The following is a 249495-nucleotide window of genomic DNA, read 5'->3' as shown; positions in this document are numbered from 1 at the left end:
TAAAAGAAGCCTTGGAAATTGCCCTAGCAGTCCAACAGCTACTTTCTAGTGGAGTTACTCCGTTTTAGGCTTAAACAAACAGCAGAACTGTAAATAATACTCACTAACCAATTAGCAGATTCCCTGATGGAGGTAGGGCAAGTGAGCAGGACAGAAACCAACTCCCGCCTAGTTCCAGAAGTACTGTTTCATAAACTACCTATTAGAACAGTGAACGCTGTGTGCAGTACAAACTGTATGTGACTCTACCCACAAAACTACCCTGTGAAATATTTTTTGAGAGAGTCAGAATCACCATATTTGAGGAATACCTTTCAAGATCAAGAGAATGGAATCTCCTACTGCTGCATTGAGTGAGAAGCTGGCTAAAAAAAAAAAAATTAAAAAAAGCAAACCACAGAGACATATTTTTGAAGCAACTTGTCAGAGATACTAAGTCATAAAAAAAATTAAGAAAACCAAGATGTAACAGCCAAGAGCAAAAAATTGCTGATCGTGTATTTCCCTTTGGACTATAACTGCCATGCCATAACCTCTAGGCAATCAGGGTTTTTTAAACCAGCACTTATTTTGCCAACTGAGGTGAAGCAACACCTCTTCTTGATGGTAACTAACTGTATGAAAATATTATTTCTTTCCAGAAGCTGAGCTAGACTGTGACACAAACAGTATTTCAGCCATTACTATAGCAACAGAAGTAATCCCTTTAGAATTAAAACCCATGAGAGTGCATTGCTGCATGTATGTAGTGGTATGAGGAGGCTAAGGTAGATTCTAAGATAAATTCAATTCCTGCACGCACACACACACACACACACGGTCATTTGCCACTACCGATCCTGCAACAACAAGTCTCAGGTTTTACCCTAGACCCCAGGAAGAATATTAACTCTCAGTCCCAGCACCCATTTTCCCACATCCAACTGAAAGGAGAGTGTAGCAAGACACAAAGCAGCCCACCTAGCTAAGTAAATGGAACAATTAAAGGCACTAGAATAAGGCAAGTCAGTATGCTCAAAACACATGCTCTGGCCTTGGGTCCCAACAAAACACCAAAAGGGCTGAACTAAGGAACTGAATCAACACACCAACAGTTTTTACAAAAGATGTGAAAGAAAGTTGGTTTTCCAAGACACCTTCTGGCACGCGTGGAGGCAGTACTACAGCCTAGAGTACTCATGTTCTGTAGACTACAGATATGGACATCAAGTAAGGCTTAAAGTACTGGGTTGTTACACTTAAGAGTGAAAGTGTTCTACCCTCAGTAAGCAGGCATTCTTTTAGAGAGCCAGAGTGGTTTCAGACTCCCAGATCTTGTTTCCATATTTAAGAGTGGTGGCCATCTTGAAGTAAAGCCTCTTCCTTTCATCAGACAGACATTTGCCTTTACTCACCAGACTAGCATGAAGCAAGTATTGCAGGGAGAGAAGGACATACAAAACCCTGAGACTGGGAGAGAGTGATCAGGCATTTCTGCACAAACAGGACTTTGAACAAGATACATAAGAAAGCCTCCTCTGCTCAGGGAAGCCCTGCCTCTGTCACAAAGCCAGGGGAAGGACAGCAATGAACTTTAGACATGGTAGAGAGATTTACCTCAGTTACCATGTGACTTGTTTCTGTATACCTGAGCCAGGTTGTATACGTGATCCTTGATGAACGCAGAATGCAAGTAACTCACACAGATTTCAGGCAGCCTCTAGTTCTTTTACCAATGTATCTACACAGACATTGTTTGCATAACAGTTTCTAGCAACATTTCTACAGGTGCCACCTCTAGCTTATGGACTATATTTGGATTATTTTCTATACACCCTTATAAGCTTCCTAAGGGAGAACCATCAAAGATGCCCCTAAGAAAGACTACTTAAATTTTCTAGCCCTAGAAACAGACATATCCCCCAACACTTACATACCACATTTTTCTTGCTCCAGATGAAGTCAAGCTGTTTTTAGGCTGACACCTTTTTAATGCACAACTTTTCACAACAGTGTAAGTCACAGAATACCTGATCCACCCTCTGCTGAATGTACAGCCAGGCTCAAGGTTAGCGCAGGTTGCACACAACACACGCCTTAAGAACAGCTAATACACCACGTAAGTACAGACCTCCAAGCAAAATCTGAGAGTACTCAGAGTACTCAGGCTCAACAGGATGATACATGAGGAAATCGGTAAGCCATGCAGAGTGAAGAACACCAATAAACGAAAAACAAACAAAAAAGCCCTGAAAACAAAACACCAAAGCATTCTTTTAGAAGGCTTAAAAATCACCCTGTTTTCTGTGATTTTAGACAACTAAGCCAAAGATCTACCTGGCAGTTCACTACTTTTCAAAGCGTGGGTATGCATCCCATCACCTACACTCCTATCTTTACCTGTCAACATTCTCTCTTCTCAAAATTCATATCCCATTCCACCCCACTCCCACTCTATGACATTCCATTCTATTTCATTCTATTCCATTCCAGCACATTCCCTTTCCCCCCCACCCAAAAGAAAAACGAAAAGTTCCCTTTGTTTTTGTAAGTTTTTGTATGTTTTCTGTTTATCCCCCCTTCTGCTCATTTATCCAACCAAAAGCATTGTCTAGCAGGAGCTTCAGAGGTTTCCCACATAACTCCTTGCGTCAGGCCAGATGATTAACCTTTTCCTGTCCTACACCTGATGGAAGGTATTTATCTGATCTCTTGGCAGTTTCCTCTCCTCTCCTCTCCTCTCCTCTCCTCTCCTCTCCTCTCCTCTCCTCTCCTCTCCTCTCCTCTCCTCTCCTCTCCTCTCCTCTCCTCTCCTCTCCTCTCCTCTCCTCTCCTCTCCTCTCCTCTCCTCTCCTCTCCTCTCCTCTCCTCTCCTCTCCTCTCCTCTCCTCTCCTTTCCTCTCCTCTCCTCTCCTCTCCTCTCCTCTCCTCTCCTCTCCTCTCCTCTCCAGTTCTCTGCTATTTCTGTAAGATATTCTCTGTACTTCTCCCAGTCTTATCTCTAAGCCTCTTCCTGTTCATGATCACATTTCATTTCATTGGAAGCATTTTGATATTCTTTTTCCCATCCTCTTGTCAAAGTGCATTTTCACACAATTATAGATTAATAGAGGTCAGAAATGACCTCTGCGACTGTTCTCATCCAGCTGTCCTTTTATTAAGATATAAAAAGACACACTGAATTATGGTATTTGTTTAGAAAATAGAATACATTCATGTGCCATCACTAGCCCTGACACTAGCATGATGCTTGATGTTTGTATGCCATACTGTAAATGATAGAACACCTCTTCCTGCAGAATGTCTTGTTAAATAAGCCCTTAAGGATGTGCCTGCATTGCTGCACCAGGGTTAATTTTTAATTGGCTCTTTTTTCCATTTGAAACTTTTGGTTCTATTTACAATCTAAACTGTGTTTTGTCATTTGATACTTTTATTAGTTTCAAGAAATGGAACAGCTTTCCTGTAAATCCTGTAATAACTGGAGCCAGTGGAATCTTTGAAATTATATTACTTATGTAGCTGACTCCTTTCCATGTGTTTTTTCATCACATACTGTACTATTTGAAAAGCAAAGGAAAAAGCTGTAACTGCACCTTACAGAAGTGTTCTTTGCCTTAATAACAAAAGTTTTCCAATATATGCTTGCCAGAAAATACGTCGCATCTTTTGTCTACTCATTTTGCTTTTCTTTCATTGCTCTAAAAACAACATGTTCAGGATTGAACCAGCTGAACAGATGGTTGCTATGTGTCCAAGTCATCAGGGAATGAAAATGCCTGAAAGCAACCCCTTCCTCCCCCCCACCAAAATAAAATCTCTGAGACCAAACCCAAAATGTCACATACACAAATCAACGTTCTTTTTCCTACAAAGAAAAAGGATCCTCATTCAGAGAGCGTAATTGCTAAATTGTATCCAAAGGCCTTCCCTTCACACTGTTGGAAAATACACTTACTGATTTATTTATTTACATACTTGTACTTTAACTCTTCTTAACTGATGTATTACCCATGTTATAGATGCTTTTTCCAAAAAACACAGACCTACAAAACAGACACAATTCCTTCCTCTTGTCATGTAGGCTGCAGCGTTTGGAAGCTCCTAGTATAATGCTAGGTCTGGTCCCTCTTCAGCGAAGAGATTTTGCTGCAGATTGGTTAGGAACTATCTCTGTGCTTTGCAGCTAAATGCATACATTTAGCTGAGAACAGCCTAATGTGTCTCATCTCAGAATATAAACCTTGTTCTGTACATCATGACATTTGGCTAGTATATTAATAAGACCTCCTCAAGGTTAAATATAACTGTTCTGGCTTCAAAATTCCACATTAGCCACTGGAGAGAAAGACACCTTACAAATAATGTGAAGTGCTGTATTCTCTTACTAATATTTATTAGAGTGAACAGTATCCCTTAGTAATTTAAATACAAGTATTTCAGGTTTCAAGTACTTTGTTTCTTGAATTTACTGTAAATTTTAACTGTATCCATGATTTAATTAGTTCATTCAAACCACCTGTTATTTAAAAAGTCCTAAAAATGCAAGACTTGTGTAACAGATTTCTTTAAAATGTTTTTATTTACTTTATTAGTTAGAATTTAATAAATAGATTTAGAGTATGAACAGTTATAGATAAATCCAAGCTTGCCTTGTCCATATTTTACGTTTTTTGTATCTGATGTAGTTCTAATCAAGAGCCCAGTGGCTCATCACACACGTTAGTGTGATGCTGTGCCCAAACTAGTATGCTTCCATGACACTCCGGTGTGCAGTTCCAGTTTTCCTCCATTAGGGCTGAAAATATGCATTCTATATCAAAATGTTAACATAGTACTTTGTGGGAGCTCATTTGTCCAGTGATTTGGCAGACTATCTGAAAGAACTGGGAAGTGAAGATAAATACTTCACAAAGGGATCTGAGGATAAGTGGATTTGTGAAGGACTATGCAGAAAAAGCAAGCATCTGGTGAATTTACAGTCTTTTTGTAGCTAATTTTGGGCTTCCAGGACAAATGAGCTAATGCATCTTGTAGTAAGCTCTCCTGTAGCTATGCTCTTTGTGAAAATATTTGGTTTAGCCATGTGCTGACTAGAGGCCACATGCAGACCCTGATAGGAAAATCCGTGTGTTATGGGTATGCATTTACTTTGATTTTAGAAACCGTGAAACCATTAGGAATTCTCTTGGATGGATGGAATTCATACGGATGCTTCTGTCTGCAATGAAGATAAATTCTCTCAAGTAATTCTGGCTTGATTAATGTCCTCAGCTTGTGTGGCACAAGTCCAGAACACGTCAAAACATCGAATAAAGGGTAGACATTTCCCAAATGAGCATTTTGTTTACTGGCAACATATAGTCTAAAGAAAATTTTCTGTTCATGCATCAGCAAAATACCAAATGTTGAAGAGCATGTATTCAGAGATTAATAAACTGTATACAAGCTCTAAAGAGAATGTTTTCTCAGTGTTCCAAGTTTGGTTTACAGACAGATAAGAGGAGAAGATTTCATTCGAGCAATGAATTGGCTGGGCACAGAGGTATTCTGACCAAAAAAAAAAAATATTATTATGTTCTTGTACCAGGATATGAGATCCTTTGGGGGACAAGGTGGTTTGTATTCCTATCAATTATGCAGAGAACAGTTTCTTGGTAAGAAGATTAAGGCTCATACTGATAAAGAGACAGCTCAGACTTTTTGTAGTATTTAGAGTTTCCATTCAGAACCACAGAACTACTTTTACTGAACAAGGACATTTTCTAAGAGGACAGAATATGTGTGGTTTTCTGTGTTGAAGCAGAACGTAACGCATGAATAGACAAGATAACGTTTTGCCTGTTTCTAGTTTCTATATTGATTAGCTAAAAAAGCTTTCAAAATTAATTTTTAACTGAAGAACATAACAATTATTAAGAAGAAACATTTTCACTTTTTATTTCATTTAGAAGGTAAAGTTTAGAATACTTTGAAGTTTTGTGTGAGCTCAATGTTCCAATCTCATTTCCCACTTTCAAAAGTCCTGATTTTACTTTTGGATCTTTAAATTTCAGTATTTCTTCAGTGTGCTCACTCTGAGAAATACTTCAGCATCACATGACTAAGGCAGGGCAAGCCTTTTCAACTCCAGTACATGAACTGCCAACTCATTCTCAGATTGTGGGTGCACTGACAAGATACCATGAGATATGAATGCAAAGTGAGTTAGTTATTATAGGGCTATTATTATCCAGACACTTTCAGTTGTTGAAACTGCAAGACAATTTTCTGGTGAAGGCCGGTAGGATAAGCAACTTCTCATTCTCCATTGCACAAGTTACTGTTACCTAAAATGTTGTAAATCACCATAGATTGCTTTACTGTAATTTGCTTACATTTGTCTGATATGTCCATTTCTCTATCCTGTCTGTTAGTCTATCACAGAATCACACAGAATTACAGAATCAATTAGGTTGGAAAAGACCTCTGAGATCGACTCCAACCTAACACTGAACACCTACCTCCATGTCTGCTAGACCATGGCACTAAATGCCACATCCAGTCTTTTCTTAAACACCTCCAGGGACAGTGACTCCACCACTTCCCTGGGCAGCCTATTCCAATATCTAATCACCCTTTCTGTGAAGGAATTCTTCCTAATGTCCAACTTAAACCTCTCCTGGTGCTGCTTAAGGCTCTGTCCTCTTGTCCTATTGCTGGTAGCCTGGGAGAAGAGCCCAACCCCCACCTGGCTACAGCCTCCTTTCAGGCAGTTATAGAGAGTGATAAGGTCTCCCCTGAGCCTCCTCTTCTCCAGGCTAAATACTCCCATCTCCCTCAGAAGAAGTTCCTCACAGAACTTGTGCTCCAGACCCTTCATCAGCCTTGTTGATCTTCTCTGGACATGCTCCAGCACCTCAGTGTTGTTCCTGCAATAGAGGCCCAACACTGGACAGAGGATTGGAGATGTGGCCTCACTAGTGCTGGCTGGGTACAGGGGGACAGTCCCTGTCCTGGTCCTGCTGGCCACACAATTGCTGACACAGGCCAGGATGCCATTGGCCTTCTTGGCCACCCGGGCACACCCTGGCTCATGTTCAGCCACTGTCACCAGCACCCTCAGGTCCTTTTCTGCTGAGCAGCTTTCCAGCCACTCTGCCCCCAGCTTTGTGGCACTGCCTGGGGTTGTTGTGGCTGAAGTTCTGGACTCAGCACTTGGCCTTGTTAAATGTCATGCCCACTGGTCTTGGCCCATCTCTTCAGCCATTCCAGCTCCCTCTGCAGAGCCTTCCCACCCACCAGCAGATCGATACCAACTTGGTGTCATTTGCAAATTTGCTAATGGTGCACTTGATGCCCTCATCCAGATCATCAATAAAGATATGAAACAGGACTGGCCCCAGCACTGATCCCTGGGGGACCCCACCAGTGACCAGCCACCAACTGGATGCAGCATCGTTCACCACCACTCTCTGGGCCTGGCCATCCAGCCAGTTCTTAACCCAGCAAAGGGTGCTCCTGTCCAAGCCATGGGCTGCCAGCTTTTCCAGGAGAGTGCTGTGGGAGATGGTGTCAAAGGCTTTGCTGAAGTCCAGGTAGACACAGCCTTCCCCTCATCCACCTGGTGGATCATGGGGTCATAAAAGGAGATCATGTAAGGCTGGACCTGCCTTTCCTAAACCCATTCTGGCTGGGTCTGATCACTTGGTTGTCCTGTATGTTCCATGTGGTCACTCTCAAGATGATCTTCTCCATAACCTTGCCAGGCACTGAGATCAGGCTGACAGGTATGTGTCTATCCTGTCTGTCTGTCTTTCTATCTATCACGTCCTTATATCTGCCCAAGATTTATGGCATATTTTCTTCATTTAACCAAGCATTTCAGGTAATTTCTAAGTAGTCCTCATATTTCATTAGATTCATAATGCTTTATTCTCAATACACTTGGGGGAGAAGAAAGAGTTAAGGCTTAAGCAGAGCAGTTACATTATTCTTATCAGTTCAAGGAAGTCAAAAATAAAGCATGTGGCAAGCAGGCAACAGACTCTGCAGTGCTGTCCATATCCCTGACCTTTCAAATCAGATCAGACAATGCTTGGAGGTCACAAAAGACTTTATAAAAAAAGGGAAAAGTTGGCTGACAGCAATCAGTGAGGTGCTCCCCATGCCACCTTGCTTAACACGCATTTACAAATACTTGTCACAAAGATGTTTTTCATTCAGACTCCCTCTCACCAAATACCTCGGCTTCATCCACAGTAGCAGCAATTCACCCTCTGGCAGTGGGAGTGGTTGTGCAGTGAATAGGAGTGCAGGACAACCTCAAGACTGCTTCAGGAGCTGCACATGGCCATTAATTCTATGATGCAAGGATATGCTGGAACTTCTTCATCTTTTCAACAACCATGGAACTTCCTTCCTGTTGAGTCAATTTACCTTTGTTAGATGTGGGCAACAGGTCTTTTATGAACAGGAATAAGCACAAGAATACTTCCTTGTCCTGGAGGTCATAAATTGGTAAGAACAGCTGTGCTTTACATGTTCCACTAAAGTGTTCCTGTTTGATACCTGAAATGTGGGTGTGCCCTGAGCACCTTATAAAAAATACTGAGTCCTAACTTGAATTCCATTCTTTGCCAATGACATCTATGGAAAATCTTGGGTTTTAAGCCTTTTGCATAATCACATTCAAAAACATATATGTAGGCTAGAAGAAACATAATGGACTTGCAAAATAAATTTTGTGGCACCAGCACTGATGAGAAGGACAGTTTTCTGACAGTCTGAAGTCAACTGACATGGAGAAATAGAGAGTTCCCAAATGCCAAATGGAGAACCCCTCACACACTTGGGAAACTCATAGGTTTTCCTCTGTGATATTTTGACTGGGTCTTGAATATCTACTGGCTGTCTCAATAGGCAACCACTGCTAAAGGACCAGAGAGGGTTTTAGGCAGCTAATAAATGCTCCCCCTAGTACTAACAACAAGCAACTAGCAAGCCTTTCATCTACTAATATTGTAAAGGCATCTTCAAAGCGCTAGCTCAGAAAGCTGTTAGATTGCTTGGACCTCAAAAAAAAAAAAGGTATCTTTGCATATGCTTATACCTATATGGAGACACACTGAAGAGAAGAGTATATATATGGAGAGTGAAAGAGAAAAAAAGAAAAACTTTGGGGTTTGATACTGTTTACAGACTAATGCATGTGGGCGATGTCTTACTGTAAACACAGATGGCTGTGAACCACACTAGGTCATGCTGAGAAGCCAAGCATATATTTGCAGGCTTTCTATTCCCCACTGAAGCAATCATTACTCAGCAGAAGGGCATATATTTGTGTCCTTAAAATAAAATCTTTTTGATTAGACAGTTTTGAATTAAAATAAATTATAGATCCAGCTAGTTGAAGCTTAAGAATGGTGTGTCTGATCGTGTTCTCTTTACTGACTACAAATAAGGCCTGCACATTTAGGTTTCAAAATTTTCTTATGAAGATGGAATAGGAAATGCAATGTCATGTCTCAAGTGTTCACAAGATTTTATGCCTGCTTGAGCCAATATGAAAGATCATCCATAATGGAAAATAAGGTAGAGCACTGGGATGCAGCCACATGAAAAGACAGATGGATAGACAGGACAAGACAGAAGACAGAGAACTAGTATGAACCTTGAGTAACTAGCTCTATTGCCTGTCCCGGTACATCCTGACAGGATGACCTTGTGCTGGCTACCTAGGCTTTCCTGCCACAGTACTGTAACGTGGGATAACAAGACTAACTTGCATAAGCAGGGTGTCATTAGGTTTGATACCCTCACAGGTATTTGCATAACCACATAAGACCATATAATTACCTAGAATATATATACACTACCTGCCTATAATAGGTCAGTGTACAGACCTTTGCTCAACCTCCAGAGGTCAATGGGCTTATCTCCAGATTAGTCTTGGCTTATAACTACATATTCCTCTCACTGGGAGCTGCAGAAGGCGAGGAGACCACAGAGACTGTCTTTCTCTTGCCAGTTTTTTCCTGGGTCAGTCAAACCACAGCAGCAGCCTTACTAGCTGATAATAACCAAATGTCTCCTAGGGAGCATCAGTAGTATTTAAACCTCTGTCCCCATACCATAAACACCTAGGACAGCTGAGACGGCACCAATTCATTTACTTTGTAGGCTCACCCCATGCACTGGCTACACAAATAAGATGTCATCATGTGAGCTTTCTGAAGCAAAAAGTTGTTTTTTCCGCAATGGGAAACCCAGGAGAGTACAGGCTAGCAATTGACCAAACGGTGGTGGTTTATTTGTTGCTTTCCCTTGCATTGCTGTGTTGGTCCATGGCTCAGAGGAGGATGTGGAAAGTATTATCAGTTAAGGAGCCCTGTATGACAAAGAGACAGGCTCAGCCACCTGGTGTCCAGAGGGCACACTGCCACAGGGAATGTGGACATCAGACACCCTGGGAACCACAGAAGTGGCAGTACAAATGAAGCCAGGGAGAACAGTATTTTGAGGACCAAATTAGTCATTCTTTGAGGGCACAAACCATCTGCAACCATGCCCCTGTTCATACTGCGTGTCTCAGAGTGTCTAGTTATATACAGTAACTCTCAAAGAGTTCAATCAGTTGAAAGTCTACATTTAACAGAATGCAGATTTATTACCACAACAATAAGAGATAGTTATTAAATTTTATTAGTTGTAGAAAACCTTATTGATTGAAGCATCACATAAATCTGCAAATTACCATGGGTAAGAAACTGAAGCAACTTTTCAACACACTATTTAAATCTACAAAGCTTGCCTGCACGATCAGTGAAAAGAGAGGCACAGAGAATGCTCTCCTTGAATTCTTTGCCTAATTAAGCCTCCCTTGAGGCCTAACAGTGATTGAAAACTGCAGTCCTCCTTCTCATGCATTCCTCTTCTCTCCCTTTCATTGACAATACTGCTGCTCTGATCACACAGTAAGATGAACTCCATGTTCCAGATGAAAAGAATGCAACAACAACAGCAACAAAACCCACAGGAATTAAAAACAGTTTTCAAATGGTTCACATGGACTGCCATTTCAGGTTCCTGCTGTGCCATCTGGTCTCACAAAAGATCTGATTTCTTCCAAAAATGTCATGCAGCATAGCTTCCAGGGTAAAAATGAATTATAACAACTTTCTTTTTTCCTTTGACCTAGTCTAAATCTCTTCTACTAGAAAGATGATTTGATTTTTCATCTGATAGTCTTTATTTTAACAGGCTTTAGGCAACACTTCCTCCTCTGCCTCCAGGAGTTCAATTTTTTTTTCAAGTTGAAATACTATGTGCCTTTGAAGTAAATATAAACCAGCATAAACTTAGGCAGCCCAGATTTCATCTACTGAATACTACTTCTTTCCTAACCAAGAGTCATTGTTACAAGTTAAAATAAAAGATTCAGCCTTCATATACATGTGAAAAACTGCCATGCTGTCCCTATTTTGGAATGTCTAAATCTAGAACACATTTGCAATCGGTGAATAATCACTAATAATTATCATCACTGACGTTCAATAGATTTGTTTAGAGGAATAGCTTCCAGTTTCTGATTGCAATGTACCTCCCTGAATTATGCCTGCACAATGAAAAATGTGTGCGATTATTGCCAGTCATGTCACTAATATCTGGGCTTTATTTAGAAGATGGGAAATTATTTTGTTGGCAATGGCGTTGGAATCCTATGTTGAAGGAGGTAACAGTGTATTTTGTTCAGAAGACATCAAGGTTTGCTTTCATACTACTCTAGAAGGGCAAATTAATTTGCTTGGCAGCATGAACAGTCTATCTGCCTCACACAGCTGATATTTTTAATAATGAAGTGGGATGTAGCTTTCATGTCATACCATACGGAGAAGTGAGATAATCTCTCTAATAACTTGAACCACAGCAAGATATGAAGAGGATGATTGGGATGATGGATTTAACATAGAATTCTAGAGAAAGCCACTGATGAAACAAACATTGCAAGCAGAACAAAATCACAGAGTGTTTCAAAATTCACTTCTATTCTTTTGGTACTTTGTTGTGGTTTAACCCCAGTTGGCAACTGAGCACCCCAAAGCCTCTTGCTCACTCTCCCACCAGCAGGATTGGGAGGAGAATCAGAACAGTAAAAGCTAGAAAACTCATGGGTTGAGATAAAAACAGTTTAATAGGTAAAGCAAAAGCTGCACATGCAAACAAAGCAAAACAAGAAATTCATTCACCACTTCCCATGTTCAGTCATCCGCAGGAAAGCAGGGCTCCATTGTGCATATTGGTTACCTGGGAAGATAAACACCACCACTCTAAATGTCCTCCCACCTTCTGCTTCTTTGTCCCACTTCATATACTGAGCATGATACAATATGGTCAGGAATATCTGCTTGGCCAGCTGGGGTCAGCTGTCCTGGCTGTGTCTCCTCCCAACTTTCCAGGCATCCCCAGTCTTCCCACCAGCAGAGAAGTATGAAAAGGGGAAAAGGCCTTGGCTCTCAGTATTAACACAAACATCTCAATACTGTTTCTGGCACAACTCTAAAACATGGCTCCATACTAGCAAGTGTGAAGAAAATTAACTCTACCCCAGCCCAAGCCAGCATATTCTTCAACCACAAAGTGTAAAAAATCACTCAGTGAGGTTTTTTTAACCAATTTATGGAAAAAAAAAAAAGAAGAAAGAACCATCGGCATGGAAAAACATGGGCTTTCAGTTCCTTACTTACAGAAATGCGGATCTGTTTGGAATCACCACCCACAGCTGAGATTTTTCTGCCTGTGATTGTCTGGATACTACAAATATTGAAAAGACTTACACGGCAGTTGTCAATAATCAGGATCAGAGGGCATAAACTCCCAGTAGAACATGTTATGATGGGGATTTGTGCTCTCCTTGGCCCATCAATATTTCATTCTTTGCAGCAGCCACTGTTAACCAAAAAGTTTTTACAAAAAACTCAACATTTTAGGGTTACTTTTTGTGCCAAAGGAAGAGCCGGTATACTGTAGAATTTTATTTGGCTGCTGCTAGCATTACAATCCATGTTAGCTCTGACTTTTCAGAAGAAGAGTCATTTTTTTCCCAAGCCCTCCGATTTTATACACTTGAAGTAAAGAAATTCAGCCAAATTAAATTTAATAAAGAAATAGATTTTATTACGTGGCCGAAAGATCAGTCACACAGAAAGCCACGATCAAGAAAAGCAGCCCCGAGCCTGGGGTCGGAGCTGGGTGAACACTCATAGATCTGACCTCTATCGCATCAGACCTCCCAAGTTCACAAATGCTGCTTCGGCTGGTTCCTTCTTACACAGTTCTTGGGCAGAGTCTGAATTAATTCTATTCTTCTCACAATTTTAGCATATGCATGATGTTTTCTTGTCCCGAAGTTGGGCTGCACAAAGCCTTTCCTGGGTCTGATGAATTGTCTATCCTGGCTGATGAATGGGCCATCTCTGGTTCCTGGAACAGTTATTTTTAGTTCCTGGAATGCCCAATTCCTTATCAGCTGAGATGTAGATATCAGAAGGTGGTGATCAAGTCGTCATGGTGTGAATGTCCTGGTAATAAGATCCAACCCCACCTGGGGTGGAATCCCCACCTATTGATTACATCTGTGCTGAAAGAACTTCCTTTAGTGTTGTGAAATTTTTCTCTCAGCCAGGTTGGTGGAGGGGTTTTAAAACTCTGTCTCTGCATGGTTTTATTACATTTCAGTTTTATACATAATAGCACGAATTACATACTTTATTTACAACACACTGTTTACTAGTGAGATATAAAGTGGTTTTCTTGTGGACAGCTGTCAGGGTCCCTCCCCCCCTGCCATGTAGCCCTGGGAGAGGGGCCCTGAGGGGACAGAGATGAGGTTTCCCTGCCCCTGCTCAGCCTCGTTCCCCATTGGTTGTTTTCTGTTCCCTGCGCGGGCAAGGACCCTCGGGTCCCCTGACTGTGAGGGTTCCTTGGCAGATCCCGGCCACGCGGCTGGGGAAATAAACATCTCTGAAACATCTACCAAGAATCGGTCCATATATATTTATTTTCCACGGGACTCCTGGTTTGATGCATCGTGTTGTAGTATCCCCACTGTAACAGACAGCACTCCTTACTGCTAACTTGTCTCTATTTGGAGTTTTGGATGCTATATAGAGTAGAACACTCCATCACATCTATTGAGCTACTCAAGACAAATCAGACTTGCTGGTCTGGATATAATGATTAATATACTTTAATATATCTTAATAGATGGATATAAGGGACAAAGACCATGAGTAGTGCAGCACAAGAAACAGCCTAAGAGGCTCAAAACACTTTTCTCTGGATGTCCCTTCAGGACCCAAGGCAATATATCTTCGTACAGGCAAACTGGCCTGCCTTCATATTGATAGCTAGGAAGCCTCTTACTGACCTAACTGGAGAGCCTGACAGCTTCAGTGGAGTTTACTAAGAAAAAGTCTAACTGTACACAAAAGGTGCTCTTATCTGAGACTGCTTGAAGCAGAAATCTTCCAGTCAACTTTGTTATCTAAACACTGCTATGTTTGTTATTTTATCATCTCCCCACTCAGGACACCTCAATGGTTGACACACAAGAAAAGAAAACACAGCATTGATCCACTTTGAAACAACTTTGCCATAAGAGCATCAGGCACAAAGCAAGAAACAAAAGTGGTCCCCTGCAAAGCAAACTGAAAAATTTACACACAGTCTATGCCAGATGCAGACACTTGTGAGCAAAATGCTGTCCAGAATGTACTTTGTTCATTGATTCTTGGCGGGAATAGAGCAAATGTACATGGACAGTCTCTGGCACTCACCCTGGCAAAATTGAACATTCATTACTAGTATTCTCGAGAAATGGCAACAGCCAGTTTTCATCAAGGAGGTTATATCATCACTTGGTGTAATAGAAAGCCCTTTAAATTGCACAAAAATTGTTGCTAGGGGTAATCTACAGAGAGGGTACAAAGGGTAAGATGGGGACAAGACCCTCAGGCACCGTCAAGAACAATCATCATCAGGCTTGAATAGGGTTGAATATGGAGGAACTCTTCAGTAGGACATGACTGCTGGCACCCTGGGCAGAACACTGTGTCACAGCTGTCTACTCAATAAACATGCACAATAGTCCTGCCCTCTTTTCTCTATTTGTTCTGTGTACAGGACAAAACGGGGTCCTTGCGCATGACTAAGGCTCTTGGAGGAGAAAAAGGGTAATTATGAAAAAAAAAAAAAAAGAAGAAATAATCGTTTGTTCCCTAATCAGACGAAGAAAATATTCTAAATACCAACAGAGACTTCTATATGTAGATTCGAAAGTCAGAAAAATGATAACCCTAATATAGTCTATAGATTACATCTATCTCTTTGAGTGGTCACCTTAACTATAAAGAAATAACAAAAGTTTTGCTGTTATAATGCTTTTGGAGTGGTGAGAATATATCTGTTAGCTCACCCTCTTCTTACTTAAAAAGGCAGCAAACATTCCAAATACTCATTTGGAGTGTTTTCAAGTCAGTCCCTATTCAGAACCATTTATTTCCTTTTCTTCCATTCATTTTTTTTAATTATGCCAAAGTGTACAGATTAGTATCTGGTGACTACAGCATAAAATAACTATAGAAATTACCCAGCTGGCCCACTGAAATACCTTTCTGAAGTCAAAGACAGAAGGACATTATCTACTACTAAAATTTCAAGGCAAGTTAGTTGAAATCAGCTCTTTTCTTTAGGTTTCACAACTAAACTATAACAGTTCAAAACAGGTGGGTTTTTTAGATAGATAAAATCTTGTGTATTTTCAAGACAATGAAATTTACAGTGGTATCAAATGCATCTTTCTTTTCTTTGGAAGACAATCTTCTTTTTCCCAGAGAAGTAGAAAGTACTTCTGTAATCAGCCCTCCAAACTTATAAAACAGAAATAAAAAACTACAGCAATGAATTATAGAGTTGTGACAAGTTTCCCTTCACAGTCTTCAAAATAAAGTTCAGAATTGGAGAGGACAGTTACACATAGTGCAAATTAAAGATTCGCAAATTAAAGATTGTTACTGAATCTTTGGCCAAAGGGAGAATATGGATCAGACAAGACATCTTGCAGAAGCTCAGCTATACTCCTGCTTGACTAGTCCTTTACGGTCCCATAAAATCTTTGCATGCTTTGACTAGGAAATACTTCAACTAGAAGGGAAAAATTGCTCAGAAGAAGTTTATAGTTCCTTAGGTCTTGTACAAGCATACTGGTAGTTGACACTGGAAAAAGGCTAAGTAATTCTGTTGTAGTGCAACCTGTCCCTGCAAATATGCACCTTTTCTGTACTATTTCACCTTCTTAGGTAAACTGGTATGTAAAACTGTACTAGTAAACATTTTCTCAGTCTTCTGTTAGATATGTGACTTAGCTAGACTCACAAAAGGCTCCTATGCCATAAACCTGTAGTTTGGCCTTAGGAAGTGAAGTCACGTTGACTGTCATTAAGATTTAGATCAAATTTTCTGGAAAGAAGACCTGAACTTTTGATGATGGAAAAATTTTGGTAGAAATTTCCTGGAAGAAAAATGTATGTGATAAAGACTAGAGTGGACCTTGAAAAGAGATCCCACCAAGGTGGATCAAATACTTAATACATCCTACATCTTACAATTTCTAAATTTAATTGGCACCTTTGGCTGACTTCATTGCTTATTTCAATTACCCAAATTCAGCTGTCTGATTGATGTGGTTCAGCAACATCTAAAAACTAAACCCCTGTTTGTTCTGATTCGGATTATATGCATTCCATTTTTCAATCTTTTCTTCTTCAACTTCCATCTGTTTTAATGGCAGGCAAAAACAACCATTAGAGATAGATTAAAACCCTTGAGGGAAATCATTCTGACTACTCAGTATTCATGAGGTGAAAGCATCCTGTATTTGATTCTCAACTGAGTTATGTAAAAGCAATATTCAGTCATGAAAAAAAATCAGAAATTACCAATCATGTAATGTTTCCTTCCTTTTTTGTTTTTGTTTGGTTTGGTTTTTTTTAGTTGTTTCTATTTACCTTGAGTGAGAGCAAAACAACATACTATATGCCCTGGCAAAACAATGAGCTGCCCTGAGAAATGCTCTCACTTTTGAGAAGAGATGCAAAATCATCTGAACCAAATATGAACTGAATCAAAAGTCAGTTAAACCTCTGTCTTTGGACATAATTATATTTTAGTTACACAGCTTTCAAATTGTCTGCAGTTTTTAATGTTTAAACAAAGATTAATGTAGAGCCATTATGGCCCATTACCATGCATTAATATTTTATTGTATTTATTGTAAAAGTAATGAAAGATATGTTTTGTCCCAACTATAGCTACATTTTAGGAATGCATAATTCTTGTTCAGGTGTAATAGTAAAAGATGCTAGTGGCTGACTTTAGGAGTCTTTGATGCAAAGATTGTTACACCCCTAGACCACTCTTCATTGTCATGGGAATTTTGGAAGCAGTGACAGGACAGACATTGTTAGGCCTTCTCTTTTGTTCCCACTCCTGGTGGGAACAACCGTTGTGAGGCAACCCTGTGTGTGATTATACTGTAAACATTACAGCTTATTTTAGGCCAAGTTAAAAAATGCTTGCTCAGAAGGGTTTGGGGAGTGCTTTCAACTGGGTTTGATCCGTGCTTTGGGTGCTGCTGTCCAGAAGTCAGCAGCATCCTTAGAGCAAAAGCCAGAAGTAGAGTGCATGACAAAGAAAACCTGACAACTGCTGAAAGTTCATGTCCTAAAATTATAATCCTCTGCATAGCTCTGTAATTGCTGTGCTGACACAGTCAGTGCTTAAAAAACACTGACAATGTTCCTTGTCTGCCAAGGTACAATGATAACATAGAGCTCAGGCTTGGTGTAATGAAAAGGATGAAGCTAATTCTAAAACACTGAATTATGTTCAACACCAGTTTGCCAAAGGTATTTTTGGACTACCTACAAACACTAAGTTTGTTAGTCATGATACTCCTGCTGGAGCTTAAGTGATGAACATGGTGATTGGAGTGGAAGCCCAGTAAATCCACTGATGTGAGACAGGGCTGAGAATAGCATAGAATTTGATTTATGATTAAGCCACAAAACTACACTTTAATAAGCATTTTCATGTCATTATATTAAGGCTATGTCTGTTAGAGGAAGTACTATTCAATACTGCCATGGAATGTGATTAGCTTCACAAATATTTATGGGCTTCTGGAGTTGTGTGAATCAAGAAAGGAATGAAGGGTGTTTCTCGTGTTAAAAGACTGGCCTGGAACTCAAAGGTTTAGTCTTTACCTTAGACTCACCGGACCATTTAGGACTGGCTTTTCAAAATTGTTATGTATCACAGCGTTTACTGAATGTAGCTGTAATTGCGAACATGGAAGCTCTGAAAACCAGTCTTTCAAGCTCACAGGATACCACAGTACTACAAAATACAGGCTACCCGATTACTTCAGTAGCACGTTAGTTACAATTTTTCTTGATTCCTCTTGCATGTACAGTGCTTTTATTAGTTTGTTTTCCAGTTGGCTTTTGTACTATCTTCTCTAACTCAGTGTACTTTCACTGCTCTTTGGATTTCAGCACTGCTCAAAGAGTTCAGCCTAATACCTGCAAAGTTTACACTCCTTGAGTTGTTCATACATCCTTCGTTGCTTTATTGTTGAATTATTAAAGTCTTTCCAGCAGAGAAAAGTAAATACCTCTTGGAAACTTTTAAATGCCCATGTGTCTTATGCTTAGTATATAAAGGGCAGATTAATTCCAAGAGATTAAAATAAATAGCTCTTTTTGTTCTTAAGAGGATTTGGATTGAGTGGAGTGGCTTTATAAGTATATGATTGCTTAGTATTGAAGTTTGGAAATGAAACAGAAAATGTATTACCCATTCATGGTTTAAAATTACCAGCTTTGGTATTTTCAACTTAGCTGCTCCTTGAGCCTCTTATTCAGTCTTCCTGCTTGAGGTATATGTACTTTATGGGTTTGGATTTTTTTTAATGAATACAGAAGAACTCCAAAGTCAAACCCAACATGAGGAGGAGGAAGAGAGGCAGTGAGGGAAATCCATATATCTGACTGAAAAGCCCATGAGATTATTCCAAAAAGCATGAATAACTACAGCACAGCAGCCTCTAGCTCCTTCCAAACCTCGCTCCCCTCGTTGACAGTGCTGTGGTTAGCAGTGACCACCCTTGTGCTGGGGAATCGTGTGATGTCATTTTCACATGGTCTTACAAAAAAAACCTGCTGACTGATTTCCACAGTGTTTGGTTTTCCAAGGAAGGTTTTTGAAACAAGTATCTTACCTCCTTTCTATGAACACTAAAAATCCCTGATAGCTTTCTGGAAGAGTAGGGTTTAATCCTGCAACTCTTGGCTGAAATTCCTCCTACCTGTTTATGTCAACGCTGCGCTTAGATCAGTACAGTTGTGTCACTTCCACCCTAGATGTGGCTACGTCAGATAAGCAATGGGGCGTTTTCAAATTTCAGATAATGTTGCAAGTATGCAAAGGGAAAAGGTATGTTCATAATATAAACAGAGCATTGGCAATAATAACAAACACATAACAAGGCAGGCATGGCCTTGGACATTTGAATGAGACTCCTCACGGGACAACTAATAGGTTTCAGGGAGGATACAACAGGAAGTGGGGGCAACAGCCCTTAATCAAGAGCTTCTTCCAGTGCTGAGGAGTGTCATGAAGCACAAAGGTGATGGATGAAGAAATCAGAGGGTGTAACTGAGGAAGGAAACAGAGACTGTCTATACTTATAGGAAAAATGAAGCTCAGCAAAACTTTCATAATGAGGAATAATAATTACAATGAAGAGGCAGATGTTAATGAGAGCTAATAAAAGAATTCAGCATTTAAATGCAGTGCAAGTCTAAATACAACTAGGAGAGATATAAGGGCTTTAGGCCATATTATTATTGCTAAGCAAAGCAAAATATGCGCTGGCTGGGCTTTCTTACATTCTGAACTCCACCTATATTACTTCGCTTTGTGAAACTACCAGGCACATCTCATAACCTTCTCTCTTGGCATTCTGCCCATTCCACATAGCATGCAAAGTCTCCCTCCATGAACTTTTTCTGGTCTTATCTTCACCCCTTGCTTCAACACCATTTGCTAATACACCTTTTTTCCCAGTATTATTTTTCTAGTTAGAGATGTAAGAGGAATAGCTGAGATAGCTGGAGTTGTTCAGCATGGAGAAGAGAAGGCCTCAGGGAGATTTCACTGTGGCCTTCCAGTACCACAAGAGGACTTATGAAAATGAAAAAGAGTTTTTATAAAAGCAGATAGTGACGAGAGAAGAGGCAATGGTTTTAAATTGAAAGAGGGCAAGTTTAGATAGATGTTAGGATGAAATTCTTTACTATGAGGGTGAGGCACTGGAGCAGGTTGCCCAGAAAAGTTGTGGATGCCACATCCCTGGCACTGTTCAAGACCAGGCCAGACAAGGCTTTGAGCAACCTGTTATAGTAGAAGGTATCCCTGTTCACAGCAATGAGGGTTGTAACTAAATGATCTTTAAGGTTCCTTTGAACTCAAACCATTCTTTGATTCTGTGATTCCATTAATATCTTGTCCTGAAGCAAGTGCAAAGGCTGTGGTTCAACAGGTATGTGCATCAGGTGTATCAGGTTAAGGCAATCCAGAATTACTTCTGTCATCTTCCTTAACAGATAGTGCTCATGGCAGTGTTACAAATAAAGTATGTAATTCGTGCTATTATGTATAAAACTGAAATGTAATAAAACCATGCAGAGACAGAGTTTTAAAACCCCTCCACCAACCTGGCTGAGAGAAAAATTTCACAACACTAAAGGAAGTTCTTTCAGCACAGATGTAATCAATAGGTGGGGATTCCACCCCAGGTGGGGTTGGATATTATCACCAGGACATTAACACTATGATGGCTTGATCGCTATCTTCTGATATCTACACCTCAGCTGATAAGGAATTGGGCATTCCGGGAACTAAAAATAACTGTTCCAGGAACCAGAGATGGCCCATTCATCAGCCAGGATAGACAATTCATCAGACCCAGGAAAGGCTTTGTGCAGCCCAACTTCGGGACAAGAAAACATCATGCATATGCTAAAATTGCGAGAAGAATAGAATTAATTCAGACTCTGCCCAAGAACTGTGTAAGAAGGAACCAGCCGAAGCAGCATTTGTGAACTTGGGAGGTCTGATGCAATAGAGGTCAGATCTATGAGTGTTCACCCAGCTCCGACCCCAGGCTCGGGGCTGCTTTTCTCGATCGTGGCTTTTGAGACCGATATTTCGGTCGCACAATAAATGATATTTCTTTATAAATTTTGATTGGGCTGTTTTGGTTATCTTAGCAGCTTTGTCACACTACTCCAGTGGGGCATTGCCAGATGGTTGGCACATATATATTCTTTTAAAGTGTTGGTGTGAGCAGTGTTAGTCGGTTAAAAGGTTATGTATCTCATTAGCCTTGTTCATTGTACCAATGCATTAAGTTTTTACTTTGGGAGGAGAAAAAGTGATTTTCCAATAAAGGATATTAAAGAGTTTGTAGCCAGGTGGGGATCGGTCTTTTTTCCCAGGTAACAAGCGGCAGGATGAGAGGACCATCTTAAGCTGTGCCAGAGGAGGTCTAGGTTTGACATTAGGAAGAATTTCTTAACAGCAAGGCTAATTGGGCATTGGAATGGGCTGCCCAGGGTGGTGGTGGAGTCACTGTCCCTGGAGGTGTTTAAGGAAAGACTGGATGTGGCACTTAGTTTTGGTGGTCTAGATGGCAAGGTTCGATCATAGGTTGGACTCAGTGATCTCATAGGTCATTTCCAACCTAGATTCTGTGATTCTGTGTGGAAGTGTTTGTACCGCTGTAAAACAATGGACGCGGTGCGTTTTTTAATTAACTGAGAAATTATTTTCGGGGGCTGGTGTGTGTTTTGTTTGGTTTTTGCTTTTGGGAGTTGTTTTCTCCCTAGCGAACTCTGCCCGCTCTTTCCCGCCTGGTAGGAGAAGCTCCGCGGCCGCTTCCGCAGTCACGCGGCACGGCCCACTCCCGGCCGCCCGCGGGCAGGGGCCGGCCCCCGCCCCGCCCCGCGGCTCCGCCCCGCCCCGCAGCACCGCCCCCAGCACCGCCCCGCGGCACCGCCCCCAGCACCGCAGCGCCGCTCCGCAGCACCGCCCCCAGCACCGCCCCCAGCACCGCCCCGCAGCACCGCCCCCAGCACTGCCCCGCAGCGCCGCTCCGCAGCACCGCCCCCAGCACTGCCCCGCAGCACCGCCGCGGCCCGTGACGCGTGTGGCGGCGCCGGGCGAAGGCGGCCGGATCGTGACAGGTGGCGATGGCGGCGGCCATGGCGGAGGCGGCCGCGCCCGACTACGAGTCGGCGGAACTGTACACGCGCGCGTTCCGCGTGGGCTCCCTGGGCCGCGGCTGGCGGCGGCTGCTGGGGCCGCCCGACCTCTCGCTGGCGGCGGAGGCGGCGGCGGAGGCGGCGGAGGAGGAGGACGCGGCCGTGGCGGCGGCGCTGGGCTGCGCGCCGGGTACGGCGGCCGAGCTGCGCGCCGTCTGCAGGTGGGGAAGCCCGGCTGTCTCCCGGCCGGGATTTGAGGCTCCGGTGTGAGGGGGACGCCGGTGGCCTCGGCTCGGCGCTGGTGCGGGGGGGGGTGGCTGGCGCTGTCGCCGGATGCCGCAGCGGTTCCTCAAGAGAGGTGGGAGGTGTTCGGGCAAAACCACTCCAGAGCAGCCTCTTCCGGGTGTGTGGCACGTGTTTTGTTTCTATATCCCGGGTAAATACAGAATCAGAGACTGTCAGAGGGTTGTAATGGACCTTAAAGGCCATATAACCCCATGGCATGTGCAGGGGCACCTTTCACTAGAGCAGGTTGCTCAAAGCCCCATCCAACCTGGCCTTGAATACAGCCAGGGATGGGGCATCCACAGCTTCTCTGGGCAACCTGTTCCAGTGCCTGACCACCCTTACAGAAGAGAACTTCTTCCTAGTACTAATTCAAGCCTACTCTCTTTTAGTTTGAATCCCTTAAAAGCATCATTTAGAGTAGTTCAGGTAGCTGGCAGCATTCAGTACCTGTTGAGCACCTCTTGGTCCTTGGCCTCAACTGACTTATTTTTCTCAGGGCTGGTGGTGAAGTGAGAGCTATGCAAGTGCTTTGAGGGGGTTGAAGCAGCAGCAGCATCTAACACGCTATAGCTGGAAGGCTTTCAGGTCACATGGATAGTAAGAATTGTCATGCACCTGTAGAAAAGGTCTGATTTCAGGCAGTAGTTCCTGTAGAAATCGTCACAGTTGGTGACTTATCTGTAGTCGATCAGTAAGGAAGACATGCCAGAGTTCAGTTCCTATCTGTATAGCTTTGTGCTTCGGCTGTCACAGTTCTGGTGACCAACATAAGTTTTTACCATTACTAAGTAAAAATAGAGGATGATGTTGGTTTAAAAAAAATGTATTCTGGTGTGGCAGAAGCTGTGATAATTACTCTGTAAGCTCTTCCAGTGTAGGTGATTGCTCCTGTGCTGTGCCTTATTCTCTCTGGCGACTTTGTTGCCTGAGCCTTTGTTGCTGTTTTCATTTGAATTCCAAGGAGTTTTTCCTGTGGTTTCTGTATTTTTCCCTACATTCCTTCTGCTTTTTTCTTCTATTCTGCTTTCTTCAGTTTACCACTTCTGCGTTTCACTTGCTATCTGCATTTGCAGTTTTGCATTTGTGTTACAGAGCAATGCTGTTTGAGGCAGAGTTTACTGTGAGCAGTGGTCATCTGGGAAAGAGAAAAATGACTGGTGATGTATAATGGGGAGAGAACTGATCATGTGGCAGCTGTTTGTTGGCTTTGCAGGAGAATGAAGCTGAACATGCACATCCTGGTGTGACCTTTCCCCTGTTCAGGCTGGAAATCCCAATCTGTAATCTCTGTGTGCTTTTGCTTTTAAATAAATAAATTTAAGAGGTCCTAGCCTCTTGAGTCTCTCCTTAGCATTGGCAAACTTCAAATCGCTACCTCTGATCACTTTCACCCACCTGCTCTGAGCTGCTCATATTCCTGTCTTGAGGAGACATGAGAACACCGGGCTACACCAAGATCTGTTCTATGATGTCCTGGGATCACATTTATTTATTGGTGTAAATGTAACTTTGTAAGTGCTGAAATGAACACATAATGGATATAAAGACACATTTTTCTGACTGTAAACTACTTCTAAGGAAAATTCTATCAAATTAAGTAGCTTTTCTTTGGGTAGAAGAGAGACGGGAAGATGTGGATATACCTACATCTGTTTTAAAAATAGTGTTGGATTGAGAGAATCTTTCGTGTATTCAGGATGAAGTTTTTCAATACCCATCATTAAATCTTTTTTAGAGTAGTGACATAGCATACATTTAAGTGTTCCTGATGATTTAGAGTCTTCTGGTGAGGAGAAATGGTATGTTTAAATGTTATTTAACTCTTTGGGCATCCAGTGCATTGTGGTTATTGGGGGTTTTTTGGTTGGTTGGTTGGTTGGTTTTTGTGGTGGTGGTGTTGTTTACTTTTAGTTTGTTTTGTTGGGGGTTTTTTGTTTATTTATTGGTTTGGTTTTTTGTCATTGTTTTGTTTGTTTGTTTTTGTTTTATTATTGTTATTTTATTCTATTTTCTTCCTGTAATACATTCCTGCAAACAGAATGCAGGGAAAAATTTGCATCGTCAATCACTTTCATTTGACTCAGTAAGAATACCTTGCATATTGCTCAACTTGTATGCCGATAATCATTCTAGAGATTGCTTGTGTTTTCATCAGATCTTAAATAGCTGTAAAACTGTGTCCTTATCTAGAAGATGCCATCAATCATTCTCTTAGATAACCAAGGTGTCAAAAGAGTAAAGTTCTAGGTTTTGTTCAAATGTCTCAGCAGTCTGTGAGCAAAGAAGTTTACCTTGGTATTCGTAATTGGTGCTTGAGTGACTGAAGTCCTTCAATGTTGGAGATGCTGAGTTATGTTACCCTGTTTTGTATTCTGTGTGATTTGTTGCGTGCGTGTGTAGGTCAGGCTAAGCCTCAAATCACTGTGGGTTTTAGGTAGGTCAAGAGAGGTGAGGCTTGCAGGTACCTTATTCCGCTTCAGCCCTATTCATCTTCTTGATTTATTAGAAGAGGTAGTTGTAAATATCTCTAGGGATGTGTTATAAAGCTGCATTAAGCTAGCATTAACGTCTTAACGTATTAGTATCTGGGGTCTTGTGGTATTAGTGCCTCAAAGGTGATGAAAGTACTGCCTTTAAAATATGTGCAATATAAAGCGTAATATGGATACTGTATCTGCTTATTCTGAAGTATCAGGCCAAATATTAAAATATCTTTGAATTTCTGAAACTGAGAAGAACTCATTGTGCTGCTAGAATATTCTGGGAAAAGTAAAGTCACAGTGATTAAAGGCTTCATTGGTAGTTCTGTTTCCATGTCTACATTTTCAGAGAGATGTCTTTGGCCTTCTTATTTCTGATCACCATAATATTTCTTTCTAGGGAACATAAATTCATGTGGCATTTTGCATTTTGTTTTTTTCAAGTGACACTTTCAACTATTGTTCCTCATCGCTGTCCTGCACTTCACCTTGGTTTCCATTAAACAGCGTGGCCAGTGTTTTTCCCTCTACTGTAACCGTGTGCACCAAGTGAATTTGTTGTGCAGGCAGGGAATAGTGTCTGTGGGGACACAGGAGGATCCCAAGCTTGTGGCTGTCAGGAGTGAGGTGTTGCTAGTGCAAACTCTGTATTGCATGCACTTGTGTGTCTGAGGTGTCTGACACTGACTTAGCCTTAATTTCTGGGGGGATCAGCTGTTTGTAAAGCCTGGTTTCCTCAGGACCATGGACCAAGTATTGCGTATGTGATTCCACAGGCAGCAGTGGAGTTACACGGGTAGTTCCACCATGGCTTGTGCATAAGGCCATACAGCAAAGCGTTTCAAGACATCAATGCATGTGATACAATGACGTATGTAATTAATTATTAGACTGAGTTTTAATACTAAAAAAAGCGCTCTGCTTTTCCTGTAGAAATCGAGGGTTTCTGACTTTTCAGGAGTGAGAAATGGCAGTATCAGTGCTTGCAAGGTTCCATGGAACTTGTCAGGGGTTCCCCTTACACTAGCCACCTTTCTGTCTTTACAAGGAAAAAGAGGAAGCAGCTTTTATGTCAATTATTTTACACAGTATCTGTTTGTAGCAGCTTTTTTGGGGATGTTAGCTTGTTCCCTGAGTCAGGCAATTAATGGGCATGGTGTGGATACTACAGCCAGAGATCTCACCTAGGACTATGGGAAGAAAGAAAAGCACAAGTATTGTTAATGAGTTCTGACATATTGTTGGTGGGTTCTCACACAGAAGGGAAATGGGAAACTGTCACCTTTGATGCAAGTGAAATGGTAGGTAATAGACATTTTCAGATCCTGTGGTGTTTAATGAACTGCATACAAAGTAAATTCCTCAAAATGGTACCTAGTCAAGTGACTTGGGCTCTTTGGTGAATGGGATCATTGATCCATGTGCTGAAAGACCTTGGATAAATAATTTGGTCATGTTGTCAGTTTTACAGAAAGAGTCAGTTGTAAGTTGATTTATCTGTCAGGGGATATCATTTACTTGATTATGTGGGCTGTTCATAACATGGCTCTATGCTGCCTGGAGAACAGCCCCATCTAAATAGCTAATGCTTGAACTGTGTTCCCCAAAGTGCTGTTGTCCATCTTTGTGTTAGTTAAATTACTGTTTCTCAGCGTGTTTCAGTCTACACTTGACACTTTGTTGTCTGTGCCACCACTTTCTCAAGTGGGAATCTAGGAATAAGGTTCATTCTGTTTCCAGGAGGTTGTGGCTAATTGCTGCAAAGTTCCTTTAAAAATGGTGCTTCTGAAAGAATTCCATTTTCTCAGTAACTTAAAAAATTATTGTCTGTTTGAGATGAAAACTGTAAAATAGAAAGTTTAAAACTTTTTATGTTGCTCAATGGTAAGTAACTAAACAACAGTAAATTCAAATTACTGTCAATACAGAGTGACTTTATTGGCTCATCGGAACAAAGCCATCTGTCCACAATCAAATTTTATCTCTGACTTTTGCTTGTTGTCCGCTGATAACAATTGATTCCAGACTTATATTTCTCAATTACTTTGTATTCGTATGCAGTTCCACTCCAAATGGTTACTCATTACTACAGCGATATTATTGTTGACATGGGGAATGTTGTAAGATTATAATGAAAAAGAATATAATGAAATCATAAATGTTATTGAGAATAAATGGTACCGTTCAAAAGTTTTTCCTGGACTTCACCAGTGGTAGGATTGTCCCATGAAGAGATGGGTTTGCACAAGAGTTTGCTGGGATTTGAACTGCAGGTGGACTTAGGCATTGGTATAAGCCCTGCCTTTGTATAGTCAGCAAAAGTGGAGAGACAAAAGCAATCAAGTCTGATTCAAAGCAGGTGATACTTCTCTGTTTTAAATATTTTTTTTTCTCAGACTATTTTTAAGCTGCATAAAATTCTTTTGTGGTTAATGCAAGATGCTTCTGGGAAGGACGGCAGGGGAAGGAATGCATGTATGATTCCTCTGAATCTGGTGTGCTGCCATGCACAACCTAAAATGGGAACCCATAAATGGGACCAGGTGGTGAAACCACCTCTAGGCTGCTGCCTCTTATACTTGCCAGACTGTGAGAAACCGCTGCCGTGTCTGAAGAGGATAGCTCTAGATTTAGATTAGATTAGATATCAGGAAGAAATTCTTTACTGTGTAGAATGGTGAGGCACTGGAAGAATGTTGCCCAGAGAAGTTGTGGGTGCTCCATCCCTGGAAGTGTTCAAGGCCAGGTGGGATGGGCCCCTGAGCAACCTGGTCCAGTGAAAGGTGTCCCTGCCAATGGTGCTGGGGGGAGTGGAACTAGATGATCTTTTAAGGTCCCTTCCAACCCAAACTGTTTTATGATTCTGTGATTCTATCTGATTTTTTTTATTGTTCTAGCATTGATATGTTAATGTCTTCTAAAAAAGAAGAGGACCCAGATGTTATTCCTGAAGATAGCAGTCTGCTCACTCTTCGGTATGCTGTTACAGTGTTCTCACAGTACCCTTATTTGGGGTGGGGTGGAAAATCAGCACAGAAGTACAGCTGGCTGCTTGTTTCCTTTACAGGCAGTGGTGTACTTTCTGGAGCACCATAAAAAATACCGTAAAGGCAGAAACACCAGCTTATTATGGGGTCATTGGTTGAGTCTTCTGCTTGAATGTTGCTTAGGAATATTTTATTGATATATACAGAATATGCCATCTTTCTTATTGGAAAAGGATTTCTGGACGTAGTTGCTTCTGAACTAGTGCCTAAGTTTGGAGTGTGCAGGGACCTTCTGATAATCATTTGTGTGAGGTTCCTCCAAAAAAACCTGTGTCTCATACCTTTAGTAACTCACAGTCACACTGTAACAGCCTAAGTGCTGATGCTGTATCCAGATAACTTCTTTATCTGAACCTACTCTGTTTTGTTGAATTTTGTTTTGTTCATAGAATTTGTTGATACTACTGGTTCATTTCAGAGGTTAATCAATATATGTTAGGTTTCTATCACTTAGCAAACTTGGAACTCATGCTTGTCCAGTTCAGACCTTTGTTGTACTTTACATAACACTAGTATAAAGAAATGTGTTTAGACTGTGATCAGTGTTAAGCCTGATTGTTACTGAAAATCCTTAGGAGGATCAGTAAACTTGTCCTGGATGTTAAGGATCTGGTGTTCATGCAGTGGTTAAATACATATATTTTAGTACGTATTCTACTTACAGTACTCTTTCTTCTACAAATGATAATGAAGGTTTGTTTTGGGGTTTTTTTAAAGTGTCTATGCTATGGGGCTGAGAAAGAATATTTGTGGGTTGTTTCTTTCCTTGTGTTTTGCTTGAATGTGTATTCAATTTTTTTAAAGTAGAAGGAATTTTGCTTCCTCAAAGGTTGCAAAGTGTTCTGTCCTAGGACAGCCTCTTCAAACAACATTTTGCTGTGTTTTCTTGTGAGTGTAAAACTGCTCACAAACAACCTGTTATTTGTACATAAGGGGGAGAAAACCCACGAGCTGAAATCCACAAGCTGGCCTGTGTACTATCACGTTTTAGGAGAGTCAGGAGATGAGTATTTTAAGTTAGTCTGTCCCACTAAGGCAGGAATCCTGCTCTTTGAAAGCTGCTCTATAGTAGCTTGTGTCATTTAAAAATATTAAATTCTTGAAATTCTACATGGAAATTGTTAAATAAAATTTTGTCTTGTGTTCCTGCCCCTCAGAATTAGAAAGAAGAACTTAGAGAGGAGAGAAGAAACAATTATTGTGGATCGGGCTTGCAGACAAGAAACTCTTACCTATGAGATGGTAAGTTGCCTGTCATCTCATAGGATCTCAAGACAGCCAAAATCGTACTTCTGGCTGCTCTTTTATTCACCACTATGAAATGTACACTGTAAATGTTTGCAGATTCAAGTTTGCAGGTAATGATTAAGGATAAAGACATTTTATAGAAAGATAGGACAGGAAGTCTGCTCTTAATTGTCTATTAATACTGGAGGAAGTTAAGGAGGAACTCCAGCTCATTACGACTGTATGACTGCTTTTTCTAAGTGCTGTGAACTTAGAGCTAGACAAAAAGTGTAATGTTTTTGCTGCTGGAGTCCAGTGTTGGAAACTAAGCTTCAGTGTGTGAATGACTGTGAGCTAGTTTCTGTAGGGCTGAAAGAAGAAGACAGTAGTGGCACAGTGGCAGTAAATTCCTAATTCTGAGCTTTGTAACCCAAGTTTTTCAGCCATTCTGAATTGCCAGGAACCAAAAGTGTAGTCATCAGCCCCTAAAAAGCCTTATTGGAAACTTTAAACTATGTTTAGTACCTTTTTTTAAAATTATTTCTTCACAGCCATTAAAGTCCTAAACAGCAAAACCTCATTTCATAAATACTCATAGAATCTTTAAGGTTAAAAGACCTTTAGGATCATTGAGCCCAACCATTACCTTAACACTGCCAAATCCACCTCTAAACTGTATCCCTGAGCACCACATACACACATTCTTTGAACTCTTCCAGGGACACTGAAGTGCTGGAGTCTATGGCTTGAGCAAGCCGTGAACTGCTTCAAAAATTAGGGACAGAAGTGTAGTGAGGAAAGAACCTCATGTGACTATTAGACATTTTTTCCCCTTGAAGCTTCCTGGTTTGTCATGAGTTATCATGTTTCAGCTGTTCACAGACCCAGGCACAATATGTAAACAACATGATGCAACTACTCTGCTGGGCTCTTAGCCTGGGGAATATCTGAGAAAATATTAGCAACAGAAACCTTCATAAAGGGTTTCAATGAGTGGTGTCTTACTACTATTACTGAAGAATGAGCACATGGTCATTTACTGCATTCTTTAAGTGAGCTGTGTCAGAGCTATGATTCTGTTGTTGGGGCCACAGTGCCTCTGTACAGGAGGAGAGCAGTAAGAAACATGAGTTTGGGATGTATCACATGAAGAGGGCAGATGCAAGGCAGAGAGCACAAGTATCTGTGACGTCTCACAGGAGTACAAGTTCCTGTTACTAAATCTGAAGAATACTCTGTGCTGGTGGGAAGTGTTTGTGCAGGAAGTATTCTCTCTTGATTTGTCGGAAAAGGAGGAAACTGCCACAGAAAAGTGCCCTCCCTCATTCTCACAGCTGGGCTATGTCTTAAACACGAAGCAGGATGGCAATGTAGGGATGCATTTACTTCTCTTCTAAAACACAGTACTGTGGCAAGGGCAGTGCTGGGTTTTGGGTTTGGATTTTGGAGAAATTGTGGCCTCCAGCTATGTCTAGCTTCCCCAATAAGAGGAAGTGTTGCACTAACTGTAATTTTCATATGCTTCATTCTGTGTATGTTTTCTAGGTCAGTGTTTCCCAAGTTGAGTGTTGCAATCCCCCTTTACATATGAAAGCATTCAAAGACTATTTCAAAGCACTAAATGGTGAAAGTTGGTAGCTGCTGGTTTCCATGAGGGCAGAATGACAGCAGCCTCTAATTCCTTTATGCAGGGCCTCTCAATAGCCAGCTATCTTGCAACAAAGCTTAGAAATGAAGGAACATGCTTGAACTGCTAGAGCAGTTTCTCACTTTTCCACCTTGGAGGAAGTAAGCTGTTTTCAATTCAGAAGGCTACATAGTCAAAAATGAGTTAGCATTTTTCAGCATTTCTTGGACTGTTACCCAGGGTCTATCATATATATATATTTATATATTTGTGTAGTTGCCAATATAATATATATATGTATATGTGTATATATTTTTCCAGGAGTCACATGCAACTGGAAAGAGGCCAGACAATCCAGCAGATCTAATTGAGGAGGGAGAACTTCTTTTAACTCTGAACATCTTTTATCCTGTTATATTTCAGAAGGTTAGTATGAAATTCTCTGGCTTGTATTGTGATTCTTTCCTATTCAGGTAATATCTTGCTCTCCCAAGCACTTTAAATCAGTGAGTCCACTGAAGACATGTGGTAAACCCTTAAACTCTGGCAATTTCTTAAAGCTTTTTCAGAATCTGGCTTTCATTCTGTTAGCAGTTTACATAACAAAACTTTCAGAGTAATTACTCAGTCATTAATTTATTTTACAGAAAGCTCAAAATCTGAAACTAAATACATGAAAATGAAAATACTCTTTCTGGATTTGGGATAAGTGAGCTCTGACTTTCTGTCTTTCTTGCACTTTCCGATGGAGAATGTAACTTTTGAGTTTCTGAATAAAACTAATAAATGTCAGTCTTAGGAGAGGCTATGGCAAGATGCTTTCAGAGAAGTGATGTGCCAGATGCTACCAGTAATGACCTTAAGCTGTCAAATGAAGTGCAGTGCTAAGGTTGACAAGTTAAAATTTATCTGAAGTTTGTATGCTGTGTTCTTTGTAGCATAAAGATCACAAACCCTACCAAACGGTCCTTGTACTGGGCAGCCAGAAGCTCACTGAGCTGAGAGACTCAATTTCCTGCGTCAGTGACCTCCAGATAGGTGGTGAGTTCAGCAGTCAGCCAGATCAAGCACCAGAGCATATCAGCAAGGTAAAACTTTCTATGTGGAACCTTCTACATGTCTAGGAGCCTTGCAAACATAGAGAGGGGGGTAGAATTTTGTTTTGTTGTTTTTTTCTTCAGCCCTAAATTCAGCTGCACTAGTTCTGCCTGTTGGTTGCACTGCAGGTAAATACTTCGTAATGGCATTACCAAGGTGATCTGTTTTGTGCAATGTCACAAAAAACATCATCATTGCTACTGCTAGAAAATAGAAACACTAGCAGCAAGTTTTGCATAGATATATCACTGTGGACTGATTTTATTTTGAGCTATATTCTCAAACACCAGAGGTAATAGCTAACTAAATGTAGAACCATCCCACTATGCTTTGTTGTTTGCAACTGGGTGCTGATCAAAAGTAGGGATGAAGATTATTCTTCTCCCAAAGTTGCCACGTTCTCTCTGGATATGAGCAAAACAAGTCATCTAGTTGAAAATACTGAAATTGATCATAATATTGTATGACATATAATATATGTCATATGATTGAATGGTTGAGGTTGAAAGGGACTTGTGGAGGTCATCTGGTCTACCCCCTCCACTCATGCAAGGCCACCTACAGCTGGTTGTCCATGACCATGCCCTGACTTTTTTTGCATATCTCCAAGGATGGAGGTTGCACAGCCTCCCTGGACAACCTGTGTCAGTGTTCAGTCATGTTCAGAGTAAAGAAGTGTTTCTTGAGGTTCAGGAGGAACTGCAGGTGTTTCAGTTTGTGCCTATTGACTCTGATCCTGTCACTTGGCACCACTAAAATGAGCCTGGCTCCATCCTCTTTGCACCCTTGCTAGAGGTATTGTGTATGTTAATAAGATTCCCCTACCTGAGCTTTCTCTTCAGGGTTATCACTTTCTCACCCACTCCTTTTAGGAAAGATGCTGCAGCCCCTTCATCTTCATGGCCCTTGTGGGACTCTTTCTCTAGTATGTCCATGTCTCTCTTACACTGAGTAGCCAAGAACTGAAGAGAGGACTTAAGTTATGGCCTCACTAGTTCTGAGGAGAACTGAAGGATCACCTCCCTTGACCTGCTGGCAATATTTTATCTAATGCAGCACAGAATCCCATCTGCTTCATCTGCTGTCTTTGCTGCAAGAACATGTTGGCTCATGTTCAGTTTGGGATCCGTCAGGATCCTTTTTGCCTAGCTGCTTTCCAGCTGAGTGGCCCCCAGCACACAGTGGAGCATCAGCTTCTTTATCCCCAAGGGAAAGACCACTTCTGCTTGCTCAACCTCACCAAGTTCTTGTTGGCCCATTTCTCTGGGCTGTTAAGATCCCTCTGGCTGGCAACAGGATCATCTGGTGTATCAGCCACTCCTTCCTGTTTTGTGTCAGCAGCGGAGAAGGTAATGGTAACAGACAGAAATTAATTGAAGAGTCTGAATGTAAAACACATTCCTACCACTGTGTCTTTGTGCAGGTCATCTGAGAAGCCGTGTCTTTGGTCCTGGTGTCTGCTTTTCCTGTGTTTTGACAGCCTAGAGTTAATAGCTCAAAGAGACCTCTGCGCACAAATGAGCATCCCCAGACTGGTCTGGTGATGGAGGGTACCTGATTGTCCATGGTTTTCCCATTTAGAATAAATAGGGAAAATCTTTATCAAATCCTTGAAGAGTGGCTGAGGGAGAAAAGGAGGCTCAAGGGAGACATGATCACTCTCTGCAACTATCTGAAAGGAGGGTGAGGAGGGTGTAGCCAGGTAGGGCGTCAGTTCTCCTGGGTAACAAGAGATACGATGAGAGGAAACAGCCTATGATATGCATAGATATGCACCAAAGAAGGTTTAGATGGGATGGATACTACGAAACATTTATTCACTGCAGGGGTGGTCAGACATTGGAGGCTACCCAGGAAAGTAATGGAATCACCATCCATGAAGGTGTTCAAAAATGTGTGGATGTGGCATTTGGGGCACAACATAGTGGTGAACACGGCAGTGCTGGGTTAATGGTTGGACTTGATGATCTTAGAGGTCTTTTACAACATTAACGATTTTATGATTATATTCCAACCACTTCCTGGGAAGCAGGGCCTCAGCATCCATAGTGGCTGCTTTGGAAGACAAATGCTTTCCCGGTGAACCATCCCTTCCTTTTTTCCTCCAGCTCTTATTGCTGAGTGCAGCATCATGTGACTTTGGATCAGTTTGGGTCAGCTGTCCAGCTACATTCCCTCTCAGCCTCTCATCCAGCCCCAGCCCACTGGTCTTGGGGAGACTTGAAGTGACAGCCTTGAAACTGTGCAACCACTGCTCAGCAGTAGCCAAAACACTGGTGTATCATCCATTCCCCCTTGCCAAAAATGCAGAGCATGCACCAGAAGGGCTGCTGTGAAGTTAAGTTAACTCCATTCCAGCCAATCTTTGTGCACTTGATCAGAACACAAAGTACTTTTCACTGAAATGACAGAGAATTATTGAAGTCTTGTCCCTTGCACACACACACGTGCACACTCACACACAACTATCACCTGAGAGCACTTCCTGGTCACATCTGTATAAACAAGATAGTTGCAGTTCTGGAAGGTCCAGTTACCTCACTTCTAGGGTCTCACAAGAAAATCTATCATCCTTCAAAATGCTCCCTTAATTACAAAGTTTGTCACATGTAGACAGTCCATTTGTAACATTCTCCTCTATCAAAGATAATTAACAGTTTATGGCAGTCGTACCAGCAGTGCAAGAGTCACCAGATGCCAAACCAACTCCAGAAGCTGAGCTAACCATTAACCTGCTGCCACCATGTTCTCTAAACCGTATCTCCAAGTGCCACATTCACACACCTTTTCAACATTCCCAGGGATGGTGATTTCACTGCTTCACTGAGCAGCTTATTCCAATGCCTGAGCATCACCTGCTGATGGGAAATAGGGAATAAATCTCCTTTTTTTTTTTGCTTTGCTTCTGCATGCTGCCTTTGCATTTTTCTCATTAAGCTGCCTTTATCTCAACCCATGAGTTTGCCTGTCTTTTGTTTCCCCAGTCCTGTTAAGAAAGAGAAGTGAGAGAGCAGCTGGATAGGTATCTGGTAGCCACCCAAAGTCAACGCACTGCATCTTGCTAAATTTTTAAAATATTATTCTTTTTTAAAGTCAGTGCCTTGCAATTACTGAATTTGGGCAGCGATGCTTATGTTCTTGTTCTGTGTTTTTGTAGAAGTCCATAACTGCTACGATGGGGACAAAAATAAGAGAAGAGCACTCAAGTAACCTGTAATGGCTTGAGAGCAGTATCAGCAGAGTAGCTGCATAGCTGGCAACCATATGAGCCTAGCTGTCACACCAGCATCTACAATCAGAGCAGAACTTTTCTTAGACACCTGTAGAATGACATCTCTTAATATAATTTACATACTTAAAATGCTTGGATTTTTGACATGTTCTTGTTTAAGGTGTTTAATCTCTCATAACACTAATGGAGACTTCTCTTTCTGTCTCTCAGGATCTCTACAAATCTGCCTTCTTCTATTTTGAAGGCATCTTCTATAATGATAAAAGATACCCAGAGTGCAGAGATCTGAGCAGGTACAGTATTTGTAGATGGTAACTAAGGAAAACAGTAAGGAACATAAAATTTGTTTCATTTTGTTTATGACTTGTGGTGTTTCAGATACTGGAATGTCTAGAGTATGAAGCTGGAATGGACTTTTTCTACTGTTTTTCCATGTTTAATTGATTTTTACGGAGAAGTTTAACTTTACTTGCTCTAGTTATTCCTTCCATTTGCTTCACTTTTGAAAAGAGTATGAATACATTTTTTAACCTGCAAATCCTGTTTTGCTCTGTTGAGATGGGATTTCTATGTAAGGTGACAGGTGCCATTTTGTACTGGCTTTTTACGTGCCCTCCCTACTTGTGATGGCAATTCGAAGACTTGCCTGTGAGGTAGAAGGTGGGTCAGAAAGACAACAAACTCAGCTGTGGTTGTCCCGCTCAGTCTTGAAAATATGCTGAATGCCTTCATTGTAAAGTCAACATAGTGTCTGTGTGACTGCTCAGAAAAGAAATCTGAGATTTTAAGGAAGTATGGTCTTGCTGATACACTAGTGAGATTTGGGAGATCAAAATGTTTAAAATGGCTAGTATGGAAGAGCTGAGTTTGGACCCTGTTGTTCTGCCAGATTTGTATGTGACTTCAGGGAAATTAATATTTTACTTCTTGTCTTTCTGTCTCTGAACAACAATGATCTTCATAGAAGGGCTTGTCATAGCATACACAGCTTGTAGAATTAGATGCCTTGTGTGTAGGAATGTGCTGAAAAGCCAAAAAGAAATTGACAGTGACCAGTGCCCTTCCAGTGCTAAATTTTGGTTGTAACTGCACTTGTCAGCTTTGTGTTTCTCCTTGACAAAAACAAAATAAAAAAAGCTTTTCAGTACTTTAAAACAAAGTTATTGACCAAGGGGGCAAAATGACCTGCTAGTAACTTGAATTACTGGACTACTTGAGAAGTGTTGTGCTGTGAACAGTCTGACCTGGATGGGTGCCATCAGGAGCATACACTGACTAAAACTCCTCAGGGAAGCTGCCTGGTAAGGACTGAAAGGCAGATGTTCCACTAAAGCAGTGCACAGTTTTATGGGGTTGTGGTAGTGCTGTGAAATCACCTTAAATTATTACAAAATGTTGTGAACTGTTTTGATTTCCATCATTTAACTGTGTCTCAGTGAAGAGTTTTGCATGTCCCCCAAGGCATCTTTTTCTGTGCATTCACAGTTCATAGCTTTGCTATGCTGATAGCCTTTTCTGTTTTCAGAACAATTATAGAGTGGTCAGAATCTCATGACAGAGGCTATGAAAATCTTCAGTCTGTTAAGATGGAGGACTATGTATTTAATGATTTATCCCTCAAACTTGGCTTTCCATACCTTTACTGCCACCAAGGGAACTGTGAACACATCATTATAATCACAGATATAAGGTAAGTTACTATTCTTTGGGAGTCCTTAGGCAAATGAAAGTAAGCCTTCTCTGGAGAACTTCAGCCGTTAAATGCTGAATGTTTGTTAGACTAACTTATTTGCTTTAAGATTATTCTACTGCCTTCTGCAGGGTTTTTCTTCCATATACATGGGAGTATCTCTGAAAGAAGAGGAGTAATCTTCCTTGCTTTTTTCTTTTTAATTTGCATGCAAAGACTGCTTTCTAATTAGTGTGGTATGACTGTTAACAGGAACGGCAACCACAGTGTCAAGATCTTTCTATGTAGAGATGTGTGGCAGATATACATACTGGTTCTGGAGCACCAAGGAGTGGAATGTTGTAGGCTGTGGCTGGGCTCATCTGGACTATTAGTTTGAACTTGAAGCTGAGGGGCAGGAACTGAAAAGAGAATAGAGGAGTGGAAATAGTGGGCAGAGGTGGATAGGCCAGGAAGAGAAGGAGAAGGTGATAGTGACTGTGAGGTGGCAACCACATCCACAGTAGAACTATTGTGTACACTTTACTTAGTGCATAACTAGAGAGAGCACTCCTCTGTTTGTCTGTAGTGGGTGGCAGGTCATTTTTTGTTCCTAGAGCCTGATGTACCAATGCATGATAATACATGGTGCTTTCCAAAAGGAGCACAACCCAAAGAAAAGCATAGATGTTGCATGTAGATGATCTCAGGTTTATGAGCCTCTAAAGATTTACCTGGCAATAGCTAGTTTGTCTGCATAGGAGATAAAAGCTTTAAAAAGACCACTGAAAGGAGATGGTCTGAAGACTTCTGAGTTACTGCACAAACTGAATTTACTTGTGACCATCGAATCCACAGATGGTTCAACTAGCAGTCTATCTCCAGATCTTCACCTGTGTTAAGAAATGTTAAGCAGAAATCTAGTCATAGTTTACATGGGAATTTCAATTGTGTCTTGTCTTCAATGTCTGTGCTTATGTTCAGATAAATTTCAATATGGCAAAGTCTTTATTGTATGAATTTATTTATTTCCCTCAAGGCTTATTCATCATGATGACTGTCTGGACAGGAATCTATATCCCTTGCTAATCAAGAAACATTGGCTATGTACCAGAAAATGCTTTGTGTGCAAAATGTATACAGCCAGGTATGCTATGTTCTTGACCCTATTGTCATCTTAATTAAGTCTTTCTAGGTGCTGCTACTAACTTAAAAAAAATAGTAAAAAATCAAAGCTCTGTATGTGTTTCATAATAATAATAATAATAATAATAATAATAATAATATTTGCTCTTCAAGCAGCTGACCTTTCACTAACCAGGAAAAGGCTTCCTGCAGATAGTGTTCATTTGGAGTTGATTCAGGAGATTCAAAAGAACTAAAATGAGTAAGATCAGTTATTTGGCTCATGTTCTTTTGCATACCTACAGCTTGGCTCTCTTATCAATTACTTTTGAAATCCTACTTTTGGGGGGAAATGCTGCATTTTTCCCCTTTGCAAGACATGTGTTTCAAATTCATTTACCAGAAATCGTACAGAGCTTTTGTTTAATCTAGCATCTATGCAGGTGTAGATCTGTCCAACTCTTTTTTAAAAGGCATGTAACTTTCCCCACCTAAACTCCTAACCTCTACCTGAAAACTGTGTGCTCTGCAGCTGTTCTTGAAAGAACTCTTTGTGATTTTCTGCAGTTAAGAGAGCAGAATATGAATTTAGTGCTGTTTATACACTTTAGTGATGTTAATTTAGATATGAGACAGACTTTCAATAAACAGGAGAAATTTCTCTAAAGACTAGGCTAGGCTCCCTGATTTTATAGATCTGAATGATTTATTTGCAGAAACACTGGTTGCCTTTTTTTCCCCCAGGACAGCTGATGCTCTCAGCCTCTGTTTGACACAGCAGCTGTGTCTTTGTTGTCTTCCTTGTTTGGCCTTAAGGCTTCCCTGGAATCATGCGAAGAGCCAATTCCCCTTGAGATGGGAGTCCATCCTAGTGTTCCTAGCAGAGCCCTGAGGATGCTTTCACAAGGGCCTGTGATCTGTGAGGCATTTGGCCATAAGGGGAGGTGGTGCCAAAGGGTCAATATGGGGGAAAAATGTGATGGGGAGGGTATTACCAGAGGTGATGTAAATGCATTAAATTAAAACCAGGATTAAGCACTAAGCTGAAGTGGGGACATGCTAAACTATGGACAGCAGAGCTGCTTTGGCTGGCTATCCTTTTTGTTCTAATCTGTGCAGATAGCATCTGTAATCACCAGAGGCCTTTAGCTGTTGTGGCCTCTTGAGTGCTATCATGCGTTAATTACTCAGTGACATGGCAGGCCCTTCTTGTATGTATTAATTTGTGTTCATGTTAACTTCAGTGCTTGCTGGAGTGTGCTGCAGTCCTCGTCTTGTCTGCCTTGTTCAGGTCCTGCTTTTAGACTCCTAAATGGTTTTGATTACTCAGAGGAGCTTGGGTCAGTACATGTCTGCTCCATACCACAGTTTCTTGCATTAAGGGAGAGAAGATTTATCTTTTATGACTTCGATGGTCTCAGGGTGGACAGAAGATTCCTGGGGGGTTTTTATGCACAGTACCAGCTACACAGGTTTGAGGAGTTTCTCAGGAAGTGCTGCTGTAGCTGCTGGGATTGACACAGAATGGGTGTGAAGTCTGGAAATGAGCTGTATGCTTGGGATGAGAGATACGCAATATAGGTAGTACTTAGTCTACATGAAATTATTACTGATGTTTGTTGCGTCCATCCCCAATCCTGAGTAAAATGTTGAGATATTTGTCACAAGTGTGTTGCACTTGTGAAAAAACACTTGTGTTTTGTAACCTGCAGGTGGGTAACCAACAGAGACAGTCTGGCCCCACAGGATCCTTGTTTCTTCTGTGATGTTTGTTTTCGGATGCTCCATTACGATTCAGAAGGCAATAAACTGGGGGAGTTTCTTGCATATCCTTATGTTGATCCTGGGATTTTCAACTGAAACTGACATGCGCCAGGATGCATTTAGTGAACCACTGTTGGGGTCCCTCCCCCTGCCATGTAGCCCTGGGAGAGGGGCCCTGAGGGCACAGACACGGGGTTTCCCTGTCCCTGCTCAGCCTCGTTCCCCATTGGTTGTTTTGTGTTCCCTGCGCGGGCAGAAGGACCCTCGGGTCCCGTGACTGGAACAGTTCCTGGGCAGAGCCCCGGCCATGCGGCTGGAGAAATAAACATCTCTGAAACAGCTATCAAGAATCTGTCCATATATATTTCTTTTCCATGGGACTCCTGGTTTGATATATGTGTGTTACAGTATCCCCACTGTAACAAATGGTGGATGAAATGCTGGCAAGACACCGATCCCTAAGGACAGAAAATTCGTGAGTAAAAACCACTCTAGATCTCTCTCTTCTCACCTTGGTTTGGATATTTTCTCTGGACTATGGAAGAATCGTGGGAAATGTGGCTCTCTGAACCACAGAAAGAAATGTATCTAGAAGTTAAAGGAATCCTTGAACAACAAAACAAGAAAGTATTTGTTGCGGGAGATCTAGAACATTTTTTTAACTGGCTTTTCAAAAATTTCTTCTATATTTCTCAAGACTTACTTTTTGATATTAGTCCTCCTGAAAATCCTCGAGCTTATCACGAGTGTTTTTGGCACGAGATCTTGTTGGAGATGAAGGATCAAACAGAACATGCATTACTGATTGAACGCTTGCGTGGATCCCTCATGGTCAGCAAAGCTCTTGAGGAGCATTTGTATGGTCCCATTACCCCTATAGCAGAGGGTGGCCATAATCCCGTGGCCGAGGCCGCGTGGCTGCCATCCCAGGAGCGCGTGACTGCAGCCGTGCCAGCGGAGGTGCCTGTGCTGGATGCGCCCGGCCCCCTCGGGAGCGTGAGCCTTATCACAGACCCCATCCCTGTCTCGGGGTCCCCGGCCGCTCAACCATGAGCGAGGGAGCGATGCCACAGGCGCCGCGGGTGCCGTGGGCCACATGCAGCAGAGAGGCGGCCCCCACGAGCAGCCAGGAACCGGGGGTCGGCGTGGAAGCCCACTCTGAGCACATGGCTCGGAGAGCCTTGTAGAGCGAGAAGCGGCGGTTTCCATAGTGACATGAGAAGCTGCGCAGCGCCGAGCTGAAACGGGGCCGCTCTCAAAGCAGTGTGGAGATGGCGGAGCGGAACTGCTCGGAGGCCGCGGGGCCAGAGCCCAGACACTCGCCGGAGCAGCGCCGCTTGGAGGGCGCGGAGCAGCCGCAACGCAAGGGCCCGACAGAGACATTGGAGTTGGCGAGGCAGCAGCCATGCGGGACAAGCAGCCATGACAAACACGCAAGCACGTGATAGGAGAAGTTGTAGCAACGAAAATCACAGGAACTGTGAAATGGTACAATGTAAAAAACAACTATGGATTTATAAGATGAGATGATACAGGGGAAGATTTATTCATCCATAGAACTGCCATTAAAAGGAATAACCCTAAAAATTACCTGCAAAGTGTAGGAGATGGGGAAGTTGTACATTTTGATATAGTGCAAGGAAAGAAGGGTTTACAAGCAGCGAATGTTACTGGACCTGGAGGTATTCCAGTCAAAGGCAGCTGTTATGCACAAAATTATAAACAATATCCATCCCAGCAACTTCCCACAGCCTACTTTCCCCTTTTACCCTATACCCAATATGAACCCTTTCCTAAATTTACCCCATCCCCAGTTTATTCCTAATCCATTTGTCACCCCATGGCTTCCCTATACAATTCCCTTTCCCTACAACTCCTCTCTGATGCCGAGTGGGGAATGAAAAGGGGGACGGAAGAAATTAAACCCTCTCCTACCTCAGTTTCCCCACAAAGCACGCCCGGAGAGTCCTGTCTCCCTTCTGTCAGCCTTAAGATGTTCCAGAGAATCTGTCTGGACATTCAAAGACTCAGGAGGGTGGCTTGTTTTGTTTTGAAACTGTCCTTCTTGTTTTCAATGTTAAGTTTTACATCTCTTTTGTTAAAAATAAAATGTTGGTCCCGCTATGTGGTCCTGGGAGAGGGGCTCTGAGGGGACAGACACGGGGTTTCCCTGCCCCTGGTCAGCCTCGTTCCCCATTGGTTGTTTTGTGTTTCCCTGCGCAGGCAAGGACCCTCGGTCCTGTGACTGTGAGAGTTCCTCAGCAGATCCCGGCCATGCGGCTGGAGAAATAAACATCTCTGAAACATCTACCAAGAATCTGTCCATATATATTTATTTTCCACGGGACTCCTGGTTTGATATATGTGTGTTACAGTAATCCCCACTGTAACAAACCACATTGTTGAATCTGTTGCTTTGGCTGTTAAAATCACTGGACAGCTTGAGTTTTTAGTGTACTGCTGGGTTTTGGGTTAGGCATGTAATCGTTTCCCGTGAGGTGGAAGGAGCCCTTTGCACTTGAAGTCTGCTTGATGTGTTTTTCTGAGTAAGTAAGAATGATTTTACAGATAAGTTGGCATGGAAAAATAGAATACACTTTTACAACATCACAGTAGTTTGGATGCTATGGACTGTAAAATGTGGATGTTTGAGATTACCTGGCAAAAGAAACCATGATTTTGAGAAGCTCTGTGCATCCAAGGCTCTGTAAACGTCTGATGATGAGAACATGGTCTATGGATATCTTACCTTGAAAACTAAGGCGGTTGCCATCTTGGAACAAGGGTGGGTGGCACTGGATTTGTAGGGAGGAGAATGCTTTCTTAGAGAGAAGCTCAGAATGCTGGTTAAACTCTTTGGTCTTTCCTACAAATGAGAGCTTGCATCTGAAGGCTTCTGGCGTCCTTGGTTTCTGACTCTAAGGACTGATTCTGTGAAGAGGAAACTACATTTCACCATTACTGAATTGTAGCCTGCCTTTTAAATAATTTTGTTTACAGTGTTCATTGTGCACCTTTTTTTTAGCATAATTCTGTTATTTTAAGTAATGATTTTTTAAATTAAAATGTGACAAATTTGTAGTTCCTAGTCTGTTGTTAAACTGAAACTCTTGTCAAGACAGGATATACTTTTTTTTAAAGTCTTCTGGAATCAAGATTTTAGTGGAGATCTTTGTTGTTTAGGAACATCAGCGCTAACTGCTTTTCTTTTGAAAACTTCAGCTAGTTCTGGTTGGTGAAAGACAGCCTACTCTGACAATCTACATACAGAAAAGTGACAATCTTATTCAGGTCCTGTAGCTGCAGATTCTGCCAGTGCTTACTTGATTATCTTAGATGTCTTGAAACGTATCAGAAGCACTTGCAGGACTCCATTGATCACTTACATATCTTACTGCTTTCTGGTGGTGTATTAAGTCATGTGAATATAAATCTGTGCTTTTTTCAGGAACAACCAAAAACAAGTGGGTTTTTTTTTCCTGTCTTGTAAACCAGCCGGCTGTTGGTCTGTGTATTTTAGTGAACTAACCACTTGTAAAAGCAGGTGGTGTTAGTTCTCTTACCCTTCAGGAATCTGCAGAAATGGGAGTGCCCTGCCCACCACAACTGTGACAAGTCCAACTGCTGGGGCAGGGCTGTTTTGTGGTGCTGCAGCAGCTGCTTTAAAGGTCCTCTACAATACAGTTCTGGTTGCAACTTCAGCATTTGCCTCACAAGTTGCTATTCCTCATCTTTCCCCCATCTCCTCCTCTTTCAGCTGTCTCCCATAAACATACAGGCTTCCCAGTCTTCTTCAGTATTGGATCAGGGATCACATAGAGAACTAGCATGAGTTCTAAAGCAGCAGTCAGTAGGTTTTTTGTGGGGGCATTAGTTTTTCTTACTTCAGCTGTAGGGAGAAGGAAGTGGCAAAATGAGTTTACTCTTTCATTAAATTAATTTTACTCAAATATGCTGTCTCTCACATAACCCATTTATCTTCTTAATTAAAAGCTAAGGTCGGATATATTTCAAAATTGGTGTCTCTGCAGATTAAGAAATTTTAGTAGGCCAGTCCCATACTTCCAATAAGGCAGAGAGAACCTGGCCACAGTCTGGATGTGGGAGTTGAGAGCATTCAGTGCTTAACTACAAAACAGAGAAGAATCATATTAGAAGCTTGCTGTTTGTATGACCTGCTCCTATTTCATATTCAGTGATTCATCTTAAAAGACAAATGGAACAAAAAGGTTACACTGTCATAGTTTTTAAAGATCCCAGAAGCTGTCACAGGACAACTGGGTCTGGTCTTGATTTGGTTAAGTCTTTCAAAATGACTCCTCTGAGTGAAATCCAGCATTGCATCCAGTGACCATTTGTAGCTAATTCTCTAAGACACCAGCTGGATATTTGTGTTTTAGCAACTTATTAAATGCTGTGTTTTGGTGATGAAAACATCCAAGCAGGTTTACTACTTCATGACAAAAAATGAGAAAAAAATTTATTTCAAACATTCCAAATGTCTTGGAGATTCTCCCCCTGATGAAAGTTTTTGCCTTGCTGACAAGGTGATGCAAAACCCTGTTTCTTGTACTGAGGAAGAGGAGAAGTCCCTCTAGTATTACTGTTGGTATGAAGTTCCAAAGCAAAACCTGGTACATCTAGACAGTGCTACTTCCCAGTGCTAACCAGGCACTTGTAACATTACCACAGGAGTCCCATATGTATTTGAATGATGAGCAACTCAACAGGGCTGCCCAATATTTTAAGCTGTAGTAAACTCCATTCTTGAAGTAGGGATGCTGTTGTCAAAGCTAACTCTGCTTTATATTTTGTGCATAGCTGTGTTTCTTTCTGAAGAAAGAATCAGCCTTATTCCTTGTGAGACTTTTAAGTGACTGTCCAGTCAGTATCAGCTCTAATGTTTGTATCTTTTAAGAGACACAGCTCAGGGCCATGCAGATGACCCTTTCTACAGTCATGTCGTATTTTGTGAATTTAGGTTATTTCTGGTTTGTAAATGGGCAGTAAATTTAGGCAGCAAAAGCCCAAGCAGCTGCATGGGCAGAGTGATTGCATCACACAATCAGGTGCTTCATCTGTGCATCCAATCTCAATTAACTCTTTGAAGCAGTGGCATGTTGACCCATTATCTCTGAAACAGTTGTGACAGATGTGTTAGCTTATCAATACTTCTGTGAAAACTAGGGGATTTGGCAATACAGCATCCTTGTCAAATATACAGTACCTTTTTTTTACTTTTTTTTAAATTTTGGTATAAGGCTTGATAAAAGGGGATGGTCAAAACTGAGACATGCTTTATATGAGGATTTCCAGTACCACCTTTACCAAAATACTTTCAAGGGTAAAAGTGGGAGTTTCTTGAGGTTTCAATGAAGTACATCTCATTACTACCTGGAATGTGGAAATCCACAAAATCCAATATATAGTAACTAACGTCTATTTGTAAGCTAAATGAGAACGCTGCTTGTCTGATGGTCGAGCTGTACAGCCATGTCAGTCATTCCCCTTAACATCAGTCTGTTGTGAAGTGTTAGATTGCCTGAAGCCACAGGTTGTGGAGTCCAACCATTGTGGCCATCTGCAAAAGACAGTTTTATACTGCAGCTGCCATGGTGACTGAACTTGCAGATTTAACTTCAGGTATTGTCTTCAAGATCTGAAAGCTATTCAAACACAGGAGCAGGCAACCTCAAAATGTCCAAAGGCAACCAGGTGAAGCAGAAGGCCAGGTTGGCTGAATAGGGATATTCTTTTTGAGTCTAGACAGACCAAGAAGGTGTACGCCTGGTGAAGCAAGGACAGGCGACATGGGAGGAATACAGAGATGGTGCTCCCCACTGCTGGGAGAACATTTATGTGGTCAAAGCTCAACTGGGGCTGAAGATCTCCAGAACTGTGGGCACAATAAAGAGAAAGTAGGCTTTTTTAATATATCAGTAGCAGAAGGCAGTGCAAAAACAACATTGGCCCTCACCTACAGGATGAGGATGGTCACCTCACAAACAGGGACATTGACAAGGCTGAGATGTTAATGCTTTCTTTGCCTCTCTTCAACATGGACTGTGGGCAATGGGGGTTCCAGTGCCCTGAGCTGGAGGACTGCAAGACTGATCAACTCCCAGTGGACCTTGAACTCGTGTGGGATCTGCTGTTCCAGCTGGATCCCTTTAAATCCATGGGGCTTGATGGGACTCATCCAAAAGTACTCAAAAGAGCTGTCCAATGTCACTTCAAAGTCTCTCAATGATTTTGGAATGGTTTTGGGAATTTGGAGAGGTCCCAGTCAACTGTAATCTGGTTAACATTGTCCCAGTTTTCAAGAAGGGCATGGATGACCCTGAAAACTACAGACCTGACAATCTCACTTCAGTGACTGGTAAAATTACGGAGAAGACTATTCTGTTGAGTTCTTGAAAACACCTGAAGGACAAATGCAGGTTTCAGTCAGAACCTTCATAAGGGGAAAGTCCTGCTTGTCAAATTTAATTTCCTTTTATCACAAGGTAACCAACGTAGTTAATCAGGGGGAGCCAGAAGATGTAATCTTGTTGGATTTCAGTGAAGATTCCAATACTGTCTTTCACAGTATCCTCCTGGAAGAAAATGTCCTGTGCACAACGCAATAAATTCCTTGTGAAATGGGTGAGCAGCTGGCTCACAGGTCGGGCACCAGGGGTTACAGTGAATGGGGTAACATCAGACTGGGGCCCTGTCACTAGTGGGGTTCCACAGGGCTCCATCCTCAGCCCTGTGCTCTTCAACATCTCCAAAAATTATTTGGATGCAGGACTGGAAGGAATACTAAGTTTGCTGATGGTATTAAATTGGGAGGAGCTGTTGACTCCCTCAAGGGCAGGGAGGGCCTGCAGAGAGACCTTCATAAAGTGGGAAGGCTGGGCAATCACCAACCATATGAAATTCAACAAGAGAAAGTGCCAGATTTTGAGAAGCACCAGGGATGAGGCAACCCTGGATGTACGGACACACTGGGAAATAAGTTCTAGAGAGCAGTGCCATGGCAAGGGACCAGTGGGTCCTGGTCAGAGGCAAGTTGAACATGAATCAGCAGTGCCCTGGCAGCCAGGAGGGCCAGCCCTGTCCTGGGGGGCATCAGGCACAGCATTGCCAGCCTGGCAAGGGAGGGGATTGTCCCGCTCTGCTCTGCACTGGGGCAGCCTCACCTCGAGTGCTGGGGCAGTTTTAGGCACTGCAATATGAGAAAGACATTAAACTGTTAGAGAGTGTCCAAAGGAGGCCAGTGAGGATGGTGAAGGGCCTTGAGGGGAAGCTGTAGGAGGAGTGGCTGAGGTCACTTGGTTTGTTCAGCCTGGAGAAGAGGAAGCTGAGGGGAGACCGCATTGCAGTTACAACATCCTTGTGAGGTGAAGAGGAGGGGCAGGCACTGATCGCTTCTCTGTGGTCACCAGTGACACGACCCAAGGGAATGGCCTGAAATTCTGTCAGGGGAGGCTGAGGTTGGATATTAGGAAAATGTTTGTCCCCCAGAGGGTGGTTAGGCACTGAATAAGCTCCCCAGGTAAGTGGTCATAACACCAAGCCTAACAAGAGTTCAAGAAGTGCTCTCATGCAGATGGTGTGATTATTGGGGTGTCCTGTGCAGGGCCAGGAGTTGGGACTTCGATAATCCTTGTGGATTCCTTTCAACTCAGCATGTTCTATGTGTAGTCTCAGGATTTTTAAACTCTAATTTGTAACCCGGGTGTCCTCTGTCAAAATACCACATACAAGTTGTCCTAGTATCAGGCAAAGTCTGTGTTTCAAGAAACACTTCAGAGACCTTTGTACCTGTTCTATTCCCTTTCATGCCTCCAGGAATTAAAACACTTTACCAGTGTTTCTGCTAAAATTCTAGTTAGAGGTCCCCAAGTTAATGCCAAAGCAGTAAAATCAAAACAGTACTAAAACCAGACTCATGTTTTTCCTGTGAATGGTTCTGTCTATACAAGGATCTTTTTATCAGTTTAAAATTCTTTAATTCCATAAATTGTTTAAGACAGTGTTTTCCAACCATTCTGCATGAACAGGTTCCGTGAGAACACCACACTTTTCAGTATACGTACTATACCAAAAGCAAACCATAAAATCACATTGCAGTAAATTGGCACAACGTGTTTTGCAAGAACAGAACTAAAATTATTTTAAAAAAACCAAACAATGAAGTATACTCATACATTAACATTGTAACAGCTATAAAAATGCTGCTTTCAACTCCTACGAAACACAGTGAAAAGACATCCCCAACAAGAGTTGAAAACTGCACGAACAGAGGTCAGTATCATAGGAAGACAGAAGGTTTTATACAAATGAAGCAACTGGAGAGCTAAAAGTATTTACATTTTTTCCTGCTATTAACTAGACAAACATACAGTAGTAAGTTAAAAATATACTACAACTCTAAATCCTGTAAGCATTTTCTAGCTGGGATTTTCATCTTTTGAAATGTGTTACCTGTTAATACTGGATATAACTATTGGCAAAAGTGTTTAAATACTTTTAAACCAAGATTAAAGGGGCTTTTATTCCACAAAATTTAACTTCAAAATACTATGCTTATAAAATTATTTAGAATTTCAGCAGTCTATAGATTTCAAATGCAAAACTTAACAATCCTCTTTAATTTGTAATTTAAAAAAACACCACAAACAACAAAACTCCAGTGATGTCATTTGTTTTCAAAGGCAGAATCATCTGCTGGCTTTTCAAGCTCTCTCTCTTCACCACATGTCCTAGAAACAAAATAAAGCAATGTTATTGACCATATACAAATGCAGCAGCAAAACTTATTCCAGGTGACTGTACAGTCTAGAGCAAGCAATGGTGATGCACACTCAGGAGTACATTTATTTAAGAGGTTTACCAGCTCTTTGCTTAGAGTCAACCACACAGGTGTTTTGGACATTATTTATTTTGTTTACTTGTTTCTCACTTCTAAGAAACTAAATGTTGCAAATAAAGATGTACAAAAAATACTGAATGAAAGGAAGTTTGTATGCTGGAGAGTCTGGAGCTTGCTTGAATTCAGATATGTGGATGCATTTCTCAACATGCACTATATTTGCAAGGGGTTAATTTTAAAATCTGGTTTGTAGCTGGTATTAGCCAACAATAACTTCACACACCCTGTGTCCAGGTAGCCACAAAGTATTTTTTTTGAAAAGTGGGTTTGTTTCTTTATCAAAGATTGTTGGAGTGTCACAGCAAACACCACACATATGCTTGATATAAATCCTTATTTAACTTATTTAAGCAGAGGGCTAGAATGTATAACCTGTATGAGAACCTACACTTGTGACTCCACTATGTTCCTGTAGCATGCTGCTTGTTCAGACCAAATGAGTATTTGGTGTAACTGGTTGAAAACTCCCAAACCCACTTCAGTACTTCTGAGGCTGCCTTACAGCACATATCAGATAAATTTCCATCTTAAAGGGTTTTTTTTTGTTTTGTTGTGTTTGAGTTTATCTTACTGTAAACAACAATATTCCACTCTTTTCTATAGTTTTAACTTGGCAGATGGTCAAAAGAATGACAGGCAGCTGCAGCTTCTCCTGATGTGCATGAAGATAATGATGAAAGGAGCCTGCTCCAACACGTAACTGCTGAACAAAAAGAATCCCTGAGTGCAAGGTGCAGAGTGCTTGGAGAAAACAAAATGTACTTCAACAAAACAAACTCTAGGATAATTCTGGGCCTTTTCCTCATGTGTTACTAGATTCTATTCTGTGTTTCTCTTCCAGAGAGATTCACTGCTTGTTTCTGTTTATAAAACATATTTTTCAGTGAAACCAAGGTTTAAAGACTTAATGCCAGACAAATTCAAGCATGCTTATGGCTTCCTGTTTAAAATGGTTAAGTACATCCACCTCTATAGAGCATTAAGACTTCCGGACTTTCACAGATCTAAGTCCTAACCTGCAGTTTACTTGCATTTGAGTGATTCTATAGCCAAACTGTAGAACATTATTTGGCTTGTCTATTGATGGCAATACATGAATTCACAAAAAATTAATAAACCCCATTAGTTTCTCCAAGACTTGGTTCAGGCTTCCTTTGCTTCCAACTTAATAGCCTAAAACACAGGAAAAAGCTTTTGCTTTGTCCTGTTCCACCACACACTGATTCTCTCCAATAGCAGGACATCCTTTAATGTTTTTTCAAGTCTCCACACAGCAGCGAGCAAAACAACTTTTAAAAATTCATTTAAATCTTAAACAGAAGATTTGCACACTGTTGTTCTCTCACGTTGAGAGAAAATTCTGTGAAGAAAAGAGTACCTCAACATGGTTAAGTAACTTCAATCTACTGCTGTTCTATTTTACATGATTAAGCTAGAGTAGAACAGATCCTCAGCTCAGTAAGGTTATTAACTCACTTTTTCTTACTGCCAGCTTCATGCCTATCTTTCTTTTCTTCAGCATTTTCTCCATTGTGTTGTGACTGGTTGGTGTCCTGGGCTTCAGAACCTCCATTCAGAATCTTTGAACCTTTAAAATGAAAAAGCAGGAAAGTGGTACTTGCAGGCAATAAAACTGTATTATAATAGCCCCCTATAATTTCTTTACCTTAATCAAATAAAATATTTTAAGTGTCTTCCCCTCATCTTGATACCCAGACAGCTGAAACAATACAAAAGACACTAATGGATATGGCTTCAGCTTCTGAAAATTCCATGCAATGTGCCTCATCCCATAGTTTTGGCAGTGGGAATTGAACAGTATGTATTTTTCATGCAATTTCAAGTTCTTCCTGTGCTTGCTAGGCTACAGATCATAGGCCTAATGCTTGCTTGTACTCTCAGCAGTGAGAGAATATACTTCAGCAGTAAATTCTGTTTACCACTCTAACACGTCAGGTAACTTTGGGGGATTCTTGTTACTTTAACTATAGAAATTAATAGTTCACATCACATCTCATTTACTCTCAACTCCAACAAATTATGTATAATGAAAATACAAGTTATATAAATAGAGTAGAAGTGTTTAGTGATAGCATGGATTCTTCAAGCTGGGAAACAACACTAGCTAAAAGGTGTATTTAGTGAAGTCAATGCAGAAATATTTAACATCTTTTAAAATTTTTATGATGGCTACATGTCTTCCTGTGGTATTATGAGCCAGTGAATTTTGCATTAATTGTTGAGGAATGTCACTGTCTGAACCGATGGTCCATTTTACTTGAAGTTGCAAATTTATAAGAGAACTCTATTAAACTATTGAGCTACAGTAAGAAAAATATACAAGATGTTACTCATCTAAATTTTTACAGGCTAAGACATAGTAAAAAAGCAGACTTGATCATTTAAAGATGACATTCTAGTACTTTATCTGTTTATACTCGCTCAGAATCATTTCTGAACTCAAAGGCCACAGGAGGAATTAGATAAAATAATAAATGCTATATTCCCTTGTTACAAAGTAAGTAATCTGATGCTGCACATCAAGTACCATCAAATACAGCATTATTCTGTTTTGCAAAGATAGTCAGGGTTCAGGAGTTCAGTTTTTAAAAAGGCAAAAGAATGCATGTAAAGATCAAAATTTCTTTTTACAGCAAAAAAAGAAAAAATTACTTCATAAAATATCCCCCTACTCTGATAGAACTTCTTCCCATTTTCCATGTGACTGGGCGACAATATGGTATTTCACTGTGTTCTGCTGAAGTTGTGTTAGCCTTATCTGGGCTGGCTTCACTAGCCAAACTATGCCCAGGAAGTCTCAGTGTAGCTTCTTTGTTAAAGTATTAGTTGTGCTGATCACTGGTTTGGGGAAAGATCTGATAGAACCTCTACTTCATCATATATTCTCTCACCAGAAAATGGTTACGATTTTAACATCATCCTGGCTTTCTTAGCAATTACAAGTATAGCAACATTTTTACTATAGTTGTTTTGAATCCTTGGCACCTCAGTTACAATAATTTGTTTAGTCTAGATCTGGGTGGTGTAACTTTTAAATGATTTTCTGAAAAAAACCAGTTCCACTCCCAGAATTCAATTTCAAAGTAAATGGAGTTTCTGTGAGGTGCTTGTGGAGATCAAGGATCTAAATAATTTAAATAGATGGGTAGAACTCCTACATTTTCAAGGATTTAAATTCATTTGCAACATAGCTTTCCAGTGTGTCTAATTTTGTTCCTCTATTTAAAAATGTGAGTATCTATTTAAGTACTATTATTGAGCATGCTTACTCTGGAAAGCTTTTGACAGTCGGCTGTACAAGTGCTCATGATTGATGTAAAGTTGTATGGTTAAGAGTATAAATACATTCTTCTGCTATAAATGATTATTTCTTTACTGTTAGGCTGAATTACTAAAGTTGCATCAGGGAAGCAACACAGAAGTTGTTGAAGTGGTTAAAAGTTGCTGCTACGCATGGTAGAGCATGCATGATACAGAAAGAGGTCAATGAAGGAAACAAAGCAGTTTCAACTTCTCCCCCAGTGATAGAAGCCTCGGTACAAAAAAGTTACTGGAGGAATAGAAGATTTTGTTGGTTTTGGCTGGGGTGGAGTTCGTTTTCTTCACGGTGGTTTGAGTGTGGGGCTGTGTTTTGGATTTGTGCTGAACACAGGGTTGATAATACAGAGCTCTTTTTGTTATTGCTGAACAGGGCTTACACACAGCCAAGGCCTTTTCTGCTTTTTGTATTCTGGTCTGGGGAGGAAGTTGGGGGTGCATGGGAGGTTGGGAGAGGCCACAGCCAGGACAGGTGACCCAAGCTGACCATAGGGATATTCCATACCATATGGCATTATGCTCAGTATGTGAAGTAGGGGGAAGAAGGATGAGGGAATATATTTGAGTGATCGCATTTGTCTTCCTGTTTCATGTGAGGGGGCCCTGCTGTCCTGGGGATGGCTGAACAAACACCTGCATGCCCATCGGAAGCACTGATTTATTCCTTGGTTTGCTTTTAAGTGCACAGATTTTGCTTTCCCCATTAAACTGTCTTTATCTCAACCCCTGAGTTTTCTTCCTTTTACACTTCTGATTCTCTCCCTGATCCTGCTAGTGGAGGACTGAGCGAGCAGCTGTGAGGGGCTTGGCTGCTGGCTTGGGTCAAAGTGCAACAATGGTAGTATGTCGTTTTACTTCACATTTAATGTTTTTGGTTTTTTTGAAATTCCATAACATTATCAAGTTAGATAATTTACAGAAGTAAAATTTGCAAAACTTAATTTTTGCAAAAGTCCTTTCCTTTAGCCAATTTAGATAAAACAGCCAGTAAATGGTACATCCAATTAGAAACTTAGTCATAGCAGTACTGTCCTTGTCAACTTCGGATATGAAAAGGTTTTTATAGATTGGCAAAACTCCTACATCAAGGATGTTTTGAAGCTGGCTCAGAAATTAACAGAGATGATGTCTTTTATGTGACAAGAAAGTAAAGCCACAGTGACTTACCTGTTTGGTCTTTTTCCTTTTCCATTTTTTTGTTTGCTCCTTTCTTCCCCTGCTCTTTGGTTTTATTAGCTTCTTCATGCTGCTTTTGCTCAGCAAGTGATTTATTTAGTACTTGGGAAAGAACAGAATCTCCTTCCCCAACAAGAAACATGGTCTTGAACTTGTTATATAACATTGTAGATTTCTCCATGATAACTTGGCTAATTTTAAATTTCCGTATCTGAAATCAAAGTAATAAAACAAGCTCCACTTTGGTCCTTAAGTATCTGTGTAATTTTATTATGCGCTAGATTCAATTCTTCATTTAACCTACATTGAGATCATAGACTTTTGCACTTGAAATGTCACAGAAACACAGAACTGCCAGGTTGGGAGGGACCTCAAAAGATCTCCCAGTCCTAGCCTTCATGGGAAAGGGAGCCTGGGTCACATTATCAAGCACCCATGATCCAATCACATCTCAAAAACCTCTAGCAATGCAAACTCCACCACATCCCTGAGGAGGCTGTTACAGTAAAACAATTGTTCTTACTGTAAAAAAAGAATAGATTTTAGTATCAAAATAAAACCTTTCCGAGTGCAACTTGTACCCATTGCCCCTCATCTTCCCCGTGTGTCTCCTGATGAAGACAAAGCCTCCATCTCTCTTTGCAGCAGCCCTTTAAACTGCTGGAATACTGTGATGACTCCCAGGGAGAAAGGAACTAAACCCTTTAGTCTTTGCTTATAGGGCAGGTTCTCCAGCCCTTTGATCTTCTTGATGGCCCTCCTCTGGGCCTTTTCCAGTCCATCTGCATAATTCTTGATCTGTAGGGATCCAGACTGGACAGAGTACTCCAGTAGCAAATAAAGCTGAACAAATTTAACATAATTTAACTAACACTGAAAATCTCACCTTCTTGAGAGTTAAAATCATCTCTGTATGTTTCTGAGCTTGTTGCATTGTGACTTGAAGGGATGCAAGCTCATCAAGAGCCTCAATACACCTGTTCACATCCTGTATATAAACAAGAAATTAGTCTGAAGACTTAACTTACATGTTAGTAATGTTTAATTAGCCATACTAATCTAACTTCTGTGTTCAGTGACACCTTCCTATAATATCCTTCATTTGACTATGAACTTAATTTTAGAACAATTTATGTAGTCAAAGTTGCCTACAAAAATTTAACACCAGTTGTCTCTAAGCTACTTCCATAAAAGGCAGATGATATTTGACTAACTTGTAACTTTTAACAAGAATTTTATCCTTTCAACATACCAACTCAAGTTTTACTCTGCTTTCATGATTCTAGTACTTCTATGCTTGAAGCTGTTCACCATAGTCAGGCTTTACCATGCACAATTTCTCACAAGTGATCAACCACTGAGAAGGCAGCAAAGCATCTTAACTGGACTGTAGTTAATATAGAGAACTGTCCTTGTAGATTCCCCACGTCCCCACTGTGCTTTGCCCTCTTTTTAAGTAAATTCTCTCTGATGCACCACCATCCTGGCTGAGGGGCTCAGCCATGCCCTGCAGTGGTTCATCTGTTGCAGCAGGCTGGAATTGATTATGTCTAGCACAGAGCAGTCCCCCACCCTCACTACCAGAACCTTGCCTCCAATACCCAGAAAAACTCTGCTTCCCTAGCTGGAACAGCTTGCTGCTCCTCACGCTGCCATACTTCTTCACTCACACTTATTTTCTTATCTTCATATTTTCTCCAAACTGAACACTCCCTGCTCTCTTGGCCTCCCCTTTTTCAACATATGCTCCAAGCCCTTAATCCATCTTTGTGGCCCTTTATTTGGCACCCTACAGTAGGTCCATATCTCTGTTGTTCTAGGGAGCCCAAAATACAGTCCAGTGTCCCATCAGCACCAAGTAGACGGCAACCACCACATTCCTTCCATGTTCTGGCAACTCCCTCTCTAATGCAGCCCAGAAAGCTGTTGGCCACTTCAGCACGAGCCACCAATATGCAAAAGCATATTGGTGGCTCATGCTAAGCTTGGTGTCCACCAATACCCCCAGGTCATTTTCTGACAGGCTGCTTTTCAGCCACTCAGTCCCCAGCCCATGCTGGAGGCTTGACGTTATTGCTCCATAGGTGCAGAACTGGAATTGAAGTTGATGAAGTTCCTGTTAGCCCATTTCTCCAGCCTGTTCAAGTCTCTCTCGATGTCAACACTACCATCAAACCTTTGATTTTTTTCTGTATCATGTGCAAACTTGCTATAGGTGTGGTTTGTATCATAATCCCAGTCATTAATGAGATGTTTTAATAGTATTGACTACCAGTGACTGGCCTGTAGCTGGACTCTGCCACCATTAGTTTTTTGTGCCCTGTTGTTCAACCAGTTTTCAGTCCACCCTTCTATCCACTTTTTGAGTCCAGATGTCATCAGTTTGTCTTTGAAGCTGTCCTGACAGACAGTGTCAAAAACCTTTTTAATCTTAATATAAACAACATCCACTCCTTTATCCACCAAGCCGTTCATCTCATGGAAAAACATAATTTTAGTCAAGCATGATTTCATCTTCATTAATCTATGCTGACAACTCTCAGAGCTCCTACTGTACTTCATGCCATTGGAAACAATTTCCTGGAGGATTTGTTCTGTCACATTTCAAGGGATTGGTGTGAGACTGACTGGCCTGCAGTAACCTAGATCCTCCTTCTACATGATGAAGGTGACATTTGCTTTCTTCCAGTCCTCAGGAACCGGCCCCTCATGACCGTGACTTTTCAAAACCAAAATGGAATGGATGGACAATGACATCATCCAACTCCCCCAGCACTGTTCTGTTTTTTCTGTATCAGGTCTCTGTCTAAATGTTCTCTAATTTGATCTTTGTCCTCTGAGCATCAAGGTTTTCTTGTTTCAATCTTCCCATGGTTTCAGGGACTAGGATTCCTGAAGAGAACTGTACAAGCAAACTGAGGTCAAGATGACACTGGTTACCTTAGCCATCTCCGTTTTTTACCAGAGCGCCTATCCCATTCAGCAGCAAGCCCACATTTTCCTAGACTTCTAAGATGAATCAATCTTGAGAAGGAGGTAATCCCTATAAGTGAGCCAGATCTCCTTGTCCTGTCTTCCCTCCAGCACAGTCTCCCAAGAGATTCTTCCAAGCACATCCCTGTAGACATTGAAGTCTGCTCTCCTGAGTCCAGGGCTGTGATCCTTTTCACCCTGCTCCCTTCTCCCTGAACTCTACTATCACCATCACTGCAGCCAAGGTTGCCTCTGACCAGATCTTTGCTGTGTAGAGGAATCAGGTCTAACAGGGTGTCTTGCCTTATCAGCTCCTTCATCACCTGTGTTAGGCAATTACCACACTCCAGAAGCTTCCCGCATTGCTGTGAAATCCTCATGTCCCTTCAGCAGATACCAGGACATTTTAAGTTAGAACCAGAGGTGTCTCCCAATTGTCTTAAGATGACTTCATTCTTTAATTCTCCCTGATCAGGTGATCTGCAGTAGACATTCTCAGGATGTCACTCATTTTGATTAGCCCACTAATCCTAACCCATAAGCTCCCAGCTGGCTTATCAGCTGTCCCAGTGCAAAGCTCCACACATTTCAACTGGTCTCTCACATAAAGTTATCCTTCATCTTGTCTTCCCAGCACCCATCTTTCCTACAGAGCCAGTAAACAGGTAAGGCAAGGCTCACCTCACTTCTCACCAAATTTCTGATACCAGTGAAACCACAGCCCTGCAACTGCAGACAGATGTCCAGTTCCCCAAGGTTGCTCCTCATGCTATATGTATTAATGTAAAGCCATCCCTAAGAGAAACACAGGTGTGCTGACGTTCCAGAAAGGTTATGAGAGTTTTCCTCATTATGCTCAATGTGCTGATGCTTGTGGTCATGCCACTTCAATCCTGTTCTGCAAAGGAGTTCTGTTGATTACAAAGTCAGTTTACATCACCCTGCTGATGTCTGTTTACATCTCATTGCTCTCCTGCTCCACCATTTCCTCCTCTGCCACCATTCCCAGTTTGATGCTCTTTAACTAGGTTGGCCAGCCCCTTGGCAGCACTACTTTTGGATCGATCCTGCCACATCCTAGCACACCTATCCCTTCCTTTGCAAGTGTTTTCCTCAACAAAGGGACCACCACCTGGGTCCCCATACCTTTACCATTACCCTCAGAGTCACATAGTCATGCTTGATACTTTCCAAGTGTCCCCTGACTGTATCACTGGTGCCCAACAGAGAAAATCTGCTGCAGCAAACAAACAGTCATAAGGCCAAAAAGCCTCAAACATCTGTCAGTAACATTCCAAATCCAAACCCCTGACAAGCAGCAGATTTCCCCGGACAGTTGAGTGGAGTCCGTGGACTGGAGCCTTAATCACTAGCATCAGGAAGTCAGCCACTACTGCACCCAATGTCCTGGTGTTTCCACATGGCTCAGCAAGCTGATCTGGCACCAGATGTTCTATTTTACGTAATTCTATCTGAATGTTTCTGGTAAATAATTTATTAGGTAGTATTTTCAAACAAAACAGATTTCATTTGCTGACGCTCATCTTTCACTGCCCACATTAACCACATTTAAGAGCAGTTATCTTTCATATGGAAAAGATTCCTTTCATTTTCAGAGTATTAATTAAAGACAAGAACACATGTCAAGTATTTCCTACTGGAATCTGACACATGAATTAGTTTTAAAAAAATATATACTTACCAGATTATCAATTTTCAGGGAGTTCTTTATTTCTGCATGTATCCTTTGAAGCCTAGAATCCACTGAAGTTTCTGAAGATCAAAAATAGTACTAATGAATATTTCTCAATCACATTAGGTTTGCTTTTGCAGAAATGATTCTACAAGTATGAACCTCATACAGAATGCAGAAGAAAACAGGCAGGCATCCGACAGGTAGGTGCACACATAAATATGCCACAGGGCTTACAATCAGAAAAAAAGTACAGTTTTTAAAGCTGAACATTATTGGCAACCCACACAGTTTTCTCCTCAGGAGTAACAACTGAAAAGAATTTTCTATTCGAAAACACAGCTGTCACCCTCTAATTGTAGGCCAGCTTAACAAGAAGTTTTAATAAATATTAAGAGTTACAAAGATGGAAGACCTTCAATGACAGGACACCTGGATATTGATGGTTTGTTTTCAGTAAACTGGTCATGGTACAATTTACAGTCTAAATCCATCCAAATGAAATGTTCCCATTACACATGCCTCAGAAGCGTGAAAGATGAATAAACCTGGCGTTCCCCAATTCACATACTGAATGCCTGTTTAGATTTGCTATGTATTCTGAACAATAATGCCAGCAGTTTCCTTTAAGTCAAACCCATCTTGGATGGCTTTGCATAGTTTTTATTCCCCCTTTGCTGCAAACATTGGGTTGGTTGGAGTCCATACCACTGCATCTATACTATACTACAAATTACAGCCAGTGGTTTGGATTGCTCTCAAAGATGGGAGTACTGAAAAAAGAATTACTTATCCCTATGAAGGTCAGTCTGCAGGTATGGGTTAGAAGACAAGACCATAGTAATCTGAATCTCAGCTTCCTACTTAGTGAGAGATGGTATCTAAATAGTTTCAAGAGGTCCCTCAGAGTACTGTGTTATGAGAAGATAGAAAGGAAAAAATGACAGGAATAACTGAAGGGATTTATATCAAAGAATAAAAGCTTTTTTTCTCGTGTTCATGAACTGAAGAGATTGAAGTTTAAAAGCCCAAAGGACAGTAAAGTCAGAATAGGAAAGACCTGTTCTACTGCACTGCATTGCAGAACAAAGATAGAAGGACAAAAATGCACTGTTTCACAGACCTGAAAGAATCATCACAAATCAAACACCTCAGACTGAGACCACACAGCCAGCCTCAGCAGCACATTATCTTATCCAGGAAGAAATCCCATTCAAAATAAAAAATTACCGAAAAGTACTGTTTAGATTCTATAAACTAACCTCTCTTCTTCTCAATCTTCTTAACTTCTGCTTTCTTGCCTTCTTCTTTACTCTGCCTATCAAAAATGTTGAAATGTTTTTTACAATGTTGTAAAGCCTGCTTTTTTTCCCCCCAGTTTTTGGATGAGATTCAGTATTTTGATATATTACCTCAGTAAAACATCAGCATGCAAAAACCACAAAGAGCCAAACCCTGGTTTTCAAGGATGAACAACCTAACAAAAATTAATTAGCTAAGATACAGCTGATAAATCCTCCATACTCACACCCATATTTTTCTAGAAGCTGCAAATGCAAGGATTTTAAAAACAAGTAATTTCCAAACTGTATTTTGGTTTTTTTGTTGCACAGATTAACTGGTAAAATGGCTTTATATGGAATTAACTTATGGAGAAAGAAAATACTTTTATGGGTTTTAATATTTACTTTTATTTTAAAAATATTTTATAATTATAATGACAAAAGGAGTAAAATTATTTACCATTACCACAGGGAATTTATGGAGAGATCAATTAATCATAATCAGCTCCTATATGACTATTTTCTCAAATAATTAATTGTAGCAGTACACATATCTTACAACTGACCATAAATGTATCAGTAATAATTTAAAAGTTCTTGAAGGAAGTAGTAATAAAGAAAAAAAGATTTATTATAAGTGCAGTGAAACCTCCTGGATCTTTTTCCAATTGTATCACTGAAAATAAAGCTGGGAATCAAGAAAAACAAAAAAAATTGTCTCCATTTCAGTTATAGGATGAAGACAGGCAGAAGTCTTTGAGACAAGTTTTTGGGCTCTTTATTCAGAGAAGATAATGAACTTCTGTTTAACAATTCCTCAGTTTTGTCTTACTGAGGGATTTAAAAGCCTCCTTTCAAAATTTCAGTGTATCACGACTAAATGTTCTGTGACTAGTTTTCTTCCTGTCATACTAATATGCATACATAAAACATGTAGGCCTTCATGTCTTACCATCTTCCATGTTTCTTTCATAAAGTACAAAAAACTCATCTGCTTCAACTGGCAGCACAATCTCAACAGTACAGATAAACTTTGTATATGTACAGAATGGTGTACAAAGCACCTTAACTAAATAAAAACTAATGAAGTGGCTACCAGAAGATGGAAACTATGATGATGAGCAAAATAATCAAAACACGTATCAGCCTATACTAGTTTACTTTTTATCAATATTGAGTTTTGTGGTATTAGTCATCACCTATAGTTAAATTCATTATACTTTCACTAACTAATTCTCCTTTATCTTACTGAAACAAAACGTTATCTACCCTCCAATGCATAAAATATGACAGCTATTTAAAAGCAGAAATTTGGTTGTTATAACTAAATCGATACATGAGAGTTTGATTCCCCAAATCAAATCAGGATATGTTAAATAGTGATACTGTAGAAGTTACTAAGATGCTAAGGTAATTTATTATCTCTGAAACTGGAAATGCTTAGGTTTGCTACAAGTAAGTAGAGTATTTATGTTAGGTCTCCAGAGGAGTGACAGGAAGAAGACGAAAAAGTGCTGGAACATGAGAAAAAAAATCCAAACAAACTCGATTTTTGTTAATGAATGTGAAATAGATAAGATTTTTTTGTTACAGGTAAAGGGGACCTTCGTTCTCTCCCTCTCCTCCAAATTTTTACCTTATTCTCCCTTCTGCCCTCCCACCAATGGGGGGGATGAGAACATCAAGCTCATGTGGTGCAGCTTCTTCATTCATTTGCAGAATAGCTCTAGCGAATGAGTCAGATTTCTTCCTATTGTCCTACCCTCCAAGTTCCCGGCAGGATCTTCTCTCTATTCTTGCGCTTGATTTGTAGTAAGTAATCTTCTAAATGTTGTCTGTTCTTTTTTTCAGTCAACTGGCTTTACAAATGCTAGAGTAATTACTTTTTCCTTGTTGTGTGTGACAGCATGTGCTCCAGCTGTCAGACAGCGAAGGAAATGTTTTCCTGGTAACCTATACATTCTGCACCTCATCAAAAATCCATATCCATGGATTAACAGGACCTCCGAAGTCCTACCAATTTAATCTAAAAATTTTAAGAAAAATATATGGCTATCCTGAACAGTTTTTCACACTGATCCCTTTTCACATGGATATTTCTAAGTTAGTTCTAAAAGGAACCCACCAGTTGTCCTCTGCTGGAGATTCTACATCACTGGAAGACTGACATAACTTAATTTCTATGTTCCAGTCTTCCCATTCTCCCACAACAGAACATTTTAATTTGAAGAACTTTTTACTCTCTCCTCAAAAAGAAGTTAAGATAGAAAACCAAAAAGGGCAGGGAGGAGGACAGTAGAACACAGTGCAAACCAGTTCAGAAGTTTTTCAGAAGTTTCACCTACTGTTAGGTTCAACATATTCCTACAACTTGCAGGCATCACATGTTAAAATATACTCACGATTCAGACTCTGTCTGTTCCTCTTGCTTACGCTTTCTTTCTGTTACTTCTCTGTCATGTTGGCTTCTTACAATGTTTCTTCTGTGAGCTGCTGGAAAACTTCTTCCCCCTTTTTTCTTCTGTTTTCATTTGGCGTTTTATGATTGGAAAGAGAAAAGTAAGATTATTAAATTATTGTTTCTGTAAACAGATGAAACTACCCACACTAAGCATCTCTGAAAAACTCTACTCCATGGAGCAGCCTGACAAAAACTGGCTTTCCCTGAAACTAAACACAATTTCATTAGTCCTTTCTCCATTTTTTCTTTTCATTGGAGGGCAATACTAAGCACCAGAAAAATGAAGACATTACAAATTGTTGGCTAGAGATAGTTCTGTACCTTTCAAAAATGTGATTTCAAGGCACATGTTCTCCAGATGCACCCAAGGAAAACAACATCTGTCTTCCAAGGAACACAGATTAAAAAAAAAAAAAGGCTTGACACTTAGATCCTTTGTTAAAATGAGAAGTGTCTTAGAAAAGATGATTTCTTAGAAAATATTAAGAGGTTCCTGAAAGAATTATTTGAGACAAATATAGTTCTGAAACTTTTATTCTATATATCTGTACGCCAGCCACAGGACTCCTACCTTCATTAAGAACTAGCATTAACTTAAGAAAGATCTCCAGTGATACTACTTTCCTCTGTAATAACTTTATCAGGAAAGCAAAATTATACCTTGTCCCCTTCTTGTTCTTCTCCTTCATCTTCAGAATCAGAAGCTGATCCAGAACCCACTTTTGCAACATTTTTCCTTTTTGGTTCAGCCTCTTTCTTTCCTTCCTTTTTATCAAATTCCTTCTTTGATTTCTCCTCTTCCTTCTGACTTTCCTCATCTTTTTTCCCTTGCTTTTTGGGCTTTTCTTCTGGTCCTTTTTTCTTTGCCTTCTCCTCCTCACTAACACTAAAACAAAGAGAGTATTTAGGCATCACATCCATTATTTAGGGTAACTTAAAAAAACTAACATTCTAATGCAAGAAGGGTCTGGGTTTTTTAAGCACAGAACAATAAAAATGATGAAGTTAATTCACTTTTAGTTCACTTAACAACTTCAAAAATACCCTTTCTCTAAAATTAAAATCCACTACCTGTGGGGGTGAAAAAAACCCCAGCAAATAAATACCAGTATGGAGGGTCTAATAAAGCTAACATTAATATAAGTGCATAGATCCTAACTTAAAAAGTTCACACTCAATGGATTCTCCACATGCAGATGGGACTGCAGGACCCAGACTGCATGCACTGTAAACTAGGTTTATAAAGTATACTTATTCAAGTTGTTCATATTCCAAAACTATGCATCTGCCAATCTATAGAAACCTAAACCTATGTTCAACTTTTCCTTGAGTTACTAGAAGCGCTAGACTTGACATAACAACAAGATGACAAAACCAAAATTCAGGTAACTAACAGTGTTGCAATTCCATCAGAAACGATTTCTGAAACAAAAACGTAAGAATAGAAAATCACTGTTTTATTTTTGGGTGATGTTGTATTTTCTCCTAATAAACTTCCTTCCTCTTCACTCAGCATACAATCATATAAGGAATTTTGTATAGATTTGACAAATTACGAAGATTAAGATCTCTTTCCTGTTTCAGAAGCATCCTTCCTTGAATTACTCTGTATTATAAGAATATCTACACAAACAGTAACTTATACTGAACACTAAAGGGGCAAAAACCTGTCAGGAGTAGTAATTTTGAAGTCTTAACATAAGGAGTAACACAGCTGACAATGAATAAGCTTCATATTAAGAAGAAACTCACAAGTCACCCTCCGAAAGACATGACGGTTTCACCAACTTGGGTCTCCCTCTTGGTTTTGGAACTTTTACTTCAGAAGCTAGTAGTTATACAGAAATAACAGGTTAGTCCACAGCTACCATTTTGTTCCTTGTCTATATGGAAAGATACTTACTCAACAGACGTAAGCCACACTTAAATGAAAATATAAAGCCTTACTTTGTTATTGTATAGAATTCAAGCGTTAATTGAGTACCAAACTTATTCAAGATCTCTTTGAAAAGTTAAAGCGTTAGCAGTTTTTTTAGCTGACTGGTGAATTAAAAACTTTGATGTTTTCTAGCCACAGGCTTTGACTACTAATTCTTGTGGTTTTTGCAATCTATGCAGTTGCGATTTGCTTCACATGTTGCATAACTAACATGAGCCTTAAATTAGATAATGAGAAACCAGAAATCACACAATGAAAAGCAGTCACTTATGCTTACATTTATACAGTTTGTTGTCCACTAGTTTTACTCATATCTTGGGTCTTCCATTGCTTTTCAGGCTAACAAACCACTGTCAAGAAGTTCTACCACCATACTACAGTGCAGACCAAATCTCTTCATTTCCTCAGATTTGCCATATTGTTAGGAGTAAGACAAACAACCTGCCTTCTTGGCACTTATGTACCTCAAATGCTTGTCCAGTACCACAGTGACTATGCTGGCAGGAAACCTAATACTCAGTGTCTAAACGCTTAGTGGTCTTAGCACAGAGCACTTCTAAGCATTCTGTCAACAACAGACAAGGCTGCATAGTACATTTTCCAAAAAGGTTTTTTATATAGGAGGCAAAAGCACCTCTTATAGATCCTTTCCTGCTCTTCTTACTGACAGTAGTTAGTGGAAAACAGCAAAAAATGGTGATGATAAAACCACAAATATTATAAATGCGTATTTAGTGCATGTAATGATATGGCAGTGGGGGATGAATTAATACTTAATTTTCTTACAGCTTCCACGGCAAAAGTAATTAAGTCTATTTAATTGTGGTTCCACTATTTTTATATTGTCAGCAGATACAGAGGACTATAAATTATTTGTTTCCCTGACTAGGTGCTCAAACAACATATGTAACTGCTGCAAGAACTGTCTTCCAAAGTAGTAATTAGTAATGAAGAATATCTGCAAGCCTACCATTAAAGTGACAATAGATCATTGTTAATTTGAAAGAAACAGGCACTACAGAACTATCACAAAATGGTTCTAACAAAAGATTCCAAAAAATCAGTTTTATTTTCTTTTAATTTGCCTATGAATTGACATAGACCATCTTAAACATATTTTTAAACAAGTCTCTTCAGTTTTTTGTTTTTCTTGTCCTCTGAACTCCACCTACAGGCTACTTGTTCCCCCAGTTCTCATCTTTGTGTTTTACAGATCTTCTAACTCAATCAGTCAAAGTACTTCATAGACACTTAATGAATACAAACCTTTGCGGAGCAAAACTGCCAAAGAGCTCCTATCATATATCTACACTTTAGCAGTATTCTGTGAAGAAGACTGACCTATTCTAAAGGTAATACTTATACCCCAAACCAGCCAGTCTTTAATTAAGAAGACTAAACATTAATACCATACCATACATTTAAATCCATTCACGTTCTGAACTCATGAATTTGAGATATTTTCTCACTACAGTCTATTAGCAAAATCTGCCTTTAGCATGCAAAAATACTCTGTAGTACTTCAGGGGAAGGAGATAACTCCGTGACTAATGCTAATGAAATATTTCTGTGGTGAAAAAAGTAAAATCATTCTTCTGAAGTTACCTGCTGGTCTTCCTCTTTTGGGGCTTACTTTTGGAGATACTGGCCCAGTAGCTGTTGCTGCCCCTGCTGCTGCTTCTTCAGCTTCAGCTTGTTTTTCAGACTAATTTAAAGAATGAATTTCACAAGTGAAAAAACACATGGCACCAATATCTCAATTACTTTCTCAGAAAAACACCTTCAAACTTCTAGAAATGTTATTATGCTATTGCTTGTACACACAAAAGAAGTCTCTGAACTTAGTAACAGATTATACTTAAGTATTACTCATTTCTCCAATCCCAACGGGAGAAAACAGACAAGAACTTAGTGTCCTGGACAAAGGATAACTAGACTACAGGTACAGCATGCTACTTTTCTGTGACAAACATACTAAGGTCACAGATACTTCATACTCACCCCCCATCCCTGCTGTCAGCTGTAACTTCAGAAGCTAAGTGTTTTCAAACACAGAATTAAAATCTGCCCCACTTAACTGTAGTTTTCAGTTGGGTCAGTGCCCTGATGTGGCTTCCTGTGTGACCACAAGAATTTAAGGCTAGCGTATGCTGAGCAAGCAGCTGGAACTGCCTCTGTCAATGTAACTCTATATTCTCCCAGGTTGTAGAGACCACAAAATCACAAATTTGTGAAAAACGGAGTATTTCAGGTGTTAGTTCAGTGTGATGAAGATGTTAAAAGATTTCAGAGCTTCAAAGCAGGCTATTTTATTAGCAGTTTATCAACAGTTATTATCTTATTTTTTCTTTTTTGTAATGAGTTGTTTGGGAAAGATAGGGACTCCATATTCCACATTAAGTTTAAAAAGAATTTCATTCCTGCAAATCTTTCAGGCACTTGAAAAAGGGGAGAAGGGTGTCAAACACTTCAATTTATGCACAATCTGTCATTAAAGGAAATAACATCCAGTATTATCACATTCAAAAAATTCCACTAAGGTGAAGTAATTAAACATACTGTTACCTTTCTTTTTCTTCCTCTTCTAGCAACTTTAGGAATAGAAGCATCGTTTGTTTTTACCACATCCTGTGAAGACTAAAAATGATCTTAAGAGTCTTAATAAAACAAAGATATATTTAATTTATCCTATGTTTTTTTTTTTACACAACTGAAGCCTCTGGCACATACTTTAGACAAGAAACTTGTAACATACATGAAGACATTTCCTGCTTTTAAATTGTTAAAATCAAAAATTATTAAACATTAGGAAGAAATTCTTTAGTGTGAGGGTGGTGAGACACTGGAAAAAGCTACCCATAGAAATTGTGTTAGCCCCATCCCTGGCAGTGTTCAAAGCATGGCTGGATGACACTTTCAGCAACCTGGTCTAGGAAAAGGTGTCCCCGTCAATGATAAGCAGGTTACATCTCAGTATTTTCTAAGGTCTGTTCCAAACCAGACCATTCCATGATTCTGTGATTATCTGGTACTTAGGACTTTTTCCTGAGAGATAAAAAATAAACTAAGTACTAAACAATATTCTGTTCTAAATAAAGATGGTAGGCAGTGATGTTTTGGTCTGTCCGGACCATTTATCTTGTCTTTAAAAGAGGTACATTTACAATACAGTAAGTGGTAAGTGATAAAAAACACAGTCTTCCACCGGTTTTAACTGATAGGACAAATCAGATTAAAAATTTCCTCTCTGATGAAAACTTCAATTTCTGGGAACTTCAGTGAGTGAACACACAAAGTGTTACATAATTAAACAGCTCCTGAAACTGTCAAAGTAGTAATAACTGTACTGTCTTAATACTCAGTAATAGATTTACACCAATAAACGTAAAATTAAGATGTTCTCTGTTACACAGAAAAAAGCTCTCACATACTTCTTTACTGGTTTTGTCAGAAGGCAGATCATCTTCCTTTGAAGTATCCATCTCCTTTTCTTCTGTTTCAGCTTCTGTAGTTAAGTTATTATCCCCTTTAGGAGATAACTGCAAAGCAAGTCAACACAGGATAAAAAAATGCATTAGGAAAGTATTTTATAGTGAAAAGAGAACATGCTAATTACCATCACGCTGCTCTTCACTTTAATTAGTTTAAATCTGTAGGTACACTCATTTCTTAGGTACCCGTTAAAAGCCTAATCGTACTGGACTACTTCCTCCTGCAGCATCTCTTATGAGGAAGGGCCAAGGAAGCTGGGCTCTTTCAGCCTCATGAAGAGACAACTGAGAGGGGACCTCATCAATATGTAGAAGTGTCTGGAGAGAGGGTGCCAAGAATATGGAGCCAGGCTCTGCTCAGGGGTGCCAGTCCATAGCACAAAAGGCAGCAGGCACAAACTGACACACAGGGAAGTTCCACCTGAACATGAGGAAGAACTTCTTTACTGTGCAGTGACCAAGCACTGGAACAGGTTGTCCAGAGAGGCTGTAGAGTCTCCCTCCCTGGAGATATTCAAGAACTGTCTGGACACAAAATCCTGTGCTGTGTGCTCTGGGATGACTGAACAGAAAGTTGAGCTAGATGACCCACTGTGGTCCTTCCAGCCTGACCCATTCTGTGATTCTGCATGAGAAGAGCGGGAGGGAAGGGAAGCTTTTCTTTCCAGCCAGCTTTCTGCAGTTTTGTGCCTCAGCTCTTTTTCCTTTGGAAAGTTGAACTTTTGTTTTCCTGGGACTTCATTTTTTTTTCTTTTTCTCTCTGCTGGACGGTTTCAACATCAGAATACATTGGGAGGATTTTCCACTGAGGCCTTGGCCCTGGAGGTGGGCCCACCACCCCGTCCCAGCTCCAAGGAGGGGGAGAGAGAGATCTACGGAAGGACTCTTGAAATTTTCCCAGGTTTCTCTCAGCAGAGTGAGGGGTTTTATTATTTAGCATTATTATCCTTTTCCTGTGTGTTTGTTAAATAAATAGTTTTTATCTCTTTCACTTTCCTTTGAGGAAAATTTATTTTTCCCGAACCTGGTGGGGGAGGAATGGTTATAGCCTGCCTTCTCTCAGAGGATATATTTCTAAATTTGACCAAACCAGCACAAATTTAGTGCCAGTTAAGGATACATGCCATGGCTGTGCTTCCTCACAGGTTCTTGTGCACCTGCTCACTGAAAAACCACGGGAAACTGACAGGTCCTTGGTGTAGGGTAAAAACTACTTGGCAAAAGCTAAAACATCAGTGTGTTATCAACATTATTCTCATACCAAACCCAAAACACAGCACTGCACCAGCTACTAAGAAGAAAACCAACCCTATCCTAGCCAAAACCAGGACATATAGTAAACAAACCACAAGTAAGTTGTTCTACCATTTGTGAGATTGTAATTCATGTACTTTTCCCTGTTTTCTTGGGGTTTTTTTAACCTTTAAAATACTAGTTTTGGTTTTGCGAACGCAGTTAAAACTAACCCCAGATAAGGAACAGGTGCTATGTATTTGACACATTTTCAAATTCTTCAGTTACAATTGTGAAACAATACTGAAGAACAGCTTGCAACACTTACAGAGAAACTACATTAAATCTTGGCAAATAATCAAAATGGAAACAGAGGTTAAGAATAAAGGCAAGTCTATTCAAAAGAGTCTGACATTTAATTTAAGGGCACTGCCCATCCTGTTGAGTAGTAATTTCCAGAAATTAGTGACGACAATGAGATATCATAAATGTATCAATCCCACCTGCATGACAATTTTTGTCGTTTTAGAATTCTATTCTTAAAACCACTGAGAAGAGTTGACAATATACAGTATCTCTTCCATGCCATATGAAAAATATCCCCATATCAACATAACATTCAAGAAAAGACAAAAGTTCAAAGCAGTGTACTATTAAATCATTAAATGTACAGTAAGCTATGAAGCTTCACCTCTTACAGTATAAACTATGTACTGCTCCAGCAAATTGAAACAAAGGTGCTTCAGACTGAAATGACTTTTTTTTTAGGATAAATGCAGTATGTTTAAAGAAAACACAATCTTGTTTTGGAAGGCTTCTAAGGTATGCACACATTTACAAAGCAAAGAAGCTAAACTCTGTCTGTAAAAACTATTGCATACTGATTTCTGGCTCAAGAGTTGAATTGATACAGCTATTAAATTCTCTATATCCTAAGTTGTTCATTAAGGATATGATCTAATTCAAGCCAATTCTTATAAATCTGTTCTGACACACACACTCAAGTACCCTTTCACCCATGACAGACCCTAATGCTCTGTTCCGCTTTTCAATATGAATGGTCATAATTGAAAATTACAGTCATACCTGCCTATCATATGAAAAAGTCTTCAAAAACAGAAAGGGGTAAGTTTAACTAATTCTTGGTGATCATTTCCAACTTCTCCTGCCTAGGAAGTACTGTATGAATTTAGTTTAAGTGTATTATGATACAGAAATGCAGGCTGGTAAAGAAATTAATTTTCAAAAAACATACAGAGCACCATATAAGGAAAACAGAAGGACAGAAGTATTACTGTAAGTATATCTGAAAGGAAGCAAGCACAGGCAGTTACAACAGTAAACCACTGTTAAAGTATTTAAGTAAAGACTTGGCAATATAGTTTTGACTTGAAAATGTTTCTGGCAGAACAAAGCAGAAATTCAATCACTTACTTTTGGGACAGAATACTTTTTTCTTTTGGCTCCTGCTTTTTCTTCACTCCCCTCAGCAGGCTCCTGACTGCTTTCTTCAACAGTCTCATTGATAGGAGTGTTAACGGCTGGATGGGGCTTCAATTAAAAAAAACATCAAAAATGAGATCTAAATCCCCTCCTCACCTGAGGTGTAATCTCCCACATACATTACTGAAGAAAGCATCATGTCAAGGAATTCCGTATTAGAAGGACTAGAATATTAAATACATCTTATTCATTTTATTTCATTACTTTCCAGTTTTCAATTTAACTTGCAATTTCTTTATTATTAAACTTTAAAACTCTAGTGCTGTAACGACTAACTTCTCCATTATCAATACTGCAATATAAGTCTTTTCTTTTGAATAATATATCTTAACATATCTGAAAGTTAAGAAAAAAAACCTGTTTTGGTCAAATATAACTTCTGATGCTACTATAAAGAAGTGTATTTTAAAATACACTATCAATCCTAAGTGATTCAACTACTTGTTCCTGCAAATGTAAGCAGAAAAAGGATTACAGTAAGGTAATTAGTGAACTAGAAGTTAAAAACATAGAGATAAAGCCTAAATTACTCTTTTTTCTTCCATTACATTGTGTATGGCCTTCTTCCTCTTATATACTAGCTCCTGCAAATAAAGCTGGCAGAACTCCCCTGACGCTTCTTTTCCCCCACTGGGGAAGTGGGTTTGGGTTTCAGCCCAACCTACAAGCTCCTTTCTGCCCTCCCAACTCCCTTACGAGCAGTTACAAGCAACATCTGCGAAGTATAAATACTGCTCTCAGAACATTACAGTTTTGGCAATATAACAGAAAATCTGGCTCTCAGAAGGCCTTACTAAGATAAAAAATGCAGTGGAGAACTGCTAGAAAACAACCCATTTTGCCACTGCTTGGGTCCACTGGAGGCAACAGTGGCATTTACAAAGCAAAAGCAGATTGCAGCTTCTTGAGCCTGAACTGCAGACAGTGCAAACTGAGACACCCAGGTGCCAGAACTCTCCACAACTGAACACGTGGTGCTACATAGGGCCATGGCCATCCATGGCAGCACCACCACCAGGAACTGGGGTATATCCCAGGAATGTCGTGAACCTCGATGCACGTGCCATTCTCATGGCCCCCACGCTGCAGTGAAACTGCTGAGTCAGTGCCACAAAACACCACTCAGCCAAGATAGAAATGAGAGGGCAGCAAGTCCCAGCAGAGCTCTACCCACCAACAGAGGAGAGAAGGATCTTCACAGGCTGCTGCAGATTCTTGGTGGTGACTACCTTTCTCATTTTTTGTAATTCTCCACTTTTCCCTACTTTTCTATTTTCTTCCTCACTCTCTTCTTTGACAGTGAATAAAAGTGAATTACTATTTCGATCACCAACATTTGACCTTGTCTCTTAATCTTGGTCCTGGTGTATTCGAGTCTCCCCACCTCCATGACAGGCTCAGGGCACACTCCCAGACTGGGACATAGGCCCAGTAAAAGGACAAAAAAAGAGGAAAAAAATTGCAAGTGAATGCCCTGTACAAAGAGCTGACAAGTCTGCCCCTTTAATATCATCAAGGAATATCTTAAGATGCATTCACCACCAAGACCGCAGCCAAAGAAATGTGTCCATTCACCTATGAACTGAATAGTGCAACGTATTAGCAGGCCGTAATACATTATTCTACTTTAAAACATTGGGAAAATGGCATATTTACTCATCAGTTACATTACCTTTCCTCTCAGTTTCCATAAGCAGCTACTTGCCTTCACTTTCAAGATCCCTCACTGCCTACGCTCATCCCTCTGCTCGTGGGCAGGTGCCGGTGACACGGGTGGAACCAAGTCCACCACTGCCCTGAGCACACTGCCCATTTGGTCCTGGGGAGGTGACTGGCAAGGGGTGAACAGGCCCTCAACATCCCACCTCACCTGGGAATAGATGGTGCCTTCACCCAAATAGCAATGGGAGAAGGGGGAGAGAGGACGGAGAGATGGATGGTCATGCACAGAACAAGATGCCTGCAGAGGACACAAAGACGTTCTGAGGCAAAAGAGGTGCCAGAGTCAAGGACAGACTAAAAGAGGAGACACACAAGCCATTGCCCAAGCCAAGCTCCAGCCTAGAGGAGCTGCCTCATGTTGAGGAGTACATTTAGTGAAGGTAACCGGTATCATCGCAGATTGAGCTGTGAGCGGCAGAAGCTAGAGGCAAGAGATCTTGAACTTTGCATAAAAAGGGAATGGTGGCCAGCCAGGTGAGTGGACACTCAAGAGACAGCTGGGACCAAGTACTCAATTGTAAAACCCAACAGTTTCCAACCTTGGACTGCGACGGTATAAATGTCCAGGGCTTCCTTTGTCCAGGCTCCCTCCCAGGAAGCACTCAAGCTCTTATTCTGTGGTAGCATCATGATTAAATTATTTTATGGATCCAGCTATCTGACACTGCTAACAGAAAGTCAGGGTCAAGCCAGTAAGGAAACCTTGTTTGACTGTGTGAGTGTGGCGTGTGCAGGGAGTCAGCAGTACACCCAACGGGATCACTGGAGCTGTCCGCTGCAAAGGGCCTCAGACCCAGCTCAGGTGGTGGCAACTGTGACTGTCACAGTGTTTCCTGGATGGTCAGACATGGAAATTCCCTTAACACCAAGCACTGGCAGAGGGCAGACAGAAGGTACACGCCAGGGTTGGGCTGCAGGCCGTGGAGGAGCCCACACCGCAGTTGCTGCGTAAGAAACAAGGAACAGTAAAAACAAAGTAACTACTTCACACCTGACTTTCTCCTATACCACCACTGTCTTACCCAGGGGACACACTGTAACATGCAGAGAGGACACTGGGGACTAACAAAGCAAGAGCAGAGGTCGCTAGAGGGAAGCATGTTTCTCCAACTCTTTTATTTTTGTCTTTGTTTCTTGTTACCAGAACTAGCCACAAAAAGCATATGGCAACTGACTAAACTGCACCAAATTCCCTGATGTGAATGTTTTGCGGCCTATACTATACCCCTTTTTGGCAAAGATGCTGGAGCCTCAGAAGCTGATTTCAAGCACTCTGCTACCCTTAAAACAAATACCAGCTTCCCCATAAACTCCCCAGCAACCCCAGGTTCAGCTAAGATAGACATAAGTCTCTTGTTCATAGCTAGTACAGTGCTGCGTTTTGTATTTAGTATGAGAATCAAATTCAAAACTCACAGATTTTTTAGTTGTTGCTAAAGAATGTTTACTCTAAACCAAGGAAAACATTACTTAGTAAAAACTAAAGCAGTGTTATCAAAAGGATTCTCATACGAAATACAAAACACAGCACTGCACCAGCTAAGAAAATTAACTCTATCCCAAGGGAAACCAGGACATTACACACTTAAATATCCACTCCTTCCCTGACTAAGATATCCAGAAGTCCTACCCCTCAAAAAAACCCTTAGCTGTTAAATGACAGTCACAGAGACTCACCAAGTAGATAAGCATCTTTCCCTTATTAGTAGGGGCTGAAAATATATGCACGTGTTTCCCCAGCTTTGAGGAGAGGGTAATATGGCAACATCCTTGTGAACAGGAAAGCTGCAACAGCCAAACACCATGGGAGCTAACAAGAACATGAAATAAGATGCCTTTGAAGTCTCAGCACTGTGAATTGTATGCTGTTGAGTGAAGTACTGGAAAGAGAAGGCTCATTTCAACGCACAAGCCAAAGCAACTGAAAACAAACCAAAAACCAACTATCATACTACAATTTTTTTCTTCTTGGAAAAGCAGAAGGTTGCTCCATCTCATCTAAAATCTTTGGCATAACAGTGACATCATACTTTAAGAACTAAACTCAAAAGGAAGTGCTTTGGAAAAAAACCCTATGAAAGATGCATGATTGAATGACCTGACATTTTCAGAGATGCCTCAAAGAAACAATCCAAGTACATCCTTACTGGCAGCTTTTTTTCAGATTAAGTAACACTTACTGTGTCCTATTTTATTTTACAAGATGTCCCATCTAGAAAGCCTTTTGCAGATGTACTCCAATAGCACCAACAAGGACTACCCACAAGTAAGAACAAAAGCTGACTAAAGGGCTTGACTTGCTCCAAGTAAAACTCGCTTTTAATAACACCTAGCACAGGGTGGAAGGAGAAGACTGTCAAAAGGAAAGCCTTCTAAAGTTAAAGGGCAAATTCAGAAGAAAATTTGCATAATCTACTGCATTACTGCATTCTTTCTGTAATTCAAACCGATCCAATCTTCCTGCTCAAGCAGGGAAACACACCACTGGCTGACCAGGACCATGTCCAGAAGACTTCTAGGTATCTTCAAGAATGAAGACTCCATAGCCTCACAGAGCAACATGTAGCAGTGCTCGGTGACCCTCATAGGAAAAAAAAAGAATCTTCCTTATATTCACAGAAAACCTCCTATGTTTCAGTTTATGCTCCTTGCTGCTGGTCCTGTCACCAGAAACCCCTAAAAAGGGTCTGACCCAGGCTCTTTGCACCCTTGCTTCACATATTTGTATAAATTGCAGAGATTCCACATAAGTTCACCAGGGCTGAGCAGTCCCAGCTCTCTAAGCCTCTCCTCACAGCATAAATGCTCCAGTCCCTCATGTTCATGGCCCTTCATGGGTCTCTCTTTCCAGTATGTTCATGTTCCTCCATTTGTATTGAGTAGCCCAGAACTGGATGGAGGACTCCAGTTAAACCATTCCTACTAAGAAAAGTTTCTTCTTCCAGTAATTTTAAGGTTCACTTAGAGGAACACTTTTAAAATATGACCGGTGGAAAAAAAAAGCTTTTTCTTTCCTTTCAGTAAAAAAATAGGGAAAAAACTGTGAAGAACAACCCAATGGCTCTAGACAGAACCTGACCAAGAAAGACAGTGTGAAAAGTGATGCTGCTGCTGAAGCTGAAGAACCTGAATGGAACTCAAAAGATGAAAGAACTATACTGCAGAAAAGCTGTCACACTAAGAAAACCTATCTCTTGGCAACATGTTTTGTGTCTTCTTCCAATTAGAGATGTATCTAGGAATGCCTGATGCTACTGGAAGCACTGCTTAAATGAAGTAACAGATTTCTGCAGTGAAACAAAATATTAGACAAACTTTTTACTGTTGATTATTTATACCCAAATTTCAACCTAGTTAGAATGACTGGTAACACACAAGTTATAGTTTACAATTACCTCAGCCACCCACAGAACACCTCTTTTCAATTGTCAGGATAAGGTGTATCAATTTGTATCATACATTAGCAGAAAGAATCTGTTTCTTATTACTACAGTCCTTCGCACTGTGATATGAGGATTAGCATCTCTCCATATCCCAAAGAAGAAAGTGTACACCTGGAATACATCACCTTCTGACAATACTTCAGAAACTCCTTACATCTTTTTCCATGTTCTCCTTCAAACTAGAAACACAGTAACTTGGGGTATCTTATGAAGCAGGAATTCATTGGTGCTAAAATGGCAACCTGGCATGTTGTGTAAGAGCAGCAAATAAAAAGAGAAAACAGCAATTCTTTTTTTTATTATTGCAGCATTGCCTAGAAGACCCAATGTAACCAAAGTCAGTATACATTCAGTGTACATAACAAAACTAAAAGTTACAGAATGTTCAGAGCAAGCAAAGACAAAATGAGTAAGAGAATTTGTCTTCATATTAAATTTGGGTCCTTTTATGGATTGCATAGTTCTGGTTTAAGCTTGGAAGTCTTACAAAAAGGACAAGAAGCAAGGAACTACTGATGGACAAAAATTGAATCAAGTCATGTGACAGGGGCTAAAAGGCAAACATCGCATTGCTTCCAACTGCTAGAATGAAAATACTGCGTGGTGGCCGGTGAACATACATCACAAGGGACAGAGAGTTTCAGTAAGACAAGTCCCAAGTAACACAAGAACCACTTCTTGTTAGGGTGACCAAAAAGGCTTCTCCCAGGATGCACTGTTCGTTAATCTATCCGTTATGTTAATCTATTATGTTAATCTGTTATGTTAATCTATCCCAGTTTGGATTCCCCGGTTGGCTGTCAGCCTCTACCTCCTCCTCACTCCCCCTGAGCTTCCCCACCGGACCCCGTTCCCAAGTCCCGCCTTTGCCCCAGCCCCGCATAAAACTGTGAGTTCTGGGCTCACGTTTGTATTTGCCTCTGTAACCTTCGACAGTGTAGCAGCAATGAATGCTCCTGGCGGAACGCACCCAAATGCCCTTCTGGACTCTTTGCTACCGACTGTAGCACTGAACCCGCCTGTGCATCTGTGGGGGCACGCAGGACCCCATGGAGCTGGGCAGGGACCCCACAGCGCCTCAACTGAATGGCCTCGGACCATCCCCGACAGTGTCTCCAGTAGTTCCTAGATTTAAGTCCCATTTGAGCAGCCATAGCCCCAAAGAAACCTCTGAGTTCTATCAGGGGCTCAGCAGCGGAGACTGACAACCTTCTGGGGAAAGAGAAGACTGGTCTAAAGTCGGTGGACCAATCTTAAGACTTTTATTTGACCCTCTAAGGTAATATGGGTCACTTTTGTATCCTTTTTTGTTAATTGCCTTTTATCTTGAGGGTTGGGAAGAGAGGGAGATGGGGCAGAATTCTCTCATCTCCCGAGAGGAGTTTTTCTCCCAGTTCTAAGAGTCCTTGTTCGGGAAAATTATCGTTATACCAGGGAAGGTTTAAAACATTTTGTGCAGTGGTTATTTATGCAGTGGTTAGTTGAGCATTTAAAACACTTTGTGTGATGGTTGTTTACGTCGGGAGGTTATTTGCTTTACAAGCTAGCAAAAGCTGTTGATAGTCTTGTGAAACGGTTGAGAAATGCTAACCCCACTTTAAAAAACCCTTTACCGCTTCCCTCTCCCTGCATCCCTGATCCCTCTGCCCTGCTTCAAGAGAAACTGGGAGGTGGATTCTGCCAGAGTGCACAGGTTTGCTATCATCTGCCTGCCTCCTCCTGATTTCTTTTGATCCCTGCCCGGGGTAGTGATGGCCAGGCTACTTCAAGTTCCTTCCCAGACCTCTTCCCTGTACCCACTTCTCCAGTTTCCTCTACTTCAAATTTGCTCAAAGATCGCGGTGGCAGCAGAATCAGTCCCGCAATCCCAGCTGCTACCTTTATTTTTAGTTCTCCCGCCTCCACTCCCCTCAAACAAAATGGCGGATGCCACGTGGAAGCCCAAGCAGTAGTGGTGGGCTTTTCACCCGCACGTGGTCCCCCTCCCCCACCTGCTCCCACTTATGTTACCGTGTGTGGTCCCTCTTCTATCCCTGGCCCCTCCCACACGTCGATAACGTGCTGCGTTGGGCCCTTCTCCCTCCACTGAGAATCCGTTCCCAGCCGCAGATCTTGCATCTCTCTCCTGTGTCCCTGTCCCCTCCATCAGTGGCCCTGCTCGTGAGAACCAACCCACCTCTCGTTCCTTTGAGGCCAAGACCGAGAGTGAGGGTGGTAGCAGCTGGGGAGACTCCAGGATGCCTGGGGACAGCAGCACCTCTGCGTGCGCTGCCCTGCCTTCCTTCCCTCTGCTGCACAGCCGTAGTGAGTTTGCAGGTGTGCATGCTAGAGAGCAAGGTGCTGCAAAACCTGCTGCAAAAACGCAGTGCCCATACCTGCTTCGTGAGGGGAGGTTGTGAAGTGTTCGCACCCACCTGCTCCAAGCCCTGTGCCGGACCAGCTGCTCCCACCAGGCTCAGCCTGCCCCTAAGTGTCAGCTCTGTGCCCTAGCCAAGCTGGCTTCGGGCGCCAGTAGCCCCAGTAGAAGCTGTGAGCAAAGCAGCAAAGACTCCCCTGCAAAGCCCCTAGGACTGCACCGGCACCCTGACCCCACAGGTTCCTACCACAGCTTGAAAACCCGCGAGCCAAAGCTGTGGAGCGGCACCAGCACCAAGCCCAAGAACAGCTGCTAGAGCTGCTGTCCGAGAGCGCCCTACAGCTAAAGTCCAGCAGCAGCTACAGCCCCAGGCTGGACTTTCCTCAGCAACCGCACGGGAGCTTCAAGAAAAGCCCTGGCAAAGCCACTCTTCTCCCCCGTCGCTGCTGCCGCCAAGCCCGCCAGCAACCCCCTGCCAGCTCACGCCTGGCTGCCTCTCCCCGCCGAAGCAGGGGCACGCCCAAGCCAGCCACACTGCCTGTGCTGCTGCTTGCCATGGCCCACCCTGGCTGCCCACGTGGTGCAGGGGTTGAAAGGGGGGGGTCATTCTTGTTCTCGGCCAGGTAGACCTGGCCTCCCCTGCTGTGGCAGCGAGCTGGAGCCACTTCCTGAAGGGATACTTTGTCCTGGCACCCCCCTGTCAGCTCCACTGCGGCTATGCGAATGCCGTGATGCTACCTAGTCGCAGCTACTGCCGCTTGGCTCCCCCAGCTGCAAGAACTCTGCCCACGTGGTGTCTTTCACATCAGCCCCAGCCCTGGCCGCAGCCCTCACTCCTGTGCTGCAAGAGAAGCAGAAAGAGGGGGCGGTAGCAGGAGCCAGGCTGTAGGACTCAGACTGTTCCCAGAGAGCTGCAAAAACATCGTAAGGGAAGCAGTCGACCTGACCAGCTTGCACGTGCAGCTAGAGCAAGCAGAAAAGCAGCCAAAGAAACAGAACAGTGAATTCTCAGATTCTGATGCTAAGTGTGAAGATCAAAAGACTGCGGTGAAGAAGCCAAAGGTCACGTGATACCTGGAAACTGCCAGAGGAGAAAACAAGCCCTGCACCAGCCCAGCGAACACCATTGCTGTAGACACAACACCAACCAAGATGAACAGGGTACAGTCAAAAGAGCAGACAACCACTGCTTGGAAACGGAGACGGTGCAAAACAGCACTGATGTCCACCACAGAGACAGACTCACTGTCCTGTAACCAGAACTGCAAACAAGACTTCGAACAGGTAAGTCAAGACACCCTTGGTGTCTCCCCAGATCTTACCTCTTCTGCTGCTTTCCCAACAGTTAATTTTCCCTACCACCACCCTCTGCTTTGCCTTTCCCACAACCACACTCCGCAATACTCCTATTGACATGTTTTCTGTTAACTTGCACTCCTCTCTTTATTTACTACTTATTATTCATCCCCTAACCACGTGTTCCCATACCTTTGTTAAGTTATACTATTCCCCTTTCCCCAAAGTAAAAGAGGGGGGAAGGGAAAGAACCCCCCCATTTGAAATGGCAAAATTTTAACTTTCTTTGAAACCCCAACAGAAACAACTGCCAGAGCCTGTGCCCACATTCACCACCAGGATGCCCAGCACCCAACACCCTGCCATCCTCTGGATGTTCCTGGTACCACCAGCAGTGAATGCTTGAACTGTGCCACAGCCCAAAGAGAACTGTGTTGCTTCAACCTCACCTTCGCCTGTGAGAGCATCCATAGAGAAAAATCCTCTAAAAGATTTGAGGACTTGCTGGTACATTAGGCTGTGGGTGCTTCTGATCATTTTGTTGTCTTGTGTATATTTGGTTCTTTGGGACACTGGGTGTTGGGATCCTTGGGGGAGGCCTTTTGTTTAATACAGAAAGGAGGAATTGTGGTGGCCGGTGAACATACATCACAAGAGACAGAGAGTTTCAGTAAGACAAGTCCCGAGTAACACAAGAACCACTTCTTGTTAGGGTGACCAAAAAGGCTTCTCCCAGGATGCATTGCTCTGTTCTGTTAATCTATCCCAGTTTGGATTCCCCGGTTGGCTGTCAGCCTCTACCTCCTCCTCACTCCCCCTGAGCTTCCCCACCGGACCCCGTTCCCAAGTCCCGCCTTTGCCCCAGCCCCGCATAAAACTGTGAGTTCTGGGCTCATGTTTGTATTTGCCTCTGTAACCTTCGACAGTGTAGCAGCAATGAATGCTCCTGGCGGAACGCACCCAAATGCCCTTCTGGACTCCTTGCTACCGACTGTAGCACTGAACCCACCCGTGCATCTGTGGGGGCACGTGGGACCCCACTGAGTGGGCAGGGACAGTATTAATACTGCACACTAAGAAAGCATGTACTGAAATCTTACAAGGATACTTGTGGACATAGGTATTTGGTTTCAGAATACAGAGGGTAGAGTGACTGAGACCCCAAAAACCCACCACTTTTCAAACACAGTCACAAAGTTAAGTATTTCAGGAATATATATAGTCATAAGTATGTATGTATCTCCAGTTAAACAACCTCCATCTCTTTTTATGCTATTGATACTAGACACAAATAACAAACAGTATTTTAAATTTTTAGAATATATGAAATTTTGTCTAAGCTGCAGTTAAACAGGAGCAGTAAGTCATTCCTCTGTGTCAGGAAAACACTTGTTGCCTTTCCCGTCCTCCCCCCAAAGCAACAAAGATTTGTAGTCTGCATAGCTTACCTGTTGATGAGAGAATTTCACTTTGGGATTATTGTCAATTTCCCACAACCCTTCATTAAAACCCTTTCTTTTATTTGGTTTGCCATATTTATCTTTATTTTCTGAGTAAGGGAATATGTCCTTTGGTCCCAAAAATGCCCTTAAGGAAAGAAAGAACAAAATTTGGATTTTAATTGGTTAGTATTTTCAAAGAAGTAAGCACCATGTGTTACTAAAGGTTAAATTCATTACTACTCTTCTGCTAGTCCTTAGTTTTTTAAACTTTGGCCTGCAACACCCCAAGGTTTCCATTACTACCACCACACAGAGACTTCCCTCCTTCCCAAAGCATTCCGTATCTGGGCAAGAAACGCTCACTGCTGCATCTTAAGAGTGCAGCTAACAAGTCAACCAGCTACTGTGAACTGCATCAATTAAAAACTAAGCTTACAACCAAAGAGAAAGAGCAGTTGTTTCCTTACAAAAGAACATCATGCTTAAATGTTAAGAATAAAGCTTTCTTTAATATTTTTATTGTGTTGGATGTGAAAAAACACCACCTGAATACACTAACTGCCCCCATCTTTTCAAGAATGCTACATAAATATGTAATTAATTCAGCATTCAGTAGTTTTTCAGGGTCTGACAACAGGACCTCACAACTTGATTTATGAAATTTAAACAATAAAGATTTTCTTATTTTAAGCTTCTCCCCCAGTCATTTTCTTGATGAAGTAAACATGATTATTGTTTTATTTTTAAGATACTTTTGGAACAGTCTTGATGCTGCCTGTATATCTCTTCCAGACAAACAAAAACCACTCCTATCCCTACTGCAACCTGTCAAACTAAAGCTTTTACCTACTAGCTTTCCTCATATGAAAAAGTCACAGTATTCACTATTAGCATCTCCAAGTTAAGACTTGGGGAAACGAGATACCATGTTACTGAGAACCAATATTATGGTTTACGCTGAAGAACATCAAAGACTATTTCATTTCTGCTCTACCTTCATGGCCTTTCACAGTTAGGATTTCACTGTACCAATGTATATGCTGCTAACAGAGAAAGACCACACTTCAGTTGTACAGTCTCAGTTTCAATCCATGCCTTGACATGACCGTGTTATTACAAATATATTACATCCAACTATTTGAAAAGTTGCAGATACTTGCTTTCTAAAGTACCAGCTCATGGTAAAGTTGAATAGATACTTCTAAGCTCCACACCACCATTTCCTTCATTATCCTTAAAAAAAAGCAGCTACTTCAGACTTACACTCTACTAAAAGGAGGGGGAAAAAACCCACAGCATCTCATAGAAAGCTTAAGCATCTTCTACTCCAGCAATAAATACTCATTTGTGTGCACCAAGTATTAAATAAGCCATTGTCAGATTAGACTGGAAATCACCTACCTCTTGGCAAGAGATAGTTAGAGAGGATTCAGCCAGTGTGGGAAACATGCACCTGGCAAAGCGTATTTACACAAGCCAAAAGGATGGGGAGGGAGAAAGAGCAATTGGAAGAGACAAAACCAGGAAAAACATTGCCTCTTTTCTTGCCTATTCTCTGAAAGAACGCATTTTTCCAGAGTCTCTAAGCCTTGGCCCCTATTGTCAGGCATTGAAAAACACCAGAAAACAGCTACTGTGAAATAGTTATGAGGCTTACTAGGCTCCTGCAGTTTAAACCCCATGTACCAAAAAAGAAAAAAAGAACAAGAAAAACTGAATGAAAAGAGAATACACTAATACATAAAGTCCAGAAATTAGAGTTCAGTGTGACCTGTTTGTCTGTGACCAAACAAAATTTGTACCGGTATGACCTACTGCCACAACATATCCAAACAAAGTGCTTACTAAAACAGTAGCCATTTATTACTCTCCCCACATAGTAACATGTTCAGTTGGGGTTTTTTTTACAAAACTTAAGAGAAAACAAAAAACTGCAAAGTACAGGTTAATACTTATTTACAGTAATTTCATAAACAGAGTATTATTTCTAGAAGCCAAGTAAGAATTATTCCCAAGCCAGTCTTGCTTTCCTTTTCTGCATGGTTCCTTTTTCCTGCTGTAAACATCCACATAGCCCCAAAACATCATCCTTCACACAGGACTTTTTAGCGTGATAAACTGATTATGTGGGTTTTCAGAGTTGCCAGTACTTACAGTAAGACAGACTGCACACATACAGCCTACTAAAATGCTGAAGGTACAGTGTTTAACTTTGCACAGATGTGTAAGTCTTAACTGTGAGAAGCATGGCACAGAACAAGTTTACCAAATTTATTTTAATTCCCATGGAAAAAAAATGCAAGGAATTGTTAACTCTACATAATTCCTGATGGATCACTGAAGTCACTATTTACAAATAAAAACCTAAACAAAATTACATGCCAAGGAACATCAGTCTCCTTTGTCACCTGATCTGTTCCTTACTACTGTTATTCACAGGTATCTGCTGTAAGGAATATGTAAGGCCAAGAATTAAAAAAGTTTTCTCTGTTACCACTCTACAGAACTTAAGATAAGCAGCACATTTAAAAAACACCAGGAGACACATGGGTCATGGAACACCCTGTACATTGCAATGTGTGTGAAACAGAGGCAGGAAGTTTCTCTTGAATTCTGTGGATTTCTGAAATGTAGTAACCTAGAGCCTAACAAAAACCAGATGGCAGCAAAACTTTATTTTGTAACTACATCGGAGTGAGGAACAGACATTTCAAGTTACTCATGCAAAGTATGAAAAAGCCCCCAGTCACCAAACCTTTCACACCCAAACATCTCTTAGGAGCCCTAAGCTAAATCTGAAGCAGTACATAAAACTTCTTAAAACTTGCACAGGTATTCTTAAAGCTTTAGGTAAGAAGTTATTTCTATCTCCCTTACATTCAACATGCACTCCTGAACTCACTTACAACCACACAAAACCCCAGTGCAATCCAGAATGACACACACTTCACCAATGGCAGAACCAAAGCTGTATTGCACTGCAGCTGCCAAAGAGAAAGTTCAGTTGTGTGAAAAAATTTAAGAAAAAAAAGGTAACCTAACATATTTAAAATCATAATTAAAACAATGGACAAGACAAACCTTGTAACCTTGAATCGAATTCCAGGAACTCTCCTTTATCCACGAAATTACACACACACAAAAACCTCAACCAAACTAAAAAAATTTAGTCACTGAAAGATTTATTGAAAGATGAGATCAGCTAAAAAAAAAATACATGGGCCAAGTACATAGAAATCTTTTTCATCACAGAAATCACTTTAAAAAAAAAAATAGTAGTAACGAGTAATGTCAAGAGTAGAGGAAGCTTGCTCTTTAATTCAACAGGGCAACGTATCTTGTCTGAGCAAGGCTTACTAAAAGATAGGTGCAAAGTACCAGATTAAAGCAATTTCAATAGGGTTAATAAGATAAAAAAAAGCAATGTCTTTCCACAACACGTGAGAAGTGGAGAACTTGTGCACACAACTTCAATCTGCCATTTTATTAGGAAAAACAGAGTAATTAAAAGCACACCAATATAGGTTTTAATTGCTTGGGCTTCTTTTAACAACGCCAACAACAAATGGAGCACTGAATCTGATGATGTCTTAAATCTACAGTAACCAAATCAGTCATGCTATAAAGTAACAGTCATTTTCAGAAAGACAGAACTGCATACACCCCAGAATATTTTCTATTAAATTCAGCAGTGGAAGATATACAGTCTCTCAAAGCAAATACTGTATCACTGCAAAACATTGCTCAAAGTATCCAAAGATCAGTAGTTTGCAGATCGATAGGTATGAAGCTAACTTCACTTCCTCATCTCTCTCCAGATCTCATAAAAACAACACCGTTCCCAACCCAAAACTTCACCAGAAAAAAAAAAAAACCGCAACAAAAACAACGGCGGTACATGTTTCTCAAATTTTGCCTATTTCACGTTCTTTGAGAATACAGTATTGAGAATTTTGAGGATATACGGCCTATAATTAAAACTCATTACAGAAAAAAGTAAAACCAGTCAGCCGCACCATTGTGGGTACAATTTTTTTCCTTCTGATGAGCAAAGCGTACGTGTTATGGTCTACCATTCACCTGAACAGCTTAAGCAAATGTTAGAGAAGCACATCTTGATAAAAGAGATCAATTTAGGAAGATGTGCTAATAAATACAATAGGGTGAAATACACTACATTCAGAGAAGATAACTTTTTGTCACAGCATTTTAGAATGAAAAGAATACAACACTGAAATATAAAGGACTTACGTCTCATGGGTGCCAAAAAAGAAAATAGGCATTTTATTCATAGGAGGTTTAACTGCCCCATCAGGAACTTCATCCACCTAAGAAAAACAGACTATTATAATTCAAATCAAATAACAATCAAGAACAGTTTAGGGGGAAATATGTAAAAGTTAAGCATTAAAATGGGAATAAAAATAGCTACAGAGAAGTAAAGGAGGTATTGAGATCTCTTTTGAACAGTATGTAAAAAAAATACACCAGAATGAAAACCAGTATTATCAACAATAGAAAATTACAACACTTTCAGTTTACAGCAATACTTTTCACATGATGACTTTTTTTAAAAAGAGAGATTATCATGTGTTACAGGTGAAAGGCACAATTCAATTTTGTTCACATACTGCCCGTCCTTAAGCAAAAGCAACAGCAACACTTTGGACCATTATGCTGACCTGATAACTTGTGGAAGCCCAAATCTGAAGTACTACCAAAAGAATAACAAACTTTAAAAGAAGACCAATTCGTAAGTCAGCATCTTAGCTAAATACCTTTCTACATCCATTCCCACATCCCACAAATGACCTACAGCAGTCCCAGAACTTGGCATGCCTCTTCTACGGGAGCACAGAGAACACAAAAAAAGACTGGACACGCTATCCTATTTATCAGAAAGCACAGTAGACATAGCCCACTTAGGAGGAATCCTGCCATAAATTCGTGTTTTTCTTTTGCCAAAAAAGAGCAGTTACTAGGGGACACTATTTTTGTACAGCTCCAGGGGCCTGCACTGCTCCAGTGTCACGCTACCATACAGCAGTCTTGATTCCGTAAAGCCGCGTTACACAAATTAGGACGAGTAATGACTGCTTGAGAGGGCTACTTGTTACGGATTTGCAATGTGACTGCAAAGCCGCTTCTACCCCCGCGAGCTCAGCCGTGCCCTCCCTCATAGGAGGCGACGCAGAAAGCGCCGCTCAACACAGGTGTGTGAGCACACCCCGCAGAGAACGAGGCAGGGGGAGGAGGGGGAGCCTTACCCTGGCTGGCCAATGAGGGTAACCTTTCATCTTGGCGAAGATCAAGTCTCCGGGTTTGAAATCTCGGCTCATGTTTTCTTACCGACGTGACGCCCTGTTGCCGCCAGGCGGGCCGTGCTGAAAGAAGGAAGGGCTCTGCGCTTCCAGCAACCACCGAGGCACTGCCAGGCACACGAGGAGCCGCTCACTGCCGGGATAATCACACCAGGCCGGGGGAGCATAGAAAAGGGCACACAAGAGGGCACGTCAGCAAGGGCGGGCGGCCCCTGGCTGGGGCGCGCTGCGCCGTGCCCGCTGTTCACCTCTACAGAGAGACCCCCTGGGCACTCCGCAGCCCCAGCCCCCGCCTGCGGGCAGGGCCAGGCCACCCCCGGCTAGGAGAGCCGCCCGCCGCCTTGTCCCCATCTCGCCCGTCCCCGACCGGCCACTCGCCCCCTCACGCACACGAGCACGACGGCGCGAGAGCGCTGCGGGGGGTGGGGGGAAGGAGGGGGCGCGCGGAAAAGAAACTCCGCCTGCCCTCCTCTCCTTCCTCCATCCCTTTTTTTGCGCGCTATCTATTTCGCCCCCGTCGCCCCCCTTTCTCTCTCTCTCCCCGCAGCTCGCCCGCTCGCCCGCCCACCCGCCACTTCACCAGCGGCGCTGCAGCTCCCCGCTACCAACCGAGCTAGCGACCGGCCCGCCGCCCGCCGCGGGAAATACGGCCGCGCCGCCTCCTCCCGCCAGCAGGCCGGTACCACCAGGCAGGCCGCACCGGGGCGGCGGGGGAGCTCCGGCGTGCCGGCGGGGACTCGGCGCGCCCCGCCGTAAGACAGACGGCTCGGCTCCCGCCTCCACGCCTGAGGGAACTCAGGCAGCCACGAGAGACAAGAGCCCGCCGGACCCGAGGCAGGCTTGGAGAAAGGAATGGGGAAAGCCTCGTTCACTCCTTCTCCCCACAGTCGTAAAAGTGGTTCGTTCCTCCTCCGGTGGGGGCGGGGCGGCCGCGGCGCCGCTGGGGGAGCGGAGGAGGCCGAGAAAGAAGAAAAGAGCAGGAGGAGCAGCCGCTGCAGCGGCGCCGCTGTGAGACCGCCCCCGGCCGCGGCGGGAGCGGAGCTGAGGCCAGCCACGTATACGGGCGAATGGGCCCTGCCCAGCCACTGACAGGCTGGCGTGGTTAATGATCGCCATCCTCCTTCGCAAACCGGGCGGGTGCGACTGTCTCACGGGTCTCTTTGTGTGTGTCATGCCCCCGCGAGCTCTGTTAGAGAGCCGTCCCCTTCCCGGGCGTCTCATCCCGTGTTGCTGCCGGCCCCAAAGCTGTCCGTGTTGCTCGGGTACTCCTCAGCCACTTGCTTGATGTCTTGACTTCCCCCAGCATCCAACAATCCACGGTTTTCTTAAGTCTGTAATAGAGTCCTTACCTGTTACTTAGTCGCCATTAACTCCTGGGTTTGGTGGAGGTTTTCTTTGGTTTGGTGGTTGGTTTTGTTTTTTAACTAGAACTGCTACTAATTTAGACTTTATGTTACTCCCCTTGTCCTCTCCACATATGTTCTCTCCAGGCTTGTTTACCAACCCGTATTAAACTTCCTTCTCACCTAGCATTTCAAGCCACTGTGCCCTCCTCTCCTGTTTGTGTCAGCTGATCTCCTTGCTGAGTGCATCAGCCACTGCCAGCCTCCCCACAAATACCTTTCTTCAAAGAGAAGACCTCAAAACCAGATATAAACCCACGAACTTCTTTCTTACAGCTTGCCTGTCGTATCTAATTCGAGTTCTGCATCAAAAAGTAGCCCCTCAGCTCTCTGTGGCTTTAGTCCTATGCGATGGCCCCACACAGTACCACCTGCAAGTCATTTGTATACTTTGTCTGTGCCATACAATGGAGGCCCAAACCAGTAGAAAGCTGTAAGAGTATTGGCACAAAAAATTACTCCTTACACTGTTTGCTAGGGGCAGACCCCTAGCCACTTGTGCTCAAGTTCTTGGTGTGTGGGCTGATGCGCAAGTTTTCCAGGTCAGTTTTCTGCCAGCTACCCTCTGTGCTACTGGAACATAAAGGCGAGTCCTTGTGAGAAGAATCATCTTACCACTTTCAGTTTTGATACTGAAACTCAAGTCAGGCCCAAAACACCCACTGCAGTTGCCACAGAGCAAGTTGTGATTTGTTCTAGGCTCTCTCCTCCTTAAATGCAAAATGTTGCTTTATAAATGTTAACTGTAAAAACTTCACACCATCTGTGTTAAGCAAGAACAAACTGCAATTTTCTGATGGCTTAAATATGTCAAATTTGTTTGATTTTCTTGGAGGTGGCAAAGCTCATATCCCTGGCACCAACTTTCTCATAAAAAATAGAAAATCGTTGATATATTAAAATATATTTCTTCCTATGTAAAAATGAATGGCCATTTGGGGCAAAAGTCCCAATTCCTGGTGGTATTTAATTTAAAAGATATAGATGCACCACTTAGGGACATGGTTTAGTGGTGGTTGTGGCAGTGCTGGGTTAATGGTAGGACTCAATGACCTTAGAGGTCTTTTCCAACCTTAATAATTCTATGGTTCTGTATAAGAGATGTATTTTTCAGTATGGGAGGAAGGAAAGGTATTTGTTTGACTACATGCACGCAGCAACAGTATTGTATCTAAAGTAATTTTTGTGAATCAATGTGAAAAACAGTGTGTGGGACATTTTGGGCAGATAAGCTAGTATTACTGGTTCAGAATCTTCCAAGTTTTTATACTGCCAAAACCTATCAGATCATTCAAACATGATGTTAAGTCTGTTTCCTTTCATATGATCACATAATTTAAATTTTTGCATTAGTTAAGGCCATTTTTCATCATAGTAATTTTTGACTACTTATCAGACAACAGCAGAGAGGATGTCCCCTTCAATCTGTATTTTTATCAAAAAAACCCCAACCATGCTGTTATTAAAAGAACTGCAACATGATGAAATCTATTTTTGTGAACCTGGGCAAAGAACTTATTTAGTTTGGCACAAGACATTTAGAATAACTGCATGATGGAGAAGCAGAAAAACCATAGGTAAAAGCCAATTATACAAATCAAGACAGAAATTAGAAATTAAGTTTTGAGTCTTTACCTTAGAGGGTGAAAATATTATGGAGCTTTTTTTTTTTTTTTTCTTTTAATTAAAACTTCAATTTGTACCTTGAAGGATATTTCACTGACATGTTACTACTATTATCCACTTTCCTAGGATATTGTAGGGTGGATTTTATTCACTCAGTCTTTTATGCTGTTGTTGTTTGACATCATACATGTTTACATGTGGGTCTTGAAATCTCTCAGTTGAGATGTTTCGAAGAACATTTCCCTTTGTGCAGTGAGGCGAACAGAAGGGGAATGATAACTTTGTTACCAGTCTCCCTCATCCACCCTGCTGTGATTTTTGTCCCATGGTCTTTCAAGATCATTTACCTGTTTGTTTCTCATGATCATCTGAGTGAAAGATGTGCTGCCCCGAATTTGAGGACATCCACATCTCAATCTGGCTCTCACGCCAGTCGGTCATTTTAATTTCCTACACGCCTGTTACATTTCTGGAATTCAGAATCCCTAACCCGTGTCTGTGCGGGCCGTGTGGGAGGTGTGGGCGGCGGCGCTGCCGGACCGCCCGCCGATGACGTCCGGCCGCTGCCGGAAGTTGCCGTTGGGACGAGGTTCCGCGCGCCGCCGCGCCCATCCCGGCGGGAGCTGGAAACCGCGCCGCGCTTCCCGGCGGCCGCGCTCGCTCGGCTGCCCGGAGCGGCCTCGGGGTGCTGCTGCTGCTGCTGCTGGAGCTCTGTTCTGACGTTGTTCTCCCAGCCCTTCCTGCCAGGTAAAGCGCCAAAGCCGCCGGCGCGGCGTGCGCTCAACCACGGGGCCAGCGGAGCAAAGGGATGCTGCTGCTTTGGTCTTTGGCTTGCTTAAAATTTTTCAGCCTGCATTAGTGAAAACCCACTCGCTAGTCGAAACAACTGCTGGTGAGCTTTTATAGGTTGCAACACAGATGTGGTAGTTCCGCCTGTCTTTGTGTGTTTTAAATTAGTACATCTTGGTTAGAATTAATTTGCTGGAAGGGACCTTAGAGATCCTCCAGTTCCGTTCTTTTGCCGTGGGCGGGGACACTTCCCACTAAACCAGGTTGCGCAGAGCTGGTCTCCAACACTTCCAGGGATGGGGCAACCTGTTCCAGTACCTCACCACCCTCACAATAAAGAATTTCTTCCTATCTCCAGTCTAAATCAATGGCCTTCATAAAGTTAGTTAAGCACATTCAGTAGTTCGTGAGGAGAATATGACACAAGTTTTGTAGGTGACATCCATCGAATGTTTTGCCTCCTCAAGCAAAAACTTAACTGTTTTGTTTAATCGTGGGGCTCTTATGAGCCACTCCATGCCTGAATTTTTTTTCCGAATTAAAATAGCGTGCTTTTGGAGTGTATCCATTTGTGTGCTAGTAAACTATGGATGTGTATCTTAGAGAGAAATGTGGCATATTCCAAATCATTAGCATTCCCAGAAAACAGTCATTAGGTATTCCCCGCCCCTCCCCCCCCAAGTAATTAAAAGACTTAAAAGTAATTTCAGAAGGTTCTAAAACTTCAAAGTGGTGTGGATATATCAGAGGAGATTTTGCTTATGTTTTGAGACAGATTTTTTTTCCTGCTGAAGCTATTTGTTGGATAGTGATTATGAATTCTTCTGGAGGAAAAAAAAAGAGACTTCTGAGAAAATTTTAGTTGCACCACTTTTTTTTTTTCTACTATTCAGATTTTGGTATAAAGCGAAATATATGTTTTGGCAATAAATATTAAGAAAAGGGTGGTATGAAAAACTAGTTTCTTAGTGTTCAGAGCTATGTCTCAATGTGAAAATTTGGCACAATTGATAGAGGTATAGTTTCCCATACCAGGCTACCTCTTTTTTTTTTTTTTTTAATCCAAGCAATTAATCTTTGTTGAGTACAGTACTACAAGTAGTCTGTCAAGATTTTCTTCTCTCATGTAAAGTTAAAGTTTTCAGTGTGCAAGGCGCCAATAATTTAATGGAACTAAATATGTCCTTAGAAATTATACTACTGTCCATACTTTAAAAATGAAGTTTTCAACTGTTTTCTCATTTGAGATGGAAAGAAAGCTGTGTTGTTTTTTCTAGGTGTGTGAGTGATTGTTGCATGGTAATTATTGGGTTTTGAGTCTTATGAACACATACACCAAGGTGAATTCTCATGGATAGACGTTAAAAATCACAAAGGATACATCTAGCTATTCTTTATTAATATACTGCTTTTATGTAAAAGCAAAACAAACAAACAAAAAAACCCCGAATCACAAACTCAGTGTTTTTAAAAGTAAGGGTTCTTTTTCTACATTTTCTGTTAAAATTATAGATTGAAGCATGAATGCATTTTTTTCTTCTCCATATTTTTAGTGCAGGTTATTAGCAACTGGAATGAATAAAATCATCATTTTATTAATATATTACACCAAGTGCTGCCATTGAGCACCACAATATAAAAAAAGGCATTAAAGTATTAGCAAAAGGAGGGCCACAAGGTTGGTGAAATGTCTGGAGGTGAAAGCCTTATGAGGAATGTCTGTGGTCACTTGGTCTGTTCAGCCTGGAGGAGACTGAGAGGAGACCTCATTGTGATCTACAGGGGGAAGTGGAGGGGCAGGTACTGATCCTTTATCTCTGGTGACCAGGGACAGGACTTGAGGGAATGGCATGAAACTGAGTCAGGAAAGTTTAGGTTGGATGTCAGGAAAAGACTCTTACCCCAGAGGGTGGTTGAACACTGAACAGGCTCCCCAGGGAAGTGGTCACAGCACCAGCCTGACAGAGTCCAAGAAGCGTTTGGACAATGCTCTTGGGCACATTGTGTGACTCTTGGGGTGTCTTGTGCAGGGACAGGGGTTGGACTCAATGATTCTAATGGATGCCTTCCAACTCAGCATGTTCTATGATTCTGTAAACATGTGGCTGCAAGCCAGGGATGGTAAAGATGGAGTCCAGGCTAGTGTCCCGTTTTAGACTTTAATATGAATGTCCATCTGCTATCATGTTCAAAAATAAACCTTTATGGGTCATTACTATTGACTGTTGAATACAACTGATGTTTCATGTTACCTTGCTTTAATTAATGGAAAGAGATCATTAATGAGTTTGTACTTCAACTTGAAGTAAATAATGGATTTCTTTAAGGTCTGCATTATAAATATATTGTCTGTATTGATTTCTTTTTTATTGTAACACTAGTGATTTTTTTCTAAAAGTGAGTGGAGTTATAGTTCAATTTAATATTCCTCCTGTATAGTCCTAAATATTACTGTTTTATCTAATATAATAAAAATATGTTCAAATAGATTATTCTAGGTTTATGAAACACTTGGAAAACTTGCTATGTTAAAGGCTGTTATCAGACAGTACATGCAATCATAGTATACACATTTATCTTCAATAGAATTATTTTGAAGAGAAATGGAGTTTGTAATAGTCTTATGAGATAGAGGATCAATGTATGCAAACAAAATAGTTTTATTGATATTCAGAAAACCTTGGCAGGGGCTATTCTGCTATGTTACTATATATTTATATATTAATCTACAGTTTTTAAGCTTAGGAGACTAGAAGTACAATTCTCAGAGTTGACTAAAACTGTAAAATTGTAGTTGGTAATTGTTCACATAGTAGTAACAGTTTTCTAATTGCTTGTGAGTATTAACAAATGATTCTTTCAGTATGCTGCCAATTAAACTAAAGCATGTCTCTGTTACAGATTTTAATCATCTTGGGAGCTTGTCAAGTAAACGTATATACAGTCAACAATTCATTCTCCAGAGTTTATAGACTTAAAATCTACCTATTGGACATCATGAGTTCATCCTCTCCAGTCAACTACTCTGTAACAGAAGCTAGAAGGTGAGCTTCGTTTCTGTATTTTTAAGTCTAGTAATACAGTTCCTGATTTTGTGGTTTATTTTCTAGATCCCTGAAATTACGTAATTCAGACTGAAGAAGAACCAGATATGCTGTGATATATGCAAACTAGGCCATGTCAATACAGTTATTAGATCCTAGAATTACAGAATAGCTAGGGTTGGAACAGGCTTCAAAGATCATTGAATTCCAACTGCCTGCTCTGGACAGGGACACCTTTCACTAGACCAGATTGCTCAGAGCCCCATTCACCTTGGCTTTGAGCTGACTGTCAGGAATGGGGCATCCATAGCTTTTCTGGGCAACCTGTTCCAGTGTCTTACCACTCCCACAGTAAAGGATTTTTCTAATATCTAATCCAAACCTACTCTCCTTCTGTTTAAAGCCATTCTCTCTTGTCCTGTCACTACATGCTCATGTAAAAAGTCTCTCTCCATCTTTCTTGTAGGCTCCCTTCAGGTACTGGAAGGCCACAGTTAAGTCACCCTGAAGCCTTCCCTTCTCCAGGCTGTACAATCCCAATTCTCTCAGCCTTTCTTTGTAGGAAAGGTGCTCTATCCCTCTAATCAACTTCTTGGCCCTCCTGTGGACTCACTCCAACAGGTCCATGTCCCCCTGTGCTGGGGACCCCAGAGCTGGATGCAGCACTGCAGGTGGGGTCTCACCAGAGCAGAGCAGAGGGGCAGAATCCCCTCCCTGGCCCTGCTGCCCACGCTGCTTTGGATGCAGCCCAGGACACATTTGGCTTTCTGGACTGCCAGGGCACATTGCTGGGTCATGTCCTACCTCTCCTCCACCAGCACGCCTAAGTCCTTCTTGGCAGGGCTGCTCTCCATCTGTTCATCCCCCAGCCTGGGCTGACACCAGGGGTTGCCCTGACCCAGGTGCAGCACCTTGCACTTGGTCTTGTTAAGCCTCCTGAGATTCCCATGGGTCCACTTCTCAAGCTTGTTCAGTTGTAGGGGACTGTGTCAAAGGCTTTACAGAAGCCCAGATAAGTGCCATCTGTAGCCCTTCCTTTGTCCACTAATGTTGACATGTTATCAGATGATAAATTGTCTACACCTGGTGAGCTAACACAATGCTTGTTCTCCTAAAACCACTGACCTGTGGAACTGCACAATGCCCATTGTGTAAGAAGGAGAACTGTAAGTTCACCAGCCCCAGTGCCCTGCCAGCTTGACTCTGTAACATTGCTGTCCCTGACCACTATGGACTACCAGAGAGACCCCCAGGACAGAAGAACACATGCGTAAAGGAGAGGGAAAATATATTAATGGTAGCAGGGAAATGATTATCATATGCATGTTTATTCTGGGATGATCAATGAATTTGTATGTAAAATACAGTAAATAAACAGAAACTTTCCGATTTTAGAAGGAGCTACCCCCTTGTGCATCTGGCTGTATAAAGAATGCCTGCTTCTTAATGCTACCTTGGTGTTAAGGAGTTTTTTATTTTACCAGATTTTTGGTAGCAGTCACTCCATCATTACAGGTGTGCATACTGGCCATCTGATGTGCAAAAATTCTCACACAGGCATAGGAAACATGGCAGAGGTAGTTTCTGTCTCCATTTAGGAGCAATGACGTGGACTTCCAGAAGGGTTTTCTGCAATAGCTATGGAGGTAGAGGTTGGCTATTAGTCTTGCACATGGCTCTTCTTTTTGTTAACCTGATACATGTTTGATCTTTGGCACAATTAAAGTAAACTTTAATTCATCCTGTTTATCTTAACTGTGAGAACTATTTGTCACTATTTAACATCTGATTGTAAAAAACTGCCGGTTGTATAGGAGTAGCAAAATGCCATGAGTAGGTACTTTGGTCAGGAAGTCAGGCTGCAGACTACTTCAACTGCAGAAGTTTAGCATAATTGCACTGCTACATAGTAAATGAAAGAAAGTTTCTCTGATACAAAATTACAGTTTCAGCCAAATACTGAAGGAAAGCTAGTGAAAACTGTTTCTCTGCAATGTTCTTTGTTGACTGTGATTAGCTGACTTGTGACGTGAATGTGAATTTTTGAGTGTTTGGTGATGTAGAACTCAAAATCTATTTCACCTGCTCATACGCTTTCTTAAATAGTCTTAAGGTACTACCAAAAATGATGTCTTAGATAAAAGGTCTAGTTGCTAAAATACATATTTTAATTCAAAACCAATGATCAATGAACTATGAATATGTGAAAATGGAAGTGCAAAGCAGTCTCTGAATTCCTTAGACTGCAAATCATACATGATTTGAAACTTTCCAGGGATTTTGTGTGATTTTGTGACTTAAGCTTCCAAGAACTTCATGCTTGTAGCACTTCTACTTGTAAATGAATATGGAAAGAAGACTCTTCTTCAGTAGGTATGAAGCTTTCACAAAGCACTGCATGTGCTGATGTCACTGTGATGATTAAAGAAAATATCACAGAAATAAAGTGGTTAATTAAGGGTAATCCCTATTTTGTTTGAAGATGTTTAAGTAGACAAATAAAATAATGAAGAGGTAACATAATAATATTCCATCAGTTTTGTTGTCAGTGTTTTTTTAGTTGCTGATGTGGTTCTATAATAAGAACAAAAATAGGCTTTTCTGCTTTATAAGTTTTTACTATTAATATTGTAAGTTTAGGAGCTGTGCATAGGAAGTTACTTTTAATGCTTTTTTTCTCCCAGTACTTACTGTTATGCTGTTCATCTTAATGCTCTTATGGACATCTTTCATTTCTATAACATTCCTAATTTGCTATGACTTGTGGTGTCACGTAACTTGTTTGTGGTGCTGTTTTTTCCCCCTACTGGTCCAGTTAAGCACATAGTTTTAATTTTTCTCTGAGTGAGTTTTAGTGTGCATGTATCTTCAGTGTACTCTTTTTTTTTTTTTTGCTGGGTAATTAATAGAAGAGTTGAAAGGAAAACCTTTTTTTAAAGCTGATTGCCATAAAAACCAAGGTAGTTTGCTTAAAGATTTGAAGGTGTTTCTTTTTAATTACTATTCAAAAAGTAGTTGTTCCCTTGCTTTCATTCCATGTGCTCTCCTTACAAGAAGTATTAAATATCAGGCTTAGTAAGCAGAATGACCTCTCCACTGCCCACAAACTATCAAAATGGTTACCCTTTTCTTAATCCTTGCTCTTTGCATTAGTCCTCCTTAGCTTTCAGTTTGAGTCCTGTTTTTTCCCCTAACCTCTGCTTTGTTAACTTTGGTGCCACCAAGTTTTTGGCTGTCTTTAATTGAGATAGATGCTTCTTTTACCATCTTTGAATAAGACTACTTGCTTTCTTTCATCTCTCTTTTCCCTAGCCATGGGAAAACAAAGGTCTTCCAAACCTATTATATGATGTCCGCAAACAACCTTTTATACAGTTTACAGGTGCTCTTGATGCTGAATTCATTCTTGCCTTTTTTTCTTTTATATATTTTCTGTATTCTTTACACATATATTTGTAGCTCTGTAGCCCATCATAGTATTCGTAGCTAGCATTTTATCTACTCTATTAGACAGAAAGACAAAATAAATTCCCCAGCGGCTCCAAGCTGGGGGTCCAAGGTTAGAATCTTGGGGAAGCCAAGGTTGAAACTAGCTCTCCAAGACACATTTTCATAAACAAAGTTTAACTCCTATCTAAAAGAGGGGGAATTCAAAGAGGGTTGAACAGGGGGGATTTACCTCACCACTTATGTCTTCAATTGGGGATTTTTGTCAGATATGCTAATTTGCTAATCGTATAAAGATTGTATATGTGAATTGTGCACCTAAGGATCCTTACAAAGATAACCCCTTTTTATCATCTAACTGTGCCTGGCTCATAATTTTAGGACCAGCGAAAAGGCATCAGTCTCACTGTTCAGATTCCTCTTACTTCCTCCATGACTTACCACTCTATCTTCTTACTGCATTAGCTAAGAGTTGCTTAAAATAATGGTATTTTACTTACCTCGTTGCTGATTGTTTTGCCCTTTGAGATGTGTTGGTTCCTCTGGGTGTGGGTCTCGTAGTAAATACTGAAAGCTAGTAATGTGCCACTGGTTTTCTTGCAGTACATACAGGTTTTAATGATCCTTATCTCCTACATTTATTAAAAATATAAAATGTGTTAAGTGCATGGCACTCTGTGGAACAATTACTGATGGCATACAATTATTCTGATCACACAGATGAAGTCCATCTTGTTTTTAAATGAAGATTTGACAGAATTTATTAAATTATAAAATATCTGTAGGCTGCATGTAAAAACCTGAAATTTCATCATTTGTTGTTATTAATGTCTTTAAAGGCTACATTTAATCTAGAATACTGTCCCCCTTGTTGATGACATTTGTGCTAGTCACTTATTTGAGAAAACACATATCATAAGATAAATGTTCTTGTTGTAAAAAATATTAATGGTGCTTGTACATAAATCTAGGAGTAAGGTGGTAATTTTTTATATTTAGAAAAACCCAGTATACTGGATTTTAATTATACTATTCTTTCTGTAATTAATACTTAAGACTTTATGTAGACTAAGGTAAGCTATTTTAGTATTTTCAGCTCTGCATGAAATTACGCCATTTTTTTGTTTAATTTAATCATGGTTTTTTTTACAGTTTAATTTATATTAGTGGCCCTGACAACTTTCACTTTTGTGTGGAGCAACTGGTTATTACAACTATACTTACACAGTTTTAACAATTTGAAAAATGACTTGTGTCAAATAATGTGAACACTGATTTTCAGTTCCGGAAATAAGAGTTTTCCAGTTTGAAGTTATAATAATTGATTGTAAGATAATTAAGCTAGTTGATTAAATATGTGTTTCTATACTAGTTTTTCACTCTCTACATTAAAACTTGTTTTGATTATTTTGATATTGCTTGTGATGCTCAGAGGCGAATCCTGTTACTTGCCAAGTAGATTTTCTTTTGGCTGAAAAAATAATAGAAATAAGATAACAATATTTTAAAGGAGTAGACCTTTAGTTTGTATTTTGTTTGTGATCAATTGTTTGTCTGTAGTTTAGATGTATATATCTTTGAAAACAAAATATGAAGAATGAGGTTTATTCCACATGTATGAGTTCATTTTATGACAGTGATGTTTTTGAGACAGTAATCCATGTTAAAAAATGAGCCTTACTGCAGAGACAAACAGAAACTTGCTAGTCATTTTAATGTATGTTATTGGAATGATGTTTTTTGGCGTCCTGGAAGTTTACTGGATCCATAATAAAAATAATGAAACATAATTAAAAACTTATGTGCTTAAATTGACTTAGGGAAATTCGAAGTGCATATCTGATTTAAGTTCCTGCTGCTACATCTCTCATAGTTTACATAAGCAACAGTAGCATGACAACTGCATGGCATAATTTTACTTAAGTGAGTATATAGAGCTTTGCGTCCACAATCTGATAATTGAAATAAGGGATGATTAAAACTTAAAAGGAATGCTTATGATTTTTAAAGCAACAATATTTTGCAGCTTACGTAATGTGGAATGTGAGTTGCTACAGAAGAGCAATGAATTGGAGTTGGATGCCGTTTTAGATCTGAGATGGAAACTTCTTCAAGCTAAAAAAGAAAATTTGGACTTAACTATTCAACACAATCAAGAAGTAAGGACTTCTTTTTTATTTGCCTTACTTTATACTTGGAATAAATTAATCTTGTTTCATTGAAACAATACTCTCACATGGTGGATCAAAAGCTGGAAAATATCAAGGAAGGTATCACTGTACAGACCTCTCATACCCGTTCATAGGTACTGTTAGCGCCTCTTGTCATTGTCAATAGTTAAAGGTGCGGTAGGTATCTTCAGCACTTCAGAACAGCAAAATGCAGAAGAATCTTGTGCATCCCCAGCTCAGTCTAAGAGATCGTTTGTTTGGTTTTTTGTTTTATTCCAGATAATTCCAGGGATCAATTTTTTTCGATCACACCACAGTTAATAAGCCAGTGGGAAAATAACGATTTAACTGAAGCACAGGAGCAAGTCATTGTGGGAGAAGCAGGCATCTCTTAATTTGAGAGACAATAAATGGATATGGAACAACAAACTAGATTTATTGGCTGTATTTAGCCAAAAAAAGATGAATGAGCACCCACATCAACTGCTCCGGGCAGACTGCTAATACCGTCCCTGCCCAGCTCCATGGGGTCCTGCGTGCCCCCACAGATGCACGGGCGGGTTCAGTGCTACAGTCGGTAGCAAAGAGTCCAGAAGGGCATTTGGGTGCGTTCCGCCAGGAGCATTCATTGCCGCTACACTGTCGAAGGTTACAGAGGCAAATACAAACATGAGCCCAGAACTCACAGTTTTATGCGGGGCTGGGGCAAAGGCGGGACTTGGGAACGGGGTCCGGTGGGGAAGCTCAGGGGGAGTGAGGAGGAGGTAGAGGCTGACAGCCAACCGGGGAATCCAAACTGGGATAGATTAACAGAACAGAGCAATGCATCCTGGGAGAAGCCTTTTTGGTCACCCTAACAAGAAGTGGTTCTTGTGTTACTCGGGACTTGTCTTACTGAAACTCTCTGTCTCTTGTGATGTATGTTCACCGCCCACCACAGACTGCTTAGAGCAGAATTGCTACCTATAGTAGTAAAACTACTTCTTCAGCGGCATAGTTTAAACCAGATTATCAACTGCCAGATTGGCATTTTAGCAAATGTGGGAAGTGTGCCTAGCAGCAATATGCTGAAACTGATTACAACTCAGCACCTACCTTTTCCTGTGTTTGTTAATGGGAAAACTGATATTCAAACTAAAGAAAAGATTAATTGAATGTATTTTTGATGCTACTTCATTTCAATACTAGTTTGCTACAACAGTATCAAGGAAATCCTTTGTAAAGCGGGTGATTTCCCATGCATGAAGTTCTCATTAACAAGAATTTTGCGACTTTGTAGATGTTCTGAAGGAATATGTATTTTACTTTCCACCTTCCTGTGTTGAAATATCTTTACTTTGATTTTCTGAATCCAGTTTTTGGCAGGAAATATTGTTTCTCAGCCTGTATAAGATCCCTTTTGGAAGCGTTTTCTATTCTTAGTTTGTTGTGTGTTAGCATTAATAGCATCTGTTTGACTACTGAGCATTATTGGGCTGAATTTTATGCTCGTATGTATATTTGTGAATTATTAGATGTCTAATAGTCTAGTATCCCAACATGATCGTTTTTCTGAGTGCTACCAGAAAACTGTCTGTGGAATATAATGTTTCTCTTGTGGCATTTTTTCCTCTGAGGTGCAGGAAGATGACAGTAATATATGGTTAGTTTTTTTAAGGTGGTGTATTTTTGGAAAAATAGAGGGGTATGTTTAAGGTAGATGAAATTAATCTAGGAAAAGGATCAGTTTGCACAAACCAGTGAAGTATCAAATTGTGCATAAACGTGCATTTGCAAGATTGTATTTCAAATTCAAATGGAATAAGATAGCAGTTGTGAATGTGATTCCAAGTATCTTTTAAAAATGTTCTGTAGGTGTCTTTCTGTAACATGTTGCACTTTTTCAAGGGAACGTTGTTGGCAGTTCTGTGAAATTTTTTTCTAGGTGTCCAACTATGAAAACCAGATAATCAAATTACGGTCGCAATTTGAGAGAGGAGAGGCTGTTCGACAAGGTCTGGAGTACAAACTGGCAGTTGCCAGAAAAGGTGCCCATCTGAAAATGCGTACTGCAGAAGAAGAGTTAACTGATGCAAAAAACAAACTTGTGGAACTGCAAGGTAGGTTTCAAAGAAGTAAGGATGGAATAAAGGCTAAGTCTGTTTCATGTCAGTAAGGTAAGTGAGAAGTGGGGACTTAACTAAATTTTCTAGTTACTGCTGTTTTTCTTGAATCTCTCTTAGGTTTCTGGTCTCTTATCCATTTTTAGCTTTTGAAAACTCCTAAGAGTTCACAAAACTCTTACTGTCTCACGTGTGAATTAAAACTAACTGGCTGTCTGACAGTCCTTTCCTATCATTGTGTCCACTGATTCTCTGTGTCATCTTAATGTGTTCTCTTCATTTCATTCTTTTCTGACTAGGAAGAAATGTCAGAAATCTGGGATGAATTTGAAATAAAAATCTGTTGAAAAGTGCTGATGACTTAAGTGCCAATGCAGCTAGTTGTAGTCAGTAAAATGAAAAGCCATTGTAAAGTATTTTCTCCTGTAAAGCTGCTTACAGATTAGGAAGACTTCCATGGCATTTAAGCTTTCACAGAAGAGTGTATACAGTGTTCCCCATCTCAGGTCATTTGTGGGCTGAAGATTTAAATCTGTTAAGGACCAGTTAATTTTCCTTGGAAAAGCTAGATCTTTGCTTGGTAGCCCAACCTGTCTTAGGTTTGTTGATACTCTCTTTCATGGAACAGGTGCCTATCTTTACAGTCATTTAAACTGAGCTCAAATTTAATTGATACAGACTAATATCTATATCAAAAATGACATTTGGAAATAAACTGGCAAAATGTAGAAATCTGAAAATAAGTCTTCCATTCTATAAAGATGTCATTTCACAGAATCATAGAAAATGCTGATTTGGAAGGGACCCACAAAGAGTTATCTCAAGTTTTTATTCTTTTCCAAGAGAAAAAAGTGTTTTAATTTTTAAAAATCTCTCAACCATTCCTATGTTCTTTTGGGAAACATGCAATAGGAGCATAAAATTTTCTAGTTTCTTCTTAGTGAAGATGGTGCTCTCCAGTGCTGGAATGTGAATGTTGCAGTGTTCCACAGAGTATCACAATATACAGAAGAACTGATGATTATTGTGTGTTTGGGGTTTTTTTTCTGGATATGTTTTGCTGTACTACTTGTTTTTTTTTTTCTTTCTCTTTTTCTTTAAACAATAGTATTCAATGAAAACCTTCAGCAGAAAGTGACAGAGACTGAGAAAACATTTCACAATGCTCAACAGAAGTGGGAAGAAGAACAGCAAAGACTTGCAAAGGCGAAGGATGATATCAGCAGAATTTATAACAATGAATATGTATTCCTTCTTAAGGAAAGAAACCAAGTAGAAACGATTTTACTGGTATGGTGTATTAATAGTTGGAAAGTTGCATGAGATAATGGCTGGAACTTTCTTAGTGTGAAGTGTATAGTGGGTTGAGGTCTTTCTGATTTAGGAAAAATTCCCCAAGAAGCTAAATGCTGCAGAGTGTTTCTGAAGAAGGTAGCCTTATAAAGTTACACTTGGTGTGTCACAGTCTTTCTTGCTTTGATAAAATGTGTTGTGGCTGATTTTGATGGTAAATGCCTAAATCAAGTTACCAGTGCACAGTCCATTTGCACTGTCATGCAATACAGAGTAAAATCAGGGGCACCTCACACCCACTGATTCCATTTCCCTGTTACTTCCCCGAGTCTGACATCCAATAGCCTGTGACTATGAAAATAGTTTGTGTAATATGAAGACCACATACTTTCAGCGAACCTGAACAGTGATAATAGGATTTCCAGCTGTGCATTGTACATGTGTATCGTGTGAATAATTCACTCCATACCACATATGAAAAATAAGCATTGTTGGAAATTCTGCCATTTGGTTAGATAAAAATCACCTAATACTCAAGAGATGGTCTTGTAATCTGTTTTAGAGTGTGGGGTTTTGTTCTTTAGTAATTGTATTTCCTGATTTATACTGATGTTTATATATCCTTCGGGTATCAAATGTGTAAAAAATAATAAAAGTATAAGCTTGTTTTTACACTTTTTTTAGGCAGTCAAGCTATTCAAAACTGAAATATGTTTTGAAGAAATAATGTAGCATTATGGTGTGGAAGTGCTGAGTGAACATACCTAACTTTTACTTGCTCCACAGGGACACAAACAATTACACCACTGTACTTCAATTAGACTTTAATCTTTTTAAATGTCAAGTTACATATGTTGTATCTTAGCTATGTGAGAATACCATTTTGAGGAAAAACAAGAATGTATTCAGCTGTATATACTCCATTTTACGTATTCTTCGTAAAATGGACTGTATGCAGAGACTCTGTTAAGGCTGATAGACATTTGCATTGCATGATGTACACAGAGAACAGATTGCTGCTAAAAGATTAACTTTTTAATATATTTTCTTCCTTTATAGTCCCTTTTAAGATGTGACAAACTTGTCTCAGTTGAGATGGGCATTGGTCAAGCGGTAGAAAATTTTCTGATTGCTTTCTTCCCATCCTGTCAGCTCCAAGCCTGAGACAGTACCAAACAGTCTTCCAAAATGACACTAAACAATCCTTGCCTGGCAGCTTGATAGCTGAGTTCTGACAGCAAACATACCTGTTTGTTTACAACCAGTAACTGTTGTACTATGTTACGGTGCTATTGGTCAGATTCTATATGGCACGTGTAGGAACAGCTCTCAAAAGAAACAGGGCAGAGACAATCCCTTAATTATGTAAATTGCAAAGCTACTGTGTACTGACTCTTCAGCTGTTTGAAGGCAAGATCTGGAAGGAATGGTGCAATAATGACACCTCTAGTAGAAATCAGGTAGTATGTGGATAAATAGTGTTTCTGTGCATGGACTGCAAAAGGAGTTGCTCTGTGTTGCTTGTCTTAATTACCAGGAGACCTGATGGTGGAAAAGGATCCCACTGATTTGAATTTTCTCTGAATGAAGGGTAAAAAGGAAATTCCCCCTCAGTAATTTTGTGGATATGTTGAACAGTACTTTGAGAGACTAATTGAGAGAACTGTAAAGGAATAGTTTAGGAAAAGAAAAAGAAAGAGAAGGTTTCAGAGAAAAATATGTGAGCTCTTTGACAGGTGGTACCCTGAGGTCCTTCTCAAACCAACAGAAACATGAGTCAGTTTTCTTTCAAAGTCAATGCTTAAAAAACTAGGGTTAGGTTTAGGCTATGAGGAAACTTAGACACAGTTTTCTTTTTAAGTTGCTGGGTAAAGCAGGCTAAGAGTGGAGCTTTGGCTCTGTGTTCTGGCTAACAGTAGACTGAGTTATGTTGGGAAGGGTTTGGAATGGACTTGTCATCTTTTGTATAAAGTGTTCAGAAGTACATTCAGTGCGTTTAATACTGTATGAAAAGCACGATGTTTTAAGAAGTTTTCTGTACTCTTGGAAGTGGCGTTTATTCTCAGATCAAAAGGAACAGTGGATTGCTTGGGTCGTTGTGTTCTCTGTCAATGTGTGTTTATTCAGAAGTGGAAGGTGGTTTGTAGAAGCAGGAGTTTTGTTGGAAGAGTGTACTAAAGCTATATAATTGTTCACTCCTGAACTAAATGTGATTCACTACTAGATGCCAACTCCTAGTGTGCTTTGAATAGTAAAATTTTCAAATTTAGTTCAATTTTCCTGCTTTGCTGTTGTAGTGTTCCTTTGCCCATCACCCTAGTTATAGTCATACATAGTTACAAAATTCTGGGAAATAGAAAATACATACATAAATGTTAAAGCTGGACTTGACTATGTTGTTGTTTGAAAGCTTAACTGATTTAACTTGGCATATAAATGTCAGATGGGTCTCGGTTTGTTAATTAAAACTTCAAATGTGTTCCAGTCTTTTGTGTTGTGTATTTACAGTCCTGTTTTAAATAATTTATAGTTACTTTGAGTTATGAGATGAAAGCTAAATAAAATGGTCTTAATACGTACATAGAAGCAAGATTCTAAGCATGTATGGCCAATGCTGGTTCCAAAACTGCACTTCATGAACTACAAGTCTGAACTTGGCTATGAAAATGCTGAGGTAGTCATAGAAATGAAGTCAGTTTAATCTACTAAAATGTGTCTCTATGATATGGAGGAAAAGTAATCCTCTCTGCTTTCTAACAGAGAAAGGTTTGTACTGCGCTGTATTGAGTGTGCTTAGCATAGTGTTTGGTGCATGGTGAAAGATGTTGGAGTTCAATAGTAAGTGCAATAGCATCATCTTGTGGTCAGTCAGAAATATAGTATTTGTTCACAGAAGCGCTGTTTTTCCTTAGACTATTGGCGAATTGTGTTGTTTATACACACTTTAAACCATCCAACCAGCCATGTTTTTTATAAGCAAATATGTACAGTCAGTGTGTATATGACATGTAGATACACATGTATATATAGAGGTTTTTTTTAGCATGGTGAAGTATGTTTCTTTCTGAACCTTCTAAGTGCAGGTAACTGCTGGAACAGTCTCACACAGTCATACCATGTCTGAAAAGTTCAGAGACTTCAAGGTTCTGAAAGTCATGTTGACTTGTTTAACATGCTTGATGTATTACTCATGTCAGTTTTTGTCTGCTAGTGTTAACTACATTTCCAGCATGAAATATTTTGAAGTAGTATTTTTCCAGAAAATGATCTATTACTGATTTCATATGCAGTTTTCACAGCTCACTTTTGTTGATATGTGGAAGATAAATCTGAAGAGTAATATTTTTGTATCTTTGCAATATGGAGAAGATGAGAGTAGTTGTAAATTTGAGTAAAAATATTTTTTTTACCATGCTGATGGGAAGAAACCTCTTCATTGTCTTAGTATTACAGGAAAAGTTAGAGGATTACATTAAATTTAATCCATATCCAGGTAGACTGTTTTTGCAGTATTTTGGTTTACTGAGGTTCCTATTTTTCAGTTCACTTGTTTCACAGGCATGCTCCTTGTTACCTTTTCAGAGAAGGCCAAAAAATTGTGCCATAGTGCCTCTTCATGAAAAAAGAGACAATAAATTAAAATTTTCAGTTACTAATTGATAATAATGGAGTGGCGCTAGGTGTTAGTAAGAGAGTCATGAATCCCTATTGTCATGCTTAAGTGGCCAAAACTTTCTACCTTCAGTCATTAATAACTTCTAAAATTTATTTTCCGAACTTCGGAAAAGACTCGTATTTCTTTGACCTTCATGTATAAACATGGTTCTGTCAAATTTCAATCTTCTGAAGGATCATTCTTTATGAATAATTCATTTCTTTTCCTTCTTCTCCCTGCTCTGCAGATGCCTTATGATTAGTAATCTTCAGGAAAAAGATTATGTGATGTAAGAGTAATAGCAGAATTTATAGACCAACTGGTTTATTTTCACAAAATGTCTCTTGCCATGATAACTGATAGGAATAAATGAGCAGGAGGACTTACGGTAATCTTTCTGTGTTTTGCACTGGAAGTAATTGGCTCTCCAAAGGTCCTCCAGCTAAGTCACTGGATTTGTAGCTTGTTTCTGATACTAGTTATGGAAAAGCTTACTCCTGTCCACTAGACCAAAGCTATTCTTTTTTGAGGCTTCTGGAATCTCCAGCTTAAATATGCACTAGGCTACTGGGGGCTCATTATTTGGCTACTTTCCACCATGTCTGGTGTGGCATGAATGAGGATTTTGTGTTAGTGACTCCATAGAGCTGCTGAGTCCAATAGTGTTAGTAATTACACCAACCTGTAGCTTGGTTCAACTTCCGAAAGCAGAAATTGTGGTGGGGAACAGTTTAGTTATTTTATCTTTATGAGAACTTCATAGTTCATGTAGCTAATTTTTAAATTCAGTTTCTAGACAGAAAAGTCCTCAGAACAGTAGAAATTAAGAATATTTAGTCTATGGGAGTAACTTTCAACAAATGTCTGATTATTTGATTTGAAGTTCTAACAGTTAAAATAATAACAAAGTAAAACTTCTGTCTATGTATCATTTCATCAAATGCACTTAACTGTTTCCCTCTCCACCATTGGTATTGAGCTGTGAGAGAGAACAGATTGGAGGAGCAGCCTTTTAGTCCTTTAGAGAAAGGTTTCCTGCGGAGAATTGGCTCTGATTTTAGTATTACTGCAGAAGGTCATGTTCATAGTGAGTTTTGAGCCAACACATGTTACCTGGTGGTGAATGAAGAGCATATCTTATGGTAAATGGTTGACATGTGCTGACGTATTAGATTTTAATAACTTGTTCTGATGCAGTCTTTCCTCTTTTGATACTTCTACTATAATATTTTATATTAGAAAACATAACTCTTAATGCCTTATTTTTTTTGTAGGAGCTGAATAATGAACTGCAAAATATGCGCAAGAAATTGAGAGATGTGGAGGTGGAACACAGTGGCTGTAATGAGGTGCTGAGAAGCCAAGCCAATGAACTTAAATGCAGCACCGAACGAGAGAAGAGACTTAGAAAGGAACTTGAAGTAAGGCTTTTTGACTATTGCTATTAGTTTCAACAGCACTGACACTGAGCAATTTAATTTTTGAGGGATGGAACCTTCCAGTTAGGCTGTAATTCTAAGTACTTGATGAACAAAATATTGAACATCTGTTTTGCAGAAAAGGCTGAGCAGATGAATGCCACTTATATTATGAGCTTGGCTTGAGACTCATGTTTGAACAGCAGATAGGAAAAGGTTTATTTAAGTGTGAAAACAAGGCTAACTTTGCTTTAGGAAATCTAAATGTCTTAATTTGTCTATCTTCTTATATTTTTGGTTTATTGGATTTCTGGTGGAGTATCTGCTGGAGCTGCAAAAGTTGCCAGATGTTGTGCTGGGTGAGGGAGTAGAATATTGGACGATGACAATGGTCTCACAGCAGCCTCTTCCTGTCTAGAGTTAGTTACTGCAGGCTTAGTTCTCCTCTCTGTTGAGTGACAGCCATGGTTCAGAAGTCTCTAGTTTTTGAGAGTTGCGACTTTGTAAATATGCTGTTTACACTAAAAAGCTAGTTTCCTCCTAAGTTTCAATATTTTATTTATCCACTGATAGGCTTTGTAGTAGTTATCTTATCTGTATGTACAGTCTGGATCAAGACTTTCTTGGTAGAACATTTGTCATTGCAGAAAAGCATAGTGAGTGGACAATTCTTTATCCTGATGTATGTTTTCTACCAAATGCATCTTTAAATATTTTCTCCAATGAATTTAAAAGAACTGTCACTTCTAAAAGACCTTAAAGAAACAAGTGGCATAGTTTTCAGCTGTGGTTTTTTTCTGTTGTTTTTCTCTTAAAGGCAAAAGAAATGTTTTAAGCATTGATTTCTAGGTAGGTAGAGTCCTGCATTAAAGATGAAGCACAAAAGAAAATTCCTACAGGGAAGATCAAAGCTCATCAACTAAAAACACTGACTTATTGACCAATAAGGTAGACCTTTGTGCCCTCAAAGAATGCTACAGGAAATCTATTGTCATGTATTTTGAGCTGCACTTACTGGCCTAGGTGGAATTGCCTTCAGTTGGAAATTGTTGCATACTGTGGAGTTCCAATACCCCTTTTAAAAAACAGAGTTTTGCTTCCAAGTACTTGAATAAGGACTCTTCTTGTGACTTCATGGCTTTTCATATACTAACAGAGAAGTTATGAGCTGAAAGGAGGAGGAGCAAGGCAGCAAATCATTTATCTTTCTAAATATTTTGATTGAATATACCCACCATGTGTAAATTTGAAAAGAAAGCACTTAGTTCCTTGAAAATGTACAATTGCTATACCCTAATGATGATCTTATCAGGGAATTCTACCTATTAACCACAATCAGATAAAATTTTTTTTGCTTCTTAATTTTTGTTAAACTATTTTAACTTTCTGAATATCTTAATAATGTAAGAAAATATATTCAGTCTACAGAAAAATTAGTCTTGTGGTACTATTCAAGCACTGATTAAAGAAAAGCATGTGATGAAACCTTTTGCATTTGAAAGTTAAAGAAAATTAGCACAAGTCTTTGAATCAAAGAAACCAAACTAGATTAGACTTCAATACATATTGTTTTGTCAGCTTGCATCTCACTCTACCATCTTAAAAGTAAATTGCATGTGTGTAATTATCTGAAAGGGCCTACAATAACGTTGTAGATGGTGATTATACCACTTCCCTGGGAAGCCTCTTCCAATGCTTTGCAACCCTTGCCATGAGGAACTTTTTCCTCATATCCAGTCTAAACTTCCACTGTTACAGGTTGAGGCCATTTCCTCTCATTCTGTCACTTACTACTTGGGGAAAGAAACCAACCCCCACCTGGCTACAGCCTCCTTTCAGGCAGTTGTAGAGAGTGGTAAGATCTCCCCTGAGCCTCCTCTTTTCCAGGCTAAATAACCCCAGCTCCATCAGCCACTCCTCACAGAACTTGTGCTCCAGACCCTTTCCCAGCTCCATTGCCCTTCTCTGGACATACTCCAGCACCTTGATGTTCTTCCTGAATTGAGAGGCCCAGAATTGAACACAGAATTTGAGGCGTGTCCTCACCAGTGCTGGGTACAGGGGGACAATCCCTTATCTGGAATGAGTTCCCTGGTCCTGCTGGCCACACAATTGCTGACACAGGCCAGGATGCCATTGGCCTTCTTGGCCACCTGGGCACACCCTGGCTCATGTTCAGCCACTGTCACCAGCACCCTCAGGTCCTTTTCTGCTGAGCAGCTTTCCAGCCACTCTGCCCCCAGCTTTGTGGCACTGCCTGGGGTTGTTGTGGCTGAAGTTCTGGACTCAGCACTTGGCCTTGTTAAATGTCATGCCCACTGGTCTTGGCCCATCTCTTCAGCCATTCCAGCTCCCTCTGCAGAGCCCTCCTACCCTCCAGCAGATCAACACTGCTGCCCACCTTGGTGTCATCTGCAAACGCAGGTGCACTCAATCCCCTCATCCAGATCATCAATAAAGATATTAAACAGGAGTGGCCCCAATTCTGAGCCTTGGGGAGCCTCACTGGTGACCAAGTGCCAGCTGGATGTACATCTGGTCCCACCACTCTCTGGGCCTGGCCATCTAGCTAGCTCTTTGCCTAGCAAACAGTGTACCTGTCCACACCATAAGCAGCAAGTTTCTCCAGGAGTATGCTGTGGGAAATGGTATCAAAGCCTTTATTAAAGACTAGAGATGTAACGTCCATAACTTCCTTCATCCACTAAGCGCATCATAATATCAGTATCCAAGCTGAATTTCCATTCAGGTATAGAAGCCTTAAAGTAGTATGCCCCAGACAGAACTGTCTACATTTTTTCATGAAGTAGCTCTGTATTTTTCTTATCTCTTAATAGAATTTTTAGCTTACAGATTGAAATTGATGGATATAGGATATATATCTTCAATTTCCATGCTGACTACCTCATGTTAATGGTCATTTGGTTACCAAATGTATACTTAAGTTATTGGTGATGAGAACAAACTTCTTAAGGTGATTTTGTGAGGAGTAGTGTAATTCTACTTAAAACCCCAATCTTAAAATCTTATATTATGCACTACTTGAAACGTAATGGCGATGAACATTCTCTGGAGTTCACAAATCTGTTCTTTTGCTACCCTCTGCTGGACATAAGGGAGAAATCCATTGAAAAATACTTCGGTTTTCTTAATGGAAGGAAATGTTAAAGTTAGAATTTTTTCTTGTAGTACAATGACACTCATATGAAGAATTATATCCAACAGACTATTATAAAGAAAGGAGTGTGCAAAAAGCCTGCCTGCCCCCCATTTTGGTTTTTTTAAATTTTTTTTTTCTTCAAATATTCATCTGGTTTTATCCCTCAATGATCACTCTGATCGTGGTCGAAAAGAGGAAATTTCTAGTTTCCAGAGTTAGAAATTAAGAGAAAGAATAACAGTAAGTTTCTGTGGACTTTTCAGTTGAAAGATAGCTGTTGCTGCACTGTCAAACCTGCTAGCTTTCCAGTTTCCAGTGATACCCATGCGTTGCATAGACTTGGAGTGCTTCTGAAGTAGAAAATACACTGTGCCAGAAAAATCTGAGATTGAGAACCTCAGATATCATTCTGCCTTTTTAGCCTGAGGATCAGTAGCCAAATAAATTACTGATCTATTGCTATTTAACTCATCAAGATAATACTACTTATGATAATCAGTTTTCCAGAACCAGTGTCTTTTATTTTAGCCTTGAGCTCAATTTTTAATGAGGATTCTTGGGAAATACAGAAAACTTTTAATATAAAAATAGTGTTTCTTGTGATATATGCAGCCAAAAGGAAGGGTGGGAATGTGGTTTTGCAATGAGAATGTGGATTTTACCACAAGAAACAAAATTATTAGTTTATAAATTTCAAACTCTTTGCCTTATTCCTAGAAATACAATAATTTTCTATTATTTTTTTAATGTGTTTGAGGCTGCCAACTCTTAGTAAGCTGAAGCTTCAGGTCTCTCAAATTTTTTAAGTCTTTCTTATGAGGCCTGAAATATGTTCCATAACTTGATCTGTTTAATTCCTGAGACTGAGTGTATTGTCGTATTTCTGAGACTTTTAGTTTCCATTTAAAGACCATTCCATTAGCTTTCACATTGCCGTTTCTACTTCCCTTGTGTCCGGTGTGTATACTGACATGTGGCGCTAAACATGTGTGCTTGTATTAGCTTGGTAATGCTGCTGTGATGGGGAGATGACTGCAAAGAGGACTTGGAGAATGGTTAGTATCTCTGTTTGTAGGAGGTATATGTATGTGCAATACTTGAAGGCTGTGGGCTTATTTCTCACTCTATCTAAGTTAGTGAAAGATGAAACTTAGATCTCAACTGAAAACAAAACTAACCCCTCCCAAAACTGCAAACGTACGTTTTGGGTTTTTTTCTCTTTATGAACTGCACTGTTAAGTAAGTTATGGTTCTCATCAGAAAGACTTGCAAAAGCTCCAAGCAATGCAGGAAAGGACACATTCCTCAGTCAGCTGACTGTTAAACTGTTTGTCATCTATGACTACACACTTCTTGACAACTTACTCCTACTTCATCATCTGCTTTCTAGTGTCTCCACAAAGCATAACTGTCATCTAGGAATTCTAGCTGCTGTGGCTCTCACGTATTATTTACTACATGCTTAGTATGTAGTATACTTACATGTATATGTAGATCTTTATATCTCTATATCTAACTAAAGAGGTATACTTTCTCTAGATAAAAATATTTAGTACTATGTACTTAGAGGATTCTAAGCACTGCAGTTTTTGTAATGGGAGCTCTGTGGTGGCTCCAAAGTTGTATTTCTCCAGTGACAAGCTCACTGACATAATGACTTCTGCAAAGCATTTGACACTGTCCCGTACAACATCCTTGTCTCTAAAATGGAGAGACATGGATTTGATGGCTGAACACTTGGTGCATAAACAGTTGGCTGGATGGTTGCCCTCAAAGGATTGTGGTTGATGGCTTGATGTCCAAGTAGAAAGCATTCGTCAAACAGGGATTGGTATTGGGACTAGTGTTTTTTAACATCTTTGTCAGTGGCGCAGATGGTGGGATCAAATGCACCCTCAGCAAGTTTGCTGACAACATTGAGCTATGTGGTGCAGTTGATGCACTGGAGGGCAGGGATCCCATCCGGGGGAACCTTGACAGGCCTGAGAGATGGGTCTGTGCAAACCTCACGAAGTTCAGCATGGCCAAGTACAGGGTCCTGCACCTGGCTCAGGGAAATCTGAAGCACAAATACAGGCTGGGCAGAGAATGGAGTGGGAGCCCTGTGGGGAAAGATTTGGGGGGTGCTGATGTGGATGAGAGGCTGGACAGGACCCAGCAGTGTGCGCTCGCAGCTCAGAGACCCACCTGCATATCCTGGGCTGCATCCAAAGCAGCATGGCCGGCAGGATGAGGGTGGGGATTCTGCCCCTCTGCTCTGCCCTGGTGAGACCCCACCTGCAGTGCTGCATCCAGTAATAGGGTCCCCAACGTAAGAAGTACATGGACCTGTTGGAGTGAGCCCAACAGAGGTCCAACAGGAGGGAGTCACAAAGATGATTGGGGGACTGGAGCACCTGTCCAATAAAGACCAGTTGAGAGAGTTGGGACTGTTCAGCCTGGAGGAGAGAAGGCTCTGGGGACACCTTATAGCAGCCTTCCAGTACCAAAAGGAGCCTACAAAAAAGCTGGAGAAAGACTTTTTACAAAGTCATATAGTGATAGAACAAGAGGGAATGGCTTTAAATTGAGAGTAGGTTTAGATTAGATATTATGAAGAATTTCTCTACTGTGAGGGTGATGAGGCACTGGAAGTAGCTGCCTGTAGAAGCTGTAGGTGCCCCATCCCTTGCAGGGTTCAAGGCCAGGTTGGATGGGGCTTTGAGTGAGGTGGCTTAGTGGAGGGTGATCTTTAGTATTTTTTTGCACACAAGCTATTCTATGATTCTATGCTAATGGACTTCCTCTCAGAGAGGAGCTTCCTCTTCATAGTCTCCTGTGTCATGATATTATTGAAGTCCAGTTTGGAGACTGGTTAGTCCTATCTTACTTTCAGACCAAAGTTGTTTCAAAACTGTTTCATGTAGCCCTCACGAGGAGTTAGCAACAAGTCACATGAGTCTTGTCTATGTGCATGTATAGAGTAACAGTGTCAATTCATGTACTATTAAGGTCTTTACTATCTACTGAGCATGAGAACCAAAAGAGTAATCTTTCTCCCATAAAGGACTTTAGAAAGGGGGTGCAGCTCAGATGGCTTCTCCAGCTGCAGCTCAGTAGGAGATTGGATTGGATTTCATCCAAAGGCAACCAAACTATATCAGTTCAGCAGTCCTAGTTGTTTTTACCCTTTCTTTAACCTAAAGTCAAGCATTTGGCTTATCTTGTAGCTCCCATGCCAGTGTAATTGTTTATCCGGTGTCATGCAGGTCAAGCATGGCTATTCTGTCACTGAGACATGCTTCCCTAGACTTTAAGTACAGGAAATGTGTATAGTGAGGCTTAGCCACATTGTCAGGCTAAAAGAACATTTACTTCAGTGGTTAAGAATTATTTGTATTTAAGTAACTTTATAGTTACTAAAAGGTTGTTTATTTTCCGGACAGGAGATGGCTCCACCTTACCATGATCAAGAGGTATCAGTGTTTCTAACACTAGGTGGAAGTGGTCAGCACATCTCCCACAGTTATGTTTAGAGCCCCTGGTTTAAGCTATGAGCCATAGGGAAACGCTTTTAAGTAGGAAAAAGATCTGAGTCTGAATATGGAAACACAAACAGAATGGTTGTATGCTGATCCAGATATGAGGCACATGTGTGTCCTCTTCACTTAAAACTATCTTGGCTGAGCATTTCACATAGTGGTTGGACATAAGCCTTGGGTAAGTGTAAGTATCCTGATAACTGAACCATCTTGCAGAAGGGGTTTAAATAGAAGCAGAAAAGAGAAAATTTATTTCCATTGCTATATCTAAGCTTAGTAAGTGTTGTAAATGTATCTTTTACTTCTTTTCCCCTACTGTTTTCCTAGTTGCTTGTCTGATAAAGGGTATTTTTATCTAAATGTAAATGTCAAACAGCAGATGTGGTATTGCACAATGTATCATGTAGGTACTAAATTAAGGCTTTCAGTATGGAGTACACCACTACTCACAATATTGCAGTACTTCAGGCAAGTCTGAGGGACAAAAAAGTGGAAGCTACAAAGGACAGTTTGGAAAATGGTACTGGAAACTGTAAGTGTGTAGAAAGTGTCTCCTAGAAACCACATTAGCATTGATATTCAACGGGACACTGAAAAAAGTGACAGAACCTTAAGAGATTAAACCTAAGCATGTTTGCCTGAAAGTTTAAACGCTGGCATTGAATTTTTCTTAGTCAGTTTTATTTAGTGTATCTCAAAAGTCAAAATTGTCTGTGCTATCATGGAAACTGATCCCAGATTTGTTCTTTAAATTATGGCTGAAATCAATCAGCTTGAATATCTAAGGAAACTTCAGAAATTCCATGAGTTTGTGTCTTCTATTTTAAGTAAGATGTCTGCCTTCATATGTCTTGTTAGGTGCACATGAAAGTTACAAGGGACTGAATCTTTTTGAATAACCAATGTTTTCCATGTTGGATGAGCAAACACTGTGTAATCAGTGGAGAACTCACTTTTTGATCCATCTTTGAGATGGATTTGGACCTGACAAGAAGCTTTCCATGTTAAACCAGAATGTATTCCCATTTGACTCCCAGATAAAAGCCTATGATCTGGATATCTGTGGCCTGCAAGCTTGCTCTAGATTGTTTTCACACAGCCTCTTTTGTGTAGACAAGCATCATGTAAAATTTTCAGACGTGATTCAGTAAGGACACTGATTCTCATCTTTCATTTGATTCAAAGACGTTTGCCTGTCTAACTTGATTCTGGTACTAGTGTCTTTCTCTTTGTCAGAGAGGAAAACAAAACTCCTTCCCATTTCTCCTTTTGGAATTCTTACCGTGGTTTTACAGGTTAGACTCATCCCTGACATTTTTCTTCTACTCATGGAATGTGTAGTAGATTGTTCTCCCTGGTGGAGTATGCAGCTTCTCACTGTGAAATGAAGTGCATATAAGTAGAACCTGTTTGAACCTTCATCAGCAAAATAGAATAGATTTTCTATATGGCATTTTGTTGCAGCTGTGTTCTTCCCAGCTGAGTCTTCAGACTCAGCTTCGGATCCAGGTGCAAGTTCTATGGCTGATGTGCAGTTCGATAGACTGAAATACCAAGATTCTTTTCCTTAGAGCAGTCTAAGCAAATCTGAATTTTTTTCTATTAATAAATCTGTATTGATTAGCCATGCTTAAGTGGTAGTGGGTGGTTTGATATCTCTCATAAAGTTTGGGGTTTTTTTCTGACTGATTTCTCAATGATTTGCTGGCATCTGACTTCGTTTAAATTTTCTAGAGTTATGGTGAACGGTGAGCTTCAGCAAGGTAATCATAGAGCAGAGGAAAAAGAATATTTATTGCTCCACAGTCAGAATTTACATGACTTCCTCAATACACATATGTAGCTTTTCTGCAAGCTCTTTTAAGCATCCGATCTTTTGGGTATGGTATATAGACTGGTAAAATAAGATTAAGGTTTGCCTGAGTAATCTTCTGAGACTTTTGGAAAGAACACAGTTTACTCTTCATCTTTGGTTTCTAATAATGCAAAAAATTAGTGGTAGTTCTGTCAAATCTCTGACAGTGACTTATCTTGAATGAAAAGATTTGTTTCTTTCCTTGGCTCTTTGTTTTTTGGAGGTAAGTGAACTAATTTAAACAGGATTTTAAAAATCAAAATTGTAACAAACTACTGAGGCAAAGCTTTAAATAATCAAAGTTTAGAAGAAGAGGGGCTTCAAAAGCAACAATAGGGCATTGAGGTGTTTAACTGTAGGAAGAAACACCGGTTTTGAAGAAGTCACTTTTCTCATGCCTTTATATGGGGATACAATCTGTAAGATGATACTTTTGTGTCAAAGTTTGATTTCTAGTTTCTAATATGATTTTTCTCTGTATACTATCTTGAATCTGTTTGAATGCTTTACACTGGATACCTGTCAGGTACATCTGGCTCTTCTTTGGTTAGGAAGAGCATTCATAACTCTTTTCCAGTAGGCTAGATACACTGTCTTGTTTGTAAAAAGGAGCTGTTTCTCCTATTCCAGAGTTCATCACAGATGTCTGTGGCTGAAATCCTAATTTTTGCCAGTGCTTTTTTTTTTATAGGCATACTAATCCTACAAGTTAATTCTTCAGTGACTTGTGGCAACACAAGCAAAGGCAACATCTACAAATGTTACTGTTTAAATGGAATTGCTCCTACTTCAGACGTCAAAAGAATGATATATTGGCACTTAGAGATGTCTGCCTGCTCCTGCCTTCTTCACTTACAGCCCAGGATTTTCTTAGGACTGAGGTTTCTATATTTCTGGGAATTTTTGTTTCCTTCGGACCACATGGCTTGTCCTTGCATTTAGTGTCCATCATGTTAACTTAGAAGACAGACTCTTCTTTTAAAGAGCTGTACCAAGAAGTGATACTGGTATGTTCTGTTTGGGAGAATCATGTTGCTCCAGTTTTTAGTTCTTGCACATGCCCTCATTCAAGCTATTATTTGTTATTTCAGTTTTTATTTTTCATCTTGAGACTGAAAAAATCTAACATTTTTAGGGGCTTCCATTTGAGAGGATAAGTTAACCATTTTGATGGTGTTTTGCATCTCTGGTTTCAGCTGGAGTGAGGCTGAGATGAAGGCATAGTTCTACTTTGGATAGGTGCTCAGGAAATAAAATAAGACTTAGACGTGAAATTCAGTACAGAGCTTGCGAATTAGTATGTTGTGCCTGAAAACTTTACTCGCAAAATCACTTTTTTCATTTCAGTGTTTGCTGTAAGAACAGACACTTGAACAAGCCAGCTAAAGACAGAAAAGTGTTTTTGCTCTTTAGGATATGCAGTGAAATATTCTCAGTGAAGCTTCCATTTCTTAATTTAATTTTTTTTTTGAATTACATTTCCCACTCTAAATGTTGTAATAGATACCTTCCTCACTGCTTCCTTTGTCTTCTGTGAAACTTAAAATAGAATTATTTTCAGACAGAGTTTTTAAGTCTTATAAAAAAGAAGTGAAATCCACATCACTTTAATTTATTGTTGACTTTTAATAGGCTGGCACAATTTTTTGAATAAAACTGCCCTGTTAACAGATGTTCAGCTGTGGAAAGATGCTAAGGAGTCCTTCCAAACTGAAGCAGGACATAGTTTTCTAATTCTCTATTAAGGGCAAAGTGAATTAGGAGCTGATGTTTGGAAGGAATAATACCTAGAGAACATAAAGTGTCCTAATCAAGCTATTTTTCACAGAGTCACAGAATAGGTCAGGTTGGAAGAGACCACACTGGGTCATCTGGTTCAACCTCCCTGCTGAAGGAGAGTCATCTCAGAGCACATTGCACAGGATTGTGTCCAGATGGTTCTTGAATGTCTTCAGTGAGGGAGACTCCACAACCTGTCGTGGCAACCTGTTCCAGTTCTCAGTCACCTGCACAGTAAAGAAGTTCTTCCTCACGTTCAGGTGGAACTTCCCTGTGTGTCAATTTGTGCCTGTTGCCTTTCATGCTATTGCTCGGCATGACCAAGCAGAGCCTGGATCCATCCACTGACACCCTCCTTTCAGATACTCACAGACATTGATGAGGTCCCCTCTCAGCCATCGCTGCTCAAAGCTGAACAGGCCCAACTGTCTCAGACTCTCCTCATAAAGGAGATGCTCCACAGTCCCCTAATCATCCTTCTAGCCTTCTGCTGGACCAGCTCCAGCAACTCCATGTCTCTCTTGTGCTGAGGAGCCCAGAACTGGACACAGCACTGCAGATGTGCCTCACCAGGGCTGAGTACAGGGGCAGCATCACCTCCCTCCACCTGCTGGCAGCCCTCTTCCTAATGCACCCCAGGACACCACTGGCCTTCTTGGCCACCAGCACACACTGCTGGCTCATGGACAGCTTCTTGTCCACCAGGACCCCCAGGTCCTTCTCCACAGAGTTGCTTTCCAGCAGATCAGACCCCAGCCTGTGCTGGTGCCTGGGGTTATTCCTCCCCCAGTGCAGGATCCTGCATTTGCCTTTGTTGGAGTTCAGACAGTTCTTCTCTGCCCATCTCTCTACCCTGTCGAGGCCCTTCTGAAGGGCTGCACGGCCCTCTGGGGTATTGGCCCCTGCTCCCAGCTCGGTGTCATCAATGGACTTGCTGAGGAGGCATCTGCCCCTTCGTCCAAGTCACTGATGGAGAAGTTCAACAATATCAGGCCCAGTACTGAATCTTGTGACACAGTAGTGACAGGCCTCCAGCCTTGGGTCGCAACTCTGGGATCTGCCATTCAGACAGTTCTCAGTCCGCCCCACTGTCCACTCATCCAGGCCACACTTCCTAGTTTGTCTATAGGATGTTGTGGAAGACAGTGTTGAAAGCCTTGCCGAAGTCCAGGTAGACAGTATGCACTGCTCTTCCCTCATCCATCCAGGTAGTTGTCCCATCATAGAAGTCAATCAGATTGTCTAAGAATGATTTCCCTTTGCTGAACCCATGCTGACTTCTCTGATTGCGTTCTTGTTCTCCATGTTGATAGAGATGGTATCCAGAAGGAGGCACTCCATCACCTTTCCAGGGATTGGGGTGAGGCCTGACTGGCTAGTAGTTCCCTGGGTCCTTCTTACCCTTTTTGAAGACATTCTTATTTATGAGAATAATCTTAGAAAGTACAGTGGCACTATTTGTGATTTTTTAAAATTAAGTACGTTAAGCAGATAAATTTTCGAAGAATCTTTTCTGTGCATCATGTCTCATTTATGAAATTGTAGATGCTCTATTGTAATGTATTTCAGAACATACAGATTCTGGTTATGTTGCTTCAGGTGAGCAAATAGTGAGGCAATAGGTAGAATGTTTAACTTTTTTTTTTTATTTCTGATCCTAGCTGATTATAAAAAATGCAGCAATAACATAATGTTACATCAATTTACTTAATTAAATAGAAAATATTAATTTAATAATCTATATATGTAAAAATTTTTTTTTTATGTGTTTCTTGGTATGAGTTGTCAGAGTTCCAAAGTAGTTCAGATATATCAGGTTGGTGTATGGAGTCCTATTATACTTAATGAGTTGAATAAACTTGGTGTCATATCATCTCTCTGAACTTAAATATCCTCAAAATGTACTTTTAGGCAGCTGCAGTGAGAACAAAGAAACTGGAAGAAAGCATTGAAGCAGAGAGAGCAGCTCATTTAGCATCCAATTTTGCTTCAGAGATTATCCAGGTAAACTTTTTGTTAAATATTTCATAGAAGTTTACAGTAAAACAGTTGAGGAAGTTGTGAAGGTACAATGCTCCAAAAACTGTGAAGAACACTTGCTCCAGGGAAAACCCTGAACAGATTTATTGCAACAAGTGTCAAAATCATAAAAAATAATATATAAAAGGACAGAATGGAAGAATATCTGCTTTTCAGGGAACTTTAAAGTTATTAGAATAAATAATAGAATAAGATGTCACATTTGTAAGTTTGAGAATTGCCACTAGCATTTGAAGTGTGAGGGTAAAGGAAATGTTTCACAGTAGTTAAACACTACACTACTGTTTAAATATCCTGCCCTGTATCTTCTGAATGGCCACTTAGAGCAATTTGGAGATACGGTGCATACATCCGACTTCTCTAGGAGTGAGAGTGTAATGCATCCTGAAACTGCAGTTTCAAACATAATTTCTCAGAGTACATTTCATCTTCTAAGTTATGATACTTGCAGTTACCAGTAAAGATTGATAATATGAATAATAGTGTTGGACTCAGTAAAATAATTATGGTTTATTAAAAAAAAAAGTTTGAAAAAATTAAATGGTGATTGCTTAGTAATATCACATTAGTTAACAAACTTACTGGACTTTCGAAAAACTAAGCAAAAAAGAAGGGAATTTGGTATCTTTTTTTTCCTATTTTCCGAGTAACAAAAATAAGCATTGCCATTCTTCAATTCTTATTTTCTTGATCTTCTGTATGTGCAGGCACTTAAATTTTAAAAGTGATAATTAAACTAGTAGAAAATATTTAGTTTGCCTAATTTCCTCTCTGTTGCTGCAACATACAAAGGAACTGAGAGGATAACATTCCTTAAACTTAGACACTTACGTTTTTTTGGTGAATAACTGATAAAGTCTTTTTCCTTGTTTACATACATGTATAAGCTAGAAGTGTGCTTTGTTCTGAGAGGAAGTGTAGTCTTTATTGTTAGTCCCACACTTCATGAGTCTATTTAAAAACTAGAATTTCCCTGGAAAGCTTCAGTATTAATAAGAACTGAAATTGTTCAGACACCTCTAGACACCTCCAAAGGAGAAGGTAATTTTCATCATCATATCTATTTGTCTCTGTTTTGAACCTCATGTATTCTTATATTTTTATATGTGTTCAATGTTTTTTACATGTATATGCTTCTATATCGAATTAATAGAATATACTCTACTGTAAAGCAGAACAGACCATAGAACAGCACTGAAGATCGTGTTAGTGTTTCCTAACTTGCTTTAATTGCTTTTTATCACTTGGTGTAGTTAAGAGTTCAAGAACTTGAAGAAGCTGTGCATGTGGAAAAGGACAGACGAGAAGAAGCTCTTTCAGATTTAGAAATGATCAAGAAAGAGTTCCAAGGGTTAGAAAGTGCATATGAGAGAGAAAAACACAATGCCCAAAAGAACTTGGAAAAACTCAATGTGTAAGTTTCCCTTTAAATTAATTGTAAAATGGCAGTAGACAGCTTGATTACCACTTATAGTTTACATTTATATAGTTTTCAGTCAGTATGAAACAACTAAATCTGATGCTATTTCCCAAACCAACCTGAAGTTCAGAACCTGGTGTTCCATTAATAATAGGTCCATATCAGTAACCATATGGGTGGGTAAAGAAAATAGCTGATCTGTAACTGATTATTTGCCAAAGCAAAAATGTTGGAAAAGATAGTTATGACAGGGTCCTGTTTCCTGTGTGCTTGGGAGGAGTGTAGGAAAGCACACATGGCAGGGTTCCAACAGATTTTTTTCTTCTGTATAGACTTACATTTTTATGAAAATATTATTTTCCACTTTAACGAGCTAGATCAATCTTTAAGACTCCTGTTGAGAAGTTGTGTATCATTTGTAGTGGTGAATCTTCATTTTCAGCTTTTGAATGATTGTGGAAAGTGTTAACTAGCTAACGAAAATAGAAGAAGGGACGATGTGTATGAGAGCAGATGAAATTACCTGGGATTCCTTTCCTGCTCCGCACAATCTGCTGTGTCCGTGGTAACAGATGTTTTTTGGAAGAAAGGTTTTGCTATATTCCCTGGGCAGAGATAGGATACACTGTACCGAGTCTTCTTCCTTGGCTGAATGAAGTTTATATTGGGGTGAGAAAATGTCAGGAAGAAGAATGGTATTGCAAGGCAGAGAACTGAGGAGTAGGTGAAATAAATGATAGTAGTTCATGAAATTTAGGGAAAGAGGGAGTTTAAGGAGACATAAAGTAGGTGGCACACTTGGGGTGTGGGGAGAGACTCAAGGTAGTAGAATGGGTTGGAAAAGACAGAGTTTGCGTCTATCAGTCTAGGATTATGGGGGTCTGTACATAAAAGTGTTTGTGGTGACTTGCTTGTACAAGCAGTAGAGGGGAAAAAAGAGACTGGTTTCCCTACAAAAAAGGAATTTCGTGGCCTGAGTGTTCCTATATTCATGCTTACAGAGATGTTTTTAGTAATATAGTTGAAACGTGTGCTGTGTTATAAACATCTTAGAACTCTTTGTTAAAAAAAAACATGAAGAGAGGTCTGAATGGGCGTTTAGATAAACCAGAGTCACATTAAAAAGTGAAAACCTTTTTCTCAAAGAAAAAGATACAACTTTTATGATAAAAATTTGTGAAATACAGTATGATAGTAATCTAAAGTAATTCTTCAGGGAGACTGCAGTCTTCAAGCTGTGAAACTGTTTAAGTGTATAAGTAAGATTCTCTACAGTTCTAAAACAGCATCCGTTAATTAAACTGTAATCTCATCCTGCCTGGTTGTTTTTACTTTGAGCATGGGTTCTCTGGCAGCAAATACATGACATTAAACTGATACCAAGTTCTTTGCCTTTCCTTGAACTGGAGAAGGCCTCCACCACTGATTTGACATTTTATTCCATTTTTATTGTTTTGTTTTTAAAAAGTTCCTTTGTGTTCAAACCAGCCTTTTCTTGAGGAATGGCTGTTTGATCAGTAGTTTTGTGTAACAGTCTACTTTGTACTGTCTGAGATTTTCTTGTATGTAACTTTTTATTCTTACAGAGCATATGAACTATGGTTCTTTCTTTTTTTTCATTTTGGTTTGGTTTTCTTAGTTTTTAATTTGGTGTAGTGGGTTTTTTCTTTTCCCTCGGGTAGGTTCCCATATTTGAGTGGTCCAGAAAATATGGAAAAATTCATGTTACGAAAGTTTTCTTGAACTAGTGTTCTTCCAGTGTTTGTTCTTGAATCATTTCTTCACTTGTCCCAAGACCTAATATTCAAAGTTTGTCTTTGTATTTGTCTTGGTTTGAAAGACAGATGTCTGCTAAGGAAGGCAGGAGCTTCCTTTGGAATGGCAGATGTGACCCCTTCCCTCCGAGTTATTATAATTTTGAAATCAAGGGGCTTTTAGACAAAGATGTGGGAAATAGGAATAACAGTTCTTTACTAATATATATCTAAATGTGTATAACCAGTCAAACAAACAGCAATAACTATGGCAGTAACAGCAAACAATCACAAACCCAGCCCCAGCCTTCTCGGCTGTCGGGCCCTTTCCCCTCGGGTGCAGTTCCGCTCGCAGCCGGCAGGGGCGCTGGCGGCTCCCGGTGAGCAGGGCAGGTGCGATGGTTCCCCCGCGGCTGCAGGGGGCGCTCCGGAGCGAGCTCGGGGAGCACGCGGCACCGGTGCCCTGGGATCCCGGGAAGGGATGGGACAAAGGCTTCACAAACCCCTGGGCAGCCGATCCCGATGTCCAGCCGGACCCTCGGGAACAGCAGGCTGGAGCGGCAGGCTGGAACGGCAGGGACGAGCACAAATCCCGGGTGGCAGACGAGATGTATGTAAACGGAGAACCCCCGGAGGTCTGGGCAGGCAGGGCGAGCAGGGCTACGACGTAGCGGAGGCTCAAAGCAACCGCGGGGCAGGGCAGCCATGGCCTGGCTCCCAGCGGGGTGGGGAAAGGCCGGCTTGGGATCCCGGGGCTTCTTCAGCAGAAGGAAAAGCAGCCGAAGAAAGCAGCCTCCCTCTCTGTCCAAATGCCGGACTGCCCACACACCCAGGTGAAAGAAAAGAGTAGCCAGCTCTTTTGTTTTTCTTAAAAGCACCCAGCCATTTGTCCCCCTAGCAACACGTATGGGGAAAATTCCTTTAACAGAAAAAAAAAGCCAGGAGAGCTCCTAAAACCCCAACAGTATTGAGGTTAGACCGGAAAAATTCATCATCCTCAGTGAAATATGGGGCTTTTTTTTTTTTTTTGACTAATGCTTGTTAAGCTGTAGTAGTTTTCAGTCTAGAAAAAACTGTCCTGTCTTGTCAACATGGCTGCCATAACACGGCTTTCTGTAATCAGGCAGGGAGGTGTTAGTATGAATATGTTCTGGGAATCAATAAATGATAATAGTGATGCCATGAAGATTTTTGCCTTTTATACCCGTTATACCTTTTTACAACTTCTGTATTCCTAGTGCTTTTTCCCTACATTCTTGGACTTGTTTGTCAAGCTAGGAGACTAAACATCTTAGAAGCCTCATAGCTAGGGATCAGTGTGCCCCAGACCCCAAGGTCCTCTCCAGAACACATTCTGTAAACCAAGATAGAACCATCCAGGGGAAGGTTCCTTGGGGAAGGGGGCTCACTTGAGTCTCTCATTGGGGAATCTTTGATAGATATGCTAATTAGTAAGACCTGTAATGTTATACCCAATGTTGGGAGGGGGACGGACACAGAGATAGACTCAGCGGGGTGCATCTCGATGCATATGACCTGGACGTGTACACCTAAGGATCCTTAAAATAAATACCAAGGTAAAATCCCTTTTCCCCTTCTAACCGTGTATGACTCTTGATTTTAAGACCAGGAAAGGCATCAATAGAGATAAATTATTAGCTAACTAGCAGCATTTTTAATGGTAAATTAAACACCTGTTTAGATATTTTCCAAACCATTAGAATTTTACAAGTTTTACCACAAGATCTGTTTATAAAACTTTAGATTAGTAAATTTAGTTAAAAAGGTGAACATCTTTAAGTAGTAGCTTTCCAGTTAAGTCTCTGAGAAACTCTTAAAGATATTTTTCTGTATTAAATTATTTGAACCAACATAAGGATAATGGTTAGATATTGAATTGTATTATGCGTTCAATAGTTTTGCTCCTTGTGAGAATCTTTTGTCTAGATGTATGAAGATATTTCTTTGAGAATTGAAGGGGTGTGTGTCTAGGATATTTTTGATCCACAAAAGTTACATCTTTGAAAAATGGGAATAACTCCTAAATGAAAATGTTACTCTCAAAAAAGAAAAATAAAGAGATTTCTTTAGAGAATATTTTTCTTTGTTTGGAATTACTGCAGAAAATACCTGAATAAGTGTATTTTTTGTACTTAAGTCTATGGAATACAGTTTTTACAGATATGGTACCATTTGCCTTAGGAATTTCAATATTAGTGCTTACAGAGAAGTAAATACTTGTGTTACTAAAATGCAGGATGAACCTTAAAAAGCCTTCACTTTTTGCTCTAAACAGGACAATTATGTTCAGTATTTCTTTTTCAGGAAAGCAATTTGCCCTATCCTAGAGGTTTTTTTGGTATAAAACAGAATTTATGCCTACTTGAGGCATCTGTTCTCTGTGTTAATTGAATATGAGAATAAATATTGTCTAATATCCAAACACTACTTTTCACTGCTTGCAATCATGTGTTGATTCAGGCAATTACTCCTAGCAGCTTCTGCCAGCTGAGTTTTTTGAAAGCAAATTGTCTTCTGTGATTTCAGGGAATGCAAACCTGTCCATGAAAGTTAAGACAGTTAAAACACAGTTAAAACAGTTGGTGGTTTTGTTAAGAGATCTTGAAGAAACATGAGCAGCCTATCCTCACAATTTTGTTAGTTGAGACACCTAAACTTCCAGACCTCTATAAAGATAGGTAGTGAAGGTCAAGCTTTTTCTGAGGTGGACATCAATCTACTCAGTTCCCTTGAGGTAATTACATGGTATGGGCAGGTACTGCCTCATCTGTTTCCTGTGCCCTTTTTATTCTTTGAAGCATACAAGTGTCAGTAACATTGGTGAATATCAGTGATTGCTTTCACTGGACCCCTTCTGAGAGAATACAAGAGCCTTTGATCTACTTACCTTTGAAGGGTCTGGTCCTTGGACTTCAGACAATGTCAGGATCTTGGCTTTTTCTTTTAAGACATAGTTTGGCATCCAAACAAATTTTCTCTTTTTCTGGAGGAGTTGCATGAGTTTGTCTTTAAGCCTTAGTCAAATGAAAGTCTTACAGACTTTTATTTGTTGTGCTAGAACACTTGTATGTCTCTTTAGCTGGACTTGATGTAGGTAAATAATGCCAAAGTTGGAAACTATATAATGCTGTAAGAATTTATTTTCTCAGAAAAAAAGGTAGTTGTAATAACTGAAACCAAGCAAACAGGCTTTTCTGGGCTGCATAATTTTTTATTTTCTTAGAAAAAATATAGTTGTAATAACCAAAACCAAGCTAACAGGCTTTTCTGGGTTGCATAATTTATTAATTAGCTCTGAACCCAATAGCAGTATGTAAATTGGAAGCAACGTGGGATTTGGGTCTCTGTGTGAATTTACTTTTCTTGAAGAGTGAGAACATGACATAGAATAATTTGGAACTGCTTTTGCTGTGTTTCTGAAAGCTGTGAGAGTAGAAGCTACTTTGGGGGACTGAAACTGGCAAGTTTTGAAGAATAAGAAGTAAAACATCTACAGCTACAGCAGAGAATCAGCCAGGCTGATGCAGAAGCGCATAGGTATTTGGAGGACTGATGTGGTCCTTCAGCTATTGATATTGATTCAAAAGCTTCAAAGCTGGAAGAACTTTGAGCTGTTTGCAGTACTTTCAGTTCTAGGGAGACAGGAGTGATAGGAGAAGATACAAAGAGATGAGCGACACCTGGATGTTTCTACTGCTGAGAGCTACATCAAATAATAGTTCAGGTTGAAAGGAATTGCAGGAGATCTATAGTCCAACCTGCTGCTCAAACCAAGATCAGCTATGACATCAGGCTTTTCAGGGTTTTATCCAGCTGGGCCTTGAAAATGTGGAGAATGGAGATGGCTCCTCTCTGGGAACCTGTTCCATAAAGCTGGAAAACATTTCTCCTTGTTTGAACCTCTTTGGAGTTCTTGTTCTGTAGCCAAACACTGCTGTGAAGTAATCGAGTGCATTTCCTTGATAACCTCCTTTTAGATACTGGGAGGCTTGTTATACACCATGGAGTTATCTCCTCTTCAGCTTGAACATACCAAGTTGCCTCAGTTCTTACATGTATTTCAGCTGCTAACCGTGGTGGTGACCATTCCCTTAGCCCACTCCAACTTTTTTCCTAGGTTATGAGGGATGTGTGTAGTTAAAAGTGGTCATTATCCTAGATGTGTTGTAATGACTGCCAACTAAAAGGTGATTAATCACTTCCCTTGATCTGGCTATGCTGCTATTGATACAGCCCAGGATGGTGTTAGCTATCTCCACTCATATGCCATGCTGTTGGTTTGTGACTGTGTACCATGGTTACTGGGTCCTTTTTGAGCATAGCTTCTATCCAGCCAGTTACAAGCCACATCACTTTAGGATAGTCTTTCTTCCTAAATGCAGGTCTTTGCACATGTCATTGTGGAATCTCAGAAGGTTCATTCTGGCCTGTTCTTTCTCTGTAACTAGAGAATGGCAGCTCTTCTGTTGAGCGTATCAATTGTATTGTGTCGTGATCTACCCACACCCGGTTCACTGTTAGCTGCAGGTCTTGTGAGATTGCACTCTTGGCTTATTCCAGGTGATGGATAAAGCCATTAAACAGATCTAATACAGACCTCTACAGTATTACACCCATTCCAGCTACTACCATCTGGGCTTTACCATCAAACCACTTTTATCAATGTTGTAGTTCACATATCTAGACTTAAGTTGTAACGTAGCTGTAAAAATAGCTCTGTGGGAAAGTGCTAAAACTACTACTCACCCTCCTTTTGTCCACAGCCCTGATCATTTTATCATGGAATTTAACTGGGTTGGTCAGACATGATTAAGCTTTGGTGAATCCTCCCTGAGTATTCCTAATCACCTTTGCCTCTTTCATGAGCCCAAAAAGTTGTTCTAGAAGGATTTGCTTTGTAACCTTCCAGGGCTGAAATGAAGCTCACTCGCTTATAGTTCTTTGGCTTCTCCTTTTGACCTTTTCCAAATATAAGTGCGACATTTGCCTTTCTTCATTTGCCGGGGACTTCCCCCAATTTTTGTGACCTTTTGTGATGATAACAAGCAATGTCACTTTGACATTGGCTAGCTTTGTCAGAGCCTTTGAGTGTAGGTGAGCTGGCCTCTTCAACTTCTATGGGTTGAGTTCTCACAGGTTATCTCAAACTCAATCCTCACCTATTGCTTGCAATTGTTCTCCTTTTTGTGTCCTTTTACTGATCATAGAGGCTTGGGAGTAGACCTTGTCAGGGAAGATTGAGGAAAAAAAGGCGGTGAGTATGGTGACCTTCTCTCTCTGCTGTTGATAAAATAGCTGTTTTGTGTCGAAGTCTGTTCATGTTTTCTTTCCTACCATGATAGTGGTAAAATCCCTTCTACTTGTCTTTGTCATCTTTTGCAAATGCTAATTGCCTTTCCTGAGGCACCTCCTTTCCATCCCTATATACTTAGGCAATCCTTCAAAATTTTTCCATGGATTCCTGTCCCTCTCTGTGTCTCCTATATGCTGTTGACTGGCCTTGTGGTTTTCTCATGACCCGCCTTTTTATCAATGCCAGGCTTTCTATATATTTGTTTTCTTGAATACCAGGAGGACTGATGTAGTACAAGAATTGCTTGAAATTTTGAATTATGTGCTGTTGAAATCATGCCATTCTGAGTAGAATTGTCATGGTTTAGGAATGGTATTCCCCAATTTAGTGTTCCTACAGAAACACTCCAAACTGTGTGCTGCTCGATCATTCCCCCCCTCCTCTTCTTCCTCCTTCTGTGATGGGCTGGAGAAGAGAATTGGAGTAACAAAAAGTAAAGATCATGGGTTGAGATAAGGGCAGTTTACTGGACACAACAATGAAATAAGACGACAAACTGTAACAGCAACAATACTGATGACAAGGTGTACAAGAAAAAAAAAGCCATTGATTCACCTGTGATTGCTCCCTGTGGAAACCCCCAACCATACCCAGTCCCTCTGCCATGCTACCCACAAGGGAGCCCTTCCCCTGTCCCCAGAAAAAGACATGAGGTGGTATAGAATAACCTCCAGGTCCTAGCCATGCCCACTCCTGGCTACTGCAAAAATGAACCCTGTTCTGGCCAGAACCAGGGTAAGAATATAGTCAGGTACGGGGAAACTTCAGGAGCAAGTTTTGTACTTGAAATCAGTATTGATGATGCAAGATGTGATGTCTTTCTGAAGAGAACTAATGTGTTAATTAAAATACGATGACTTTTGTTTATTACATGTAATCTGGAGCCCATATCCAAATGATCAAATTAATTTATGACCGGAAGTCTAAAACACAAGCCTTGGTAATAGAAAAGAACATAACCATAACTGATAAGTTTTTCTTAGAAGGAATATATAAGTTTCTTCAGTTAAAAAAAAAATAAGGGGAGCAGCTTCAGAAGTTGTATGATGTGTTAACATGATGTGATACCCATAGATTATCTTTTAAAAATATGTAGAATACTTGACATAAGTATTTTTGATAAAAGTGTTCTAATGTTGAAACTTTCCAGATTGGAAAGAGAGTGTTTCTCCTCAAACAATCAAATGAAAGAAGTGATTGAGGAAAAGAAGAAGGTAATTATAGACCTCTCTGCAAGACTAGGAAATGCTGAAAAAAGCTGCAGAGAATTACAGATGGAACTTGCAATGGTAAGACAAACAGCCTATGGCACTCGTTGTTTAGGTTTTTTTAAACATCCTGTGAACATAATCTGCATTTGCTGTGCCAAGATGTGGAATAAATCTGACTTTGTGTTACTTCGATTTTTTATTTATATTACTTTTTTTTGTGAAACGAGTAAATATAGCTAAGATACTGGAGAAGCGAATTCAAAAATGCATTTTTAGTGATACAGCTAGTATTTAACTGAGGAGTTATTTGCAGAAAACAATTGTTTCAAAAGTATGGCTATGAGTCAAGAGTAACCAGCCTCTGCATTCCTAATGAAGAAGACAATTTGTAGATATGGATTATGATTTTGTGTGACGAATGTTGTACCTTCCTACACAAGCTGTTTTTTTCTCAGGTTTGATTAGTAACCATTGTAGGCTTGCTTATTTCTGTTTCAAATAATGGTTTTTTTTTAGTGCAAGCATTTGACTGCAAAAATTTTTGAAAATGTCTTATTTGAAGGTGTCAAAGTTTTTAGTTGATTGCGTTTTTATGTTTTGCTTGCTCTGCATTTGTCATATTGGATATATTTTACAGAATTACTTCATGAAATCTTTTTCCTTTTATATTAGGAGTTGGTGCCTTCCACTGTCTCTACCCACCACAACTTTGAATAACAATTTTGCTATCCTCTTCAATAGCAGGACGGTCAAAGCAAAAAGCTTAGGATATCTTCATTAATGACATAAATGAAGGGATAGGAGTGCACCCTCAGCAAATTTGTAGGTGACACCAAGCTGAGTGGTGCAGTTGACACATCTGAAGGATAGAATGCCATCCAGAAAGACCTGGACAAGCTTGAGAAGTGGGCCCGTGAAAATCTCAGGATGTTTACCAAGACCAAGTGCAAGGTGCTGCACCTGGGTCAGGGCAGCCCCCGGTATCAGCCCAGGCTGGGGGATGAACAGTTGGAGAGCAGCCCTGCCAAGAAGGACTTGGGAGTGCTGGAGAATGAGAGGCTGGATGTGACTCTCCTGAAAGAAAGAAAGCCAAACATGTCCTGGGCTGCATCCAAAGCAGTGCAGGCAGTAGGGCCAGGGAGGGGATTCTGCCCCTCTGCTCTGCTCTGGTGAGACCCCACCTGCAGTGCTGCATCCAGCTCTGGGGTCCCCAGCACAGGGGGGACATGGACCTGTTGGAGAGAGTCCAGAGGAGGCCACCAAGTTATCACAGGGATGGAGCAGCTCTGCTACGAGGAAAGGCTGAGAGACTTGAGTTTGTTCAGCCTGGAGAAGAGAAGAGAAGGCTTTAGGATGGCCTAATTGTGACGTTCCAGTACCTGAAAGGAGCTTACAGGAAAAATGAATAGAGTCTTTTCAGAAGGGCATGTAGTAACATGACAAGGGGAATTGCTCCAAACTGAAGGTTTACATCAGATAGTAGGAAAAAATTCTTTATTGTGAGAGTGGTGAGGCACTTAAACAGGTTGTTCTCATAACAGAAGTTGTGGATGCCCTATTCTTGGAAGAGTTCAAGGCTGGGTTGGATGAGACTCTGAGCACTAGGTCTAGCACTAGGTGTCCCTGTTTGCAGCAGGATCATTAGAACTAGATGAACTTTAAGGTTCCTTCCAAACCAATCTATTCTATAATTCTATGATCTAGAAAACCCTATCTTTCTTCATTGTGTAGTAGCATTTATAGTATTTCTATACTTAGCCAATTTTTTTTTCTAAACTTGTGAATTTCTCTTCTTCCTTTCTCTTGGACCTATGAGTGTAGGAGATGACCCACATTCAGGGAAGTAGCTCTTCACTGCTACTGACAGGCATTGTGCTATTCAGTATATAGGAGTAGAGATCTGCATCAGAGAGTCTTCAGATTTGTTGGTGTCTACTCTTCAGCTGATGGAGTTATTCCATACATTGTCTTAGTGTTATCCACTTCCCAGGTAGATGGGTAATTAATAAATTGAGGAAAAATAAAATTAAAAAAGCCTTCTTCTTTTGGGAGGACACAGCTTCTTCAATGCAAGGATTAAAGTATTAAAAGACATTTGCTGCCTTAGTCAACCTGAAAAAATCATTTTATCAGGCACAAAAAGAATACAAAGAAAAATTCCTTAGTAAAATGTATGTTATATGTGATGAGAATTCAGGACAAAATTCTATTCATGCTAAGGTTTTTTGGTAATGGCAACGGTATTAAATGGTGTACTCAATATAAACATTGTGTTACTGAAATGTAAAAGCAAATAGATTGCCCCACTTGAAAGAACTGTCTTATTCAGATAGCAGGTTGTTGTAATTGTTTTACTTTGCTGGAATGATTTCAAGCCACAAGATTGTCTTGAACAGGTAATAAAAATAACTCATTTTCTGAGGAGCTGTATTAGAGGTCCCCCATGGGATTAGATTTTTATCACCTTGGATGGCTTTGTATTTTTCCTGAAGACTTTCGTATTTGTTTGGGAAGCAGGAGTGCCTGTGTGTGGTCTTGTTTACTCAGTATAGACAGCTTTTTTGTTATTTTTCTTCCCAAAATCAAAAAGCAGAAGACTATAGCAGAAACTAAGTATAAATTGCATTCAGTATACTGTTACTAGGCTTCCCTTTACCTATACTAAAATTGTGTGAAACTGCCAGTGCATTCTCTTCCCTTTATTTCCCCCTCCCGCTTTCTTGATCTGTTAATTACTTTCTTATATTTTGTACTATTATTAGACACCCTGAATATGTCTTTTCCACTTCAGTCTGGTAATCTTAAGTTGGTTTCTCACGGTACTCTTAACATACAAGTTAATGTTTCTGTTTGTAAAATATTTGTAGGATACAAAAAGTTCATTATTTTGAAACTTTGTATGAAAAAGTGCTTTTTTTTCCCTTAATGGATCAGTTGAATGTCAAGTTAAGTAGTTATTCTGCTTGTAATTTTAAATATCACCATATGGCAGAAGTGTGCCAGAAACTTGCATGGATCGAATGTGGTAGGATCTGTTACTATCAAACAAAACTGCTTATGAATGCTCAGCATGAGAAGGCTCTCAATATTTACATTATGTTTATTTGAATAAATTGGTCTCAAGCTTGTCTTATTTCTAGCTAGGGTTTCTAGAAATTTTTAGTTTCAAGGATACGAATTTAGAAGAATGGCCATTGTGATTTAACTTGGTTTAAAATGAAACAGCCCCAGCTGTATTCCTGCCTCGTGGAAAGAATAAGAGGTGTCTTTAGGAGTTTTAAGTTACTTGGGATATTTACATTTCTAGTACCTAGTTGTGGTTGATCTTAGTATGGGACAAACAGGAGATGTTAAACCTTTATTTTATGAGAAATGCATATTGAAATTTGGAGAACTTGGCAGTTCACCGGAATGCATGTTAGGAAAGTGAAATAATTTAAATACTGTATTTTAGTATAAATTCCTTTAATTTGGAAGACATTTCCAGCCCTTTTTATAGATTCTATCAGAACTAGCATAATTTGTCTATAAACTGTGTAGTAGATTACACACAGCCTGTCTTTCTCCCCGTGGCATGTAAATCTTTCTCTTACAGCCATGCCTGCAGTCATGCTCTGTTTGCATCTCAGCTGTCCGTAAAAGCCTTGTAGGTTACTGTACACTGAATGTCAGAACAGAAGTGTTTGAGAATCTAGTTCCAAGATGTACACATTAACAATTGTTCTTTAATAGAAGTGGCCTAGGTATTGACTGAACAGACAATGAAGCACCCTGAGGATTATAATTCTGTTCTACAAATTCTGTTGAGTAGAAACTGGTACACAATAGCAAAGATGTAAATGTCATCTATGCAATTTAATGTGGACAATTTCTTTCAGTTAAAAAAAAGAATCGCAATCCTAATACACACTCTTCATTAATTTTGTGCTAACGATTGTTAAGTGTTGTTTTACCCTGACTCTTTTTTTTCTTGCCTTAATATAGGTAGGAGTGTTTCTTCCCAGATGCTACTTCTATTTATGTCCTAATTTAAGAAAACTAGTCAGTCTGAAGCATATGCTTAAATGATCTTCTGCAAACAAACCAATTTTTAATTTATTCGGGAAGTGCAGCGGTCACTCAAGCTGTGTTGTCCTGGTGTTCAAAGACAAGAATCTAGAATTTAAAGCTGCAGTTCTCAAAAAATTTTCTGACTTGGAAAAAAAATAAACCCTAAAACCCAAAGAGATATTTCATAACATTCTCTCCCACGAAACGTTGTTACAAATCTGTGTTTGTGGGACAAGAATAGTTCCAATAAAATTTGAGCATTTTGTAAGACTGAGATACTAAATTTCTTGAGTGATTGTATTTAATTTACATGTGGCCAGATCCTTCTGTAGATTTTTTGAATATTCCAGCCGATATAAGAAAATAAAAGAAGTATTCAATAGTTTGATAACTTGAGCAAAAATAAGTAGTAGCCCAAGGAGAGAGTTTGGTGGTGAGGGTGTTGGTTTTGTTTTGGTTTGGTTTTTTTACTACAATTTATGCCTGGTTGCTGAAAAATTTGTGCCACTTTCCTGCTTTACAGAGCATCACTTGACTAAAACCCGTGTTTTGTGAACTGTGGAGCAGTCTTTTGTATTACTGTAAATGCTTTGATTTGCTGCCCCCAAGGTCATGCCTGGTAAACGTTCGGATACTTTTGTAAAGAATTTACATGACCACTTTGATACAGGAGTATCTGAACATGCTGCTCTTTGGTGGCCATGTGGATAGTTGTGGATTTGGCTCTTACTCTGCCATCACCAGCTGGGATTTGTACTTCAGACTGTGTGGGTGAATTAATCCATGTGCAAGAGAGCCCCCCAGGAACCCCTTGTAACTGTAAACAAAGTAGAGAAAGTTCCTCAGGAGTAATGGCAGTTCATTGTACAACTGGACCCCAGCTCCCTGCATACTGCTGCAGTGGTTTGTTAAGGTAAAGCCTCACAGTCCTGCCCACATGTTTATTTTTAAAAGGTTATTGAACTTGAGATACAGATGCACATTTGCAGTATCAGGTTCTGTGGGCTGTCCTGGAACTCTGCGTAAAATTTACATTTATTTTAGCAAACCATGGCTTTTGGAAAATGCTGAAAAAACAATGAGACATAATTTCTGTATGGAGCAGGAACAAAAATCAAATACTGGTAGTTAAGGAAAATACGTCTACAACCACGGTAGTAGGAAATTGTCCAGATAAATAAAAATACCCTTCTGGAAGATTAACACAAGTCTGACAGTGAGTGGAATAATTTTATAAGCAGTTGGTTTTCTGAATAGTCCAGGTTATCCTTACAGATACAGATACAAGGTGTTTGGAAAAAAGATTTTCTCCTCATTGGGGTCTACAGTATTTTTAATGAAAAATGCTTGGCTTCTCTTTAATTTCTTTGAAAGGACAATTGTGTTTTGAAATTGGTGATTAAATAAATATGTTGCTAAGCACATTTTCTACTAAAAAGTTTTTGTCCTCAAGAGTTGTTGTATGATAATAGGACCCTTTTTTAAGGATATGAAGTTTGTTTCAAGGAAGCATTGTACATGCTAAAATTCAACATATATTCTGGGTTCAGAAGGTATGATTTTTCTCCCATGTTATCAGGTTTTTAGCCTTCAGTTTGAAATATATTGTGAAGATGAGAATTGTCTTTGGGAAGTATAGGAAACACTTCTAGTATATTTTGAGAATTTTAAGTTCTCAAGTGTTCCTGGAAATGCCACTAATCTCAGGGACCTGGAATTCTCAAAGGCAGATTCTGCCAGTGAAGACTGAGGTGAAAAAAGCAATGAGAAGGCTTTTTCTCTGTCCTAGTCACCAGATCACTGCCTCATCAGTAATGGGCCCACATTTTGCCTAGTCCTCTTTTTGCAGGTGATGTACTTCAGAAAGCTTTTTCTGTTTCTCTTCACATCCCATGCCTGATTCAACTTTAGGTGGATTTTGGCATTCCTAAACATATCCCTCTAGGCTTGAACAATGTCTCTGTATTTTTCCAAGTTTACTATGTTTGAACAACCTTCCTTATGCTTCCTATTAATACTTGAATTTAGTCAGGAGTTCCCTGCATACCTATACAGGCCTCCTGCCTTTGGCTTTCAAGGTTGTTTTCAAGGATCACTATCTAGGTCAAGAATGGTCCATGCTGGTGTACAGGAAGTCAAGCAAAGTCAGCAGAAGACTTACTTTACAAATATTCTTCCACCTGTTTCTGCTAATGTGGTCTGTGAAGGAAACTCTCTTATATAAAGGCTTTAGTAATTTTGTCACCTGATTTCCCTTTTGAAATAACCTAGGAAACGCTTACACCTGTACTTTTCCAGCAGTTCTATGGGAATGGCATCCCCTAACAAACGTGTTGATGGATGGAGTTGTTGAGAAGGATTGTAATCACATCTCCTGGAATAGTTGTATCTGGCAGCTGCAATTGATTGTGTTTGACTCTATACTCGTGCACTCCATTTTCCTTTTCAAAGTGAAGTATTATGCATACTCCCTGTATTTTTTCAGACTGAAGAAAACTAAGGAGAAAATAGCTACTGTTATAAACTATCAAGTGGGTGCTTGTGGAGGAGATGGAGCTATGCTCCCCTTATATCTGTGCATTACAAGTATAAGAGAAAACAGGAAAGTTATAATTACCTGTAAGGAGAAAACAAAAACCTTCACTATGAGGCTTGTGAGATATTGGAGCAGGCTGCCTGGAGGGTTTGCTGAAACACCATCTTTGAGGATACTCAAAACTTGACTGAACAAGGTTCAGAGCAGCCTAACCTGACTTTGAGCATACCATGCTCTGAGTGGGGAGTGGGATCAGATGACCTCCACAGGTCCTGTCAGCTTAAATTGAGTCATGATTTTATGATTGTATACATTCTTATTAGATACCTGTCAGTGAGACATAAGAAATCAGATCAATAATAGATCCTTCTGGTCTCTTAACCTGTGCCTGGATTTTCAGCAGTGTAATTTACAGTGTTTTTTTCTTCAGTTTCTGATAATGGGGACAGTGATTGAAAATGGAAGTTAGAAAGATACTAAATATTTTGCAGTTCAAGTGTAGAGAGACTGGCTAGTCTAAGTAATTTCCTTTTGATCTGTATTACTGTTGAAAAAGGATTAAAATTGACTTAGGAAGTGTAGATACAGTTAGCAAGTAAAGCACAGAAAAGTGGTGAAGGCTGAGTAGACTGGAACACACTGACTAAATTATGGTAAATAAACTAAACAAAATGGAAAAATTGGATGAGAAGATTGAAAAAAATTCTCACATTTGACTTTTCCATAGGAAAATGTTTGTCTGGGAAGATTTAGTCTGACCTTCTCTGTGCTGGAGTATTTAATGTAAAAAGAGCATTTATTTTATTATGATGTTTTCATATTGTTGTATTTTCTTATTTTTAATTTGTGAGGTCTTGGAGATGATGTAAGTACCTGAGAGTAAATTAGTTTAATGTGCTTGCATCCCATAAAATATTTTTACTGGATCTCAGCATTTACAAGCTCTATTTATATAGATAATTTTATGGAGTAGGAATTAAACCTTGGCTATTTTTCAATATATAGAAGTGACTTGGAAATTCTTTATGAAGTGTAGTACAAACTCTCACACAAGGAAAAGTGTGTAAATGCTACAGGGGACCTAACACTGAAATACACATATGAATAATATATTAGTTGATATACAGTACATATAATTAAAATTGAAAGAGTAAAGCAAATTTATAAAATATTTAAACTGAATAGTGAAGAACACTGCAGAGAATTAAACGCATTTCTTGGGTTTTTTTATCCTGACAGTTATATGCTACCAGTATGTAGCAGTTTTCCTGGGGAGGATGTTTCCCACACATGAGAAATTGCCTGGGTTCTTTGACATGCAGTGAAGCATAACTAAAGCAACAGTTTCTGGATGTGATAAAAAACAGTAGAATTTTGCTCGATAAAAAAGGTTAACTTTCCATTACCAAGTAGAAATGGGAATTACCCAAACAGGTGTTAGAATTTAGAATGGAAATAAATTGAGCAGTTGAAAGTCATGAGACATCTTTGACCATAACCTTTGTCATAAGAAAATCGTGAAGTTATTTAAATCTAGTTTCCTCTTGAATTGGGGTGGGGGGTAGGGATGGTTGGTTTTTGTTTATTTTTGCTGCTTTTGGGTTTTCTAAATTGCTGAGGTATATTACTTTTTGTCAGTCAGCAGCTAAAATCATACATTTCCTTGAGACATCAAAACTACATACACCCAAAAGGTCTTGTCTGGAATTATTGGATGCATGTCTTTGAAAACTGCAAGTTATAATGTCAGATATAAATTGAAGGAATGATTTGGTATAGTCTTTCTATTGTAGTGATTTAAAAAATCTGCTGTAGTTCTTTTCTGGCCTCAAAAAATTTGGTGTCTAGATTTGAACAATAGACTGCACTTAGTGGATAGCTTTCTTTAAGAAAATTCAGTGATGGGGGCTGAAGAACTGTGTAGCTTTATGTTCCATGCATAAGGATGAGTTTTTGGTATTGAAGAAATCCCTATCTAGCATGGAAGATATTAACAATTGAAGTAGGCAGGTTTGCAATGAGAATAGGTGTGGGATTTGACTGAGTGCCAAATCATGGATTTCTAGCCTGTCTGCCAGTAGTTTGGTGTCTTTCTGAATGCCCTTGTAGAGTATAACAATAGATTTCACTGCTTGCATAGATGGACAGAATTTAATGTCCATTAAGGTACTTTTAAAGCAGAAGATTATGAAGACTAAGTTTTTGTACAACCATCTTTTGTTTTTCTTTTGAAGTCCTTTAGTTTTATGTTGTGTGTTACAGGGTTCTGTATTACTTACTTGTTATGTCATGTTAGATCTCTTGGCTCAAGAAAAGACATACAAAGAAATATAAGAGAAATTTAAAGAGGAATAAGTATATCATTGTGATGTGTACTTCTTCTGTTTACTTATTTTAATGTGTTCTCTCCCTGCCCCCTCTTGTCTTGTCTGTTCCTCCTGTCAAATAAAGGCCAAGAAACACCAGGTCTTTCTAACAGAGACGTATGAAAACAACATGAGAGAGCTGGAGTTACTCTTGGACAGCTTTGCTATGTCAGGCCAGCGGACAGCAGGTTAGTTGAAGGTATAAAATGACAGATGCATCTGTCAATGTTCCAAAGTCACTACATTGTGGGAATTCTGCAGATGCCTCTTGCATTCCCTCTTCTCAACATGCTTTGATTTGATGACATGATAAGAGCAGTTCTCACAGCAGTCAAATGGCCTTGCTAGCTGAGAAAGGGTGACGGATTGTGGATCTGCTGTTGTCAGCCCAGAGCTTGATTTACAAATGCTGGGGTGTATATGATCGGTCAGAAAAGGGCTCACTTGCTGTGCTCTAAATCCAACTGAGAAAAAAGTCCTTACAGTATACCTGCAAAGGGAACAGATGTTTTGCCTGAACTGAGCCAAATTCTGAGGCAACCTTCAGCAACTTAAAGGTCATATATTCAAAAAGGTTGTGTAGGACACATGATGCAACACAATACTTTTTACAGTTGATTGTGGACCAGTACTATGTTACATTCATTTAATCTCATACAGAACAAATATTTCTCTGTTTTCATTAAAATTAATTGTAAGTCCCTGGTTGTCACTCTGCTACCTGGCTTTACATATAATTTTTGTATCAGACTCAACAAACTGCTGCCTGGTTAGACATTTGAAATAGTGGCTAATGTAAACAAGATGAACTTTAACATCAAGCTAGTGATTTATTTTAAAGCTGAAAATTGAACACTTTTAAAAATCTTCATTTAAAACTGTAATTCCTGTTAGAAAAATTATATACTAGACATAAAATGCTTCAAATTTACAGTGAAAGTAAACTGGAAGAAAACAAGTAAAATGTGGCTTACAGAGCAAATGGGTTTATTTTATGTATATTGTGCTATGTTTTTGCATTTTTTAGCAACGACAGACATAAATGTTTTGTTAAAAACACTATTAAATGAAGACACATTTTTGTGTCGTCACAAAATGACTTTTCTTAGGGCCTGCTGCTGTTAAATTTCAGTAAGGAAGCAACTTCTTGGGATTTCTCCTGTCATTAAAAGGCAAGCCTTGATTCTGTGTTGTATTGATTTCCTTGCATAGGCTATATGATTTTTTTGTTTTGGAGGTGGTATCAGTTTTATTCAATAATTATAAATGTAATTTCAATGATAGTACCTGTAGGTTTACAGTTGAAAATCTCTTTAAGACTGTATGTTTCCCACAGTTTTGCAAAGTTCCACGTGCTCAGAGAGACTTAAGAAACTCCTAGGGGAGCTGGATGCTGCTGCCAAAGTGCAGTTTCCAAAGCAGCAATTGTCTTTTGGATTGTAAACCTTGCTGAGAACAGCTTTCACTTGTTTCTATATTAGAAATTCAATAACAGTACCTTCAGTATTAATTTGCTTTGTTAGAGGTAAACTTTAAAAAAATTAATTTAAAGTGATCTTTTTTTTTCAAGCTTCAGCATCTCTGAAGAGGCTCTTGAGGCAGATAGTAAAATTTAGTTTTGCAGTGGATTGACTGAGTCTTCACAGCTAATATTAAAATAGACATCGACTAAGACATTTGTTCTACATATTTGCTATGCTTCTAAGTTGGAAACTTAATTTTTAATGCTTTTTGCATTATTATATTATTCCTCTGGTGTACTTACAAATTTTTGTATCTAATAGTATTTATTAAAATTTAAAAAAAATGGTTATTATATTTGAAATGGGAATGCCTAGGTGCCAATAAAAGTTAAAATCTTAAACAAATCTTTGTAGTCTAATTACTAGATGAGGGGCTACATGAGCCGCAGCTGACCAGGCAGTCTTCTTGTTGTGGTCAACTTTGAACTCAAGGGATTAGGAGATCTACTTAAAAATCTGTCATTATTAAGATCCAACACTAAAGATCCAGCCCCTTAATTCAAGTGCCAGTTAGACTGAGATTTTTAGGCTATATAGTAAAGAGAAGATAAAACTATATTTTTAAGATCATGTCATAGGTTGACACTGGGCTGATGCCAGGCACCCGTGAAAGCTGCTCACTCACTCCTCTCTGCAGCTGGACAGAGAACAGATAATTTAACGAAGGGTTCATGGGTTGTGGTAAGGACCAGGAGAGATCCCTCAGCAAATCCCATCATGGGCAAAACAGGCTCGACTTAGGGATATGAAGTGAACTTACTACTAACAAAATCAGGGCAGGATAATGAGAAGTAAAATAAGCCCTTAAAAAACCACCTTCCCCCAACCCCTCCTCCTTCCAGCTCTACCTCCTACCCCAGTGGTGCAAGGAGACAGCGAATGGGGGTTTTGGTCAGTTCATCACTCGTGGCTTCTCCCGCTGCTCAGGGAGAGGGGTCATTCCCCTGCTGCACCCTGGGGTCCCTCCCACGGGAGACAGATCACTGAAAACTTCTCCAGTGTGGCTCCATCTCATGAGCAACAGCTCTGTGTGACCTGCTGCAATGTGAGTCCATCCCACCAGCAACAGTGCTCCCCAAAGTGCTGCAGCATGGGTCACTCTTCCACAGGGTGCAGTCCTCCAAGGACAAGCTGCTCCAGCCTCTCTCCACCGGGTTTTCCACTGGATCACAGGCATCCACTGGCTGTGGTGGGACTCCACCACAGGCTGCAGGTGGATCTCTGCATCCCCCGTCATCCTCCATGGGCTGCCGGGGCACAGCTGCTTCGCCATGGTTCTCACAAGCTGCAGAGGAATCTGAGCTCCGGTGCCTGGAGCACCTCCTCCCCCTCCTTATCCACTTGGTGTCTGCAGAGTTGTTCCTCTCACTTGTTCTCACTCCTGCTCCTCTGTAGTCACAATTAAAACTGTGCCACAACCTTTGTTTTGATTTATTCTTAAACCTGTTATCACAGAGGCGTTACCATCATTTCTAATTGGCCCAGCCTTGGCCAGTGGCACATCAATCTTTGGAGCCACCAGGGATTGGCTCTGCTGGACATGGTGGAAACTTCTGGCAGCTTCTCACAGAAGTCACCCCTGAAGCACCCCCACTATCAAAAACCAGCCCACGCAAACCCAATAGAGATTAAAACCTAAAGACTTTTAGAAAGCTTTTCTTTTCTTTATACATTTCAAAATAACAAGCCTAAATCCATGTGTTCTCCTTTTCCAGCGACCTTTATAAATTTTCCACAGCATCGTTATTCTTATTGGTCCATTTGCATGATTTCACTTTGTATCTTTTCAGTTCATCATATTTTGCAGTTATTCAACAGGGTATGTTCTTCAGAATGTTTGTATTCAGGAAAAAAGTAATTGCGGTTGTAGTAATCTGAAAAAAAAGTGAAATGAGTGCAAAGTTCTGAGAGTGTTATCTGCTTTGATAAGCATCACCATTTAATACAGGCCACCAGTACTGTTTTGGTCAAAAATCTAAAACACAGTACCATATGAGCTGCTATGAAGAAAATTAACTCTTTCCTACCCCAGCCCAGTACAGCTAGCAGAAAGTCCAAAACATCAGGTTTAAGAGTTTATTCACTTGTATATGTCTGTTAGACTGCTATGGAACTTGGCATTTTCCCAAAATTCTCCCCTCAAACTCTTGGGCAATACTGGGCGTACACATCAAGTATTGGGTTGGGTTTTCTATCTCATTGCTGACATGGTGCCTCTGCCACAACAGAGTGCATTTGGATTACATTGCATGTCTCCTGCATAGTTGTACAAAGACAGACAATATTTGTGCAGCATTAAAGCCATAGGCTTGTTTTCAGCTAATGCAGATAGGCTGAATGTGGTATTCCTGTTGGTAGATTGAGCTGCCTAGAAATAAGGTTACAGCAAAGGCAAGGAATGGCAGCATGGAAAGTTTACTGGCAAAATTCTAATTTTGGCAAACATGATGTTGATGACAGCATTGCAGATTGGGACTTAAAAAATGAAAACACATTATTTGGATATCTTGACAAAAAGTATGGCATGGAAGATAACTCTTAAATTGACCTAATAGGTATTATTTTAAACTGAATGACAATTGTGTGTTACCATTTCTCTAGAGCTACAAGTATGAAAAAATAGTTTTTATCTTTTTCTGTGCAACAAGATCAATGTAGAAGGTTCCTATAGTGGGTAGTAGTGAGAGGTTGGTCTTGTACTTGAGAAGACTGGATTAGAGCTCTGTGCAAGGCTATAGCTGTGGTTAAGTGATAAAAATTATAGTGAAGTGTCACTTGTCGCTTTCTTCAATGTGAAATCTGAGCTTCTCAAAAAAGATCAGATTTTGTTAATTTTTCTTAGATTGATTTTAAGTGTAACATTGTTATTTGGGACATCTCTAGGATTCATAGGGCTCCTGAGTGTCATTAAGAAGATCATGCTTTTCCCTCTGTAGACTTTTTGAAACTGTGGTAAGTAGGTGGAGTGGCTGATAGGACAGGGCAGGGGTCTGTCACTGGGGTGTGCATGCTGTAGAGCAGATCTTGCTCCTATTACTGAAAGCAATCTTGCAAGTATGTGTTGCTTTGAGTGTAACGCCTAGTCCAGTCTGAATAGCACTCTATACTTTCTGGTGTTACCAAACGTTGGAACAGAAGAGGCTAAGTAATTGAAAGAATTTCCAGAACAGAAGTTCTTATGTAAGTTTTCCACTTATGTAAGTTTTCCACTGAGTTCTATTGGTGCATAATGTGTAGCGTACAGGAGAAATCTCATCATTTTAATACAATGCCTTAGTAGAATGTTGTTCTTATTAGATTACTCTAATTATAGAATTCTTAAAAAATACTCATCCTGCAAGTACGTAAGTACACCTCCTCTAGCTGATAAAGTTTTATGGAGAGACAAAGAAAAGGCTCAGGCTTTAGTATCTGATTTGACTTTATGAGCCACTTTGTGTAAATTGCTTAATGACACTGGTGATAAACACGTGTATCATTGTTTAGCCGTGATGGGAGTTATGACAGTTTAGCCTTCCTGGATTTCAAATGCCACAGATTTATTCACTATTGCAAAATAAGGCTGCTATTAGAGTTGGTAAAGTTAGTTTTTCTTATAGAACATATTAAAACTTGTGGAAAAGTTAATACTATAATTTGTTACCAAGTAAGTTATAAATGCTTCTTAGGAATATAAATAATGCTGAGAAGAATGATCTGTCAGTAACCTGGTATTGTGGTGTAACACCAGGAAAAAAAAAAGTTTCTTCTTGGAAACTGAATATCAGCTGACGTCTTGTGACCTCTCGATCAATACAGTGTTGGTTTGCTTTCTTGGCACATTGTTCTATGCACTTTGGACTGGTCAGACTTGTTCATATGTCTCTAATCAAGGCAACAAGATCAGAAGTCTTCATCTCAAGGTTTAATAAATATGTTTAGTGTGTATATAATGGAGATATCAGATTTGTAATTGAACTGTTATGTAGGACTCTTCAGAGAGATAATTTTTTTTTATTATTTCCTTTGGAATGAAGTTCAAGATAATTTAAAACGTTTTAAGTCCTCTCCAAGCATAACATAATCATGTGATCTTTGGCTTGGTAAGGCTTTAAGTAAATGAAGTACTGCATTATTATATGCATGCTTAGTCACAACAGCAAAATAATGTCAGGAAAAGTGTAACATTCTTAACTTTCAGACAAGATGTTTTTCAAAGTATGTAATTGTGTGGTTTTGAAGTTGGCTTATCTGACTGAATGACACAGGCTTGACCACGGTAGAAATAATATGTGAGACTGCATACCAAAGGCATTAGGTATAAATATAACCCAGAATTTACAGTTCTATATCTTGTATTAAAGCTTTTATACAAGTGTCTTTCAGCTATATTTGCTGTTAAAGTGTGGCTATACAGCTGTATCTCTCTTGGCAAACAAGGCTGCTCTTCAGTGTTCTGTGTTGTCACTGAAGCCCTAACTAATTCTAATACCATGCATCCAGGGTGAGTAGTTTTCTCTCTGTGGCTTTCAGGCTTAATTTTCATTCCGTGTTTTCCTTCAGGCACTTGTGAGGACAAAGATAAACCTCTGAGCTGCTCTGTCGTTGAGACTTTGAGGTGTACCTTGACAGCTTACCAGAACAAGCTGGAAGATACGTCTAATGAGGTAACACTTGCAATGTTTGGCTCTCTATGTATTGCATTTGGCCTGCAGCAGTACATACGCTTTGCTTGTAAAAAAGGGCAGAAGAGTGGGAATGTTGAGTTGACAGCTTCAAGTACACCCAAGAAAAAATCTGTCACTACTATTTCTCTAAGCTTGCCCTACAGTGAAGTTTCACTTACATTTGTGGGGACTGGGAGAAGAGTTTTTTGTCTTTCTAGTTTAATTTGGTTTTCTGGTTCAACCTTTCGGGGTTATTTTCAAAAAACATTTAGGATAACAAACCATTCATATATAGGATTTTAGTTAAAAGATAATGATCTGTGTGTGGCAGCATATACTGCAGTGTTCCTTAATACGCAATGGTTGAGCGTCAATAGTCATTGCTATCAGTTATGTAAATGATCATACTCCCCTCTACTTTTAAAACCGGTACAATTTTCTGAGGAGAGTGTGTTTTGGATGGAATCTCTTTGAGAGCTATTTTGCAGTAATTTCAATTAAAATAGGACTGTTAAAGTACTGTCTTTAAGTTATCTAAGAAAGTAATGGAAATATCTCACTTTTGGGAATCTTACCCTTGGAAAAATCAGATGTTTTTCATGCAGTCCTACTATCCTTTTGTATCACTGACTGAGAAGTTACAGTGTTGCATTTATTTTGTTGTGTGTTTTGCTAGTGTGACAAAATTACTCCTCTTGAGTGTAAATGTTTTATTAATTTATAGCTTTAAAGGCTGTAGAAAGAAGTTAGCTGCACCATTAAAACTTTTTGTACAAACTTGTGATTAGTCTTTGAATAAAATTGACAAATACAAAAAGGCAAGGTGTGATAAGATTGTAAAAATGCCAGCACTCTATTTCATTTCTAGGTTTTGTCTTTTGTTTTGACAAATGCATAGTCTAGCTAGTCAGTCAACACATTAAAAAAATTAAAAAAAAAAAAGAAAAGTATATCAGCTTTGCCCTTTTATTGGGAGAAGAACAGTCTCCCACAAGACCTTTGAGTTTGTTCAAGGGGCACAAAAAGAAGTGACCATGGAAACAATTATACTTTTTAAACAGCAAGCGCTGTTAAGTCTCTCCCAGTGAGATAAGAGAACTGATGTGTATAGTCATTATAAAACTCTTCTGAGACCCAAGTCTGGAAGCTGAAGAGTAACTAGGAACATATTACCCACAGCGAATTGTTATTTGGGAGGAGGAGCACCACGTGATAGGCAGCACAGTTGAAAAGTCGACTCAGCAGGCTTTGGCTTAGTGATGTGCTTTGTTGTGAAACTGTGCCAGAGACAGCAGTGGGGAGACCAAGGGGGTGGCTTCTAAGAAAGCAAAGAGAGTGTTCTGACAGAAAGAAGAATGAACTGTCAAGGAAAATAAATCGCAAGCAGAGCAGGACCAACAGATGACCTGCCACAAGACTTCCCAGTAGGACTGTGTGTGACTGACCCTGAAGTTGTCATATGGAGCCAGAGATCACTGAGCATCTTCGTGGTGCACAGAAAGGGCAGTTCTCTGTCCTTCTTGATTACCCCTGCCCCCACAGAGAATGCTGCTTTTGGCTTTTTATGTGTGAGATATGTTTAATAATAAAACTTTTTAATAATACAATAATGCACAAGGGGACTATGAAGGGCACTCTGCAATAAACTCAGGATGTTTTAATACACAATAGGAAGGGTTTTAGTAAGCAACACAACAGTAAGCAAATATTAGTGCTTTTCCTTATAAAAAGATTTTCAACAAGATCCCACATACTGATGTATTTATTAATGTAGGTGTACACCTGTATTTATATGTGAAATATGCTGGTAAACTTGTCATGTTTCATCTTTATCTTACTATGTTAAACTTAGATGAAAAGATCTAGTTAATTTGTGTGACTGAAAGGTGTAGAAATGTTTTGGGATTTGTAGGTAACTAGCTTTTCACTTTCTGTATAGTGCAGACACCAGAATATGTTTGGGAAGAGGGAAAAGGCTAGTAAACCAATAAAAAGACTGGAAATATCCCAGTAGCATTCTTTAATTTACTATAATTATTTCTAAGGGTACTGCCAGGTTCCCTGACATCAAAATATAAAAATAAACATATGATTTCAAAAGTAATTAATAAATTTTGTAAATGGGGTATTCTGCTTCTCAGTTGCTCCTTAAATATCAGACATTAGCAGTATCATCATATAAACAGAGATACAGATTATTTTGATAAGTTGTTATCCTTTTTGAAAGTAGACAGTGAAGCTGGTACACATTATGGTACCTTGGTACACATTAAGCAACCTCTGGGGTGGTTGCTTTTAACCCTACAGTAGTCACTGTGCCTCTTTGGAACACTGCTGCTTTTTACAGTATGAGAGTACTATCCAGTGCTCAGTAAAGAACCATGCTTGTAGCTGGACAGTTTCTGCAAATGGCCACTGACTTGAAAACTTATTTTCTCAAACCACTCCCCAGATCGTTATCTGAATTTATTACGCTTTCAAGTGCATTTCAGAGTCTGTGTTTTTGTCAGATGTTTCGAGAGTTAATAGGATAGGTAAGAGTGGACTCAGTTTGGGGTTCTTTTAAATCATTATAAAAGTTATTTAGTGCTTTTGTAATGGCATGTTATTTAGATTGTATGGCATACGAAAGCTGTTCGATGAATTGAAATAAATGTTGGTTTTTAACTTTTATATACAAAATTCTTGCTTTATATTATATTGAATAGATCACTGCAGTCTTTCTGTAAAAGCCTGCTTGACTTTCATATTTTTCACAGCTTGAGAAAACGAAGGCTTTGTGTAAAAAGATGACAAAAGAACTTGAGATATCTGAGGAGAAAATGTGTGCTTTAAGACAAGACCTTAAGGTATGGTTTAATGAATTTAGCATAAAATTTGTAAGTTCTGCAAAAGGTATCTTTCTGGATTAAAGGTATCTTTTTTTCTTATCAGAGTAAGTCTCTATATCATTGTATTCCATTGAGCAAATGAGTTTACCGTTGCAAGTTTGTGTGAAGCCATGCTGCTTTATTCTGCTTACCACTATAGGCTACATAATTTCAATGATTGCACTTCTGAAATAATTAAAATACATTTATGAATTAGCAAAATATTGTTTTATATTGAAATCGGTAACAGTAATTTTTTTGTTTAACTGTTTTTCTCAAGAAAAGTAAAGGGAGTTTAATTACCTCTGTGCATATGAAGATCTATTTTATTAAAGATGTCTGTTCTTTTGTTAATTTTTTTTGTTTGTGTTTATCCGAAAGGTCAATGCATGTCATGCATCAAGTTGTCTTTAACAGCTGTAAAGTGTGCAGCATAAAATTTCTTAGAGTAAAATTTACCTCAGATAAAAACACTTGAGAATTCTTTCCTTTAGTTTTGGAACAAAATTTTTTTTTCTGTTTTTGGCTGACACCACTTTTGTAATGTCTTGTCTGGTTAAATCAATAGCCAAGCGAGTGAGCAAGTCCTGAGGTTGTGTTTTAACTTAATTTCCCAACTAGTAGTGTATTGTATTACTGCCAAAATAGAATGTCTGTAAACCCAGTGTTTTTCAGATTCTTTTGCTGAGAATAGGCTACTTTGTGGTTTTATGCAGTGCTCTTCTGTAACATTCGTTGAATCTTCACATTAATGAATACTTGCACATGGTGTGTTCTCATCTGTTCTGAACTTTCTTTACTAATTTATGTTCGGAAGATTTAGGACTTCTGCTTCTGTTACAGCACCTTTTTAACTCACCTAAGATTTTTGCAACCCTTTGCAATAGATACTTGTATTCTTCGTGCAAAAACTGAGCTTGCTACACACAGAGGGTACTGGTTTTTATGCAATATGCCAGTTTTCAATCTCTCTAAATTTTTGGTAATATTGTATAGATGATCAAAATCTAGATCTAGTCTGAAAGCATTTGTGTTAGAAATTTAACATTAATATTTTTATGTTTTTATTTAGAAAAATAAAACTTGTCATTTTCTGATGAATTTGTTAGTATCTTTTGTATGAATTTATGATCTATGAAGCTGTGATTTTGCGAAAAATAAACAATGCTTTCAGTTTGACCTTTTGCAAACTTTAGCAGTGCTGGAAAGCCGGTGTATCTGCACAACATTTTGGCTCAAAAGGGGTAGCGTATTAAGTTCTTTGTTTACCTGGTGAGATCTTGGTGCTGGTAACATAATGGTATTTATGACCATTTCTGATTATTACTTACTTCCCATGGTCAAGCCTCCAAAGAGAGTCTTTCACATTTTTTTAATCTTGCGTATAAAGACAATGGACAACTGCAGCTGTGTTGCTTACAGAGTCAGCTGTAACAGATCAGGGATTCACTTAAGAAAATAATGTATCTTTTCAATAGGTCTGAGAGCTTTGCACTCTGCAGAGGATAAGTTGTGTTCCTGTGTTTTGCATCTCATTTGTGGGGGTAGAGGGGACTGTGAAGATCACTGCATCATGGAGCCTTTACCTGTCAGAGATGGATTTCCAATGCTGTCTAGTTGCAAGCTGTGGAAGAGGCCTATTGTCAATTTTGAAATTCTGTTCTTGAGAGATACTGTCCACCTAGCCTGGAGTCTTGTGAATGCATGTGGTTGTATGACTGTTTATTTCCTCAGATGATGAGCACTTGACTAAGGTAGCATTTTATAAAGTAAAATTTATACCAACCTTTCTGTTACATTACTCTGTTTTACAGGAAGCTCAGGGTACCATGGCTGATGCCAATAAAGAGTTAAACCATCTGCACACTAAGTGTGCAGACAGAGAGACTTTAATAGAAACTTTAAAAATGGAACTACAGGATGTACAGCAATGCTGGGAGAAAGAGCAAGTACGTGCCGCAGAATCTGAAAATGAAATCCAGAAGCTTACCAGGGCTTACCAGAAGGATATGGAGGTATTACTAAAGACAAGATGACTGTCAAAGAGTCTTTATTTAATCTCAGCTTTATACATTTACATACATCAGATGGTTACTCTTAGTCTTAACAGATTTATCCCTAAAATATGATTTTAAGATACGTATTTTGAAATATGCGTTTAATATCTACAAGATCTCAGGACATATTGGTTCTCCTTTCTTCTGTATCAGAACTAATAGCTTAATCATTCCAGTATTTTGAATTTTTGAAAAAAGTTTATTTAAAAAGCTACGCTTGACGAACAATTATTTCTTTCTTTCAAAATAAAAAAGTTAACAGAAATGTTTTACAACTGAAACATGTAATAGTGTTGTTATCATGTGTTAATTACTGATCCACATGGCAATTGATAGATAGCAAATATGGAATTGAGGTAGATTTGCATGCATGGCACAAAACCTAGAAATTCTTATTTTTTATCTCTTAGCTAATTGTGGTGTGCTAGGTGTGGGAATGGGTCCACAATGTCTTATTTCAGAACTATTATCTCTCTTCTTATATGTATTAACAGATGTTAATTTTGTTGCTTTTTCCGCCCAATAAAGCGGTTCTGTACTAGCAATGGCAATGATATACTTGTAGATGTTGTGCATATTGAGCTCATTACTTCCACAAATTTGGACATGGATGCCAACTGAGTAAAAAGGAAGCATTCTTTCCACCTCTTTTACAGTCTGGTATTTAAATGGGGTCCACATGAAGCAGCTGGAATTGTTACACACATCAGATAATGATTAAAGTGAAGGAAACGAAGTCTGGCTATATTGTAAAGTCAGCATGTCTACAACCCTGTGGTTGCATTCAACATGTGTGAATTGATTTGGGGTCTTGGAATCCTGTTTTTCATGCCAAATGGATAATTATCATGCTAGTTTTATCACAGCTCAAACAAAAATGTAATGATTTTCCTTGGGGAATTTGTAGTTCTGTTAGATACAAAGTTAAAATAAACTAAACTACAATTTCTTTTTAGTTGCCTAAAATACTATGAAATAATTGTGAGAAAATGCACCTAAGTGTAATGGAAAGGGCTCAGAAAATCCCTAGTTTCCCATCTCGACCATCCGTAATTTCTTAATGTAAAACCTCAACCAAGGCCCCTGGAAAACAATGGGAACCTTTGCAATGGTTTACAGACTTTGTTCTTGTGACTTTTGAGATACAGCTTGCTATTGTTGTCTTAATCAAAGTTGTTAAGTTGCCTATATGTGCTAAAAGCATTAAGAGTAGAATTTCTATGGCATGCTGTTGTTGCTAAAGTTTATTTATTACTTGCATCAATTTATTATACTACTGACTAAAATCAGTGTAAATGAATGAGGTATGGCTTGTGGAATTTAACTGATGCAGATATAAGCCTATTTTGTCTGGCCATTTAGTCTCATACATAATCCATACAAAAACAATTTTAGAAAGACTTTACAGTGATAGTTGTATAAATGGTGTGTTGTGCTGCCAAGCCAATCAGAGAATTTTCTGCATGCTCTGCAGTTGTTGCAAGTGGTACAGTTTGAATATAACTGAAAATGTTACCATAAATAAATAAATTGCACGTACTAATAGCATGGAATTTTTTATCTGTATCAGTTAGTGGCTGTGGTGACAGTAGTACTGTTCTGTAGTTATATAATCTATTTATATATAGACAAATAATAGACAAATTTTGTAAAAACTGTTTTCTTACATTTGCTTCAATATGTATGACTGCAAATATTAGCAATTGAAGAATTTTGAAAATGGTTTGAGAATGAGCTGTGTGGGCTTTTATTCACTGATATGTAGTTCATTTTACTGCCCATGTGATGCATGTCTTTCAATTCTAACACTGTTCAGATACAACATGTAATTTTTCCTTTTGTTTCAGGAGAAACTAACCTTCCTTCATAGCTTATACCAGCATTTGATAGCGGGCTGTGTGCTTATAAAACAACCAGAAGGCATTCTAGATAGATTCTCTTGGCCTGAGCTTTGTGTAGTCTTGCAGGAGAATGTTGATGCCCTGATCTCAGACCTCAACAGGGCTAATGAGAAGGTAAGTGTCCTTAGGCACCAGCTACCTCTATTAAATTCAGTGACATTTGTCCACATCGCAGTATCATTAAAAAGGACTGACATTCATCTTATTTCAAAAAGAATTTGGACGTTAATAATTCAATACCATTAATTATGGCTTGTCTACAACTCAGTTTGATGCCATTGCTGTGGGCATGTAAATGTGACTGAAGTCTGTATGAAGTCTCTAAGCTCCACTTTCAGTGCAGGACATGCTAATAGTACTAGCCAATATTAGCCACAGGGACCTAATTAAAAGAAAATAAATTAATCTTACTGATGAAGCAATTCAAAGAACTTAGTCATTTACACTAATAAAGCAAGTCTTTATTTTACCATAAAACAGAAACAAAATGCACTTACTCTAGGAATATAATCCTTAAACTATGTGTTTATTATTCAGAGGTACTATTTGAAAGAGTGACAGTGTATTTTTTTCATTTAATTGTAATTCGTGGACTATGAATTGTATTCAGAAACATGAATAGAAATTACCTATTTTTATAAAACATGTCAATATTTGCTATAGGGAGGAGCTGTACTTTTTGGAATTATTTTGATGTAAGTAATCTTATGTGGCCTTTCTCTCAAGAAATCCCCGCATTTTTAGGAAAGAAAAGACTTTGTTTTTAAATAAATTAAACTGATTCTGCAGACTAACATATGACAGTCTTTAAGATTTCAGTTCGTTTTCTGCCTCTGTTGATCAGATCAGTCCTAAGACTAGTACAGCAACTCCAGAACTTGTCTGCGCTGACGTTTTTTGAGACATAGTAAGGGGAAATCTTCTTTTGACATTTCTCATCTTCTGGAGTGACCACTCTTCTGGCTTGAGTAAGATGCAGGGCTTCTTACAAGTGAATTGTTTTAACTCTGCCCATCATTTAATAAATACCCCAGCAGTCATTTGGACCTACCCCCTTACTAAAGGGGATAGGATGCAATCTGGATTATGAACATTAAATGTACTTTTCTATTTTGTTTTCAAAGTAGAGGAGGAAAGGGAATGGAAGAGAAGGGAGTGAACATTATTGGCAGTGTTTGGGGATGTTGTGTCATATTGTTTCTTGCTTTTTAATTTAGTATGATTATTGATATTGACTGTGACATCTCTAGGGCTCTTATCATATACTTACGAGCTTTTAAGGGGTTTTGAGCAGTGTGTCACTTGTGTTGTACCCACTTTATTGCAAACAAAACTTTTGTCTTGAATTTCTCTGTGACCTATTTGAAAAGTAGCTTGCTGATACTCTCTAGTAATAAAGTGTAGGTGTTTGTATTTAAACATTATTGCTACCTTGATTCATTCCTCCACTTAGTTTGCATGGGAGCTCCAAAGTTATCCACAGAGTGAATCCATTTGTGCTTGTTAAAAGCAACTTCTGTATGCTAAAATGTCCTGAAATTCTTCTAATACTTAATAGTATCTGGAACATCCTGGGTTTCCACTAAAACAAAAATTAAATTAAGGACTGTGTTTTTACTCATTATTTGCAATTCTTGCAAACTTCTAAAGGACTGGTATACTCAGATTGGTACTTTAGCAACACAAGATTTAATGCACTTGTGCAAAAAAAAAAAAAAAAAAAAAAAAAAAAAAAAAAAGTGTCCAGTTCAGGTTTTCAACAAAGAAAGCAACAAATATCTGCAACATGGTACAACAATGGCAAAACCGAATCCAATTTTTTGTTCACTTTTTTGCACAACTCAAGTTAATAATCTGTCATGAAAGGCTTTTACTTAGTTTTGATGAATATACTGAAGAAATTACAGTTTAGATTTTATGCTGGGATTGTCTGTGGTTAAACTGATATGTACAGTAAAGTAAAAAGGTGTTTAGAGAAGTAAAAGAATTTATTTTTAAATGTTTGTCACACAGATATCTCACCTAGAATATGTTTGTAAAAACAAGTCCAATACAATGAAGGAGCTTCAGCAGAGCCAGGAAGATGCTTTAAATAAAATGGCTGAACAGATGAAAGCACAGGCAAGCAGTTGGCAGAATGAAAAAAAGTATCTGGAACAGCAGTACGCAGGTCTCCTTGGGGAAGTTCATGCAAGGGCACAGGTATGGTGCTATGAACTTCTGATTTTTTTTTTCTTGTAAATATTTAATGGATTATTTCAGTAGTGTGAGCCCCTAACCAGTTTAAGGTTGTTTAAAATAAAAAAAAAAAGCAAACTCCATGCTAGTATTAACTTCATTTGTAATAAGAAATAAATGTCTTTGTTAAAACATTCCAGAAGTGAATTGCCTAATCTGGTTTACAGTTGCTAGTGATTCTTTTTTTTGAGAATGTTAAGGCTGTAAGATTGAATTTGCTTGGTTTAAGAATTATATAGGGCAGCAGTGATTATTTTCAGTGTCATGCTTTGCAAATACTGTGTAGAGGTACAGTAATGTGGTGTCATCTGGGGATAAATTTAGGTATATGCATTCTGACCCTAAAAACCAATTAGCAGTTACATTGGTAGATTTCAACAGTATTAAAGGACTGTTACACAGATGCTACAGTGAGCAGTGGGTCAAAAGTTTAAAACTCTTGGCACTGATTGTTAGACAAATTATTTGCAATTTAAAATGTTCACTATTAATTCTACAACCATCCTTCACCATCTTTTCAATCACATTCATCTACATGTGTTTCAATTAAAAGTGTTGTGAAATTGAGGAAATAAGGTATGCCTTGTTACTTGTGACTGCCACCTGCAACTTACTGCATCTGAAGGATGCTGTATTTGACTCCGATTTTAGTCTTGGAAGTCTTTGTGTGCTGAAAAATGTATCTATGAAGTATTTTTTTGACAGAGCAATTATGGTGACTTCTTAGGATTGAGTTATAATTTTGTAGATGTTTTTTGCTTGATATTTACATTTCACATTGGATATTGATAAGGCTAGAAACATCACTATGAGTGGAATAAGTGACATCTAGGTTTATATTAAATTTCCCCAACTTCATGTAGTTTCAACTTATAGGTTTCATTTGCCAACAAAAAGAATGGTGGAATAAGGAAGCTTAATTGTAATTTTAAACATTACATTTCCTTCCTAAAGAAAAAGTGGAGTTACACAATTTAGATTACTTCCTCCTATGAATGATGGTTCCTACCTTTAAAAACTCCAATGTTTTGTGAAAAATAGGTGGTCTGCAGTACTGCACCATTCTTTGGGATGGTGCTGAACCTGCCAGTCTCTGCAGCTGAGTTGTATAGACAGCATGTAAAGCACGTACTGAAAAAATGTATCTTTTTTGTGGAGGGCACATTAGGCATGTCTTTTGGAAAAAACTTCATCTGCCAGCTTGCTGTACGGGATTACTGAATCTCTAAAAGGAAAAACAATCTCTAAGGATGTTTTCCCTTAGAATCATCTGGGCATGTTTTCTAACACAGGTTATGTAATGTCAGAGTGCTAGATGGTAGTTTTGTAATCTAGGTAGTGCAATGTCTGTATACACTTAGATGATTCAACAGTCTGTTTTCCGTCTTGTGTTGCAATTTGTCTTCCTTACCATTCAGTGTCAAACTCTAAAGAAGACAGTCTAATTTCTTCTCAATTTCCAATTTGTGACTGACTTTTGCAAATACCAAATTAAGCCTTTCCCTTCCTATCATCCATAGGGTCCATAAATGTCTACTGTTAGGGCTGTCCTAGTCCTGATTGCCCATTTTTCCTGGCTTAACTGTATTTTACCTATTGCATTTTGAGCCAGTTAGCCATATTTTTCTGCAAGATCGCTGCTTTGTTTGGTCAGAGGTGTGCAGACAGACTAATGTCATAGCCTTATTTCCAAAGGAAACAAGGAAAAATGTGCCACAAGTTACAGGATGTCTTCAAAGGATTTTTAAGATTTCCTGACTGCCAGTGATTACATAAAGATGCAGAATGCAATAGTTAAATTTAATTATTTTAGCAAGCTTTATTCATTACATTTTATAAGAAACATATAATCAGTGCAAGTGGAATATAATTTGCCAGTATTTCATTGTACAGCTGAGGGTCTCCTCACTCTAGGACACTTATTCTAGCACTACAAGGAAACTGTAGCAATTTGCTACATTTTCCATCCAAAGATCTGAGTGTTAATTGCAAGCACTTTAGTGAAATAACCCCTTGTAGGGTTTAGTTCCATTCTGAAAAGGGAAGATGAGTGATTTTTGCTGTTCTGCATCAACCTAACGGTACATCATGGGATGCTTCCTTTTATTTTTAACTTTGTCTTCAATCAGTGTTCCATGACTACTTCTCAATATTTTCTCCTCAGAGGTTCTGTGTTTTAAAAAAACTAAAACTTCTTTAGTTTTTCAAGTTGCTGATATGTGTGTGAAAGCAAACCATAGAGTGTCAATTCACACTCTCAAGAGTTAACAGAGAGCTCTAACTGCACAGCAGTATAAGTAATGTATCTTGAAAATTATTGTTTTGGTTTATTAGAACTGCAGTAGAGAGGGCTTTTCAGAATGGTCTCCTTATAATTAAACTGCTGGAAAATCTGGAGATTTTAGTGGCAATGACACTTGCTACTGCTTCTGTCCCCAGCCAGTACTGTTCAAGGTCTCTGGTTCCACAATAGGATCTATGAATGTTAATAGGTACTACTTCACAGCTGGTACTGTAGGTCAGATGGATGGTGTAATCAGAAAGCAGTTTTACTGTTTTTCTATAGGACAGAAATTCCCAGAGTAGCCTTATCACAGATCAGCAATAAACAAGACACTCTGTAGATACCACTCTTTGTCAGTGGTCTCCATGTTTGGAGAGTCAATGGAGCTTAAAATACATATCCTTTTTCTTTGCCTTTGGTAGCAGGAGTCTAGTCTTCTTGATTTGATAGTGTGCCATTTTGAAAATGTTACTATGCTGTTCCTTAGCCTCACACAAATTATTTATTATTTATAGTCTCACAGGAAATGTCCTCTGAATTTTAACTACCAGTTGTTGTTTGTTATAAAGACATTTATTAATCTGTCCCCATTTTTTGTGGCAACTGCTTAAAATAGAACGGTTTTATTCTGATATCCAAAAGAAACCGTATTGTAAGAGAAAAATTCTGTAACTACTTTAAAAATGTTAATTTCAACAGAAAAATAAAAGGTTTGCTAAACAGGAAAAGGAAAAAGTCCTCTGGGGAGAAGAAAGTGTTGGTTTTTTTTCTTGGTTGGAGGCCTTTTACAGCAAGGCAGGTGAATTAGATAAAGGATGGGATATATTGCAATTGTATGAAAAGTCACTGCCATCAGTCCAAAGGGAGGAAGAGAAGTGTGTGTAACTATCCTGGTCCTGACCTACCAGATGCCTTTGGTAGGCATGTCTGGACCATGTACTTAAAACACAGCAAAGGGAGGACAGGACTGTTGATGTTGTTTATACGTATAGATATATATACACACATTCAGAAAAATAAAATAGCTGAACTTTACAAATCACTGACTCACAGAATCAAAGAATGTGTCAGGGTGGAAGGGACCATAATGGGTCATCTGGTCCACCCTCCCTGCTCAAGCAGGGTCATCCTAGAGCACATTGTGCAGAATTGTGTCCAGATTGTTCTTGAATATCCTCAGTGAGAGAGACTCTACAACCTCTCTGGGAAATCTGTGCCAGTGCACTGCCAGTGCACAGTAAAGAAGTTCCTCCTCATGTTCAGGTGGAACTTCCTGTGCATGAGTTTTTGCCCACTGCCTCTTGTCCTATTGCTTGGCACCACTGAGCAGGGCCTGGATCCATCCACTGACGCCCTTCCTTTAGATACTTTTAGACACTGATGAGAATCATGGAATTGTTAGGTTTGGAAGGGACCTCTGGAGATCATCTAGTCCAACCCCCTTGCTGAGGCAAAGTCACCCAGGGCAGGTTACACAGGAATGCATCGAGGAGGTTTTGAATGTCTCCAGAGAGGGAGACTCCACGATCTCCCTGGGTAGCCTGTTCCAGTGCTCTGCCACCCTCAATATAAGGAAGCTTTTCCTCATATTGGGATAGAACTTCTGTTTCAGTTTATGACCATTGCTCCTTATCCAACATCAGTGTTGGGCAGCACTGAAAAGAGTCTGGCACCATCCTCCTGACACCCACCTTTGAGATATTTGTATGTATTGATGAGATCCCCTCTCAGTCTTCTCCAGACTAAACAGGCCCAGCTCCCACGGTCTCTCCTCATAAGAGAGATGCTCCAGACCCCTGATCATCCTTGTGGCCCTCCCCTGGACCGTCTCCAGTAACTCCTTGTCTCTCTTGTGCTGAGGAGCCCAGAACTGCACACAGAACTCCAGGTGTGGCCTCACTAGGGCCGAGTAGAGGGGGAGGATCACCTCCCTCAACCTGCTGGCCACACTCTTCCCAATGCACCTCAGGATGACATTGGCCCTCCTGGCCACAAGGGCACTGCCAGCTCATGGACAGCTTGTGATCCACCCAGAGTCCCAGGTCCTTCTCCACAGGGCTGCTCTGTAGGAGGTCAGCCCCAGCCTGTGCTGGCACTTGGGGCTGCTCCTCCCCAGGTGCAGGACCTGACACTTGCCCTTGTTGAGCCTCATCAGGTTTCTCTCTGCCCAACCCTCCAGCTGATCCAGGTCCCACAGAATGGCAGCAGAGCCTTCAGGTGGGTCAGCCACTTGCCCCAGTTTAGTGTCACCAGCAAATTTGCTGAGGGTGCATTTGATGCCTTCTTCCAGGTCATTAATAAACAAATGCAGTAAGATTGGAGCCTTGGGAACACCACTGACTGCAGGCCTCCAGCTGGATTCTGGTCTACTGATCAGGACCCACTAAGCTCTGCCATTGTCAGTTCTTGATTCACCCCAGGGTCCATTCATCTAACCCACATTTCCTGAGCTTACCTGGAAGGATGTTGTGAGAGACAATGTGTATGAGGTCCCCTCTCAGTCGTTCCTTCTTGAGGCTGAACAGGCCCAGCTCCCTCATTCTATTTTAAGAAAGATGCTCCAAGTCCTTTTGTCACCCTCTGCTGGACCTGGAGGCAGGATCACCTCCCTTGTTGTCCTTACATGCTTGGGCACATTTAATTCCAGATGCACCTTGACCTTCCATATCTCATTTCTACTTACTCTGACAACCTCTCTGTCTTCATTCCAAGTGGCCTGACTCTGTTTCCATCTCCTGTGTATTTCCTGCTTATGCCTGGGTAATGACAGTTCTTCATTTGTTCATGCAAGTCTGTTATCCACTTTGCCTGACTTCTTGGTCATCGGGACGTGTTGTTCTTGAGCCTGGAGGAACTTACCTTTGAATATCAGCCAACCCTCTTGCACCCCTCTTCTCTGCAGGAGCTGTTCCCATGGGATTCTTCCAAGAAGATCCACAAAGAGGCTCAAGTTAGCTCTCCTGAAGTCCATGGTTGCCATTTTACTTGCTGCTCTGCTTGCTCCTCCCCTGATGCTGAAGTCCTCATTCTCATGGTCACTATAGCCAAGGCTGCCCCCAACCTTCACATCCCAAACAAGGCCTTCCCTGTTTGTGTGAGGCCAAGCAGCACAACATTCCTTGTAGGATCCTCCACTGCCTGTGAAAGGAAGTTGTCATCATTGCTTTTCAAGAACCTCCTGGGCTGTTTGTGTTTCGTGGTGCTGGTTGTGCAGCAGATGTCAGGGTAGCTAAAGTCCTCCACAAGAACCAGTGTCCGTGACTCTGAGACTGCTTTGTGCTGCCTGTAGAAGGTCATCCACCTTCTCCTCCTGCTTGGGTGGCCTGTAGCAAACACCCACAAGTGTCATCCTCAGTGGTCTGCCCTTTCTTCCTGACCCTAAGGTCTTGACTCTCTCATCATCCACCCCAAGACAGAGATTGATACATCCAAGCATTGCCTCAAGAGAGGATAACTCCACCACTTCGCCTTCTTGGTCTGCCTCTCCTAAATAGCATTTCCTTTATGACAGTATTCCAGTCATGTTAGCTATCCCACCACATCTCTAATTGCAATGAGGTCAGAGTCCTTTGATTGCACACAGATCTCTAGTTCTTCCTGTTTGTTCCCCATTCCATGTACATTGGCGTACAGGTACTTCATAGTAGTATTTGATTGTCCCAATGTCTTTGGATGCTTGTACTCGCTGAATATATTCCCACTTAAGCCTCCTTTTGCTGCTCAGGTGGTCACTGTAGTTCTCCCCTTCCCACACCTCTTCTTTGTTGAGCCTGGCCCTGTCCCTGTCCCCCTTCAAATCTAGTTTAAAGCTCTTTAAGTGAATCCTGCTAATCCTCTTTTTCCCCTCTGAGACAGGAGGATCTCATTTGTTGACCCAGTGTCATACAAACTGACCCATGATCAAAGCCCCACGAATTCTGATGGTAACACCACTCTTGAAGCCAGGAGTTCCTCTGTGGGATTTTCCTGGGTTTTGCCCCATCATTTTCTGCAACTGGCAGGAAAGAAGAGAACACAATTTGTGCTCCAGATCCCTTGACCAATTATCCCAAGGCCCTGAGGTTCCTCTTGATCATTCACAGCCTTTTTATTGGGACTTCATTGCTACCCACCTGGTAAACAGGTAATGGGTAGTGATCAGTTGGCTGTACCACTGGGAAGTTTCTTGGTGATGTTTCTTACCTGTGCTGCAGGGAGGCAACACGCTTCCATATAGGTTAATTCCAGTCAGCATATTGGGCTCTCCATTTCTCTGAAAAGGGAGTCACCAATTACTACTACCTTTCTTTTTTTCTTAATTGAGGCAGTCATGATGTAGGGGGTAGGTGCCCTGTCCTAGACAATCGGTCCAGCCCACATAAACTTTCATCCACATCCTCATCGCTGTGATTCTGAGATTGCAGGGTCCTATACCTATTGTATAAGGGCACCTGGGAAGGTGAAATACTTTGGGAGGGGATTCACCTGCCTGTCCCAAGGAGAAACCTGTTTCCACTCACCTCTGTCTTTAAGGTCCCCTGCTGCCTGGTGGTGAGAGGGTGGGGGATCCATTGCTTCATGTGAAGTGGACATTTGAGGTGTAGTAGAGCATGGCTCCACCACTCAGTCTCTTCCTCAGACTCCCTAATACTTCTTAGTCTTTCTACTTTGTCTCTCAGCTCTGGCCTTAGGCTTTGTAGGTCACCCACCTATCATACCTCACACAGCTGTTGTCTCTGCTGCCCTGAGAGCAGTGCCAGGCTCCATCGTTCCCTGCAGCCTGAGACCTAGACTCTTGCGTGGTTTCGTGGGCACTCCGTCTGGGTTGCCCCATCCTTTCTGGTGTGCACAGAGGAAGTAAATTTTGTCCAAACACTTGAGCTCTATCACTGAGGGTGAAGATCACCAACTGAGGTAAGGGCTTGAGTTGGCAGTGTCTCAGTGACCTTCCTTCTTGCCCTGCCTGTGCAAACAGTGTGATGGTACCCTGGCTCATGTCTCATGCCCTGTTTGCCCTCTCTGTTCATCGTCTTCCTGCTTGCTTGCCCTCCCTGAGGACAGCGTTAGTACGTGTGGGGGTGGGCCCTGTCCCTTCTGCTGCCATCTATGCTCACTCAGAGCTCCAAAAGAAAAACCTTTTAAAGTCTCTGTGTCATTATATTTCTAGTTTTCAGTTCTGTTTCCATGTCAGAGTAAGGAAGAAGTAGGATAAAATAGTTTCGCTAGTAGCACCTGATTTTTTGTTAAGATTTCTTGGAATTGATGAAGCTCTGCAACCCAGTGAGGTGCCCCTCAAAGCTCAAACACCAAAGGAAACCAGCTTGCCAATGTTTAGGAAGAAAAGTCCTTGTCTCTTTCAAGAACTGTGCTTTTAAGCTTTAAAGAAAACGTTAAAAACAGTGTTTCGTATAATAAAAGTAATTATTAGCCAGTTAAAGAAAGAAGGTATATTTTCTTGCAAAATGTACCTTTCTGAAGTCAGAGGCTATCTTACTTGCTTTTGCATATTACCATATCACAAAAAGCATAAAAAAAGCGCTTTAATTAGCAAGACCACTGAATGTTGGTATTGCTGCCCAACAGCCCTATAGGGATCACAGCTTGTAGATATTGGCCTTTCACCTGTGATGGCCAGAAACCCTAGGTTGTTTTCTAAATTTGGCTTACCTTTTCAGTTCCTTCCAGTCATGCTACCAGGGTTTTTATCTATAAAAATCAAACACTGTAAATAATGCAGTAGCACTGAAAGTATTGTCCATGTTCATACTTTATTTTAGCGTAGTAAAGTGACATATGTGGCCTGTAAATTGCATTTTGAAATTAAATCTTGTAGTGGCCTACTCTATTTTTGTATCACTTGAAGTATTTTAATAGCATTACAAATGCTTTCCCTTCCAAAAAAATTATAAAATATTTATTTGGTCAAAGACATTTTGTACTGACTAGGGTACATCTCTATAGAAGTGTGGGATCTTCTATTTTCATTCTAGCGATAGCTATGTATTTTTTTTCCCTTTTTGTGCTTGCAGAATGGAGGAGGGAAAAGAAACTACGCTGCTCTGCTCACCACTTATTTGGGACCTGTAGCAAATAGAACACAGGAGAATATGACTAGATGATACCATTTTGCTTCTTTTTAGACCAGTGCTAACAGGAATAATGTTACACCATGTTTAATAAAATTGTCTCTAGCTCTAAGAGAGGTATCTGAAACTTATCACAATCCTCTGTTTTCTTCATCATTTCAACTTGTAATTCCAGCAATGTTTGCCTTTTTGTGACCATGTTGTAGCTGAAGCATAAGCATTTGGCTTGAGCTTGTGCCTTCTTTGTGAACAGTGCCTAAAATTTATTATATTCCTATACAAGTGGAGCCTGTTTAAATGTAGTCCCTGTTTCAATCACAGCAGGCTCTCATGTATCAAGAACCCAGTTTAAGTCTCTGAGGTCACTTAGAGCTCCCAGCATAGTGTCTTGATTCCAATACTACAGTCTGCATCCTCTAACTGTAGTCCTGGCATTTCCTGACTTGTTTGCATCTTCATTTCTCTATACCAGTTTGCTATTTAAAATCTCCCTCTTTCCCTATTTCAGGATATATAGAAGAAAAAAAAATGTTCTGCAACTTAAAAAAATCTGTAATGGCACTAGGCAAAATAAAAATGTCTGCATTACACTGTTCTTTTGAAAACTCAATTCTGTATGAGGCCTAATTAATCTGTGAATATATAAGTAGGGGGTTGATTACAAAGTAATTAGGAGATCACCTTTCTTCCCCTTTTCCAGCTGCTGCCAATCTGTCTATATTTATGTTCCAGAGCTTTCCTTATTTTTTTCCTCTCCCTTACACTGACTTATTTCTGCTTTGTAGAACAATGCTCTTTCTGAAATTGGAGCATGTAATTGCTTACTCTTAAGTCAACTCATAAAACTGTGTTGTGGACAACCAGGTGCAGGCTATTGGAGTACTAAGGATTATCATCAGGAACCAGGAATCCATTTGTAACTGAAGACTGTGCAAACTTTACTCATACTGTTTGTTTTCATATATCTGGTTCTGCAACTGTTTACTAGGAGAGATACTTTCATCATCATGACTAATAATGTTTGTTCCTTTAATGTGTTACTAGAATGTGAGGAAAAAAGAATTTTCTTTTAGCTTTTGTCTAGGTAAAAATTATTTTGTTACGTAAAAGATCTTGTTGTTAATATTTCTTCTGGTTTTTTAAAATTTTCTTCTGGCTTTTTTTCCTTTTATCCCAGGAACACCAAGAAACAGCAGAGAAAAATATGGAAAAAATTTATGTCCTTGAAAAAAGTCAAGAGAAATTGGCTCTTGAAAGCATTTCTGTGAAAAACACGTTAACACAGTTTCAGAAGGAGCATTCCTCGCTCCTGGCAGCCTGTGCACTATTGGCAGGTGCCCTGTGTCCTCTGTATGGCCGATTGTGTGCTATGTCTTCACAACGAGACCTTCTCCAGGATCAGGCCAATATTTATGAGTTAGTGAACCAGAAGATTAGGAGCCTAGTTCATGTGCTCTCGGATGATAAGGAAAACCATCAAGATGAAGCAAAACTAAAGAAAAGGAAATTCCAAGGCCTGATTTATGTATTCCGAAGAGCTGTGATTGCGGTTTTGGCGGCCAACAGACTTACAGTTTTAGCACAGTCTTCTAGTTCCCTCTTCACCTGGACAAATGGCTTAAGAGAAGGCATTGGAATTACAGTTTGTGTAGGAGATCACAAGGGCAAGCGTAATCTGTCAAGTAAGCTAATTTTTTTCTTCTTTGATAAATGTTGCGTCAAATGACATGGTTAGTGAATAACCATAATAGTGAATATAATAATATTATTTTTAATGAAGTGTAAATAAAAATTTAATGACATTTTAACAAATGTAATTTCTGAATTTTTACTTTTTAGATAACTTGATAAATGTAATTTCCCCTAAAAGGAAATGTGTAGTCTCTTCAGCAATGCAAGTAAGGTTGCAACTACACACATGAACTCCCATTGTTTGATATCCTCAATATTTGCATTGTAGATTTCAGAACTAGGTGCTACTGCATCTGCTCTCTGTGATAAATTTCTTGAAACATTCCTACATTATTTACCATCAACATATTTTTTGAAAAGGTATATTCTCTTCTTCTATTAATAACTTGTAGTACTTATTTCCTACTGAAAAAAGCAAAAAAGTTTCTTACTGATTCAGGTAAAATATTAGTGTAGGATTTCTAGATTTCCTTTAGCAGTTATGTAGTCTTCTTGTTCCTTTCTGTTACCAAACCAGCTCATGCTTCCCCCTACAAGTCAAAATGGTGTAAAAAATGCTCTCCAAACTAGAAGATTCGTCTATTTTTCTGGATTAGCACACATGGAAGCATATTTAATATGGTCTAAGTTATCCCGAAAGTATTCTGTGGCTTATGTACTTTTAGGTTTTAGTCAGTTTCTGAAAGAGGAAGTAGTGTGCCTTATCTAAGTTATTCAGTTTTATTGGTAGCTACAATTCTGTTTCACAGGTTGTGAAGAGGAAGAGCTGGACTGTGCGGAAGCACTCAGCTGGTTTGCTAGTTCTAAACTCCTTGCTGCAATAATCAGTTCTGTCACTGAATTACAGGATGTTGTTAACAAACCAGGTAATTTGAAAAGTATATTCTTGTAGTTGAAAATTGAAAAAATAATCAGGGTGGTTACATCATCTCCATTTTTAGGATTTATCTAAACTATTCTGGATCAAATCTCTTGAGAGCTGTATTGATGAAACAGATTGGATTTTCTTTTATTGGTCATATGATACTTTATCTTTTTGGTATATAGAGTGACAGGAACAGAAGGCTGGAGAGTGCTTTTAGAAAGCATATATACCATTTTGCCTGTTTGGTTGTGAGATATTAAAAATAATCTGTGCCACACCAATAGATATTCGGCTGTTTTTAAACATAATTTGTTTTTAAAAGCTTCCAATGAAGCAACTTTTACAAGGTTCCTAGTTATCTTGTTCCACTGGTCTAATATTCAAAAAGTTTTTTCCTGGAGTTCAACCTAAGATTTTTCCATAGAGAAAATCTATGTCGTTTTGTTTTACTTGATCTGTGTATTTCTTAAGTGCAGGCTCTAAAACTGGCACATATTCAACTTGGGACATTACAGCTGCTGACTGAAAGGAAATAATTTCCTATTGTGTTTTATATGATATGAATTTAGAATTTCCAAATCTGGAAAACAATTCAATTTCATGCATACTATTTTTGTGTGTTTTACTTGCTATCTTACAGTTTTTGAGAGAGAAATAAAATGCTCTCTGGTACACAATGTGTAGCAGTCCTTATTTTATGTCTCTATAGTGTTCCATCTCTATGCTTAGTTACGTTTGTGTCTAGATATCCTATTTTTCTCAGTCTTCTGCTTGTATAGAATTCTACTATGCCTATGGATAATTGCAGTGTCAGTCTCTGGAAATGTCACCTCATGATTCCTAGTTGTTAACTATTTTCCTTAATTTATTTGCAGTGAGAACTTATGTAAGATTTTGCTTGGTTCATCTGCACAGCTGCCATCCTTAGTTCTTTAGTAACTTTTAGTTTTAAAATACCAACACTTCTGTCACAGAAAAAAGGATATTTAAGGAGGGATAATTTATATGAATACATGGAAGTAGCAGGACAGGGGTAAGATGATTCATTTCCCAGAAGCTTAAACAGCAAACTGGTACCAGAAGACATTGAAACGAAAGTTTTTTGATTCAGTTTCAGGTGCTGTCTTTGGTCATCCTGTTTTCAGTAACTTAAATTTACATCCTTACAAAGCAAAGTTTGAACTGTATTTCAGAATATTTACAGAGTTTATACTGCAAGTGCTCCTGTGTACAGAGTGTTGTGTAGGAATAGCAAATTGAAGAGGAATCGACAAACTCATCAGCAGCACGGATGTGCTGAAGTGACTAGTTAGAATATCCTAAACGTCATGGTATTTTGCCAGTTTGAAGTATATGAGAATTCTGGTGGTCTCTATTTACTAGATATCCCTGCACTCAACACAGGCTTGATTTTGAGAATTAGGAAAAACCATGCTGGGAATGTTAATGGCCACAGTCAGTTTGGTGATCCTTTCATATCTTATTTTATTTTATTTATTTTTTATTATTTATTTTATTTATATTATATTTATATTTATAATTAATATTATTTATTTATTATTTAATTTTAAGTAATTTTCACAGAACGTCAAGGTCTAACTGCTCATGTATTACTTGGAGTTCTGTTGCTCATGAGATCAAGTCTCCTAAGAACCTTTGGTTCAAAAAATAGTAATAAATAATTTAGAGTTTGACATGAAATTTCCAGAAGTATTGAAGTAATTAGGCTCTGAAGGAATATATTTGAAAACTTCCACACTTAGAAAATTATATTATGTTCTATAAGTAATATTTTAAATAAGACTTAAACCTTCAAACTGACTTCAGTGTTGAATTTAAAAAAAAAAATTTAAATAGGCAGTCTCTTCATATCTTTAAATAATGGCAGCTCCAGATCAGACTACACATCACAGGAGAGAATAGTATAAGAAGGTGCTATCTGGATTGTCAAGATGGAATGGTTCAGTGTCTTAGAAATTATGTTTAAAGATAGCTAGGTTCTGGAGACCATTTGAGGCAGATGAAAAAAACCAAATCCAGATCACTCAGATGACACTGGAATATTTGGGTTTGTGTGCTCTGGTGATTGGACACACCTTTCTTGATCTTTTAAATAAGTGGTTTTGTTTTGACATTGATGATTGTTTCACTTCATAGTGTTTGTTAGTTTGGTTCTCATTCCAGCAAGTCTTGGAATGATCTCTTTTCTTCAGTTTCAATGCAAGTTCATTACAGTGTTGGAGTTTTTTGGTTTGCTTTGTTTTTTTTTTTTTTTGGTAAGGTTAGTTTTTTAGGTTTGTTTGAACAGAATCTGTACTGTGATAAACCAGAGAAGGTAATGGCCAATGTTTTCAATACAAATATCACCAACTGTTATATATACAAAGCTTTTAAAGTTTGACATGAACATTTTAGTCTTGCATAGAACTAAGTTAATCCTGCTGATTTGGTGTTCAATTCACCAAAAGAGAGCAAACAAGAATTGTTTTTTCATCTTTCAGTGAAGTAACATTTGACACTTTTTTTTTATGTGTTTAATGTAAGACTTAATTGCTCTTTATCGTATATCTGTATTTGTGTTAATTTCTTAGGCACATCATAATGTACATAATTTAATGCTTTTATTATAATTCTTTCATCCTTCATGGCAGATACTTAAGTTGTATATAAGCAGCCTGTTCTCTTATCAATTATTATTGATACAGTTCCTTGTGGAATTGATTTATGTTTTCATTTCATCTTTAACTTACTTCAGAATAGTTCTGTGTATTTATTCAAAGCTACTCTTCATAAAAACAATAGAGGACATGACTATTTATCCCTATCCCAAGAAAATGCCTTATGTTGTGGATGCTGAACTGTGCTGGATAAGGGGAGTGCTTGTTGTGAAGTGGAATGATAATTTCAAAATGCTACAACACAATTGTCTGAATTATTATTTTAAATTTATTTTAAATACAGTTAAACATTAGATTCTAGACATGGGGAAAGGGGTGCCATACTAGGTACTGCACATATGGAGAACCACTATTTCCTGACTGGCAACCAGTCTCATAAACTGAGATAGCAAGTGGAAATACTGGGAAAAGTGAAGGAACAGTAGCTCATTGAGGGTATCCTTTTTGTGATACGTACCAAAAATCATGGCAAAGGACAGTTTTTGAGAAGGTTTTGGTATCGTCTTACATGGAAGGGGATAAAAATGTTCTAGTTTAAATTTTAGATTAATTTAACTAAACATTCAACTAGCGAATGTTCTATGACTGGAGAAAAGAGAGTGTCTTTGAAACTGAAAGACTAGTATGACAGGATAATCTGTGATAAGAGTTAAATTGATGAAGGTAGAGTTTTCTTTTTTGTGATCAGTAATAGGGAACCAACATAATGAAAAGAGAGGATCCTAGGCCAAAGTAGACGGAGCATTGCAATAGCAGTTTTTTCTGGGTATGAAAAGAGTAAATTTTTTTTATTGCAAAGGATGTTTAGTTAGTTGAAGTGCAAGATAAAAATGCCTCATAAGAATTTTAACTTTAAAGATGCTGTCTTAGTAGTGAAGAAGAGGCACATCTACAGTCGCTGAGGTTATGGAGAGCATGTACTCAAAAATGATACTCCAGTTAAGCACTGGAATCGTTGGAGTGGTGCTATTCTAAAACCAAGCAGGAAAATGGCTTTGAAAATAAAATATTTTATTTTATCATGTGCATTTTTGGTATTGTTTACAGATAAATCTCAACCTCACGTGTAAATGATCTTCTTTACAATGAGAATTGTAATAAAAAAATACCAATAATCATGTTCTGTTTGCTGTGTACCTCTGGCTTTTTCCTTCATAGTCTATAAACAGAAATTCTTTAACTTAAGCCAGGGTTATTTTTTTCTGTTTATACTCTTAAGTAAATACTTTAGTTCATTGCAGCAACAGGAGATCTGCTGTACTACTGAATGTAAATAAGCTCTTCCATGCTTGTCATCTTACACTGATAGTATCATAAGACAAGTAATGACAGATTAAGACCTGCCTAGCAGAGGGAAAACTAAATTACAAGACTTTTATTAAGGCATAAATAAACCTATTAACTGTTATCTGGAATACCAATTAGTGGAAGGAGCACTGACAATTTTATTTATCAACATTAAACACAATTATTAATTACAGACCTGACGAATCTAGCAGTAAGCAGGACATGTTGGGTGTGCTGGGGCCTTAAGTCCATTATATGAGAAGGATGATTACCAAAATCCTGTGGGGAAATAAGTAATTGTAGCTGTAAAATTTTAATTGCCTTGGAATAAGGTAAATTATATTCTCTTGTCTCAGAATATAAATAGTATGGCATTAAGGTACCAAGCCCCACTAATTTTGAACAGCAAATGATTTAGACATCTGTAGAGGGGAGGGAAGAGAAATCAGGAAAGCCTCAGAAATTTGCATTGTAAATATTGCAATAAAGTGATTTACCATTGTGCTATACCTTCTGACTTACTTGACCTGACTTCCATTTGCTTGCTTGCATCCATCTTGCATGTTTTCTGAATTACAAAGTTAGAACACTAAAGAAAGTCTTAAGAAAGTATGGTATTGGAGAACATGATAACAACTGGACAAATAGCCTTTGACAAACAAATTCTATTCTTTAGAACCTTATCCTACCCTCCCATTCATAAATTGATTGGAGTAGAATTTTGACTGCTAAATACACAATTTTTCCTAAAGTTTCTCTGTGAGATATTCCTTTTAACTCAGTCTTCCAGTCTTTAATGGAAAATTTCTATTGAGTATCTTAAAGGTGTTGTTTGTTGTGGTTTTTTTCACTGAAAGAAACTGAAACTAATAACCTACTTGATGTTTCTTTTCTGTGTTTTGGTTTGGGGGTTGTTGTTGTTGTTGTGGGGGTTTTTTTGTTTGTTTGACTCTTTGTTTGGGGGTTTTGTTTGTCTCTGTTTTTTGGTTTTTTTTAAAGGTACGAAGTCCTGGCTTTCTGGAAAGTTACTTTTAAGTGCAGCCAGGAATTCGTTTTCAAAACTTATGGACAAGCTGAATGTTATAATGGAGACGGTTCCCTTAGACCACAGCAAGTACATTACTTACCTCGAGAAAGACTCCTTGGTACAGAGCCTGGCTCATGGACTTCATAAAATAAATACCGAGGCCCTGGAAGCTGGATTGTGTGACAGAGTATCCAGTATGGTATGCATAATTATAGTCCTACTCCATGTAAGCAGTAGGTTCGTGGCCTAAGTGTTAGGATGAAGCTCTCTTGATAGTACGATTAATTTTGTTTCAGATTGTTTTATAAGACTGTTACATTGAAGTCAGCTGTGTAGACATCAGAAGTTGATTCCTAACACCCAGCAGCATTAGGGCGTGAATTTATTTTTTCTTTTATGTCAAAAAATTTTAAGAAGAAATTTGATGTATCCAAGAAAAAGGGTTTTTTAAAGTTCTGTCAAAATTGTATTTGCTTTGTAAGAACTAGCTTACTTTTGGCTTCAAGTAAATGTTATGGGGTTGGTTTTTTGCTGTGTGTTTTAGTGGGGGTTTTTTTTTCTGTTTTCTCCTGCTTTGTGTTCTGTCTTTCAGTAAAGATAGCCTTCTTCCCTTTAATCAGAGGGAAAGGAGAAACCTTCCAAAATAATTGGTCTTTTATTGTGGGCCTTACATGAAAATGGTACTTCTTGAAAACAGAATTTTTAGTAACCCTCAGGAGTAGGTGAAACAGGGTCACTTTTTTGCACTTGTGCATCTTAGAGATGATGAGCAAAATGAGAGCTTTGTCTAATTTGCTTGAGTATTACATGTGACTCTTTTGTTGCTAAAATAGTGCATGTTAAAGTGCATACATTTGTTTCTGATTACTAACAGAAAAATGTAGAATCCTTGCAGAAACAGATATTTGAATTTACACAAAGACTTCATACAGCAGAAGTGGAACGCCGCTCACTGCGCCTACAGCTTGCAGAATTCAAATCGAATTTCAGTGAGATGAAGAAAGAAGCAGACAAAGCCCAGAGCCTGCAAGAGCAATTAAATATGCTTAAGCAAGTAAGTATATTTGATTTAGAGGTGACTGTTTATAAGACACATTTTTGTGTGTTCTTTTGAAAAATGAGTATAAAATCATTCTAATAATAAAATAATTTTCCGGAAAATTTGCATCGTAAGTGTCACTAAACTAGAAGTCAGATGTGTTTAGAAATATTTCCCTTCCACAAGAGTTTCTTTTTGATTTGTAGAATGAGGTATTCTTGTTTGGTCTTCAGCAATCAAGATCTTCTGTATGTTGAATATGTTGATGTGATTTATATACGCAAAAAAGCATTTATAGATTTCACTTCAGCAGGGTAAAATCAGCTGCAATGAGGCTATTGAATAAGTATGTTCATGAGAACTTCAAAAAGTATAAATTCTGTGTGGATATTGCTGAATATTATGATAGACATTTTACTGTATCTTTAACACTAGGCTATGTCCTGAGCTAGTCAGTGCAAATTTTGGTGTGGCTGTTTCCCTGAAGGACTACATTTATGGAAGGGGAAAAAAAGGCCCTCTTTTACATTCCTGCTAGCATATATGCATCAAATTCCTCTGACTCCTAGCTGTCACTGATTGATTTACTTAAACACTATGTATTCACTAACCTGTAAATACGTCTGACAGGAAGGAGAAGACACAACAAAAAGGTTCTTTAACCACTTGAAACCACAATATCATGACTAATGGACATGGTGTTCGGGGGATTGATGCCATTTGGAGGGTTCTCAGTTGACCCCTGTCATACATACAGAACTGTGCCTTCAGTCCTTGGAGGGGAAGAAACTTGTCTTGCTTTAGCATGCTGGAGGTTCACTAAGCACCTTTCCTACTATGCTTATTTCTTGTAGGTTGCATTCAGAATTGAACGGATGTTTTAACTATTTGAGATAGTGAATGGTTAAGGATTCTTATACATGCTTTACAGGTACACAGTACAACTAAAACAGTTGTGTCCCAGAAAAAGCAGTATTTTCTGTAGCTGTGAGCAGCACTGGTACTGGAGCCTAGTTGGTAGACCTGTCAGTGTGTCCTAATCAAGACACTTCCAAGCGAATATTTAACAGATGATCTCACATCCATTCTCTTTCCTCTTCCTAGCTGGTAAAAAATTGGTGGTTTTTTACTCAAACAGAAAAAATTATATCTAATAATTTTCAGTTTTGCTCATCCTGGGTTTTATTTGCTTACAATTCTGGGAAAATTGGAAGAAATTATCACAGTTTAGATTGCCATTCAAATGTAGCCAATGATTTTACTTGAAGAACTATTTTGTCTTTCTGGAACAATTTTCCAAAGGGAGAAAGAGTTTGTGGGAGCCCAGAATGCAGAGAATATTTCTCTGCCTGTTTTTGCCTGTTACCCTCCTGGACAACACAGTTTTTGACCTTCGTCCATGGAGAAAATTGCCTACCCTCTGGGAAGAATTAGAATCTACACTGGTGTGAACTAGGTGATAGAATACTATGTAAGATTGTCACAGGGTGAAAAATTTAGAGTTTTTGGGTTTATTAATATAGTAAGTTGATAAAAGCAAAAGACATCAAAATGGAGGATTGTTGTTGCTCTCCAGACCTTCTTCTTCTTCTACTACTCCATATTCTGCAGCAGAAGTAGTTTGGGATGATTGGATAAAGAATTTCACAGTTCCTGTCTGCATGACCAGACAATTTACTAGACATTGGTAGAAAAGTGAAATATCTTTCGTTTTAAGTTTTCTTTGAGTGATTTACCTTTAAAAGACCGTGTAATCTTGATAATTCAGCTTTTCTTGCATTCTCTACTTCATGCTATGTCTGGGTCACGGCAGTGGCTTGTATTTCACTAGTAAGACTTAAACAACTACAGAAGAAAGAGAAGGCTAAAAGTCCCGTTCATCTCTGACTCCTGGCAAAGACTCTAAAAAGCCTCCCCCATCAGGGGAGACAAAATTAAGGCACTGGACTGCATCAGAGTTCAGGAAGATGTTTACAAGGGTTAACAAGATATGCACTAAAATGTGGGACATTGATCTGCGTATTTCCTTCTAAATATTGGTTTTTTGCAACCTCGGGTGTTAATTTGAATAGAATAGCAAATGCATGCTGTTTATGGTAGCCTGAACGCTGTTTCGGAACATTACAGTGAATAAAGTTGTCTGGCTGTTTTATTGCTTGGTGGTCTGTCTTTGAGTTAAAAACCCTAAATAATAATAATAACCTTTAGCATAATTTTCTTTTAGAATTTAATATGTTTGCAAGTGGAACTTGGAAAGTCAAGCATGTAAACAGATAAGTATAGTTACATAATCAAACACAATTTATTTCTCTTATCAGAAATTGATCACCCATGAGAGGTTTGAAAGTGTATGTGAAGAATTAAATAATGCATTACATCGAGAGCGTCAGGCACAACTGCTTTTGAATGAACAAGCACAACAGCTACAGGAGTTAAATAATAAACTAGAATTGCAATTCAGTGAGGAAGCAGATAAAACCCAAGTCTTAAGTGAATCTGTACAGGTAAGATGATTGTTGTTCTCAGTTAGGCACCTGAAATTTACTTTTTGGTGAACAAGCCAAATGTTGCAGTTCTTGTGCAAATAAAATGTAAATGCACACATTTCCATTGAAATTTTAGGGTACTCCAGAAGCACTTTCAAGATGCTACTTCAAGGTATAACATCATTTTTCTGCTGTTGCAACTAGGTGATGTACACTAATATATGTGAAGTGTCTGAAATTTATAGGAGACATAAGTGACAGCAGTCCTAGCTATCCCAAGGTGTTTGCAATTTATAGAAAAAACAAATGAAGAAGTACAGGGATACTTTGATTTTTGATAGAGGTCACAGTAATATTTTAAAACCTGGACTGTCTGTTTCCTGAATATAATCCTAGGATGGAGAATACATTTATCAGTTAGGAATATGCAAGGTGACGATAGAGAGAAATCCTTTTTCATCAGAATTTAGAATTTTCTGTAGACATAATGAGTAATAAGGGAAAAGATGATGTTATCAGAATCTCTGATAACAAATGAAAAAACAGAGAGAGTATTAGAGGTTTGAAACCAGGTGGATATCTAACATTGGAAGAGAGAAAACTTTGTGATGGCAAGCCAATAATGGGTGATGACCTGAGCTCTGCAGCTTTTATTTATTTTCTATTTAAAACAAGCTTTGCTGCTTGTATCTGCTCTTCAGCCCTACTACTGTCTTTCCATCTCCCTGGAAGAATTCACAGAAGAATACTCCCCCAGTATTCTGTGAATTGACAACTGAGCAAAAGAGACTGCTTCTCCAGTATTTTGAGAAATAGAAGCACTTGCGAATCTGAGAGACGAAGTGTCAAGCAGGAGGAGAGCCAAAATGATTCAAGCTGCAAAACTAGTAGAAATGTCAGAAATATTGAAAATATAACAATGAAAGTAGATGTCAAGGAGGATGAGTTGCAGCAGAGTTGAGATTTGAAGTGATGTATAACGGAGGATGCTGAAGGATGTTGTTAAATTTATTAAGTAGGGTTTCCACTAGTGGTATTATTTACTAAAAATGCCTTACCCTCACTAAGGGTAAAAGACAGTGACATTTCCAATTTACCTGTTGGGTTTTGTGGGTTCTTTTTCTCCCTCACAGTTCTACTTGTGGGTGTTTCATCTCAATGGAAGAATAAACTTGTTTAGTGTTTTCAGTCAGGTTGCTTGTTAATAATTGCTATTTGCTTTCTGATATAACTGTAGTGTATGTATAAGCTGTGAGTCTTGTGTTTGACTTCTTTGAGAAAGGCTTGATTTAAGATTTTTAAATGGCTATTAGGAATATAAAGAAGGGAGGGACTAGAAGACAGATCCTATTTGAAGTCTTCATTTGTGTCTACTTTTTATCCATTAATACATGTTTTTTCACCATGTTTTACTTTATTTAAAACACACCTTTTCATTTAGTCAGAGAAAATGTAGAAAAAGGTCAATTGTAGGCAATTAAAATATAGGAGGAAGTTTTAAACAAGTATGTTGCATAGATTATTTGATACTGAATTATATTTTACAGATTCTGGTTTTTATTAATTGAAGGCTAGATACAATTTTTTGGAGACAGTCGTGATCCTAAAATGCATCCTAATTCTGCAGTCCTTTAACAGTTGTTTGCTACTGGAACAACTTCCTTTAGTGTAAAATGCTTGGTTATTGCTGAAAGCTTTAAAGATACAATGCAATGTAATAATGTAGATGATAGGATGGAGGCAAAGAACATTGACAAAATAAACCTTAGGGCTGAAGTTTACTACTTATAGATACACTGATTTGGTTTATTACTCTTTAAGTCTCAATCCTTTCCGCGGAGGAATTTTAAACCAAATTTAAGTTGTAGACTTGTTGCTGTGTACTGTCCCTCAACTTAGAAGATTAATTGATATCTCTCAATTTCTTTGTGATGTTTACTACAAGAGGCAGCACAAAATTGCATTTTGGTTGTAAGAGCCTGTATCTGTGACTGTATCAAAAAAGGAGACAAGAACAGTTGTGGTAACATGTCAACACATGTTAATGATCTAGTGGTCCTTGATTTTTTTTTTTAGTCATGCAGATACAATTTTATAATGTATGCATCCTAAATCGTCATTTCACCTTCACTTTTTGTCATTGTTTTTTACAGTTCTGAACCTGTGTTGAATACGTGCTTTCAAAATTCAAGTGGCAGTCTAATATAACCTACTTTGATACCAAGGAGTAAAAGTACTTTTTTAATTCTGAGCTCTATATGTTTGGTTTTTAAAATTTAAGAAAAAGTCTCTTCTCTCCCACAGTTTACCACAATCCAACCTTGTTCATGCCTTTATTCACAACAGGAAGAAATGGTCTTTGCCTTTGCCCTGACATTTTAATTGACAGTCCCTTTTCCTTAGCTAATTGGATTTTGTGACTTAAAATGTTTGGGTTTTTTTGTAGCTCTCATTTTTCACGACAGTGAAACAACCTAATCATTGTGATAATCAACATTGCCCTTGTAAAACACTGTTCTTAGAATTGTATAGGTTTTTAAGTGCTTAAGTAATAAAGAAAAAAAAAAGCACTGTAAAAAGTGAAATAGAAAAATACATGCCTCCATCTGCATCTTAAGATACAAAATAATATTACTGGTATAGACTAAGTGTATATAAAAATTTGGTGAGTATGGTGACATACAAGTGAGGTCAGGTAGAGTAGAGTATCATGGAGTGAAAAAAAAAAACTTGCTTTGAATTCTTTATTCATAATTTTTAAACAGGTAAGAAGAAAAATATTAAAATATTAGATACTTCCACTTTTTATAGCTTGTTTTTAAACTTACAGTTCAGCAGCAATCAGTAAGGAGATATTTTGGTATTCATGTACTTTCATAAAGTAGGCTTATTAAAGGAGTAATACTTAATTTCTTAGCTTTATCAGTTCAGATTTTAATCCTGTATATTTTTATCTTCTTAATGGCATATACCATGGAGACATCCGAAGTAGCCAATTACGTTCAAGGTCAGCTGGAACTAAGCAACTCTTTAATACCACTTCTTTTTATTAGGTGAGGTGAATCATTTGCTCTGATTCCTCATTCTGTGAAGAGAAACTTTTACACAAATGCTAAACAGGTATCAATAACAGACAAATTTTTAATTCCTGTTACCAGCTGGTCTTAATCAAGTAAAATTTTTTTTTTTTTTCCTATTGATATGCACAGTCTATGTACTTACTTCCTTTTAGGTACGTTAGTGCCTGTAATAAAAAGAATATATTTTTAAGGTTCTATTTATGGAACAAGTTCTATAAATTGTTAATTAATCGCTCCAGTGCAATAGATGTTAAATCATTTAACTTGATACTGATATGCCTCAACATAGACTTCAATACTTGTTTTAGAAGAAGGTACCCTAAATTTTTGGTTTGTTTAATCTGCTGAGTTTAGTGAAGATGCCATTAATTTATGGCAAAATAAGTGAGGAAAAAAAATCTCATCCAAATGCTTTTGTAACACTCACAACAGATGTTTTCTGGTGGGAAGATCTGGAGTGTTTATTTTCAGTACCTATGTCATTCAAATCATACATACATCCTCTCTGTCCAGAGTATCCTTCACTCAACAGGCATATCTGGATTCATTAAATTCAGATGAAGATTGGGATTTCTGTGTTTGTTAGAAGGGGATGTTTTCCTTCAGCAAGCTCTCAGTTTTTGGGTGAATTTGAGGTGAAGGTGGTACACAATTTTCTGCTTTTCATTGCTTTTCCTCTTCATACATTTATAGCCACACATTTTCCCTGAAACGCCATTTCAAATATTTATACAATTTTTTTTACTAATACCATTGCACTTACTTTATAAATCAGTTTTACAGTTATTTCTGAAAACACTGCAGTATTCTAACTTAGAGAAAGGTTAAATGACTTCAGTTACATGAGGAAGACCAAGTGATTTTCATGCTTCTCAAAAAGATTGCAGTAAGAATAGAAATAGGATTTGAGATTTTTTTTCCTCTGACATCTTAAGTCAAAAAGGTTGTTAGGATTTGGATGCACTGAGGGATATGTCGATTCTGAAAACTTGTTTGTCACATTGTCAAGAAACTGCATTTCTGTGCATTGCCTGATTAAATGTAAGGCTGTTCTTTAAAGAAAGTAGTATAGATGATTACCCCTAACATCTAACTTAAGAGAGAATTTGTATTAATGAAGTTTAGCATGTTAAAGAGAAGCAAGCTCCCTTCTGAATAGGTTAGAAACAAAAATTCATAATTAATTAATTAACTATAGGGGGTTGTTGGTTTTTTTTTTAGTTTCCACACTATGTTCTGAACACCTAAATAACTTATAAAGTAGGTAAGAATGGATTAGTATTGTCATCTGCTCTGTTCTTAGTCAAAAGAGGTAATGTGTTTTCTTAGTACAATAAATTACAGGTTAAAGAGATTTGTCAGGTATTTCAATTTGTGTTAACACTATTTGTAAAATAAGTAGGCCTGTTCATTTGGCTCTGTTACATAATTTCCACTACTGCTAACTTCTTAGTCTTCAAAGATTTAGGTTAACTAGAAACTGTCATAGAGCTGATCCTTTGTGCTTTTTTGTTTGTAGGTTGCAATGCATTGTATGTGAAATTTAGGTTTATGGGATAGTCTTCCTTCTAGCAGCTGCTGTCTTTACATAATAGGAAGACACATAGCACACAATTGTGGGCTGGAGCTGAGAGCTTTTTTTTGCAAAAGGAAAGAGAACACAATTGAGATAAAGGCTGCATTCTGTTATTACTGAATCTGTATTTCAGATCTCTAAACTTAAACTTCACTTTAAATTTCACGCTTCTGTGGTTTGTCCAGGGAGTTAGATTCATAGAATCACAGAATATCCTGAGTTGGAAGAGACCTACAATGATCATCAAAGTCCAGCTCCTGGCCCTGCATGGGACCATTCCCAACTCACACCATGTGCCTGAGAGCATTGTCTAAATGCATCCTGGACTCTGTCCAGCTGGTGCTGTGACCACTGCCCTGGGGAGCCTGTTCCAATGCCCAATCACCCTCTGGGTGAAACCTTATTTCTAGGCAGGTCATGTCTGTGTATTTCCTTTGTTCTGTATCTAGGACATTCATCAGAATTAGCATTAGTCTAGAGGGAATGAAGTCAGTACACGGCTTTTAGATTTGTTTTTGTGCCATAGTCATCAATGATGCAGCCAAGCAACTATCAACCCAGTTGTTGAAGGTCTGCCTTAACTTTCCTGAGTCAAGTTTTCTGGAAAATATGTAAGTAATGACCAGAATGGGAGAAAGAATAAAGTTAAAATTTGTGGTTATGAACTCATTATATGTTTGCATTAACATGAAGGTCAATGCAACAATGCAAAATATTGTAGTATAAGTCACACCAACATAATTTAATTAGAAGCTGTTATTTTGAAAGGATATCAGCATTACTGTTGTGTTACTGTTTCATTTCTCTTCATTTCCTCTTTTGTCCAGTTTTACAAGTTGAATGTCAGTAATAGTTAAGTTTTGAGCAATGTTAGGGTTTTACATTGGAATTTGAACATGCATTCATACCAGGTGAACTTTTTTTTTTTAATTATGCCACTACACAATATTTTATTGGTTGGTATTAAGAATATTATTCAGGTATATTATTTACTATCTTTACATAGCAAGAAAATAATAAAATGATATCCAAATTGCTGCTACTTTACATTGGAGGGAGAATGAAAGTAATTGGCAGTTTATTACAGAGGTAATTGGCAGCTTATTACATTTATGTTCAACCTAACAGATGTAAACATTATTTATCTAATAAATAAGAAAAAGCATCCCTAAGTAAGAAATTTTCATGTTTTATTTTTAACTTGCTGAAGAGTTTAAGATAACTCCGAGGAAAATGCTCTCACCATTAAAACAATTTGTATGTAACAGACTCTGAGAACACTGTTAAAAGTCATGTTTACATAACATCACTTTAGCTAATCTTTGAAAGCTAATTACAGCTAGGAGTTAAGTTCCAGGTAAGAATAGGTTTACCCTTCTCCAAAAAATTATGGAATAAGTTTGTTCATGCTAGTCTGATTCAGTAATCTCATTTCAACAGTCACTTTATGAGTCATGCACTTAGGTGCCCTTCTGGTGGTTTGTGGAAGAAGGCAAGTAACCAAGACAGGTAGACTGGTGCATGGGAATAATGAAATTGTGGAAACAAGAGTCCACAAATCTGGACTGCAAGTTACTTCTCGACAGATGGCTGACACCTTCGGTTTTTTGGTCCAATATATGACTGACTGGCTCACAGTGAAATCCAGAGTGCTTTAGTATTAATAGTGTAGTAACATTGCCTATTTCAGAGAATACTTTTTGTCCTGAGTCTGATCGCTGCACTATAGTACTAAAAAAAAGATAAATCTGACATTCTGTCAAAGTTTAGATAGAGAGAAAATATAACTTAAACAAAGTAATTGCATGAACTCACACATTTTTAGTCTTTTACAAGTAGCTTCTGATATTTTCTGGGTAGTCCATTTGTAGGAACTATTTGCCTCCCTTGGGGGAAGGAGAGAATAGATGGAACAATATGAGGATCTAAAAGCTTAATGGTTTTATTTCTGCATTGTAATTATACTAATAAATACCTCTGTCCATGACCTTAGAATTTATAGTGCAGTGAGAAAGATTTATTGACAAGTAATTTGGAAGAAAAATGGGATTATTATTATTACAGTGTGTGGTTATTAAGCATATGTATTTACATATCATTTATCCCTGTTATTTCAAGACCTTCACCTGTCTTTCAGTTTTCACTCAAAAACACTGAAAGGCTTCTTGGTAAATCCAGTGCCTGGGAGATCTTTTTTGTATTATTGGATCAACTACAAAGTAACTGTGTTACCTTGAGATGTACAGAGGGGATCAATAGATCTTTAAAACAGCATGTGATTTTTTAAAGAGTGTGTTCTAAACCCTATTTTTCCTGGTAGTGTAGATATCAATGTGTAGGACTTTTTGCTATACACATTCTATATCTTCTTGATATAGAAGTCCTTTATACATTTTTTGCTGCTGTTTATCTAGGCTATCTCCAGGGCCTCATCATTTTTCACCTTAGTCATGTTTTCCCATGTTCTCCCTTTCTCTTTTTGTGAAACTAATTCTGCAAATATCTTTATATCTTCTTCTGAAACCATAAGTAAAATCTTTCCAACAGCTATTGAAATATAGTTAAACTGTTGGAATATAATTATGTATCTAACTGGCATAAAACTAAAACAAAAGATGCATTGCTTTGCACCTGTGTTCCCTTGGCTGCATACTATGACACCAGCCATCCCTATCCTTCATATAATTTGATCTTTTAATTTAATTTGACACTCTATTAGGTATTCAGTGATTTTCAAGGGGAAGGTTTTTCAAAATTTGTACCAATTTCAGCTTCCAAAATCTGTACCTATGCTGTCCTCTTTTAATCATGAAGAATATGGACGCTCTTCAAGATTATAGCAGGGCAACAAATTCAAACAGAAATAATTTTTTATGCTGCCTAATTTTTTGTGTTGTCTTTTACAATATGTATTTGTGAAAAATCCAGTGAGTTTCTTATTGCTACAGCTTTTTACTTCTCTGTTAAAAAGACTTAAAAATGTTTCCAAATCTTTGTAGTTAAAGTAAAACCACCTTAATCGTGTTTATTTTGGGGCTTTTGTTTGTTAGTGTTTTGTTTTGTTTTGTTTTGTCTGTGGACTTTACAATAAGAAATTAAGTGATTTTAGAATTATGAATTAAAGATTCTCAATTCTAAGTAGCACTCCCAAGATTTCATTTGTAAATACTACTTCATTGTTATACAGGAAAATTTCTTAGGTGTGAGAATGAAGAAATAAGTGTTCTTAAAAAAAGTTAATCATAATTTACTAAAATAATTGTGTGGTATCACCTAGTGATAGGCATATTTATTGCTGTCATTTCTGTAGGTGAGTGAAATAGGTAACTTTCCAAGTTTTGTACTGTCATGGTACCATTTTGTCTTATAGTTAGGAAATATACCAGAAGAGAAAAATATAAATAATAATTCAATTTTACAGTTGCAGTGATTTATCACTGTCACTGTTTAACTTGCCTGTTTCAGGATCTGTATTTGCCATGCTCAGGGAACTTATTCCTTGTTTTAGCTTTGTATTCTTGTTTGCCATTTGGTATGACTCAAAGCATATCCAGAAGGAAGTGAGACATCCAATCAATATGTCTTTACAGCACTTTGATCTCCTTACTGAATTTTGGGATGTAATATATCTTTGCTGCTTTTTCAAAATAATGATTTAAAAGTTGCCTTTTATGTAAGTTAAATTTTGTTTTATCGTATCTGTTCTTTTCTGCTAAGGTGACTACTCTTCAGTTTTTAATGAAGGGAAGGATAGGGGTTACCTGTATAGAAGAATAGACCTTTTAATACAAAATTTGATATTTATCAATTCTTTCTTATTTTATTGAGGTTTAAAAAGTAAAAGGGATAAAGAGAATCAAGTATACATGTTTTCTCCCTGCAGGTACTTCATGCAGGATGTGGCTGGCCTGATACTCAAATAAAACATTCATGCACTAAATGATACTTGGGGCTCTGTGAAAACACACATACCTTGCATGTATGGTTTGGTCAGAACTCTTTCTGGATGGAAATGCAGTATTTGAATGTAGACTATATAAAGTGATAAATCTTACGAAGCCCACATTAATGTTAGTGCCATGCTAAAAAAAGAGTTTTGTATAATTAATTAATTAATTAATTAATGAAAATCAAAAACTCTTTATGAAGCAAGATCAAACCTTTGTGTGGCACTAATTGACACTCTTGGCATTGCCCCTAACTCCTCAATGCAATGGCTCACATTAATGCACTTGTGTCTGGTAGAATTGTGCAGCAGGCTTTTCCAAGAAAGGGCTGCAGAATAACCTGCAGCAGTAAAAAAACTTAGCTAGGACCACCAGTATATTGAGGTCATTGACAGTATATTTTTGTACTCAGAACTGAACCTTAAGTTCCATTTAGAAATGTCCTTGAAACTGTTCTGACGACTCCTAGTATTCCCATTTTTTGAACCAATGTCTGAAGAGAAGACAGAGACAGGGTACCACAATATTTGTTTCTCAAATTTAGTTCTGAAGCAGAATGCTGTGTCATTTAACCTGACTCTGATGACTTTTTGTCTGTGTCCAGATGGTCCCTAACTTCAGATTGTATTCCTTTTTAAATAAACAATGGGAATTAAATTGTGGTTATTTACTTTGTAAGAAACATTTTGTTGTCATTGTTAATATTTTATTGCTGTTACTTTTTCTTCTTCCTGAATTAACTGAGTGTTACCATTTAGAAATATTCTAAACGAATTTCTGATACAAATATAATGGAAGAGTATTTCTTGAGAACTTGAAATAGTCTCTTCCAGAGCTTAGAAATGTCACTGGTAATACAAGATCATTAAGACCAGTAGGTCATGATCAGAGACAGATGGTTTGAGGCCATGACAGATGAGAGAGGCTATAATGAAATGCAAGAAATTGGTACAATATGTTGTGTCCTCATAGATATACAACTAAATATTTTTATGTTTGTACATGTGATAGAGTAGCACTTTTTAAGTGAAGTCTAAGTGCTGATCGGGTTTTTGTCTTGCATAGTGTGTGTAATGTGCACAATTAGATAATGTGTAGCAAAATTAAACAACAGAATTGCAGAGGGCAGAGCTACAGAGCAGCATCAGAGTTTGCTTGTAATGTTAGTGCCTCACAGGTACATGACAGTTATGAAAAGTCATCTTTTGCAATGTAAACCAGGTGCAAACCATCGTTTTGAAACCTTGGAAATGTACCAACTATAAGGCTGAGGGTCTACCAGGGTAAAAATTGTAACAGTGAAAAAACCTAAGAATATCCTTTTTCTGTGGTACTTAAGTATCTGATTTAAAGGCATGACACTGCCAAAGCACAGAAAATCTGCTGCTTATGGAGGGCTGCGTCTTTTCTAGTCTGTGGCTGCAAAGGGCTAAGTGTTGTGGTGGGAGAGAAATTTACATTTTTAAGGAGAAAAAAGAAGCATTAGTCCTGAGATAGCATGTCAGAAATCGAATAAGGAGTGAATTATCATGTACTCATGTGATCATGCATGTGATTCAAAAATTTATTCTCACTTAACTTCAAGGATTATTATTAAAACTCATAGTTATAAAGGCTGAGTTTTCCTAAAATTGTATTTGTTCTGTTAAGTGGTATAATCTTTCTCTGCAGCTTTCCAGTAATACTAACATAATTCACTTACCTTAGAAGATGATTAAAATTTCTAAATTACAATGTGCATAAATTTTATCATGTACTTCATCATTTTCCAAAAACAGTTTAAAAGTAGGTCTCAATTATTCTCTGTTTGGATTAGTGTATGTCTGAAAGGCCCAGTACATCTTGTTATTCAAAAGGGTCTCCCTCAACAGTCCATGGGGATCTAGGCTATGTGTGGGTAGTTTATATTTTGTAATTACTTCAGTTTAAAAGTTTTGTTTAGTTTTACTTTGAAGCTGAATGAGCATACGATGTGTCCTCTGGAAGAGATTTTATTATGTGGAATTATTCAGAAAAAGCTAATGTGTTTAAATTACTAAGCTCTTTTAATTCACAAAAACTTTAAAGCATATACAATTCAATGACTCCACAAAGCATTTGCAGTCATACTTTGCTAAACATCTTGAGCTAATGCAGTTGAAAAATAGATTCCTTTCTTGTTGATCAGAATAGATTTTCTGTTGAGAAATGTTTGTGCTATAGCAAAGAGATGTTAAACATAGCTGTAAGTCTTTGAGGCACTGTAATCCAGCCTGAATCACTGCAGGTGAGCTGTTTGAGGTACCTAAACTTGCTTGGATGTCTAAGGGCTATGTTTCTGTCAATAAATGAACTGTTGTCTACACGTACATAGGTAATGAATGTAATTTGCTTTCATGACATGAGTCCCTCAAATTTCAAGTAACTTTTGTAAGAAAAATTTCTTGCAAAATGAAAATGTGTGCATTTTCCCTATCCCATCTATTGAATGACTCTCAAATAAAATTTCATTTAAATGTTTCTTAATACTCATGCTCTAGATCTTGTACAGCAGCTGTATATCACAATTGTTTTTAGAGCTACATGTACTGTAATTTAACTCATAATTGTCTTTAAATATTTGAGAACATTTTGATACTGATTTGGATAAACCATAGTTTGTACTCCAATATTATGAGGGTTTTCCATATGAAACAATCACAATCAATTGTATTTGACATTGTGTTAGAAATGTGAAAATACGTCTGCAAGTATGTCTTTATTCACGAGTATTTTGTTGGTTATTTATTAAAATGATTGTGCTGGTTGATATTTCTTTTGCTTAGTAGACCCACTCGTGCTATGTGACCTCATTACACAAGGCACTTACAAAGACATGAAGAACATTTTGCAGCTTGTTAGCTACACTGAGATCTGTAAACTATTTTTAACTGCTTCCATGCTATATCACAATACGTCAGAGAAGAGTCATATGGTATGTTCTTTCTCTCGGTGCCAGCATATGTAAAGATTGCTGTTGTCAGGATGAAGGTCCAGTAGCAGAGGTTGAAAAAATAACTGTTTTCTTCTGCAGTGCAGATACAGCTCATTCAAGTGTCCTTTTGACCAGTCATATTTCTTTTCCTAGTGAAATTTGAAGGACATAGGAAAGCATTTGTTTTTGAAGGGATGTCATGGGTGGTGAGCCACAGTTCTGCTTTGCAAGAACAGATCAGCCACGTGGAGTTCCTTTCAAACTGTTTTAAGACACTACTTCAGACACTGTAAAAACACAGTGAATCCAAATCTAGTATCTTGATAGTTTCTATTTGGGAAGTGTAAATCCATCTTATTTCTTGACATAGGTCCCAATGTACTTTTTAGGTATGTTTGAGTTTTTTTAAGTATTGATGAGAAGTCTCAGTTATGATTTTTTTTTTTGGTCTCAGAACTTTTTCCCTAAGATTTTTAATCCCCTCTTTTGATAGAAGAAGTTTATTTTTATTTCTTCTTGATAAATAAAGATTCTTTTCAAAAAACATCCTGTGGAATTTCAGCTGTATAGTTTGAACTGATGTATTTGGTTTGCATTGCAGGGGTGCACACTAAAAATATGGTAAACATTAAATATTAATGTAACTTGCTGTACCTTTTGCATTTGAACCATTTGAAACTGCAGACTTCTCTAGGTTACTTGTAGACTTATGAAGGGCACTCAGAGACCATTATGTTTGCCAACAAGGATAATGGGAAATGTGTTTCAGCTGGTGAAGGAATGGCTGCTGCCTAAACTTTCTATACTTCTTTTCATTGTGAAATTTTATTAGTTATGTGTGTAGGACAGCTTTCAGAATGTATTTTTAAAAAGTAATATTTTGCATCTAAATAGAGAATATACATATAAAACTTCATCTGAAAGAGAAAATCTTAAATTTCACAAATTAGTTCATAATACATATACTGCAGAGCATTTGCATATTTTGTACTGCTATGTTGTGTCTGTGTAATTTAAATCTAATTTACTAAGCAGTTTGATGTAGCTTTAGTTGATCTTGGAAAATACAGTCTCAGTATAAATGTGTCACACATGTTTTGCATGAATTTAAACTGTGTGGCTGTCATTGTTCATCTAGAGTGATTGTCCATCTGTTATCTTTTGAATAGAGTGCCTTTTTATGCGTAAAGAATGACAATGTTAAACTTTGATTTCTTTTTGTAATGGGTTTTGAATAAAAAGATTCCTTACTGCAAAACCTAAACTTGTTAAAGGAAGCTTATGGAAGGAGCAAACCAACAGGAGCAAACCAATGAGATTTTTCTTCAGTGTTATCAATTGCTTGCTGTTCTCTCTAACAAATGTTTTTTCATGCTTAATTTGTGAGAGAAAAAAAGTGTAAATCTAAATGTCTCTAATGGAAACTCCTTCTAACGATTCTGATGAAAACTCAACTGATCGCTGAGATTTTGGCAGACTGGAGAGGAAGGAGCACAGTGATGTCTGAATTAGCACCCAAATGCCTGAAAACCTGAGAAAGACAGATAACTGGCATTTTACGGAATGTTAATAAATCGGAGTTTAGCTTCTAAGTTGGTTCAGAATCACTTGTACTTGAAAGTGAAAGCTCAGCATCTTCACAGAACTATGTGCAAACATACTAGGTTTTTAAAACCTTCATTCTTCTTATCATAGTTAGCCTCAACTTTCTAACAGTTGTAATTGTCCACAGAAAACATTTCAAGATAAATGCATTATCAGGTTTTGAAATTTTCTTATTTTTGTAAATACTAAGACCTGGGGGGCAAAATAAGGGCTATATTGTGGATTAAGTGAAATATCTCAAGGCTGTGCTTTTCTGATAACTGAACCTGAAGTGACCTTTCTCAGACACAATTACAGAGCTGTATGTTTTTCCTTTAATTTCATCAGGGGTTTAATTAGTATACAAATAAAACTTCCCTTATCTTCCTTTCTACCTAATTGGCTTGTCTTTGCTTATATATGAAGAATGTGAAAATGGGCTGTAATTAGGGTGACCGTGTTAACCTTTTTTTCTCAAATGTACTGTTGCCTAAAGGCCTCAAAGCCTAAAACCAGTGCTTTGGATTATTGCTTTGCAATCACTATGGCTCTCCCATAGGTTTTCTCATGAGCAGAAGGGCTTTGGGTGCTGCAGGTTCCCACTGCTTAACGGGATCTTCATTCTTCTGCCCACTAAATGTTTATTGATTATCTCCCTGCTCCACACTCAGCCTCCAACAACTTAATATCAGGTGACAGTCAGGAGAGTTCTCCAAGTAATTAGAGTGGAGCATTGAGGGAACAATTAGGAGCAGAGTTATTAAACTTGATTTATCCTATTCTCTCCTGAACACTTTCTTGGATATCAGAACATCACACTTTCACAATCTACCCTAGCTGAGAAATTAGTGGCTAACCTGCTGCTTATCATTGTTGCCTCGCTGCCTTGAGGCACACCCTCTTGGTTTCAGTCACTCAGCTGGAAATATTAGAGTCCATAAAGTTTATCAAGGGTTTTAATTAGATCAATCTGAAGAAGCAAAAAAAGAGGCTTACCAGCCATTATTTTATAATACACCACATTGTATTTGAACATTTCCAAGGCTTGACTTTAATCCACAGTAGCAAGAAGCTTCAAGTAATTGCCAAAACTGCTTTTGGAGTGCTAAAATCAGTTTCCATTTTGCTTAGATATTGCAATACTTACTACTAGATAAAGTCTGAATCCTTTGGAGATTTCTGTAAATAAATATTTTGATTTATTTTTGAATATAATAGAGCAGCTCTTTAGTGAGATACTTGATTTAACCATTTCTATATTGCTTCATCACCAGCTAGTGTGGATTGCTGGCCATGCCCTTAAAAAAGTTAGGCCCTGCTATTGCCTCATTAATAGGCATGTGCTTGCAATGAGTAACCTAGATTAGTTAGCAGCTCTCAGATTTTTACTAGTGGGTCTTTTCACTTTGGGTCAGTAATGAAAGCTTTATGTAGGAGCAGACAACTCTTCGACCCCTGCAGAAGGATAGCTATAAGAAAAATGAAAAAAATATGCACAGTGTTCCTATTATCCTGTCTTTCTCTACTCTTTTAGACTGCTAGGATCTTGGAGCTAAAATGGGTTCAAGAGCATCTACATCAAAAATGTCTTACATCAAAATAGTTGCACAAATGACTTAAAACTAGGTTTTTCAATCAGGTGGGAAACTGGGTTGGACCAAACACTGATAACAGAGACCTTGTTCTGTGTTCAAATACATTCTGTTTGTCAAAGGTGGGAATATGGGTGGGGGGTGACTTGACTTGGTTTTCAGAACTCTTTCCTCTATGTTAAAAGCAAACAGTAAACACAATAATTGGAAGAAGATAATGCTCTTTGGTTTTGAATTAGAGATGGATCCCTTTATTCATGCTATTCCGCATTTGGGTTCTTGGAAATAACATTTCTGAAAATCTGATAATTCACAAATTCATCTGTTCAGACAGGGATTTGATAGTTGCCAGTGGCTTTAGGGTAGAATTTTTGAAAGCAAGACTTCTGGTTTTGAATATCCTTGTGCAGTGCATGAATGATATCTGTGTGTTTATCTTTTCTTAGGGGAAATATATCAATTGTTTATTGAAAATAATGATGTAAGAGTCAGAATAGAGTTATTCAACCTGCAGTCATTTGAGCAAGAATCATATTAACATTTCTGGGTTTAGAGTTTCTTAAATAAACTTCAAATTTTTTTTTCTTATAGTTGTGATTAATTTCAACCTAGCTTTTGTAAATTCCTGAACAAGAGTTCAAGCAGTGGTGCTGTACCTTCAAAATACACCACCATTGAAGTAACTGGTTGCCTTTTCTCTTTAGGAATGTTAGAAGAAAACTTATGCCAGTCCACAGATTACAGTTTATTTTGCAGGACTATGCAGTCCTATGATATACATTGCTATTTTATAGAAATTATCTCTATTGTAATGCTTTTTGAAGTGCCTCTGGCCCTTAGATAGGTCTGAAACTTCTTCAGATTAGTTGAGTTTTCAGTGCCCTCCAAATTTTTATCAGCATTTTGTATATACTATTCTTCATACTCATCCACAGCATAATACATCTCCATGTTTCACAGACCAGGACAAGTACTCATGAGTACAAATCATGCAGAGCATTCTTAGAATTTAAGCAGAAAACATACCCATAAATTTTTGAAAAAAGGTGTGCAAGAGCTCAGTCTTGCAACTATGCAGCCTTCTCTTCCGCATTGTTTTAGAATATATCAGGAAATACGCTATTTGTGAAAGAATGTTTATAACCGCCTATTATAATTTCTTTCTAAAAAGGCAATTAACAGCTGTAAGTAAAATGTAAAATTTAACAAATCATGCAATCAAATTATTAGTACTCCAGTCTATAAATGTATTGATTTATCCCAGCAGAAAGGAGAAACAACCAGCCAGGTTCTGTATTAATTAGTCCTGTGTGCTATTTTTCATCTATTGGATTAATCTGAATTGATTAAAGTATGTTGTGTTAATTCTAAGCCAGAGAGAAATGTATAAAAATACACATACTATTTTGCATATTGGAAAACTAATCTTAAAATAGTGAAAGCATGATAAAATAGTGAGCTATTCTTAGCAGGAAGTGCAGCAAAATTGTACTTGATGCACTAGCAGAGAATATGAAATTATTTATTTTACTGAAATTTCTGAACAGTGCAGAATAATTAAATAAATGCTTCTTTGTTTATTCCCTTTCTTTGTGAATTCCTTTCTTTAAGTTTATTTTAAATTAAGTTTTGACAATATTCTGTTGTTCTTTAAGCTGTACTCTTGATTATTTCCTTCATGTTTAGATCTGGTATTTGTAAATACAGCACTTGTAGCATATTATATGTCCCTGCTTGATCCAAAAATCATTTTATTTCATAAATATAGTTGTACACAGTCAGTATACTAAAAACTGGGAGGTTCTGAGTCAGTAATGTTTTTGCTAGAGAATTCATAAAACCTTAGTATGCAATGGTCCAAATGTACTTCACAGTCAGTCTGTTTTCCACCTTGTTTAATAGCCTATGGCATAAACTGAAGTTAATTATTTGGGCTGACAAGTAACTCTGCTTTCTGTCTGCTTGCAGAGTCTCTCCGAGGCAACGATGGAGCTGAGAAGAAGAGATCGATTTCTGCGTCAGCAAAATAGACTTCTTACCCAGCTGGAGCAGGACAAGCGTCGACTGAGCGAGAGCATCCGTGATGCAGAGAGTGCCCTCTGCACGGCAGCGAAGTGAGCACTGGGACCTTGGGGAGATCACTTAAAACAGACAAAAGATCAATTCTTACTTTCATGCACAGGGTTTTAGCCTTCGCTAATGTAATGCTAGAAAACAAAAGTACATCTGCCTCTCTTTGAAATTCAGTGATAGTCTTCGAAAAAGAAAACTGTTAGTTCAAGATACTACATGTTACATTTTCTGTAGTTATCCCATAATAGTGCTACAAATTCTTGGTCCTGAAATAGCATAAGCATTTTGTCTGCCAATTACCTTACTGATTTGACAACACCTCTTTGGTAGATCCTTCACATTCTGTTTACTTAAAAAATGATTGTTTGTTCTAAAGGGGCTGAAACCCATTTTGGACCTAGTCTTATCTGTGGAATACTATAGATATTTCTGCTGATTTCAGAAAGTTTTGGATTTAGATGTAAACCCTGTGCCTTTTTGTACTATAACTTGAAGAGTGGAAGGAAATGTTCAGGGAGCATTTTTGAAAATATTTGTAGTCAAAAGCTGTTCCATTGACTTGAATGAGATTATTACTAACCTTTTAGAGTTATATAGTCAGATAAATTATAAATCCTTTCAGACTTTTTAATCTATTTCTGTTACAGTAGTATGCACTTTGAATATTATTGGTTCATGGCCTAGATTTAAAAAAAGTTCAATTTAAAATTAAAATTTCTCATTATACCTGGAGTATATTTGACCTCTGAAGAACAATAGTTTAGAAGCTTTAAGGGGTTTATGCGCCAGCAAAAGAATGTAATTAATATAGTGATATATTTAACAAGCTAATTAAAATGACAATATATTTGGTATAAATGTATCAAAGCAGATTATGACCCGAAGAAGGATTTGTTCTCAAAAGCTTTCCCCTTTTCACCCTAGCCCAACCTATATTATGCACTCCAGTAAGGATCGTTCCCTATGGCCATCCTTGTATTTAGAAAAGGTTTTTCTATTGTGAAAATTCCCAAACCAGTCATTGTTCTACCAACTCTTCATAACAAGTGCAAGTGTCTTTTTTTTCCTTTGGAACATGTAAGCAAAGTGAATAGACTTTGGTCTTATCCAGAAAATCTTATTTTAATATCTATTCCATGACCTAGGTGATTGTAAGCAATGCATGGGTGTCTTTCAATTTCTTCCCTAAATTTTTGTGGAGCTTTAAAAGACAGTAAGATGTCTAGCTTGTTCTGAGAATGGCTGTCTTGATTTTCTTTTAGTGGTGGCCAACAGTTCTTTCCACTTTTCTCCTGAGTAAGAAGCAATATTAATAAAAGTGTCTGAAACAGTGAACCTGACAAAAATTCAGTAGGCTTTTGGTAATTTCTCTGTATTGTGGTTTAACCCCAGCCAACAACCAAGTACCCTGTCAATCTAGTCCAAAGAAAGGCAGGATCCTGAAAAAAGAAAATTCTGTGTGGCCTTATTAGAAGTGTAAAAGCCAGTTCTACACTTCTGGCCACCTTCCTGTATTTTCTGTTAAGATAATATGAATCAAGAAATGACAAAGCAGCATTGATTCCATGGGGAAGAATGCCATGATTTTGACTGGAGAAAAAGAGGCTGAGAGAAGACCTTATTGCTCTCTATAGCTACCTGAAAGGAGGTTGTAGTGAAGTGGGGCTTGGTCTGTTCTCCCAAGTAAAAAGTGATAGGACAAGAGGAAATGGCCTCTGATTGTGTCAAGAGAGGTTTATATTGGATATTAGGAAAAAATTCTTCCCTGAGAGGATTGTCAGGCATTGGAACAGGCTGCCCAGGGAAGTTGTGGAGTCTGGAGGTATTTAAAAGATGTGTAGATGAGGACTTTGGGGACACAGTTTGGTGGTGGGCTTGGCAGTGCTGGGATAATGGTGGGACTCAGTGATCTTACAGGTCTTTTCCAACCTAAATTATACTGATTCTGTGAATTCTGGTTTAGGTATTGTAAAAGCTCAAACCAAATATACACATAACTGGCAAAATAAAAGACAGTCCTGAAATACCAAGGTGTATTATTAGGTGTAATTTCTTCTGATCCTTATCCCACAGAGGGTAATAGAAGAGAACTAAACCACTACACTGCTTTTCTGGCATGGATTCCTTTTGACTTCCTATGTTGTTTTGTTGGTCATGCTGTCCTTTCTCCTTAGTCATACGGTATTATGCAACTTCAGTTCTATTTCTGTCAGTCGTGAGTTGAGGCCAAGGTTCTTCATGACAGCATAACTAATGAAAGCTGTCTTTCTTACTGAAGCCCTAATCTACAAAAGGGCATTAGAGAATTGTTTCATTCTCCAAACCTCCCTATTGTAAGGATAGGATCCTTGGCTGGACTTTTTTGGGCAACGTATGAGAATGCACTCTCTTCCTGCTAGAAGACTCCATTCAATATGCCCTTAATATCTAAAACTCTCCAAGAACACATTAGTTGTTCATTAATATGCCCATAATTACAGCTAGTTTAATTGGTAGTCCACAACAAAAGCAAATTTCATATAGAAACATGCCAAATAGTGGTACATAAACTATTTCTTAAAGTTTGCATTGGGGATATAAAAAGGAGAGACAAAAACATAATACTTAAGAGTTACCAACAATTATTTGAAAAGACATGATAGCTAAAAAGTAGCAGAAAATTAATTTCTAAATCAGTTGAGTTTCAGTTCTATGATCTACCTCTTTTTTTCTCTTGTAATAGAGATAAAGAATTGATCATTAGTCATATGAAATCTGTGGAAGACACTCTGCATAAGGTAAGAATTTAAAGTGATTCCTCTGATTTGTAATTCTAAACATATCAAAGTTTTACCATTGCTTTTGCTCAGGGAAGGAGAGGAGTAGAAATTCTAAAGTGGCTTCTTTTCCTTAGAGTTTGTTTCCACTTTCAACTTCTTTTATGCTAAAAAACTATTCATTTTTACTGAAATAAAATAAAATTTTATAGTACACAAACTTCTTATTTTTAATATAAAACTTACTACAAAATCCACTTTCCTTCCCTTAATCACTGAGAGCACTATTTCTGGTTACCAAGTGAAGACTATTGAACATCCAAACAGCTGACAATTTCTGTGGATCTGCTGTGTAAGTCAGAGGTCATTTGGTGATGTTACATACATGGTGGCCATAAAACATATGGCTTTGTGCATGCTACTTTAGTCTTTGATATATGATAAAAAAATAAGGAAAAGAGTAAGTTGTAACCTGCAGTCAGAAGCTTCATGATATTTTTTGAGGACATTTTTTAAATTGAGTAATAATCTTAAGTAGTCTCTGTGACTTGCACTATTTTGCCCTGGTATAGCATCATTTGAAATTCCAACAAAGCTTTATATATTAATTATTTAGGTGAAAGGACTGGTTTTAACTGTAGCTCTAGTTGTTGATTGCTGTCTTAACTGTTTTCAGTCTAGAGCAACACAGAGCAAAGTAAGTGTTTTTATTACCTTGGAGTGTTAATTTCCCTTATCACATCTTGAATTCACAGCAACATGGGAATCTATTCTTCATTTTGGTTTTTGTGTTCACCAAAACTAATTTAATTTTCAGATACTTTTTTCAAGTCTTTCTTTCCTTTAATGTTCAAGAAAGTGACAGAACCTAAAACTGTGTATTTTAGCTGCAGCAAACTGTGCTGGTAGAGACTGTCTTTCTTTTTGCTCCCACGTTTTTCCTACTGGCTTCTCTTAAGCTTGAAAATTAATGTCATGCAGAAAGTGTTGCGTTTTTTCAGTAAGAGGTACATGTAATGTCCTTGGCATTCAGAATTTGTTGTTCTGGATTGCAAGGTTACATTTTGGTTTTGAAAGCAATGCACAAAGATTGCAGTGTTTGGGGAAAGGCTATAGAGAAGGTCACATGCTTAGTAATGATTAACCTGATGCAGTGAATTGATTGAGAAACAGCCATCTATTTTTTGAAAATTTTAGTTACCATATTGCTTCTTAATTTTTGGTGTACATAGTTCTTCGGCCCACATAGCACATTAGTGAGTAGCAAAATAATTTATCCTTTCTGGTTTGTCAACCTAAAGAATGAGGAAAACATAAGAATTAGAAACGTCAGGATGCTCCTTTCAGGAGGAACTAAAAAAAATTAATTGTAAATCATTCATAATTTGATGTACCATTTCTCCTAGAAGAACAGAGGTAAGTTATTGATTTTGTTTGGGAAATATCTGAAATGTAAACCCTACATCATAATGGTAACTAATTACCTAGCATTAGTGAACATGGCTTGTGTGTAAACTATAAAGTTTACACTGTTATTTTTAAAGGGTTTCTCACTCAGTGAACAATCAGAATGTGAAGAAGTGGATTAAGTACTAGTAAAGGAACCATAAGCCTATCTTACTCCACTAGAAATTCTGGGAATTACTTTCGTTTTAAGAAAAGAAAATGGTTAAAGTTCAGAATCATCTGAAGTTGGACTAGTACTACTATTAACTGCAGTTATACTTACGGGAGTTTGAAATTGAAGGTTTTGATATTTCTGTGTTGATGTATTCACGAGCAAATATCCACAAAATTCCACTGCATCACTTCAAAATCTGTATTATTAATGCATAATGCTAAATTTTTACCTATAGATCTCAGAGGGATTTTACAGACATCCTTAGTAATCTTAGTTAGACTCAGGATAAGACAGTATACTCTGGTCCGTTAAAGTGGCCTCATTCCTGTCTGTATTCTATCCCTACAAGAATTCCAGAAGTCAGCAATGTAGGTACTAGATCATCTGCCTTTGGGTATACCGGGGTGTGACATTCAGCAAACAAAGTAAGAGAAATCAGAGCCGAAGGAGACAATCTCTGTGCATGCTTCTAATATACCGCTAGACCGGGGATCATTTACACCACTTTCTGCCCCACACGGTGACTGGATGGAACATCTAGTATCATACATTTGACTTTGCCGAAGCATGCTTGTGCCCAGAATGATTCTTTCAAGACCATTGCAGAACTACCTTTTTAATCTTCATGAATATTTATGAAGCATAACTGTTGAAGAGCTTGAGCACTGGATATGCTAAGAGTGAAAATATTTTTAGCAACTAGTTCTGTGTCCTTCATAAATTACAAGATGTTCTGTTGAAGGTTATTTTTTGTCTTTTCTTGGGTCTTGTCACATTAGCAATCTTTATCCTACTCCTGGAGCTGAATTATTTCCACAAAAGTTCCTGATAAAATAAGAGAACTTTTCTTCATCTTACACCATCTAAATATTATGGACAAATACCTAAATGCAAAGTGGATGTTTTAACAAATTAAAAAAACCAAAATAGAATATCACCAAGGGCAAACAGAGACCTTAAGAGGATTATGGTTTGTTTCAGTTTTATTCTCAAAATACTGAAGATTACAAAACGGTAATAGCAAAATGACAGCAACAGAAATAAATAAAATTTTTCCGAAAGAGTTCTGAAAGGAAATTCCATCTACTTGACATTCAAACATAAAGAGTTTTCTTAAAAAGTCTTCTTATAAAAAGAAAAAACATTTAAGAACATGTCATTTTTAAACCCATGGGCAGTCCTTTATTTATGTATGAAAAATAAGTTATTTCTTGAAACACTTTCCCCTCGAAAAGTTGAGCTTATTTTTGTTATAAATAGACCCTTGTTATGCTTGCTGATAAACTGTATTCCATTACTAATTTCTTCTCTACTTCTTAATATTCTGCTTGTATAAACAGTGCAAGAGACATTAGATCTATTCATTTTCTATAACTAGATTCTTTAACATTATCTATTAGTTATATATATATATATATATATATTAGTTATATATATTACCTATATATATATATATAGGTAATAATGCCAAGGTTGTGGGTTCTATCCCTTTATGGGCCATTCATTTAAGAGTGGACTTGATGATCTTTGTGGGTCCTTTCCAACTCAGAATATTCTGTGATTCTGTGGTCCTGTAGTCCCATCAGAGGAAGAAATCATTTTACACTATCTCTGCTAAAATTGCCAGCCTTTCCCTTGTATTGCTCCTCAGTTGGAGTGTTTGTAGTGGATTAGCCTTGGCCAGCAGCCTGATGCCCACCCAGATACTCTCTTATTCCCCTCAGCAGGACAGGGGGACAAAACAGGATGAGAAAATTCATGTGTTGAGATCTAGATAGAGACATTGCATAGTAGTTATTATCACAGGTAAAACAGTTGACTTAAGGAAATTATTTTAATTTATTTTTGAAGTAGATTTGGAGAGTTAGAAACATTATCCTGCCTTTTAATCTTAGCTTCACTTGTGACTCCTCTGCTCATACTGTGAGGCACAGGGGCTTGCAGTCAGTCCACAGCAACTCTCCTCATGCTGTTTCCCTGCATCACTGTGGGCTCTCCATGTGGGCTGCCATCCTTCAAGAATATCTGCTTCAGTGTGGACTTTCCATGGCCTTCAATTCCTTCAGGAACTATCCACCTGCTCTGGCATGGGATCCTTCATGGAATATGATGTGGACATGTGCTCCAGCATAGTCCTCTCTCTGGGCTACAGGGAAATACCTAATCCAGTGCCTCAAGCATTTCTTCTACACTTCTTCTCTGACTTTGATGTTCAGTCTTTTTCTTCCTTCCTTCTCCCCCTGTGTGGTGGGTTTTTTCCGTTCTTAAATTCATTTTCACAGAGGTGCTACCAGCAGGGCAGTGGGGCTTAGCTGTGACCTGTGCTGAGTGTGGAACCAGAGGTATCCGGAACCAACTTTGTCCTGCACTCATCTGTCCTCACAGAGGCTGCACTTGGTACACTACTATAGCTGCCTCCTTTTCAGCCTGCCTAAATCCCTGTTCTCTATGTTTAGCCTCTGCTACATGCTACCATGCAAAAGTCATTCCAGCGAGCCAGCCTTCACAGTGACAGAAAATTGTTTGTCTCTCCTTGTACTCTTAACTATTAAAAACTAGACAAGCTTATTCTATCATAGTTTTCAGCCTGTCCTGGCTCTTAGGATTCGGCTGTTTAAGCAGGTTAATAAAATAAAATGTACACACTGTTTTTCTCAATACCAGTTAGCAACATACTCATTCTGACACTTTGGGACAGGTCAGGGATCAAAGCAGCTATCCAGTGTGCTCTTTTCCTTCTGGCACTTGGTCAGAAAAATTACTCTTTGTCCACTTCTGTAGTGCACTTCACTTCTGCTGATTGAAAGGTTCATATGCTAGCTAGCAGAACAACTTCCATGCAGACCTGTCAGCAGTCATGCCTTGAAATCCTTCCACTGTTGTGTTTCACTGCCTCACTGCCACCCCTGTTGTCTCCTCTGAAATGTCCCTAAACTATGAGATCTGGGTCCCATGGTTCTATCAGTTGAAAAAAAATATGAACACTGTATCACCCATCCAATTATATGTTTGTAAAAAATATAAAGACAGAATTATCTTTCTTTATCTAATTTAATGGTTTGGCTTTTTATAATACAGCACAAAGCAGTTGGAGATGGGGTGAGGTCACTGAATACGTGAGAATTAGTAAGGTTTTAGCAGTAGATTGTTATTTCTGATGTGGTCCATAACAATCAAATGCATTTCCTTATGATGACAGTTTTATGGCCTGCAAGGAATTAATTTACAATAGGTTTAAGTCTGTATACAAGTGACTACATCAGTAAAAACACTCAGTATAAGTGGCAATAATTGTTAGTTGCAGCAAGGAGACCACAAATTGATCAGGTCCTGGAAGAAGAGAACAGTTATGAGTCTTAAGTTAGCTGCCTCAGTCATACTCCAGTAGATATGACCTGTCACATTTAGGTACACTTTTTAGCCACATTTCTCTCAGTTAACTGGGATCTACAGTCCATCATATTATTTAGTTATCTCAATAATGATTTAATAACCCTTGTTTTAGAGATCTCAACTTAATTTTTTTTGCTTAGCCTAATGAAGCTCCCAATATGGTTTTTCTGTGTGTTAGACACATTAATATTAAGGGTGAAGCCTGCTTGCGTGTGTGCTCAAAGTCTGTGCATCACTGTGGTCCTCGGTTGTTCTCAAGTGGCCCTATCACAAGCCTGTTGAAACAGTGAGTATGTGTACATGCAAAAAAATCACAAAGAAAACCCAATTAGTTTGTTAAAATTCTAAGTAACTCCTGGAAGAAATTTATAGTAGGAAACCAGTTATTATTTCTCTGTGGTAAGAAAAAAATGCAGTAAAAACATTACTTTTTCTCCTCCTGCATCTCAAATGAGTGCTTCTTAATTTCAGTGTGTGATGAATGACTTTTGTTTCCCCTCCTAGTAATCTGACTTTCTTGATCCATGTTCCTAAAGATCAGTTGTGCAGGACATACAGGTGTTAGCACAGCTGGCTTGCTGATGACAACTCTGTCCATATAGCTGTCTAGTGTGTCATCACTCATATTGTTCAGTGTCATTCTGACCTAGCCAAGCTAAAAATGGTACTCCAGCTCAAGAGGGATTTAAAAACCTTCACAAAGTAAAGATAAGACATTGCCGAATGTCATATCCATGTGTTTAACTGTTTTCAGTTTCGACATCTCAAAATAACTAATTTCAGGATGCATTTGTCTTCGTCTTTTGGTTTTCTTTGTTGGTTTTAGGGTGTTTTTTTGGTTTTTTTGGGTGGTGGATTGTTTTGTATCTGTTGGTTGAGGTGGGTTTTCTTTTAGTTAGTTTGTTTTTTTTTTTAAAGGCTGAATAGTGTATAGTTTGCCTTCAGTAAGGAGAAATCCTTGTTCAGAGAATTGTGGAATTATTGGATACATTAACTGTTATTTTCTCCAGACATAGGTTTGTTTTCAGCCCAAGGTCACTGAAATCTTTTCATAGGGGCTGTATTATAGTATCCATCTTGCAGCTACAGAGAAGCTTAGGTGCCATGGTCAACATTTGCAAAAAACCAACTCAGGATCAGATCTTATTCAACAGACCATGTAGTCTGTGTATGTAGTAATATGAGAAAGCATGAATTAATCTTAAAGGTAATTCTGGGATGGTACTCAGCTCTGAAAATTAATTTCCATAATCTTGACTAGTCTTGAAGGGAAAAAAAAAAGCTGAAAAAAAAAGCCAAGCACACCCAAAACATCAGTTTTATGAGAAATGTCTCCTTACACAAATACTGTTATGCAGTAATTAATGTTCTCTTAGAAACCACCTGTGAAATGGCTTGTTTCGTAATTAAATACAGATTTGTATGGCGGTAATCAGAAAGGATAGTCACTGAATCTGTATGCTAATACAGAAATTTTCAGTAGTTATTCTATTGAGGTAAATATTCTGTATAACTAATTGCGATAATGTATGGCTACCTACAGTAAGGTATGTCAAAATGCTATTTAAACCTCCACTATCAACTAAAGTCAGACCCTTGGATTTGAGGATGTATTTCTTCTTTTGATGAATGAGCGTGCAATGATGGGATGGCTTTTAATGACTACTCAAACCTAACTGTGATGGGCATGTAGTAAGTATCCTTTCAACTGTACCATGTATCTCTTTTCCCTTTCCCTCCTATAACACACGCTTGTCTAAGCAAAATACATTCTGATTTGGTGTAGTTTGATTTTTATCCTTCTTGGGGGAAAAAAAAAAAGGTTTGATGGGGTGTTTTTGCAGTTCAATTGACTAATTTGGTTCCAAATATCATTCCTCACCTCATTCTCTCTCTAATTGTGGCTATAGTTTTCCAGTTTTTAGATGTTTGATTTAAAGTGCCTTCAGTTTAAGATATGCAGTCTTGTCACATGCAGTTTCTTTACTTCTGGAGTGATCCTTGATCACTGAAACATCCTGTTGGAAAATATTGTATCTAAAATTATATAGGCCCTCATTCAATAAGATGAATATACACTTCTTGTAGTAATTTCCTTACTTTCAGAGCAGACTCAGACTCTGGTGTTAAGACCAACCAATATTAACAGATTGACTCTTTGATCTGACAGGGTGCTGTGGGATGTACTTCTTTGGATATTACTTGTGGCAAATTCCACCGCAAAAAATTTGGAGTCTGTATTCCCTTAAATGGATAACACTTAGGTTGATCACGGTTTTCTACAGAGTCCACAGTATATGAATGTATCATGAGGAAAATAATCTGTATCAGCAACTTACGTGAAGAACTACTGTTATCAAGATCAGTATTATTGTTGGTGCAACTTCCTGTATATTCATTTGTATTTTTAATAGAGAGTAAGAAAACATCAACAATTCATACTAAACATAAAAAAAATTAGGACGTGTTCATGAAGGTTTAATTCTATCCAACAATGTATATAATTTTTTGTTAGTGTTCTTAGTTCTATTATCATTTGTATAACACTATAACAAAGACTTGCCCATTGAAATCAGTTACTATGTAACTTACTTCTGTTAAATTGCTTCCCATGGCGAAGGACAGTGTCCAGCAGATGTGCATGTTCTTAACTTGTGTAATATGGCCCCACCCTGCGGGTTGCCCTGGAGGTACAGACACTATGCCTCTAAATCGGCCACATGCTTGCAAGACTGTGGTTAAGACTAAGATGTGGTTTGCATTCAAACTTCTTTCTTCTTTCAAAAAGTTGTAAACTCATTTTTGCCTATTGCATGTCACATGCAGAACACACAGCAGTGTGGTAGAAACCATTTTGCTTGTACTCTTTTAGAATGATTTCTGTATTTGCAGCTTCTGTTAAATCAGCAATATGGTCATCTCAAAGACAAACAGGTTAAATCACTGTTTTTCATTCACTTGTGGCCAAATCACTGTAGATCTTGTTCTGCTCTTTAAATTGCAGATAATATGCTATTAAAAAAGTAGTAGGAAATGAAAGTAAAATAAGCCCAAAAATCAGTATGTTTTAAATGCAGAGTTGATGAACTTTGAACTTATAAAATGTTCTGATATATAGCTTACATTGTGAAGTTTATATCCATAAATAATTTTTATTTTCTTTTCACCATAAGAAAGCATTGATTTAGGAACAAAATAGAAACTAAAATCTCAGGTTTGTTGTACCAGTCAGATAGCAACTGGGAAAAGACATTAGGAAGCACATTCTTCTACCATTTACAACTTGCTAACATTCAGTACTGTCTCTATTGGCATAACTGGACATACCGCATCAAACTGTGCATGGAAAAACTGAAGTGAGCACCACAGTGGACTGTAGACAAAACTATTGTTATCTTGAGCAGCAGAAAATTTTAAAGTTCATTTTTGGACATGTAGAATTAGCCCATCAAATTCTACAGCTTGGTTCGGTCAATAATGTAACTTCAGTTTATTATTCAGTTTCAGCTTTGATCTGAATTAATGAGTACTTTATTGATTTTAAATTGAGTGGCTATAGTGTTGTCTTCTTTGTTGCTCTCTTAATTAATTAAAAAGTTAAACACTGTCATAAGTCACTCTTCTTTATTTTAAAATGCTGTGAGTATTGTAGTAGAGTTGTGTGGATCCATTTGTGATTTTGCCTGTTTTCAGATAGTATTTATATATGTCTAAACTGAAAAATCTAATGATCATATTTAGAAGCATACTGTCACAGTACTTAACTATACTCTGTATAAAATCATTCTTGCAACTTTTCACAGTATCAGCTAAAATTATGTTTACCAAAATCAGAAATGGCCAAAACCTTCACTAGCACTGGATAAATATAAATTTATATATTTTTTCTCTATATTAATTTTAGAGTACAGGGAAGTGAAACCAGCTTTAGACATTTTTAATCATTGCAATAAGCCTGATCAGCTGAATAGTTGGTTTAGATTTTAACATTAAGCTCTCTAGCTTAGGGAGACCTTTCCGACTATGTGGTCCTGCTTTATATTTCATATGGAGGAAAGAAAATGTCATTAAATACAAAAAAGCTCTGAAAATCGCATTTTAAAGCTTAACTGCATAGGGTGGTTCTTCTGCCTGTTGAGCTTGCAGAAAAACCCTCTTTTAAAAAAAAAATGAAATTACCCATTTTATCTTTGTCTCATGCTTCTTTAATGTAAGTTTGTATGTGTGTATTGTTTTTACTTCATTAGAGAATGAGGAAAAAATACAGTTTCCCAACTCCTGTCATTTTGTTTCTGGATCTCAAAAAGCCAATAGATGGAAGTTATTAAATTAGTTCTTTACTAAGGTTTCATACAGAAAATCCAACATGATTGCATGCAGGCACGGCCATTATAGCTTTCCAGTCCTTGAATTGGTAGGCAACTTGGAATGTTTTTCACTTCTAGTGAAACAATATAGTGATATTTGTACAGTATACACCCAGTCTTTTGTTCTTACAATTTTTCCTGAACCCTCATGAGTATTTTTCAAAGGAAAAGTCTGCTGTAATTTTCAGTTTCTCAGTATGCATACTGATAATGAGATGTACTCTCTACAATCTAAGTATTTACAAACACAAAAAAATGTTGCGTTTGTTTTTTTAATTGTGAATCCTCATATCAAAAATCATACTCTTTAAGAAGCTAATACATACTTTTCTGATGCAGTGGTATTAATGGCATTTGTTTACCACAATGCAGCCATTTAAAAAATATGGTTTATATTTTGCTGTTCAGTGAGTGTCAGACCCCAATACTGAAGTAGAGAGTTTGAAACTAATAGGGTTAAAAGGACTTCTCCTGTCTGTATTGTGTGTATATATTATACCTACATTGCTTATACATTGTTTTTTTCCCCCTAGTATTAGCAATCTGCTTTTGTACTTTGACATAGGGATTTCCCTTGTGAATTTTGTCACAGAAAAAAGAGAATCATCAATATCGCAGTTAAACTTGACTTTCAAAGCTAATAGTATCTCATTTGGGGGCTGAAATTTAATAAATTTTCTTTGATTCTGTTTGAGTTTTTAAACATCAAACAATGAATTGGCCAGGGTGCAGTAAAATATTTAGATCTATTGACTACGGTTCAGAAGGGTAGAAGGCAAAACACTGGTGGTTTGATGTTGATAAATTCTTAGTACCTTAATCCACATTAATGTTTTCTTTTATCTGTGTGCATACTGGCAGCAAAGACACTGAAAAGTTGGTGTATATATAAGCTATAAAAATGTAAATCCAGTGTGTGTGTGCGCATGTATGTGTGTGTGTGTGTGTGTTTGTATTTAAAGCAATGTATTTTGTTATATTCAGCAAGGTTAACATCTGACCAGAATTACACATGCTGACAGAACACTCCAGAGAGCATGTTTGTTCCATAGGACTGTGTATCCTGAACCTAGTGCACTATGTGTGCAAAAAATGTGTGGAGGACCTTTCCTGTTATAAAAATTGCATCATAGTGCATATGTTTGGCAGCCACAGGTATTGACAGGAATTCTTTAGGTCAACCTGGGAAATGTAGGGCTCCCTATTCTCACAGAACAGAGGAACGAATAAAATAAAATCTTTTCTTCTTTGTATCAGTAGATTTGCACATGCTTCTTTCAATCAGAGCAGATTTCAAAGGCTCTGCTATTATCTGAAATATGTTCCCTCATAATCAACATTTTACAAGAATCTAATTTTGTGGTTACAGAAAAGTAATCTGGGATTTAAAATGAATAGATTTATGTTTTAATTCAGGTTTGGTGCATTTTTGTGGACAAGGCAGCTTCTAACAAAAACTGAAATTTGGCAAAATAATACTTAGCAAATGGTATATTTATTGATTTATATGTATTTGGTATATATCTAGTATATGTTTTAGTATATATTCAGTATATATTTCAGTATTAGACTGTGTATTAGGTCATTAAAACAGTAAATTTTTTTTGCAGTACTCACTATTGCTACTCAACAGATGCAGTGTATTCCAAATGAATAGATTTAATCTATTCATTTGTACTAACGTATGTTTGTACGTGTGTCTATCCATCTGTATTAGAATAAAATCCGACTGCTGGGATCTCCTGGAGGCGGACGTTGTAATTTTTGTATTAAACAGAATGAAAAATGGGTGTGTGGCATCATATGGTGTGTGAACATAAGTGGCGTGCCTGTGGAAGTTGCGCGTTAAATGCGTATAATCGCCTGTCCATGCTGGTAGACTCACGACATGTTGCGATGTGCAGCGCAGGGCCGCGTTTCCAGGAGCGGCCCGGCGTTCCCGCTGTGCCGCGCCGTGCCCGCGGACAAAAGCGCGGGCGGCGCTCCGCGCGCGGCCGGCAGGTGGCACTGCGGCACCAACGGCGCGCGGGCGGCCCGGCGGCTCGGGCTGCGCGCGTCCGGCTGCCCGACACCGCCCGGACGTGGCCTGTCCGGGCTTTGTGCAAACCCTCGCCTGCCCGCTCCGAACGGCGCCCTTAGAAACTGCGCGGAAGTCGATTAATGCCACTTAGTGCGTTATGCCTTACACCGAGTCCGCAATAAGCTATCTAGTAACATTTTTTCTTCGGCCCTCCCGCCCCCACCCCCCCCGCCCCCCATTAATTGGAAAGCTACAGGTTAGTTCATTTTGCTTTGTTTGTGGATTATTCATTTTATTCTGACTTTTAACTGAGTTGTTTCTAAATGAACCTTATTCTGGAGGACTGATACCATAGTAGACAGAATCCACATGCCAGCTTCTCATTGATGTGATCACATGAACTTTTTAATTTCACAGCTTATGTTTGTTTCAGTTGGAAGTACAATTACTGTTTCTTTTCTTATGAGGTTTTTACAGGCGACAGATCTGTGAAATGTATACGCCAGCTGGGCTACAGAGCCCTTAGTGTCTTTTCTTCTCATTTCAGACCAGGGGAAGATGCTTTTTCTTCTTAACATTCTCTCCCAGCACTCTGAATTAGAGATTTATTTGCAACGAAAAATCAATTAGTCCTAAATTTATTCATGGATTTCAGGTCCAGCGATCAATGCAAGTCCACTCAGTGGGCTCAAGGGGACCCAGTTCATCCCAGTTAATGTGTCTGAAGGGGAATTACCATTGATGCTGTTTTTTTCCCTTTAGGTCAGAGATCAGGCCTTGCTGCCGTGTACTGCAGCAGCCACGAATGACTTCACCCTGGAGCTACCCAAACTGCACCTGGAGACCTTTTCAGAGGAAGGGCTGAAGGGCAGGCCAGAGGCTGCAGCATTTCAGGTTGGAGTATAAAATAATCCTGTTTCTTGTTTTCATTTTTTGCAACTGAGAACAAGAAGCTAGACCACTCTGAATGTTTGGAGAGCAAAATGCTTCAAAACTATTGCAGTCAACAGTTGAAAAAGAAATAATTTTCATATAAACCATTGGACGTGGTATTTCAGAGATGATGTGAACTTTTAATTTTGCAGGTATAATGTTAAATAACTGACAGAGATATAACCATGGAAAAACACAAATTCTGTATTTGAAAATTAATATCACCCTATCCTATCCCCGTTTCCTCTGCTTAATTTACGCAAGATAAATAGAAATTAAAAATGGGGGGAAAAAAGGACAAGATTTTTATGCTGCTACTTGGTCAGTACCAGATTCTTTCATATTTCAGTTTTAGAACTAACAATGATTTTTAGCACTCACAATTTGAAAGAAACTGCTATTTGGAATACTTTAGTATAGAAGCTGTTTTGTTTAAATACTTTTTAAATACTTGTATGTTTCAAAATACTAACTTCATTAGGAGGAAACTGGGGAAAAGAAATTAACTGAAAATGTACATATTTTCAGCTCTGAAAATGGATTCTGTGCAATGCCTCCTTATTGTTTTTAAGTTTGTTATGTCTTCTTCTATACAAACTATGCCTTAGTCTTTATAGCTGTGCAGAATACATTTTTGTTAAAAGCAGAATATTTTGTTTTCCCAATGAGAGAACAAAAGGAAGAGTGAGTACATTCTTCTTTCATTGTGGTCTTCTATCTGAATCAGTGAGAGTAAAGGTAGTCAAGTAAAGTGCAAGGATGTTAGACAATGCAAATATTGTATAATATGTATACTTTTTCATAGTAACCTTTTTTAATTGATTGTAGGTTTTCTGTTCTACACGCAGTATATAGTTGCAAAACCAAACATTCAAGAAAGGCAGATTCTAAACTGGAAATTTCTCACTGTTGCCCTTTTGCATGCATGTCTTTCAATATGAAAAAGATTTAAATTATGTGTGTATTATCATGTTTCCATAATAAAGTAGTAATATGTAACACTGTGAGATTCTCATGCACCTTAGTAAGCACAGCTGCACATCTCTGGCAGAGGGTAGGTTGGAAATGCCTCTCCATACAGTGATGATCACTTTTAAAGCTGCATGAAAAGCTCCACAGGTGCATCTTTTTTCAAAGAAGCTGTCATGGAAATCACCGGCTTTTAAATATTACTTTTCTAATTCAGGAGCCTGTTTGGTGATATCTGCTTCTGTTCTTTTGTCTCATCCCAACTTCCATTCTTTTTTGACCTTCCAAGGATTGCAGAAGCATTTCCAAGACAGCCTATTTCATCTTTATTTCTAAGAAGATTACAAGAAACAGTAGTATAAAAAGTTGCATTTCACATTTGTACAGAGTACTTATTTGTGCTATAGCTAGCACATAGTAATGTATGTGCTGCACTGATAGTGCAGTGATGTAAACCTAGTTTTTATTTACCTGACAGCTTCAGTTACACTTGGTTACTCTGTGCGTACACAAACAGCTCCAATGGTTCAGTTTGTATCACTGTAAAGTTCCTTTTCTTCTTTCCTTTATCCTTTTTCCTTTCCCTTCTTTTCCTTCCCCTTCTCTCCCTCTCCCTAGTTACATAGTGCTTTTTTGATAACTTTCTAAGCACACTGTAGGATTTTCTTGTAAAATTTTCCTTTCATATCTGGGAGTCAGCTAATTGATTTTAATTTCATGCAAAACTACATTAAGAGCAATCTGGTAATCTTGAACAAGGTAAACAGTGAGTAATCACTTTATGGACACTTCTCTTTAAAACCAGTGGAATTGTTTGCATACATGTTTTCTAGACCTGCTATAGTTAGTCTGTGATAAGTACAACTCCGTTAAAGACCGTATTATCTGCAAGGGTTAGACATCAGGATTTTTCTCCCAAGTCTAAATTTATTGGTATTTGATGGTATATTTTTTTAAATTGCATGAAAAATTAAGATCTTAAATTAGGCAGTGTGATAGGGATGAAGCACTGGCTATCAGAACTGGTGAGTACTGACAGAAGATGACATTGTTCTGTTTTTATTATTCATGCATCCAGTTTGTAGTAGGTGGCTGAAATCAGTAATTAATTATATATTCATTGGTCCGAGCGTATCACTTCTTCATCATAGGGAAGTGGTATGCATCTTTTAAAGAATTGTATGCTCCAGCTTAGACCTTTAGGTAATGAAATGAAATACTTGGACACACCATTCTGTATATCTTCTCCAAAGCCTGCACTTTATGAAATAGCTCCTAAATTGCAAGGTTATGTAGTAGGTTGAAATGTTAAGTTATGCAACAAGAATATCCTTGTACTGAGCATCTTCTAAAGCCCCATGCAAGTAGTGAAAGTATGACTTAATTTGTAGGCATTTGTTAAATTCTTGAGGACTGCAGCAGAATTACTATAGTAGTTTGAAAATGTCACTTCAGCTGGATAGGTAATGGAAAAGGTGCAATATTTTTAAGGTTAAAATTAGATTGCTATAGCTTTGAAACAGTCTCACCCGATATTTAATTGCTGTAAAGAATGTTAAGTCACAAAGCTGTGCCGTTTGCTACTTAAGTTAGAAAGTGGAGCATTATAGTATTGTTTTCAAGCACCTGAAACACAATGAACACAGGATTTATGGTGTGCTGTTCTGGCCATGCTGGAATGTTCCTACTGGAGACAAAAATTGGAACCATATATGAAGCCTCTTATGAATATAGGATACAGAGTTAAAAAGGCAACTAAAATGACATGGTATTGCCAATCCTAGTAGCCTTGCTTGGCAGATGACTATTTAAATTAACCAGTAAAGGTTATCAGCTCTTTATAAAATACAAAATTCAATTGTGTTACATCTTTAGAACGAGGTTAAGGTTACTTAATAATCTTAACACTCTCTTCTGAAATAGTTTTTTTTGGCTCACAGAAAAAGTGGGCATTCAGGACACTAATTCTGAATTGTCTCAAGTACTTCTACATCAAATATGTAATTGATACTATGCCAAACATTTCTACCTAAAGACAGTTCATAAAGCCCCCAAATAAATCAGATGAGATTAAAATGTTTATGTATAAATAATTAAGCACCAGTATATTATCACTGTATGTTTCTTCTGTTTGGAGAGGTAGATGCAGAAGGATAGAAACTGGTATGAAAGAAACTTCTTTAAGCAAATTTAGGTACCTCAGACACATACGTTAATGTTATGTTTTAAAGGAATTATAGTTGATTTATGCTAAAACGGCTTCTAAACATTTATCAGCATGATCCAACCTATCTGAAGACATGACTCCAGATACTAGTTGAACACACAAAAGGAACAAGAAAAGGAACAAGAAAAGGATCTGGGAGTGCTGGTCGACAGCAGCTTAACACAGGCCAGCTGTGCCCAGATGGCCAAGAAGGCCCGTGGCATCCTGGCCTGGATCAGCAATAGTGTGGTCAGCAGGACCAGGGCAGGGATTGTCCCCCGGTATTCAGCACTGGTGAGGTCAGACCTCAAATCCTGTGTTGAGTTGTGGCCCCTCCCTCACTCAGTACAGGACAGACACTGAAGTGCTGGAAGATGTCCAGAGAAGGGCAACAGAGCTGGTGAAGGGTCTGGAGCACAAGTCCTGTGAGGAGCAGCTGAAGGAGCTGCGGTTGTTCAGCTTGGGGAAAAGGAGGCTCGGGGAACACATGTCCTAGTTTAAAGGACAGGTGTCTGCCAAGGAAGGCGGGAACCTCCCTTGGAATGGAAAATGTGATCCCCTTCCCTCCAAATTATTATAACTTTGAAATGATGGGACTTTCAGGCAAAGACATGGGAAAAGGAACAACAATTCTCTACTAGTATGTATATGGACAGCAAGGCAAACAAACAACAATGGCAGTGACAACAAACAAGGTTTCTAAAGGCAGCGCCTTCTCCATCGCTCCTGCCGGCCCCCCGCCATTCCTCAGGCGAGGCCCGGGGGCGCCCCCTCGGCCGCGGGCGCTTTCCCGCCGCGCAGTGCCCGCCGCAGCCGGCAGGGGGCGCTGGTGGCTCCGGGCCGGCCAGGGCAGCGGCGGTGCTTCCCCCGTGCCGGCAGGGGGCGCTGCGGCGCGAGCGCGGCCCCGGCCCTCGCGTGGGGAATGGCGGGGGGGCCGGCAGGAGCGATGGAGAAGGCGCTGCCTTTAGAAACCCACAGCGGCAGCTGGTCCCGGTGCCCCTCCGGATGGAGAAATGAGCAGCAGCAGGAACCTCGGAGGCTGGCACAGCAGAGGCGAGCGCACCCAGGGTGGCCAACAAACTGTAGCAAAGACTCCGGAGCTGTGCCAGGAGCCGCGGGGTGTCCAGGCGGGCATGGGGTGTCAGGTTAAATAAAACTGAAGCAGCGACACGAAACAGTGGGGCTGGACAGCGGCAAGGCGGGCTGTCACAGGAAGCTGCTGCAAGCAGCCAGGAGACGCTCCCTCCGGGAAGGGATCGGGGGTCAGGTCCCCTCCCAGTGAGGCTGGGTGTTGGAAATTCCCAGTTCAACAGCTGCTCTTACGAGCAAATGCTCACCCACAGTAAGGAGAAAGCAGTGCAGGACAAAAACTCCACAGTGGCAGCAAATCCTCTGGGCAGCAACAGTCCACCCCAAAAACCGCACCTGTCCCACTCCGATCCCAGGAGAGAGAGAGCGAGAGAGCGAGGGGTGAGCCCAGCCCCTCAGCCCCCAGCCAGAATGTCACAGTATCTCTGCACTTCCCAAGGGAAAGCCCTTCAGCCAAGAGATGGCAGCAAACGGCACCCTTCGCCCTCCTCCCAGCCACATCCTTTGTCTCCCAGGTATCGTTGTTACGGTGGGAGAAAATTCCCTGAGAGAAAGATAAAAAAAGAAAAACCCTAACCTCCACGAACACCTCATTGCTCTCTACAGCTACCTGAAAGGAGGTTGTAGTCAGGTTGTAGTCAATCTCTTCTCCCAAGCAACTAGCAACAGGACAAGAGGACATAGGGCTCAAACTGTGCCAGGGGAGTTTCATGTTGGACATCAGAAAGATGGTAAGGCATTGGAATGGACTTACCAGGAAGATGTTGGAGTCACCATCCCTGGAAGTGTTCAAGGAACAATTGTATGTGGCACTTAGTGCTATGGTTTGTTGGTGTCGTGGTGTTCGGTTAAGGGTTGATGATCTTGGAGGTCTTTTCCAACAGTAATGATTCTGTGATTCCTCCAGGTGGGTTTGAGATGGTTAAGTTTTCACTCTGTCTTGCCTGTCTCTGCCTCCATTTTTGTCTCTCTCTGCCCCAGACTCTCATGCTCTGCTGCCTGTCCATGTGTCCTCTCTGCACACTCTCCGCTGCACACATGCCCTCATGGGTGTGTACTTGCTGCTGTGTGCACACCAACCATGCACACCAGCTCTCTGGTGCTCTTGCTTTCCCTCTCACTGCATGCCTGCTCTCTCTGCCCTCCACACTCTTGAGCTTTCCTTCAGTCAATCTCTGCCTGCTACTCTGCCTGGGTCTTGCTCTCTCTTCAACTTCCTGTGCCTCTTTCCCACTCTGTCTTGGTTGCTCTGAATCAGTCTTTCTGTCCCCACTGTTCTTCTGCCTCTCCCTCCCACCTGCCCCGTCTTGCTCCCTCTGTCTTCAGCATGTATCCATCTGTTCATGCAGGTTTCGGAAGTCCACATGGTATTTATATGTACTTCTTTGCCGTTCTTAGGTGTTTGGAGGTATAGTCAAGTACTGACGTATCTTCAGTGTTAGCATATAATCATTATAAATTTACAAAGAAGTAGGTTCTTACCATTTATGCATTCATGCATGATTTAGCCATGCATTATCTAATTGTGCTGTAGGTCCATTTTTTGTAATTAATTGGACAAACATAAATGTAGTTTTAGGAGCTTCCTAATTTGTATTTATTTTCACGTGTTTATTAATTTTAGATTTGCTTGATAGATTTGGTGAAAGATATGCATAGTTCTGCTGATAATTTTCCTCAAAATAATAAACACTTCCTCATTTCTGTGTTTGCTTGTCAATAAAAAAGTTCTTACCAAATTGAGGAAGCAAGTGATTTCAAAGGTAATATTATAATTCCGTCATTAGATTTTATCCTCTGCTTAGGGCTTGTCTTTCAAACATAAATCAGTTCTGATATGAGAACTTAATGAGATGAACTAATCGTAGAGCAGCTGCTTAAAAACTGTGTTATTAGTATTTTAAATCTTGTCCTTCTGTTTTAAAGCTTTTTTCTTTTATTAAAATGGCTGCTAAAAGAAAAAAAATATTTTTCTCTCTTAATACTTCAGAAAAAAGAAATGTTTTTTAGAGAGTCTTAAAGGTGCAACATGCACACTCTTGTAGTGTTTTATTTTTACTTACACTGTTTCACCAGAGAAGGAGCTATCAGTGGTATTATAGAGGCCAGAATGCTGCCTCCTCTAGAATCAGATTGCTGGTTTTTGTCAGGTAAAACTGGATCTTCACTGTCTGGGTGTTCAGCAGCTTCTATCAACAGCAGCTGGGCTGCCCTCCCACCTCCAAAAGGACTAATTTCTTCTCCTCCTCTCCAAAAGGACTAATTTCTTATCTAGTGTCAAAATGTGGTTCTCCTGGACTGACCACAAGCCTATCTAAAATATACTGTTTAAAGAGAAGAATGATTCTTTATTACTCTACTGCTAATTTACACTTTCAGTTTGGGTTGAAATACTCATAAATAAGTAAATGTTTCAAAAGCATTAGAGTGGGGCAACACCTCTTGCAACCCTGACCTTTTGCACATTTTAATTTATCTAATATAAAGTAGGTATAGGACTTAAGCAATAACTGACAACTGAGTAAAGTCTGAATAACCAGACTGAGGAGTTGCAAAATGGAGAATTCTAATTTAATCTTCTTGAAAGTGTTCAGCTGGTGTCTGGAGTCATGTCTCCAGATAATGTTGTATCATGCTGCTAAATATTTAGAAGCCATTTTAGCATAATTCGACTGTAATTACTTTAAAACATAAGATTAATGTACATTAGGAAAATATTGTTTAAAACTTTAAAAAGCAAGACATCTTGTAAATGCCAGTGATGTTGGAAATTTGCTTTCTATAATTTGAATTTACTTCTTCTCCTTTCTGCCACTTAACTGCTCAACTTCCTTTCCTCTTCACAGCATTTCTGTTAGCAGTCTTTTCCTTGCTCTCCTCTATGGGCTCTCTCTCCTTTCCTCATTTCCCTGCTCCTTATCATTAGCCTCTTTCCCTCACTTTCTCAGCCACCCTTGCACTTTTTAATTTCTTCACTTGCTTCTCTTCATGCTACTAAATTAGGACAGGTTATATGAAGAACCTTCTCAGAGGGTGTTGTAGTTAACTGGGACACTCTTGCACTCCAGCCATGCTAAGTCTTGGCCTTATGGACCATAAATATCAAAGTCAGTGTCTGCAATCACCAATTACTGAAAGCTCTCTTTGTGCCTGTGACACTACTAACTCTTGTCCAGCTCCTTTCATAAGCACTATTAGTTTTGTAAATCTTCTCAGCTAAGATGATGATTGTCTTGATTATCTTGAATGCCAAAGCTAGTGTATAATCATTTAACCTTCCAGTAACCTTTCTCAATGGAAAGTTTTCTTTTTTGGCCCTATCAAGCAATCATGTAACTACCCATCTTTATCCACTTAGACCTTTTCATACATTTATATCTGTTGCATGTGGGCGATGTTTAAGGAATTACCTGTGCTAATATGCAAGGAAGCTCTTTAAGAACTGTGTAAAATACAATCTTAATTCACTAAGTTTATTTATTTAGTTTTGCTTCTGCTTGTAATCCTGGGATTTTTTGTTTCACTTGGTTACCAGGCTGCTGCATCTTATAGCAGGAAGTATCTTTCTTGTTTGCCACTCACTATTCTTTCATGAGAAAAATTACTCTAGAGTCAGGGTGATCTCAATATGTATCCAAAGCTGCGTCAGTGAATAAGGGTGGACTCCTAATAGTTAATTGCAATAACAAAGCATCATTTAATCACAAAAGATATCAAATATAGTTTTCACAGCACCTTGTTAGGCAGTTTTTTTTACTTCAGAAATCCTGTCTTTCAGAACTGCATGGGTTTATCTGTGCGCTGTATCTTCAGAAAAGGAGTAGTTTTAACAGATAACAACTGTGTAAATTTGTGACTGCATTTTTTTAGAGAGTGAGCAGTGTGTACCACTGTAACACAGACAAGTCCATTAAGAAGTGTTAGATGTTTAATTGTTGGTAATCATGTGGATTACAAATTAAATTCATGAAGTGAATACCAGGAAAGATTAGGAATTGTCTGGAGTCTTAAATTTTTTGTACTGGTTCTTTTAATTTCAAAAACTAAGAAAAAATGCTGAGCAAGTGAGTGTAAGCAATAGAAGTTAATAAGGCAGTAGACTTTATTACACAAATGTTTAAGTAGCAGACACAGAATCAGACTATTTTCTATTCTTAATTATATTTTTAAAAAACCCCCTTCAAATGCTGAAACTTTGTTTAGTCTTTTTTTTTTGCTTAACTGCTTAGTAGTCCATTATTATAAAACATATGTCTCCCTGTTATTTTTATCAACTGCTTACAGAGTAAGAAAAAATAATTAAATATTGCACTACATTAGTACAAGAATTTTGTAATGGAATCAAGGGAGATGTTTCTGCCCAGATATTGCATTTTGTTGGGCCTTGTAGTTAAAGACCTGGAAGAGGAAGGGTTATCAACAATTTGAACGACTTTATTATGGCTTAGTGATTTGCTGATTGATTTCATTTGATGTCAGTTAAAGCTCTCTTAATGTCAAGCTTTCTTTGCATAATGCCTTGAAATAAAGACTGATGAAGATTTTTCAGATTGATGCTGCTTACATAAACTGACCCTGATTTGCCCTTCTGCATGACAATATAAGTGACAGCAGTTAGACAAAAATATAGCAATGAATATGCAACTTAAGGATTAAGAAAAATACGGTAAACCTTTCAGAATATAAAACTAGGCATAAAAAACAGGCTGTTCTCTTATTTCCACACTTTCCATGTATTGAAGAAATAGACTGGGATAGCATCCCAAATGCTATTGAAATTCGAAAAGGATAAGTTTTGAATGGATTAAAAGTTAAACTGTTTTGTTTTACCAGATTCTAACAATTTGTCACTAATTAATTTTGGTGGGGGGGTTTGTTGGGTTTTTTTGGTGGTGTTTTGTTGTTAGTGGGTTTTTTGGATTTTTTTTGGTGGAAAGGGTTATATAAATTTTGGCTTATAAATGCACATATGTTATTAACTGCAAATTTTATTTTTTATATTGTTATTTTGCAGGAATCGTAGCAAGCTATTTTGAAGCTGTCATCTTGATTTTTCATTAACTGACTTGATTGCTTGTCTAGTGACATATGTTGCTAGTATCCTAGGATCACAAATTCCAACATTATATTGGACTGTGAAAAGGACAAATTCTTGGGATTCATAAAATCTTTGCTATAGGGGTTCCAGGACTAATATGCTTTAAGTAGGGCACTCAGTACTTGTCCATTGCAGTACCCAATTTCATTATAGTATTTTAGAGCTCTCCCTTCATTATGGTCTCTCATTTTTGATCTCTCCCTGTTAGATGCAAAAAGGTGGTAAGAAATTAGGGGGTGAGGAGAGAATGGAGACAGCTGGAGGGTGCTCTAATTAATGGAAATAGGATGAATGTGGAACTGTTGTGTAAACCTGAATAATAAGGATACACAGCCTGCATGTTGGCAAGTTTACCTGCAAAGGATTGGATTTTTTATGGCTTTTAAGAACATAATATCCATGGAATGATAAAAATTTGTTTATCTTCCTGGAACTTTGATAGAACTTGAGATTCCTCTGGATTGCTTCAACGTCATGATCTTTTTTGATAAAAGAGCAGTTCCAAACTAAAGATCAGGAGGGAAGAGTAATCTCTTCCACCTGTGTGGGCAAACTTATGTTGTACATTTAATGCCTGTTTTTAGTTCTGATTTCTCTCTGTTAAGAGGCAGATTTTGTGTTCTTTAGTACCAGCACCCATTGGTGGATCCTTCTCTTCCTGATTCATCTTAATTGACAAATACTAAAGGGAGAGATCAGAGAGCAAAGCCTCCTGCCATTGCCACAGTGTATAGTGGCAGACTTTCCCTCTAGCCAGTTTTCCAATCTTGAATACTTTTGGTCTTGGATTAATATTGTGCAAGTGAAAGATTACAAGTTGAGATTTAAATTCCCAAGTTTTTACACATGCTGCAAAGACCACAGGACTGGGGTTTGAGCAGAGATTCCCCTACATGTCAAAACGTGATGTTTGCCTGTACCTTGGCAAAGGTCACTATCCTAGATGCCTGATTTTTTCTGCCTTTATTCCACATGAGACTTGTTGCAAATTTTACTCCTTTGGGAAATAGACTTTGGGACTGAATAAACATTTAATGCCTAGAGGGCACATAGAATAGCAGTAAACTGATTGTCCCTGCTTAAAAACAGCTTGGGCAGGGAAAATGACAAAAGAAACCCCAGAGTATAAGAAACAGTGCAAAAATGTCTCCCCAGCCTTCACCATTTTTTAACAGATTAACAGATAGACTTTAACAAATCAACAGATCTTCTGAAAAAAATTTATATTTGTGTTCAGCACCCATTTATTGTCCCATTGCTCTTTGAGCCCACATAAAGGTAAGTATTTTCACATGACTTGTGGAAAGGACTTCTGCAACTTAACAACACACTTTCTGAAAAACTGTTTTTTAGGTTTGTTTTGAAAATGGCTTCTATTATTTAATTTAATGTTAATATGTTAATGTTAATAAATATTCCCAGTTTACCTTCTTTATACTAGTCATGTTTTCTCATTGACTGTCATAATCACTTTCATTCTTGGACACTCCATCAGAAGTTTCTTTTCAGGTTGCTTTCCTCATTGCTGAACTACAAGAAGGTGAGAACAGTAGAAATCATCTCTAGTTTTTAGAGTTTTTGAGCTATGGAAGTGATTTCTCTGTTACCAACGTTCATAGGCACAATTACTCATAAATTACCTAACTGCAAGTTGTGGTCCAGCTCTGAAAAATGGATAAAGGAAATAGTAACAACATCAGAGGGCGTTTGAAAAATGCTACTCTCTTGGGTGTTTTTAAGTTATGATGGCGTAACTTAAGTTAGGTTTTTCAGTTAGGATTCATGGATAAGAACCAGCTGCTTTTGTTGATCCACCATTAAGGTCACCGCTCAAGTACATGATACTGTGATACCTGCAGTCATTACCACATTCAGTAAAAAGATTAGAAAGGGCTTTCTCAGTCTCATTACAACAGCCCATGATATGGGAGGTTTTACTTCTGATCCTATTAGTGAAGAATACTTTATGCATTTTAGACAAACTCATCTCACCAGTCCCTATCCTCCTTGGTTTTCTCCTTTCACGGTTGCTATAAGCATCCAGTTCTATAAACAGAATTCAGAATGTCACTTTATCTCTTATGCTTCTAAGGAATTGGATCTGATTGTTGACTCTTGACCAGACCAGAGAAAGGACCTTATTTGCCATGCTCCCAACCTAATAATCTGAATCACATTCTGCAATCTTTCTGTAAGTTCCCATTTACTGGAAAGGCACTTGGTGCATTTGCTGAAGACAAAGCAGAAAGTAGCATCTTCTGAAACATTATCTAAAAGGCTCATCTGGTAGAAACACATCTTTGAATTGTTAGTCTGAATGAGGACAACCAGAGCTTTGCCATCAGAAAAGTTAGTGTCTTCTTCTCTTTTGTTAAGGAAACTTCCCAGTCTGGCCATCCATGAGACTCTTTGGCAGTGACATTCCCAATGTCAGAGACTTTCACTGCTGGTAGTGAAGCCCCTTCACAGTTGGTGACTCCAGTGAGCTGATGGGTGCCCTGCTTGACTCCTTACACAGCCCACACTCACCTGCAGTCAGACCAGGTTTCCTTACAGGTTCGACCCCAGGTTTCCCATAGCAGTGTCTCAGATGTCTCAGCCCATAAAGCCATTTATTCATGGCACAGTAACACAGAAACAGCTTGAGCTGGTGCCTCTGAGCAGGACCCCAGCAAAGGAACCCCAGATCTTTTATACCCTCAGTCTCCCACATGGAAGTCTTGCCCTTCCTCCTGAGTCTTCAGCTTCTGTACCCACTTTCTGTATCCATCCACCTAGATGGTGTCACCAGTCTTCATCTCCTTTGTTATCCAAAAGGCTGGCAATTCCCAGCTCCTGATGTGCCTGTCATTGTCCATTCAGCTGGCTGCTGTCATCCATCTTCATGCCCCTTGTTATCCTAAAATTTGGCAGTTCACAACCTCTTGTCTCAGGCTCCGACCCAGAGCTCAGTTTACATCTCAATCTGAAGCTTGCCTGTTCAGCTATCTCGACCAGATGTATTACTCAACACTTTCAACCTGTTGTTCCAGGTTCTCACTTAGCTTGTTGACCTCTTGCACAGAAGAGGCCAGACTTCAGTATAGTGGAGCATCACTTATCCACCAATTTTTAGCTTGTGTTGGTTGGGATTTATACCTTTCTGAGCTGAGCTAATCTCTCATATGATAAATGCCAAAAAGGCAGACAAACACAATCACTTTTTCCCAACAAGAGTTTTCTTCAGCTGTAAATCCATTGTTATAGAACTAAATATTCAGAGATGATAGGGATCATTTTATTTGATCTTCCTCAGATTATGGTGGTTAAAAGCAAACTTTGTGAAAAAAAAAATTATTTATCTAATACTAACCTTTAAGGACAGCGAATTGTCAAGCTCAGTGATGATGCCACTTCTGTCAGACATTTGCTCTGGAAAGAGGGATGCTAATGTGTGTGCTCATTGTGAGGGTCAATATTAGGTTTACTGTGTTCTTTAAATTTCCTCCTTATATTTTGGAACAAAAGCTGCTGTCACTGGAACTTCTAATAAAACATTTTCATAGCATAAATTAAATATTGAAAGTAAGTCTTTTTGAAAATCTAGGCATTTGCATGTTGTTGGGTTGGTTTTTTGTTTTTTTTTTAATGTTGCTAAAGTTTAAGAATGTATGAAGCAAATTAGTTATCTCATTAGCAGCTGAGTTTAGGCAGAATGGAGGGAGGATACCTGTCCATCTGTCCTGGGATGATATTATAGGGTTATTTTATTCCTTAACCACCTGCTCGATGCCCAAGGACACCGTGTCTTTAAGATGGAGCCGGGGGCAGGGCCGGGGCCGCGGGACCGGTGCGGGTCGGTTCAAGGCTGGGCCCAACGGCTCGGGCTCGAAGGCTCTCAGCGGGGCTCCGCAGGGAGTGCGCGGGGAGCGCTCTGCTGCTCTTGGGGGGGTTTTGTTGCAGCTAGCTGGAAAAAGGCTGTGTTGGGGTTTTTTTCCCCTTCCCTCCCCCTTGCCTCACTGCCTTCCTTCCCTTCTCTCCGGTCTGGGGTGCCTGTGGGGTGGCCCCGGCTGGTCCGAACACCGGGGAGGGCCAAGCCATTGCGCGAGGGGATGCATAGGTCCTCTAGCTTCGCCTGCTTCGAGGAGGAGGACCGGGACCGGCAGGCCCGCGGGGTGGCCCCGGCTGATCCGAGCCCTGAGGAATGCCGAACCGTTTCACCGGCTATGGGGAGGAGGACCGGCACCAAGAGTCAGCAGGTTTTCTTTCCTGTGCCCTGCTCCGGGCTGCTGCGTGGACGTCCCTTTCCCCTTCCCTTCCCGGAGATTGGGGGAGCCCAGTTGCCAGCCCGTGTGTTTTTTCCTTCCCCGGGCACTTGTTGTATTTTGAGGGTTTTTTTCCTCTTTTACTCTGTCTTGTTCTGTGTTAATAAACAGTTCATTTTTTTGGTTTTTTTCCACGTTCACCTGCTGTTATCAATTTGTCTCATTGGCAGAGGAAAGGGGAGGTCCTTTCCCTTTGGAGGAGAAGCTCATTCTGGAGCATTTCCTCCCGAAGTTTTGTCTCCAAAACCGAGACATCATCCTGTATGTGGCAGTTAACATTAGATTAAGGGTGTGTCCGTGAATTTGAGGAATGCAGTTCAACTTTTCTTGGTAATTATGTTCTCTGGAGAAATTGACTAGGGCTTTTTCCTGTGGTGGCATCATAAATTTGTGTAATTAACTGGAATTTTGGTGAGAAGCCAAAGTGAAAAAATTAATTTGCTATCCAACCTAACAGGTATACTTTAGATTTTCCTTGCAAAACTACAAAATATTGCTTTATGTAGGATGAAATACTTACGTTGAATTAAAATGCAGTGCTACCATGAGCATTTTTAAGCAGAAGAAATGAAGCAGGTGTTTCAGAAAACTTTGCACAGGTTTCTATTCCCTAGGCCCTTTAGACTTGAGCATTCACCTAAAATCTGATACAAGGATTAGGACTCAGTAGTGAATATTTATGTGTGAGCCACATAATCACAGTTGTCATATTGAGTAAACCTGCGAGCAGAGACCTTTGTGTCTCCTAGTAAATGGCAATTAGAGCATAGAGTATGCTCAGCTTTTTGCATGGAAAATAAAAAGTGGATATATTTCCACCTTCTATCCATATGTAAAATATTTAATTCAGCATGAAAATGTTTTATTATACAATTAAAAACCAGCTTCTTGTGGCCAGAAGCGAATAATCTATACCCCTTCATAGCTCTAGTCAAAATATTTAAGGAAATGTCTATACTGAGCCCAGATTTTGCGGGGTAGTCATTTTTTCCTCTTGGAGTCAGCGACAGACTTTTTCTACAGTGGTTAAAACTAAGTATTTTTTTCGTAAGTAAAGCATATTTCTTTCCTAAAAGTAATTGAAATTGGTCTTAATTAAGAGACCACTATTTAAAACCAATGAAAAAACAATATTCTAACTTTCAGTAACCTATTGTGTTGGCAAATAGTTGAATTAGTTAACTTACGTTGGACAGTTTGTGGACAGCATTTCAAAGAGCAGAAGAATTTGTCAGATCTCACATTTACATTCCATGTGAAGTTGCTTTAGATTTTTCTACTTAGTAATCTGATGGATTAATGTCTGCTTCTCTCCCTTCCTTAAACTTTTCTCCTACACATTCACCTATAGTTAATCAATAGATTTTAGACAATTAAGACTTAGTGTTTAGGTAACATTAATGTATAAAAATTGTTTTGTTTATATAAGGTATCTTATCCATATGTAGGAGTTCCTTAAAGTGAGAAAGACTACTAAAAGACTTTCTAAAATTTATTTTACTAACATATATTTGGTTGTGGAAAACAAAATTCTATACTTCAGTTTTTGTATGTTTTTTTCTGGTTCTAAGATGTCACTTCAATAGGCCAAAAGCAGTATCATCAAGATTCAGACAACTTGTACTTCCACTTGACATTTCACCTGAATTTTCATGAGAAGTTTTACTCTCTTCTTTCTCCTCAAGACTGAATGTGTGATGGGATACTACCATGTTTTATAATAAAACTGCATCCTGACTTTTCTGTAGTGACTGCTGCTGTTTGGTTCTTCTCATCAATGGTAATGCATTATGCTCGCATTAGGTAGGTTTTCATGCTCACTTTAAAGTGAACTTTATAGTAGTGTCAGTGACTTCCCTTCTCTCTTTCTTTAATCCCTGTCTAGAATATACACTGCAAAAGAAGCCATAGACAGGATACCAGCCTGAAACGTCTATCAGTTTCTATTTCTTTCTCACTAAAACCACTTGCATGAAAAATTCTAACCTGTCCTCACAAACTTAAATATTCATTTTGAATCCAGACTGTGTAAGAGGATGGGAAGAATACAATTCAGTGGTAACATTTTCCCCATTGCTGTAGCTTAAATTACAAATTCTTTGGGGCAGGAATCGTTTCTCCTTCACATTTTGCATGTAACTGTGCTTGACTTTGGGCAATAGACAGTGAGAACAGCCCTTGCATGTAAATGTTATTGGCCTATAAAAACCTGCATTTCCTTAATTTTGTTAATTGACAATTTTCTTCCGTGATCTAGAGCTATTTTTAAGTAGTCAAGGCTACAGGTAGCTCCTTTGCTGTAAAATTCTCAGGATGCTTTCTACCTGATCATACCAAGTAAACACATTTGTCTTAATTTATCAGTTTTTAAAAGATTGAGGTAATTTCTGAAAGTCTTACACGTCGTAATAATTTTCATGGCAATTGTTGTTACGCCCATCCACTGTGGTTTCCAGTAGAAGCACTTTCCCTTCCGTCGCTGTCAATTTCAATGCTCCCTTTTCAATTTTCTTGTAGGAAGTCATGTCATTACCTCTTGCAGAGAATCTAGCCTTTTATTTAGAGCTTCATTCCCTTGGGCTATCCGCTGAGACCTACAGGGTAAAGTAATTGTTATTGAAGCAAAGGGGGTAGAGTTAGGCCCCGTGTGTGGCACTGAGTCAGCTTTCGTTGGGGGAAGAAAAAAAGTTGTAACAAAACTGACCTGCTTTTTGGCACATTTAAATTGTGCGTGCCACGCTTGAATGGAACTGAACAAAAAGTTTAGTGTTGAAATGAGATACAAGGAGAATAGATCATTAAAGAAGTGCCAAACAGCTGCAAAAGTGCAATTTTGCTGGATGCGGTTTCCCTTGAGGTTTTTTCCCCCATGCCAGAGAAGCTGCTGTATTTATATCCTTCACTGATGCCACTAGTCATTTTGGACTATGGGTCAAGGCAGCCAGGATGGGTTTTCAAATGCTAAAATGTATGGGGGAAGTTCATTGTAATAATTTCTTCTCCAAATATAGGTCTTCTAAATATATAATAATTATCCTGAAATCTTGTTTCTGAAAACAAAAAGTAATTGATGTATGTTTTCTTTCCTGGGCTCATTTTAATGAGTCTTATTTATGTCAGTTCAAAGCAAGGCAGTAATGACAGGCATGCAGAACTCTACTCCATGGAGTTTTGCTTTCACACCAGTTGTTTCTGCCTGAATTCCACTTCAGCCAAACTCTGTACCATAAATTAAATTCTTGGTCTTTTCAGATTCTCATGTAATCTAGTTAACCGGCATTAATCTTTCATTCTTCTGAAGTTCATTCATTATTCTTTCTCTTGTTCTTTTTTTATCTGTTTGTAGTCCTGGGGTACCTTGCTACGTGCTAACACTGTGTTCAGTTGAAGAATTCCTGAAGGAAGAACCAAGCAGTCAAACATGAATTTCAGCTTTTCCGTACATTTTTGGTTTCTAAAGTATGTTGTGTAAAGTAGATGGTCTTGTTATTCTGGCTGCTCCATCTGATGTTACAAAGTCAATGCATATATTGTCAGGCTGTAGTCTGACACCTTTTAATAAGCATCATTTCAGCATAAGGTCTCCTTTCTTTAGGTTCATTCCTTCCAAACATGAGATGCAGTTCTATGATAAGAGCAGGCCAAATAAGTCCAGAGTTAATGTTATAACATGGATCTAAAAATGAGGGAACTGATTTTTAATAATTTGGTATTTTATTTGTAACTTCAGAATAGTGTAAAACTTCAGATGGAAATTTTCATTTGCTACAGTTTGTAACTCATAATCCAAATAATTTTTTAAGCTGTGTTCTCAATGGCCAAACACTAAGGACAAGGGAGACAACCTAGATAGTGTTTTAACTGGGAATTTAAAAGATCTTTTTTTTAATGTATGATGAATACATTAACACTTTGATGAGCGGTCTTCTGCTAATTGGCATATGCTGATCTGTGTATTTCTTGTTGTATGTTTCTACTATAACTTCAATGAGAACAGCTGAAGTTTGAATAACCTTTGAATTACATGAGTTAATTTTTTAAAAAGATCCGTTTTCTTTCTGTGTTTCCAATTTCTTGGAGATTGTTACGTAATTTGTCAGTAATAAAGTACTCCTGCAGATTGAATTCTTTCAGTCTTGTAGATTTACAGGCAGCAATACATGCAGATGCACTTTTACAGCATCTATAGCACTATCCACCTGAAAATTACTGGTTCTAGAAATCGTGTACAGAACTAGACACTGCTTGGTTATTCAAAAGTACACAGCATATTAGAAAAAAGTGGGTTTACATGTTCCTTGGAGAGCTGTCCTAAGCTTAAGTGTTCTCCATCCTTTTAAAGATTAATATGGAGAAAGAAAGCATGGCTTAGATTTTGCTCTTTTGCTCTGATGTTCACTGGTTTGCAGTTTATAAACAGCATCAACTTAATTTGTTTTATTTTTACTCTCAACTTTGGTTTCTCATCTTCACCAACTCGTAGCCAAAGCTGAAACTTTTTATGTATACCTTCATAATAGAGATGAGACATCTCTGAACAGGTCATAAGGCCTTCTTTAACTCAAAATCTTCCGAGGCCCTTTTTCTAATTGAATAAAGATCTAAAATTTAAAATACTTTGTTCCTTTATGATATGACTAACACCTGATTTTTAAAAAGTTTTCTGATTTTGTACTGAAAGATGGTTAAAGTGCTCTTAGTGATTTTCTAGATAGGGATACTGTTTTAAATATTCAGTAGCTATAAAAAAAAAGAGATCGTTTGAAGTACTTAGGCTTAAAATAATCTGTCCATTGAAAGTTATATTTGAAAATGGAATTTTGGGCACTCTTGCACATTTTCTTCCTAGTCCAACAACTTCAGCCTAAAAGCATCCTTTTTCCGTGCCAACCACAGGAATATACTTTCATCTTCTGTGTTGTAGCCAATTATCTGGGAAGTCATGCATCTGTTTTCATGAAGCGACATGTGTCTTGTTTTAGTGCTGGAGCAGGGGTCTCTTCTCACATTGAAGACACTTTTGGATTAAAAGCACTCCTACCATTTGCTTCTGCTATATCAGTGGTATGTGATGGAGGATGTTGGTGTCATAAATAATAGCGACATCCTCTATACATTAAAGCATTGTGTGGGGTGAAAAGAAAGGAATCACTGTAAAAAAACCGAAAACATTCAGCGTCTGATTATTTATTCTTTTTATTTTTTATTAATGTGAAGGAATGACTTACAATTTGTGCTCTTAAAACTGACAGTCTAGGTAGATTTCAACCATTACCTGGATTTGTGTTCCATCCCTAGGATGACTTTGTAATCACTGAATTAGGTTGAGTTTGGAAGGGACCTCTGATTGTCCTTTGGTCCAAGCCCCTTGCACAAGGAGGGAGGAATACCTAGAGCCAGTGATGTTTAAAATCAGTATTCTTCAACTCTACTACTTCTGTGGCCTCCTTGTTTAAGTCTTCTCCTCACTAACTTTCCCTCAATAGTCATCTGTCTGAAAATGTTTTAGATTTTTGAAAGGAGTTGCAATAATATCGGTTCCTGAAAGATTTGGGGGTCACTACATCTTGCCTTTCTGAACAGAAGTCATTTTCTGGTGTGTATTCTTGAAACATTTTGTCTGTAACTGAAGACAAATTTTTATTGCTTTATGGTCTGTTTCCAGTTTTAATGTCACACTTTTACCAGCACATTCAAAACCAGAAGTACTCGCTTAAATGCAGACAGTGCAGATGTGTATAATTGCCAAAGTTTATGTTATAAAAATTAATCAGGAATGTTGCTGCAACATCTTATTGTTATGTGTACTTAAAAACTATATATACATCTTACTGCTATGTGTACTTAAAAACAGAAGAAAACACTTGTTAGCAGGAGAGGAAGAAATTTCTGCAGTTAGATTTGCATTCTGGGAAATTCTGTCAACTGACTTTCTTGATCACAGAACAGTTTCCAGAGCTGCAGATATATTTGTAACTGCAATGTTCAAATAGGGATCTAAATTGAAGTTCTGAACTCCTTTACAGATGCATTTAATCATTAGGTGACAGATATTATAACTTGCAAGTGGCCAGGTTCTATGCCCATTCCATGTGTATCAGGCTTTCCAGTAAGTGTAACTTTTGTATTATTGAGGACAGATCTGTCATTCAATCTGTGACTGACATAAGTGACTTAAAATCATTTTATGCCCTCCAATGTTACATCTAAAAATCCAATGTATTTGCCTTTCCCCAGATGTCATTTACAGTAAGTGTTCTTCATGCTCATGCCACCCACTGGAAGACCCAAAAATAATGTTTGTCCTAACCTGTTCCTGAGCAAGAGACACCTAAACTGACCCTGACTTTTTGCTGGGGAGTTGGGATATACTGTAAGGAATGTGTGCTTATGGGTGCATAAATGCCACCTTCCACATTGGTAAGGGATCATTAGTAACTGCAAAACTACTTTCTTCTGGACTAAGAAGAAATCTAAATTATTAAAAAAAACAATTGCCATGTCTGAAAATAAAAGCTCATGAATACATTTTTCCTAGATTTAAAATTTTCAAATTAATTAAACGAGAGAACAAATTAAATATATGAGTAGGTCAGCAAGGAATTAGAAACTGCTGTTTCAGATAACTGCATGGACCTAGTGCCTGTGGAGGTGTAGGATGAAACTGTATAGGTTAGTGGCTCCACTAGATCTGTAGTAGCAGAGGTAAAAGGAAGAAGTTAAGGAAATGTCTCTCTACATTCTAGTTCAGAGAAACTTTTAAATACTGTGCGCGAAGTAATTAAAAGAACACATGAGATTTTTTCTCTGAGACTTGAGACACAGCTTGTTATGCAATGGTATAATCCTTGTTTGTGGGTCACAGGCCCAGGTCATAGTCCTATTTCAACATGTGTCTCATTTTTAACATGCGGGCCGTTGCCATTTGAAGACTCTCAGGCAGTATTATGTAGAGCATGAGCTATATCCTCATTACTGCTTGGTATTGTTTCTGAATAGATGCAGCATTTTAGTTGTGTTGAGTGAAATAAAAAAATTTAAAAGCAGGATTAGAACTGAAAATGGCAGACTTAGGCTATGTGAATACACTTTTAGGGTTAGCACCACAGTATTTAAAACATTTTGGATATTCTTTCTGATAAGAAAAGATATGATGGTGTTGACTTGCCACAGCAGTTTTCTACACTTCACAATGAAATAACGTGATTGATTTCAGCGATGTTAATTTTTATTCTGAAAAGCAATAGTCTGTTTGAAAACAAAGAAAGGAAAACAGTAAAAACCTTTTGTGAATGCCTGTTTGTGGTACTAAGTTTATAAGTCTGTACTACAGACATATTCAGAAGGCCAATTTCATATTATCTGTAATATATTCTTATAGTTGCAACTTGCTGCAGCTCATTTCAAAGGGGGAAACTGTGACTTATAAAATGTTATTAACCAGTTGTAAAGAAGACCAATAATCTCAAAAGTGTTAGACTATTTAGGATAGATATAAAGTTACCAGTAACGTCAAATCATTTGTTCTCTCTTGTGCTGCTAACTTTATTATCAGTCTGATCAGTATTGCATGACTGGGACATTCTTACACTATATACATGAAAACAATTATATTTTCCCAGATACACTGTAATCAGATTATTTATTTCCAGAGATCTGTAGTTTTACTGTATTTCTTTTGTTTCTGACAAATTAATTTTCTTAACATGAAGTGGAAGGACTCATTTTGAAAGTATGAAAATTTACCTGAAATTGTGTAGTGATTCTTTATAAACATAAATTGAATGTGCATCAAGAATTATAGTTAAATAAAAAATAGTATCAACTATTCAATGCAGTACTGCATGTTTGAAAACAGCTCACTTTATAATTGGGGTGCACAGTCATTTGCTTTTCCTCGATGCTGTTAATATTTCAGATTTTTGAAGAAGTACAAAATCCTATGTTAGACCTTTGTTTAAGTCCTGACTTACAACCTAACTGCCTGGCTTACATCTTTTGTTTGATTTTTCCAATTAATAAAAATTAGGGCTGATTTTTTAATGATTTTGGATGTATGCTACTTGGCATTTAAATATAGCTTGTCTGGCACTGATGATTTACTTTACTTTTTAAAGGCTGTGATTCAAAGTTTCATGGAAGTCTACCAACTTGCAGTTTCCAGAGTTGAAACATTAGTGAGAGAAACAGAATCTCTTCAGCTTCACATTGCAACCATGAAGTCCAGGCTCCAAATAGCTAGTCTTCATGAAAGTGACCTTGAAATGGTAAGTCTGCTTTTCAAGTAATTTTTGTCATTTGAATGTGGTTTCTTACCCAGCATCTCCCTTCATGCTGTATAGTTTCTGTAGGGAAATACAATAATATTTATCTATAAACATAATAGAGCAATAAAACTAGTGTCAACAGAAACTTTTTCTGAAGAGAAAAGGCATGGTAAAAGTTAACACAGGGTTTAATTTTTACTATTATATCTTCTACAAGGACCTGTTCATTGCTGCTGGAAAAGTATACATTGTGAAGTTTTAGTTTTACCGGTACAGTAAATAGTTGAACTTTGGACCTGAAGAATTTTACATCTAGAGATGTAGTATATTAAAACAGAATGTTATTATCTTCATGTAAACAAAGTGTTTGTTAGGAGTTATTTTTATAATTGTTGTTACTTCTCACTGAAGTTACAAGGTTAAAATTAAATTTCAGGAGTAATTTATTGTCTAAAATTATTTCCCACAAAGGTACTTGGATTTGCTTAAGGCTAATAAGGTGAGTCTTCAGATTTGAGATCTCTCTCTAGGGGAATTATTAAATGCAGATTTATTTGTGTCACACAGGACAGACACATAAACTGTCATAAATATATAGCCAAGTATCTCTAGAATGAGACTGCAGGATGTGCAACTTGCATACACTCAATGTATTTCTCCTCCATCTCTTTTTGCTTTTTCACAGAGGATAAAGGAGAAAGCTTTGGAGTTCATTTTATTGGTTGTTGTTGTTGTGCTTCCCTTCCTCCTTTCTTTTCTTTTAGTCTTGTGTAGTAAATAACCATAAAGGAAATGAGTATTGTTTGTCTTTCTTTTTGAACCAGAAGATTTGTAAGAAGAGAGCTGTCACAATGCAAATAACATAAACACACTAGTAAACATATATTCAAAGGTTGTGACTATGGCTTTGGCTTTGGTTGTTTCCAACAGAATTACATTAATTTCTTAACCTGCTTCTAACAGCACAGTGGGAAATTAGTGCGAATAGAAGCTATGTTAGTCGGTGCTGAATTTATTTTGACATCTTGAGGTGACAATTGTTGAATGAAAACTTTATTTGTGACTACAAAACCTTTCTAAGAAATGAAATTACTTCACTGAAATTGCTTTTTTCCTCCTCCAACCAGACTCTTTTGATGTTTTCTGCTAGGTTTATGTGTGTCCTGCTGAGCCTGTGCCCAATATAATTGGGCTGCTCCTTTGCCTGTTATGATTGTTTTTGTTGTTTAAATCAAGATGACCACTTGTGTACTGAAGACTGGGAAACTTGCCAAACTTGCAGCAAGGTTTGCTTTCATTTGGATTGAGAAATCTTTTAGCAAAGATTATGCTAGTCCTGTCTTTGAAGGGCTATGCAGCAGCCTGATATGTTACAGTGAAAACCAGCTCTCCAACGTTTGTGATTAAATGCTGTGTTTTTAAAGTAATTTGTATCTGCATGCAGTGTCAATGTAAAGATGATACTATTTGTGTTGTGGAGGGATCTGTTAGCCCTCTACAGAGAGCAATAGTTCTTCCTTTAGATGCAGTTTAATTTGAATCTAGGCCTAAGCATTAATAGGAAGTGTTTTAAAATTTTAACGTAAAAGTGAAAAAATTCAGAATGAGAATCTCAAGCTGCCATGAAGAAAGTATTAGTGATTATGGTTTATTTTGTATTATTTGGGTTTTCAGTAAATTTCTCTGTATATTCTGCATATTTGTAGAAGTTGCATTAAGCATAAATTTTAAGAACTTCAGGCATCGCAGCTTTGCAGCATGACTTAGATTTTAACATTCCAGTTGTTACTGTTCTGTTCCGATTTTGAGGAATAAATTCTGCACTAAATTGCTTTCTCTAGTAAAAAAAGTAGAACAGATTTTTGTTACTTTTTTTTAAATGAAAGGGAGCAATGACTTCTTGAGCACGTATTTGGTTTCAAAATTAGACAAGCTTTGTTAGTTTTAATTCACCGTGTTCAATCATATATCCATTGCAGGCAAAATTTTACATGGAGGAGACAAACACAGCACTTGGACTGTATCAGTTGCAGGCCTTCATATAACGTGTGTTTGTGCTCCCTGAACAGTAACTATTGCTCAGTGCTGAAATATATTTTTGAAGTCTTCTGGTTGTGTATTGTGTGGACTTTTACATTATAAAATTGGGTTTTATCTCACAATGTTGTGGCTGTCTCTTGATGTCTTTTATGCTAGTTGCTTAAGGATCTTGCCCTGCCAGCTGTCCATTGCATTCAAATTTGGGCCATTCATGAACATTGATATTTTCCATGTTCAGATGGTATCACTTTCCTAATTGACCTGTTTCTACTGAAATTTCATAACTATGCCACCTTTCTTTCTATTCACACCACTTCTTTCTTCTGCTGCTTTGGGTTTTGCTGATAATTGTATAACCAAAATTGATGCCGTAAGGCAAAATTGGTGGTTCTAACTCCTCATCTTTTATCTCAGGCTTTGAATTGACATCTCCATCCTCCAGTCTATTTCTAGTCCAAGCACTTTCCTTCTGGTCAATAGTTTAGATTCTGAGATTGCTATATGTGGTCATGCTAACGCCAACAGAGAGGAGCAGGAAGGGATATGGTTATGATGGACAGAGGTGAGATGAGCACTGGAAACACAGCTTGCAGAGAAGAGAATTATGGGGGGAGAACTGAAGTCAGTGGCAGAATGTCTCTCTACTCTCCATTAGTGCCCAGCTATCTATCTGTTGTACTTGTCTCTGATAATTCTTACTCTGTGCAGAGAAAAGCCCTGTGCATTTTTAATTCTTGCAACTCTTTAAAATTCAGTATGGCTGAAAAACAGCTTAGATCTTCTACCAGTCTACTTTTCTTCTTCTTTCCACCCCTCCCCCTCTTTCCCCCCTTTTTTATTGTTTTCTATTCCTATTCCTGTATCTCTTTTCTCTTGGTTGGATGGGTTCCTGGTTGGCTGGTTTGGTTTTTTTTACTTCTTCTGGTTTTCTGTTCTTTATCAGCTGGTTCTGAAATTTCCCTTACATTTCTAAATTGTCCTTTTTTTTTCCTTCTATTAGGAAACTATCACCATTTTGTAATAGTCCTTCCTGCCTATTTCTTGTTCAGCAACTTCCAGTAATATAAACATCATGAACTGTGCTGAATTCTGCTGCTTTTATTAATTTTAATTCTTCTTCAGATATGTTAGTTTATTAGTATACTTGCACATTCATTCAGAGTAGCAGTAATAAGTAGACCTTGAACTGAGAGCTTAGAAGTGCTGTACTGTGCAGTAGAATAGTCATAAGCAGTTACTTTGTGGGTGCTGCAGAGCAATGTGTCATCGTAGTTAGTCACATGGCAAGTGAATCCATGTTGTCCAAGGGGTTTTCGCTGCAAGTGCAGCATTGCAGAGTGTAGATGCAGTGACAATGTCTTTTCCAGTGTGACTGGACACATAGGAGGCATAGTGAACAGAATTCAGTTCATTATAAAACTTTTTCAGGACGTGTTCTTGTAGCTTCCAGCCCTAAGATTTTATGCCCGATCTCAGTACTGCTGTCAGAAGCTTAAGAAGGTAAAATAATCTGGTCTCAGTTCTGGCAAACGAAAGAAGCCACTTTTGTTATGACAAGTGGTCAGGTGCTTCTCTGAACCTGAGTGTGCACTGATCTGGTGATACTTCTTCCTTTTTCTGTTTTTAACTCAGAATCAAATGAGAATAGAAAATGAAGAGGAAAGTACAGTAATTTCTAAAGATGATGAAGAGAGAAAAGCTTTGTGTGTACTGGAGAAATGAAAACTGGGGGACCCAAAAGGATAACTTTATCTGAAAGGGGGAGAAAGTTAGTTTCAGATGGATGAGAGGGGTGAAGTAAAGAGGTCTGTAAATGTAGCAGAGTTCTCTAGCTAACTATGAAAACAACTGTTGTCTTTTGATGCTTCTCCTAGCTGAGGTGAAAGTGAAATCACTCATTGGTTTATGTGGCTTTGTGTCTCATCTTTTTTGCCATAGCTGTATCTGTGTCTGTCCTTTGTCTGGAAATGTCTACTGATATCCCTTAAAAGTATTGAAAATACAGAAATGGTGAGTTTTGTTGAGATGAGGGAAGCAAGTAGAATGATCTTTTGCATGAAAATTATGTATTTGTCCTTGAGATTGTAGAGATTGTAGTAACTAACATATGGTTTCATACTTGTGTGTTGAAAAACTGCACTAAGGAAGATGTACACTTTTCTCCCTAATCAAAGCGGTCAGCTCTCAATTCTCATGATCTACTTGAACCCCATTCATGGGGGGTAGAGAGAAGAGAAATATTTAATACTCAAACTTATGAGTTAACTATTCCCCTGACAGTTTCTTCCTACTTAACCAGGCCGGTCATGGCAGTGGTTTTACATGTCTTTCCCCTATACACCTTGTTTCCTTGTCACCAGTTCAATCTGTGTTTTATAGCTACAACCTGCATCTGACAGGGATGCATTGTCCCAAATTTAGAATTATGAGGATGGAACTATAGAGAAAGAAGAAATCCCAACTATTTGCCTTATCTCTGATGTAGCTGGAGGAATTCTTCCCAGATGTTGCAAGAAGCAGGTATGTCCTGAATGAAAACTCTCCTTGGCTTTTTCACCATCTCACGTAACCTTATGCACAGTTGAATTTGTTTTGTGAAAGCTTTGGAGATACTGGTTCTTAAATTTCCTTGCAAAAAGTAGTTAGACTTGCTATTTTTATTGTTACTCTCTGTCTTGATGTGTTTTCCTGGAAATAGTCTTGGACAGAATTCAGTAAATATGGACCTCAATAATCATAACTTTGCTCAGTATTGTTACTTACCAGTGCTTAGTTGCTGTAAGACGTGAATATTCCTGAAGTGATAGTAGGTAAAGAAAAATTTGACAGGCCCACAAGGAAAATTTCCCAATCATTGAGATGGTCATAGACATGAAAGTGTATCAGACAAGTGAAAATAGAAAACTCTAGTCATAAGATTTACTAAGTTTAACGTCTCTATAAGACTGAATCCACCAAGCAGTAATATCTCCCTGAAATTATGTTTTTATTGAAATATTTGCATTTCTCACCTGATTTTATGTAACTGGGCTTCACTTGCCAGCCCTACTAGGTAGCCAAGGAATGCACATATCCTAATGCAAATGATCACCTGTTCATGTGCTACTGCTTACACAAGTAATAGTTGTGACCAAAAATAATGTAGTTTAGAATACTAATACTACTACTAATAACAACAACAACAAAAACAATCTATATTATAAATCACATTTGTAACTTAGGGTAATGTAGTAAAAAGCAGTTACAGTAATACAATAACACATTTGCTACTTTGTAAAGAATGCTTCCTTTTCTATGCAAAATTTTTTTTGACACTCAATATTCTAGGTATGTGAACTTTAAACTTGTCAGACTGTTGTAACATATTTGAAAATTATAGTAATTTGATTAAAATGTTGCCTATAAGGCAAGAGGTTCATTTAATAGAATCCATATGTAATTAAAGTGCAGAACCAAATGTAATCAGACCCCAGTGACTGGTGCCTTCATATTGATAGTTTTACAGTGGCCTCTGGGGTTGAAAGTTTATGTTAAAGTTACCAGGGTAGCTGTGCTCCAGAAAAAAAGCAGGACAGGGTAGCTGTTGAAGCTAGTGTCAACGTCCCAAACTGATAATCACACAACAAAAGTAATTGATAGTCTGAATTTTAGGGCTGTCTTCCACTTGACAGGTGGAAGAAGCACAAGACTGCTGTGGTGTGCTAGTCCAAATTGTATTCTGCAGCAGCACTGCTATGTATACATTCCCAAATGAGGGAAGTATGCCCAATGAGAGCAAGTAATGGTGTATTTTTTTAATAATACAGTTGCTTGATTTGTGTGAATTCATGTTTGAATCGTCTGAAAGTTATAGACACAACACTATGTACCAAGCCACAAAAGAAGTTTGAAAAAATTTCCTGAACTTTAAAAAAAAATAAAATATTTTCTCTGGACAGTTTTAAGAGTTGACATCCTGTGTTAGAGTTCTCTAATCATCACCAGCACAATTTACAATCAGAACACACAGAGAGCCAGTTCAGACCAGCTCATCTGTTGACTTTGGCAGAAGCCCTTAATCTCACTGTGTGCAGCTGCCACTTGAGAGCTGGGGACTCGGCAGAGAGCCGAAGGAGGCTGGGATGCAGGGTTGGTCAAGGCATGAACACATAGGCCTGCTTCATTTCAACAGCCGTACACTGCTTTTTTTAATACTCTTTTCATTTTACAGCCTTTTTTTTTTTTTTAAAACCTGAAATTAAATGAGGACCTCTCATGAGCCACTGCGCTCCAGGCATAAGAAATTGTAATGTCTGGCTTTCAGAAACTGTCCCGTCAAAATGTGCTTCTGATTAGGTGGCTTAATTACAGCTGTGAAAACAATGTTGATTTAGGCCTCAAGATTCCAGTGCATGTCAGCCGTTATTAGCTAGCCTTGGACTGAAGCCACCATTTTAAAACTCTGTACCACTAAAGTCACACACTGCCTGACAACTTTTTATTTAGGCAGAAATGTTGCCAGAAGCAACACATTTTATGCAAAATATTTTTCATTGCGCAAATTTCAAATGTGACACAGTTGATGGACATAAAATGGGTAGTTATGGGTGGACCTCACCAAGTCCAAAACCCAACTTTTACAAAAAAACCCCTACCCCAACACATCCCCCTCCCCCATTTCAAATAGTTTTTCTAAAGTTTGACTGACATAATGCTTAATTTTAATTCCTTTAATTCAGTTTTATTCCAAATCCAGCATGTTGGTTTAACCACCCAATTTTATTGCATCTAAATTTTCCTGACAGTTTCATTTGCTGTTGGGAAATAAAATTGCCATTTTTGCAACATGGGAAATAATGGCTAGTTTCAAAACCAATATGTTTGAAACTTCCTTTGCCTGAAGCAGGTTAAGGCACACACTCAATTTACTTTAGGGGAAAAAAGCTCATTAAATAGTTTTTAATATTTTAATATAATTTAAGTAACTGCTTTCACAATGAGAAGGCTTATTAGGCCCATGTATTTACACCTGCAGAGAGGTAAATGTTTGGGTAATTAGGTGGTTTCCAATAATTCAGTTTTCAATTGCAGGGTTAATGCTGCAAACACTGTAGATGGACAGAATGAGTTCGCTGCATTTAAACATTACATTTACACTTGTAGCATTTTCTTTTCAAGTGCTTAAGAAAGAGGCTTAAGTGGGGTTGGTTTGGGTTTTTTGGGGTGTTTGGTTTGGTTTGGTTTTTTTTCTTTGTTTGGTCTGTTCTTCAACTCTCCTTAATGACATGAATTGGCTAAGGAATGTGAGAGAATGTGTGTGGGTGTTAACTCTCAGCAGAGTTCCGTACTTTGGAAAAGTAAGATCTACATTCTCACTTCACTGTTGCCATGAAATTCCAAATGTCCATGCTGTGTGGTTTAATGGAAACCATGAAGTTCCTAAATGACCGCAGGTTTGTTCCGCTGTTAAGCACAAAACAAATCTTTCAAGTCATTGGCTAAGTCTCAAAAAAGGAGGGTCATGTTTTCAGGAAGGTAATCTCCTTTCCTTTTTTTTCCTTCATGGTTTGCATTTCTATGGCATTAGAAATGTGTTTCTAGTGAGGTACTGGAACTACCAGCTCACAAACAAGGGTCCTCAGTTCTCAGGACTGAAAACAAGACACTTGGAAGCTAAAGCTGTATTCATCTCTTACCCTAAGTGGAGGCCAGTGCAACAATTGTACCTTCAGGGGCAACTAATTGGAAATGGATTTAGAAAAACTAATGATTTGGATAAGGAAGCAAGTCTAAAGTATAGGTTCAAGTTTGCCCTATAAAAAATCATCATGTGTTAATTCTCTGCCTGCAACAGATTAGAGAAGAGCAAGGCAGTGAATGCCTACACTTCATTTTGTTCAGTTTTCAAAGGAGAAATACTGGAATGAGCTAGTCTTCTGTTTTCTTTGCAAATACTAGGTGGAGTTTCCTGAAAAAGAATGTTTCAGAAATGCCCCAGTTGCTGTGGAGGGCAGCTGTAAGTCAGGAGACTTTTACAGCTAAAAGCCATGTGATGGCTTTTTCCTTATTAGACACCTTTGCACTAGCCTTTTGAAATGCTTTTCATTGGTAATATGCAATGAGTTTTATTCATCGGCCACATATATTTGCTTCCTGTTTGCTACATACCACTGTTTCTTTTGCCTTCTTCCCACACCTGTCAAAAGAGCATTTCCAGGACATAAAATTAAAAGAAACATTAGTGTATTATTACATATATTGTTAATGCTGCAGTAGAAATAAAAGCATTGGGAGTGCTAGACAGGCTGTTATTTTGAGAACTGGATATTATAGACCAGGACATTTAACCCTGGGAATAAGTTTTTACAAAAGAACAGAGCCAAGGACACAATTTTACTGGCTTTATAGAAGAAAAGGAATATTCTCTACAAAGGCAGACAGATTCACTTCTTTCCAGACTCAAGGACTTTTACTCAGGCCAGAAGGTGCTTCCTCCTCCCTTTTGAAGAAGTTATTTCAAGAAAGAGAGCTGGGAAGCTTCTATTATTCCCCACTAAACTGTGGGTTAAACATAAAGGGAACGTCTGTTTGTTCTGACTCTGAATTTGCTGAGAAATTTTTGGAGGGGATTAAAGCATAGCTGTGCCTGAATGAGTCTAGCGTAGATGCTTAAATGGTGAGTGAATCCACGCAATCCAATCTGTCATCTTCCTGATATTTTCTTGACATTTTAGATTTAGATCCTACAAGGTATACTGTTGTGAATAATTATTTTGTTTTGACACCTGTTTGGTTTTGTGTTTCAAGCTAAGTATGTAAAGCACTGTTTATAAAGAGAAAATTCGGTGCTGATCTTCAGATATTAACTTTGATAAAGAGTGCAAGATGTGTAGATGCAACCTGTGGATAGCAGTTCACTTGATCGGGATGATAGGTAATAGAGAGACAATTTTTGTTGTCTTTTTGCTGTTCTTGTTTACTTTATACTACTAGCTCACTGCCTAGATCACAGGGGAAAAAAAAGATTAGAGTATGACCTAGGGCAGTGTTGCTGGGAGCCTGCCCCTTTCTCGGCTAGCCTCAGAAATGCGTGTATGTGCAGCATGCACTTAAAATGTAGCATGGTTAATGTTACATGCACCCATTAAGAAAAATAATAATTAAAAAAATATACATATAAATGTATACACGCACATTCTTTAAGTTTTTTAAAGCAAAATCTCATGTTAAGAGGTTTGTGTTTCCCTCTGGGTGGCTGAGAGGCAGTCATAGCCCCACCACCAGATCATTTGGTGCCAGCTAGCGGTCAGCCTTCCCTCCACAGGAGACAGCTGTCTCTGATGCTCTGTCTCCTCTTAGTTTCTGCTTCTGATGCACAGACCGGGAGGAAGGTCATGGGAACACAAGGCTGGGTATTGTCTCTATCCTAGGTCCCCCAGCAGATTTTACTATCAGAACTCACCTCACTAGTTCATGCAAGGGAGGGTGGATCCGCTTCAGGCCAAAGGGAGATAGTGAGCATGGTAAAGAAGGGTAGCTGCAAACCACAGCAGTCTACTTTATTTTGTGCTTTTCTGGAATTTATGAAATCAGCTTGTTATCTTGTTAATGCTCTTTTCCCCTGCCGTCTCCTCTAACTGTGCATGTTTCCATCCTTTTCAACTGTGAAGAAAAACTTTGCTTTCCTTTTTGTGACATGTTTGCAGTAGAATAACATATTTCTTGTAAAAATGCATATGTTTACCTACTTTCATTAGCTTACATTTTGTACTTTAAGCATAAAAGTTAATGTGAGAAATGAAGAAAAACCAAACCTTTGAAATATGTTAGAGAGTATGACTTGCAGAGATAGAAAAATAGGAAATTCAATTAGTGAACAAAGCATAATATTGTTCTTAATTCATAATTTTATTCCTGTAATGTTGGCATAATTTAAGGGAATACTGGCAGCAAGTTACGTCTTCATATTTCTTTTCATTGGGTCTTACATTAAGACCATCTGTTTAATATTTACCCAGGGATTTATTTATTTATTTATTTATTTATTTATTTATGCTGTTTCTAAATTATGTGTAAAAACTTCATTGAATTCTGTGAAACCCACATTATGTGGAGAGGGCACTGTTTTTCTAGCTGATCATAGCAAGGACCTATTTTCTCCAGAGAGTGAACTCTGTGAAGCAGTTTGACCTGTTGAATAAACTAATCATTGAACAAATTTTTAAAATGGGAAATGAGCATTCCGTAGGGTAAAGAGCTTAGCTGTCAGCTAAAAAGATGTTATTATGATAATAATCTTGATTATTCAAATAACATTTGTTTTGTTCAGTTTATTTAACAGTTCAGTTAAAGAAAGAGATTTAGAAAGAAATGTGCTTCTTAAACTGAATTTCACTTCCCTATTTTACAAGAATTTGGGGTTTTGTTGACTTGTTTTAGAAATGCCATCTTTTGGGAAGATAGGAACCTCTTTTTGTCAAGCAATCAATTCACTCTTTTTTTTCCCCTCTGTGGAGGGGAGGGTACCTTTAAAATGAACCGTGAGTAATAAAATTTACTAAGAATATGGTCACGAATAGTGTGGTTAATCACCAGCAAAATTTTCCTGGTACAGGAAAAGCAGTGGCATTATGATAATGCAATGATTCCATTTCATCCTTCAGATGGTGTAACTCCTTTAATTCCTAAAGGAATTCCTATTTTCAGAGAGGCACCTACAGAACTCTTAAAGCCGCACTGATTTAAGACATCACACTGGGTCTCAGCTGATCTGGTCTCAACTGATATTGGCCCATAAGCTCATAGTTCACTCAGTAAATGTTGCCATGAAGCTGACATTGCAATACTTGCCTCTCTTAAATTTGTATGTTCACCAATACTTTGAAAGCCTTTTATCCTATCTAGGTGTTGCAGGTGGTTTGACACATACAGTTTCTGAAGGCCAGACACAATAATGAAATAATTCACTAATTTTTCAGCTTTTGTTGAGTACTGAGGGCCTCCTTTGATCACAGAAGGATCATCTCGTGTGGCGATTATATGCTTATGGTCAGGGGCTTGTTAGTCTTTCAAAGCCTGTGTGACATCATGTTTCCTTTCACAGGGTCTATTAAAACCATTGCATTCTTTTGGGAATCTGAGCATTAAACATTGTAACTTAACCAGGGCTTTGCGAAGCTTCCTGACACATCAAGTCATACAGTTTAATTTTAATTTGTATATGTCAAAACATATATTGCTTTAAATATTTTAATAACTTATTGAAGTTTACTATGCTTTAAATATGAGATTTTTTAGAAGACTGTAATCTAAATGGGAGCTCTGAGTAAAGGAATTGAAGGTATAATTCTGGAACATACAAGGCACACCAAATTACTGAAACATCCCTGTTTTGGGTTTTTGGTTGGGTTTTTTTTTAGAAAACCTAATTTTTTTAAGTTGTATTACACTTTTTTTGTTTTACAAACCAAAATGCTGAAAAAACTTTCCCAAATCTTCCTCTGTGTTCTTCATGACTCTTCTGCTAAAAGTTTTACATACCTGATAAAAGTTTGAAGTGTTTTATGTGTTGGTAGTTTCTGGATTTTGGGCTGGTTTTTTATTTGTTTAGTGTTATATGTGGTGGTGGTGGTGTCTGTTTTTGTTTGTTTGGGGTTTTTCTGTTGTTTTTAACTTTGTGCTTTCAGAACACACATTTGGCTTAAATATATATGAAAGGATGAAATTCCATTAGCATTTTTTTAATGTTTATTCATCTAAAATACGATTGGTATGCAGGACATACTAGTTCCATTTGCCTAGTGGACTCACTTGAACTGCATATTCAACCTCACAGAAAGAGATGATCTATTACCTGAGCTAAGACCAATTCTTGGAGGCTGTGCTCAGAAATCTAGTAAGTATAAAAAGTTCTGTTGAAGTAATTATTAGATTTTTTTATTTAATTTCAGTCTGAAATATAATTGTATATTTGGATTTGGCCAAATCCAATAGAGACAGTAAACCTAGCTCACGCACACTCAAGTTGTTTATAACTGATAAGCTTGATTCCTTGCCCAGTTAATGTAATTTGGATCTTGGATTTACAGAAGACCTACATGTTAGCCATCAACTGAAACAGAGCCTAAAATATTTTTTCTAGGCTATTCAGATATCAACTGATACTTTATAAGCAATACTGCTGGGAAGCCCACTGTTTTCCCTGACCATTACTATTACAAAACTACCCTTTAGAACTCTGTTGAAGATACACTGTTTCCGATGTTGCATGTAGTCTGTGGGAGAAGGAATAATTCCCTCCTGAAGTTACTTCAGCTAAGTTTTACTGGGGATCAATGAACATTAAAGTACTTGCCTTGAATAAGCAAACAAAACTTAGAGAACGATACTAAACCTACAGGGAGCCAAATATACCTCTTCCTGGTGAAGAAGTAATCTTTCTGTAATCTAATTTATGGGGGAGTGGGATGGAGCCCTTATCAGGATTTTGGCTAGGATGTAGAAGCCTACACATCGGCAGTGGTCTATCCAGAAAATCTACGTGCATTGGCCAGTGCTAAAAGGATGGAACCCTTTGCTCTCCTCATACCTTGGTGATTTTAATAATAAACCTTCATTTTGAGAAAATTAAATTGGCAGTAACATTAGTTCACTTCTAAACATGTGGTGTAAGTCAGTCATTCTTTGCTCCATCACACGAGGATTTTTTTAAAGAGACTTCTCAGTTTAATACAGTTATTTGGGTTAACTGAGATTCAGATTAGCCTGTAGGCTAATGCAACTGTGCAGATGTTCTGACTCAAAATGCAAGTGTTTGTATTTTGGATATCAGATTCCAATCAGTCAGTTTTTCAAATAGGTGCAGATAGGTTGCATAAACCATGTTTGTATCCAGTTTATGCTCCTATTTCCATTGTCTCCAAAGAGTGAACTTTAATCTACTCTTCGGTAGCGGATACTAAAGGCTGTCAGATCTTGGCATCAGCATTTTCCTTGTCACTTCAGGATTATGAACAACAGCAGGTTATAATCTCAATACCTAGTGAACCAAAATAATATTTGTTCACTTACAAGATCTACAGTAATAATATTCACTATGAGGCCATGCATGTCCTTGACACTTCATTTTAATTCTGAGTAATGCCATTTTCCTACATGGAATCTGACTGAGGTGTTCACTATAATTTTTTCATTGCTGCAAAACTATCCACTTCTGCATCAGCAGCCTCTTCCAGAGTATGTGAGCTCCCGTTCCTTACGATTTGCTGCTTTTCACCACCTTTCATAAAGATAAGTTGTTCTATGTTCTTCCCATAAATTCCTGTCAAGAGAGGAGTCTGCTTTACATCTTAATCAGTGTATTTCTTTTTTGTTTTCCTTCCTTCATGCTTAGGACTTCTCCTGAGCTTCTACTTTCTACAGTCTCAATGTCTGCTTCTCTTTGTGAAAATAAGATTTCTTGTGTGGAAAAAAATGCCCTTTCAAAGATTTTTAAAGAGAAGTGCAAGGGGACTTTTACCTGTAGATAAGCTGGGAAAGAAAATAGATTACATAACCTATGTGAGTTTGCTGTAGTTTAGCAAACCAGAATCTTAAAGGGCTATGTAGATAATCTTTTGAGTCCTGTCTTGTTGGAATTGTGGTAGTTGAAACCCATAAGGCCACTAGAAGGTATTTGCTATAGTGGCTGTTATGATTTCAATGTCTAGACACCAGTGCTCAATCCAGACTCTTCCACCGTCTTCAGCTAAGAGCCCTTGAGCATCATCAGTACTTACTACATACATATTGACATTTCAACGGACTTTTCTGACCTACTCTGTATATTTATATAGAAATATGTTTGAGAGAGCTAGTGAGCAAATTGAAGTATTCTCAAGGCATCTGTCAGCAAAGTAACAGTGAGTTGCATGTTTGTTCTTGTTTTTCTATAAGCTATCAAGTGAATCGTAAAATGTTGATTTCCATATTTTTAATAGTTCATTTGTTTTATTAGCTACACAGATCCATATTTCTAAAAATATTCCCAAAAAATATTGCATATTTGGCAGAAATGCATAGCAAAAATTAATCTTCTGAATACCTAAAGATTTTTTAATGCAAGAAAGCTGAATCATAGACACTTGCATTGTTTGCAGACCTTCCTCCTTTATGTTGCTAAGTGCTACTATTGTAAATAATTACTTTTTCCCCTCTTTCTGCTTGAAACCAAATTGCTGTTACAGTATATTTTTGTTAAGTATAAAGTGATTGAAGTATTTTACTGAATCAGTGTAATTTCTTTTTTTGCCAAAATTTCTGTGATTATTAGCTCTAGGATAGTTTTTGGTAAGAGACAAATAAATGCACTGCTGGCAAAGATCCACTGTCCTTGTTCCATTTAGTAGCAGAATGCCTAAATTGTAGTTGCGCCGGTTCGTTGCAAACAGACAAAAAGGAAGGTAGCATTTTGCTGTGTGTGAGCAGTTAGGGGGCAAGCAGACACCGTGCACCTTGACCACCTATTATGAAGCTTTTTGCTGCAATGTCAAGTGAAAGCGAGTTAATTGGGTGAAGCTGTAGAGCATGTTAGGGGCATGGTAAAGGGTTGCTGTCTGACAGCTGAATGTCAGCAGAAGCTAGTGAAGTGTGGCTGAGAGACAGAGACCTGTCACAAAGTTCATGTGGACTGTAGCACAGTTAGGGAGATGAAATGTGGTTCTGTCTCACTTTCTCCCTCATTGCATTCAAGCACCTTAAGATTTCACACTGTATGTGTCAACCCTTGTTCTCTAAGCTGTTTTCTCCTAACACTTCTGCATTCAAATGATTGGACAGAAGATGCTAATGTTTGGCAAAATGAATGTAAATATACTTTTTTCCTTTTTCTGCTAGAGCAGCAGTATACATGCAACTCAGATGAAACTTTGAAGGCTTACGTCAGACAGTCCCACTGGATAGGAATTCGGATGATGGCTGAATACATATCTCACTAGAATATGAAGGTTGACACTTTAACTAGTGGAATAGGGACTGTTTTCCCAGAAGAAAAGGCTAAATGGGGGGATCTACTCTGTGAGCTGGTGGTGCCTTAGCATGGTGGTGTGAGTCTTTTAGTCTCTTGGTTGTAGTCTTGTTCTCCCCTTCTTGCTGGAAAGAAATGGAGAACTGAGAGGGAACCATGAGAGAGCGACATACTGATCTAAGGCAGTGAGAAGCTGTGGGAAAAGTCACATGGTAGGAAAGCCTTCCTTGGAAGCAAGAGAGGCATCCGTTAAAGGCAGCGATGATCTTACACACTGCTGTGAAACATAGAGTGGTGTCATAATACTAAGTGTAGTGTACCTTTCAGTGTTGTTTGCAGCATGCAGCACAAAGTAAAGCAATAGTCATTTGGGCTGGCCACCAGGATTCTAAATAAATAAATAAAAGTTGCTTCCATTCTTGAGAGAGTGGAAAGACAATGATGGTATCATGGGCAAAACGTACTAAAGAATTTGGAAACTTGGATTGAAATCAAAACAGACTGGTCATTTCACCGTGAAAAAAAGAGCACAGCATTGTGTGTCTAATACTTTGGTACTATCAGTGCAGTGCAGAGAATTTGATCTAAAAATGGGAAACTTCCCTGTGTATTCCACTGAAGCATCTTGAACAATGACTTGTGGTGTAGGCTGTGTGTGGAATTTGGCCAAAATTTTTAGAAAACATCAAAATTAGCAATGCAGAAGCAAGTTATTTGTCTTTAAGCCAACGAAACATTGAAGATAAAGTGTTCATCTGGTGTGATAATCCATCCAATCCTGTGTGTTCTTCAAACATACCAGGTTTAAGTATGTTTGAATGAAACAGAATTTTCTTTTAGAAAAACAAATACAATATATAATGAAATCTTTCTCTTAATTGCTTTTAATTGAGCCTCCAGAGTGCGATTTCACTGAACAAATTAAATGCAAAAGCATTAGGAAAGTAAGAAAAAATTGTAATTTGCAGATATTACAGACTCCTGTTTGTTTAAAAACTCCTGAAAGTGGAAGAGGGAATTCTTGATAATGAAAAAAGCCATTAGTATTGTTGGCTAGCAGCACCCAAAGTGTGCTGTGTGTCTACCTTCCTGACTTAATATGTAATGAGTTGGCAGCCCATAGAATTATTCTCTGATAGCAAATTGTTTGCACAATCCAGGCAGGAGTGCTGACAATTAAAATTTATCCTGAATGTTACCATTTTCTTATATTGTGTCAGAGCACCAATTTAGTTCTACTGCTTCAGCATACAGAATTGCAAGATCACTGACATGGGAAGAAAACTTTCCAGTTTCAGCCAGCATACAATTCCTACTTTGAAAAAGTTTGTAACTAGCACTGTATTGCACTGATATCCATCCCCAAGTAATACTTTCCATTTTAAATACCTGTTTGTAGCATTTTATTTGATTATTTCACTGAGAGTAAGAAATGGCTCTTGGAGTTACTTTTAACAGAAAAAAAAAAAAAAAAAAAAAAGAGCAGCATACTGGAAGTGCCTTGGCATTGTCTGGCAACAAGCAACTCAGTTTTGGAAATAGCAGTCTGAGTAGGAGGTTGTGAATGATCTGACAATGTACATCTTTCTCTATAGGGAAATTGGGTTTCCACATAAGTGCTGCAAAATGGTTATTGAAGACAGTGGTTCTTTTTTTAACACTTACTGGAATTGATATTGCAGCAGTGAAATGATTCAAGCTGCAAGGATAGCATAGGTGGGAGAAGCTGAAAAGAATATTATTGGCTATTTGATTTGCTGTCTACTGGTATTACTGTGTATTTGTATGTACTGGAGTTGGGCTGAGAGGAGTGAGTATCAGAAATCGATTGTGGAGAAATATATTGACTGTTTCTCACTTTTCCCCCACCATATGTAGTTAAATTACAGTTCTTCCTACTCTTGAGAAACTGTGCTACTGTCTTTCCAGAGATCTTAGGGGTTGCTAGAATTCTGAAGAAACTACAGCTTGCTCCTCCCTCTGCACTTCTGTTTACTGTCAGCCATCTTCATACACCTAAGTATGTCCTGTGTTCTGGTGAATTCCAGATCACATTTTGGCCTCATAATTCAACAGTTGTATTGCATTTACTTTGAGATATAACACTATACTTGTTATTGCACCTACATCATCACAGACAGGTAGGGAAATGTCATAACTTGTATTCAGTATTAATCTTTATGCTCTTTTGTCTCTTATCTGGTCTCTTCTGATTCTAAGCAGTTTCATGGCTTTTTCACCTCAGTTGAAGTCAGCTGTTATTGCATGCATAAGACAGAAGCCTTAATGCACAAAACCCTTATCACTATTTATTACTCTGATTTTCTAATAATATATATTTTTAATAAGGTAGCATGTTACATATCAGAAGAAAGCAGAAGAGAAGTTTGGGCTATTGTGTTTTGAAATTGAGTATTTGAAAGCAGTTTGAAGTGACAAAAACTCGTGGTGGGAGACCTGAGAAGTGGAAGAAGTTTTTGTAATACCATACATAGCTGAGGGAAATTGAAAAGCTGTGAAAATTTTCCAGTAAAATTATCTTTGTGTAGATTTTGAAGGCTGAAACTGTTCTGACTGATTTGCAGCTGCAGCTGTAGATTTTTGTCCTACAATTGAAGATAAACAGTATACTTGCTACTTCCTTATGAAATTATCTGTTTGCACCACTGTCATAACACATGCATAGTTGTCTCATTTCAAGTGTCCAACTGTGCATATTATTCCACAAATATGGATATACAAAAGCAAAATGGGTATCTTTGATCACAATGTGATGCTATCGGGTAGGCTGGCATTGCAATAAAAACATAATATAAGGGTATTGTAAATTATGGTATGAAAATATTCCCTCACAATATCATCATAAAAAAGTAACCCACTATAAATGAGTTTTAACTGTGGTAAAACAGCTCATATATCATGAGACAACCTTTAGACTAGATCCTAAATTTGATCATAGGTTAGTCACAGAGCACCCATGGAGAAGAACTGTTTTAGAAGTCTTTTCCACGTCTAGTAAAAAATTGCTTGAGTTAACTAAGATTTAGAAAGCAATTACTCCATAATATAGACTAACTTCTCATATTTTGTCTTTGAGAAAACATGTTTTATAATGTTAAGCTATCAAACTTTGAAAAATGTGCACAGGACATGACCAATTACTATATTACATAAATATTTTGAAGGCATATTTTTGCTAGACATATGTGTTCTAAATATCTATTTACCTGGTGACATGTAACAGTTGAGATGGAGTCATGTACAGCTTACAGGGTAAATAAAAGTGCTGTGCTAAAGATTTACCCAAACAGACACCTTATTTAAGATAAATAATTCCTCTTTTAAAAATTACCTAAATGCATATTTATATGATGGATTATCACCACAGCTCTGGCATAGTCATTTGAGTTTGTCAATTTAATACATGTTTTAGAAAGGTGTCTAAATACAATAATGGTGAAAGAGGTCTGTTGGGGAAATTATAACTGCCTTTAAAATTCCTCTGTAAAGGTATGTGTTCAGACAATGAATGTTATACCAGTTCTGAGTATTTTTTTCTTCTATAGAATACTATTTTTTTATTCATCATGAGGTTATATAAAAATATTGGATCATAACAGTTCTTATGAGTAACAGCCAATTTTTTTTTACATCAATCACATTGCTATTAAATCTGATTTCCCTTCTGTTCAATGACTAGTATTCTGTTCTTTGTAAGAAGTAGAGCACAGACTCTAGATAACTAAACCAGAGCTTTTTTTTTTCCCCCAACAGTGAAGCTTTTACAGTAACATAGTCTATTGACTTGCTGCCAATCATTAAGTTTCATACATTTTTTTTGCAACTCTCAAAGGAAATCTGATTTCTTATCTCTTTTACTGGGATGTTGATGCCATATTCTTCAGAAAAAAAAACCCTCACTACAGCTTGGAAAAGAGTAATATGCGCGTGTAATCATAGCATAAGATTTTTCATTCATTGTGGTATGCTGATTAATTTCAACCCAGTTGAAAGCAGTAAAAACCAATATGTTTAAATTTGTCTTCAATATTTGTTATCCAGAGTAAAACCCATTTGTAGCTTACAGCTTATTGATTTAAGTTTTTTTACATGTGGAAGTTTTTTTGGAACATCACAAGTTGTTTGCGTATTTCAATACTGTTGTAATGGTTTTAATGAATGATCTTATTTTAGAGAGAATTTTGTGTGTGTGGTCAGCTGATTAAAGTATACAAAGAACAACAGACTGTTAATTGGTGTAGTAGCCTTCACTGAGATCCCATTTCAGGTCTGCTGGTACAAACGGAGCAAATCTCATTTGTGCATTGGCTTTTTAGCAGTTCTAATTTGGTAGAGAGTTGACCCCAGAAGGATGGAAAAACCGGAGTGTTACAGATCTTACCTGCTAGTCCTGCTGGTTATCTCATCCTCATCTGCACTATAATTTAGAAAAACTCAAGGCGCGACCTCATTTTAACTATGTACTTGAAACAGTCATCTAAATTTGCTACTGTATGGGTTCTTAATGAAGGTCTAACATAATCTGGTTGTTTACAGTGGCTGCAATACAGCTTGTGGTGAATCAGGAAATAAAAGAGTCCATATCAAAGGGAACTATTGAAGTAGGTGTTAGAGGCAACAATTGATTTTTCTTCAGCAACAGTAAGAGAGGAAAGGGGAATCTTTCATGAATGTGTCTTTATATGCATGATTGAGACTGGATTTGTTGAAATATGAATATACACATACCCTTCAGCTTCTCTCCAGATATCTATGAGTATGTGTATTGGAATCTGTGTGTCTGTATATATGGGTTTATGCCTCAATGTGTGTGTGTGTGTTTATATATCCATGTATACTCTTCCTTAAATGCTGAAGAGAGAGTGTTTTAAGCCCAAAGATACTGAATGGTCATTTAGTGTGTTAATTTTTTTATTCCATAATTATGCTTTGTATGTGATGCTTTCACATACGTTAAAACCTGATGAAATGTTTGTTATTTTCACATCTTGTAGTGCATTGGTAAAGGGAAGAAGAGCAATATGGCATTGAGTTTTCTTTTATTTGTTTAGGGGAATACAGAATGTCTTTCTTTACAATTTTTTAAAGAATTATTAGTACTGATATACTAATATTATCCATAATCTTTCAAAGTAGGATGCCTGATGTTTTGGTCCTGGAAGTTCTTTAATGTTGAATTTTAACTAGTCTAACCTTTATATCTGTTTGACTGAATGTTGAGACTTACTGAAGTATGAGTCATGTTCCCATCAATGTACATTCAGTGTATATTTTCTGGGCATTTTCTAACAGGCTAACATTTGAATAGCATTAAGTGTATGATTTCAATTGATGATAAAATACATTTAAAAGTAAACAAATGCCTTCCATGGTTAGCATGACGTATGTTTCCTAGTAACACTGACAGGGAGACTGTGGAAAAAGTTTGTTTATTTGATAAAAAATAAATCTGGTAATTATAATGAACAGGGGTAAAAGTTCTCGATAAGTATTTGTAGCACTTCAAATAAAGTAGGTTATTGTTTTCTAACACTTACTAGTGAGGAATACCTGAGAAAATGTCCTTTGTTTCTTTTTATTAAATATGACTGTTGGTTCTCAGGTACCAAAGTAAGTGTTTAAAACAAGAAGCAAACACTTGCAAATACTTCATATACATACCTTTGTGAAAGGAATTTAACAGTAAATGTAGATTCTCTTTTGGTTGTTTTTTTATTCTTTATTTATCATTCCAGGAAACAAGAGGTAGTTCAAACATCAGCATGGCTCCAAGCTAGAAATTCAGCCTGACCAGAGTTCTATCCCAGACTTTTTGGCATTGCAAGCTGAACCTGACACATCCATCCTACAGAGTTATGCAAAACAGAGACAGTTCTCTGTCTTCAATCTGTATCTTCAGCCTGGATGTCACATCCAATCCCAGAAGAACAATGAAAAATGGATTTTCAGATTTTTAGTATCAATAATCTTCTAGAAGGGAAAAATTGTATTAATGTAAAATGATGCCATTAAAGTGTAATTTTGTTGCTATCTTTGAACTGGAGTTCAGCGCTTGTATTTTTTGACATTAATTTTATGGTTTTATGAAAATGTGCATTTGTATGTTCACATTTCTGCACTTGTCGGTTTTGCATACTGAAGCAGTTATTTCTTTAAACTTTTATTTATTGCTGTTGTTCATTTTTTATGTAGTATATTTTTAAATGTTAAAGAATGACACATTTTGGGTAATTTTCCTCAGTCTTAAAAAAAAAATCAATAAGCCATTTTAGTCTCTATCTATCAAAGTTGTTTCATACTTGTCTATTTTAAAGCAGGACTGCAATACTTTAATAGGATTGAGAGAGCTATTTGAAATGTATGCCAATGATTCCTGTCATTTCATGGCAGCCCTGCCATGGTTCACTGAGCCCCCTCTTTTCTCTTGTCAGCTCAACTGAAGACAAGCATTTAGTTGCAAACTTTAAGCAGGTTGTGCAAAACAGAAATGATGTGACTGCTTCTCTTCCTGCACAATAATGTCACTGCTGGTCAATGTGAGAAGGTCAGGTTGCTCCTTGTAAAGCTACATGATACCACTTGCCTATTTGAACAAGTTAAGTTAACCACTGAATCTGGTCCCTGCAGGCACTGAAAACTCACCCTTTTATCAAGTCTGCATTTCATAAGAAAGAAGAACAATTGTGGAGGGAGGATTTCTGATGATATGTTTATATACTTTATAAGGACAGTTCCCAAACCAGTGTTGCAGGTAATGTATTTAGTTTAAACTGAAAGACTAAAAAGTAATGGCTGTTTTGACCTTCAAATAGACTCCTTTTTTGTTGTTGTTGGTAGGACCCAAGAGTGACGCCCATCTTTGATGCTGACAGAATTTAAAGCAAGGCCATTGCCCTGCATTTTCTGCCTTGTAGCACACAAAAGTAAAATTGTATGTCAGGCCGAGATGTCGGGGAGCTGACAAGATGCCCCAGTGACATTTCAGCTGGAAAGAGCAAGTGTCTTGCAACCAAGTGGTCAAATATCAAATAATAGGTCAAGCAGGAAGGAGCTGAGTTCTAACCACAAAGAGGTTTCTGGTAACTTACTTGACAAGCTTTTGGGTGCTTTGTGGCTTGACAAAGTGATGTTCTGTTGGGTATCGCTAGACAGACTGTTCTTTATCGCCTTCAGAAGATCAGACATTGACATTGATTAAACTCTTTAACCCTTAAAGGTTAAATCCTAGCATTTTCATCATTGTGAATGAAGAACAAAAGAAATTTTGTAATATACCATTTGTTTTCATATTAATCACAGAACTCCCTAGTGCTATTAACTTTTGATGTGCTGTGTAGTTTTTGACAAAAAGATTGAATGCAAAATCTATAGAATAGATTGTTTCTCAGTATGGGCCAGTGATACATTAGAAAAATAATATTATGCATTATGGAATTTGTAATTTCTTCTAATATGTCAAATGTAGGATTTGTTTCTAAAGCTTCATGACTGCTACTGAAGTTCTATCCAAAATACTTCGGATAGAAAAGAATATTTACATAAATGATATACCACTTAAAATGAACAAATCTTCCAACTACCCTTGTTTTCAGGTACTCTAGAATCATAGAATATCCTGAGTTGGAAGAGACCCACAATGCACCAAGTCCAAATCCTAGCCCTGCACAGGGCAATCCCAAGTGTCACACCATGTGCCTGAGAGCACTGTCCAAATGCATCTTGTACTCTCTCAGGCTGGTGCTGTGACTATTTCCCAGGGGAGCCTGTTCCAGTGCCCAGCCACCCTCTGGCGTGAAAACCCTTTTCCTGATATCCAACCTAAACCTCCTCTCACACAGCTTAAGGCCATTCCCTTGGGTCCTGTCACTGGTCACTACAGAGATCAGTGCCTGCCCCTCCTCTTTCCTTCTTGAGGAAGTTGTAGACTGCAATGAGGTCTCCCTTCAGTCTCCTCCAGCCTGAACAAACCAATCCACTCCTAATATGCCCTTAAATTTTCTACAGAAGACCTTAAATCTAAGGTAGCTCCAAATTTTCAGGTATTCTCTATTGTACAGTCCATTGCTTACAGCCATGACGTGCATGTATGTGTGTATCATAATACAGAGCCATGAAATGCCAAATAATAAATCCTGAAGAATTCTTACATGTAAGAGCTGACAGAGGAAGAACATTCCTTTTCTTTATGTATTTAGTCTTGAATACTGAAGAAAGAAGTTTTCATTTTCCTCCAGTTGTCTTGGCTCCACTCTTCCAATGACAGTGACTATTCTTAAAGGCACCACAAGTACTGTATTCTGCTCTTCCAAATTTAATGTCAAAGATCTGTTACATTAATATGAAGAATGAAAGAATATATCTCACTGATCATTTTCCTCTCTACTGCGTATAGATGCATTTAAGCACTTTACTTTTTAAAGTATATTCTCATGGTACTCTATAGTTTGAGAAAGAAAGTGCC

The 249495-nt window shown here is 38.7% G+C and overlaps 3 protein-coding genes across 6 annotated transcripts; 2 read left to right on the top strand and 1 right to left on the bottom strand.

Annotated features, from left to right (window-relative positions):
* Positions 1-22258: 22258 nt before the first annotated feature.
* On the top strand, positions 22259-40107 carry SNAPC3 (small nuclear RNA activating complex polypeptide 3). Its single transcript, XM_032097206.1, has 9 exons — positions 22259-22564; positions 28009-28086; positions 29316-29400; positions 31334-31438; positions 31951-32100; positions 35553-35635; positions 36868-37032; positions 38051-38158; positions 39849-40107. Exons 1-9 carry the CDS (start codon positions 22332-22334, stop codon positions 39994-39996), a joined length of 1155 nt encoding a protein of 384 aa, XP_031953097.1. The 5' UTR covers positions 22259-22331; the 3' UTR covers positions 39997-40107.
* Positions 40108-47874: 7767 nt separating this feature from the next.
* PSIP1 (PC4 and SFRS1 interacting protein 1) lies at positions 47875-86178 on the bottom strand. 2 transcript variants are annotated; one of them, XM_032095890.1, is made up of 17 exons: positions 86101-86178; positions 85438-85624; positions 84422-84498; positions 80177-80315; positions 69843-69959; positions 67116-67223; positions 66250-66312; positions 65290-65389; positions 63498-63573; positions 62406-62631; positions 61687-61805; positions 59264-59319; positions 58011-58081; positions 54222-54323; positions 53327-53546; positions 50297-50408; positions 47875-48650 (listed from the first exon to the last, which is right to left on the bottom strand). In XM_032095890.1, the coding sequence occupies exons 2-17, from the start codon at positions 85507-85509 to the stop codon at positions 48587-48589; spliced, it is 1722 nt and encodes a 573-aa protein (XP_031951781.1). In that variant the 5' UTR covers positions 85510-85624; positions 86101-86178; the 3' UTR covers positions 47875-48586. The 2 variants fall into 2 exon arrangements, with proteins under 2 accessions (XP_031951781.1, XP_031951782.1); XM_032095891.1 differs by having other exon boundaries at positions 86072-86141.
* A 2922-nt stretch (positions 86179-89100) lies between these two features.
* On the top strand, positions 89101-247072 carry CCDC171 (coiled-coil domain containing 171). Of its 3 annotated transcripts, none has more exons than XM_032095779.1 (25): positions 89101-89267; positions 92211-92353; positions 97827-97959; positions 99896-100070; positions 101182-101363; positions 106296-106442; positions 118666-118758; positions 120048-120208; positions 128493-128631; positions 137591-137693; positions 143571-143674; positions 146434-146523; positions 148359-148559; positions 150449-150616; positions 152516-152704; positions 162267-162771; positions 163531-163647; positions 168611-168837; positions 169513-169692; positions 171996-172181; positions 188864-189009; positions 191691-191745; positions 203888-204019; positions 225842-225991; positions 246770-247072. In XM_032095779.1, exons 2-25 carry the CDS (start codon positions 92307-92309, stop codon positions 246809-246811), a joined length of 3672 nt encoding a protein of 1223 aa, XP_031951670.1. In that variant the 5' UTR covers positions 89101-89267; positions 92211-92306; the 3' UTR covers positions 246812-247072. The 3 variants fall into 3 exon arrangements, with proteins under 3 accessions (XP_031951670.1, XP_031951669.1, XP_031951673.1); XM_032095778.1 differs by lacking the exon at positions 246770-247072 and adding an exon at positions 227142-230505; XM_032095782.1 differs by lacking the exons at positions 203888-204019; positions 225842-225991; positions 246770-247072 and adding an exon at positions 196044-198032.
* Positions 247073-249495: the final 2423 nt, after the last annotated feature.

This window comes from Corvus moneduloides, chromosome Z (genome assembly GCF_009650955.1).
Source record: "Corvus moneduloides isolate bCorMon1 chromosome Z, bCorMon1.pri, whole genome shotgun sequence".
NCBI lineage: Eukaryota > Metazoa > Chordata > Aves > Passeriformes > Corvidae > Corvus > Corvus moneduloides.
The sequence above is the reverse complement of the archived record's forward strand: the minus strand, read 5'-3'. Positions and strand labels throughout refer to the sequence as shown.

Excerpts from the sequence above, each read along its gene's own strand:
- PSIP1 (XM_032095890.1), bottom strand. The coding sequence starts at position 85,509 with ATGAGCCGAGATTTCAAACCCGGAGACTTGATCTTCGCCAAGATGAAA. Across the intron at positions 80,316-84,421 it reads TTTTTTGGCACCCATGAGAC|GGCATTTTTGGGACCAAAGG; the intron begins GTAAGTCCTTTA and ends TCTTTCCTTAAG. Across the intron at positions 66,313-67,115 it reads CTGACAAAACCAGTAAAGAA|GATGTGGTAAAAACAAACGA; the intron begins GTATGTGAGAGC and ends TAGTCTTCACAG.
- SNAPC3 (XM_032097206.1), top strand. The coding sequence starts at position 22,332 with ATGGCGGCGGCCATGGCGGAGGCGGCCGCGCCCGACTACGAGTCGGCG. Across the intron at positions 31,439-31,950 it reads ATCCTGTTATATTTCAGAAG|CATAAAGATCACAAACCCTA; the intron begins GTTAGTATGAAA and ends TGTTCTTTGTAG. Across the intron at positions 32,101-35,552 it reads CACCAGAGCATATCAGCAAG|GATCTCTACAAATCTGCCTT; the intron begins GTAAAACTTTCT and ends TCTGTCTCTCAG.
- CCDC171 (XM_032095778.1), top strand. The coding sequence starts at position 92,307 with ATGAGTTCATCCTCTCCAGTCAACTACTCTGTAACAGAAGCTAGAAG. Across the intron at positions 162,772-163,530 it reads GGGCAAGCGTAATCTGTCAA|GTTGTGAAGAGGAAGAGCTG; the intron begins GTAAGCTAATTT and ends TCTGTTTCACAG. Across the intron at positions 163,648-168,610 it reads GGATGTTGTTAACAAACCAG|GTACGAAGTCCTGGCTTTCT; the intron begins GTAATTTGAAAA and ends TTTTTTTTAAAG.